This window comes from Corvus kubaryi, unplaced genomic scaffold (genome assembly GCF_017639235.1).
Source record: "Corvus kubaryi isolate FWS band 111438036 unplaced genomic scaffold, C.kubaryi_AGA036_p1.0 133, whole genome shotgun sequence".
Taxonomy (NCBI): domain Eukaryota; kingdom Metazoa; phylum Chordata; class Aves; order Passeriformes; family Corvidae; genus Corvus; species Corvus kubaryi.
Window position 1 is genome coordinate 32428036 of NW_024580667.1, and position 288358 is coordinate 32716393.

Sequence of the window (288358 nt, forward strand, 5' to 3'; positions counted from 1 at the left end):
AATGTACATTATACTTTGAATAAAATGGTACTCCAAAAGGAGAAATGTAAAATAGTATATTGACTTGGTTAATCACAACAGGACAGATGTTATAAGATAATTACCCAGCAAAGTTTTTTTTTTTTTTTTTGCATTTGCTGTATCATTGTAATGATATGATTAAAACTGGGTGTACATTCATGTATTAGTGAAGATTTCACTCTATGACTCTGAAATTTTGTATATAGTGCAGAATCTTTCCAGGAATTTTCATCCTGTTTCTCTCAGCACGCTTGCTAAACTTACATTGTAAGCTGCACCAATGTCAATGTGTTGTGGAATAATCAAAAAAAAATATTCCCTTAAGAATTCTAGGTCCTGCAGGAAATAGAAAATTAATTATAATATTCTAACCAGCAAACATGAGGGAGAAAAAAATCTGTAAAAATAGCCTGACCAACATAAACAACTCTCCCACATTCTCCCACTGCCCCCACAAAAACATAGAAATCCTATTGGTGTGGATCAGTGTGCTTGTCTTTAAAATGTAGTATTTAAGTGACTTTACAATTCAGCTTTTCATTAATGTAGTGGCTATACAGAGAGTCTAGAATAAATGCTTCAGATATAGACCTTCATAATTGTGAGATAAATATCCCAGTGTTACCTTGTTACATTATAATTTTTTAGTCCCTGCAAAAAAACCCACCTATCTCGGAAAAAAATCCCAAAACATTTCATACTCCTATTACTCTTTCTATATTGAAGGTTTTGGCATCACACAAATGCTTTAATTTGGCAGAGGCAACGTATAACATGCAAAGAGGATGAGAGCTCTTGTATTAAGAACTAGCAATTACTGCTCAGGTTCCCTGAAGAACCTGAAAAAGTCTGTGGACATCTAAGCAAAAGTTCAGGTTCACTGTTTTTGCCAAGGACAGAAATGAGGATATTGTGATTTTAATTGCTATATTTCCCTATCCATAGCATAAATAATACCTGCTACTTCAAAAGTATTGGTAAAAGGAGGAGAGCTTAGGAAAGCCCAGAAATAATGTGCACAAAATAAAAGTTATTGGGGTATGACAATAGCCTACAAAAATTATGAAATGGAAAAAGTCACTGGGGAAAAGAGGGGGGCTAGGAACTAATTTAATTTCTTTTTAACCAAATACCCGTAAAACTTCCACTCTTGCTGGATTGTAATTACATTAATATTGGGTGTGTTTCTCTATCTAACCAATGATCTAAAGGGTTTATTTGTGAAAATCTGATTTCTGGCAACACACTTCAGATAACTGAAGTAAATATTTTTTTCTCTTGTTCTATTACAGATAGAAGGATGAACATCTGATGTTTCATTATACATGTTTATTGTGTTTATATTATGTCACTTTGATGATTTTAGGTGTTTTCAATTCTCACAAATAATAAGGTACCACTTAAAAAAAAAATAAAACTCAAGTCTGACATGTAGAACATTCCTAGTAAATGTAGTTGAAAAATTTTGCGATTTAATACATTTTTAGTTGTAAAATATTAATTTTGAAAATTATTTTTTTTCAAAAAATATTGGGGTTTTATAGGATTTAAAATTGAAAAATATTGAAAAATTGCTAAATATCTCTCATTTTGTTTCATTTTAGCATTTAATATATATTTGACTATATTTGTATTTTTTTTTTATTTTGAGAAAATATTTTAGTATTGATAAAATCAGTTGTTTCATTTGAAGCCAAAATTTTGGGTATCTGATACTTTTATATGAGTTGAAGTCTCAAAATCAGTTGTGGAACACGAACAAAATTACTAGTGGTCATGCTTTCAGGGTAAATGCTTCAGTTATTTATTTAATGACAATTTTGGCACGTTATTCTGATACCTTCATGTGTGATTTTCCTGTACTCAACACGAAGAAATGAGATGACCCAGAGGGCATGTACCTGAGATGTGAGTACTGATACCCACCTTGGAAATCCTGAAATGCAATGAATTGTCACAATATTTCAAAATTTTGAAGAATGTGCTCATCTGCAACTGTTAGTCACTTTTGAATGCGAACCTAAAGATTCAAAGAAAAGGAAAGTAATAACATTTTTTAAAACAGTTTATTTTATTCTTTCACATTAGAAATAAAACGAGATGTAAAACCACCACCCCATGCTCTTCCCTCACCAGACCCTCCCCCCCAAAGAAAAAACAAAACCCTAAAGATCTTGCAGTAGTCCAAACAGAATATCAGCAAATAAGAATATGGAATGTCAATGCTATCATTCATTTTCAAAACCTGACTTCCACAGTTTCTTATTTTCCTACTTCTGTAAGACTCTTTTTGTTTTCATCTCTCCTAAATTCTCTTTTCACAAGACTCAAGTTACAATGCAAAATGAAAGTTCTGATTTTTAAGATGGATAGATATTAGCATAGTCTTAATAGTCTTCCTTGTATGCTTCCAATCATACATATGAATACATACTACTGGAAGAGAAATCTCAGTTTATTTAAAGCAAATGATGCATATATTTATTTTGTATTGGAAGTGTCTGTATTTCTATTGTTGTTTAGTTTCTGTAACTGCATGTGAACTAAATTCACTGTTTTCAACATAATTGCTGCGCTGACAGGCATAGCTACAGTCCTGATCTCAGCTGACAACTAAAATTGTTCTTGTCGCCATCAGCAAAATTAAAGCTCATACAGGAACACACAAATAAAAATAAATCCTATGAAATATCTTCTCTGAACATGTCCAGGCCACAAAACAAGCTTCTGAGATATTGACTCTTATCTTAGAGGTGTTTCCTTCAAGGTCAGGCTTGAGGCACGTTAAAAGCATTTGGAAATCGCGCCTGTTGCTGTCTGTATTTTATGCTCTCTGTGAAGACAATAAAGGACTCTCGAGCTGTTCATCCAATATTCTGTGAAAGTGCACAAAATTGAAAAAACTGTGAGTACATGAGTTGTTATATAAATTTGAAGTAAAAAATATACTAGACAACTTCTTTCTTTGTGAAACCAGTTGAGGAAGTATTTGTTCAAATCCATTTAAATATGCCCTCTAGCAACTGAGACTAATAAAAAAACCCCTGCTAGAATATGAAGATTCAGCACAAAGAGGTAGTGTGCTAAGACTGTAATACCTGTAAAAGTTCACAAATCAATACAGATCCATCAATCAATTCTTCTCAATACATAGAATATAGGTGGACAGTTGGAAGAAGAACCGAAACGTTTGCATAAAATTTTGCAGGGGTGGATGCTAGAATAATGTAAAAATGTTTTCACTAAATTGGTCTGAAAAGTGCATAAGGCACTGAAGAGATAAAACACCTACAATCTAGCTTCAAGAAAAAATCTTTGCAAAAATAACAGTAGCCATATACTAGGAACCTCTGACTGTCCCATCTAGTAAAGTGTCCAAAGGTTCAGCTTTCTAGCTTAGTTTACTTTCTTGAGCCGAAAGAGTTCAGAGTTTTATCTTTAACTGGCAAGGTGGTTTTCCTAAAAACCCAAGTGCATTATTACAGCTCCTGGCTGTTGTTTATTCCCTTTCTGACACAAGGGGAATAAGGATCTTGCTTCTAAGCTCTCAGGTCTGCCACTACCTCTCCATACAGGCCTCTCAAGGTAGTCTTCTTTTACTGGTTCAAGTCTATTCTTTATCTTTGATCTTTGTTAACTTTGTACTTGTAGTGACATGTTAGAGATCAGAGACAGTATCTCCAAGCACATAACTGCAGAGATTTCCTCAAGAGGGTATATCTGTATGATACACTGTGAACAAGACTGTATCACAGTGCTCCGCTCAAAATGCGTACAGGAGAAGGATGGGCAATTCGTTATAATCAGGATAGAAGGCATACAGAAAGACAGATGTCTGGTAATTTTCTTTGCTAAGCCATTAAAGGGAAATGTCAGTGCTGGTTACCCTAAAGGAATGAATAACCAATTCTTTGAGATTTTTAAGTGTAATTAAAAAAAAAAATCTAAAACGGTGGACTTAAAATAATCCTTTGAAAGTTGAGCATTTTATGGTCATGTTAGATATTCTATGTCAAGAGAATATGCTACTACTTCAGTGCACAATTTTGACAGCTATAATTTTAATGGCCTTGGGCTTCTCTCACAGTTACTAATCTATATAACATCGTTACTATTAGATTATAATAACTGCAGTATTTCAAGAAAAATTCTTTGTTCTATATTAAGTTTGGGTGGGTTTTTTGTGAATCTCAGTCTTTTGATCATGAATAACCATATTGGTGAAAAATGATATCTACGGAAAACAGAGGAGGGAACATACTGGTGATACTTACTTCTGAGTCACTTTGAAACTCAGTACAGGTTATATCCAAACAGGCTGAGAAGGTAAAAAGTATAGAAGCTCAGTGATGATGAAATAAAGGTAATTCAAAAAACCAAATAATTGATTCTCTCTCATAGCTGGAAAATAGTTTTTCCCCCCCCAGAAAAGGCTGTGTTTGCATTGGCTATCTTCCCCTGCTTTTACATTATCTTCCTGAAAGGTATCTTGCATATTGCTGGTGCTGGCAGTCGTATTTAAGTTCAGATGTACAGCACAGGTGCTCAAGAGAGGTGCTAGAGGAGGTTTTGCCTCTCTTGATAGTTTATAGTCACTGTTGCATCTTCAAAGGGCAATTCAGGCATAAAGTGGAATCAGCCTATGCAAGTGTTATCTCCTCTCCTCTGATTATTAGGTTTTCAGTGTAGATGCCATATACATTCAGAAAATAACTGCCCAGCACTTGTACTATGGTGTTACTCAAGTCACTTGATTTTGAGCATGTCTGTATCAATGTTTTGCTACAGATCAGAGCTGCATTTTTTGTAGTCTGTCTACCAGATTTCCTGACTTGAACTGGTTTACCTCAAAATTGAAAAGTGTTCTTGGAATGTGAGAGATTTTTGTTCTAAGAAATATATTCGGAAGATATCCTCCAGAAATGTATCTAGTGCACTTCCAGTGCTTATGGTCAGTCCATTGTTCCAAGGTGGGGCAAATCCAAACCACATCAAATGTAGACCTTGGCAGAAATTCTATACGTCCACTGCTTCAAATCTGTGTCATGAAAACTGGCAAAGCAGACTGTGTAACCCAAATCAGCTCCTGACACCTGCTCTGGTCATTGTGAAGCATTATCTTCGGAAGTTTTCCAATTCTTCGTTCCAGTGAGGTTTTATTGTAGTTTTGGGTTGTCCTAATTGTAGATAATGCAATGTAAATTTACATTCCAGAGTCTGAGATGATAATTTTCTTTCTCTCTTTGCATTTTTCCTGGTTAATGGAAAAATAAGATCATATTCTAATAAAATAATTATAATATTTTTGATTATTTTAAGACCATCTTCATGTGCAATGATCTAAAGACTAGTATAGGTATGATTGCTTCCATATTTTTTCTTGTTTTCGCCTATCTCTTTCCAGGTTTGAAAGGAAGAGAAAGTATCTTTGTATCTTCAATGGCTCTTGAAACCAAGTAGCCTGCACAGTTCAGGAGTTAGTGTGAATGTAAGAAATAGTGACCTGTTGATCACACAAGAAAAGAAGGAAAATAGAAAAACCTCTGAAAATCCAACTTCCAAGAAATGATTATTTACTACACTGAAACGGCAAGAAAACTGAGGACAATATCTATGGAACTTTAAAATAAATAAATTATTTTTTTTTTCTAAGAATAAATTCAATATAACTGCTTTTCTTGGGAATTTATACTGTGAGCCCCTGAAAGTATAAGAAAAACTCCTCTGCGGGAGCAAATTCATATTGTGCCTTTGAAATCAGTGGAACTGCATATATTGATTTTCTTAAAATTGTATCCACATACAAATTTGATGCCATTTTGATTTTACAAAACTAAAAGAGATAGTTACCCAATGTTACAAGTTTGTTTCTAAAATATCCTGCTATGTTTCTAGTATTACAGGAAATTGTGGAGAGCAACATTAAATAGAGTAACATAGTTCCATGAACTATTTCCAGCCAATATTTTTGCTTCAAAACTGTCAGGATTTTATACAATTATTTTGTGAATCCAGAAACAGCTTTTCCTTCCCAAGTGCTCTACAATGAGTACCTGTGGTTCATGTTTCACACTGCGAAGGAAAGTAAAGGGCAGAGAAAAATTGCATGCATTCACAAGGCTGAACTGGAGTTGATTTTGAGGTTGGTAGGAATCTTATTTTAGAGCCAACAGTGTGCAGTTTCAGGCTGACCGATTAAAGCAAATGTGTACTATCTCATGCATCTATTTTGAAAAGCCAGAATAACATTTGCAGCAATTATGTGAGCTTAGAGCTCTTGAAAACGAATTATTAGTACTATTTGCTAAGGCTAAGTATGAAGCTAGATACATGTTTGAGGGTCAGTAATTCAGTTTTGGTCTTCTGTGTTATTTCTTTTCTATGATTGCTCCTGAGATGTGGTTGTGTAAATCTGAGGTGTGGTTGTGTAATGTGGAAGTGTCATCCAATAATTAGATGTCTTATTCACCACGTGTAAGTCGTGGTTGCCACTGATAGCCACATTTTAAACTTCAGAAATGAAGGATACTGAAAGATTCTGGGTGAACTACTTCTTCCTTAAGAGTGGAAAATAATCTGTTTATTGTAAAAAACCCTTTCTAATTATAATGAATAGATAAGCAATGCTATATAAAATATTGTTAACAAACAAGGAAAGGCAAACAGCTCAAATTTTATACATGACCATTGTTTACCAATAAAAAAAAGAAATGTAATTAAATGAACAAACTTGTCTAAACAGAACTGTAGTAGACATATATTTAGAATATAATTGTACATTTTCAGTACAACATTTGCAGAATGTGCCATTATGTTTTTAACGATCACAGGTGTGTAGGTGTTCTGTTTCATCTCTCATAAAAAAAACCTCAAACCAAGATCAGAACATAAAAATCTCCAGACTTCATGGGGTTTGGATTATTTTTATGATGTTCAAAATATGTAATGTGTTTCTATTATTATTAGATTGGTGTTCAGAATGCCACCTGCTGTCTCCTGCCACTTTTGATACCTACTAAGTATTGATATAAGTTTTTACGTTGATCCAGTCTTGCCTAATTTAGGAAGTACAAATAAGTGACTGGGGTGCATTAGCTATAGGCTTCAACTAAATTTACTACTGCTTGGAAGAATTCTCTGCTTTGTTTCACTTTTCCACACCAAGAGTGTTGTAAGTAGGAATCTATGTATGAAAATATGTTCAGAGCTGGAGATGGTCACCTTCTAAGCACGTATTCAAAAAAGAAGTGTTGGAAATATATACATACTGTTAAAAGCTGTTTAGGTGACTTAGAATTTATTGTTCAGTGTGAAAGGTTAGAATTGTTTTAAAACACATTAAATAGTACAGTAGGAAAAAAAAAAAAAAAAAAGAGTTGTGCCAGGAGCTACTAGCAACAGTGGAAACCATAGCATTATGCTTTTTTCTAGTCATTATTTTGGACCTGATCATTGACTGCCTTAGCAGATACAAAGTCTGTCTGGGATGGGTCTGATTGCATTTCCTTCTGTGCCATTTTTACCCCAATGTTAAATATAAGTTTAAGAGCTAAACTATCCTTTAAGACCAAGATTGTGTTTTAGTCTCAGGTGTAACTGTCCTGTATCATACAGTATAACTAAATAGTTTGGCTACAATTGTAACCAGAGTGTTAAGTGAAACTTTCATTTATCTAAAAATATGCACTGTTGCTTTTATAATTGCCAATACAGAAATGTTTCACGTCAGTAAGGAAAAACTTTGATTTTAAACCTTTCAATATCTATTTTTTTTTGTTATATATTAATGTAATATTTTACTACAGCTTTTATTTAATTTAAAATAAGATAACATTGCTGACAGCTCATGATGAAGGTTCATTTTATACTATGTGTCATGGTGGGTATAACATCATGAGGAAAATTATGGGTTCAATATTCTTTCATGGGAAAAAAAAGGACACTATTCATCTCTTTTATTTGCAGTATAATAGTTTATAAGCTTTTTTTCCCATATCTTGTCTTTCAAAACTTACCCTCATTCTTCAAAAGAAGAAATGTTTGGTTCTCTATTTTTTCTTTTTCATATCCTAGACTTCCAGTTTTCCTTCTTTACTCTAAAACCAGAAAATAATCTATTGTTGCTCTACATTAAATGATGATTTCCCCTTACTAATTTTCATCTCAGCCATTTTTTCTAAGGTATTACAGTGAATAAATGCAGGTAAACTGTAAATATACCTTTTTTCTCCCCTTTCCACCATTCCTTAATGCCATTTTCATCACTCTCTGACTGAGAATGAAATTATCAGATAATTTGCAGCTGTACAGTGCTAGTGAGAGAACAGGTAATCCTGCTTTGCCGTGTTCCTAACTGCAATTTCTTTTTGGTGACTTTGTAACATGCCATTTAGAAAAGGGGCCTGCATCATTAAGGAAACTACAGCAGTATGTGACAAAAGGTCACATTCATGTATACTTTGCTGTTGTTTTTTATGTTTGAATACTTTATTTTCCTTTGGCAGCAGTCTCTAAGGTAATTTTGTTAGTTGGCAGCTGAAAGCTTTATTCCAAGTCATGATTTTACATTATTACTTTACATGATTGGTTTAACGATCTATGATGTTGTACAAGAAATTTAAACTAAGATTCATGTAAATCCTTAAATTAAAAAAAAAAAAAAATTAAAAATCAAGTGGCAAAAAATCCAATACTCTTTAATCACATGGTTAGACTAAAAAAAGAGTATTAAACTATTTTTTGTTAAGTTTCATAATTTTTTGTTTCTTTAGAGATTTGAAAAATCACTTCAAATAACTTTTCTGGTCTTTTTTGAAACCTGTTAAAACCATAGGGAAGGGTAGAAGTCAGTATTACTTTCTAAATCTAAATACACGATAATTAGGCAAATATAATCCTATTTTGAAATGTAGGAACTATTCAAACGTTAGAAATAGCCAAAGGGCTGGGAGGAAGTTTGTTGTAATATTTTATTTATTCCATACAATCTAAAGTCCTTCAGTCTTCCTCATTTTACACCATCTTTTTTGCATATTTCCCTTTGTTTGGTTTTCTTCTCAATGTCATACAGAATACGAGTGTAATTATACTCATTTACATTCTTCAAGCAGATAAGTGTCATTACATGTCTTTTAATGTGGTTCAGCCTCACAGGTAGTCATACTTTAAGGAGGAGTTACTGTTCTGAAGAGATCCCAAAGCTTTTACTTGCTGAGTTATTCGTATGGTTCTTTCATTTTGTTCCTGCCTTCTATCCAAGGGCCAAGAATATAAAAAGTTTCCATTTGCTTGAAATGCCATTTCTTTATCTAAATCCTGCTGGTTATTTGTCTGTAACTCATTCCTTTTGTCTTATTGTGCTTTTTTCTATCTATGCTTTCCCTCCTCAGTTAAATTACTTTTTTGTGTTTTAATTATTAGTTCCAGTTTTTTTCATTACAAAGCTCTAACTTTGATTCTTTCCATCACTATCTGATTTTTGTCACTTATTTCCAAGGTAAAAAGGTGACCATTAAATCCTAATATCTACAGTAAGTATTTGAGGGGAGATTGAGGCATATATTTGATCAAATATTATTATATAATTTGCATTTTTGCAAGGACCATTTCAACTTTGTTTCTGTTCATCTTTAGGCCCTTTGTCATCATATAATGGCATTAAAATACTAGTTCTGTTAATGTTCCTTCATTCACAAGGCAAATGTTTGATAGGTGATTAAGGCACCTGAGATTTCAGGCTTTTCCACAGAGTGAATAATGTAATACGCATTACATGTCTGTTTTGGTTCTTGCTGTGTTTTGCACAGAGGGCAAAAAAGGAATTCTCTTAATTTTTAAAATAATCTGTCTATAAACTGCTTTTACTTCTCTACTACTGAACAAAAACCTGTGCTCTTCCTTCACCTCACAGTTGTATGATAATTAAGACACACCTCAGAAGAAGAAAGAAAGCCAGATGAAAAAGGAATGCGTGCACAAAATCAGTATAGATTTGCACTGACATTTAAGAAAAGATTAGTGTTATTTCCTTGTTACATTTTATTTTTGAGAGGTTCTGTATCTGTGTGCTGACTCTTTAGGATACCCTATGGGTAGAGTCTGATGAGATTAAATATGTCATCCAGCTCCCTCCATCCAAGCCTGGTCCATGGAACTGAAATTTACTGTCAATTTTTAACTTTTCAGTACTATTTTACTGTCTGAAGGTTTCACCTTTTAGCCAATGTAAACCACATCTTAAATGTGTTACGTTGCAGGACTGGATAACTTTGGCCTATACACATTTCTGTCTTGGATATTCTTAATACATCCTGAATATTCCCTTCCTGTGTCCTCTAAACAAATTGAAGCATTAGAAGTAGTTCCTGAAAATGTGGGATTATGTTCTGCTCTTATTTCACAGGTGCTGCATTTCTCATCTGCTTTCTAGAGCATATGCTACTTCAAGCATTTCTTTGACCACTTGCGGCTCTGCCTAAGCCCATGCTTCACCCTAATGCCTCCTAGGCAGGCACTTTCTTGCACACCACACAAAGGAAGTTGAACTAGGGTAACAGATCTCACATCTTTTTTATTTTTTTAATAAAAGTAACAGCTCTGCAGAAGAAACATTTTGTACTCATATGTGACCCGTGATAAGGTGACTCTTAGGAATATTGGTGTATCGAGGACCAAGTGACGTTAGAAGACATGATGGCCTTCAACTTATAGCTGAATTTCTTTCAGTATGATTCTTGGTTTCTACCTGTTGTTTACTGGGAAAAAAAAAAAGTGCATGTAGATACAAATATGAACCACAGTGTCTTAAACAACATGAAATTGTATCCAAGTACAAGTCATATTTTAATTAAGCAATGGTTGAAATTAAAAGTTCTAAGTATATTTACATCAGTTTGTAAATCATCATTTAAAGGCTTACAGTTTTCATTGCTACCTGTCAGAAACAGGAGAATATGAAGAATTTGCTCTTCTTAGGTTTCTTGGAACATTTTTTTTTCATTTAGAGTTCTAACAAAAGAGTGAAAATAGTGTAATTACTGATCTAAAGTTAACAGTGTCTGTAAATCACTGGAAAATTTGAACAACACAACTTATCCCTTATTTTAATCTCTAGATTTATTTACTCAGAATGTTTCCTTGTCCTCTGATTATATCACCTAGGAAGTATTTTCCTCTTTATAGCTATTAATAGATAAATTGATTTCAGTAGGCCACTCAAACTCAAATGTTCTTGTATCTTAAATAAATATCTGTACCTGTTCTAGCAGTTTTGCTGTAACAAACACAAAATAGCAGTGATCATTGTAATCATCTTCAAAACCTTCTATTTTTTTCATTTTACTGTATCAGTAGTTTACTGCTTTTATTTGCAAATTATGTCAGTTTATTTGTCCTACTTTCTTTTCAACTCCACAAATGTTTCCACACCAAGTTCAACATTTAATCTGGGAAAACTGCAACAACAAAATATTCAATAAAGTCATCACCTTTCTGCTTTTCAGTCCTGCTTTAAAAAATGCTGGTAATTTGATCTCGGTTAGGCAGGTGCATTTCGTGATGCTTCTCCTCTCATCTATTCCCAAATATGTATTATTTACTTAAAAAACCCCCAGTGTTGCACTGACTGTAAATGTTCACGTATTCCGGTCAAGGTGAAGTACTTTCAAAAGTTCAAGAATAATTTTCAATCTTTCCTTGCAATACTTTTTTTCAAAGGTGTTTATTTTATTTTAATTTAATATAAATTAAAATTAAAAATTAAAAACTGAAAAGAAATATTTTTTATTTTATTGCTTTTAAATATATTGGGTGGAATCAAGTGTTAGGTGTTTTTATTCCAAAGGTTTCAATTGAAGAACAAGAACTTGATCATTCAATCAGATAAATGTTTTATTTGTATTGGTTTTTTCCCCAGAACTAACTGATTAGGTAGACTCTAGTTAACTATTCTATTGTTTTTGTTGGGTTTGTTCACAAGCTTATCTATTCTGTCCAGTGTCTTCCATTTACTTGTCTGTTCTACCCAGCTATTCTAATCTTATATTCTTTGGAGAAGAATCTTATTCTCTTTATATCTCTATTGTGTACAAAATAAGAGGCATATAACCTAGCTGATTCTAGTATATTGTATGTGTCAATAATAGTTCTTTCTTCTTTGTCACAGATCTCATTATTTACTGTATCATGTTAGTCATAGTTCTGCTATATTCCACTGAAAAGAGGTCAAGAGTATTCTTAGTAGTGCAAACAGCTTTCTTCAGCAGAATTTAGGTCTGTGAATTGTATTTTTTTTAAGGAAAACCTCTGATCTTATTGACAGCCTTCCAAGATTTCAAAATGTTGTTCATACCTGCAGCACAATACTCAGAGAAAAAGAACTCAGTGAACTGTGACAGAGACCTATATTTTTTCAGACTGTCTGAATGGGGATTTAACTTTAGCACAATTGAAAAGAAGTACTAGCTATAATGATGGTGATTTGGGCCACCAAGGCATCACGCAGAATCTGGAGAATTGGACGAGTGCAGTGTGCATGACACCAATGCACATGAGATTTGCTTTGAGAAAAGAGATGGTGAGCTAGTCTGTACCAACTGGTTAGGAACAAGAGCTGCTGCTTAGGCAACTATGCTGAGTTGGGCTGGAGATGCTATAGACCAGAATTGAAGTTAGGTGTCCACGTTATCTGCAAGCAACCAAAGTATGAACCTTCTTACCTCCCCAGTCACTTTGACTCAATTATTATTAAACCACAGAGAAGTCCAAGGTTCTCAGTGAGGTTACTTCACGAGTTCTTTGTGTCCCATTTACATTCATATGCATGAAAAGGAAAACACAAAATGAAAACCTACAGATATTCCCAGACTGGTAAGCCTCCACTCATATCTCACATTTTATCAGGCACCCATGTCAAACATCCACAAAACAAATCTATGGAGGCCCAAACTTCGTTAGTCCTGCTATATGTTTTCCCTCCTGAAAAATAAAAAAAAAAAAAATTCCTACTCTCTCCAGAGCATTACTAAAGGTAGAATGGAGCAGGTACAGCAGTTTAGATGAAATTCTAAGCTTTAAATATATTGTTTCAAGTTTTTTTGTTTTTTTTTTTAATATTTAATATCAAGAAACATAATCCTTTAAGATATGTATTGAATTTGGGTCCTCTCTATAAAATTCACTAAAATTAATTAAGTGCAAATTAGTAAGTTATCTAAAACATTCTTGTAAAGTTTTGAGCCAGAAGTGCATTGGCAGGTGTGGCATAGTGATTGAAAGCTATTGGCTGTAATGTTATTCTGGAGGTTGTAGAGAAAGGGAGTAGCTCTAGGAACATTGCCATGTATCTCATCATCTAGTGTGGATTTCACTGGAAATATTACATGCCATATCAACCTGGTTATCTACTACATGTCATCTCAATGTTACACAAATCAAATTTACAAATTTAAGCAGCATTAGAATGCCTTATTTATATACACACACATACCTAGGGAGATAATTTTTAGTATTAAAAGAACAAACAAATTCACAGAGTATTTTGTGATGAGTGAGCCAATTGCTCATTAGAAGGAAAACACCAAATAAAAATCTGATTAGAGCTTGGAAATTAGTGAGTATCAGCTGTCCAAACACAAATAACACTGACAAACAGCTGGAATGATAATAGGAGTAACTCGACATGCATCAATGTCCCTTTTAATAATACCATAGAGACTGTAGCATCAATATCACTATATTGTCTACTTGTGATAATGGCACAAAAACTAGGAAACATGCTGAAAGGATTCCAGAGTTATCCCTACAGTCAGCTGATACAAAAATCTTTGGTCTGAATTTAAAAATGTGATCAATAGGAATATTTTCTAACTCCAACTGGATTTGTACATGTCTGAAAATAACATTAAAAAAAATCGTTGTCCTCTGTGTTTCAGAAATAAAACCTGGCATAAATCCCTCTTTTTTCAGTCATAGGTTTAACTCTGTAAAATTAGGGTAAATTAAATCTCATTGTAATAGCTCTTGAGGCAAGACAGATTTGTGAAGAAAATTATAACATGAATTTTTGAGAAAAATCTCTGCATCACGTTTCCATTCTAGATGTCATGACTATTAATATTCTAGTAAAATACGATAAATTTTCCTGCATAATTCTGTAAATGTATTAATTCTTACAATATTTAACTGGCAAAGAAATAGCAGAGTGATAGAGATTTTTAGATCTGTATCATTAAGATATGTCACATATCACTTCATGTCAAAAGTCAAAATGATAACAAGAAAAAATTAGAAAGTTTGTCCTGTTTGTTGGCAAAATCCAGTAACATTAAAGTGCAAAGAATCATTAAGTTTCAGATCTAATTTAATTATACCAAGAAAGTTCTGAATTTAGCGTATAATGGCATATAAAGGGGATCTATGCAGCAAAGTGACAATTAAAATTTGGCTTTTAATATTCCTCTGTTGTTATATTATTGCTTATTCATTAAATATCATTAAGGCCTCCATCCTGCGAACTGTAAAAATTCTGTGCACAGTAAAGAGTAACTTCAGAGTTTTATTTGCCTCAAAGGTCTTCTGGTGCCTGAAGTTCTGTTCCTAGGCATAGGAAGAAGTTCTTCAGTTTCAGTCAAGCAGAAAAATTTGGTGCCTGCAGCCCATTAAAAGCTTTCTTTAAACCAAGACAAGAGGTGTCCTGTGCCTATTGCTCATGTCAGGTACAACCTTGCAGTTTCTTGATCAGGTTCTTGGCAATCAGCATAATCAGTAGTTTGTCTACTTTTTCTTATAGAAAATAGAGTCCTGTGTCAATTAGACTTGATGAGTCTAACAAATCTGCACATCTGTAGTGTTTTTTAGAGACAGTTAATGGAAAGAAAAAAAAAATTGAATGAGTATATGGAAAAATTAAAATAAAAATGAACAATAGTATAAAAATTCAGAGTATTTGAGAAAATATTTTGAACTCATTCCTTTGTTACTAACACGAGGACATAAGAAGTTGTTTGTGATTAATTTTACCCCCAGAGAAAATGAACTTTTGTGAAAAATACTAATTGACCTTTGAAATTTTTCCATGCAACACTTTTCCTGGGTAATTAGTGGCAGATATTTAAAAGATTATTGTAGTTTAATTAAAATTAAAGCTTTGTTTTAAAAAAAAAGCCATTAAAAACAACAAAGCAGAATGAAAATTTTTTAATCAATTTGAGTGAATTTAAAAAGATCCTCTATGAATGCTCTCATAATAATGAATATAACTTGTATGAGTTCTATTTCATCACCTTATTTTAATTCCTAAAAATTGTTTACGGTAAAAATGGAAAAGCAACTAAACTTATTTTGGTCTCCGCCTTGTAGATACAGAGAGTGAAGTTCACCTTAAAATGACTGCAAAATGCCTTTTAAGGCTTTTATTTGCTTTCACATATGATTTTCCTTGTACTTTTTTCCTTTGTTAGATTCAGCACTGTTACCATGGTGATAATTTTGCTTTAATTACATGTATAGAGTCAATAAAAAAAATAAATTATGAGGATGAAAGAAATATTATAGGCTTCAAACTTTCATACATCAATTGTATTTGCTCTGTCCAATCTCTGCTAAAATTTTGGGGAAGGAAGCTATATGGAAACATTTGCCATTACTTATTTTCTAATAGATTGCTATGAAGTTCCATTAATAACACTGTGGTGTCCACTTCAAAAGCAGCATCTCTGCATAAGCAAGCAATTACATGTAAAGTGGATAATATGCAATTATTAGATATTCTGTGTTGGCTGGTTTTCTTTGCTTTTTTTTTTTTTTTTTTAATGAGAAAAGACAGAAAAAAGGATTTGATTGTAACTTCTATAACAAATGTTGTTATTAGATTTCTTATCTCTAGTCCTTGATACATTTTTTTTAAATTTTCATTTTGATTCAGTAAGAATTAATAATCCCCTGTAATTTAATTTCCTTGTGTTTTTCTGCTCCCTGTCTTGAAATCATGGGGATGTTTAGAGTGAATATGTCAGACTTGACATGGAATTGACCACTGTCTCAGAGATGAAACACGTAATTTTATCTCACAATTCTCAAATTGTTTTTATTCAAAATTTTAAAGGTTGCTTTTTATTTCTCTTCCTTTGCATTACTAAATTTGCTGACAGTAAAGGAAAAAATTACTGGTTTTCTTTATATCTCTCTATTTTATTTGTATTGCTTTTCAAAATATATTGTTCCTAGCAATAGGAGATTGCAAAAGTTTAAATTCTGTCTTTATTTTAGGGAAACACAACATAAGACTAAATAATCCTATGATTCAGCCTTCCTTTCCAGTTGTACTGCTAATCAAACTGACTTACTGAGAGTTGATTCCATAAAGCTAATAAGGAGCCCAACCACACTATTCATACTGAATACTAAGTTCTCTTTTGATTGCAGGTCCAATGCTCTGAATGCTGATTAATGAAAGTGCAAGTTTTTTCTGAAAGGGAGGTGATTCCAAAATATGGGAAAACTTTGATCTATCTGGTAGTGTACTTCTCTATTTTATTAAATTTTTCTGCACTTCTGAATGCCCTGGCATTGAATAGTAGTCATAATGTGCCATAGAATAGTCTGGTTTATGTAGCTACAACTTAAGTTGAATTTGAGAGTTCAGTTTCCTATTTCTTTTTGACACTTTTAATGAGAACACATCCTTTACTTTTCTAAAGTATTTTTTTAAAATGTTGAACACTCATCATTTCACTGGAGTGAGGTGTTTTTTATTATTTTTTTAAACATTTGAAGTCACCTTGCCTAATCCTAAGGCTGTCTTGCTAGGCATATGTCTTGATTAATCCTCTGAAATTAGTAAAAAAAAAAAAAAAAGATCTTTAAGCACATGCACCTGGGAGAGGACACATGTTGATTTAGATACATCAGGAATACACTTCTTGGCACAACACCCTTCCCAGTGTAAGTTAAAGTAATTCTGAAACGGGATAACTCAGCTCCTGCTAGTGCTTTAGCAGATGTTTAATTATATAGGGGAAAATCTGAACCTTGTAAGGAAGGATTGATAGAACTACATCCCAGATACCATACAGCTTAGTTAAGAGCCAGCACATTGAAAAATTGGAACAAGAATGGTATTTCAACAGTCAACAAAAGCATCCAAATCCCATTGCCATAGTTACTACTGCAACCCAGAACAGATGATATTTGTCCACTGCATTGCCTAGAGGAATCCTTCGGCTACTTTTAGGAGCAGTGAAAAAGGTGAATGTCAGATGCCAACAAGAGTCACTGCAGCTCTAGATACAGCATTGGTATGAGATGGCAGATTTGAGTTCTCATCTTTCGTATTTGCCTAGGGAAATTATGTCCAACGTGAATATCCCAGGTACAGGGGAGATTGAAGGTGGATCTGACAATTTTTCTTTTCTAATAAATGCATAATTCATTCTCCCTTCCCTCTTTTAGCTCAAGTAGAGAGGATTAAAAAGCTAAAATTATGGATTCATCCCAGATAAGTGCAGGCACTTAACTGAGGATCTTATGTTAAGATCCTAATCATTCTAGGCTTGTGTTAAAGTTAATGGAAAGAAAGTTGCCTCCTGAGAGCAATTAAGACCTTAGTTGACTGGAATAACCAGATGTAAAAGCCCTTCACTCTTCATAATACATCTCTAAAGCTTTTGGGATAATTCTGGACCAAATATTTAATTTAGGGTTTAACAGGTCTGTCATGTTGAACGGAACACTTTTCGAAGGAATAAAAAGACCCGAGAAGAAATATTTCAAACCAAACATTTTTGGGTTAAAAAATGAACATTTCTCCTTAAAAAATTACTTAAGTATTACTATAAATAGTCACCTTACTATCTATAATCACTCTTGTATTTATATTAGTCTCAAAAATATATTTATAATGGGCTGAGTTCCTCCTAATTTATTTACAGTACAGATAGATTTGATCCCAAGTGTTGAAATAGTTGGGTACCTTTTATTTCAAATTGAGAAATGAGCCAATGGAAGTAATGCAAGTTAAAATGTGATACTGCATCAAAACAAAGCCCTTTATCTTTCATTGAAATGCCTAATTTCTTCTCAGTTTTTCAGAAGGATTTTCAGCAAGAATTAAAAAAAAAAAATTAACTGCCAGTATTTTTCCATGTTTCTGTTAGCATCTGGTATTTTCAGATTCCTTCTTTTCATGTCATTAATTCATATGCACCTGAGCAAGAAACATGACTTTATTTTTCTCCAAAGTGTAGACGTGATCTATCACATTAAGTTGTAGGGCCACTATTTATAAGAACTAATGGTATTATTAATTAATTAACTCAACAAGGCTGTTCTAAATTGAAAAACTAAACCAAATAAAAATTATTTTGGCTCTATGTTATTATTAATTTAAATGCCAAATATTAAGTATAAACTCTCCTAGTAAAGATTTATAAGACCTGTGTAATTTCCATTTTTGGAAAAGTACTTCCATAAAACATCTAGTATTTTATTTTCCATAAACATGGCTTTGTCACACTGATTTTTACTTCTAATACTAATATAATGAAAAATATGTACTATAAATACTGGAAGAAATCTCACACAATGCTTACAGATTCTGTTGCATCAAAACTTGGTGACCACTTAAACTACATTGTTTTTTTGCATTATGAACTTTGTGAGGCATTTCAGCAGTGTGGCAGTGCCTCGAAGACAAAGATACACTGCTTAAAGAAGAAATATGTATGTGCTATCACAACAAACTGAAACAAACTGTTAAAATCAAATTAAAATGATTAAGATAAATTGTCTATCAACAGTAACCACTGTTTCATGAATTTGTTTTGTGACCTCCAGTTGTTACTCCCCCATCACTCCCATTTACAACATACACCCTTCTCCCACCAATCCAATCACAGTGCTTAGTTTTTCCAAGAACTTACAGCCATGGCATATCCAGGCTGTTCTTCCAAAGACTACTCCCTGCAACATCAGGAGTCCATTACCATGCTTTCTGCCCTTCCTGATTTTCCATGATGTTCCTTACATCTGTGCATCATCACACTCTCAGCTTTTTCCATGTCTTTCACAAGTGCTATTTTGCCTGGAAGTCAAAATAGAGGTATCAAATGTGGCAATAATTCTGGAGCTATATTTTTAACATGCTTATGCTTATTGGCCTTCTAGGTGCTACCACTCAGTTGATATTTGACTAAATGAATTCCTCACTGGAATGCTGGTGAGTGCTCTCCTTCATCAATTTATCTTCTTTAAACTACTTATTTTAGTAAAATTGCTGGGCTGGTGATACCCTTGAAAATTCCTTCTTTGAATTTGATTGCGAGTGAATATTGCAGTTGTGAGTTACCTTCAGGAAAAGAGGAGTTCCAGAGAAACAGAGGTAGACATGCATTAGCATCAGATTATCTGGATATTCAGATAATGTTAGATAATGTGCTTTATAGCATATAGAACTTGTGAATTATGTTATGTATGACTGAAACATAGTTCTTCAAAGATGGACTTAATAAAATTGGTTTTTAACAAGACATCTCTGTTACCAGAAGGAAATGTGAGAATCCATAGTGACAAATTCTTTTAGTTCTTACAAGAGGCCACAGAAGATTCTAATTTACATAGACAGAAAAACATCCCACTTACCAAAAGATGTATTCATATTTGAAAACCTAATTCCAACGGAGCTCTATAAGAGCACTCAGAACTCACTGTAGACTAAAAGATCAATTTCGCTAGCATCACTTACATTTTATACTGGGGTAAAATATTACAGTCTCTTAAAACTTCAATAGTATTCATCAGGTTTAATATGCAGCTCAAGATTGAAGTCAATGTCATATTTTGAAAAATTATTTAAAAAGTATTTTGTGTATTGGCTAACAGAAAAAGACTGTTGTGTTTCAGTTTTGATGGAAAGTTACTGTGCAGAAAAATGATTGTTGCTTTAGCATCTTATCAAAAAAAACACCTAAAACCAAGTTCTGTCTACAAGAGATAAGCTGAAGCACTATTAAAAAAAAAAAAAAAAAAATTAGATGACAGACTGCCCATCAAACATTAATCTGCAAAGTCTAAGCATCATAGGAGTGACAAACCTCACTTCACAACTTTCTATAGGAGGTTGCAGACAGGTGTAGATTTGGTTATCTAGAACAACTGCTATAATCTAAAGTTTTCCAGCATCACTTTCCATCACTATATTTTTCCAGAGAATATATATGAATATCTTGAGCCAACTAGAACCTAGGGGAAGGTTCTGGCAAGCTTTCTGCTAACCTCTGTCCGTGGTGGAAATGGATCATGTTCTTCCACTGTTTGTTTTCTATCCTTTTATTTCTAAGTCTTGTGGGCATTTGAAGCACTCGTGATTCTCTTTATGAAAAACGTTTTTGAAAAAACCATGTATGCTTAAAAAATAACTTTGTTTCTTACTTTTGTAGTAAGTTTCTCTTCCCGATGAGTTACAATTCTTTTTAATAGGTTTTATGTGTTCAAAAGGTCCCTACAAATTTTATGTATCATTATTTTGATTTACTGTTACATGTAACTTGTCATGTTTTATGTACTCTTTTAATTTTCTTAATTTGTTCACCTCTTCCACTTGAAGATTTTAATATGTGCGTCAAGATCACTTGTTCAGCTGTTTAAGTTGATTTTCAGCCACAGCAACTTCTTCCTTCTTCCAGAATTCCTTTGATCAGCAGCACGGAGCAGCTAGAGCATTCTTCCTGTGAGGACGGACATAGGATTTTTAGGATTTTGGGGATTTGGGTGGTTTGTTAGGTTTTTTCATTTTGGTTTGGTGTGGTTTTTTTGTTTGTTTGTTTGTTTGTTTGTTTTTTAAGTGTTGATTCTTTGGCAGGCTTTTTTTTGTTTGCTGGGAAAGTACTGATTTAGAGTGCATTGTGATCAGAGATACAGAGTTTTGGGGGATTAGCTATGTCTTGAACCAAAATATTAAGACCAAGAACTGAAGATCAAGAATTATACTTAACAAAATATCTGTGGACTGTCTAATTACTTTATCCAAGAGACAGTCCTGTACTGTGTATAAAATTAATTCCACCATGGAGATACATTTATCAGTTTATATATTGGTAATTGGACCTTTTCATTCATAATATGTATTTTCACAGCTTCTCTAATCTTGTTTAAGTATGACTTATTTATGAGAGGAATTACATCACAAAGTACCTGTCATATTAGAGATTTGATTGAAGCCTCTAAGATCTTTTCCAATCAAATGCTCTCATAATTTTATGAAACCAAAACTTTTTGGTTTAAGATAGATAATTTGCATATCAGGGTATATATTATATATGAATCACATTTGAGAGCTACCTGAAACATGTAATTATGATAAATATATATATATGTATGTATGTATGCATATATGTGATCTTGATACTATTAAATGAAATTATATAACCTAACTTTTGAAGATATTTAGGTGATTGGTGAGAAAAAATCACTGGAGATAGAACAAATAACTTTGTATTTAAAAAATTAATTAGAAATAAAATTTTGTGCATAAATACTGTTTATTGGTAGAAAAACCACTATGCATCAATTAAAACAGTTAAGTTCTTCCCACTGGTTTTGTATGAACACCTATCAAATGTGAAAGTATAGGAAAAAAGGCCTTCCTTTCCTAGATTGTTTATGAGAATGGCAGATGTGAAGCTTACTGTAGAATTTTCTTATGAAGATGCAAATGCTTTAATATTACAGCTTGCTTTACAAATAATATTTTTCAATATTTATTAATTTGAAATAGGATTTTTAATAGAAAAAGTGCTTCAGTAAAAAGCCTAAGTTAAAAATACTTCAAGTTATTTACAGTGGAAACCATAAATGCTGGAGAATTTGTCCTTCTTACCATATAGAAGCTTCTGCCATGAGGAAAGAACTATTTTTCCTAATTATATATCAGTATGACACTGTTAGCTTCACTTTGGCAAGAATAGAATGGAATTTTATAGTACTTCTGTATTTGTGCATTACTCCTTCCTGTGCCCTAAAAAGTACTCCTCTGACTGCGAGTAGCTATAAGAGTTTCAGAAATACTGAGCTTAGCAATTTGCCTGGCGCTGAAGGATGTTTTAAAGTCAGCCACTGAAAAAAGAATATGAACTTCAAACAATATCTGGTTTACATATTTGGGATCAGGAAAGTGCTGTCATTTGTTATTGCTGTGTGATGAACTGTGATTCTGACTTCACAATTTGTCTGTGAAGGTATTTCCAAACGTCAGGACATAGCTGTTGTTTGTCTCACTTTGAATTAATCCACTCACTTTTGTCAGAGTCTGATTCCCAGAGCAAATACAACTCACTCTTAGCAAACACTTTTAATTAAAAAGCTCATACCTTAGAAAGAATATCCATTCTATATCAATGTCTGGTATAACAGAGTCAGGCTCAAGATACTTATTTGCATCTTAAACACCTCTGCAAAAGATTTTTCTTCAGATACTATGCGACCTAAAATGACTCTGGACACATGTTATGTTGTTAATGTCAAGAGATGACGAGGTCTTTCCTAGGACTGATACTGATGTCCTGAATACAGGTCTGGCTCCCCAAAGATCCAGATATTTCAATATGTTTGAGCAGATAAGATTAACTCCCTACAAGATCTCCTTGATTAATGGTGTTGCCACTGTTTGGAAACCCCCCCCACTCTTCACAGTATTCAATACATTTTAATGTTTAAAGCTATTTTCTCAGCCAATTGATAGTTTCTCAGGGAGAGAAGCTTATCTTTTGTATAGGGTTTTAAAAGCTCATGCCTACACCAGCACTTTTATTAGCTATTTAATTATAAATAACTGACTAACAAAACTTTTTCATAATCTGCTTGTCCTATCAGTAAGTCAAAGACCTTTATTAATTGCTAATTGCATTAAAATATATTCAGATTTTGTGGATCAGAATTCCTCCATACTTTCAACACTTGCTAATGACTTCTGTTTATCTTGACATTTGCTCAGTAGTGAAAAAGAACTACTATCAACATAAAACAGCCAAGGGCAGGTTGATTCTTGTAGGAGGTTAAGGTGGTACAGATACAAATATTAATGTGGTACGGATGTGATTTACATCTAGGTTTCTTATAATATTGCCCCTCATAGAACAGTATGCTGTGTATTATCTGTGTTGGCCAGAATTGCTTGGTGATGATGGAAGATTGATGTCAACATCTTTTTGGATGTCATCCTTTTTTAACTATTTAGCTTTTCATGACAGTCATTTGAAACGTATCTCACAATGCCTACTCTAACAAGGAGGAAAGAATCCTGCAGAAGGCTCTTGCAAGCCACACACCAAGAGGGGAATAATATTTGGTTCTCTCCCAGCCACAGCCTTAAACCTAACAAAAGATAAGATTTGTTTTCAATTGCTGGACCTCCAGCCATTGCCCAGATTAAAAAAAATACTCAGGGAAGAAATGTTTTTGCAGCCTATGTCTTTCACTGGGAACCAGTTAGGAGACTCATGAAAAATGGATCTCTTCAGGCTCTAACTCTGTTGTGGTTTGACCCCAGCTGGCAACAGCTTCACAGAGCCTCTCACTCTCTCCTCCCAAATGTGATAGGGAGCAAATAAGGAGAGTAAAAGTGAGAAAACTTGTGGGTTGAGATCAAGACAATTTAAAAGAGAAAGCTAAAGCTGTGCATGCAAGTAAAGAAAAACAAGGAGTTAGTTTGTCACTTTCCATGCCCAGGCAGATGTTCAGCCATTCCCAGGAAAGCTGGGCTCCATCCAGTCTAACAGTGACTTGAAAAGACAAATGGCATCATTCTGAGCATCCCATTCTTCCTCTTTCTTTCCCCAGCTTTATATGCTGAGCATGATGCTATATAGTATGGGATATCCCTCTGGTCATTTGGGATCAGATATCCTGGCTGTGTCCCCTCCCAGCTCCTGCTGAACCCCCAGCTTATTTGCTGAGTTAAAGCCTGAGCCCTGGTTTGACATCCTACCTTGAAATGTTGCCTGTGAATGGATACTCTTTTTAAGCCCCTGGTCCCGGATTGACCAAAAGGCATTTTATGAGATTACAGTGTATTTACCTTAAGTATAGTTTCTGAGGAAAATGGGAAACAGTGCCTATATGCTTTAGAAGGGGTAAGTAAATCAGATTCTTAGTATACTTTCAAGCTTACATGCTCACAACTTGTGAAACCTGTTCTTCTCATATTTAGTGTTGTTAAAGCAATTTACCTGGGAGAAGCGCAGTGCAAAAAATGAGTCATTCCTGGAGCAGGCTCCACTGTTCAAATATGTAATTTTCTATATGTATTCTGAATAAAAAAGAGAAAAAAACCCCAAATCCCTGACCTGATGTATTTAATGTTAAATAAAATAAGGTGTAAAAGATACAAATTGTTGTACTGGTCACTTTTCCTGTTATTTCAACTTGAAATCAAAGATATGTATTAGCAAAGAATCAAGATATAAAGGAATTATTTTTGATTATGATTGACATTGTAATTGGGAACTTAAGAACTTCAGCATTCTAACTGGAATTATTTTGAAAATTAAATTTGAGATGTGCTGCATCGGACAGTAAATGGAAAATAGTCTTTATATTTTTTCATTATATTTGTTTCATTTTTGATAAAAGTTCATTTTCTGTAATATCGGGGGATCAGTCTAGATCACTCTAGAATTCAAGAATTTTAAAATTAATGAATTCTCAGGTTTAAAGATCTGACACATGTTCCACTCCACATCTAACTCACAAAGCACCTCCCTTTACTGTTGGAATGTTCTCCTGGAAAGCATCTAACTGCATACACTTTGTAAAGTATTGAAAACCTTCAGGGATCTCACTAACCACTCACTCCTCTGTATTGGTGGGATAATCCCTTCTTTTATGGACCTAATTACCAAAACAACGTAAACCCAAGAAATAATAGTAATAAACCAAACAATAAAAATAGGTATAAAATATCATTATTCTTTAGAACTAAAGAAACGTGCCTGGGAGAATAATCTGCTGATGAAACCACAGTGGTCCATATCATTTAGACACTGCAAGGACCATTCAGTATGAAATAATTAAAGAGGCCTCACATTGAAGATTCTGTTCTTAGCAACTCAGGCAGAGTCTAGAAAAAGATGCACTCTATCTGTTACAAACATAATTGAGTGAAAATCCAATGATATCTTTTGATCCTGAAAAAAAATCCAGAAGCTGGTAGAAAAAAATCTGTAGCAAACACTCTCACAGGGTATTTTTTCTTCAATTTGCATCTGAGTGACCTCAATAAAGTTAATGCTTAAGTAATTTTGATCTCTATTTAGCAAAATTCGGAAGATTATGAAATTACTTTGGCAACTATTTAAGTATGAGCTTTAATGTCAAGATCACCATTATACAGAATTCAATAGACCTCCTTACTAGCTGTTCTTTGTTGAGCTCATGATCAGTCAGATTCTTTATTTTTAAAAAGACATTTCTGAGACCAAAGTCTTAAAAAGTAGAGGAGTAGCTCTATAAAGCTCTTTTTGACATTTAGTAAAGCTTATATGAAAACTTGTAACAAAACTTAAATAAAAAGGGCCACAAAAAAGATAAAAAAGTTTTCAGTTTTGTTGGAAAGATATGCAGGTACTCACTGCAAACAGACTAATTTTTATTCAAATCTTTTGACATTTTATGCAGAAGTGGACTAAATTTAGAACAAGTTTGAGCAAGTGGATTGGAAGCAAGCACATTTTATATATTCCCCATCTTTCTGTGTAGTTTTCACCTCTTGAAATTTAGAAATACATGTAAAGCTGTCAAAAATTAGAAATTTTTTTCTGATACAATCTTAATCAACTTTTGTAGAATACTTTTGTAAAAGTCTTTTTTATAAATGAAAGTAATTTCTACAAAATTATCAAATTTGGATTGAAAAGTGCTGTCTTTCTTAATGAGCTTACAGTCTCCACCTGAAAAAATACTGGTGAAGAGCAAACATACAGATAATTACTTCATCTTGGCTGTTGGCTTGCAACTTGCTCAGCCTAAACTCGAGTAGTGTGCCTGCATCCTTGTCTTTGCTGATATAGTCTCATTTATCATCGTGCAAACTATCACATTGTCAGATTCACTTATTTCAAGACTTTCTGCACATAAATCCCAATTGTACCATTCTAATCTTGGCAGTCTCCCCAAATCCTTATCCAAAGGCAGGCTCTCTTCCCTCTCTAACTACCTCACCATTTTCTTCACCATTTCCCTCTTAGATTTGAATTCCCAGACTCCCCCTCCCTCATTCCCAGGCACCATCTCTGCTTCCACCCTGATTCCTTATCCTTATCTCAGTTTCTTCTCCCATTCCAGTCTGGCTTTCTTCCCACTGTACTCAGGTCAGACATCTTTCCCTTCCTAATACCCTGGGAAAGAGCAAAGAATTGAAGGCTGAGTTAACAAAATGCAAGAAAGGTTTTAATTTTCTTCTCTCAATTCCAGTTCTCAATCTCCTTCCCACTCACAACACAAGGAACTGTAATTGCAAGATAGGAAATGTCTAAGTGCATAATCTATAAATAAAAATTTGAATATTAATTAAAATGACATAGAATGCAGTTTGAATTCTGCTTTTTTCAACTTAAATATCTTTCAGCTAAATCCACAGAGCAGTGGATGAAACGCCCCAAACCAATAATCTACGAATAAGATAAACCAATGATCTACCAATTCATATGTTCACATTGCAAAGTGCTTTTATTTTTTTATTTTATATTAAAATTTTAATTTCATTTAGAAGGAGCATTACATGCTTACAATTGTATGTCAGAAATAAACAGGAAGCAGTGTAGGTACGTCTGACATTAACATAAGGCTAGGATACTTTTGCAGTTGACTTTGAAAGTAAAGAAATTCTTTATGTGCTTGTTCATTTCATGGACAATATTTTTATTCTCCTTTGCAACAAAATGACTTCGTATAATAAAGAGTGCTTTCAGATACACTTTTTTATATACACATGAATAAAACACTGGCATTTTAAGCTTTTGTTCATGAATGAAAATATACATTGATTCATTTTAGAAGATATATTTGCATGCAATATCTGTTCAGTAGGGTGATTTTAATAAAATATAATTTATTTCATTATGCCTTAGCAATTTCTACTCTTTCCTGTGTGTGCCACCATGGAAATTTCATTATTCACATTAGCATTTAGACCTTTGTTTTATTCAGTGACTGCATCTGCTAAGAATTTGATGTATTTCTATTAAGCAGCACACAAGTAAAAGAAAATAACTGCTGAGAAGAGAAAAAAAAAGAAGAGAAAAGAAAACCAACAAAAAAGCAAAACACATTAGCTTTACAAAAATGAGGGAGAACACATCTAAGAATCCAATTTGGGAATGAAAGCTTGATTAAGGTAAGAGTGTCAGTGATTCCTAACCCTTATATCCCCATATCCTGTCTGACACAATCACAATTTTCTCTTCAACCATAAATTTAAGTTGATGAGGAGAAAAAGAAATCTTATTAGAACACCCTTGTTTAACTCCGCAGAGTTACTGATATATAAAGTGATTTTAACAGCCAGAGAGCATTTGTTTCAGCAAGAGTGTCTGGATCATGTAGTGAGGTAAAGAACATGTGTGGGTGTGTGGGGTGAGTAAAGACGTTAAGGGAGTCCAACACTCTCTTCTCCCACAGCTTCCAAGCATGCTCCTAGCCTACTGATAGCATTAGAATGCAGAACAAGGAGTGGGAACTATGCAGCATTCCAGTATATTGGCAGCTCCAGTCAGTTGACACATGGGGGAGCAATTCAAAGGAGCGGCTGAACTTCTAAAACTTTGAGGGTTTTTTTTTTTTTAATAGCAGGCTCCCAAGACTCCTACCTTTCTCATTTTTTTACTGTAGTAACTTCACTCCTCTTCCATTTCCTGCTATGTGTCCTCCACAGTGTATTTCTATTCTGCATAGTTTTGTCAGACAAGTCCCTTGGAGGCATTCTGCCAAGCTTGTGGAAGGGAAGACTCAGCAGCTCTAAGTTGCTACTGCCCCTCTCAACCAGCACAAACCCAGGCCAAGCAAACTCTCTACGAATGCCCTGAAGTGCAGCAAGCCAAAGAAACGGCTTAATTTGCCATATGTTGTGCAGCCCAGAAGCAAAGGGCTTATTAGTCTTTGCACATCACAGTACCAATCAACATATATTACTCATTATCTTTCCATCTTTGAATTGCTTTGTATTTTGGGTTTTTTTGGTTAGATGGTGGGTTTTTTTTGGTTTTGGTTTTGGTTTTAGGTTTTTTTCAGGGGTTTGTTTATTTTCCTTTTTTTTTTTTTTTTTGAAAGGAACTACGAGAGTTATTTCTTCTCAGTTCAATGACAGTGTTTTCTGCCATTTCAGGAAACACTGAATCCATGATACATGGGTTATTGATGGGTCAATATCTTGTATGAGTTTAGCAAACAAGACGATATTGAAATACTGAATTACTATACAAACAGGGCCAATATTACAACAATTTCAGTTCCCTTCCTGTTTAAAATTCTCATATTTGAATGAAGAGCAATTTCTTGCTTCCTATTCTGCTCTCTGCTGACCACTGATGATTTTGAGGTGCAAGATAAGTACATGACAGAAAAATGAAAAGACAAAGCATATGAAAGCAATCAATCTGTTATGCATCCATATGCCTCAGAGATTTTTAATTGCCACTGGTGGATTTAAAGGAATTTCAAAAATTATTTGCAGAGATGAATACTCTCCTAAGAATTGAATGGTTCTGTAAGAGCACTAGCAACTATGTATAAGGACCAAACCTCTCTCATCGTGAAAAAATGTCTGTTTAGAGAAGAATGTCCTGTTTAACTTAAAGATGCATAAACACAAAAGTAAGCAAGCAAACAAGAATACTAAGATATTTTATCCATCTAGAATTATAGCCCAGGTGAAAAAAAAAAGAAAAAAAATTAGAGGGACTTACTGCTTTTTCAAGTTGTGTCTGGTCAATGTACACATTTATGTTCTTTTTAAAACTTTGTCGCCAAATAAATATTTTCACTTCTGGGTTAGTGATTCTTTCTGTTTATTTGCTGGAGCATTTGCTGAGTCTTCAGAGGGTATGTAGTCCCTAGAATTCAACATCCCCAGAAAAGGGACTTTAGTATAACAGGTAATCAAACCAAATTATTTCTGGTGTTGGTTTGGGGTTTTTAAAATAAATGAATAAATAAAACCCAATACAAACCCAGTAAAAATAATATATTATTATTGAATTAAATTTAATACTAGGGCTTTTTTAAAGATGACTTGTAGTTTGGGCTTGGACATATGGAGTACTCAGAGAAAGATAATATCCTGCATAATTCTTTTTTCTGATCTGTATTAGTTGTTTGAGCCTCAGTATTGGCGGTGTCAATTCCTGTGTTAGCAGTTTATCATCGCAGGTTCTGTAGTTGTTATTGGCTTTAAATTGCCTTTTGTTCCACAGTAAAGTAAAAGAATAATAAGAAAAAAGGTAACGTAGAATGATGTGCAGTGTCTAATAGTTTCAGTTGCTACACTGATTTTCTTATTTGTTTTATTTTGGCTGCAATCACTGGAATATGTTGGCTACAATACTTGCAGATGGAAATGAAGCACAGATGTGCCAATATAGGCTCCAGGTTTGTGAGTATACACATTTTTATTGCAAGTAGAGCAAATAGCTTTCCCTGGATTATGCAAGCTGAGGTTGAAAAAGTGCCATATTTAAAAGATTTCCTTTTGGGAACAGTTGGAACTCCATGTACAACTGCACTTTGAATGGAAGATTATTTTTTGATGCAGTTTCGGGGCAAATCTGTTTCTTTTAGTATTGTAGCCATTACTGTGGTTTTCTTGAGACGATGTTCATTGCCTACAGGAGTTCCCTTGGACACAGCAGCAGTAGACAGAGCAGAAGCATATTTATCTAATTCAAGACCAACAGTATCAATTTGAACTCTTGCTGAGCATAACTCTGCTGCATTGGCACACCAGCTGATTTTACACATCTTGAAAGATTTTGGGAATCGTGATCATTGACGGTTTTACATTTTACAAGATTAGAATTTTGAATTGATTCTCTCATTCAAATTCATGACCAAAATTAAGTGCTTTAAACAGTTTTACTTCTGTTTTTGAAAGATTTGTGGCCTGTTTCATACATTTTTTTCCCAGTGACTCCATAAAACTTAATTGCAAGGGTGATTTGGTCTCAGACCTCCAACCTTTTGTCTTTTCTTGGTCTTTCCAACCAATTTCCATAAGATTACATAACAGAATCAACTTGAGGAATAAGTAGTTTCTAGGAAAAAAAAAATACAGACAACAATAATTAACGTCTGATTGAGTATGCAAGAAATTAAATGGCAAAATATGACAAATGACAAGCTATTTCATATAAATACTTTTGTTTTGGTTTTCTAGTTTCACAACCTAATACTTGAAACACTATATGTTCCTAACTGATATTTAATGTTTTCTCTTTACTACATTAATATTTAAAGAAGCCTAAAGAGTTCTTGCTTTTAAAATATTCATGACTGCTGCTCTTTTATGTGAAACAAATTTCAAAGGAAGAATCCCTAATTCACTTATTAACTAATTCACATGTCTTCTCACTTGCCTAAGCAATTTTTACTGGTTTTATCCATTAATCTGAGGAGAAGTGCAAATCTGATAATTGCACTGAAGTAACAAATACTGGGTAGATTTACATTTGGGAGTATGGCAAACTGTTTTTTTCCAGGTTTCTATTGACTCTGGAACTACATGACTTGGAAAAACAGGCACATTTTAAAGGAAAAAAATTATTGCAAAGAGTTAATATTTATCTGAAACATATTTTCTAAGATTACTTCTACTCTCCAGAAACTTGATTTGATGTCTTTTAATACCAAATACTAGAACACTATTCTAGAGAGTTTAGCAGTGAAGGACTCTCAAGAAATGTAAAGGTAAAAAACCTCAATGTGCAACCATAGAGCTCTTTTTCACTGGAGAGACTGTGTCCCATGGAATAATTGGGTAGCAGAGTTCACATGTTCATTCATCTCTGCTAGAGTGATGGAAAGAATACCAACTTCTTTTGATATGAGTACCAGAAGTGGATGAAGACTCAGAGGCTGCCCCATTGCTTCACATGGAGAGCAGGTAACAGCTGCTGGTCCTCTTTGGTCTCTGCTCTGGTCTGAATTTACCTTGGCAGCATGAGCATGACAAACTCATATCCCATTATTAGCAATATTCAAACAGGGCTTCCCTTACTCTTGTTTTCATTTTCAAATGTAGCTTGTGAAATTTACTCTGCTTTTCAGATGGGCATCACAAGAGACTGATGCCAATCTGCAGAAGATTTTCCTCCAGCAATCTATATTTGAGCCCATGGCAGAGTCTGCAGGCAGTTTTTTGGCAGCATCAGAGATGCTTCTGTGTTTGCCACTTAATTAACTGTTGATAGACCATCTGGGCAGCTTATTCCTTATGCATGTGTTTCTTTTCTTTTGCTAACCTTGGAATCTGTATGAGCAATGCACATTCTTTCATTTAAAAAAAATTGGATAAGTATCCTTTGTGATCAATGTATAAACATCTTTTGAAGGCTATATTGTACCAAAAAGCTGTTAGATTAGCCAATTTACATACTTAGACTTCAAGAGAGGAGGGTGAAATTGGTTAAAATTGATTTTACAATCTTTTTATCCCTAAAATACCTAAACAATTGTTTATCTTATTTCTTAGGGAGAAATCTGCACACAATATTCCATTAATATATTTAATTTGTTATTATGGGATTTCAGAAGAAGGTGAAAACCCAAAAGGTAATTTTAAAGAGGAAGAGGGGAAAAGTTCAGATAAATTGTCTTCCACTACCTAAAACAGATGACTGTGCAAAAACTCTGTTGTATCAAATATACAGTAGAAGTCATCCTAGCCTTATTTTCAAAAATTCTAACTTCTAAATCAGGATCTAATTAAGGAGTCCCTGTTTTGAAGATATTGCAAATAAATTCCTGATTTCAGGGCTGATGCCTTCAGATAAAGCAAAACTAATTTAACTCCTGTGGGAAAAAAAAAAAAAAAACAAAAAAACAACAACCCTGAAAGGAATCCAAATAATAATATTTAAAAAACATAGACAAGTCCACATTTATCTCATTTTTTTTTTCCCCTGGATAAACCTATTTTCATATTTTATCTTGTTTGGTTGGGGGTTTTTCTGTTGTTGTCATTGCTTCTATTTGTTGGTGCTATGCTTTTTGTTTGTTTGTTAGTTTGTTGATTTGGTTTGTTTGCTTGTCTGTTTCTTCTGGGACTTTTGCTTACTATAGAGCAGAGATCATTCAAAAGCCTCAAGGCCAGCCAAGTGTTGTCTCATACCTTCAAGCAGGTGTTTGGCAATATTAGCAGTCATTTCAAATCCCTTTTTGGACATATTGAAACCTGCATGCCACGTTCACTTAGTAAGCCTAGGAGTAACTTAAAAATATTTTCCATTATAATAAAAAAACACATCATGTCTTCAGCACCGTAAAATCTGGAAATAGTGAATCGTTTGCACACTTACTGCTGCAATTAGGTAAGTTACTGAGTTAATATAAAACATAATCTTTTCACTGTCAAGTGCTAAGAAACAATCATACTTCATATACATCATGATAACTAGAGTGGTCAAAAAGGATGGTAGAAGATGTATATATAAATACATGATTCAAGAGCAATAAACAAGAGTTTAGCTTAGAAACAAAAGTTTTAAAGTAAACTGCCTGGATATGAATCTTCCTATGCTATTTATCTTCTGAATAGTACATTTTAAAAATTCCTTTGCTTTGACAATTTTTTTCTTTTTCTGAAGTGGGCTCATTGAAAATAAGAAAACAGATAGAAATATATGGAATACAACAAAAAAAAATCTAAATTGGAATTTAGGACCAACTTTTTAGTAACATAAACTATGTTTAAATTATCATATTATGCCTGAAATTGCTCAAATTCTTGTGGAACTTTCAACTTAAGTTTTCCTAACTCTCCATAAAAAAGTTCCTAAGTCCAAAATAAAACCAACAGAGGAGAACATCCACTTTCAGAAAATACCTAATTTTGCAGAATCAGGACTGCTTATTAGAAATATTCTGATGTTCTAATGTCTTTGTGACATTTGTGATATATTTTTGAGTTGGAATTGGTGTTAATTTTTGATGACTTTCCCCTTCTTCACTGATGTCTTTGAACTTAATTTGAATTGAGTATTTGTAGGTTCCAGTGAAGTCAATGGAATTTGCAATATGGAATTTGCAATCCCATATTTCCTTAAAGGGATCTAAATCAGCAGGAAAACAAGTGAACTTTAGTTTTGCTTCATAGATAATCCGACAAGATGTCTACTTCTTGCTCCAGCACTATGTTCCAGAAGTAACTGGAAAATAAGCCCCTTGCCTCTGACATATGGAGTTGCTATTTGAATTAACTGCAGTAGTAATTTAATTTATAATCAATACAGGATATTTAAATTTGTTTCATTTTATTAACCTCATGCAAGTTGTGACATTCTAACTTGCACTTCATTAATAAATAAGTGGCTGAACACAGTTTTTGTACTTTGTTGTACTTATAATCCCTAATCTGTTTTAGGTGATGTCACTGCATTTCATGCTCCTATTTTTGCCTTAAGAGATCCTACAGAGATTCTGAGCAATTTGCCAGAGATCAGCAGTGCACACCCTCTTATCTTCACAATGTTACAAAGCCAGACAGATTAATTTTAAAGCTCTTCAGCCTAAATAAGGTTTGCTTCTTTTCCTTGTTATTGTTTATTATTTGCATTAATACAGGGCCTAGAAACAGGCTAAGACAGCTGGAAGATTTTATGGCTAGTATCCTCCTGGACAAAATGTCCAGCACACAGCTGGATAAACATGTCATGGGATGGGTGAGCATCTGGCTCACAGGCAGGGCACAAAGAGTTACAGTGAATGGGGTGACATCAGACTGGGCATCACCCTGTGGCTAGGGCTCCATCCTCAGCTGTGTGCTCTTCAACGTCTTCATAAATGACTTGGACACAGGACTGGAAGGGATAATAAGAAATTTTCTAGATTATACAAAACTGGGAGGAGCTGTTGATGCCCTTGAAGGCAGGGAGGCCCTGCAGAGACCTTGATAAATTAGAGGGCTGGGCAATCACCAAGTTCAACAAGGGGAAGTGCTGGATTCTGCACCTGGGATGGGGCAACCCCGGATGTATGGTACAGACTGGGGAATGAGATGCTGGAAAGCAGTGCCATGGAAAGGGACCTGGGAGTCCTGGTCAATGGCAAGTTCAACATGAGCCAGCAGTGCCCTGGCAGCCAGGAGGGCCACCTGTGTCCTGGGGGGCATCAGGCACAGCCAGGCAAGGGAGGGGATTGTCCTGCTCTGCTCTGCACTGGGCCAGCCTCATCTCAAGTCCTGGAGGAGGTTTTGGGCGCCATAATATAATAAAGACATAAAGCTATGATAGAGTGTTCAAACAGGGGCTATTAAGATGGTGAAGGGCTTGGAGGAGAAGCTGCATGGGGAGAGCCTGCGGTCACTGTGGTTCAGTCTGGAAGAGAGAAAACTGAGGGGAGACCTCATTGCTGTCCACAATCTCATGAGGGGAAGAGGAGGAGCAGGCACTGATCTCTTCTCAGTGACAACCAGAGACAGGACTTGAGAGAATGGCCTGAAGTTGTGTTGAGGAGGTTTAAGTTGGATATTAGAAAAAGGTTCTTCACCCACAGGGTGGTTGGGCACTGGAACGGGCTCCCCAGGGAAGTGATCACAGCACCAGCCTGACAGAGTTCAAGAAGCATTTGGACAATACTCTCAGGCACATGGTGGGACAATTGGGGATGGTGCTGTGCAGAGCCAGGAGCTGGACTCAGTGATCCTTGTAGATCCCTTCCAACCCAGCATATTTCATGATTCTGTGATAGCTCGCACCTTATATAATCACACAGGCTGAAATCAAATTAAGAAATAAAGAGAACATAGTATTTTTAAAACAGAACTAGTGGATAAGCCATAAAAATGGTATAATTCATGTGCTGTCTGATCTTTCTGAATCTTTTAGGGGATGCAAATTTAGCCCTGGATGCTGAAATTGGATCTTCACAAACAAACTCCGTGTACATGTCTTTTGGGAGTTTCCATGAATGAAGTGGCCCTCTTCAAAACATTAATCTATGCCTTTGTAAAGACCAAATTGCAAACTTAGGACAGTACATTAGGAGATTTCAGAGGCATGTAAAGCCATTTCATATCCTACTAGAACAAGAAATGCACATATACACGCACTCCCAAAATCCTAACATCTCTTCCCCCAACTAAAGAAGAAACAACAAAGGAAAAAAAAAGTTTCTTTTGGTTATTTGAATTTTGTGGAATTTTATTGGAATTTATTTGCGTTTTATTGGAAAGCCATGAACACTAGACATGAAGCCACAGTACTTAGATCTAAAAAAGTGAAGTAATATCTGAATTGTAATTTCTCATAAAATCAAGGTCCTTGGTTCTCATACACAGTTCTAAAAGCGCCTTCTAGCCCCTGTACAGCTGGGACTGAAACCTGTTCCCTCGTCCTTATTCTCAGCCATTGAAAAGTTCAGTAAGTGTTGAGCAGAATTCCAAAAGCTTATTCTTTGGTCTAGGCACTTATTGTTGTGACAATAATTTTTTCCTTTAATACCAAGGAGGAGGGAGAAGAAAAGAAGATAATTTCCTGAAAAGCAATTTCATTGGGCACTGCTTTCTTTTTACAGTTCTTACGAGGTTGTGAATCTTAAGAGCAATAAAGTGGTATTGGCAAGTAATTACTCCTTTATGGGTACCATTTGCATTTGATGCATGCTGGTAGACAGGTAATGATTATCCCAGAAATTTCCCTTACAGCTGCATTCATGCTCCTAATCTTTGTTATAAAGCATGCTTAAAGTTTTTATTATATTTTCAATAAAAACATGAATATAGGGAGACAGGTACTTCCACAGGATGATATATGTCTGTTTGTTGAAGATACTTATAGGACAAAAGAAATTTCTAGTATGACTAGACTCAGGAGTAACACCTTAACATTATGTGGATAAATTAGGCAAGACTGGAAACAATCTTAAAAGCAAAATCTGCATTTTCTACTGTTGGGTTACTAATTTGGAAATTATTCTTATTTTTGTCTTTTTGAGTTTTTTTCTTTTAATTAAAAAATTCCAAATACTTCTAAGCACATTGAAAATCAGTTTTAACTGTATTTTTATTGTGTATGTTCCTTTCATGCAGCACTTGCTATTTTGCATCAGTCATCTTTAAAGCATGTGATGAAATTCTCAGACTTCTCCTAAAGGAGATTCAGTATCAGTTGCGCTGCTTAAAAACTAGACATGTAACTAGAATTAATACAGACCCATGGTTTTTGTTTTGTTTTCATTGTGGCTTTCAGGCATTGATCTCTCTAAATATATTTGATGTTGGCCTTACAGAACTGCTGGCTGGTTTTCAGATGTTTTATTTTAATGGAAGGTTAACTCAGTGAAAAATAAAGGGCTCAACTCAGCAGAAAATTCTAGTTGAATGAACAAATTCATTTTCCATGCATACCATATTAGCTTACTATAGACTTTATAAACTAAATTCTTCCAAAAATATAAATGAACTCGAGGCTATGCAATTCAAATTGACACAAGGATTTAAACATCTGTCACAATGATAGATTTAAAACATGCATCTAAATAAGAGCATAATTATAGTCTGATGCACAAAAAATACCACAATAATAAAAGAAGTATAAAAATAGGAGTATATTATGCATTTGTATGATGTACTTTCACAGCAAATGAGAGGAATTTCAGAATGATGTTGCTAAGAGTTATGAAAATCTTTTTACATAATTCATCAATGTGCAATACATGCTACTTTTTTACAGGGAGACAAGAACAACACTAGAGTCTGAGGCTTTAAATGGAAGTTTAGGACATAGCATAATATTTGATTTCTTAGTAGTCTGCTTTGGTTCTATTTTATGATTATGACGGTTACTCATCAAATAAAGAAATAAATTTTCCTAGTAAGCTGAATTGCATTTGCCTTTTTTTTTTTTTTTTAATTAAGATGTAATGTGATACTACAAGGACGTGTTAAACTGTGTATGTTGCCTGCTTCACTTGGAGTAAAATACCATTATATCTGTATAGAACCAAATATGATTTCATAGGAAAAGTCTCTAGATTGGAACTTTATGCATAAGTGGGTACAAGTAAGGCCAAGCCAACAAGATTCAGCAACAAGGGCTACTAGCAGTGATGGGAGCTAGATGTTTATGTCATAATTTTTTCAGTCATAAGAAGTGTTTTGGTCTTGATTTTATCTTTGATGAATTACAGAAACACAGAAACAATAATTTCATTGTAGTATCCTAATCTTCTCAATTTTACATTCAGATTTAGCTCCATGTTTGCCAACGGAAAATATTATTTTTGCTTATTTCCCTTTCCAGAAAAAAAATATAACTTCATGCACAAAAAAACATTAGAACTGAGAGATTCACACCACAAAACACATCTATTAGTTGTTTTCCATAGAGAGAAGTGAAACTGGTTTGGTTTTATATCCAGAAGCTGGTGACACAATAAACCATGTACTCTTACTTCCCACACCCTTCAAAATAAATTGTTTAATGTAGTACTTTAGGCTTGCAAAAATTAGAAGCTTTATTTAAGATGCACAGTGCCAGATATCACAGATGTATGAAGATATGTGATTTAAAAACTTAAAGAGAGTGCATCATAGAATCAACCTGATTGAATTCTGTTCAAATGGGTTGAACCAATGCTCTTCATGATATCTTTGAAGAGCTGTATTATTGTGTAGGGAAAAGACACAACTGCAAGAATAATAATAAAAAAAATAGATTATAATATCTTTTGCACTGTAAATGAGTTTAGTTGTATATCTCCATTTGGCATTATTTGCCAATGAATAGGATTTAACTTAAACAAAATCCAGAATTTTCATTTTGCAAGCAAAATCTATATATCAGTTCTACTTAAGCATAACATAAAAAAAGAAATAAAAAAGTAATAAACCTGTCCTGAATCCTGGTATTAACATATCTTTATATAATATCTTTAGAAAGGAAGAAAAACTAGAATTTATGTTTGATTTAAGTTAGAATTTTTGTAATTTTTAGCACTCTTACTTGACTCTATAAAGATCAAATCTAAAAAGCAGGCCAAGGAATGACTGATACACATCTCAGTCGCTTAGAGATATCAATAAGTAACAGATGTAGCACAGCACAAAGTTTTTGGATTGTCATTACAATGTAGGATATCATTGAAACATATTTTAATATCCTACCATGGAAATCTTTTTCCATCGCCTACTTAAGCCTGGAAATGCCAAAAATTGTGCCATTACTAATGTTTTATATTCAGCTCTAAATGTCCATGTTTGTCTGAGACAGTTTAGAGCATTCAGAGTCTTACAATAGCAGAGCACTCTAATGGTTAACATGCGATCTCACAGAGACACCAAAAATTAATATTCTCCCACTAAAAGCAGTCCAGTTTGGTGGATATTCTGACAGCATGTCTAAGAAGTTGAGGTCTTCAGAGAAGACAGCTAAATCTAGTTTCTTTTCAGTTACATCAGTAGAAAGAAGTAGTGCCCTCCTAAATACAATGGTAACACAACACTTGGACCGGACACTGCAAGCCATGAGTAAATACGTTCTATTATTCTGACTTCATTTAAGGATTGACTCATTTTTCAGTCTATAAGTTGATATAATAAGAAGCTTTAATGGCTTAAATTCTTAAATCTCAATCTGCTAATCTGTAGTTGAGCTGTTGTAAACACCACTTGGAAATTTGCTTTCTTAGAAATACAGCTGCAAACAGAGCTGGAAGACAACATATTATCTTTCTTAAATTTGTTTTTCATTAAGAATTACAATACAAAAAGAATCACTTTTATTTTTTAAATAGATTTTTTTTTTTATTTCCTCCATATCTAAAGATCATTTTAATTATTGTTAAGGGGTTTCCTGTGGCATATTTGCAGTGTTGATGCTTTTCATCCTGGCTTTATGTTGATCGTAGGCTGAGGTTATCTATGACTTTGCTAAAAATAGAATTAAACTTCATTGCTGAATAATGAAAGCATTACTGGCAGATTATTAATAAAAACTCTGTAATGTTTACAGGCACCTAGAATATTGATAATTTTATATAGGAAGGTTTCATGCATATTATATGAGAAGCAAGCAATCAAATATTTAAAATGGATTGAATGATTCAGCATATTAATAATGGATTACATCACAAGGCCTCTCATCACAGGAGTTATTTCTGTGCAGGTCAATAGAAAACAGATATTATTACCATGTAAGAACTGCTGGGTTTTTTCCTGGTCTGGACTTTTGGAATTTAGTAGGAAAACATCTATTGACATCTGAGTTTCAGGACAAGGGTTACATTAGAATTTTTACCATGCTTTGAGGGAAAAAAATGGCTTCATAAAACTGAATATGTTTGAGGAAATGTTGCGGTGGATCCCTTAAACACGAAAAACTTCACTCTTACCAGATGCAAAGGTAACAAGAATCTCTCTGTGATACAGCTTTTATTTTATCTCATGATCAGGTTTATTTTTTTAAACAACCTTCGGAGTGAAACAGAAAGTTAAATAATTGCTTCATATTTAATCTTGTTTCAGAGAAAAGGAAATAATTCATCAGCTAAAACAATCTTTTAATGGAGACCTTTGAGAAATCATTCAAACAACTCTATAATTTTCTAAGTTCTAAATACCAGAGAACATCTGGGTGTTCTCCTCAATTAAAAAGCAGGCAAGACCAAAAATATCATAGAGCTTCTTCACATTAGTTTCTTTTCAAAAGCAGAAAATAATTGTTTTCTCCAATTTCATGTCTCAGAAATGTTGAAGTGTCTACTACAGTAAGTTAAAATTTATCCCAAAATTATCCATACCAGAAATAAAATTGTACTCCCTTCTTTTCTTTTACTAATCCTTCCTTACACCGGCAAATTCCCCATACACAAGACACAAGATTATTTTGTAGATTATTAGGGCAGAAAGGTGAGGAAATTCTAGTGACAGTAAAAAAATTTAGTAGCATTTACTATGGAATATTCAAGTTTTCAGAACATTGTCGGTGTTACAGACAATACTTTCAGACTGACATCTTAAATGAAGAACAAACTCCCTCCATTATATCAGCAGCTCTCATTTGAAATATTATGCAGTTGCTCATATACACAGCAGGAAATAAGGAAGGGAACACAGGCTTTCAAAACCAAATATTGAAACTAAATGTCTGTAGACTTACAGCAGATAACAAACAAGCAAAAAATATTAATGACCTTTGCTATAATTTGCTAAACTACAACACAGCTGGAAACATTGAAGGAAGAACCCATAAACAAACCTTTCAGTAAATACAAATTCTGCTTAGCAGGGAAAGAAGAAGGAATTCTCCAAAAACCCGTTAAAACTCACAGTATGAAGTGGTATAAAGAATTAAAAGGGACAACATAATACAGTAGTCTAAAATCAGCGTGTTATATGGGAAATTAAGAGAGATTATTTTATCTGAATTTCTTTTCTAATGGGAAATTACCTTCCAAAAGTACTATCCCAAAATATGAATGTACATAAATATTTTCATCTTAAGGTAAAAATCGTACCAAAATACGGGTTTGTTGAGATATTTTTTGAACTCCCATCTAAATTTCACTGAATTTAATCAGATATTTGACATAATTGGACAAGTTTTTGGACAGTGTGTTCAAATTATGACACTGTCTTAAGAAAATTCCAGTTTGTTCTGGAAACTATTTGCAGGAAAGGATAAGAAAGTATGGAATTTAATTCAAAATTAGTGTTGAAATAAGGAAGCTTGTGACATCTACTTTTATTTTGAATAATTTAAACCTTTATTTTGGACTTAGGTTTTAAAGTATTTTCCTGTGTAATTCTAAATCTTGCAATGTGTGTACTCATATATGTCTAGACAGAACTTCAGGGGAAAAGAATACAAGTACAACAGTAATCTGTTTCTGCATTTTCTGTCTCTCAGTGGATTCATAATGTAACAAAAGTCTTTAAACTTAAATTGTGTTTCTGCAGCTCACCATATGCAGAATACATCTGTGTCCCACCACAGAGACTAGCATAGAGCTAGTCAAGTTAGTTTACATATCACAAGCATGATTAATTCTGGGATTAATCTGCTGCCTTTATTTGTGAAGCAAGGTAACTCTGCAATGCTATCTGCCATGTCCTAGAGCCTTTGGTTATCACTTTCAGGGCCCCCTGCTTAGGCTAGACCTGGGCTACCACCTAGAGAAGGAAGAAAATGCAGCCTGAAAAATACATTCCAACGTTTGAAATTAAGGTGGTTCTTCCGGATTTATTCCCAAGACTTCTTGAGCAGAGCTGTATTTCTGTGCAACACGAGCACAGCAAATTCAGTGCCAGGATGCACCAGACTAGCTGCTCAGCATACCTTGTTGTCAGTATGTACATTCACAATAGCTATTAGTCCAGGATACTTGGACATTCAGAAGCTTGCTGTTACTAACCTGAAAACATATCCAGATATCCTGCAGAAATGCCTAAAAGTACTTTTTATCACTTGGGTATTAGGCAGCACATTCACTCACTAGCTGAGCTGGTGATAAATAATACTTTAAATATGAAACACTGAAAATACAAGATTAAAATAATGAAAGCTGCAAAAGAATTGGTATATAATAACCAGGGATTTTTCTTATTTCTGCCACTGATTTTATGCTGAGCAGAAAGAGAAAGAAGAGTTTTCCTAAAATTCTCCCTAAAGCAAGAAATGGTAGATGGATGGATAAATGAAATAAAATTTCCCCTTCTGTACCCAGCAACCCTGTTGAGCTGTGGCACTAAAAAAATGATTGCTTGCAAAAGAAAGCCTCCTCACAAGCATGAGTTTTTCTTGTCAAATGGGAGAATAATTCAAAGGCACATTTGAAAGAGATAGAGGAGGAATATAAATGCTAGACTGAATAAAGGGTTTAGACACTGAAAGATAACGCAGTGCAATGTCTGACTTTTAGTCACTGTCATAGGACAACATGAGTTACAAGCTTCCTACTCAGGATCTAAGAAAAGTCGCAATGCCAGACCTTCAAAAACAAGCCTAAATATACTTGTTCTCTTCGGTCATAGGTTCCTGTCAGGACATAAATACCAGCCCACTGCTATTTACTTCAGACAGGTGACTGCTTGTGAGTAACCTTCTTCCACATAGTAGCTATAATTTTGTATAAAGATTGTGACTAGAGTTCATCCTTCAAAACAGCATTGCAGGACAATGAAAGTTTAAAATGAGTAATAAATGCAATCTTGGATGTAGGTTGAAAATCATAGCACACACATATGTATAATGAAAATGCATTCTGAAATAGCAAAATAAAATGTATTTAGGGAAATACTATGTTTTATACATAACTTCATATCAAACTTCAAATAAAACTTCAAAATAAAAACAACTCTCAAGTTAGAAGAGGAACAGAAGACTTAATCATACCCATGTGGATATTTGAGGGAGAAATTATGAAGATTCAAACACTTTCCCTCCAGGGAAACTTTGGAAGCAGAAGCTTCTGGTTGCTGGGCGATATAGTAGTTGTGAAATAGTCTCACCATCTCTCTTTATTTAGCAATACAGTAAGATCAAAACAAACAGCAAGTTCCTTTCAGCTCTTGCACAGCCCTCCACAGAAAATTCCAGGTACCAGACTGATGTAACCACTAGACTCTGCCTAGCAGGCTGCTGCTCCCTGAGAGCTCGGCAAGGCTTTCCTAGGGCCAAGTGACTAGTTGTATTCTGGAGTCCATTTCGGACAGCCCCTCAATCTGGCTCCGGCAGCCAGCAGCGTACAATGCAGTGGATGGTAAAGAAGGTAGAGAAGGGTCTCTCATGAGGGTTTGAGATGTCTTTTAATCACATCTTCTCCCTGCAATGTTCAGAGGTAGAGAGACAACGTGGTCTGGCTGTGGGGTGGTTTTGTCAGGGGCCCAAGGGCGGTCCCTGGGCGGGGTTGGGGTACAGCAGCAAATAGGGAGAAACTGAGGGAGTGGCCAAGGCTAGGGCAGGGAACAGGGGCAACATGTGAAATCGGAAAAGCAATGGATTAACAGATCCGACGCCGCATCATGGTCAGATATACTCGTCTGCCACCCTGAACTCTGGAAGAATTTCTGACTACAGCAGAGTTAAACAAACTGCACACTACTAAAATTCCCAAGAACACTTGCCCTGTTTAGCCACTTGGTCCCTTTTGCTAGTGGAAGGATTAAATTTAGCGCACCAGTGTACTTTACATTTCTGATCAGATCTGTGGTATACATTGTTTCTGTGTTCTTCCCATTGCCCTTCTGAGCCATCTACAAAACAAAGTTTTGTGATGCTGTGACTTCAGAATGAGTGCAGTACCTGCTAGACAGAGGAGCCCACAGCATCCCTGAAGTTTATGCATAATCTGGACAGACCATTAGCATAAATACGTAGAGCAGAGTCAAAATCAAAAGGAATAATTGTCTTATGGCAGCTGAAGAGCTGGCCTTACACTCAGATTTTGAAGAATTCATATTAATCCTCTTGGTAAAAGTCAGAATTGACCACTGAAGAAATTTTTAGGTTCTCTTGGTATGATTAACAAATATGAAAGCATGCTTGCTCACCACACTACCTGTGTCACTGCAACAGGTTAGACCTCAGACAAGCCTGGGTACTAAGACCCGAGTTAAACCTTGGTCTCCTCCTTTCAGAGGGTCGCAGTGGAAACAGTCTGTCACTCACCAGAACCGTATGGGAATAAGACAGCACAAATCTTAGCCATACAGTACTGAAGGCTTTCTCTCAAGCTTATGTTTTGCAGTATATTCTGCTCCTGTTTACCATCGTTCAATCAATTTCTGTTCCAAGTAAGTTTGCATTATTGCTGGCTGAATTATGAAAGATAAATTAAGAATACTTGATTCAAATCAGTGAATCATTCTACATGGACAAGTTGTTTCCATATTCTGTGAACAGCGTGGATAGAATAAAATTAATTTAATTCCTTTGAGAGACATCAGGATTGAGAAACAATTTAGTAAAAAATCAGGCAAAATACATTTTGTAGATATGCTGTTATAAAATGTATTTAACTCTGTAATAGAATCTGTATACATCTCATTCTGTGAGGCTCATCTGCTTCTTCTCCTCTCAATATGTCAAACTATTTCCATTAGCTCTGCAAAAGACTTCTTTCCTTATTTCATATCAATTTGTTATTTGTCCATCATGATTGATTCTTCCTCTTAATATTAATTCCATTATTTTATAGTAATAAATTCCTTCCTCCTTCCTTTCCTCAGATACTGGAAAAAAAGTAAAGGAAAGTTTTACTCTTTAGAATTTGGTGTTGTGTTCCTGGTATTTCTTTAACTTCATCTTTTTTCCCCCAGTAGAGAAATTTTACCTTGAAAGGTTATCCTCTTGTTAAGCCAAAAAAATCCCAAACCAAGAAAACCAACTTAAGGGCAAACAAAAATCCTGAAAAATACCGTACTGAATTTTTTTCCCATGTCACTTTACCTCCTTATGTTTTAATTCCACTGAAATTGCTATCCAGAAATAGTCTTTCTACATCAATTCTTGTAGCCAACCTTTCCTATGCTGTCTTCCAATAGCTACAGGTAACTTACCTACAATTTATTAAGTACCACTCAGTCCACTCAGTTCTTTTGCACTTATCTAAGTCAAAATGTGTGTATATATGATTATGAGTATGATTTTTAAAAAAGTTTCTTAGTGCTGAGAAAAACATAATTTTCATTATGTCTATTTTTTAAAAAAATAGAATGTAGTGAAGAAAATATTTAGGTTGATTAAGGCTGCTGTACGTATCTAACCCTATCCACAGAATTACGACAGAATTTTTATTATTGTCTACTGGTGTAAATATTTCTCATAGTTTTCCTCTTTTCTATCCCCCTACAGAGACTTTTAACCTGTTTCAATTATCCATCTTAGTTTTTCATGTTATTAGGGTTTTCCTAAATTTCCTATTGCAATCACTTCCCAATGTAATCCTAAAGGCAATCAAAATTTAAAAGAAATGACTTTTTTATCTTGAAAAACAGATAAGATATTACGCAGAGTTCTTGTTACTTGTTTAGTTTTAGTGTTAAGAAAGGTAAGAGAACAATTTGCTTTAAATTGTTTTGTTATTTAATAAGAAAATGAAGAGGAAAAATTGCTCAAGCCAAATAAGAATTTAAATTATGTAAAAAAAATATAAAGCTAGTTTCCTAGTAAAATTCTAAAATTTTATCTTTCTTATAAGTCCTCCTCATGAAAATAAATTGAAAGAGTAACAGATGACTCTTACAGAGAAGCAGTAACAAAAATAACATCCCCACCTCCTGACATTCAAAATAGCCTATCAAATAATTGTTGACCCAGAATGCAGATCATGTAGATGGCAAAGGAGATGAAACAGTACCTGGCTATATATCGAAATGTTAATTCCTCAGAGAAATATAGCCACTCTTCTATATTTCTGAGGAGAATTAGTTTTATTTTTCTGGGGGTTTTTTGTAAGTTTTTGAACCTGCACATCTGAAATAGTATTACTTTCTAGAAGTGTATCTAGGCTAAACTCAACTCATTCCTTGGTCAAATGAGGGGAAAGCCTGAGTATTACGTTCTGTATATTGTGATATCCCAATTGAATGCGGTACTTGAGAAGAGTTACAGAGTCTGAGTCAAAGGCTTTACAAGCTAATAAGAATTAATGAAAGAAGAAAAATTAAAAAGGCAGCTCATGAAGAACTTTGACTCAAGTAGTATGTATTTTTCCTCTGTGGATAACAAAGGAAAAAAAAAGTAATTTTAGCAGTACTACCACTGCTAATGGTAATGCATACGCCCCTGTGGGATTCAACAGAACTGTACTCGCATCAGCTAATCAGAACTTAACTTTTTCTATTGCCACATGCTTTGTACTTTAGAGTAGACCTGTTTGATCTGTGAATTTCTTGTTCTGAAGCTGAAGTATTTAGCTTCAAAAATGAATTTTTAGAGAGGGACCGGGGGTATTACTTGTTCCTTTCAGCCCCTCTATTTGCCATCATGTGGATAAATATTCTAGACCTAGAAAGAAATGAATGGTCAGCAAAGGTTGTCAAAGACACAGTGAAGAGGTTGGGTTTTTTCTGTTGTGTTTTTTTTTGTTTTTTTTTTTTGTTTTTTTGGTTTTTTTTTAAGGAGGGATTTTGGGGGGGATTTTCTTACGTATTTTTTTATCTATTTATTTAATTTTAATATATGCATTATTGTTTCCAATCCTGAGAGAAAACAATCTGACTTCAATGGAATTTATATATACTGCTGTATATGTAAGTATATATCTCTATAATTCTCTCTTTTAAGGGATGTAATTTGCAGTGGATACACAATATTTTATTTTTAAAGGTGCTTTTCAGTGTATCCCTTTGACTCTGTTGTCCAGTGTGGTGCTGGTTTGGGTTGGGATAAAGCTAATTTTCTTCACAGTGGCTGGTGTGGGGCTGTGTTTTGGATTTGTGCTGAACACAGGGTTGATAATAAAGAGACGTTTTTGTTATTGCTGAGCAGGGCTTGCACAGAGCCAAGGCCTTTTCTGCCTTTCCTACTGCCACACTGGTGAGGAAGGTGGGGGTACGTGGGAGGTTGGGAGGAGACACAGCCAGGACAGGCGACCCCAGCTGACCAAAGGGATTTTCCAGACTGTATGGCATCACGCTCAGTATATAAAGTGTGGGGAAGGAGGAGGAAGGGGGCATGTTTGGAGTGATGGTGTTTGTCTTCCCAAGTCACTGTTACATGTGATGAGGCCCTTCTCTCCTGGAGATGGCTGAACTCCTGCCTGCCCAGGGGAAACAGCAATTAATTTCTTGTTTTGTTTTGCATTCTTATGCAGTTTTTGCTTTCCCCATTAAATTGTCTCTGTCTCAACCCAAGGGTTTTCCATCTTTTAGTCTTCTGATTGTCTCCCCAGTCCTGCTGGTGGGAGGGCAAGCAGCTTTGTGGGGCTTGGTTGCTGGCTGGGGCTAAACCACAACTTATGCCTTCTGGGAAAAAATGATCTGTAGAGGCTAAACCAAATGGACTGACTGATTTTAATGTACCTGTCTACAGGCACATGGTGCAGATAAGTAATGATGATATGGGCAGACAATATCCATTACAGAGAAGTGAAGGTTTGTCACATAAAGCCATTAAAGAGAGATGAAAAGGGCATTAAAACTAGGCTTCTGCCTAGGAATGTGACTTTGAAATGCAGAACACCCACATTTTATTTCTTTGTCCCCCATGATAACCTGCCCCAGATGCCATGCAGCAAGTGTCTGGAAGTGGCTGTCATTCACAAGAATTGCTGCAGTTATTTGCTTCAGCTCAGGAGATTAACATCTTCCTCTACTACAAACCTCTTTTGGAAGCCTCTTAATAGAAATAAGGGTGGCAAAGGCTAATCCTAAAACTAGGTTAAAGCTCAGCTCACTTTACCTGTTTGTGGTATATCTCTATGTCTTCCATATGGAGGATATTCTGGTTATCTGAACCTGTCTCCATGAAAAGAGAGAAAGATATAATTAAAATTGTTTTCTGGAAATCCCTTTGAGCTCCTGTACTAAATTATACTGAAATGTAAGAATGGAGAATACCTGAATCACTAAAAAAAGCAAAAGTTGATTAAAAACAACAAAAAAAAAGGTTAAAAATATTAACTATGCCAAACTTTCAGTGGGATCTGCCAGGAATCAGAAAGTATTTGCACAAGTGCAAACACTTACAAGTCTGTTGGGCAATATGGGGATAAGAAATACTCTGTGACAGAGGTCACTGAGCAGGCATCACCTTTATTAAACAGAGCAGCTCAGGCTGGAGATTTTCTTTGTATGATCTTTTGAGCATGAACTCTCCTGTGCAGGTAAGAGTGCTATTTTCCAGCAAGTGCTCACTTAAAAGCTGTTCTCATTTGTGTGAAGAACTGAGAAATTTTGAATATTTTTATGCCTGAGCCTGTGACTTGTGCCTTTCTCCTTAGAACACTTCTGTTCACACTGATATTTCACCTTGCCTTAGAGGACAAAAAAAAAGGAGATTTACTGGCAAATTTGCCTGGAAAGGTCTGGCAAAACATAAGTAGAGATTTATTTTTCTTAAATTCTTATTATAAAAGAAGGAAAAAGGACTTTGGTGGAAATTGTTGCATCAGCTTTTATTGTCTCCTTATTTCTTATAGGTATGCTCTCCTTCAGGCTTCTGCAAATTTTGAGTGACCAAAAAATTGTTACATTTAGGATTTAATAACATTTGCTCTAAAATTAAAAAAAAAAAAAGATTAGGAGAAAACATCTAATCAAGGTCTTCAACTACCTAGTTAGTGGTCATAGAGGAGTCAAGGCCAGACTCTTCTCAGAGGTGCACCCTGGAAGGAGGAAAGGTGCAGGACAGAAGCTTCAGCAAAGGGATTTCCTTTTAGATATGTGGAAAAAACTCCACAGTGCCTCTGATCAAGTGACGGAATGAGTTGAATACAGCTTGCTGTTTGAGGAAATTGAATATTTTCCCAGACAAGACCCTGAGTAACATCTCTAAACTCTAAAATATGCCTTCCTTTCAGCCAACACTACACCAGGTGATGTCCAGAGGGCCCTAGAAACTAAGATGGTTCTCTAATTCTGGAACTAACAAATTGCATCTATGAAGAGAACTGTTGAACTTTTTAATAAGAATAACTGATACACAAACATGATTCAATATTTCCTATTATAAAATTGCAAAAGGAGATGAAAAGGACATACAGAGAATGAGAACATGAAAAACCTAAGGTAATGTCTGTTATACTGGAAATAAAAACAAACTACACTGTTTCAAGTTTAATTTCATCCTTTATTTTCTTTTTACTCTCAGTCTCCTTGGATAATAGTATGCTGTAATTATTTTCACCAGTTTATTTGTCCCAGTTGTTAAGTTTCTGTTGGAATGTACTTTTAAACCTTCATAAGAAATTTGCCCATAAAAAATCTTCCTTGGGAGATTGATTATTGCAGTAGGCTGTACACATAACCTGCCTGCATTGACTGAACTTCCTGTGTTCTTATATATTTTCTAAAACCAACATTGTGTTTAAGATTTAATTTTTTTGCCTCACTGCTCCTTTGCGGAAGGGTGTTGGTCTAGAAAATGGCCATTACAGTGTAGTAGTATCAGATGTTTTCTGCAGACTGCTGCCTCCATCAGACATGTGTTTTAAATAAAAGTTACCATAGATCCCACACCATACCTATTTTCTTTTACTTAAATCTGTTGTAATAGTTATTCTATCCAAATTTTATCTCCCAGCAATAAATGTAAAACTTAATTTAAGCTATACCAATTAGATCTGGGTTTGTGATTTTATCTCCTAGTTATACATTTAATAGTTGATTTAAGCTTCACAAATTGCTTTAGATCCTGGAGAAGGAGGGGGTGTGATCCTGATAAATCATACCAAGTTTCAGATGAAGTGCAAATGTGCTTGGTTAGGAGCTGCTGTTACTCAGGTTCCCTATGGTTTTCTTTACACTAGTAATTGAGCAAATTATGGGTCCAGTCCCATAAACTCTCAGCAGATGGAACTTCTGTTTCCAATAGAAGCTCCGATTGCAAGGGGCTTGCTCCTAATCCTGGGGCCAGCCGAAACTGAGGGATTGGAAGGGGGGGAGGAGAGGCAGCACACCACAGCTCTGTCCCAGGAGCAGACTGAAGAAGATGACCAATCTTTCACAGCTTCTTTTTTTTGCCCCTTTTCTCCTTGCCTTGTCAAGGAAGCAGAAGAGAGTAGATAATTTTGCTTCTCCTTACTCTCCTCATTGTGCTGTTTGTTTTGCTCCCCCAGCTAATATGTGAATGACCTAGACTTGATCTTACCTCCACTGGCTTCCATGGCACAGGATTAGGGGCATTCCCACTTTTGACCGAAACCACAACAGGGAAGTTCCATAGGTTTGAAGGAAAGCACCTCTTAACAGGACTGAGTGCCATGCTGAAACAGCTTGGAAGAAATCCACTTTGGAAATGAATGTCTAGCAGGCAGGATAAGCAGGAGAGTACATCAGGTTTTCTGCATAATTTGCTCTGGTCATGCCACCTTATCGTCTGCTGACAAACCTATTCCTCACACCAAGGAATCATTTCAGCTCAAGTTCATCAGATACATTTCAGGACTATCTGATAGCTTATCCCTTCCTTCATGCGCATTTTGGTAGCAACATATCATTCCACAAATGAGTAAACTTGAGCACACATAGTACAGAGGATTCCAGCCATTCCCAGCCATATCAGTTTGGGATTGTTGTTATACAGAGGGAGTCCTAATAATGCAATTCTAACTGGGATGCTGAAAGTGCATGCAGAAAAGGAACTTGTAACCCTGCTACAAAAACTGGATTAAAGAGTTCTAAGATGTTGGTCATATTAGGTTGTTATGTCAAATAATTTCATAGTGCAGAGTGAGAGGAAGAGTTGTGTTCTGAGAATGCAGCAACTCACAGGTACCAGTCGTCTACTAAGAGGGCAGGTGTAGGGAAAAGAAAGACTTCTTGCTGGAAGGATTCTAAAATGGAATTCAACAAAACTCACCTCAATGAATACTCTGCTGGGAAAGCTTTCCCAGAATTGGTTCTGAAATATCTAAGGACTTCTCTAAGGAGGTAATAGGAAAAGACCCTGGAGAACTAGCTGACAAACACAAGTTTCTATTTAAAAAGAAATGGCATTTGGAAAGAAAGTCTCATAAAAAACCAAGATATAGATACTGAGCCAATTCAGAAAAAAAAGATTTATAAGAGTATAAAAATTACCAGACATTCTCTCTGCTCAGTTTTTATCTCAAACTGAAAATCAAACAACTTAATATCCCCCACCAAATAAAACTGAAAAAGAAGATTCTGCAGCCAAATGCCATCAAGAAAACTGCAAGCTGCATTCTTACTCATAAACTTTAACCTACATGCTCATTTGTGGGTACTTATGGCATGTGCCTATTTTTGTATTTCTCCCTTGAAGTCATGCTAGTTAAGATGGCCTCAATTTATGTAAAGCAACCCATAGAGCATAGTCCTTTTACACTGATCTTCAAGTTTAACAATACTGTGCAAGGTAGATATGGCCATTCTCATGTGCTGCAGGTGTCTACAAATATTGGTAACCACTATTTCATTATTAACTGATAGTTAATTGCCTCCTCGTGTAACTTGCAGATGTCACTGAATTTTCTTTAGTGAAATTTATATTTAATAGTATAGTTTCATTGAATGACCTGCTAACCAATATCTTTAAAATAATACAGGTTTTTCACAACCTGTTAATAATATATTTCAAGAAATAGTATGGTTGGATATAAACATCTTCAGCACACACTGGCATTTGCTTTCCCCTTTTTCCTACACTGAATCCATGATACTTAGGAGCATTGCATATGTTATCATCTTTATCACCCCTTACAGAGTTACTGTTCCTCTGGACTTCTTTTTTTTCTCCCAGGCTGTATGACATTGCAGAAATGACCTGTTCTGCTGTTACTCAGAAACTTCTTGCAAGTTCTAGTGCCAAATATGTGAACAAAAATGACAGTGTGAGCAGAGATCTGCAGAGCATGGTATACATTCAGATCATGCAGTTAATTCTGAAACTATTTATCCTTTCTCTCTATAGTATGCATATGACTGCAGAAAAAGAGACCAGAATTTGCAAGAGTGATTATGCTAATGTGTTTATTTTGCTTTGAAAACATTTCCTCTCAACATTTCTGGCAAAATGGAGAAGATAGTGGGAGAAGAATCAGTTTTGCCTATTTTGAGATGTGAAGTTTTGTCTCACGTCATAAATAAATGCTGAAACAGATGGCTAATTTGTCACAAGGGTGTACATATTTTTGTATAGACACACACACTCCCCTCAAGTACACAAGATTACTAACAAAGTATTTATAATTTTAAATATTAAACCTGTGAATTCCAAGGAAGCTTAGATTTATTTCAGTAACCAAACCCCCTCAGCTCCCTTTTATCTTGGAAAAGCATGAGATGAAAACACAGGACAGGGATATGTTGGACAAAAGTGTACTGGGGCACATCAGCAGTGAAGAGTTACATCTTGTAGTTGCTTTTGTGAAGAGTGTACCCAATAATTTTTTAAATAAAAAATCTTTTCCTGTTTCATTAAATTATACAAAGGCAAGGTCTGTTCTTGAATCCCTGAAAACAATAGAATTTTCTCATTACTATTGCAAAAATCAATATCAAGCCAAAGGGAATATTCATCCGGATATTTACTGATCTGAACCCAGTAGAAACTTATAATGTGCAAAATATCACATTATCCTATTTCTGGAACTGTGCTTACATACAGTAATAGCATCCCTGAAATAGGTGCAAACTGGGCAGAAAAAATTACTTCAGAAAGTTAATTTCCTATATTTTGCTTGGAATACTGAAGATTTAGGAATCCAGCACCAAGCAGATTCTTATTTTGGCTGCTGTTCTATAAATAGAAACAGAAAATGAAAATTTAATTCACTGGTTTACTTGGGTATTTCTTACTGTGTGATGCTGAACAACCTGAAGAATGGACAGGCCGTGGAGGAGATTAGATGCATGACCAACAAATCTTGCAGAAGCAGCCAAGGGAACTAAGCAAATGAGGCAGAGATGAGAAAGGCCAAGGAAGCTAAAAGGTTATGTTGGGATATCAGGGTGACTTAATGAGAGCATCTCTAATAAAAGCAAAATAACGGAAAGTTATTTTCAGAAGGTGAAAATGTTCCTATACAGCTATTAGGTAAAAAAAAAACATGAAAATTTTTGAATGCATTTAATTAGTTCACTTAAGAAACTATTTAAGAAGTTCAATTATTTTGCTTAATAAAATAGTCCACAACAGCCTGAACCAAAGCAGGAAATACAGGGTCACTTATTTTTGAATTGCTGAAAAAGTTTACTTGTGGAAATTTATAATCTATAACAACTCATGATTTATGAGATAATTTATAAAATCCCATATTTCAGTGCTATATAGTATCCTTTACTAGATGATACTGAATTAAATAAGGAAGTAAATACAGTGTATTTATGCATTGCAAATTTTGGGAGAGGAGATAAAGGTAAAAGATGGGAAGAAGGAACTCATGAAATTTTAGGGAGGATTTTTTTTTTCACTCATTCTTGCATCTTTATATATGGCAAAATAAAAGAGCCCCAAAGTTTTTGTTGTAAACTTTGATGCAATATGACACTTGTTTTGTGCTCTGTCATACTATGTTGAGCTTTCTCTCAAAATTTCTTGTAAAGAAGCAAGAGCTTGATATCACAACAGTAATGTATATCCTCACAAGGGAGTGGAGATAAGAAAAAATATCTTGTTTTGGCTCTAAGAAAAAGACAGTAATTTCCAATAAATACTGAAGCTCCTGACAATATCTATTTTTATCCTAAGGTTTCTTTTCTTTCCATTGATTAATTTTCATTTACATGCTCAAGGAATTTTTGGAAGTGCCTCTGTACAATAGCCTATCTCAGAAAACTGGCACCCCATCTGAGCTGCCAGCAGCCATTGCTTTTATAAATATTTGCATGAATAATTAGAATAAAATTATTACTTACCTAGTTGTCCATTTTATATATCTATCCAGATGATAATTCAGTTTTGGGGCCCTTTTTATTTTTTAAATATTCCTAAATTCCAGAGGAAAACAAAACCAAAAGGTATTTTGATGAATTCTTGAGCATAAATTTTTATCATTATGTTCCTTTCAGGAACATAATTTTTTAAAGACAGAACATTTATGTACCTGTATACAGGCATGGAATACAGATGATCAAAGAGCCCCACATTTACTGGGTTTTTTTCACTCAGAATGCAGCAAAACAAAGTCTTCAAGAAAAACTCATCCTGAACTAACTTAGTTCTCAGACTTGACCCTGAATGACTGTGAAGGGTTGAAGAGTCCAGATTTAGATGTCTAACTTTTAGCAGAGGAATACTCTAATTTTCTCTCTTTTTTTTTTTTTTTTTTTTCTCTTCTGAATGCAGATGTGTGAGAGATGTTTATATTTTTCTATTTGTGCATTCTTAGTAAAAGTTTTTATACAGTTAGTTTCAGAGCCTGGGAGATATGCAGTGAATCTTGGAGAGCCCAGCACTCTGGTTCTTTGTACATTCAGGGATGTGAAAGATGGAATTTACAACTAAAAGTAGTTTCATAAAGCAGCCATATTCAACCTTAACCCCATAACTATTTGTGCACAATGTAAAAAAAAGAGAGAATATATTACTCATATATACTAATACTTTGTCAGATAAACTAAATCAAGTTAGATTTCTGACCACTTTTATTGACAATGACCATTTCTGGGTATCTTCAGAACTCAGAGAATTATGCATGTTTTTCAGCTGTGGGAGGAGAATAGACAGAAAATATGAATGTATTCCAAATTCACAAATTCCTGTGAGGTTCATCTCCGCTTAAAATTTTAAAGGCTTTAGTTTGTAAAGAAAGCATCTATAACACCCTTTAGCACCTCTCACTTGGTGATCCATGATCAAAATTAGAAATAGATTAGCAAGGTACAAATCATTCCAGACAAACATGAATACTTTGTTTTGATAAAACAATGAAACTAGTTGATGAGGGGAATGAAGCAGATGTGATATATCTAGCTTTTATTAAAGCATTTGATATAGTGTCAAACGAAATCCTGCTCACAAAATTAATTCAAATTGGCATGGATATGAACACTGTCACACAGAATGAAAACTTGCTGAAGGACTGCAAACAGTGCACTGATAAATGGCAATATATTCAGCTGAATTTACAGCATGTAAATGAAATTCAGAGATAATACTAAATTCATTTGGGAGGTGTTATGAAAACCTCCAAGGAAAGAGATTAGTAATATGCATATAAAATATCAAAATGTTTCACAGTTCCATAAATGTTAAGATCAGCAGGAACGATAATGATCATCTAGTCTGACCTCCTGCATAAAACAGACCACAGAATTTTAACAATTGATTTCTATATAACTCTGAGTAGGGCTCTGTATTTGAGAAATAAATCTATTCTCAATTTTAAAACTTTAAATTTTAGAGAATTTATCATGACCCTAGGTACACTGTTGCAATGGCTAATTATCTTTACCAGTACTAAAAGTAAGTGCACCTTATGTGAGGTTCAGAACAGAAATGTTGCAACTGGATACAGTTAAGAATATACAATCTATAGCGAGGATATCAAATAGAAGCCTTGCAAAACACAGTATGAAAAAGCCAGTATGAATTGTAACTTCAATTAGCATTTGGCCTTTCCAGTGGCCACAAGTGCATCGTGACAACCCTTTTGAGCTGCAGAGATGAGTCATACAGCAAATATATTATTTCATTTGTGATGTATAGTTTTGTGGCAGTCACTGAATGCAGATGTAGGTAGTTTGGAACCAGCTGCATCTGCATGGCAGTTTTAGATTGCACAGGAATATACTTTGGAAGTAATATCTCTCTCATCCCCACTCTCTGATTTGCATAGCAGAGCAATATCAGAACACAAAAAGGGGTTCCTTTCACATAGCTTTGGACAGGAAGATAGATGCAGTCTCACGGGGTTTGATTTTGCATAACAATGGTTCTGGAGTTATGCTTTAGAACAAATCCAGTGTGAGCATCTGGTCCCCAACATCAATGGCTTTGCTGTAAGCATTAATGCCTCTAGTTTCACTCCACCAGCTAATGCAGACATTCTCTCAGAAATATTGACTCTGGGTCACAGTTCCAAGAAAAATTAATTTTAGGGATTAAGCAGTGATTCATTTACTTGAGTATTATACACATAATTAGCTTTTCAGCTTTTAAAATAGGGGATATTGTCATGTGCAGCTACACACACCAACAATAGAGCAAGTATTATTTCAAGTGTTACCAGTGATATAAGATCATAAGAATGAAAGTTCAGGAGGGATGTTTTGTTTGAACGTCTGTATAAACTTTCTGGCAATGAGGTGTGATTGTCAAAATGTCGGCTAAGGAAACTGTGGCAGCCAAATCATGTAAGGCACTTAAAGCTCATCTGGACAAGAGACATTGGAGGAAGCAATATTTCAATGTCATGGAAACAGAGTGAATTACTACTTGGAATGGTTCTTTCCCTATCTGTGATTTCCTTGAGTACATATGTTCATAATTAAATATCAATCTATTTCACCAGTGGGTGATAGGAAGCTGTAATGCAGCAGTGCAAGCCAGCAACCAAGCACCACACAGCCACTCACCCACTCCCCCACAAACAGGATCAGGGAGAGAACTGGAAAGGTAAAAGCAAGAGAACTTGTGGGTTGAGATAAAAACAGTTTAATAAGGAAAGAAAAAGCTGCACACACAAGCAAAGCAATACAAGGAATTAAATCACTGCTTCCCATGGGCCGGCAGGTGTTCATTCATCTCCAGGAGAGCAGGGCCCCATCAGAGGTAATGATTATTTTGGAAGACAAACGCCATCACTCCAAATGGTGCCCCATTTCTCCTTCTTCCCCACACTTTATATACTGAGCATGACATCATTAGGTCTGGAAAATCCCCTTGGTTGTTTGGGGTCACCTGTTCTGGCTGTGTTTCCTCACAGCCTCCCATGCCCCCTCAGCCTCCTTTTCAGGGTGTCAGTGCAACAAGCAGAAAAGTCCTTGTCTCTGTGTAAGCCCTGCTCAGGCATAAAAATCCTTCTATATTATCAACCCTATTTCCAGCACAAATCCAAAACACAGCCCTGTAAGAGGTAGTGTGAAGAAAACTAACTCTATCCCAGCCAAAACCAGAAAAGTGTTTACTTTTGTTTAGACAATATGCGATAAAGTATTTCAGTGCTTAAAATTAGGAAAAACTAAACACATTTAAATTCATTTTTTACTTCAGTCTTTTTCCTGCTGCTTTGCTATTAAGCTCAATAAATACCTGGATATGTACCACACCTCATATCTACTAAAATATTTTATGTAGGATGGGACAGAAGTTTTCTAGAACACATCTATAAATATATATTATAGGTTTCAATACAAGATAACAGAACATCAAATATGACAAATCAATGCAAACATTTTGAGGTTTTGTTGGTATAAACCATTTTCTTCCTAATTATTCCCCTTCTTCCCTGGAGCTGACTGGAAGTCACTTATCAAATATCAGTAACAAGAGCGATAAAATGAAGTGAAATACTGAGAAGATGTGAAAATGAAGTAACACACAGTGCACTAGTGACAGTAGAAGCAAATAAGCCAGAACTGAATTGACAGGTAAAAATATACCATTCTTTCTAAAGAGTTACAAAGAAAAAATCTGATGTTTTTCATGATCTGATAGATCAATTTCAAGCAAAAGAAGTCTGGGTCAGATTCATTTTACCTCATTATAAATATCTGGCCAACTTAGGCTTTTTTTCCAGACAGCCAAAAGAAATACCCATTTTCAAGGCACAGTTCACCTAATGTTGAAGCATAAGTCCAAAACCTGAAATGAACTTCTACTTAAAAATACCTATTTCTTTTACAGACTGCAAAAAGAATTCGGCTTCTCTAGAGAGATTTGCATTTTGCTGAATGAACTTCCTCTTTTGTAGCAGCTAGATCAATGCAAATAAAACAACAAATAAGGAACTCTGTTTATTTTTGTTGATGTTTAATAAGTAAATAACTGAAATATCACCATTAAAAAATCTGTTTTACTGCTGTTTCTTGGATTCAAATTTTGCAACCGCTGTGGGAATTCCAACAGTTTTAAGCCAAGAAACTCAGATCAAAGGATGTAAAGCCTGGCAACACCTTCTTTGGATAACACTATTTCTGTTTTCATTTGATCTAACAAGTATTTACATTCTTGCTGAAGCAAGCATTAAAATGTTGTTAAGGCATGTAAACAAACATGAACAATCAAGGAAAAAGTATGAAAAATTACATAATTTAATGTTGTGACCTCCAACAGCTCTTTTCATTTTCTATCATAATCAGAAATATTAGTATTAATGAGAAAACTTTTACTATCACTGTATTTTATTAATATTTGAAATATTTTTCCACATTTTGAAATATCAGTTGCTAGAGTTTGTTACATGCTTGACTTGATCAAAAAGTTACTAAGGATAAATACTATCTAAGGAAATCTTTACCTAAGGTGTTTAATGAAAATAAGTTCCTGCTTTTTACTGTGGAGTTTATTTTGTGAGCAAATATTTTATTTCAATGTGATATTTTAAAGGTGACATTTTATGCATGAGGCATCCTACAGACTTATTTCTGATATTCACAGTTAGAAGTTTTTTAAACTTCAAGGATTCATCTTAGCTGACATTAATATGAACTGCTACCACTCTTGGTAGAGCATACCAAAGGTTGTACACTGCTTCTTAAAATAATAAGCAAAAGCTGGGGTGTGCCATCCATTCATTTAGTTATAAGACAGTGTCTCAGTATATTTTTCTATCACATTCTTCAAGAAAATTAAACATGCCTTGGTGATACTCTGTTAGCTTCTTCAACCCATGTTTTACTTGCAAAGGGCTCTTAATAAGACATTAGCTGCAGTACTGAGATAGCTACAGTTTGGATTCTTTCTTGCTTTATCTAAGAGAAGATATTTGTAGTATTTTAATCTATTTTTACCTTCATGGCTTTGAAACAATACATTTTAGAAAGGGGAATGGGAACAGACATAATCAAAAATAATTTGTTAAAATTACTCAAGGTGTATACATGGAGAAGGAAGCCGTATATATCTTATTTGTACCATTCTAATTTGCAGATACCTATAAATGTACTTTTAAGACTTTTAGTGAAGCTGTAGATTTCTTTGTACTGAACATTAAATTTCTGCCTTGCTAATAAACTATTTACTAACTTGTTCACAATAAAGGTACTAAACCAGAAAGTTACAGCAAGAAAGTAGTTTTGTAGTAGTGCCTTCACTTCATTCCTCAGATTTGTCATCTTTCATATCTGCATTTCCCCATGGTACAGACCATTCTGCCAGGTTTCTTCCCACTCACCAACCCAAATATCCACTAGTACATTAATAATCCACTGCCTTGCATAATGATGTCAATAATTACATAATTAGAGACTTCTCATTTAAAACGTCAACCATTTAATGGCTTTTATATGGTGAAGACAATGATCTTTAACAAGAAATTAAGTAGGAATTTTGGGGAGAAATGTGAGTCTGCTAGGTTTGTTTACACATTTTACTTCTCACAGAATAAGTAAGTTGCTCAGGAGTAGTGCTTGTTTTCCTCTCAACTGAGCCCCAATATAAGCTAGTTTCTGTTAATGCCACACTTTCCTTTTCTGTGGTTCACATTTGTCCTGACTGCAAATCTAGAAGACCTTGCCTCAAAGGGATGGGTGTCCTAAGAGAAAAATTCAACTTACCATTGACTGACATGTCAAAAATTAGATGAAAGTGTATAAAAAACTTTCTGTACACTTCATATCTATAAGACAAACCAAAGCATGTCTTGGGCAAGCCCTGCTTTGTTCTCTCCCAGAATTCCTCCCTCATGTCTCTTGAAAAGTCATGGTTAGTTCTACAAGTATGATACAAATTACAGCAGCTGCTTCCTTTGAAACAATCAGGGACATAAAGTTGTTCAGCAGAGTAAAGAATATTACCTAAAGAGTTATAAAAGTTCACATAATCCTACTTCTGCTGCTATGCTACATGCTTTCATATTACCCTGTTCTCCCTTTTGTGCCGCCAAATTTATTAGCACGGTAAGGTGAGGTGGAAAGAGTCACAGCGAGGCTGAAGGGGTAGAATACAGACAGCAGTTATTTAAACTCTGATCTGTGGTTGGGGAATCACAAATGTGCAGCAATTTTGAAAGGATTCAGCATGACCCAGACCACAGTGAAGGTGAATTAATCAAAATTAAAATACTGATGCAAGCACACGGGAGATCACTGAGACTCAGATGATATGTAGTTGTTAAAATACAGTAATGTGACCATGACTCTGGCTGTATGCTCTTTTCAGTAAAGTGACATGACTTTCTTGACAATGAAAAATGATTAGTGTTGTAATTTTAATATTTTACAACAATCATATGAGAAAAAGGAAGGAATGAAATCTTATTTTTGTGCATACCATACTTGTGGACCTTAGGTCCTTATAATAAACTGAATTTCATGTTCAGATTCAAAATGAAGGTGTTTGAGTTTCCTTAGGTTTTGTTGCTTGTTCATAATAAGGATATATTATTTTTCTTGGGGAAGACTGATAAGTATATAATGAAGTAAAAATAATAAGGGTGAGTTTTTGACACTTAATGCTCCAAAGATGATGGTTTTTTGTGTAACACAAATTATGGGTGCTTTAATATTTATAGTATGTACATTTATTCCATGCTGCCAACAGCTAGAGGAGGAACAACCCAAAGGTTCAGGCCTTAATCTGTGTTATTTCTGATCTTCCAAATTTTGACAACTTGGCTAATTCACTTAAACCAAGGAAACAAAGACATTTTTGTGCTTAACTGGGAATTCATATTTCAGGTTCTGACACATGCAAATATTGGTCAAAAGAGCAATAGCAATATGGGGTGGGGAGGATACATTAACTTAGCAAAAACACAAAATAAAATGGCATGTTTAAAATCCCGTTACTTTTCCTGTGATTATCTGTAAATGGCAATTTTGTGTGAAATGATTCTGTGAGACTATCAATCTAGCTAGGACCACAGCTATAAACCAAGTGATTATTTGGGTGTAGACTTCTTATTTATTCTTTTCAAAGTGAATGGTTCCAGCTATATTTATCAAAACAATGCTTTGGGCTGAGTGGGATTAAATTGATGTCACATGGATATCAGAGGGGAATAAATTAGGCAAAGTTGCAGTGACCCAGGAGAAGAACCAGTTCTACCAATACGAAAAAAATAACTGAGATTCGTGGATAAAGGAGAGGGAGCAGTCAGGTGCACATTTCCACAAGCGAGTGTCACGGATTCCCAGAGTCCTAAACCCTGTGTGAAACTACAGTGGTGTAAAACACAGAGACTTTGTTATGAAGAAGAACTGGAAAGCAGAGCTTCCATCACAACGATATGAAGTTAGGCTCCTTCATGTTCACTACTTTTTGTAGCCCACATGAATCCTGGGTTCCTTCTAGTATAGTGTGACACATATCCCAAAGATGGGGTATCGGATGCTGAATGAAGGGGATGGTGGTGAATGATGATCGCCACCTCCCATGTCCATTGATGTCAGTGGGAGGTGAGAATGCTCTGGTACCATAACGTTTGGGGAACTAAATGATTAGATTGTAAAAAAGATGAATCCTACCTGCTCTTTTGCAAAGACACTGTACTCAGTTTAACATCTTGTATGTGCCCTGCCCTAGGCATAATTAAATTTGTCATCTGCCCTCATGGACTTAAAGCTAATTTTGAAAAATTGTTTGATCTACAGGTTCTGTGAGTTCTTTGCAGCTTTTAGTATTTTTAATTTTATCTTTAAATTAATTGTATATTAATTAATCAATATAATAATAAATAAAAAAGTCCACTTTTTTTTTTCATATTCTTCCCCTCACTTTAATACATCAGTCCAAAGAGAATAATTCCAGTTATTTTAAAGAATATTCTGAAAGGGAATGATTTATCTACATGAACCACACACATAGCTAAAACTCCTCCTGTGACAGACTTATATTGTCTTTGCTTTGTGCTTCAGGAACACAAGCACATGCACACACACACGCATTCTCAAATATTTCACACAATAGAAGAAAAGTTATAATGGAACAAGGCAGCTCCTTGGAGAGTTGGTCATTGTAAGATCTAGTGGATTAAGAATACTCAATTCCCAGCTCTTTAGAGAAGTATTTCTCAAGTTAGGAGTGTTGCCTCCTGGAGAGGAGTGCAAGTAAATCCCTTAAAAAATTATTTTTTTTCTTCTTTCCTCTTTGTTTTCAGTTGAAACTCAGCAAAGGCTAAGTCATAAAGGCTCACCATGTGGTGAAAATGAGGAGGTAAGCAAGTTAAAAAGTAAACCAAAGCAATACGATAGACAGAGCTGGCTACTTTGTGCCCTGCAGTTTGTAACATCAAACAGTGTTTGGAGTTTATTTTTCCCTATCATCCTCTGTTAAAACTCATGGACTGATTGCTGACTTACTCTACTTAGAATTGAAGTTAACTAAACAAGTTTCAAGTATCCTGCTGTAAAATCAAATAGATGTGTATCCTTATTTCCTATACATTTATACATAAAAGTGTATTCATTTTTCTCAAATAAATATAACATCAGACAAGCACAGAATTAAGCAATGGTAATTTCTGTTTTAGCTGATAGTTTGTGGTCACATTAAAAATTCCATTTGAACAAATTCCTTCCATTTTCTATAGCCTACTGGTGAGTTCATGCCTAAAAGAGTACATTTGAACACAGCAAAAGATGGCACTATGGAGGTCTTCACAAATACAGCTTAAAAGATTTCTGACTGATACACTGTGATATGGAATTTCACTACACACCACTTTTCCTCATGGAACAACTGGCTTTCCACATAAACCACACATTGTTTGATCTTGTTCATGACAACATGCATGCTGGTAACCCAGGAAGATACATTTGAAGTAGAGAAATATAACCTGCAGTAACAACTGTTGAATAATTAAAAAATATAAAGATACCTTATAATTAAGGAATATTCTTTACCTTCAACAGTACCCCTGGTGTGAGGATGGAGTATGATTACAATGGTGAGTGAACAGGTCAACAGTAAACTTAAAAAGGCATGTTTGGCGCCAGGCATACAAATACTTCAATAATAAAACAGTAATTTAATATTCACAGAAGCATATGAAATTCCATGTATTTGCTTAACATGTATGTATTAACTCCTCTCTGCTTTACACTACAGTTTGGCTTCCTGGCTGAAAATCCTAAATTAAGGACCACATAATCAGTAAAGGTTTTCCTACCATTCTACAGACAGCTATACCGTCTGTAAGCGACTTCTAGTTTGTCAGGGTGGTTTTGGAAGGACTATGTTTCAAAGACTTTTTCCAAAAAAATGCTTGAGATATTTTTTCATGAGTATTCATTATTTTCATTTCATGTCTTTATCACATTTCCATTAAAGGGAGTAAGAACTGCTACAAATGCAACCCTTCTACAGGTGCAAACCTGTATTTATGGAAATACATTTTAAAACCTGCAAATTTCAGTCAAATAAAAGATATCACTAGCCTTGATTACTGCTTGTGCCAAACCACTTTCTTTTCCTTCCTGAATAGTCCTTGTATTTATATATATTTATTCATAGTTTGTCTGGTGAGAAAGTATCTAAAAATAACAAACCTGAGAAATTCTGATTATTTCCTTAAAAATTTTGTGCCTTTGTATTCATACACATGCTTGTTCTGAATTCATGATCCTGGAAATGAAATTTTCATGACTTAAGGAAGACAAAAGTTTATTTGTTACACTTCCTCTGATTGTATTTCAATTGGTGTCAACAGTACTCTAATTTTTCATTTCACAGGCATTGTTGTAGTCACATTTGTATCCAAACACTTACACCAGGATTTGCTGAACTTTTGATTCCCCTCAGAATTAGTATCCTAGAGATAACAATGAGCGTTTGGATTTTTTTGTTGATTTTTTGGGTTTTTTTTGCTTTTTGTTTGGTTGGTTTTTTTAACTAATAAGTTGTTCCTATCTCCTCTCCCTCTCAAAAAAAATACTTCTCCAGGTGAGGGATATATGATCAGAAAAAGAAAATTGCTTTTTTGGTGACCTGCTCTAGGAAGATGTAATGTCTCACAAAACAAATTATACAATCTGACAGATTAATAGTCAAGTTTTCAGATGGGTAGTACATGGATATAGGGAGAGGCTAGTCAGTTAACCTAAGAGAAAGCTGTTTGTATACAGGAAGGGAGGGGACAAATAACATTTTCTTCTAATTTGAGAATGGGAAACTTTTTTATATAAAAATATCAGAAGGATACGCTCAAATTGGAAGAAATGCAAAGGAAATTAAATTTCCATTAAAACCTGCAAAACTTTCCAGCCCATCCCTGAGCAACAATCAGCCCCTACAAGTTTATATATTGGGCATGATATTATATATGGAATATCCCCTTGGCCAGTTCAGGTCAGCTGTCCTGTGTTTGTTCCTTCGTGGCTTTTTGTGCACCTGTTCACTATCTGAGCATGGGAAACCGAACAGTCCGAACCGAAGATAAGCACTACTAAGCAACATCCTTGTGTTTTCAACATTATTCTCATACTAAATCCAAAACACAACACTGTACCAGCTCCTAAGAAGAAAATTAACTCTATCCCAGCCAAAATCAGGACACATCCACCGGAACTTTCCTTGAGGAAAATAAAGACATTAATGCATTTAATGATATTTGGCTGTGATAGAATGTAGCTATAGAAAGCAAAATTCATTATGTTTTTTCATGTGTTTTCAATTCAACAGAAAAATAATGCTGCTTTTGTGTATTAATAATGCCTCGTGTGGAAGAATGTGCAAAGCTGATCATGTGTATTAAGACAAGACTTACTCCATCTTTGATAGAAAGTCAGGTTAGGAGCATGATCTGGAACTATAATGAAAACCTGCCACATAATGTGCACTTTAGGCAGAATGGTACAACGAAAAGAAGTCTTTAGGGAATAATTTGTTGAACTCTTTGCTGGATCTTGGAGTACTAAGAAGCTTTTGCAACAGATTAAATTTTTGGATCAGTAATGCAGGTCACGATAAAAATCCATGCATATATATATAAACATGTGTAATCAGAAAACAGAATAAAATACAGACTTCCATGAATAACAGCATGTACCAATTCAATGTGTGTTTCAAGGAGGATGAAAGCAAGGTACTGTTTAAGCTAAAAGAAAATGTGCCTGCAGATTGTAACATCAAGTTGCCATTCAGCTGAACCATCTTCATCCATAGCATGAAGCTGTATCAGGGGAGGTTTAGGCTGGATATCAGGAAAAGGTTTTTCACAGATGGTGATTGAGAACTGGAACAGGCTCCCCAGGGAAGTGGTCACAGCACCAGCCTGACAGAGCTCAAGGAGCATTTGGACAATGCTCTCAGGCACATGGCGTAACTCTTGGGGACAGTCCTGTGCAGGGCCAGGAGTTGGACTCAGTGATCCTTGTAGACCCCTTCCAACTCAGAGTATCCTGTGATTCTAAGATTTAAGTATCTGTGTATAAAACATGTTTTGGCAGACAAGAATGCTTTTTTTCTATTATTTTTAGCTATTGTTTTAATTGTTTTTCTTTGGCTTCCACCCTTATCAAGCTGTTCATATTTTTCTGTACTCTTCACATTTTTATGAATAAAATAAATATGTCCTCTTTTGTGTCACTGTATGCCACTTTCTATTTGGACTTCTCTTTCAGGTCCTCTTTTAAATTTTTTCATATTTTTGCCTGTATTTTATCTGTGTTTTGTCTGTATTTCCTCACTCTGAAATTTTGTTGTCTTCATTATAATTTTTGCCAGGTTGATAGCTGGCTCAGCTTCCATGGTTGCCTTCCTCATACTACAGATCTCATATAAAGTGATTTGTATTTCAATTGCAAGCATGCTTGTATTTTCCCATAGTTTCCACAGCAGACAAGTACCCAAATTTGTGCTTGCAGAGATGCATGTGCTTAAAAATAAGCAAACAAATGTCTTCCATTGGATATATGACAGCTCAATTAACAGGCAATTATTCAGATTGTACTTTAGTTTTGTTCTTAGAAGAATCAGCGTTACAATGAAATTATACATCACTCTTCAAGTAAACATAGACTGTCTGCCAAATCTGCCTTGCATAAAGATAATGCCTAGAACTTCATCTATCATTTTCAACTTCCAGTGGTTTTAGCATTTACATTGATAATAGCAGCTGGTTTTTGTGAGAGCTGTTTCAATTTTGCACTTTTTTCACTGCTTTCTTCGAGCCCTTAAAATGGACTCAAGATTCTTTCTGAAAAAAGCAAGCGACTTCCTGTGTCCAGGAACAAGCTTCTGCCATAGGCAATCTATGACTCTTAGTGGTTTTGGTTTATTTTTCTGACTTTTTTCACTGTTTGTTTTTTTGTCGTTTTTTTTTTTTTTTTTTTTTTTTTATTTACAGTAAGCAATGCAAATCCTCCTAGACTGGGTGAATTCTCAAATATTTCCATAAAATTCATCAACAAATAAATAAATAAAATACACTAACGAACAACTTCAGAAATACTGTCTCTTCTCACAAGGAAATTAGGGTGACTAACAGATTTTACGGGCGATTACCACTTTGGGCACAGATTCACAAAACATAAACCATGCCATACAAAGGCCCCATAAGTGAACAAAAATGGGAAAATAGTATTTAGAGGCTCTTTATAAGTGATAGTGCAAATGAAAGAGGGGTTTTGTGCAAACGAAGAAAACAGATTATGTATCTGCAACTCTGTGATCTATGCCTGTTGCTTGTTTGGAAATGTCCTCTGTAAGCCATATGAGGAGCAGCTGAGAGAGCCAGGGTTGTTTAGCCTGGAGAAAAGGAGGCTCAGTGGAGCCCTTATTGCTCTCTACAACCACCTGAAAGGAGGCTGTAGCCAGGTAAGGGTCGATCTCTTCTCCCAGGCAACCAGCGAAAAGGACAAGAGGAAATGACCTCAAGCTGAGGTTCAGGATGAACATCAGGAAGAATTTTTTCATGGTGAGGGTGGTTAGCTATCGGAACGTGCTGCCCTGGGAGGTGGTGAACTTACCATCCCTGGAATTGTGGTGTTCAGTTAGAGGTTGGACTTAATGATCTTGGAGGTATTTTCCAACCTTAATGATTCTATGATTCTATATCATGTTTTCAGGCACAAATGGACTCTATTGTATTTCAATGCTGTCTTGAAATATGCTTGATGGAAATATAGAGAAGTTCTGTTCATAAATGCAAGCACTGATTTCTTTCTGACCTCCAGTAACAGAGCAAGGCATTTATTCAACTACATGCCTCCCTACTTCTAGTATTGTGAGAGGTTTTGTAACTTGCCAAGACAAAATACATGCTGAAATCTACAAATGAATGCTTCCCATCTTGATTACAGCCCTTAAATTACTGGGAAAATGGTTTATAACGCTAAGACTAGCATTTTTCTATTTTATTAGTGAGCATTGTAAGATTTTTGTGACTTTCACCTTAGCTGACATATTGCAGGCAGTCTCTGAGATTTTTGTCTACTTATTTATTTAATTTATTTATATTGCTACTAAAAAATAGTTATTCTAGAGACTTAATTTATTTGTTTGAACTTGCACTTTTCAGATTGTTCACTGGAATACTTTTATGTTATGTGTCCCTGTGTATATTTAAAACTGAAGCTATGGATAATTTCGAGTTTAAATGCACTGACAAAATTAATAATAATGGCTTCTTGTGTCTAAAAAGACAAACATTTTTTTAAAGCTATTAGCATTTTTGGGTGCAAATATGATACAATAGGAAAACACTTGATTCTTAGAAGCTGGACATTGAGCATGCTCGAGGGGAGTCCCTGTACAGTGTCAGGATTAGAGCTATCTCTTCTTAAAATATCATTCTGCACTGTTGAAAAAAAAAAAAATTATTTATTACATTATTCAGCTGCGAATGTGTAAGAAAATTCCAAACAAAGCTTGGCAGATGGTGAAGGAATAATTTGAGAAGTTACTAACTTATCTAAACTTCATAAAGATGAATTGTTTTTTGACCCCCCACTAACACCACCAAAAACAGTGAAGTAGCCTCTGACTGGCAATGAAAATTCTAAACTACCTCAGTGTCTGTGAGCTGCTTTCAGGAAGAACACAGCTTATTCTAACACACTGTATTACTTTCCAGTATCCAGCCTAGTTCTGTGTTATGCCAGTTTATTGAGCAATAGCTCTGGGTGCTGATATAAAATATAATGTACACAACTATATGATGGTTAATCTCAGAAATCTTTCTATGTGCATTTAAAAATGAATAAAAATATAAGAGTAGAAACTTCTGAGAGATTAATATAAAAAAAAATTAGTAGGTCTTTCATACACTGTTTTCTCATTGGAAGATAAGCTGTGGTGGAGGTTAATTTTGCTGTCCATAAAGCAAGCTGCATGTAAAAATCTCACAGGAGGACCTGCATTTTGCATAAAATTTCAGTATATTTTGCTCTTGCCATGCCATAACCATCAGTCTGCTACCAGTATGTTTCAAATTATCTGCCATTTCGCTATATGTTCATAAACTTATAGATCCAGGTGCTCTTTTAGGTGGTTTCCAGGAGGGTTATAGCCTCCAAGGTGTTAAGAAAATTTACAGCTTGGGCAACAAAAAAGACAGAAATGGAACAAAGGAAAAGTTGAATGTAAGTGTGAGGCAACAATGGGAATAGAAAAAAAAAGGAAAAGAAGGAAAAAACTTATGGAAAGGAGAAAAGAGGAACCATGTAAACATTCTCAAGAAGCAAAAGACTGCTTAGCCTATATAGGAACAGAAAAACATACAGTAAGGTTATGGTCAGAATGAAGTGAGAACAAGGATAACACAAAAAAAAAATCTAAAAGGGAGGAGTGTGAAGGGAAATTGGCATGAGACTAAGCGGTAAGCAACAGGAGAGAAACAGATTAAATTAAAAACTTGGAATACCAGAAGAGGACACAGAGACTAAAACAAATTTAAAAGTCTTCTGGTAATTTATCCCAATTTCCAGAGAGGTGTTTAATCGCATCTCCTTAGATTTTCTTAAACATTTTTGAAAATCATCTTTGTGCTACTTCATTCATGTTTTGGACTAACTAAAACTTTCTCATATTTAATTGGTAAATGGTTTCTAATGCTAACGATGGCATTTTAATTTCCTCTCAAATAGATCATATTTTGTCAGCCCTCTGACAGGATATGTTTACCACATCGACACTGTACAAGAAAGGCAAAGCTGGTGATAGTAGAAATATTCCAATGCCTTCCTACTGATTTAAATCCTGATATTTGAATAATAATTGGAAGACAGGGGTGGGGTCAGGAGGCAAGGAGTATAAGCAAAAGTATAGCTCATCACAAATCAAGTCACTTTGCAAGTAATAGAGTGCAGCAGGAACACTTAAAACAGTGAGGACAAACAAGAAAATAGTTGCGTGACTCTATCACCAAATATGCTGTTATTTAATTGATAAAGTCTGTGAAAGCCTTGCCTGAGGAGTTTTTGGAAGTGAGTTCTGTTTAATTTGTGGTTTCCAAAAAAGAAGATGAAAACTGCTGTTTTGACAGGGCTTTGTGACCCCTTTACAACAGCTGTCCTTATAATGCTCAGACACCGCTGAGTTGCTAACTTAAAAATAATGTCCTGAGACCACTTTGTGAGGGCTGAGCTCATTAGCTTGCCACAAAAGGAATCAGTATCAAATGTCTGAAAGCATTTCGCCTTAATCCATTTGCAACTGAAGGCAGTCTCCCTACCATTGGTTGGAAACTATAGAGATAAGTATTATTTGCTAAACCTCAGTCCAGTGCATAATAAATCTCCCTGACATCAGTGGGATTCAATTAAATTCATGAAAGTGTCAAGATTCTTTTCTTTACCCGTTTGAGTAACTTACACATCAGTAAGAGAATGATAACTTTAAATCCATTGCGATCAGATATTATTTTTCTTCATACAAAGCAGATGATCAGAGAGAACACAAGCAAGAAAAATCCTGAACTTGTTACTTTTTGTCACCAAGCACTTAGATACATGTTGGTAAGCTGCCTCAGTCTTTCACTGTATAACGTAAATGCACATGTCATCTAATTATTCTCCAGCCTAGTGATTAAGGAATTACCTTAAGCTCCTGCAGATGTGAGTTTGAATCTCCTTAGGCTCAAGAGAACATTGCACACTGGCCTCCCACTTTTTTGGTAAGCACACTTTTCACACCATCTATATCTCTCCCTACATGCTCCCTTTCACCACCTCCCCAGTCTACTTAGTTTCTCATAAATGTCTAGCTTTACAGGAAATCTCCATCTCAAAAGCTGAAATGGCATCTAAACCGATCCTCAGATCTTTGGAAAAATGATGATTAAGAATACATTTTTTCTTCTGTTTTCTAGGCAGCCCTCCTTCCTTGAACCATTCTTTGTCAGCACCTCCTTCTCTAAGTGCACCGTATTTCTGGATGGAATTAATCTAGGTAGGTCTGCATTCCACTTTTAAAGAGATTCATGCCTGTGCCTGTGAGATGAGTACTCAACCCCATGCACACAGACTTTCTGCCACTCACTTTCCCTTTGTAGCAGCTGTTCTGATTCCAGAGTCAGAAGCCTGATTCTTGCCCTTTCCAATGAATCAGAAATTGCCTCAGCAAAATAAACTACACTTCCAGAGACTGACCCCTAACAGTTAGATGGTACAGCTGTATTTGAGAGAGCAAAATTCTTTTCTCAAACCTGCAATTTATGGATTTATGGCTGAAAAGATTCGGGTTCATAAATGATACTTCCTGCAAACATACAAACATTTCCCACAATTAAATGTAATTGCATTCAACTACCATACTTTCAGCTTTATGAAGTTGGCCAAAATCCAGGTTTCTTTTGAGGTCATAATTGTGCTCTATTTCACTAGCTTCTAAATGCTTTTTATTTAAACTCTGACTCTTCTACTCTCCAGCACTTAAAATATTGGCTTTCTCCGTTGCCTCTTCAGTCCTGTCCATCTTCACTATCTCTTGCTCTATACATTTATCCTTAGGCTCTTCTTTTCCCTTTTCCTATTCTGTTTTGGTATTGACACTTCAGTCCTCTTCCAGGAATTTATAGCCTTTGGCTACTCTTCTAAGTCTTTGCTCATCTCCCCATGAGGAAAAGGAGTAGGATGGGGCTTAAACTTAATAGCTGGGAGGAAAAGGAGTATAGATATTGCATATCTTTCTTTTAGCTGATGACTGGGGAGAAAAATTCAGAAATATCTGCTGAGAGGTGCATAGGCAGAAAGAACATCTGCTCAAAAACTTGACACTAAGCTTCTGAATATAATTTCTTTGCAGACTTCCTAGGGTGTGCGAGGAAACAAGGGAATCAGTTAAAAGGCAAACCTCTGTCTCTCTCACATCATATGGATGGGCACAGGAAATCTAATGTTCTTTCTCAGCAGCTCTAGAAATTTTTAAGAAAGATGATTGTTCATGGGATAAGGCTTCAGCTTTGCTTCTTGGAGAACATTTAAGTCAGAAAACTCTAAGTAAAAGCAATTAATCTGAATGCTTGTAAGAAAATATTTAATAGGGTACACGCACCATGTTCATTGAACCTATATTACTGACTTATCCTGCCACTCCTGCATCACAACACGAAGGATATCTCTTAACTTGAGCAAAGCTATGTCTCCAGTTTTTGTCTGAAAAATGAAATACCTTTTTTTCAGGACTTTATATATTCAAACTGACCCAAAGACATTTAGTCATTGTTCCTACTTAGGACAACTTTAGTCTTTTCTGGCCAGTATGTCAACTATTATAATAAGAGTTCACTGAAGTTTTGTGTAAGATATTCTAAAACTTTTGACTCAAAACCTGGCATTTTTGAGCTTTTATGCAACACTTTCCAGAGAACAAAGCAAATGTCCCACTACAAACTAGCAATCTGAACATACTTTCATTTATTTAATTTCAAGAAGATAAATATATAAAGTCAAGATATATATCAATAAGACAATATATGCCAATAAAAAACAAGGAAAAAATCAGCTTTTTTTTCTTTCCCAGGATGATGTCTGATTATCTGAATTTGCTGCAGTTACCAACATTGCTAAGAACCAACTTCTCTGCTACTTACATGATTAGACTTGCTATACTTTGACCCTTTCCACACAGCTTAAGACAACATATTAGACTATTGCTAGAGCTGCCTGTAGGTAACCTAAGAAAGCTATAGAACTGTCTGCTTTGGGGGATTTTTTGCTAATGTTCTTAGCGGAAAATCAGTATTGTCCAATTGTAGGAAATCAGAAATACTTTTCTAAAACTGAAAATAACATTCTCACCTTTTAGTAGTTTTTGAACAGACTAATTTTTTTTTCATATTTTTCCTCCATCTCTTTCTCCTTCACTTAAAAATGTAAATGTCTAGATTTTATAATCTCATTATTTTCTTTTTTTTATAAGCTTTTCACTTAACTTTATACCATTTTTCTGTCAGTTATTTTTATACCATCATTTAAATGATAACTATATTAAATTATATATATATATACATACATATATTACAATGTATTGGGTTTGCATGGCAAACCTTAGTTTTCAGGGGGGCTATGGGGGTGGCTTCCATGAGAAGCTGCTAGAGGCTTCCTCTGTGTCTGATGGAGTCAATGCTAGCCAGCTCCAAGACCTGCTGCTGGCCAAGACTGAGCCCATCAGTGATGGTGGTAGCCTTTGAGAGAACAGATTTAACAAGGGGGTAAAAAACCTGTGTAATGGCAGCCAGAGAGTGGTGTCAGGATATGTGAAATAGTCCTGCAGAATAAGGTCAGTGGAGGAGGCGGTGCTTTAAGTCCCAGAGCAGATTCCCCTGCAGCCTGTGGTGAGGGCTGTGATGAGTCAGGCTGTTCCCTTGCAGCCCACGAAGGTACAAGTTGGAGCGGGAATCCACCTGCAGCCTGTGGAGGACCCCATGCTGGAGCCCAAAGGAGTCTGTGAGCCATGGGAAACCCACACTAGAGCAGGCTCCTGTCAGGACCTATGGACCTGTGGAGAGACAAGCCCACGTTAGAGCAGGTTTGCTGGTAGGACTTGTGACCCTCCAGGAGATCCACATGGGAGAAGTCCTCCCTGAAGGATTACACCCTGTGAAAGGGATCCATACTGGAGCAGTTTGAGAAGAAGTGCATGCCATGGGAAGGATGTCGGAGAAGTTTGTAGAGGACTGTCTCCTGTGCTGGAGCAGAGGAAGAATGCCAGGAGTCTCATGCCTCTGAAGAGGAAGGAGTGACAGAGACAACATGTGAGGAACAGACCACCACTGCCCCATCACCTTGCACTGCTGAGGGGGAAGTAGAGAACGGAGGGGTCAGGAGACGCTGTTTCAAGATTTAGATTTTACTACTCATTCCCTACTCTGATTTCACTGGTAATAAATTAAACTGATTTCCCTGTGTTGAATCTGTTTTGCTCATGATGGTAACTGGTGAGTGATCTCTTCCTGTCCTTATCTCAACCCATGAGCATTTCATTACATTTTCTCTCCACAGCTAGCTGAATAGGGGAGTGATAGAGCAGCTTTGGAGGGCACCTGGCATCCAGCCACGATCAACCACCATAAAAAATTATTGTATATAAACAATGTCATAAACTGGTCATAAATTGGATTTCACAACATCAGGACACCTTAAACAGTACCAAAATGCATTAGTCTGAGAACACAAATTCAAATAACACACAATGTTAAAAAATCATACAGGAAGACTGTATAGTGATTTGCTAGAATTCTGTAGGTTGGCTCTTTTTGAGTCTAACATTAGCTTAGGCTTTCATTCAAAGAAGCTTTTTGAAGTCGCTGCTGGGAAGGTGGTTACACGTTACTGTCATCCTGTAGGAGCAACATTTCTCAGCCCCCCTGACCACAAGCTCACTGGTGTCATATGATGGAAACAGTATCAGATTGCTCAGCCCCCAGCATTCAGGTATTAGACAAGAGGAACTCCAAATGCAAACAGGGAAAAACACTTAACTAGCTCAGAGGGAAACGTGATGGATGAAAGGTAACTATCCATACTGCACAAAGGGATGGTGCTCCAGAATGAAGTTGGGTTAGTCTGAGATTTTATGTGAGATAAGCAGTTGAGAGAAATGTATTTGCAGCTATCATGGTATCAGGTATGCTGGTGGATACAAGTATTTCAGTGAGAAGACACAACATTTTGAAAACACAGTAAGGTGATAATGGAAGTGAATTTTGTGCATTAAAACTTCATCAACCTTCTTTGTAAACAAAACTTGTCTCCTATGGACTTCAAAGGGTTGGACTAAGTCTGATACATTCTTATTAAAACTAAAGCAGAATGAATGTATAAAAAATGAAAATAAGGGAACTAAAAATACCCAAATCTGACTAAATTTTTATATTGATTTAAAAAGATGCTTACCTTGAAGAGATAGAGAAAAATATACGAAAAAGGACTGACAAATAATTAAAAATAGTAATTATCTTTTTTTTTTCTCTGTGTAAGAGCAGTGGGCTTTTAGACATGCTATAAATATTAGGAGACTGTTAGAATCAGAAATACATTTATAGTCCCAGCTGTGTCTGAGAGACACCAGCAATGCTTGTCCTATGGCACTTTTAGAAAATATCATTAAATCATGCAAAAGTACTGCTGATGAAAAAGTCACAAAGAAATAAAACATTATTTCTCTTTCCAGGTCTGCTGAAATGAACCATAATTTTCAGTGACTTTTGACAGGTTTTAGTGCATATTTTTGTTTGCTGTCCTTTACAAGCTTCCTTTAGGCCACCTCACATGGTGATTTCTGCTAGGATTACATGAGTGTTGGGTGCCAACGGCTGAATCCAGCCACAGTTTTGTTCCACAGTTTGCAGAGCTCTGACAGTAACCTACATTCAGCCACATCAACCTAAAAACCTGACTGACTTGATTAGGAAATTATGCCAGTGTAGAATCCAGCAAAGTGCCAATCCATTGCATGCACCTTCCCTAAACAGGAATTTTTTGGAGTGCCCTCGACAGAGCTTCAAGAAGTGATGAAATCTGTAAATGGCTATTCACAGTAGCATAAAGTTATTTGATTATGCAGTCCAGTGATGTGCTTCCTTTCACAACACCAGTTATTTAACACTTATCACCCTTGTTTAGGTGTTCAGAGAAGTGTGAGAAGCACTTGCCATTATTTTCTGACAATTTGCTCGTAATATCAACATACTACAGAGAAGGCAGACCAATATATCCCATTTTCCTGTCTGTGAACACTTTGGAAGTCTAATGAGAAGTTAACAAAGAACTGTGAATGTAAAAGGATGATAACTCAATGTATCAATAGAACATTTTGTCACATCATGGTGTTAAAGTCGTTTAGTAGACTCAAACACAACTGAATTTTCGCAAGAACAGTAAAGATATAAGTTTTATACTGTTGAAAGTTTCCAAAAGGGAAGCTTGACATCACATTTCATGGACAGTTGTCATTTTAATTAGTAAGAACTTCATTTGGACCTATGAAGAGGGGAAGGATATTGGGATATGTATCCATCTATTATGGAATTCTTGCATTTTCTCCTGTGTTAGTACTAAAGAAATTAAAGTATGCAATAAAAGAGACTGTGCATTTGAATCAAATGTGGAGATTTATTCCATCAGTGGCAATATACATGGAAGCTGTATTCTTGCTGTAGGGAAGAAAGTAGGAAAAAAATGCATTACGGTTTGCCACAGCAATATTTAATCTTTTTAAGAACAAGAATAATGAGTATTCAAATTTTTACTTCCCACGTTATGTTTAGGATTTTTCTATATTTTAATTGTAAACTGTTGTATATGTTCTATCTTTAAAATTCTTTGGCATTTTATTCAACTTACAGTGGTGAGGTGTCTTTAATCTTCTTTAACTGTGCAAGACTATTTTCTTTGGCAGCTTTTGGCAATAAAGATTACAAGAACCCACTCAACCCAGTAAAAAACATAGAGATATTAAGGAGTTTTTTGGGATCTATGCAATTAATTTTCTTCAAATACTTGCTCAAACTATCTTTGCAGGTCATGAAAAGAAGAATGACCAAGTAGAAAGTGATTCTAGGCCCAGTGGGAAAAAAACATGTCCTAGGGTCTGATAATATACACTAAACTCCAAAATCCCCAGCTCTGAAACCCAGGACAACTGTTAGCAGTGATAACAGTTGTCAGTATTTTTAAACACATGGAAACATTTATTTGGTAGGAACATTTAAAAACAGGTAAATAAATGGAAAAATTTTGGGAAAGGAAGAGTAAATTACCTCCAACTAAAGCTATGGTAAGTTGTCATTCGCTTTGCTTTTCCATAAGGCACTGGAAATTAAATAGAAAAACAAGTCTGTGGAATTTCTGTTTGTGCTAAACAGATAGGTTAAATGTGATTTTGAATAGAGTTATTCTAGTGTGCAGTCATAAGCAATATCTGCACATCAATTTATCCTATTGATTACATTAGAATCATAAATTACCTCACATTGTGGATGGCCTGGGGCATCTGTAATACTGAATAAAATCAAATTCTAGTTCATTAATAATCTGTAAAATGAAGCAAAGTGACATGACAGGCATAGCTGTCTGAGATTAATCAGAAAGTACTCTTTAGCTACTCTTCAAACCATGGACTACTTTTGATCAATAGCTCTGCAGGAACATGTACTGAACACAATTTGTTGAATTTTAAAATGTTCAAAATATTTTGTTATGTTCGGTTCACCATCCTAAATTGTATCTTCTTTTGCATATTTTGGAGCCAGTCTTTAAGTCAAATTCCAAGATGAAAGTCATTAAGAGTACCAAAACCCAGAATGTGTGTCCCTGTGTGCTAGCAATACTGATTAAACATCAACCCCTTTTCCATGTGTATTACCAAAGGGACAACAATATGAAAAGGAAAGATAGATTCTTCCCGGTCTCTTTTCTCTGTCTTTCAGCATAGACAGGCACAACTATTGACAGATTCTGTAGCAGAATTGCAGCTGGGCACTAGTAAAAGAATGGGAAATTTTGTTTACTTGTCAAAATCTTTGCTGTAAATATTCTGATGAACACCTGAAGTAACACATGTTCTGTGGGGGGTGGGGGGGGGGAAGGAAAAAAAGAGCAGAATGTTTAAAAATACAGAGGGCCTATGGTTTTGTTAAAGAAAGGACTCTTCACATCATCACTGTTTCATAGTCCTAGTCTAGCCCATTGCACCAAATGAACATGACAAATGAAAGTACATCCTTGTACCTTTACAATTATTCCATAAAACCCCAAAGTCTGAGGGCAGTGTATGTCCTCTTTCAATACCTCATATGAAGACCATATTTATATAATTTCCATCCTCCTAAGGATACAATAAGATTTTTCCAGTGTTGTGTGTCTTTCAGAAATATCATCATCACTACCTGTTTCTCAGGAAATCTGCTCTTTAAAATAAGGAAAGACTAGGAGCTTCACTTTTTGTATTGCCTCCAGTAGTCCCTGAAACAATGCATATGACATATCCATTCGGATCAAGGCTATTTTGTGATCACAAAATAAATGTCAACAGTCAAAAATAATTCTTCAGGTTCTAACTGTGATCTAGCTTTATTTTATTGCGTTATTTCGGCCTTAAATTGCTTAATGCACAAAAGATTTATATACTTTCAAATAAACTTCTGGCTACATCAAAATCAAAAGTCTTTACTTTTGTTTAATATTCACCAGCTAATCTCTTCAATAGCATTGATAAACCATGTAGGAAAAACTACCAACACAAAAATATGGGCTTCTCTTCCATCTTTCCAGCTGTGTCTGTGGTTAACGAGATATACCAGAGATAGACAATGAAGATTTCATTATATGCTACTTCAGGTATGATTAACACTTTCCAGTGTGAAATTCATAATATATGGACATAAGTTTTAAGGCAGAGAAAGAAAACTATAAAATTTAATACTGAGTTTAAGGTATAAGCAAAGTTAGAAACTCACTTCACAAAATGCAGACACATAGAAACTTTGCTATTGTATGTTATTCAGAAACTAATATATGGGACCACTTTCTGAGAAGTGCCTTTCCTAAGAATAAAGGCAGCATGGTTGAACTTATTGCTTATAGTGACATTTGCAAGAAAGAACAGAGGTGAGTAATCACATGGAGATAATAGTTACTGATGGTTTTTATAATTGGAAACTAATGTACTTTACCATCTGTAGAAAAAAAATTGAAAAAAAAATTATTTGAAAAACCAACAAACATAAATGTAAAATACCACTCCATGAGCTTTTATTGGTATTTTTCACTTTCTGTCTAAGACTTCAGTTTGTTTTTCCGTAACACGTGGTGAACATTGTGGTGTTGTATTAATTCATAAAAATAAGTAAAGAATACGTTCAGTATCTGGATTTCTTGAAATGCAGAATTATTTTTTAAACTTTTTTGGTTGTAAATTATGTTAACACAGTGAAGGAGTCTGAATACTACTGTGATAAAAGAGCCAGAGAACAATCACAAGCCTGAAATCCTTTCCTCACACCAGTTAGCTGTTCTTTGCTCCATGACCGATTTGGATGACTAACAGCATGCTCTCCAAGAAAATATCTGGGCATTGGTTGGTTCATGTCAGATCTGTTCACAATGGGATAAAAGAAACAGTGGTTTTTTTTCCCTCTTCCAAGTCCACCAACACTTATCCCAGCAATCTGTGCATTTCCAGAAGCTTCCTTATATCCTGATGCCAGACCCTTTTTTCATCCATTATAAAATAATGAGCTGTAATACAACCTCCACATTATGTTGCATTCCTTGAAATGAAAAAAACCTGCACAAAATAATAGTGATGATTCAGGGATACTATATAGAGTCAGAGCAGCTGCAGCCCAAATGGTTTACAGCATGGATGCAGAAAGTCTGATCCAAGAGAGCTTATTCTTAAACATTGTGAACATGAGCCCCTCCATGCTGTGTGGCCCAAAGGACGTGATTATCTAAAAATCCGTGCAAAGCCAGATAACTCAGTCATGCATAGTGAATATTATTCTTAAAACATTTTCCAGGAAGAAACAAATAAATGATAGGTTTTTAAAAAGACACTGGTAATGGCTAAAGTAAAACATGAAAAATTAGTGACTCAGTACGGCAGGATAGCATAAAGCCTCACTGTTGGCTTCAGCTTCTTTTGGATCCCCTTCTGTGCAGCAAAGCCAGAAAGGCTGTTATAATCTACTCACTGTTACCAAAATTACAAGTCTTTTCTAAAATAACAATAGCAACACCATAATAACTCTTATTGTAGAGATACCAGAAAGACATTAGGGAATAGATTAATTTTCAGCATCTGCCACTTGTAATTTATCACACATTTATAAGAGAAGATTCTTGAACTTCAATTAAAAGAATAATGTTAAGCAAATCATATAGCAGAATGTGTTCTTCTGAGCTTTGTTTTCAGTACTTATTTTAAACTTGTCTACATGTATCACAGCTCCATATTTGAAATGGACTCCTGGACAGGAATCCTATCATTCTTGCCTTGGATATGTTATAGGCTCTTTTTCCTTTAAACTAGAGTTTGATACTTAAGACCTACACCTGGTGTGTTTGCACAGCAATTAGCAGAAGTACAACAATATTAATTTTTTCTTCTAATATTGTTTGTTTAGGAAGCAGTCCACAAGAAGACATGATATCGTAGCTTTTATCCTGTGCCATAAAGTCCCCCACAAAACCCTGGATTCTGTGATTTGGAGAATCATTCTATGTCAAACTACTATTAATTATTTATAGTGATAATTCCAGGCCAGGGGTCAGAGGCTCCATTCATCCATTTGTCTCCCCAAGACCACGGTTCTAGTGACCATGTCTATTGGATTATCTGTGAATGCAGACAATAGAACTTCAGTGGTGCATTATTCATTCTAACGCACAGACTGGTTGGAAAACACACAGCATTCTACTGTCAACAACAGAATCCATCACCTACAGAAAGTCCTGACATTTGATAAAAACTTCATAGTCAATAGAAAAGGCCCCCATGTTAGATTAAAACAATTTTCTTTTGACAGTCTTTAAAAGCCACTTTCTACTTACTGTAGAACTTAATCCGTTAAGGAGCACTAGGCACATGCAATCAGAAAGAAAGTTAGATGTCTAGATGAAGTAGACTAGGCCTTCACTCTGTCTTAATACAGCAGCTCTGGAAAATACTTGATCCAAATAGTGGATGAATGTCTACATATATTACATAATTCACCAAAGGAGTTTTGTTTCTCCATTTGTTAAGTTGCTTTTCAGAAGATAAAAATTCTATATTGTATATATATATGTAAAATTCCCACCTCACTGTCATTTTAAACAGTAAACTAACAATGCAAATTAAGTCTTGGTACAGTGAGAAGAGCATTGCAACAAAAAAATTTAAAAATACAGAAAATGCTTTTAAATTTATGCTTTGAAAACTGTTACAAACAAGTTTCATTGCATTTGCTGTCTATTGGGAGATCTAAATATAATTTTTCCAAATATGTCAGCTATTAGATTTTATTATTCAGGCTATGATTTATTCTTTATTTGTCCGAAGGGGGCATATTCATATAGTTTGCACAAATTAATCTAATATACATAAATAAAAGGAAATAAACAATGAATTGTTCTGAAGTCGCAACTGTCACTGTTTGCTGTTCTTCCAAAAGGGTTGACAATGCATGTTATTTGTGCTTTTTTTTATGGTAATAGCTAATAGTTTGTGCAACTTACAGCACACTTCACAGTTCCAGATATCATCTCTACAGTGATGTTTGCGAAGGTGCACTTCATGGTTTTGGCTGCTAAAGATTTCTCTGCAAAGCTGTCAGAAGTGTTTTCATCATGGTGTTGAGGTGCAGTGATCTCCAAGGAGTACTCTGACCAACAGAAAGATTAGGGTCAGAATAAGACAGGTATGGTCTACAAAATAAAATGTCAAGTCCTCAACATCAGGTAACATATCAACGTCTTTCAAGTTTATTGTGTTTATTTACTATTTAAAGCATATTACCAAATGCTATGCTTTTTTAGGTGGAATGGCTTAAAAGAAGAGAGGAAACTTGAATATTTGTATTTCCCTGGCTGTTATGAACACATTGTAACTTTCTGAATGGAGGGATGAAGGACATATTCTCTATCACAGAACATGTGTATAATTCTTTGGTGAAGCATCAAGGCATGGGATAGGGCAGAAGCCTCAGGACACACAGTGGTAGACTGCAGCTAAACAAGAGAACTGATTCTTGAAAACAGCAAGGAGCCTGCAGACAGCAAGTCATCTTATGTGAGAAAAATGAAGCAGCTTTCCTGCAGATGGAGGCAGAATTAGGCAGAATTTGTTACAACTCTGGAAGCCATAAGAAAGAGTGATACATTTTCAGATCATAGTTTCAATCTTCCTCACATGGCTTATTCTGAAGTTTTCTGCTTTTGTTCTAATAAAGTATGAAAGGTGGATTTTGTTGTTTCTATTTCTTTTTCTTTTTTTGTTGTTTTATTTTCCTTGGCAGTGGTGGTTGGTTGGGAATTTTTTGCTTTTGTTTTTGTATGCGTAAAATTAAAAGTAATTTTTCAGCAAAATGGGGTGACAGAATAATGACGAAACATAACAAAGCATGTGATCAAAACAATGCTTAATTTTCAAGGCATTCAGCTTCCTTTTCAAGGCATTCATTGTTGATATTAGAAATTCCTTCTGTGTTGTAGTTCTTGTTTGTTTATATTGGGAAATGTCTCCATTTCATCCTGTGCCACCCTGCATGCTCTACTTCACAACTGACTTCCTTAGTCACAGACTGCTACTTTCACACTGAGATCATTAAACATCTCCAGCATGCAAATGAAACCTTCAAATGGTTTCTTCTAAATAAGTGCATTTTCTCTTTAGCTTTAAGTGGAAGATACTGTTGTGCCTTAATTCAGACAAAGCTAGTATGATATATGGAGGATTCCTTGTATTCTATGTTCTTTATAGCTTTAGAATACTTCTGATATCTTGACCAAGTTGTATAGTACAAATACTGCAAGATGGGGTTTTTTTTCAACAATTATCATAGAATTTTGGCCTGAAATTTGGACTTGTGTTCTGATTTTTGATTAGTCTTTCTTACCAATGCACTGTCTTTCTAGTTTATAACAATTGTTTAGCAATCCTATATCAAAGGAAGCATTAACTGTAGAAACATCTAAAGATCTCCATATTTGACAGCTTACCACAACTTATCTCTTTGCCAAATATGGTACATCTATAGATAAAACACATTGAGTAATGAGGTGGTTGAAGTTTCCACATGCTATTAGGCCTAGGAGATCAACCACACATCTCATTAAGTCTTCTAAAGAGAGCAGCAAAATTGCACATTACAAAACTGACTGCTCTAAGAAGAAAACTTAGGTATTTTGAACATCCCAGGTGTTGAAGAAAGTCATCTTGGGTATGAGAAGACAAGGGCTGTTAACAGCAGGAATTTGAACTCTAATGAAGCTATCTCTGAGGTCATGGAGTGGGGTGAGGGAGGGAGAGAGATTGAGAGGGGAAGATGGGTTAAGAATTTGAGTCTTTCCCATGTGTTAAATACCTACCTTGAGAGGCTTCTCCTTTTGCCGTTGTTGGCTGGAGACAGAGCGCAGACATCTAGCTTAAACTTGAAACCTAAACAGTTGGTTTTAGGTGAGCTACTAAAGAAATGCAGCCATTTCCACCACAGTGAGAATGGCTGATACATAAACAGTTCCACTCTGCAGAGAGTAAACAAATATTTGCAAATGTCCACAAAAGTGATGCCAACAGAGAAACTACTCCAGACCACAGGAATGTTGAAGGCATCTTTATCTTCCCTCTTTCTGAAACACTGAGAAACCTCATTAGAGGTTATGTGATCTCTTCTTCAAAGCTTTGGGCCTCACCCTTCTTCAAAATGGAAACAAAACACTTATTAAATAGTTAAGACAGCTGAAATATCTCAGTCTGTAAGTGCTTAAACTTTTTTTTAACTATGTTAACAAATGGATAGCACTGTTATGTGGTGTAGGGGAAAAAATCTTGCAAAAATTAATTAAAAAAAAGAAAAATGGGATCTTAAATAGAAGACATTTTAGTCTTGTTTAGTTATGTAGTCATTTCAGTTGTACCAAAGGAAAAAAAAAAGTGGTAGTTGAAAGGAATTAATTGCAAAATATGCAATTAATTTGTGTCATGTCATTTACATAGGTAGAGATCATTAACATTTCTCTCCTTTGTTCTGCTTCAATTAAAAGGATTTTCTATTCTAACTACTCAGGCAGCTAAGGTCCATAAATGCAATGTGGAATTTTTTTTACCTAACTTTTTTAATTATAAAAATGGCTTCTAGGATATTTATTTCATTCAAGTTACATATTTTTAGACCATCTGTTTTGAAAACATTTAATGCACGAAGAATTTATCGATGTCTGACCTCAGCTCCATTTATCTTCTCTTATTTAGTAAAAAGAGGTAATGCAGAATTTTAACTGCAGTGTCTTACATTGATCAAATTGTATGTTTTAATAAAGAACTCACTTAACAAGGACTTTAAGATTGCTACATAGATTGGTGATTTCTGTCCTTCACAGAATAAGATAAATTTGACCATGAGCAAAACTTAAGGCGTTCTACTGTTTTTCACTGAAGTATGTTCCCCAATAAAATTTAAAAAATATATATATATTAAAAAAAAAAAAAATCCCAAGCGCAAAATATATTTGGACCATATATTTCCAAAGTAGCACAGTCTTGCTTCAATTAAATAATTTCCAACATTTCAGACACAAAAGTGGACCTGAGGTACTTTAAAGCTTGTAAAGCTCACCAGGGTCCCATGCATTTCCAAATCCAGTAATATTGGAAAAATTCCCACTGTTACAAGGGATTGGTATATTCATAATGCAGAATATAATGTAATGTGGTTTTTAGTTTATTAATTATTAGTGGAGAAATTTTTGACCTTTGTAGCAATCAGATTTTGTCTATGATTTTTTTTTTTTTTTTAATAAATAGCAGTAACAATAACAAAACCAACAGCCTGGTGTAAAAGCACGGCAAAATGTCTATAGATGAATGAAACAGTTCTCTCAACAGGCCAGTAAATATGAGAGAATCATAGGTACAGAAAGGTAAAAATAATGTTTTAAAGAAAGATTCATTTTAAAAACAAACTTTTTTTCTGTAGATTTATGCCCTTTTCACTTGAATAATGTGTTTTCCTGTACTGTTTGGATATTTACAGAACTTTACATCCTATAAGTGCACCTTTCTAGACAACAGAGAGAAGCAGGTAATGTTGCAGACCTCCAGAGGAATATGCTATCTAGTAGAATTTGGATATCTAGTGCTGAATGGAATTCCTAATTGACCCGTCTCTGACTGGTTGAATTGGCACTTATATTATGAGGGCTGGTTCACCAAATAATGAAAAACTATGTTCATTTAAATAATTTCATTTAAGAATAATTTTGTCTCTTTTAAGGAAACAAAAGACAAGATAGCTTCACATTAGAAATGTACCTCTCAATTTTTATTTTTTTAGATGAAAAAGTGCTATTAATTTTATTTTTACATTAAGAACAGATAAATTAATTGATACACACATAGCACCACAAGAAATCACACACTCCTGAGGTGTTTTCAGGGCTGTAGCCCAGATGACATTTTCTGTTATTTCAGTTAGGTAGTTCTACTTGCCTTACTGTTGTCTGAATTCTATTTGGGTCTGCTGCCTGTTTGTTTATTTTAGGACTAACAGGGAATTTTCTTCTTCCAACATATATATTTCAGTATCAATCTATTTTAATGTTGATGCAAAAAAAAAAAAAAATTAAGGCAGGCCATGCTAGGAAAGATATGAGGAAAGAAATGAGAAGAGATTTCAAATCAAGAGGAAAGGAAAAAAAATCATCACAGAATCTGAACTCAAAACATGTATATATGTGGTGTCAGAGAATAAAGTGCATATCTCACTGCTTTGCAGTACCAATTTCTAATAAAATGCTTTTAGTTCCACTCCTACTCCATATGTGTTTTTTTTTTTTTACTGTAACTACTTTTTTTCTTTCATTTTATGAAGTGTTTGGTCTTTTATTCTTGTAACTAAAAGGGAAAACAAGAACATATAATTGCTTTTAAACTGTTTGTTACTTTACACTACTCAGTCAGTCGTCTGGTATTCATCTCTTCTTTAAACTTAGTAGCCAACTTTTCAGCTGCTGTGAACTGCACAGTACTAACAAAATCAAAGGGACTACAGTGATTTTAATCAGCTGTTCATCTGGTTTAAAGGTTCTGTAATGTTTAATATCTCCTTATAGTAATACAGTAAAATAACTCTGAAGTTTTTTTCTTCTTTCCCTGAATTTTATACTAGTTTTTCTCATATCAAAGAGAAGCTATTCCTCGGACACAATATTTTCAGTATTTTACTAATTTTGCTTTACCACTTGATTTCTTTTACTCGGAGCCAGTGGTTATTTACCAAATGTTTTCCCTGAGGTTTTCAAAATTATCCTTATTTGTTATTTTACTTATTCTAGGATGGTTACGGTTAATTTAGAATCTACCAGATTGTGCAAGTTCAAATTGTTCCTTCAATTGTACATTAACTTATATTTCTCTGCGGTGATTTGAACTTGCTTTCATTGCCCAGCTACCAGGTATAAACTTGACTTCTGAAGCTCCTCATAACTTTCTCAAAACTGAAAACATGTTGTCATCCAAATATTTAACTTACCTTATGACCTAGATTTCTGCTTAAAATACTTAGTACCAAAAATAACTTTGAACTTTTGTAGGTCTACCTCTAACATAAGTTTTTTTCTTTCCAGTACTTCTTATTTCATTTGAACAGTTTCAGTTAAGTGCCAGAACTTACCATTCACCAGTTCTGCTTTTTCCTCTTATCACTCATAGATCAGTAAGTTAAAGGCTTTTATTGCAAGAACACATCAGATATCTTGCAATTATTTTGTTGATCACTTTTGCTTCTAGCACTTTCAAGTGGAGCATATTATATGCCTTACATACTTTATTTTGGAAGTGATGGGTTGTGAATCAGACTCATTTATTTGTGTAAATTAGATTCTTGATTGAATAATGACTCTTGTGAAGGTCTAACATAAATTGGCAAATATAAAAGTTAAAAGCAAAAAGTTAGTGCTTAGCACAAATCCATCTCACACTAGGCATTTAAGTGTCTATGAATTCCATTTTTAAAATAGGATGCTTAAAGTAGAGGACAAAAAACACATAGTGCTTCTGAATCATGCCACTAATTTGTTTGTAAATTTGAAGCCTGAATTTTCTGTCTGCACATTCCTCTTCTGTAAAATGGGAAGGTATAAATATATACACATTACAGCCTGTGGAAGTCCCAGTTCCATGTTAACATGGTCCTGTAGAAGCAGACCAGAGGACAGCAACTGGGATAATAAGAACTGTAGAAGGAACATATAGGAGTAAACACATAGGAGTAAATGAAGAAAGAATGTGGAAAAATTGTATAGCCTAAGGAAAAAAAAAATACAAACCTATTGCAGAATCACAGAATATTCTGATTTGGGAGATCATCAAAAGATCATCAAAATCCAACTCCTGGCCCTGCACAGGACAGCCCCAATTGTCCCACCATGTGCCTGAGAGTACTGTCCAAATGCTTCTTGAACTCTGTCAGGCTGGTGCTGGGACCACTTCCCTGGGGAGCCTGGTCCAGTGCCCAACCACCCTGTGGGTGAAAAAACTTTTCCAGATTTCCACTCTAAACCTCCCCTGACACAACTTCAGGCCATTTCCTCAGGTCCTGTCTCTGGTCACCAAAGAGAAGAGATCAGTGCCTGCTCCTCCTCTTCCCCACATAAGGAAGTAGCATTTCTTGGCACTGAGATGGTGGTTAAACATGGGAACAGCTTCCTGGAGAGCTGGTCAATGCCACAAGGCCATCTGTCTTTAAGAGGCATTTGGGAAATGACCTTAATAACATACTTTAATTTTTCAGCAGCCCTGAATTAATGAGGCAGTTGGACTAGATGATCATTTTAGGTCCCTTCCAACTGAAATAATCTATTCTTTCTATTAGATTCTAATCTATTCTATTCTATTTCTATTTTATTCTATCCTTTCTCCAAATATTTTGATAGCCTTAAAAAGGCCCAAGGCAATTCTGCTAAAATCCTGTAAGATCATTTATAAAATACTATAAGATCAGCCAAACCACATATCATAGAAAATCACTGTCCATTTGGAAAACCTCAGTCATTTAGAGTTTAATTTATTTTGATGCAATAATAGATATAGAACCTGGTTAATTGTCTGTATCCAGAGTTCTTGTTAACACTGATTTTTAGTGCAGTAGAATGCACAAAGCAAAAATGAAACAAACTGGCTATCCTTTCTGAATCTGTTGTAAGAATAATCCATCCACAAGGTTAGATTGGTTTTTTGTTTTCTTATCAACAGGGAGGCTGCAGCCAGGCAAGATTCTGGCAAATAGAGCTACTTTTTTTGCCCTTTTCAACTTGACTGTGTTACCTCTGAGAAAGAAAAAAAAAAAAAAGAAAAGAAAATGAAGAGAGGCAACAATCAAAAAAATTGCCTTGTACACGGGAGAAGGTATTGTGTTCAGCTTGACCTTGGCCTACAACTCTTGACATCAGCTCTGGAAAATGTGTCAGTTTTCTTGCCTGGTTTGTTCAAGTGCTGAAGCCTTACTACTACTGTAAGGCATACTTTACATACACACACAAACACAAGTAAGCTTATTTCTATGAAGTCAGAGGCAACAAAGCTGTCTTTGTGTCTAGCAAATATAATTCTTTCCTCCTTGCATAATTGCTTAGATGTTTTTGTCTAAAATTCTATTCACATTGACACTTCATGTATGTGTGAAACTAGTTTGAATGATGTCTACATTCATTAGCTTTTCCACAGTAACTATTTCCCTTGCAAGGTACATGATCCCAGAGCAAAGAAAAGTTAACAATTTAAAACTCTGAGGGTGTCTTTGTTGGGAACAGTATAATTTTTTAATTCACATTCCTTTCACTTAGTTTCTGTAATCCCTGAAGAGAACAGAGTCAAACTTTGTGTTTTAATTAGGATTTTCAGTATTTATGGCCTGCAGCAATGAAAGGAAAAAAAAATAATTCTAGGGTTGTTGTGGGAAAAAAGATTGGGCCAAGTTTGCATTCTTGTGACTGTCATTTACATTTTCTAAGAACAGTTGTAAAAACTGAAATTGGTTTTATGATTCATAACTCATATGACTAAAAGTAACAAACTGAATTTTGCATGAAATACTCATAACAAATATCTATCACAGTGAATTTAGGCAAGGAATGCTTCTCTGCAAAGAAGAGATTTGAATGATAGAAGTTTTGATAATTAAGATAAAATTAGGGTTCAAGTATGCAAACTCTCCAAAATTCTGCTGATTTTATAAGCACAGAAGTTATAGATGTATTGCATTGTTACCAAGGGCTGCAGATTTTAACAGTGGCAGGTGGGAAGATCTAGTGTCAGGCAACAGAAGCTTACAAGAATTTAAAACCTGGTATCACTACAAATATGCCCAAATTCACTACAGGACTGAAATATTGAAAAAGTACATTTTTTCTCTTTTGTTTTACACAGACATTTATTCACATATCAGCTGTAGAGCATTCAGAAATGCCAGATGAATGAAACATAATTTTTCTTGTTTTGCTTAGTTATACAGCTTTCTGCTCTGTTCTTGTGGGCACCTGATTTGTTTGACTGTTTATTGACAAATTCTTGACAGCCACTGTAGGCTAAACTGTATAAGGGGATCAAGATAATCACTCAGTGAACATCATGCAAATCTTGTATAGCCGTGTGGTGGTCTAGTGGAACTAGACCATTTCCAGCAAAAAACACCACCACAACTCTCTTTTTAGTGAAACGTTGTGCAGTAGAAAAGTTCACAAAGAAAAGATAAAAATGCAATTTAATAAAAATGAAGTTGCAAAGAGTAAGTATTAAAAGAAGAGGAGCAAAAATGTTTATTATGAATGCTCCCAAAATAAAGTCTTTTTCTTTTCTATGGGAATGAGAGAAAAAGAACAGAACTGGTTTAGTGGAGAAGTTATGACAATCCTTTTTGGTGCTGTTTTTAATAAGAAGTGAAAGTATATGAAATGATCCAGTAAAAATAAAAACAAAAAATGAGAGTAAAACATTGTGTGTCTGTTAGAGACTTTATTTGCTAGGTGCTCTAAAAGCTTTGTAATAATGTGGGAAGATACCATGAAAAACACACGTGAGAAAAGAATAAAAATTTAGAGATAACAGTGAAAGGTAGCAACCAAGAATATACCCACCTTTGTTTTTTGATGTTAATTAGGTGCTTAACTACTAAACATGTATTTGATAACTCACACTACACTTTAATAAAAGAGATGATAAAACAAGCAAGTATAATTAACTCTTGAAAAGGGAAGAAAAGATCATCTATATGCATTGATAACAGTTCAATATTATATGAAGAGTGTTTTCTTCCTTAGAAGAAAAACTAGTGTCTCGCTCAAGATAGTCAATTGTCTTTTGAAGTTGCTTTTTAATGTTGTAATGGTTTTAAACTAGCGAATAATTTAAGCTGAGAAAAGTGCAATCATGCCTGATGTATTCTAATCCCTCTTCATGTCTTGAAGTACAGACAAAATTTTGCATTTTCCATGATTCATTCAGAAAAATGTCAGTTTAGCAAAACTGAACTCCAGCTTTTCAGCAAAAAAAAAAAAAAATGCAACAGCAAAAGTATCTATAGAGATACTAACAGATCCAAAACTCACAGATTCAAAACTGAAATAGAAAATTTCTCTGCCTCAGTTTTCATACAGTTATCTTAGTATTTGTAGGCTTCTCACTACCCTTGGGCTCTCACAAATATTTGAAAACAGTCAATATTTGAAAAAAAAAAAAAAAAAAAGAAACACAAAGTTTCTTTAAAAACCAACAATAACAACCAGCCAAACAAATAAAAAAACCCTATCTTCCAGTGATAGGTCTAACATTGAGTACTATTTATTTCAGAATGGCAGTTTCTGAAAGTTTAATTAGACTTATTTATGGCTTTTGACTCCCCTTTGTATGTGAAAATGTCCAGTAAACCATGAAAGTCTAAAATTAGTGTTCTCTTCCCATTGTTCACCATTAATTAAACCCATGTGCACAATTTTTTTTCATGTCTTTCTTAAAACTTACAGAAGAAATTTTTAGAAGATGTCCTGTGAACCAGGGGTTGAATTAGTAAGAGTATAACAGGGAAAATAATTTGTTTTCCAATCCATTTTTGCACCTTGGAGGAGTCAAGCACAAGACTAAGGAGAGAGAATTGCTGACTCCCACTGAGAACAAGTTTCCCACAAAATTGTTGGAGCATAAATTCTTCTAAAAAATTTCACTGCTTCTATACATTAACTTTTTTCATACAGATGTCTGTGTGCAACCACAAGCATACACACTGATGCACACACACTGATATGCTCCTCATTTGCTAAAACATCACAGTCTTAAAATAGCATGGCTATTTTTATCATTCACATATGTGGACACATTTTTCAAAATAAGAAAGCAAAATACATCTTCCTACTAATCATACTTACTTATGAAAATTGAAATAAAAAGGAGTATATTAAAAAAAAAAAGTCAAAATTCATTAAATAGATTATTCACCTTTCCTGTTCTTAAATTGCTTCATCTTCTCTCAAATTTTGATCAAATGATATATATTTAACAGAAGCATATTTTTCTTCCTGTGGAAATAAATAGCAACTGTCTTCTCACCAACTGCTGGAAAAATAATGACAAAAGTTCTTATTGTTTCCTTAATAATTTCAATTCAAGGCATGGTATGTCAGTATAAAATAATGCAAATTATTTCTGTATATCAAATTATAATGAATGTCATAAAAATAGTGGATTTTCACTGGGACAAGGAAATCTGAAATGTGTAGCTAAAACACTTGATCTAGCTTCTGCATTGATGAAAGGATGAAAATAGGGAGCTGATCTATCAGAAATAGGTTGGTAACAAATGAGTTATGCTCTTTATTTTATGGGGTTTTTTTCCTGTGTGCATATACGCATAAATCTGAATTTATACGAACAGTGTGCCCAAAAATTAATGAGACATCTCACATTAGACATCAGAATATTTCAGAGTATCTATTTTGAATCATTTAAACATAGACTTAAGCCATGGAGTTCAAATTAAAACTAGATTTGGAATAAGTCTTAGTATCTAGATGTGCTGAGATTCATTACAGCAGTTTCACCAACTATAAAGAAGAAAAGTTACTGATTTTCTTAACTTTATATATTTGTCTAAGGGGAGTGGAATATAAAAATTTTTTTTAGTAATATCTGCTTTAGAATCACACAATCATGAACTGGTTTGGGTTGGAAGAGACCTTTAAAGATCAGCTTCCCTGCCATGAGTACAGACACCTCCCACCAGACCAGGTCTCTCAAAGCCCCAGCCAAACTGGGCTTGAACTTTTCCAATTATGAAGCACCCACAATTTCTCTGGACAATCTCTTCCAGCAGATCACCACCCTCATGGTAAAAAAAATATTCCTTATATTTCTAAATAAATAACTTTAAGTTTAAAACTCTTGCCCCTTGTCCTGTCACTAAAAGCCTTGGTAAAAAGTCTCTCTCCACTTCTAAGTTCCCTTTACGTGTTAAAAGGCCTCAATAATGTTTCCCCAGAGCCTTCTCCTCTCCAGGATGAACAACCCCAGCCCTTTCAGCCTTTCTTCATAGGAGAGTTGTTCTCAACCTCTGATTATTTTCATGGTCCTCCTCTGAATACACTCCAACAAGTCCATGTCTTTTCTGCGCTGGGGACAGGAGTTCAGGTGAGGTCTCGTGAGACCAGGGTAGAGAAACAAGTACATGGTAGAAAATTCAGGGTCATTCACAGAATATAGTTCAGGACCCATCATCCACGTCCATATCTTCCACCTGATGATAACCTGCTAATCGTCATGCTGCTTTTGCTGTCTGCCAGATCCCTGGGAAAATGTTTGTTTATCTCTGACACCTTAATTAGAAGGCAACTGTAAATTACCTGCTTAACTACCTTGCTGAAGAAAGTCAGGCAGACTATATACTGAGACACTTTCTGGATCAGGTTTTCATTTCTCTCTTGACTTTTGATATTTAATCCTATGTTTGGAAAAAATTCTATATGAAATTATTTTATAAATGGAGTAAAGGTAGCTACACAATTTATCAGACAGTGATGAAAGAAAATGGAAATTCACTCCTTTTATGCATGGTGTACACAATATTTTTCTGTTTTATTAGGTAAAGCACACATTTATATGGTATATTGCAAGATGAAAATTACCAGTCTTTAAGAACACCAGTTGCATGATAAATAGATGGTCTGTGTTATTTTAGTAGTAAATAATATGAAAATAACATGCAAACGGCTTTTGTTGCTGTTGTTGCTCATAAACACATATAAAGCCAAATAAGAAAAATAGATGATGCTATGTTTTCTTGAGACTGAATAACTTTGATAAAAGTTCATCTTGTATTCCTCGTTGTACCATTTTACAGTTGTTTCTTTGGTAACCTGACTAATATTTAGCTATTTTTCACGTGCAGACCTCACAAAGAAAAGATTCTTGGCACTTTTGGGCAGATGTCCGTGTGCATTTTCTGAGGGTGCTTTTAACAGCTAAAAAATTGTAATAGATTGAGTATATGTTTCCTTTTCAATGATGTTAATTCAATTACTTTCTCGCAACTCTGTTTCTCATTGAGTTGCCATTATAAAATATCATACTTTGCAAAAATGGATTATAAGTATGTCCTTAGTATAGTGTTCAATATGGAAATATATTCTTAACTATATGAAATTAAAAAACCAAAATCTCAGTATGCATCAGCTGTGTTTCTTGAATATGAAAGTAAATATATGCTTTTTAAAGTTCTCATATGTTATGATGATAGAAATTTCCATTTAAACACATTGTAGATATGCACTGTACTTACCTGTAGTAATTTTTTTTCTCATATGTTTACACACAAGTACTTAGAAATTACAGTAATGAATATGAAGAATTTCATACCTCAGGCCGACACAAGTATCAAGGCACTTGTGAAAAAAATCTTGGAATTGTTATATCATTAATGATTTTGCTCGTGCTGTTGAATTTTGTTTTAGATACTATATAAAAATCAGAAAAAAATATGTTTAAGAAACATAATACATCACAGACTGAAAATTAAATAAATTATACAAAATTCTATTGTCAGAGGCACGAGTTTATTTAAGCATGAGAAATAATTGCTAGGTGAAGGATAGTGCATTCAGACAACTGAATGAAGAAAGATTTCTAATTATGTTAGTTGATTGCTTCACAAAGATCAGGACATAAATGGGTTCATCAACTAATCTCAGAACCACAGCTGTTCCATTCCTAGGCTTAGTAGGAAATCTAACCAAGCTGTGGAAGCAATAACAGAAATAACGGATGGCAAATAAGAAAAGATTAAGACAAAAATATTCAGTGGGCATTTGACGCTGTCCCTCATAACGTCCTAGTCTCTAAACAGGAAAGACATGGATTTGATGGCTAGACCACTTGGTGAATAAAAACTTTGTTTGGATGGTCACACTCAAAGAGTTGTAGTTAATGGCTCAATGTCCAAATGGAAAACGGTGATGAGTGATGTTCCTCAGGAGCTGGCATTGTGTCCGGCACTCTTTAACATTTTTGTTGGTGACATGGGCAGTGGGACTAAGTGCACCCTCAGCCATCCAGAGGGACTTTAACAGGGTTGAGAGGTGTCTGCAAACCTCATGAAGTTCAACAAGGCCAAGTGCAAGTTCCTCCACCTCGGTCAGGGCAATCCCAAGCACCAATACACGCTGGGAGGAGAATGGATTGAGAGGAGCACTTGGGAGAAAGCCCTGCTATTTATGGACAAAAAGCTCAATATGACTTGGCAACGTGCACTTACAGACCAGAAGGCCAATGACCAATGACATCCTGGGCTGCATCAAAAGAGCTGTGACCAGCAGATCAAGGGAAGTGATTCTGCTCCTCTAGTCAGCTCTTGTGAGACCATACCTGGAGTACTGTGTCCACTTCTGCGACCCTCAACAAAAGAAAGTCATTGATCTATTGGAACTGTTGCCTTTTTCAACCTAGAAATGAAACTCGAGATAATTTTTAGTATAGGAGGTAATATAAAAGTGGATCTTTATTTGGATGCTTCCAGGGGCAGTTATGAAGAAAGTCCACAAAAGCCCACCCACATGGGGTGAATACAGTTTTTGTACATTTAGCAAATTAGCATAATTGACAAAAAAGCATCATTTAGGAGGACTAGTGATGAAATTCCCCCCCAGGTCAAGCCCCTTCTCTGGAGCCCCCCCTTTGTACTAGCTGTACTTTGTTTATGAAGAAGTATCTCAAAGAGTTGTTCTCAGCCTTGGTTCCCAGGAAGAACTAAGATAGGATAGGGGTCTTGTACACCCCAGGGCTTCGAGCTCTGGAATTTGTTTTGTCTTTCTGCCTAGGGAAAGGCCATGGAAAATTACTGGGAAAACTAGCCACTAATACAATAGACTACAGAGCTACAAATGTGTGTGAAGAATACAGAGAACATATAAAAGGAAAAAAGGCAAAATGGCGTCAGAATGAGTCTAGAGGGAGGCCACTGATGTGATCACAGGGCTGGAGCACCTCTGTTATGAAGACAGGCTGAGAGAGTTGGGGCTGTTCAGCCCAGAGATGAGATGGCTCTGTAGAAACCTTACAACAGCCCTCCAGTATCTAAAGAGAGCTACAAGAGAGCTGGAGAGGGACTTTTCACAAGTGATAGGACTAGGAAAAATGTCCTTAAACTGAAGGAGGGTGGGTTTAAATTAGATATCAGGGAGAAATTTTTTACTGTGAGGGTGGTGAGACACTGAAACGTTGCTCAAAGAAGTTGGATAGTCCCCATACCTGGAGGTGCTCAAGATCAGCTTGGATGAGACTCTGAGTAACAGGTCCAGTGGATGATTCCTTGCCCATGGCAGGGGTGTTGGAGCTAGATGATCTTTAAAGTCCCTTTCAACCCTAGCCATTCTATTATTCTCTGATTAGTTCCCAGTACACAAGGTTTATAGGGGATTACAAATTTCCGTAGGAGGTATAAGGCACAATAAATCAATATAAATTTTCAGGAAATAACTATGGGTTACTAGTTTTCCTTAGTTAGACCTGGAGGTATCCAGTTTATTAAGGGGAACATTAACAATACATAAATCTTTCTCTTCTTTAATGTGAAGAGCTATTGGGAAGCTCTGGTAATGAAAATGTTTTTGTTTACTGCTACCATCATACTGCTTTTTATTTTTCTGTAGACAGTTAGCTCAAACTATTGAAAAGTCCATATGTTCTTGAACATTTCTTTTCTGTTTGTTTAAGCTATTACACTTATGAGACTCTTAGGAATGAGGGAGACAGGAACTGGTTTTTTGTCTGGAAAAGTCAGTGCCTGCATATATTTAGATAGTGACCGCAGAACTGCAAGAAAAGGAAATATGAATTAAGATTGCATATTAAGATATATCTTGGCATCATAAGTGTTCTTCAATTTTTTAAAGTTTTGGCCAGTGTTTGATGAATTTAACTGTGCATTTCTGGTGCAGCATAAACTTGAGTTACCTCTATATTTAGCTATACTGCACTTGATGGAAATTTTCTCCTCAGTTTATGCAACATTTCACAATAATTTCATGCTCTGGGGAGAAGGGAAGGAAAGAGGAGAAAAGAACCCTTCTCCTATTTTTGCATGGCTTTAAAACTAGGATGTAGATTAATGCACTTGACCTCAGTTTGAAATAAAATCAGCCTACAGAGATTTTACAAGTGTTGTACTTGCCAATTCTTGTATTTTGAAGTATTATGTATCTTGGTGATTCTGTAAGATGAGAAAAAGGAATTACTGAGCTCCATCATGTGAAAAGAAGGGAGGAAGGCAAAAATGCAGAAGTAAAGAAGAAAAGCAAGGAAGAGGGAATGAGGTAAGAGAGGATGGAAAGGAGGAAGGAAATTGACCAGTTGTTGCACATAGTGAGGCGCATAATGTTTAGATTTTAAAAACATGAAGAGTTTCCAGCCGAATCTTTTCCTCTAAGCAATCTGGCCTTCTTGGCTAAAAATTAAGATCCTGCTGCCATAATAACATATTGCTCTTGATTAAAAATGTTCATTAAATGGAATTGAAATTCTTACTAGTGGCTAAAATTACTCTCTAAAAATAAAATACGGGCTTGGAGTAATAAAAGAAATATACAGTCTAATAATAGTTTATGATAAAGGTTTATCCAGATAAACTATTTAATTATTTTGGTGTGTAAACACTTCTAGTATGGTAAAACCAGTGTCAGACCCAATGTGAATTCAGACATGTGGAAGGATATTTTCTAACCTGCTTAAGAACTCTGTCATAGGTGAACATTTTGAATCACCTTTCCATCCTTTCTTTCCATTTTATTTGTTCATCACTTCATTATTCATCATTGCAGTTAGGTATGAAGAGTGGAGGGAAATAGCAGAACAGAAAAAATGCAATTGTTTTCTTTTGGGAACAGCTGAAGCCTTCTAGCAGAGATTTCATTTATTACAAAATTACCCCTACTTTATTCAGATTCATCCTTTTAGAGAAAAATCCAAGAGAAGGTCAGACCCATTCTGATTGACTTCAGTTTGAAATAAAATCTGAATGACCACCTGAAACCATGCAGAAGTACTTTATCTTCCTACGCTTCTGGAAATCTACAAGATGTAAGGTTAAATCCCTTCTCTCTTCCATATACTGAGACAAGCCCTTTCAGCCTGTTTTCTGTAACTAACCAGAAGGACCTTGGTTAAAATCACTCCTGTCTTCTCCCATTCCTTCAATATTCACTGGAATAATGTCTTTCCTTCAGTGATCAGTAAAAATTTTATCTTTCTGATATACTGTTTCTGCACAATCACATGCCATCACTTATCTTTTTCCTAGGCAGGGAGAACAGAAAACCAATTATCTAGAAACATGTTATAAATGTGTGTTGTAAAGAGCATATGCAGGCAAACAGTAACTTAACTTAGTCGCCTATTGATTCTAAATATCACAAATGGACTGTTTTCTTTTGGACAAGTCTAGCTCTGGGGCTGGTGTTAATATAGTCTGTGTAGGATGAACTGAATAAAATCTGTGATTAACAGTATGAATATCTATGAAACTAGACAGAAATGTCATCTCTTTCTTACAGTATACCAGTCCGTATTTTACCAATAAATATAACACTTATAACACTTTTACATTCATAATGTAAGACTGGCTAGATTAATAAAGTAATGATTTGATCTAGCTAATCTTCTAACATTTATAATAAGGTCATAACTTAGGATTTTCCAGGCAGCTGACTAAAGCATTATTAATAAAAATGTTAAAGTTTATTAGCATAACCTTTTTATGAATATAAAGTTTCCAGACTGAAGATGTATAAAAAAAATCAATATACTTAAACTTTAATAAGTGCTAAGCACCATCTATGTAAAATGTGGTTGGTCCTTTATCTCATATGGCAAACAGAATAAAGTAATTAAAACTAAAAAGAAAAGTGTGTGGGCCAGAGCAGAGTAATATCAAAATATGCCTATGCTGAGGAGGATGGGAGGAAATATAACACAGATGGCACTGATTTAACAAATACAGGATCTCATTCAGTGCCTATTTAGTTAGGAGAAAAATAAAGCACTTACCTGCACAAGGTCCAAACTGCTTTCACAGACAGGTATAGATGCATCTGAGTTCCTCTCGTACAGCAATCAGGTTTCTGACTTGTTATGGGCTTGTTCTCTTGGTGCAAGACTGGCTGGGAGGTCCAGCACTCTTCCATGCCTGTGTTACAGACCCTCAGAAAAGAGACCAGAGAGACTCTTCCTCATGAGCTTCAGTCTCGTGTTAATAATGATTCTGCAGGTACCTTCAGAAATCATTCCGTAATTAATGCAATTTAAAATATTGAATGGTGATGCAAAGTGCTGGAGGGGTAAAGGTACAATACCGAAGACTAGTACATTTCATAGAGCAAATATAAAGTGCTTTTACCATCTATAACTTGTGGCCACTGTTACAACACATATAACTATGATTAAAAGTGCTACATGTTAGAAAATGGCCTGTTATTATTGGAAACCTATTAAATAACAATATAACATGTAAAACATCTATTTGTTACTCAAACAAAATGTCTGCAAAGGAAAACACTACCACAGCATACTGGTCCCCAGCTGTTGTATAAAACACTGGGAAGGATCCAACAGAAAAAAGAAATTGGATCAGTTATTATTATTTTTCTTTCTAGAGTAACTACTTGTTAAAGCTATTATTTTTATTGTCCTCTTCCCAAGGGTCCATTTTTGAGCTTTGGTCTTTGTGTCCATAAACTTGTGAAGAATATAGAGTGATATCACTTTGACTAATACTAACCAGAGAAAATAAAATGTATCTCCTGAGTAGCATGTACTCAGGAAACCCAAAAGATCCAGGATTCTGGGGAACAATGACCCTAGGTGCCAATGCAGACTGAAGGGAGATGTGCTTGAAAGCAGCCTTGAGGAGAAGGACCTGGGGGTGCTGGTGGACGACAACCTGTTCAGGAGCCAGCAGTGCCCTAGAGGCCAAGAAAGCCAATAGTATCCTGGAATGCATTAGGAAGAGCATTGACAGTAGGCTGAGGGAGGTGATCCTGCCCCTCTGCTCAGCCCTGGTGAGGTCACATCTGCAGTGTCCAGTTCTGGGCTCCTCGATACAAGAGAGATATGGAGCTCCTGGACCATGTGCAGCAGACAAGACAAAGAAGATCAAGGGACTGGAGCATCTCTCTTATGAGAAAAGGCTGAAGGAGCCTGTCCAGGGAGCCTGGTCAGCCTATAGGAGAGATAGCTGGGAGGGGACCCTATCAATGTCTGTCAGTATCTAAAGGGAGGGTACCAAGAGGATGGGGCCAGGCTCTGCTCGGTGGTGCAGAGCAATAAGACAAGAGGCAACAGGCAAAAACTGATGACCAGAAATTTGCACCTGAATATGAGGAAGGAATTCTTTACTGTGGAAGTGATTGAGCACTGGAACTGATTGCCCAGAGAGTGTTGAGTTTCCTTTGCTGGAGATGTTCAAGAACCACCTGAATGCTGTGCAATTTGCTCTTGGATGGCCCTGCCTGAGCAGGGAGGTTGGACCAAATGACCCACTGTGGTCCCTTCCAATCTTACCCATTCTGTGATTCTGTGAGGCAGATTCACTGTATGTACCCATGGATTGGCAAGTGCCTTTTTTGGATCTGAAAACGTCGACTTTCTTTTGCATCTGAGAACATCAACTTTCTTTTGCATGGAAATTGACCTTCATTTGGACTTGCCTGTGATGCCTAAGAACTGTGTCTGTTAATCTAAATTATTCACTCTAGGCTTTCTAAAGGATATCAGAAGTACAAGAACCTAGAAAGATTAATCAGATATCTGTAGACATCCGTTTTGTGTTGAATTGATTTTTACAAGTATTTAATATAACTTGGATAATCTAAATTTTAATACACAACAAGTAAATTTTGAGCAGATTAATTCTTGATAATAGAATAATAGAATAATTTAGATTAGAGAAGGCACCTAAGATATCAAGTCCAAACACTTCCAAAACAAACACTACCAAGTCCTCCATTAAACCATGTTCCTAAGAGTCTGCTTTACATATATTTTAAATATCTCCAGGGATGAGAAGTCCTCCACTTCCATTGGTAGCCTGTTTCAGTACTTGACAAACCTTTAAGGGAAGAAATTTTTCCTAATATCCAATAATAAAGGTCATTTTGTCTTGTCCTGTCTCTTGTTACTTTGGAGAAGAGACTGATTGTCACTGATTTTGTTAGCTTAGTTTCTTCTGTTTTGTGACTTCCTGGTCTTCACGTATGCAAAGAACAACATCTTTTCATGTTACTGAAAATACAATAATTGATTGAGGCAATATACATATCATCTTTTACAGTAGTAAATCTCTAACAGCAGCATAGACATTGATTAATATGAGAAGCAATCTAAGTTTTCCTCCTGTCTAGTCACATAAATACATAGAATAAGGAACTCATACATTAAAATCTCAAATTATTTATAAAAAACCATATTTTCGCCTAATAATAATTTATGTCTCATCATGCACAGAAAACAATAATCTGGAGAAATGCTCATTTTATTTTAAATAATGCCTGTAAGTCTCAAAATGTAATGTAGTGTATGAGTATCAGCCTACAATAAAACCTAGGAAAAGCTGTTGAGCAGAAATTAGCCTTTAAATAAAATTTAAAGGTCTATGGAGAACACTCATTGTGAACAGAAAAGGTAACTTTTGTTCCGTAATTGGGACTCATAATGTTTTCCCTGTTAGATCTTATTAACCTATATATGCAGTACACAGCAATGCACAGTAAGTTTTAACCACTTTAGTCTTTGCAAAACCTTGCAATTACAATCTCCAAAACATCTGAAGCTGTTTTATAATGTTAATTAAGGGTCATGGAGTATTGTTTCCTACATGGTGTTACTAAGCTGGTGAACTGTAACAGTTTGCTGGAGTTTTAGTTAGCACTCTATTAACTATACCTAAATGGCTTGCTTATCTTCTTTGTTTAGCAGGTCATTTGACACCCAATAATTTCATGTTATGAAAGAAAATACATTAAACTATGTCAGCTTAGAATATAGCAGGGGTTTTTTTTCTCAGACTCTCTCTCTCTTTCTTTCCCTATCTGTTCATGAAGAAGGAGAATTTGTGTAGAGCTCTAGAATATAAAATGCTTTAAACATATAATAGAGAAGTTGTATATTCTTTCCTTTACTTTTCTTTTTCTTTTTTTGTTCTTTCTGGGATTTTTTTGGTTTGTTTTACAAAATCTTGCAAGAAAACAACTAGATAAACTAGGCAGGATTGAGGTCAGATGTATCGTTGTTCTTCATTCTGTGGCATCATTTTCAAGAAAGTAAAATAGGTATGAAGTGTTAGCACATCAGAGTGGTATTTGGCTAGAACAACAGCTAATGCAGTCCTGGATTTTCAGTTTCCTACTTTTCCGTTTGAAGTTCATCAAATTCATTTGAGTATCAGATTATGGGTCACTATTTAGCTGAAACAAGGGCTTGTAAGGTTCCCATCAGTAAGAAATGTCAGACTTTTTAAAAGGGTCCAATAAAAATTCAAATGGCAATAAGACAAGTTTTAGATCAGTCCCTGCTTACTTCTCTAGGATATTTGTTAAGCGAGTGAGAATCAGATGCAAACCCATGATGTCCTTCTACAGGATTTGCTCACAGAACCTCAAATCCTTTTGCCCTTTGTGTACAAAAACTTGAAACTTATATTTTTTGCAGGGTTAGTTATTATTCTTATCTTGCAAAGGCCAATAGAAAGTGCACAAATGACACTTCATCTAGGTTGACACAAGTTTGTCTTTAGGTGGCTAATGTTTTCTTTTTCTGCTAATGTAGGTATTGGTCTAGCAAATGTACAGGAAAATAATTTCTCTATCCTTTCCCAAACAAAACAGAAACTGAATTGCTATTTTGTTGTGTTGAACATGACTGTTTCTTCTCCCTCCCCTTGCTCTCTGTTCTTACTCTCAAATATCCATATAAAGAAAAAGAAAAATATACTGATAGCCTCCTCCTCCCCTCCCAATTCTTTAATTTAAATTTCCAAATCATCATTGTCTGGATGCATATCAGGTGTATATTTTATATAAGCTATAAATATTAAGCTCTTTATATTAAGAGGACACTAAAATTAGACTGACAGAACCATAAATATTTGTTTATCAACACCAAAACCACAAAATGAGAATATTGCTAAAACTTATGTCCCTTCTTGGAACAATTAACGGGGTGGATCATACTTAAATCGTACCTACAATAAATGTCTGCAGACACTTCATTATAATTTGTGGGAGATGACTTCCAAAATGAGAGATAAAAAGCAATTATACTGGTATCTATCTAGATTAAAGCTCCAGCTACCTATTTTTAGGTCCCTAACATATAAACTATCTAAAGTAAGAGTTTAAGCTTCCCCTTTGAACATTTTTAAAAAAGAAAAGTGTCTATATTTTTTCAAACAAAACTGATTGAAAATAAAATAATTAGATAGATTAATTAAAAATATGACTGAAAATCAAAATGGTCCCTAGTGCAGATCACTTGATGACTGAAATTTACATCTCCTGTTGCAAATCATATGCTCCACAGGTAAACACCTTTCTGAAGAGCTTGTTGAAACACAGGTGGTCTATAATACTACTAAAATTAGAGAAAACAAATCAAGATGCACATTTTGTAACCTACTCTCTCTTTACTTACATTCAATGACTTTGACTGATTAATATCACAGCACATTTTAAACATTTGAAAGGTAAGGTACTTTTTCTAGAGCTGGGTAGAAAAGGAATCACATAGTAGTTGTCATCTTGGATATGACCAGTGTATTTTAAAAGCTATTACCTTTGTGTGTGGTCAAGACAGAACACACCGTAAATACTTTGACCAAAGGTATGAACCCTTACCTTTAATGTAAATCACATTCCTTAATTTTAGGTGTCTATCTGCTTTTTTAAATCAGAGGTTTCTCTGACATGGAATACTTTTGTTTACAAGTCACCTGTCACTTTTCAGTGTAGAGGAAATCTAAGGAGACCGAGTTCCTAATTTGAAGAACTTTTTTTCCATATGACAATTCAGAATCTCTAATGCAAGTGTTTCCTGGTCAACATTTATACAGGTAGAATACTGGGAGGATTTGTAGTCCTCTGTACCTCTTTTATGAAGTTGGATATTTAGATTGCACTTTGTTTCAGTGCTGTTACTCTATAGGATTTAAGGAAATATTTTTTTCATCTTAGACATTATACTGACTGCAATTTATTCCTTTACTTGATCATGTGTAATGGTACCACAATCTGCTGAAACATGTGGATGTATTTTTATTTTTATAGTTTAGGTTTGAAGCATGGAAACTGGAATAAATTTGGGTTTCAGAGCACGTGGAATATTAGAAATAGAGGCTGGAGATGTGTGTATTGGATTGTCCCCAGTTCCCACCAGCTAGATTAATAAAGAAAAAAGTGATAGTATGGCCTGTTAAACTAATATTTAATCTATTGCAGTTCTAAAATAAAAAAATAAAAAAAAAAAAAGACATTAGTAAACTCAGTAATAAATAAAAAAAAAAGGTAAAAATCTGTAACCAATGTACCTTGCTTGTTAGAAAGAGGTATTTTACATGCCTGGTTTTAGTAAATAATGTGACTCCTGAGACACTTTTCTGTTATATCACTGTGACACTTCTAATAGCCCTTCAAATGTTTTCAGGATTTCTTTTTTGTTTTGGGATGAAGAAGTGATATTCTTCTCTCTACAAACTTCAGTATGGTCTTATTATTTTCAATTCTAAACTTGACAACCTGACTTATGGCCTGGTTTCATTGCAGTTTATGGCCAACTTCAGGCATTTAGCTGAAGCTACCAAGTGATGACCTAGCTCCTAAAAACATTTTGAAGATGATCAAGTTGCTAAAAACATCCTATGAAGATACTCAAAACCTCTCACAAGAATGACTCAGATCCTTGCTGCTCTCAATTGCTTTCAGAGACTTTTCTAGGATTATAAGGCTTCCTAATTCTGTGTCAGTTTAGAATCACAAGTGAGATAGTATGAGTCCATGCCATTGCTCTTTCTGTACTAATGAGTTGTCACTATAAATAAAAATAAAGTATGACAAATTCGGGAGTGAGAAAAGAAGGCAGAGGAGGGAAAAAAAGGTTTATCATTGCTTGTTCTAGATTTGAACACAAAAAACAAACTGAGAAAAAAGAATGTCTGTAGATAACTGTTTGCGAACAGAATATTGTCAGCATCATATGCTTTTACACTGCAGTCAAAAAATATCCAGTGTATGGGATGATACAGAGAAGATAAAACCTTCCCCTGTATATCCAAAATAAATAGCAACCAGTATTTGTCTTCATAACGTAGTAATTTATTCTCGAAGTACCAAGAGCCTTCAGACTCATTGAGGATATTTTGTTCATAGAACTGAGCATAGCCCAGTCCTGAGTTGCTGCTAGTAATTTCTGAACACCCTCATGTTTTAATAACATGGGGCAGATGGCAAAAAGTGATTTGTGTTCAGATGTCTTGTCATTCTTTTAATATTTTTTTAATCTTGAAATGTATATGATGCTTTCTGTGTTCATTGTTATATTCCACATTTGTTTGGAATATCTAGGCATGTTTATGCTTGCAGTTTCAAAGTAGTACTTATTTGTCACGCACACCTCTGTAGTACTGCTTCACAACTGCACAAAGAAATAAATCACAAAGTCAAAATCTCTTCTAGAAAAAGTCATCAGATAAGATAAACTGATTTGCTTACAGAAAATTTTTTTATTAAGATGCACTTAAATAATTTTCACATATCTGAGACAATTATCGGTCCATAAATTGTATGATTACTTGTTCTCTAAGTAATTATGCTCTGAGCCTTTGTTCTATAAGGAAAGGTGTATTAAAAGGTGTTCAGATATCTTAAGTAGTTTCAAGTACTTTCAAATGGATAAAATCAAAACAATAAGGCAGAAAATGAATAAAAAGGTTTTAATGTTTGGCTTAAAGCCAGATTTACCATTAAAGTTGTAAATATCACCACTAAATAGATAACAATATAAAAATTTATGTAAATCGATAGAAATGTCTATATAAACCTATTTATGAAAATCTATTTTCAGCAACTTGCACCACTATGAACTCAGTTGTACTGTGCTTTCCTTTTTGAAAAAGGTTGGTTCAAGAGACTGTTTTAAAGAAACAGGCACACATAGACGTTTTCAGATGCTATTAGTACTATTTTTGTTCACTGGACTTTATAGACATTAAAAATGGCTGATATCTATTATATCTGTTACTCAGGGGAAATTATCCATCAATCATTGAATAAAAGTTTCTCCTTCTAACATAATTTTAATGATACTAGTGTAGTTTTTCAGAAATAAAATACATGGCATGTAATCAGACTTCATTTTCTTCACTTGAATAACCCTTATGTTGCCAAGGAAATATTATAGCACCACACTGCCGTTCTCAGTATGTGACAATTTGAGCCCACATGACAAGTATTTTTCGAATATTTTCATTTAACTGAATATTGATGAGTCATATCAAACATGCATGCCGCATAGATGAATTTTCAATTATAGCCACTTAGTCAACTAGGCAAAATTTTTATGAAAGGCAATTGTGTAGGAGTTGTTACTTATTTCAGACATTAAATATATTGAGATTTCAAAATGAATATAGCTTTAATAATAGAAATGTAAATGTTTTTTTAAATGCTTTATATTTTCAAACCCATGGGTGTTTCTGTCTTTTTATGCTTGGTTATGCAAGGCCTGAACATGAGGGAGTGGTGAAAGGGGGAACGGACAAGATGTAGATAATACCCCTAACTATTGCCTGCTACAGTTACTAAGACACACAAAATCCCCAACCTGCAAATCTAGAAGAGGTGCACTGTTGAAGAGGAAGTTTTTAATACTCTGATAAAATATTTTATTTTTTTTTATAAACTGATTTGGTTAATTTATTCATATTGTATTGGTTTTTTTCCTCAAAAGGATGAACGAAGTAAAAGATTGAGGTCTACTTAATAATAACCCTGGACTTTGTTTCTTGTAATATTTTTACCTCCCTTTTCTTCTGAAATAAAAGCATATAGAAAATACTTAGTACATGGCAACCAGCTATAAATAAATAATTTCTTTTTATAGGGATGTCACCATAGTGAATATTATTAACAGCTTTACCAATAAACCTAATTTTCACAAAAGATATATAGGCTGCAGAGAAGAGCAGACATAGTTCCTTAAAAGAGATTTTGATCAGATAGAATTTATGCTGTGACTGAGGTATAGAATCTGGGATTAATTTTTACTTTTGTTCTTTTGTGTTTGATAGTGTTAATTTTTATTGTGCTGCAACTATGCATTTCATTTGAACATAAGATACACAGCGTATTAGACAAGTACCCAGTGAGGAAGAAATAGGTGGTCCTGAACACTCATTTTTTGCATGTGCAATGTACAGCAAAGAGAAGCATCATTCAGAAATGCCCCAATTTCTCTGATGTGTTACAGCCACTGTTGAGAAACTGAGCACTCTTTCTTTCATAATTTGATTAGGAAAACGGGAAGGGCAAAAATGGTGTACAGGAGAGGAGATGACGGCTGTGCATTATACACGAGAGAAGAATGGAGAAAGAAACAACACATCCCACACAAAGCAGGATTCACCTCTGACTGAGTTCTGGTTTCTTTTAAGAGAGAAAAAGATATGGTGATTTGTTAACACAAGTTGTTGTACGACATGCAAAAAAGTGACTCAAGGAAGAAAGAAAAAATGATAAATTATTAGAATCACAGAATAGATTTATATAAAGACCTATTTTTTAAAAAATGCTTGAAAACATAGTAATATTCCACTTGATGAAATGAGCTTTCTAGCAGATGAAAAATTAAAGTTCTTAGAGTTGCATTTAGCCATGAGAAGCCATATTATTAATTAAGAAGCAGGAAAAAGATTAAAAATAATATTGAAGCTTAAAATGATACAGCATACATTTACTACTAGGTAAAAATTAAATCTAATGGTATAATGCAAAATGATCATTGAAATACAGTTTGAAATATATTTTTGAGATTTTGTTTTATCTATGATAATGGCCAAATTTCGAAATGTCACATCATTTTTAGGTAGAAGTTATAAAATGCAAAAAATGCTGAAATTAAATACTTCAATATTTTAAATTTTCAACACAACACTTATGCAAATAAAACAAAAGCTGCTTTTAAAATGTGTATGGAGCTCTTATTGGTCAAACATTCAATCTGCAGTGAAAGACCACCAACTTTCTAAAAAATTATAAAACATTAGCATTTTCTTAGTGGCCATCGATTATTTTGCTATGGATCATAAAAATATTTTCTTAGAATACAAATTTTCTAGCTCAATTTATTTTTCATTTACTCATTCAGAAATTAAAAATTTGGAATTTCTATCATGGTCACAGGAATCTCTCCCACCCAAATCATGTAGAATAATTCCACACATTTTTTGGAAGCCAAAGTGTATCACTTAAAATTTTGTGAACAGTAATTGTTATCATTTGATAAATCACATCCTAGAATCCCTTAAATAATTTTATCAATACTATTTTTTCATTTATTATATACAGTTTTCACACATCAGATATGTACTCAAGAAAGTAGCTCTCAAAGCTATGAAATTTTTCCACAGAATATATACTTTTCTTCAACAGATTTGTACACTATCTTGATACTTACTGTGTGATGTTTTGCCAGAATGCATGAAATACTGGAAAAAAATCATAAATGTGTCAAGATGAATTTTATTTTTTTACATAGCAAAACAATAACAAAAGGATTCTTCCCCACTAGGCATTCCAAATACAAATTATTTTTTCCAGCTAAGTATAAATTTAATTTTCATTCCACAATACCCTGATAAAGACTTTACCTTTTCATAAACAACATAATATTTTCAGAAGTCTGCATTTGTTTGGTTTTTTTAAATAATTTCACAAGTTCAAGTGATGTCTGCTTGGAAAGAATAGATAACCATGTCTAAATTCTCACTGGGTATCTACAATGACAGTTAGACATATGCCTGTGCCCATATCTGGGCTTACATTAGTTGTATATTTTTAAACATTGCCTATCCATCTCTAACAGCACAGCAAAAGCCAGACAAAGGCCAGTTCTGGACCTCTGCTCAATTTTTACTGTTCTTGAAACTTCCTAGTTTGTAGTTCTCTCTTACAGACTGTCTTTCCATGAGGTGGGTTTTATCGTCCTCTAATTTTGCTCTGCTTCATTTCAATTTCTTTCTGCCTTTATCTGCTTTTCAGACTGCTCTAAAATGCTTGTAGCATCCCTTCTGCCCAGAATTACAATTTTTTGAGGACCTTTAGAAGAGTATGGTCAGAAAAACATGGTCTCAATTTGATATCTATTGGGAAGAACCATAATTTTATAAGACAGCCAGATCACCATTGAAGCTTAATTTAGATCATATTATCTAATGCCAGAAGGACAATTATCTAATTGTCAGAAGAACAACTAGGACAAGTAAATTTCTTTATAAGAGGAAACTCTCTGGTTTAGTGCTGCATCTTTTTTTTTTCCCCACAAGAAGCATAAAGGAAAACATGCCAATGATCCAAGTGCCTTGCTTTCATACATCTCTCTCTGGTAGGACAAGGATTTTTACATACAGAGAAAATGAAAGGAGAGAAATACATTTTTGCCATCTCAGGCCATGACTACTCTTAAAATACCTGATACTACAGTGGTCCTATAGGCAGTCAAGCCAGGACATCCCTTCTTCATTGTGCAGCCTGGATGGATTCTTTATTAAAACAGCTTCTGGCACTGCTGCAAAGTGATGTTGCCTGTTCAGGTGTATACCATCAGGCCAATTGTCTTCTAAAACAGGCCAGCTGCATCTAGCCTGTCTGTTGGGATGAGCCCCTGAATTGAGATAAATCTCGAACTCTGCCTAGGAATTGTCTGGCAGAGGACCAGGAAGTCTGATGGGTGTTAAAGGTGAGTGGTTCAAGCTGTAGCTCTTGAACCTATAATCAGGGTACAGTAGCAGTCTTGGACCATCTCTTTATCAGAAAATTCCTGGATCTTCTCATGTACAGTATCTATTAGACAACATCTTTGTTATGTCTTTTATGTAAAGAAAGAAGGTAGGTAATATATTGTGAGAGATTTTGCTTTCATTGAATTTTTTCAGTGGTTATTTAGTGTAGGGATTATGTAGGGGTAATGCGACAATGCTCAGTGATTGCCCCTCATCTTTGCTTGTAAATATGTTACTGAAGCAGGTGGAAAAATAAGCAAAACCAAGAAGCATGTGGCTAAAAAAAGTGCCACGCTAAGAAAAATTTACTAGGACTGTCTCCATGACTGTAGTATATCACGCTGCCATGCAGGCATTGCTCCAAAATCATTTATGTATATATACATTCATGCATGTCAGGGACAAATTAAAATCTAGGTAAGAATTTCAAAGGCCAATGAGGTACTTTAACTCTTGACTCATTGAAAGTGTGAGCAGCCCTTGCTAGTTCATCTTGGCAGGAGGGAGATCATCTCTGTTTTTGGCTGGATTTTTAGGGACAAAATATGTTAAGATTGAGAGAGGTACATCCAAGTAATCTATTCATTTCTTCTCACTCTGAATCTGTGAATGTTAAAACTGAGACAACTGCTGATAATGCTGCAGCAAAGGGAAGCCAACTTCCAAGCATAGCTGCTGTAATAGGCAGAGCAAGGGTGGTAGGAGGAGTACCTAGTGACTTGCTGGAGAAAGGTGATATTTGTAAACTATTACTGTGCTTATTTTTTACACTGCTGATGAGCTAAAAATGCCTGTAGAATCACATGAACATGACCTTATCTTGATTTCAAATGCGGTCCCCAAATGCATCATTCCAGAACTCCAGTGTTATTCCATAGAGGCAGCTCTGAACAAGTGGAAGGATGAGAAAACTCCACTCTTATTTGGTCTTGTATCACACTGGGATATAGAAGTGAGAAAGGGAAAGAAGAAAAGAAGACAAGAAATACTATAAATATTCCTTCCTATTTTCCCCCTAAAATTTAAGCCTTCTTTAGTATTTATAATTTTCTCTCCATTTTGGCTAGATTAATTTCCACTTATTTGGTTATCATGCACTGTTGCTTATAAGCATAAATTGTCTTTTAGTTTACTAAAGCTCTCTGTTGAAGCTGTTATTCCTACTGGCCTAATTACGGTAAAAGTCTTTCCAGAAAGAATACATTGAACTTCAATAACAGATGAAACAGTTTATATAGACCACTAAATTGGCGCTACATTATTCTCAAACAGCAAATACAAGAAAGCTTATTTTAATCAATACATTTTTCGACAGACAAATCACTGCTTTTTTTCTTCACACAACCAATCCATAAATTTCAGAAAGGCAAACTGCCACAAGATAACTTCATGCAGGCAGTCCAGAAAATTACTCCAACAAGAAAGTTAAGCCCTGATATTTTGCACACCAGTATGTTGTCAGATGATTGGTTATTAGTCACATCACTTTTATTTTGATCATCTCTGGCAGAACTGTGTTCCTTCAGTGGATGATTTTATTTTAATTACTAAAAATAAGTTGAATATGAATAATGTATTCAGATAATGTGTGTCTGCATATATGCAAATACTTTAGAATTTCTGAGAAATTTGCCTGTACACAGAGACACAGTGAGGCATCCCGAGATAGAAACTTATCTGTCTGGATGAAAAGGGTTTATCTCAAATATTCTGTCCCTGTTAATACTGAAATGCTTATTCCATGTGTTCCCATCTTATCTATATCTGGCTTCATAAATCAATGCTGATGAGGTTTAGCAATGTCCAAGCCATAATATCAAAAGGAAATGACATCCAGTACTAGCCAAACACCAAAACATTAACAGTTTTCCTGTGTTCACCTTCCTGTGTCTTCCCTTGACCAAATAAGATTCTAATACTGCTTTTAGTTAATTTATCACTACATTTCTATAATATAAACCATAGATAAATAGTTCCCTTAGCATCTCTAGCATAGACTGAAACTTCCATTTGAAAATTGGATCTGATTTCAGGTGTCTGTAATTTCAATGGTTTTCAAGTGGAGCAATTCTCTAATATCTAACAGCTGTAGCAGTCCAAGAGTTGGTAGATTATTATCACCTTCAAAACAATTTATTCTGGAAATATGATGAATGACCTTCACTGTGTTAGGCACGAAAAGTTTCAGAAAGCTACTGGCACTGATCCTCACCATTTTGCAGAACTTTGGAAGCCATGACTGATTGGTTCAAAGTTGCAGAATAACCTAATTTCACTAGTGTATGCCAATTCTCCTCTAAGAGTGCCGCTGTACACAGGACAACAGGCTGGCACAGGAGTCTTGCAGAAAGTATATTGGTTACCTCCAGTACATGTACCTCTGGATGATTCACTGTTACCTATGGCCTTTGAATTTAGAAATTCTCCCTGAAACCATGTATTCCATGTACCTGTCTCAGGGCATAATAATTTTTATTGCAGTTCTGTAGAGATTCTGGCCCTCGTTCATGTTTGTTGGCTACAAATTCAAGTAGTCTTATCACTGAATCAGTCTGTCATTCAAGGCTGCAAGCACTGAGGATCACAGTGACTTCTGCCCTTTAAGGACAAGTTGTCCAGACAGAAGTTTCAGAAGACCTCCAATTTACTAGCGTAAGGAACCTGCTACATATAACACCACCTGCCACAGGCACCTGGAGGTTCATTTGGTTAACATTTGAATAAAAAACTGAGAAAGGTGAGTCACAGAGAAAGGGTCGGTGCTATGTTTGGTGTCACAATTTGTGACCTGTCATTACAGATGTCACCATCACATTGATATCTCAATAGAATGTGGTAAAATGTTAGCTACTTCAAGTGCTCTGTCTCTTGCCAATCTATCTGCTTCATAGAGCTTCCACATTTTCTCAGGGACTCCTGGTCAACACAGTACATATGTAGGGACACAGTCAACCATCTAGCAAAATTATAGCACAAAGAAAATGTGCAATATCACTTTCCTTTTAAGAATAACTGGATGCCAATTATTGATAAATGTACATTCATTCATTATACGATCCCTATATAAAAGTAAACAATTACTCCTATAGATAAATATTTGTAGAAAGGAAATGATGAGATTATATAATATATAATCTAAAGAATAATGAGACTAAGGCAGATCAGACTTCACATTGTGCTTTTTAAGATCCTCCACTGCAGTGATAATCCCAACTCCTTCTGCTAACCCTGTTTTATCAAATCTGACTCTTTAGCAATGATACCATGAAAGAGCAGGAAGACTTGTATGATAGTATATATTAGCACCATCATATTAGAACGAGATATTCAGGAGTGCGAGTGGATCAGATACACAGTAATGGGTGCTAAATTTTTATTTAAAGCTTTCTAAACCTAAAGCTACATTATGAGTAAGGGCATGTCTCCTTCCTTCAAAAAAGGATCTAATTCTGAACATGATATCTTCATTTCAACCATTGGCTGCTGTGGCTGTTGGGATTGAAGTTCTGATTAAGTTGGCATTATAAAGAAATTCTCTCCTATTTTCTTTCATGTGCTCCACAGCCCTAGATCACTTATTTTGGCTGTTCTCACTGTCTCTTGTTTTCAGACACACTCATTTATCACAAAGCAAGGCACTTTCCTGTTTGTGTTTCCACTTTATTCTAAAGGACACACAGAGAAACACTACAGGAATGCAGGGTTGCAGCAAATAAATTGTCTGCACTTAGTCTGCAATATGTCTTTACAGCCATTCAGCCTTGTATGATTTCTTGTTGCAGAGATAGAGTTAAAAGGCTTCTTGTAAACAACCATTTAATACAGCATTTTCTGATGACGTGACTCTTTGATCTCTTTTTTCTGCTGAGAACTGTAATATATACCATGGAAATTTTATGTTCTTTGTAATGAAATGTCTTAAAGTCTCATTTAATAATACAGTTGTCTGTATTTCTCAAAGATATATGGTGTACAGTAATTTAACTGGAATCAGATTGCCATGCAACTCCCACAAATCTGAAAGTTTCATACCAAAGAAATTAAAAAATCAACAGTTTCTAGAAGGATTAAAGGAAGCATCACAACTTGAGGACTTGATGAGCTACAGTAGGCAAAGTTATAGTCATCACTACATTTACTATGTTTGCTACTGGAAAAAAACTGTGATAAGACAGAATCTTCTCAGTAGCATTCCTATTTTAACCACACATATAGTACATTGCCTTCTCTCAAGGAAAAAAGTTAAATACGTGCTGTTCAAACAAAAAAAAAAACCAACCCAAGCCACAAAGGATTTCTACTATATTGTAGCTGAATTTTTCCTGTAATTACTATATGAAGTGATCATCTTTGACAGCAGAAGTAGCCTTGTAATACAAGGCAAAAAAACTCAATACCTTCCTCAGTACTTCTCATTTATGCCTCTTCAACCTGCAGGCATGCTTTCTAAACTAAATAAATGATTTGTGATTTGCATGGAATGAACTCCCAGGTTCAGTATGATATATATATACACCTCGTGCTTTTTACTTTCATTTTTGTTATTTCTATCTTACCATATTCTAACATATTTTTACTGTTTAGATGAAATTCAACTTTGAAAATATAAGATTGCACTGAGATATAAATATTTGGGAAACTGCTTCTTAAAGAGTTAATCAGAAAACAGCAGTCTCTGATCTGACATAACTAAAACATGTTTTTTAAAGTAATTTTGGAAATAAGTATTTTCCCTCCTAAAGTCTTTTAGGCTGCTGTTGTTTACTTTCTATTTTTTTGCTTAAGCTACATGTGTTCAAAAACCAAACACCATTTGTTTGGTAAGTTTTTTTTTCTCATAATGTTTCTACTGTAGCCTAAAATTAAAAATTAACAGTGCAGAAATATTTCAAGTGTTTTTAAGATCCACAGACTCAACAAATTCCAGTATTTTTGTCCCTATTTTTCATATCATTCTTTTGCTGAGAAAGAAAGATTTCACTGTAATTGTCTATTTTTATATGCATGGCCTCATTCACAAGACACCAAAGTTTCTGTTTTTCAGGTTGGCTTTGATTTGTTTGTATAACATGCACAATTGAAAAAGCAACGGTTGAAAATGAAAATATTTGACATGAAGCAAACTTAAGATAAGTCAATACTTTTGTGTTTTAATAATATTTTAGTATTTACACTGAATTTATATTTGTATAATGTGGTTTTGGGTTTATAGGTTTTTTACAGTTTGTCTTCAGAAATCATTATATCTAATGAGAAAACATCTTAAGGCATTGGCAGGGGAAGCCATCCCATCAGGCTTCAAATGGGTTTTAAATACATTTGTTTTCTTTTTTTTTGAATATCCAAGGCAATATGCAGACCACCTAAATTAGAAAAATCAGTATCTAAATATTGAAGTTCCATAATCATCCTTGCAAATACACTGTATTAAGTCAATGTGTTTTCTATACAGTTAATGAGAGAGGCAGAGACTGCTGAATAATGGCTAATAAATTCTCTACACAATCGAGAACTGTCGGGAGTTCCGTGTATGGAACTCAATAGATTATGGGTCCCTTTCAACTCAGATTAGGTAAAATTCTGAGCCCACTGATTTGGGGCACCAGTCTTCTGAAATTCAGATGAAAATCCATGCATAACTTTACTGAGCTACTGAGACATCAGTGTTCAGTTCAGGAGCTCTAAGGGTATCTACTGAGGAAGTGAGAATTGCGTCTTACCCTACACCAAGAGAATACAGTGCAACAACTCCTACATCCCAAGAAGGAGGTCCCAATCTTACCTCCTGATGAGGTACATGACATTATCTATCTGCTAAAAAAAAAAAAGTTGTGCTTTCAAGCATCAAAGATAGAAAAGGGCTAAAAAGGAGAGTAGGCAGAACTTAGTGCCAGGGAGAAGGATCTTCAGTGGATTAGATTGCTGAAAATAAAAAGAAATTTTCCATGGTGCTTTTGTCCCTGAGCCTGTTTACTATAATGTAGATAATCATCTTCAACTGCCTTGACCTCAGTGAAAGTAAAACCTGCTCATGCCTTGCAGGATAACATCTTAGTTGTCTAACTACAAATGAATTAAGGGTTCCACTCCATAGACATCTTCAGTGTTTTATGAGTTGAGATTTAAACTAAAACAATGAACTTTCCCTACTAAACCTTCCTTTTACTTTTTCATTCTTTTTGTTTTGATACTCAAAAATCAATTTAACATTGAAGAATACTGACATCAGGTTTTGAGAGTTAATAATTTAAATACATGTAATTATTTCTCCTGTTCATTTGGAGAAGGAAGGATGAAGATGAGGTTAGACTCAAATGAGTTCAAAACCTGGATTTTTTGCCTCTGGAAAATGTATATAGAGGGGCTGGGAAATAGAAAAACAAATAAATGAAAAATCCCCAAGGATGTTGAACAATCACTGTTGTGAGGGCTAACCATAAGTTCTGCTTCTGGTGGTTTGAATGGAAGTGTACTCCACAACCAGATGCACAGCATTTTCTGATGAGGACTGAACAACAGAATGTTATTGTCAACTCTTCATCATTGCATTCCCCAGGGTATCTTATTCTTCTATAGTTAAAAGCAGAATCAAAATATTGCCAAATTCTGACACTGTGTGAAATTCATCTCTTTCTGCACAAATAATTGAGCTGTGGAGTTGGAATAGCACTTCTTTAGCACATTTTATTTAGAAACAGAAGAAAGGGAAGCAATTCAAAATCATACCAAAGTAGTGTGAGATATGATGAATGTAAGTGAAATGAAAAAACTGACTAGTAAGTTGATTTCTGACATTTCTAAAATTATACTTGTAAAAGTCAATAGAATTGATTGAAAAATTCTTTTTAAGATTTAAACTATTCATATAGAGAGAGTCAACATCACTGTATCACACAGATATGTCTTCTACAACACCTTTTTTTTTTTTTCTCCAGTGATTAAAATAGAAGCAGTACAGTAAGTTCCTGGAAGAGAACTTACTGACACAGCTGGTGAGGGAGCCAGCTAAGGAAGGCACCCCACTGGCCCTGTTGCTTGTGCACAGAGAAAGACTGTTGAGTGATGTGATGGTTGGAGGTTGTTATGGGCACAAAATGACAGTTTTCAATTCTCAGAGATCCTAAGGAGTTGGGTCAGCAGAACTGTTACCTTCAGCTTCTAGAGGGCACTTTGGTCTCTTTAGGGGACTGTTTGAGACAGTCCCTTGGGGTGTAGTTGTGAAAGAAAAAGGGATCAAGGAAGGCTGGACATTCTTCAACATGGATGTATCAAATTGACAGGGGAAGGAGATGAAAGGCTGGGAAACCCCATCTCCTCCTCTTCTAACAAACTGGGTGCAATTACTAATAAACTCCCAAAGCAGGTTACTGAAACTAGTACTGGGATTAGGATGGGGAAAACATGTATCATGCACACTTTGAACAACTGCCTGTACCTCTGTTAACTTCTTACAAATCATTATCACTGAGCACAGCAAAATAGAAATCCGGATTTGTGCCTCTGCTCGGCAAAAGTTTTGTATCAGGGACAAGATTGGAGCAAGTTGTGGATAGGCAAATAGGCCTACGGACCAGAAAGGCATTAATACCTCAAACAGGCCTAGGAACCAGAAAGGCAGAGAGACATTATGAACTCAACCAACATGTTGACTGCTTTACCTCAACACAAAATAGTTAAGTTCAAACCAAAATGTAATCAGTACAGGTTTAGTACAGTATGCCACATTGGGCACCACTAATTATTTGTGCTGGTTTGGACAAATTTGGAGGAAAATATCCTCTGATAGAAGGCAGGTTACAGCCACCTCCCCTACCAGGTTTGAGGAAAATAAATTTTCCTCGGAGGAAAGTGAAAGAGATAAAAAACCTATTTATTTAAGAAACACACAGGAAAAGGATAATAATGCTAAATAATGAAACCTCTCACTGTGGAGAGAAACCTGGATAGATTTCAGAGTCCTTCTGTAGGTGTGGACTCTCTCCTCCTCCTCGGAGCTGGGTCATGGGCCCACCTCCAGGGCCGCGGTTGAAAATTCTCCCGATGTGTTCTGATGTTGAAACAGTCCAGAAGAGAAGAAGGGAAAAACCGAAGCCCCAGGAAAACAAAGTTCAATTCTCCATCTCCCTCTGGAGTAAAAGAGCCAAAAGCTGGCTGGAAAGCAAGAAGGGTGCTTCCTCCGCTCTGGCTACCACAGGAGCAGAGGAGTGTGTATCTGTGTCCTTGAACAACTGCTTTGAGAAGTTTGCTTGGTTTTTTTCCTCTCCCCCCTCTCAGGCTCAGTTTAAAGGCACAGAAAAGCACAAATTTCTGGGCATAAAGCAGTGATAGGGGATACACATCATAAAGTCACCCCAAGACAAAATCTTAAAGCCACAGAAGCAGGCCATGGCCATGTGGCAAAAATGAGTCAGATGGGAGGAAGATCAACCTGGCTGAATAGAGAGCTAGCTTTCTCTTGAGCTCAAGATGAAAAAAAATGAGAGTTTATAACCTTTGGGAAAAGAGGCAGGAATCTCAGGAGGACTACAAAGTTTTCCTACGGTTATGCAGAGAGAAAATTAGAAGAACTAAAGCCAACTAAAACTCATATTGGCAACTGCTGTAAAAGAAGATAAAAGATCTTTCCATAAATGCATTGGCAACAAAAGGAAGGCTAAGGAGAATCTCCAACCTTTACTGGCCATGGGGGAACATAGCAACAATGAATGAGGAAAAGGCTGAGATACTTTATTGCCTTCTTTGTCTCAGTCTGTAACAGTAAGAATTGTTCTCAGAGTACATTCACTGAGCTGGATGGAATCTGGGGACAGAGAGCAGAATGAAGCCTCCATAAACCAAGGGAATATGGTCATTGACTTCTACACCACTTAGACACACACATCTATGGGTCAGATGAGATCCACCCAGAGGAACTGAGGGAGCTGGTGGAAAGCTTAATTGAAACACTTTCCATGATTTACCAGCAGTCCTGGCTCACTGGGGAGGTCCCAGTTGACTGGAGGCTGGCCAATGTGATGCCCATCTGCAAGGCCTGAAAGGAGGATCCAGGGAACCACAGCCCTGTCAGCCTGGCCTTAGCCTGAGGAAAGATCATGGACATGTGCAGGACTGCCATCATGGACACGTGCAGGACAACAAGTAGATCAGGCCCAGCAGATCCTGCTTGATCAACCTGATCTCCTTCTTTGACAAAGTGACCCACTTAGTGGATGAGGGAAAGGCTGTGCATATTGCCTAGATGAAATTTAGTCAAGCCTTTGACACTGTCTCCCACAGCATTCTTCTGGAGAAAATGGCGGCTTACGACTTGGATGGGTGCATGGTTCACTGGGTAAAAAACTCTGGATGGCCAAGACCAGAGGGTGGTGGTGCAGAGAGTTGCATCCAGCTGGTGGTCACTTACTAGTGGTCTTAACCGGGGCTTTGTTTTCAGGTCAGTCCTGTTTAATATCTTTATCTGTGACCTGGACAAGAGGATCAAGTGCACCCTCAGTGAGTTTGCAGATGACACCAAGCTGAGCAGGAGTGTGGATCTGCTGGAAGGCAGGAAGGCTCTGCAGAGGTGTCTGCCAAGGCCAGTGGTATGAAGTTAAACGTGGCAAAGTGTCAGGTCCTGTGCTTGGGTCACAACAACCCCATGCAGTGCTACAGGCTGGGAGAAGAGTAGCTGGAAAGCTGCCTGGTGGAAAAGGATTTGGGGGGGCTGGTCAACAGCAGCTGAACGTGAGCCAGCATGTTCCCAGGTGGCCAAGAAGGCCAGTGGCATCCTGGTGTGTATCAGTAATAGCGTGGCCAGCAGGACCAGGGCAGGGATTGTACCCCTGTACTCAGCACTGGTGAGGCTGTGCCTTGAGTGCTGTGTTCAGTTTTGGGCCCTCACTACAAAAAAGATGCTGGTACTGGGGTGTGTCCAGGGAAAGCCAACAGAGATGGTGAAAGGTCTGGAGCACAAGTCCTGCAAGGAGCAGCTGAGGGAACTTGGGTTGTTCAGCCTGGAGAAAAGGAGGTTTAAGGGGAACCTCTCACTCCCTGCAACTACCTGAAAGGAGGTTTTAGTCAGGTGGGGGTTGGTGTATTATCCCAAGTAATAAGCAATTATAGGACATGGTCTCAAGTTGCTACAGGGAAGGTTTAGATTGAATATTAGGAAAAATTTCTTCCCTGAAAGGTTTGTCAAGGATTGGAACACTCTTCCCAGGGAAGTGGAGGAATCCTCATCCCTAGAGGCATTTAAAAGGTGTGTAGATATTGTACTTATGGACATGGTTTAGTAGTGAACTTGGCAGTGCTGGGTTAAGGGTTCGACTTGATCTTAAGTGATTTTTCCAACTTAAACAATTTGATGTTTCTAACCCCTTTGGTTCCCTCTTCTCCAGCCAAGAGAATGACAAGATGTCATGTGATCCTTAAAACTTTTATATTTTTATCATAAATTTATAGCATCCTATAATGCCTTTCTACACTGACCTGATTTTCATTGTTGTTTTATACCTCACTATATATTTCTTGCTAACATGGAATTCATCCCTCCTTACCTTTTGATTGAGGTATTTAGCATGCTTCATGTCCATCAGGGTTGTGGGGATCAAGTTTTAATTAGAATTACGTGAACACAAGAATTTTGACTGAGAAAATAATTCATATGAAAATTTACCGAGTTGTGATTTAAGAGGTGCTAGGTGTCAGCTCCCAGATCTGAATATGATTTTTCACTTGGGAAATTACAGGTGCTGTTTCTGTCATTAGGGAGAAGTAAGACTGTGAACTTTAGCAGACTGAATTTGCCCCTTTGAATTTTCTCTCAAGCAATTCTTCTGAGGTAAAATTTAATGTATAAACTCAGTTTTAAAGATTATGTAAGAAGGACCCAACATGGATTTATTGGTTACATGGAAGGAAGCCCTTAGCCCCTCTAGGGGATCCAATGCTGCCTGTAGTGTTGGGGTGAGGGTGGGATGAAAGCAGCTGGTTAGCCTTAGTAAACTTTTGGCCTGCCATTTCTGTGTGAATGAGGCTTGAAGAATGTTATTTGCATGTCATTGGTCCTGAGTAAGCACCAAAGTGTTAATTTTACTTCCTTGATAATCAGATTGCTAATATTATCTTTTTTTGTGTGCTGTAATTGTTCGATAAAAAATAGACAATACAACAAATAGTTTATCTGTAGATTTCTCTGTGGGCTTGGTGATTGGAGAAAAAAAAAATGAAACATTATTAAACCATGACTTTGGTGCAATATGGCCTATTTCCTGTGAATAATTGACAGAAATATAGTAAAGCGTTAGTGGTAAATTTGAAGTGGCATGCACAGTATGTGTTTAGAATGTTTATATCGTCTCCGATTGATTCTCAGGGAGCTCAGACTAATTGGAAATAAGGTTTATGTGCAGCGAAGCGGTGAACCAGTGATATGGTGATACTGCAGAAGGGATTCCTGCCTCTGGCAATATTTTTATATATATCCGCAAAGCTCAGGCATACTTTATAATTCTGACTTACTTAAATAATAGAAATACATAATTTTGTAAATGTATCTAGGTTTACAGTATTTCAAATACTCAGCTCTCCTATCAGAGAGAGAAGGAAGGATTAACACTTTGCCCTTTCTCCCTTCAGTACTATTAGAAGGAACAGTAAAACTTGTTTTCACAAGCTGAGCTAATGATACGTGGGATTTGCATGCAGGGATATTGAGTTCTGGTTATTCAGCTCCATCTTTGTCAGGGACAGGAAGTGATGAACAGATAACAGCTCATTTTTCTGGGGTAAACATGTTCAGAACTATTCAAAATAGTAATAACCTTGAGTTATTATTCAACAGCTTTCAAACAGTAAAACTGTCCTGGCTTTTAAATTGACCTTAGTGGAATAGACTGTGTCTGTGATGGCCAGGACTTAGGATACTAAAACCTTTATTAGGGATGTGCACTGGTTAACCCAAGCTAGCAACCAAGCACCACAGAGCTCTGTGCTCACTCCCTTTTTCCATAATAGGATGAGGGAGACAATCAAAAGGTAAAAGTAAGAAAACTTACTTTTGTTGAGATGAAAACAACTTAACTAAAACACAATAATAATAATAATGAAAATTACAAATAGAGAAGTAAAACACAAGAAAAACAAGTGATGCAAATGAAAACAATTTCTTACCACCATCAGACTGATGCCCAGCTAGTTCCCAAGCCATGGCCCCAAGGCCAGCTTTCTGCCTAGTTTATATGCAGAGCATGGTGCAGATGGCATCAGATATCGCTTTTGTTAGTTGGGGTCAGTTGTTCTGTCTCTGTTCCCTCCCAGCTTCTTGCCCAATCTGAGCCTGCTTGCTGGCAGGGCATGTGAAGCTGAGAAGTCCTTGACCTAGCACAAGCACTGCTCAGCAACAACTGAAACATCAGTGTGTTATCAACATTCTTCTCATCCTAAATCCAAGACAGACCACTGTATCGACTACTAGGAAGAACATTAACTTTATCCCAGCCAAACCAGGAGAGTATGTTAGGGCCAGAGATGTTGGTACTGGTAGGAAATCCATATCCTAATTACAGTAATACTTCAGGATCAAAATATTAAGGGTAGAAATATAAAAGGCACCTGGAAGAATTTGTTTCAATGAAAAAAAGTCCTCAAAAAGCTGCATTTTTTCTTGTTCATTTTCTTTTTTACCTCTCCTCTCCCATTTTTCCTATAGATATATAGTTTTGTCTTATGCTCTGTACTCATCTTTCATCCCTGACTGCTCATTCTAATGAATGTACATGTACTATAGCTTCACTTATAGAAGTCTGGGGATTTTTTTCTTTTTTTTTTTAATTTTTGTTAAAGCCTCCTATTTAGCACTGCTTTCTGTCTCTTTTTCAAAAATAAATTGTTTTTCCTGTGTTACTGAAATTAAAAGTGATTTTTTTTCCGGTACACGTGTGTGGGTACACAGACAGATAGCCAGGTCTGTACTGTTTTCTCACTCATATCCACGGAAGGTACTCTGGTGTTTCCAAGGCAGTTGTCAACCATAGCCAAAAGAATGGCACAATTTTATTTTCCACTGCTAAGGGGTATAGTGAAAAAAGGGGCAATTTTTTTTTGCCTTCAGAAGTTCCATTTCCAAGACTAGGAAGGTTTTCCTCTCCCCTTCATCTTTCTCTGTTTCTTGCAAAGATAGAAATAAGAAACCATGCTTTCATAATTTCAGATGGGGACGACTAGAAGACAGTATTGTAATGAAGCATCTAGTCCCATGAGTTCTATTTAGCCAAGCATCCTTTCACTGCATTGGAAAGGGGGTAACACAAGGAAATGAGAAGAGGAAAAGAAACATAAAAGATCAGGAAGCTGGTCTAAGCTGTTTAAAAAAACAAACATTTAAAACTTTTTAATTTTTTTCGCTGCTGAACGTAACATAGATATTCCAACATTAAATTATACACAGTTTAAAATAAACACTTTGAGAAATGGGGTAACCCTTCTTCAAATGTCATGTGTTTTGGTATTATTTGTTTCTTAAGTGAGAAACTAGCAGTGACATCAAAATTTTAAGCAACATGACATATCATAAATTCACAGAACAGTTTCGGTTGGAAGGAACCTTAAAGATAATCTAGTTCCAACCCCTTTGCTGTTGAAAGGGACATCTTCCACTAGACCAGGTTCCTCAGAGCTCCATCCAACCTGGCCTTGAATACTGTGACACAAAAGAAAAAAAACACAAAAAGCAAACAAAAACCAAAACCCAAACCAAACCCAAAAGAAAAAGAAAAAAAAAAAAAACAACTGAACAACAAGTAACCTCAAAAAAAGTTGCCAAAAGAACAAAAGTTATAGTCTGATTTTTAAACCTATATATGCATAGTTTGACATTTCATTATTTTAATAAAGCAATTGATGTTTAGTACAGAGATGAAACAAAATCAACTCCCACAACACTGATCCATTCTTCTCAAATGTTTTTAGTTTAATAAAATTTTAAGCTATCTCAACTGGGCTCAGCATTTTGTATTTTGATACAAATTAAGCTCTTGGTCCCTGTTCTGGGTTTATGATTCAGATATGAAAACAAAATATGAAATCAATTGCTGAATTAAGGGGATTGGGGCAAGGATTTAATAATATGCATCCTTGTGAGAGGAAATATGAAAAAAAAGAAACCTTGAAAAGACTTATATGGTGCTGGTCTATTTTTAGTATTTTCAAATACAGCTTTCAGAGGAAAGGCATAGAAATTTATTTTATATGACACAAACAGGGGTTTTTCTTTCCCTTGATGCATCTAGAGCTCTAAGAGTAAATGAAAGACATATACTTTTGTGTCTAACTGCTGAAATTCAAAATGAATGATTTTTTTTTCACTTTAAAGTTATTGATTTCATCAGAAATAAAAGTTTGAATGAAAGTATTAGTTTTGTTGAATGTGGAGAATTATTCTAAGAAGCAAAGGCTCGCTTCTTAACTTAAACTGTGTTAATAAAATGAAAAAAAGTATTTCTCTCATTTAGAAATAAAGTTATCCAGAAGGAGCAGTGGCCTTCAACTGAAAAACAGTTAGTCTTACAATATTAATTGTAAGATGGTGCTTCAACTACCACCATCAACAAAAATACAGAGTGCTTTTGTTCTCTGAAGGTACCTATTTCTCCTTGTGCTCCATAGAGAGATTCTAGGTGATTTGGGGAAAACATCTAACATTTAACTTAGATAGCTCAGAGGGACAGGATAAATGCCTGTTCGGCTGTCTAGGCTGTTGCTGAGAATGTATTGGATCTGTTTCTTTAAATATTTATCAATTCTCAAAATGGCTTCCTGTGGGAGATATTAATTTGCTTCTTTATGGGCATATACAATTAATTTGGGAAAAGTCTTGGTAAAAGGTTGTTTCCAGAGTATGCTCTGACCAAAAGCAGAGAAGTAAATTTATTTGTCTACGATCCTGATTATAAACAGGGAAGGAAGACAGATTGTGTACAAGCTGCCCAAGAGCCCAAATTATTACCTGGCTCACAAGCATTTGCCTACGCTGCCTCCTATGCAATGAGTCTTGCTGTTTAATTGCTGTTTCTCAGGTTTCCAGAGAAAGCTGGCACTGGCCATGGACCACACTAAGGGAAGCCAAGTAGAAAACTTTGAAAAGACAGATGTAGTTAAAATCAGGTTTGCAAAAAGTAAATGCTAACGTAACCTAAATTAGGTATGCCAGTAGTTCTTCACCTGATGTGTATATGAGGATATGGTAGAAGAACTGTAAGAGACAGACAGACAGACAGACAGATGGGTAATTTCCTTACCCATCATGCAAATATAATAAATTGATCGGCTTTCTTTCAAAATCCATACATGATGACAGGATCTGAGAAAGTACATTAGACTTCTCCAAGAAAATTAATGATTGAGAGTGGTTATAGTGAAGAAAGGAAGATCAGAAACACATTTCTGAGGAATCTGAGATAGTTGTTGAGAGGATTTCTCAGTTATGAAATGCAACGGAAAATAAGAAAAAAAGTTGCAGTCTATTTCCATAATGGTCTTGATAGAATGACTTCCTTTTAATGTACGCAATGACCTGAGACAAGTAGTCATGCTTTCTGCTCACTAGTGATTATAGCTGCACAGTGTAAATATCTGATCATAAATAGTGTGTTATTTCATACTAATGCTTTATAGATTGTCATGTGATTAATACTCAGAAAGCTCATTACCTGCTTGATATCATTTTCTGCAGCTCTTCTGACATCAAATCTGTAGTGAACTGTAAACAGAGTAACAGCAGTGATTTTGCTTTTTTACTCAAGCTGTGTATTTTTCTCATTCCTGATTTCTCAGCTGGCAAAAGGATTGAATTCTACAACAATGTAGAGGTAATTTTATCACGTAATTGACTGCCAACTTCCCTATTAACCTGATAAAAACACTGCCATACTGAAATGCAGTTCAAATGAACCTTTGCAGATTTGATTTTTCTATGAGACACCCACATTTTCTACAGGTTCTACTATATCAAACTACTTGTTAAAAGTATAACAATTTTAACCCCAGATAACAGTCAGCTGGTATAGGATTAAATAAAACAAATTTCAAAGTCGTTAGGTAGAGGAAGGGAAGTCCTGACTTCAAACCCTGATTAATTGCAAAATTAGGGTAATTATGGGATCAATTACAGTAGATATAGTATTCCGATTTTTTTCTCCACTGCTCCTTTTTATTTTGTTTTGGTTTTGTTTCTCTTTTCTCCCTTGGGAGACTTAAAACATATTCTTGAGTGTATTATCAGTACAGCTCCAGGTGAAAGATGCAAGTAGATAATATTTAATTAGAAACATTTCTACAAAAAGTTTAGTTTTTGTAGTAACTTGAGCAAATACCCAGGTGGGACTTCCTCCCTATTCTTCAGTAAAATAGCCATGATGTGATCTGTTCATATACTTGGAATTGATTTTGGGAAGTTAAATTTCAGGAACGAAATTTTAAGGGGATGAAGGCATTATTTCTCAATATTTGAGGCTCTGTTTCAGAGGCTAAGTGCCAAGATTAAAATGTTAATTCTAGACTTAATTAAATGATTTGCCCTCATGGTGCATATGAGAAGAAAACACACTGATGTTTTGGTTGGTGCTAAGTAGTGTTTATCCTCAGTCAAGAACATATTTTGCTCTGCCAGTCAGGAGGTAAAAGAAAGAAAGAAAAAAAGCACTGGGAGAGACCACAGGGAGGACAGATGACCCGAACTGGCTAAAGGGATGTTCCACACTGTGGAACACCATGTCCATTATACAAACTGTGGAGTTATCCAGAAGGGGAACAGATTGGAGTTCAGAGATGAGGTCTGGTATTGGCCAGCAGGTGGTGATCAATTGTATCCTGCACCACTTGCTGATTTTTTTTTTATTTTATTATAATTATTATTTTTATTGTTAACTATTACTATTATTATTGAATTTTAATTTGTTAACTATTACTATTATTAAATTTTATGTGTTTCAATTATTAAACTGTTCATATCTCAACCTACAGATTTTAACTTTTGATTCTCCTCCCCATTCCACTGGGGAAGATGAAGAGAGGGGCAGTCACTGAGGGGCTGCATGGTGCTTAGTTGCCAGGTGAACTTATGCCTCAACAGCTTCAAAGGCATAAATCAGCCTTTGTTTGTCTTTAAATGAATGATTATTTCTAAAAAGACACCTCAGCAGAGAAGTTTCCCCCACCCGCACACACAGGGCAGTTGGAGAGTTGGAGGAGGTATGACAAGCAACTGCAGAGATCTGAACTCAACCAGCAGCTGCACGATCCTTACTTGGACAAACGAGCTCTCAGAATTTGTTGGTCCCTGTTTTCCATTGTTTCAGGCTAAGGGTGGTAACATTAAGCTGTAGGAGCTCTCCACATCATATTGCCTTTGTTTCTTGGGTATCTTGTGACACAGGTGCTGTCTTCAGGAAGCTTTTTTTTTTTCCCAGTGGTGAATACCTTTTTGTGGGTAAAATACCTTCTCTTTTGTATACTCTTGCTATTAGTACTGCTCTTGTTACTGTGCTGTACTAGTTTGAAAACAAACTAGTGGGAGACACCAAGTCAGAATAACAATTTAATAGGGAAATAAAATAAGGAAAAAAAAAACCAAAAATAAAGGCAGAAAACACTGGGTTAAACTGGCAGTCAGGTTACAACCTGACACCCTGTTAATCAGGGCAGTGGTAGCAGTCTGATAGAATGGTGGCTGCAGTCCTCTGAAGTGGTGATACTGTAGAAAAAGGGTCTGCTCTTCCTCAGAAGGTCCAGTGGTGGCTGTGTAGCTCCTGTCCTCTGGAAATCCAGTGGAAAGGTTGTCTCTGGTGTTCAGAATCTCAGATTATATCCAGGATGGAATGCTTGTTTCCTCCCTCTGGGTGGAGCATCTCACAATGGGGTAATGAGTCATGAGGCCAAGTGTTGATTAGGCTCATTAACAGAAGATAGTCCGGAGGGAGTTATCTCTGAGTCAGGCGGCAGGACAATGATGGGCAATTAACAGAAAGATAGTCTGGGGGGAGGAGGCAAGGAAACACTGCCCCACCTGATTTCAACAGCTGATGGGGATGGTAATAGAATACACTGCAACCCAGGACATGTGCTTATAGTAAATTATTTCAATTCGTAATCTCTCATTTATTGTCTCTTGCTTACTGAAAGGAGTGGATGAAGTGGAGTGGCTAATTTGAAATTTAATTTCCCTGCTGGTGTTAAACCCAGCATACAAAGGTAGAAAAATTTACCTGTGGCTCTTGAGAATGGTCTTTTGCCTGTTTTGCCTGTTTTTAGGTTAGTTATATTTGGGTGTCTTTAGGCAGAGAATAATTGACTATACAAGACGAATATACGTAAACAAAAGACATGGAATAGTTATTCATTGCCTAGCACCCTGTCCTGGTTTGAGACAAATTAAGGGGAATGCTCTGGGAGGAACGTCCCCTCCAAAGAAGGCAGGTTACAGCCATCCTCCCCCACCAGCTTTGGAACGAAAATTCCTTGGAGGAAAGTGAAAGGAAAAAAACTATTTATTTAACAAACACAGTGCACACAGGCACAGGAAAAGAATAATGCTAAATAATAAAACCTCTCACTGTGAAGAGAACCTGGGTAGATTTCAGAGTCCTTTGTGGGTGTGGCTTTCTCCTCTCCAGAGCTGGGGTTTCGGTATGGGCCCTTCTGGGCCTCAGTGGAAAGGCCTCCCAGTGAGGTTCTGATGTTCTGGTATTCTGAACAGTTCCAAAGTTGCAGAGCTCCATACCTTAGCTGATGAACAGGAAGCTAGCTAAAAAGCAAAATGAATGTAACTCTCTTCTCTGCTGCAGAAGCAGAGCAGCCAGACAGAAGCCAGCGAGCTTATCTCTGTTTCTGAACACAGCGCCAAAGGAATTCCACCAGTTTCCCCCTGCCCTCTTAAAGGTCTGCCTTAAAGCTATAGAAAAGGCACAGGATTCATGTCTGGGCATAGAGTAGGCGGTAGGGGATACACATCAGAAAGTCACCCCAAGACACACCCACAAAAGATACACAGGAGTTACCAGGTGTTTTACTAAGCACTTGTGTGCTCACCACTTCGGTAGACAAGGCACCCAAAGAGCTGTCAACCCTGTGGCTTCCACAGGGAATTCACAGTGCCAGAGAACTACCTCAGGCCTCTGACTCTAGCTCCATCAATGGCATCCTGGCTGGGATCTCATCACCTTTGCCTGTCCTGTCTTTGCCTGTTAGCTCTCACGGCTTTCCATGCTGGTATTTTCCCTTCTGAATCCTTGAGCCACTGATGATCTCACTTAGGCACTCTTATCTCAAATTCTGCCCTTCCTCATCTCTGTACAGCCTTTCTCATAGCCCTTGCTCAGCTGTGAGCACAGTTTATACAGTCAGTCCAGATCAGGGCTGGTCTCAGTCCCTTGGTACATGGGTAGATAAATCCCTAGGAGAGGGGAGCTTAGAGGACTAGTAACAGAAGATTGCGTTGAGAAAGTGGTTAGTAAAATGGAAAAGTTGTCCTTACCCACTCTTTGACTTTTCATGGGAAAACAGATTAATTATGGGTCTGTTCTCAGGAGATGATTCCTACTTTCTCGTTTGGAGTGGACAGAAACTTACGACAATTTCAATAGGAGTTGTAGTCCTGGTACAGTTGACTCAGCTGGGAGAGGATGTTACATCCCTCTGACCTTGTGTTTGATTTTTCCTCTTGGCAGGATCTGTGCTCAGAGAAGAGTTTTTTTGATTGCTGTTCAGAGATGCACAGCTTTCCCTCTGGATTACTGAGGAAATTCAGCTACTTAATTCCAGACCTGTTTTAAAAGACTCAGGAGTTACAGCATGATGCCATACAACAGTGGTTCTCTCAATTTCATATTGGACTTATTCCTGTTTCCTTCAGAGAGTATCACAAGCATCAGAACTCCCATATGAGTTGACAGAGAGAGTCAGAGTGAAAAGTCATACAGATTTCAAATGAAATGTATTGTGGCACTTGCAGGAGGGCAGAAGCATTTCAACAAAGTTACACTGAAACTAAAACTGTCTGTCACTCTCTCTCTTTTTTTTTGGTTTTTTTTCAGTGAGGACCTTCTAAATTCTCAGGCAATAGAGCTTACTTTCAACAGGTGGAGCTGAGGAGTGACTGAGACACTTGACCTGCACAAAACACAGGTTTCAGCCATTTAGGAAAACTGTTGTGGAGAGAAAAAAACATCACAGAAAATCCCACACCTTTATAAAAACACTTTAACTGGGATTTTGCAGCTCCCTTCCAATTCAGCAAACTGTATAAAGTGTGGGTAGAAAGTCAACATTTCTAATAACTGCATGCAATTCCTTTAACTGCTGTTGCAACCCTTGTGACGCTCATTCTTGCTAGCCTGTTCTTGGCAATACGTTATTGAATCAGGTTGCATTGTGAGATATTCAGGGCTGGAAACAGGGCCCAGGCATACAGATAACAGGCTGGCTGCCATAGAACAGCTGCATTTTATTTTGGAAGTTGTGTTATGGTTTGTCTGTGTGGATTGAGAGTGTGTAGTACACTAATTTTCTAAATCTTCTTCATCCCCCCCCCCCAACTCTAAATAGGCACACAGTTTTAAATTTTTACTTGTACAGAGAGAAAAGAATTCCCAAGATTTATTTTTTCTTTCTTCTTTTTTAAGAAGAAGATTGACTGGTTATAGATGACAGCTTCTACTTTTTGAAGAAATAGAGATTAGAAATAAGTAAAATGAGATAACATGATCAGATAATGACATGAAAATAATATAGTAATGGATTTAAGCAATTTGTTTTAATATCTGTAGATAACTACAAAATAAATTGCTTTAAAATATTTTTTGTCATACAAATTGTTATATATTTTCCATGTGAGATTTTACTGAAAAATTAGGGCTTAATGCCTTGCAAGGAATGTATTTTTCATAGTTCAAAATCAGTGAATTTCTACCATGTATTAATTTCATCTTTTCCTTTATGATCAATAAGTTGCACTATGAACTGTGGACTTTAGGTCTGAGAACCTACAGATAATCTATCAGTTAATTTAATAATAATGTCCATAAGTTTGATGAATTATGATAAAATATGTAATTAGCAAAATGGTGCTTTAAATTTTTCAAGCTTTCTGAAAAGTCATACTACTTTCCAAGCAGGTTCATAAGAAATAAACAAATTTACAAGATTTTAGATAATTCAGGCCCATTGTTTTGCACTGTCTTTTTGGAAAATCTTTCATATTTTGTTCTCAGAAGTAGCCTTTTAAGCAATTAGTTACTTTTAATGTCTTCATTTTCATTTAAATGCTCAACAATCAAGATAATTAGAATTAATTCAGCATTGTCATATTATGCTAATGGTAATTCTGCCACTTATCACTAGCATCCTGCAGGCACAGTGTTATCATAGAATTATGGCCGTCCATTTTATCACTTTAACCAAAGACTAAATGGGTATAAACCAGGAGGAACTGTCATCTTCCTAATACAAATTAATGCAATTTCTGATGAAGAATTGTCTCTTGAGTACTGGGATCTTTGTGCTTCAATTCAGTTTTTGAGTTCCTTCACAATACATATAAAGACTGACTTTGAACAATTAATTTTCTTCGTATAGATTTGTGGGGCAGATCTGTCTTAGTTGTATTTCACATAATTAGAATAGTTGCATATAGAATCTAATTCAGTTCAAGCATAATATACTGACAGTGTAAAGTGACCATTTCCCCCCCCAGAATTTCTTACGTGCTAATGATAAAAGAAGCTGAAGTATATTTTTATGAGGGAAATATCTTGATCAGCTGAAAGGAAGTGGCATCTTCTCTGTAGATCTTCAGTACAGCTGTATACCACATGTAACTCACTCTTGGAAACCAGGATGTATTGATTGCCCTAAGGAGGAAGCAACAACTGCTCTTCAGAAACATATATTGCTTGTCTGGAGGTCAGAGGAGCAAAAAAAAAAAAAAAAAAAATCTCATTTATCCATTTAGACTGATGTCCTTATTAGCAGCATACTGACAGCTTTTACTTTGCGTTCAACTTTTGGTTAAAGCCAAGTCCATAAATCACAGCGAGCTGTTTCTGATGCTTTTTCCTCCAGTTTCCATTCATTAGGGTTATCATGATCTTGCCTCTTCAACTTGTGTGATTACTTCATTTGGATTTTTCAGTGCCATCTGTTCTTATGGAAAGATTGGCTTTGTCAAGAAAGCAGGAGAAAAATTCAAAAATTATTCAAAAAGTATTTTAAATTATTTCTGTTGTGGAAATCCTGGATAGAAACTCCTGTTTGCCACAGTTTCTGTGATAAATACAATGTGTCTGGAGCATGCAAGGCTTGCTGCATGTGTGCAGATCCACAATATCACACATGCACAGTGTACAGATGTTTCCCAGAAGCAGCAAGCTCACTATGCCTGTGCGGCAAACTTAATCTTTACACGCATGGTGAATATGTCTGGAAATTTTGGACATCCAAGCTGGGGGCACAAACTTCTCCAGTTCCCAGACAGAGAAAATTTCTTGACAGAAAAGGGAGGACATATCTGAGGAAATCCAGATGTACTCTGGCTCTAGTTAAGAGTGAAACAAAAGCTGAAAATACCCCAAACTACCAGGGTCAGTGTTTAGCTACTTTTTCCTTCTTTGGGAAAAGATAGAAAACTCACTGTATTTTAAAAAAAATATTATGTTAAATTCTCTTCCATACTATTTCCCTTTTTCTGACAATTTTCTAAGTGGTCTTACACTTCTCTGTCCCTGCTATTTCCCAGCTACACTGTTTTCTTATCCCATGCCTTTTAAGAGTGCTTATCAAATGTCTTTTTCATAGTATTTCTGAAATTATTTCAATTTGTTCTTACTAAATTATTATCAAAATGACTTGTTAAAATAATTATATTTTACATTATTTTGCTTAATATTTTTACTCATTTCTTGGTTTGTTACTTTCAAACAAGTGTAAGGGAGGATTTTAGATGATTTCAGAATTATTAGTTAATTTAGTCTACCTTTAAGGATAGTGTAACTGTTGAGTTTTCATAGTCTGAACTCACTGATGCGTTTGAAGAAACTCTCATTAACTTTAGTGGAACAGGTCCTGAGGGAAACGACTTGGAAAGATGCCCTTGTCTACTGATTGTCAACAGAGAGGATCTTCTGAGTGAAGTGGAGATTGGCAGCTGTCTTGGTCACAGAAACCACAAAGAAATAGAGTTTATAATCTCTGTTGACAGAAGGAAAAGTGCCAGCAAAACCTCAGCTCTAGATGTGAGGAGAGGTGACTTCAGGCTGCTCAGGGAATTAGTAAGTATTTTCCCCTGGGAAAATGTTTTTGCAGTTGCTGGGGTCCATCAGTGCTGGTCACTTTTAAGCATTATCTCCTAAGGGCACAGGACCAGGCAATTCCCAAATGTCAGAAATGAATCAGGTGAGGCAGAAGGATGTCTTGGCTAAACAGGAATCTTCTCTTGGGAACAAGGCAAAAAGGGAGGTGTATGCCCAGTGTAAGCAAGGTTATGTGACATGGAGGAATACAGAGATGTTGCTTGCCACTGCAATGACAAATTTGTGCAGCCACAGCTCAATAGGAGTTGAAGCTGGCCGCCTGTCCCCTGTGGGAGACAATAAAAAGAGTTATTTTCAAATATATTTATGTCAATAGGCAGAGTAAAAATAATATTGGCCCATTACAGGATGAGGTTGGTCAACTCACAACCAGGGACGTGGACAAGGCAGAGGTATTTAACGAATTCTTTGACTGCATCTTCAACATGGATGACAGATCAAGGGGGTATCAGTGCCCTGATCTGGAGGACCATGACTGTGTGCATGATCCATTGATCCATTCCCAGTTGACCTTGAACTTGTGACAGATCTGCTGCTCCAGGTGGATGGTACAAATCTACGGCACCCCCCCTTTTATATACTGAGCATTATGTCATATGGTCAGGAATATCCCTTTAGACAGTTTGTCCCAGCTGTGTCTCCTCCCAACCTCCCATTCATCCCCACCCCTCTTGCCAGCAAGGCAGTAGGAGAAGCAGAAAAGGCCTTGACTCTGAGTAAGCCCTGCTCAGCAATAACAAAAACATCCTATACTATCAACCCTGTGTTCGGCACAAATCGAAAACATAGTCCTCTACCAGCTAATGTGAAAAAATTAACTCTATCCCAGCCAAGATCAGCACATATAGTTTAAAAACAGAAACATAAAATCCAAATTCCTTAGTCCTTTAAGAGAATCCTTTAAGGAGTAAATCTGGAATTTTATATATATGAGACACTATATATATATACTATATATACTCCATGCATTTTCTTAGAAAATTGCATTATTCATATTATTCATATTTCTGAAAGGATGGTAAGACACTGGAAGATGCTGCCCAGAGAAAAGTTGTGGATGCCTCATCCCGGGAACTGTTAAAGGACAAGTTGAATGGAGTTCTATGTAACCTGGTCTAGTGAAAGATGTCCCTGACACAGCAGCAGGGGGCTTGGAATTAGATGACCTGGTGAGGTTCCTTTCAATCCAGGCCGTTCTACTATTCTATAGCTATCATGTCTCTTGCCAACAACAAATATTCCTGACTTTGGACATCTTAATACCAAGAATAAGTCTCCATTGTTTAAACATCAATTTAATTGTATTTTCTTTTACCTTTCTATCTTAACATCTGCAATACTTATACAGATTTTTCTGTATAGTATTACAAAAAGATTTGTGTTAGAAAATGTTAGACATATCAACTGAAGTCTCTCTTGCATAAATCTCTTAACTGAGTCTATATCTTTCTGTTCATATACAATATCTAAAGTCTACAGGGACATCTTAGTACATATTATGCAGATGACTCTGTTATTTATGGAAGGGGATCACTTATTCCCCAGCTGGTTGTAAAACTGAAATCTCAGTTTGACAAGAGACAAATTGGTTTAGAGAAAACAAATTATTCTGAAGTCTTTAGAAACATAAGTGGTGTTGGAGCGTGGTAACATGGTAAGTAAATGTAGGAGATGATGATTTAATCATTCAAGATCCATGCATTCACTTCAGCCCTAAACTTGGTGGCCTCTGAAGAACTCACTGAAATTTGTCCTGTCCTTCCAAAATTCGATGGACAGAGTACTCTAGGTGTGATCTATCACTGCCTTGAAACTATGTGACAGGGCTCACTACTGGCTTATGTTCAGTTTTGCAGTCTAGCAAGACCACCAGCCTCTTTCCCCAAAGTTGCTCCTCAGTCTATCCATCCCTGTCTGTAATATTGCAAGAGGTTACTCCTTCTTGGGTGCAAACTTTGCATTTTTTATTGAGTAAGAAGTGTATGACAGTTATATTAGAAATAACAGTGACAATATACAGTGGTGTCGGTGTGGTTTGATCAACCAATCATCCTTTTACCAATTTTGGAAGCATCATTTGTTGTAAGGAATACTATGTTTAGCAATACTGAAGACTCAGATTTTCTTCCCCTTGTTGCCAAAAATTTTATTTACTTATTTATTTTATTTACTATTTTATTCAAAAATAGTAAAATCCACCTTCCTTCCTACTACTGAAAATTTGTAATTAATTTATTCAAGTATAAAATCCAAGTAATAAGACTGTAATAGAACTCATTCCTTTACATCCTAGTTTCTTCCTCATCCTCTTGTTTTGTAGCTCATAAAAATTATTACAGCCACAGAAGAGTAAGAGAAGACAAAAAGGTCTATCTTTAATGTTCTTTTAAAGACAACATATTTATATGTAAATTTGCCATATTTTTTAATGATTTTGAATACTGTAGCTACAGAGATTAGTCATACATCAGATCATACAGAGTTCATTCATCCAAACAGGAAAATATAATATCAACCAGGAGATTTTTTTTTTTAGTTTGGTAACACTTAAATTCTTAATTGAAATCTTTTAAATAGAGATTACATGCACTGAACTTTATGTAGCATTAGACCACCCAAGAGTTTTTTAAAATGTTTCCTATAGATACGGTCCAATATTGTAGAAGTCAGTTTTTAGTACTTGGTCAGAATGCAGAGTAGGTCAGGCAATATTATAAAATTAAGTACATTATAACATTAAGAACAAATATTCTCCCTTTCTCTACGAAAGTAATTTAGATATTGATGGATCCCAGTTGCTGTATTTCCTATCACATTAATCTAAGTTATATAGCTGAAAATTTATGGCTAGAATTTAAGCAGTTTGTTTTGAGAAGCTAAGAACCACTATCACTTTTTGGCTTCATTTCAATGATAATGATGTATAAACAGAGAGTGGAAACTTGTGTTTTGTTAGAAAATTAGTCAGGCTAGGTTAGTTTTATAGGAACAGTGTTTTGCAATCTTCCCAAACTATCATTTAAAATAAGTTAAGGGTTGAAGAAGAAGAGCTTAAAGCCTCAGGGAGAAGAAACCTGGAAAGAAGAAAATGGGCATTCTTGTAGCATGTTCTATTTTTCTTTTTTAATAATAGGTATACTGACTATAACCCACTTCCAAAAAGAGGTTGAAGTAAGAAGGAAATGGGATTTATTTGAATCTTCTGTGTCTCATATACAACAAGACTGGGAAAACTAGAAAGGGTACCCAAAATTACTCAGAAGACAAACATGTCCTAATAGACTGTTCAGCAGTTCCCTTGAAGTTAAGAGACACCAGTGTCATCCAGCAGGGATGAACATCCATATACTTGCAGATCATTAATTGAGCCAACTGAGACTCAAGAGCAGATAATATAAGTATGTGCTGGAATTGTTGTTGGTTGGATGAAAGCAGCTGATTCTGACAGGGATAGAAAGTTTGAGACTCTATGGCACAGTATGAGTTCTTGCACAATTACTTATCTGAGCATGAGCTAAGGAAAAAATGCATCTGGAAACTGAAAGAGTGAACATAGCTAGCAAGAAGTAACTGGGTTTATGTTTCCAGATAAGAGAAAAGCATTTGGATTTTTTGCTTTAAAAATATGATTTTTTTTCTTTGCAGGCTTTAAAGATATTCAGGAGAGATATGGTACACTATAGACCATGTAACCAGTTAAGTACTGAAAGATGAAAGTACAAAGCGTGGTCTTAGATACATGCACTGAGATAAAGAAGTATATATACTATGTCAAAGTATATTTTAAAAGTGAAAATTATTGTCCAAAGTTTAATTTCATTATGTTAGGTAGTAATAACACTGTATTCCAAAATTCCAGGTTAGGGAGGAAGAAGTAGAAAAAGAAGAAAAATGTCTTTTAAAAAAATTATTAACAAGCTTTAGCATTTCTTTTCGATTATTTCAAGACACTGCATAGGTACTCCACATTATTATTAAATTTTATTTTTAGCAGCCATCTGTGTGCTGTTTATGAAATTCTGATCAGGATGTATTGTTAATATCACTGTTTTGTGATGATAGGTTTTGAAGCCTGTAACAACCATTTCTTAGAAACTTCTTTGAGGGGAATTTTGTCCTTTTCTTTAACTATCTTTAAAGAACTAGAAAAAGTAGAACAGTTTCATAATCCTATGATTACCAACAATCTTATGAGGATGTTAAAAGAAAAAAAAAAACTGCTTAGGGACATAAAAATACATTTACAATAAAACTTGTTCCAATATTAGAAATGGAATTTTGACTAATATCAGATCCTGACCTTGAATCTCCTGAGTCTGAGGTCTGATCTCAAGTCAGAGCCATGTCTTTGTAAAAAAAATATTGTCTAGACCACAAGCAATGGAAAATTCTTCTCTCTTCCAGTTAACTATGTCTAGAAGAAATGAACCCTAAAAACTACTTAAGGTGCTTGCAACTGTTAGACAAAGTAATATATATTTTATTAAAGTTTACATGTCTCTTAGTGAAATAAATGTCACCAATAATTTTAGTTGAAATATTCTTTTGCTTTACAGACTTTCCCTGTTTGTCTATGTCCCATGTAATGTCTGAGGAATAAGCAAACAATATATTTTGAAGTCTTCTGCTTTAGGGCTAAAAATAGCTTTATATGCTCAAGAAAACTTGTAGACCTAAGAAGAGAAGTCAGAAAAAAGTCAATTAACAGGGCAAAAAAGTGTAACTGTTCACAGAAATTCAGAGAAGGGGTGCTCTTATATAAGGCTATTACAAGAAAGACAACCGAAATTCCTGCCTGAACACAAAAGTCAGGGTTTTTTTTAAGTGTTCAGTACCTCCACCTCTAATGACAGAATATTCTTTATCTTGTTTTTCTCAAGCTATTAAGGTTTTTTTCCTATTTTTGGATATGATTCAAATATAAAAAGTCCCCATCAATTTAATTTTAAATAATTATGGTTATACAGTAAAATTAAAGATAGACAGATATGGAGAACTGAAATCCTTGTCTCTTCTTAATAATGAATGCAATCAAGAAACATTTTATATCTGAAGTATATTGAAAATAATGCTGTGTGAAATACATTGTTTGGAGGGATATAATGAATACATAGAGTGAAAATTCACTTAGGGTTGGTATTTTTATGAAGGTGAACAAATGCCTGTTCTTTTTTTTATACTCTTTGGGAGAATATGCACTTTTCAATCTACATGAGAAAATGAAATTCATGCTCACAGAATTAAGTTTCTAATATCTTCTACATTATTTATATTTGTACTTATGGATCACTAAACACAGCTGCCAGAAAAATCATACAAAAAGAGAGTCATGTTTAGTAAGTTATCATTTGATCTATATTTTGTTAGCTAGTGGATAGAGTGCCCAGTGGCCTGATCAAGCTAGTGCCTTGATCTCTTTGGGAGAGGAAAACTTTAAACTGCTATTTAACAAACAAAACAAAATTTGGCTCTGAGAATAGGTATGAATACAACTCACTACATGAATTGCTGATGCTGCAGAAGCAGTTGTCAAAATCTCCACAGCTCACTAAATTTCATGGGGGTTTTATGTAAGAAAGCATGCAACAGCCATTGAATTGGCATTATTGTGATCAATTTCAAGTCAACTATACATTAAAAAAAAACAAACCAAAAACTGGAAAAGTTGCTAGAAGACAGAATAAGATAAAGAAGTATCTGTGCTAGAGTTTGTAAAGAAGGTAGATTGTAGGGGATTTTGTTTGGTTTAATAAAGGAACAGTAAGAAGAGGGGATGACAATAGGTGGAGAATACTGTTGGGATGAAAATGTCCTAAATTTACTTTAGGTCTTTCAAAAATTTAGTTGCCTTCTAAGAATCAGTTCTGATAAATCTGCCTTTGTTATTCAGAATGAAGACTTCAAATAACATTCAAAACCATTAGGTCAAGTTAGGAATATATTATTTCTTTTATTCTTTTCAGAATTTTTATTGAAATATCTTAATAACTGCTGAAGTAATTCCTATTAAAAATGCATGCGTGGTGAGAAGGTCTTGATTGGGTCATATTTAAAAAAGATATTTGTTCATTGTTAGTCTTTCAACTATTACCCCAGCCAGAAAGTTGACATCACTACCCTCACAATAAAGACATATCCAATCCTTTGTAATTTTGTAAGAGTATTTGATCTGCAATTAACTTAGCTTATTCTGAAAAATCAGGAGTCATTCAGTCATGAAATTTTCTACCATGACCTAAAGCTGAAAGAATATCCACTGTGAGAGAATTATATAAGCTGACTACCCAGAACAGCTGGAATTGCTTAATTGGTTGCAATTCCATTTTGAGCACTCTACTTTGTATCTATCTCTTTGAGACACACTCATGTTAAGGAAACTTCCCAGTCTGACTATTCACGACATTCTCTGGCAGTCACGCTCCCAAGGCCGGAGACTTCTGCTACTGGGATTGAAGCCCCTTCAGAAGAGGTGGCTCCAGGGAGTGATGTGAGTCCTGTTTGACTTCCCACATATCACACTCTCGCACAGTCAGACCACGTGTCCTCACCAGTTCGAGCCCAGGTTTGCCACAGAGGAGTGTCAGATGTCTTGTTCCATAAAGACATTTATTCACGGTGCATAAACACAGAAACAGACCAAGCCAGTACCTTCAAGGAGGACAAAAGAACTCTTGGGGTTTTATACCCTCACAGTTTACCTGCACACAAGTCTTGCTCTTCCTCCCAAGTCTTTCATTCCTGATGTGTCTCTCAGTGTCCATTCATCTGGCTGGTGCCACTAGTCTTCATGCCCAAAGAATTGGCAGTTCACAGCCTCTTGTCTCTCTAGAACCCAGTCTGCATTTAGTCTGCCTCTCTAGCTTGCAAACCAAGCAACCTGCACCAGATGTATTCTTCAACAGCAAATTTTGGAGAAATTCAAGTAAACAGTCACACTTTCAGCAGAAAGTGAAATTCATCTTTTATTTGTATTGTCAGAATTATAATTTGATGTTTGCTAAGTTACCCTCGAAATTGTTCATCAATGTGCTGCTAAATTATATTATAACAATTCAGAGTGGTGTAAAGTATACTCCATTGTTAAGGTTTATTTGTTGTTTTCCTCCAATTCCTCAGATACACCAGGTGAAATATGTTTCCATCCCTCTGTGCTTTTCAATTTTATTCCAAGCATAAAACCATTTGTTCAGGAAAACAGAGGGAGACAACCAGATGAAGCAGACAAGAACATGGTGTAGATGCTTGATGCAAACAACATTCTCCCGAGAGGCAGTAAATGTGAATTTTGAATTCTCTGGGCTTCATGAACTTTTAAATACAGGACTGGTCTTCTTAAATAAACTGCTCCTTTTTCATTTCAAAAGAAAGTAACTAAGTTGTGTGTTATCTGAGAATCCCAGGCTAGTCCTTGTGAATTAAGTTTGCTATAAATTTTTTCATAGGGGCAAGCCTCTCTCATCCCTCTTTAAGTCAAGAACACTAATAAGGAATTAAGATGCTTGAATTGGCACACTTGGTGTCAGTTTAGGTTGCCCGGGCTGGCAGGAATGGCCAATGTGACACAATACTCATGCTCTTCTGAAGCAGCCATTAGAGTGCCAGCAGGACACAGCACGGCCTCAGAAATATCATCAGACATCAGTAGTTAGGCATTTGAATCCTATGGCTGGGCTTAAAAAGTTGTAATAAACTAATAAATTTGCTTAGTCAAGTTTAAGACAACGTGATTAAAAATGTGTGATGAGGGTAGTGTTTTGTCTTGGCTAAATAGAGAGAAGCAATACGTAAAATTAGTAGTTAAAAACTAATTTTTGGAGCCATAATAATAAAGTCTATCAGGCAGTACATACCCAAAATTGCCTATTTCTTACTATGTCAGAGCTATCTGGTGGCAGATGCATCTACATCATGGAGTATTGGTGCATGTAAAAGGAAGGGCCATAATTTATTTTTGTATAGTTCTTTGTGGTTCTTGGAGTACACATCCATATTGTGTTTTCACAGTTAAGTCAATGAAGTTAATGACAGCTGTGAGTTCTAGGCATAAATTGCACATCTATAGAGTGCTAACTGCTGGAGGATCTTGCATTCAATTTGCAAGGAGAGATCTACAGATGGCTCCCAGTTGGATATCTTTGCTTCTGCATGACCAGGAGGGAAACTGCTTTGAGAAAACCAGCAGCCCAGCTCAAGTGTGTATTGTAAGATTTCAAGTGCAAACTAAATTTGCACTGAAAAGAAACCCTTCAAAGAAACCCTGCAACCGACTAAGAAAATAATGCATCCACTGTTTGAGTTCACAAATAAGCAAGTAAATGTGGCCTCTTAGCCTCTGTACTTTGTATATCCCAGTACTTAGGCACTCACTTTGGAACATCGTCTCTGCTTTTGCTATTTATTCAGACAGATCTTGAATGGCAAAGCATACTAAGCTTCTGGCTCCTAAGAGAGACAGTTATTAGTTCAGGTAATCTAGATTCCTCTGTCCATTTTATGGATTTTAAGTCTGGTGTAACTTGTATTCCGTTTCAACAGAAAGACTAGAGATTGCCCTCCTTCTCCCATAGAAAAATACTGTTTAATTTTTAAATGTGCACATGCTGCCACACCTGAAAAGAAAAAGCAAGCCTTTTTCAGTGCTTTAAAAAAGTGTTTATTGATTCTTTTTTCCTTCAGGGATGGGTTTGTTCCAAATCCTTTATGGAAATAATAAAATGTCCTGAAGGCCTCCATGCTTCAGCTCTGTACAAATATTGCATTTCATTTGCACTCTGAAGACAGTATTGCTTGCTGGCTGTCTATTTGCAGGATGTTGTACATCCTAAAGTTTTCTTGCTGCAGTTTGGACCCTAATATCGAGACACTTAAGACTCTTCATTCATTCCAGAATGAATGATTTCTAGCAGATTGGAAAGCATGTGAAAAATAATCATAATTTCCTTTATAGGTTATGTTTCTGCATACTTTTGAATCTATAGAGCTAGATGGTTCCCTCTGTTACTTAAAATTGAATGACCTTTAGGTCTCATGATAATATCACTCAAAACAAGAATAAGAGAAGGATCTATATTTAAGAAGGATCTTATTCCTAGCAGTCAGTTTATTATCTTAAAAGAAAATAATTGTTTTCTAGCTTTTCAGAGGTGTTAATTGCAAACTGTATATTTAAATTATTATTGGCATGCATTAGTGTGGTACATCTGGTAGAAAAAAGATGATATCATTCTCAGCCATTTCTGTAGCACAATTTTTTCCTAATTACTTTCTCATTAATCTGAATAGCTAAATAGTTGGTATTCATACCAATAAAAAGGAATCTTGGTTGCTACCCTGGGGAAGTTGTTTTTTCCTTTACATGATCTTTTTTACTTAATATCAACACTAGCACCAAAATTAGTTGCATGCCACTTAAATATGTGTAACCAGCTGTGAATGTATTTTTTTAGTATGCTGCATGAAAAAGTTTTTCCTTTTCTTGAGCTATAGGTGTTAATTGGTATCTTTGTATCTTGCTAATTAAGTTCTAGCAACACCTTTTCCTTCTTCCTTACTCTGAATTTAATGAGCTCCCTTGTTGTAATAATTTATTAGATAATTAGATAAAACACACCAAAAAGTTTTTTAGAGAAACTTTGAACAAGGAGGCTCAATAGATTTTAGAAAGACAACATGCAGTACACAAATAATCAATACCATATGTTGTTCATGAAGAGATTTATTGTATTGACATGTAAATGTTTCTAATTGTGCAAGTGCATATTATACTGTCAGACATTGTCAGATGGATGTGTTAAGTTATCAATTGGTTCTGTTAAACAGAGCAACAGCATATAACTAAAATTGCCCTAAAAAAATCCGCAGTGGTCATTTTAGACTTGGAGTACAGGATTGGAAGGGCTTGATATGTTGTGTTATCCAGTCCCTGACCTAGGGTAGTATCAACTACACCATTTTATCCAAAATTTTTCCAAGTCACTTTTGAAAAGCATTTATTATGGATATTGCAACCTCCATAGGCAATTTACCTTGGAGCTTTGCTATCCCTGCATTAATTTCTTACGGAGTCAAACCAAATCTCTTATTTAACTTAATACTACTTGCCTGGTCCGATATGAAATAGATAAGTCTTTATTTCCTTTCTTCTTTTGGTGGTGTTTTACATACCTAAACTGTAGTTCATACTTTTCTGTAGTTTTCCTTTTCTTCATGTCAAACTATGCCTCTACTTCAATCTTCTAAAAGATACTTTTTTCTAAACCTCTGATCATTCTCCTCCAGTCTTTCCAAAATTTATCTCTCTTGACACATATAAAATATATAAGAGAAAATTTATTCATTTTAGTAAAAGGCTTTACATGTAATTTGCTCCTATAAGAACAGTATTATTCCCTTTTTCATGATTATACTGTCGGTCATTTGCTTTTCTACAAAGATACTTCCTAATGAGTTGTTCCTAGTACTGCACTCAAAATTGCAATGTTCTCAGAAAATGTTCTTGTCTATACTGAGATTCTTCTTTATTTTTTCTTGTTTAGTCTAAGTCATTCCTCCAGTTTATCAAGATCATTCTAAGATCAAATCCAGACCTTTAACACTTTTGCAGCTCCTCTTAGCTCTATACCATCTGCAAGTTTAATCGCTGATCCATCACTTAGGAGAAACTACTTGTAGATCCCCTCTTTGCACCATTCTTCCCTTTTGGTAGCAAACTGTATTGAGAAAATTATGGCTGGACTCAATGATCTTAAGGGTCTTTTCCAACCTAAATGATTCCATGAAATAATTCTAAGGCAATTGTTAGAAATACTGAAGACGAAGGTTTTTATTCATGTCAAAATATTTCCATCAATATTGTGTTGCTATTCTACCCACTCTTTCCACAGAAATATTGTGTGAAATGTTATCAAAGAAAGAAATGATGGACCTATTACTGTTTTTCTTAATTGATTGCCTGCTATAATTGAATCTGCAATAGAATAAAAATATGCTGGTTGAATATAATTATTTTCCTTTTAGGAAATTGGTTTTGCCACACTGCCCATTGTTTTCTAGATGTTCAAAAAAGTTGAGATATTGATTATTGGTAATATTAAATTGAAGATGCCTGATATGTAATCATTTGCTTTTGTGTCTTTGATTTTGAAGACAATAATTTTTTTTGCCCTTTTCAAAGAACTCTTGATCATTTTTCACTAAGAAGAGATTGCTTCAAACATTTTTAAGAATGGCAAAAATCAAACTTATCATATAAAAATTGTAGAACTTCCATTTAATGTCAGCAAACTCTAGCTTGTAAGATCATAACACCATACTCTTATTATTTAAGTATCTACCATAATTTGAGCTCTTAATGTGGACAGGAAAAATAGAAATTGAACACTATTTCTTTGATCAATCAGAAATAAAACATGTCAGCAATTCAACTTTAATAGTGATATATTTTTTAAAAGCTCCTTTTTGTCTCTGAAATATTAGTTGCATTTTGCTTTGTGTTTTGAACTTTTTGTTGTTTAGAATTTTGTTGCTGTTGTTGGTTTTTTTCCACCACTTATCTGCACTGTTCCTTTAGATTTTTAGGTAATCTAAATTTGTTTCTTCACTATGTATATTTTTTTGTTATTTTTCAGATCATTGAAGAGTTCATTATTTAATCAACAGGTACATGAATATTATTTCTTTCTTTATTAAATCTATCAAACCATGTTATTACTGTACATTTGTGAGATGCAAGATGAAGCAGAATCTACCGTAAGGTTCAGCCCATTGAAAGTGATGCCTAGTAGACTTTCTGAATATATCTAGGATTCTTAGACAACTCCCTCAGACACTGGGTTTATGATCTTATAGTTAACATACTCATGGTTTGGCTCACCTCATTTTAAAATAAGATGTATGACTACACTCACTAGTTTTTGTCTTATTTAGATTATAAATCTTCAGGAATGAGTATGAAATACTCTTAAATCATATTCTTCAGGCATAAAGTTGTTTTCTGTTCAGCCTCAGTTACAGGTTCCCAGGCACTGCACTCCTTCTTTTCCATTTCTTCCCATACTTTCTAAGCATGAACATTCAAAAGCCATAGAAGCCATATTCAGCCCTAAGACAGGAAAGTGGCTATGAACCAAAATTGAAGGTTTTTTCACAGAATGTGTAGATTGTATATCTTCGGTCAACTCGGGATGTCCCTCCTCTACATACCTTGTAAGAGGATTAGTTTTGTGATGATCGTCTCCCATAATGGTTGGCCATACTTGGCAGCCTCACTGTGGGCAAAGAGATTCTCCTTTCTTTTTCACTTTTTGGTCTAACCTTTGAGTCTGTTCAAAACAAAAACAAACCAAACCCCCAAAGCAAACAAACAACAAAAAAGTAAAATAAATCACTTATTTTCTGTTTCAGTGAGAATTGTTTCAGACTCTAATGTGAAAAAAAAACCTGCATAAAATCGAGCAACAGAAGATTGTGTCTGAATGTTAAACTAAATGTATAAACAAATAGTATTACAGTTCACTCTTTATTACGTATAATTTATATGTAATATAAAGTGTCTAAAGACTATAAAGATTCATAAAGTGTCTAAAGATTATAAGGAGTTATGGAATATATTGAAATAGTATGTCAGGCTTCCAAAGGTACAAAAAAATTTAGAAATGCATACATATAGTGTTGAGCTTTTGATGGGATACCCTTCCTTTTCGGTCAAGGGTGAAAGAGCAGAGGAGGCTGCTGTCCTGCTAAGTTCTTTATTTCATAGTCTCATCATTTTCTGAAGGGAGAGTTTGAAGGGGTTACATGATAAGGCCAAGCAGTAACAGCAGCAGCAGCACCAGCAGGTAAACAGCAAGTAGAAAACAGCTTCTTCTTCTATTATCTAAACTTACAGAAGTGTGGACTATATTTGTTAATTGACCAATGAAATTAACACATGATTCTAGTTTTTCTTTTCTTAACCTATACTGGTCTAATTCTAACAGTCATAAATCTTACACAAGTATTACATAGGTATTACACAGGTTTGCATATATAGTTTCTATCAGCTCTTATTGTTTATGTGAACACTCTATCTAAAAAATGTGAACAGTGTAGTTCTATCTATATTTTGTTTAAAGTAAAGAATTCTGTGAAAAGGTAACACTGCTACAGTAAGAAATTTGTTTAAGGTCTCTGCTGCAGCTTTTCAATGTTTAAAGCACTTCGTATATATTTCTACTAAAGGTTAAAAATCTATATTTCTATTTCACTTTGGTGTCACTTAATGTATCTCATCCAAAGGTTTCATTCAACCCCTGTATTTTGGCTTTCCTCTGGGCCTGGGTCCAGAGGAGCTTTCACTCCAACAATATAGCAACATATTTATTTATAGCAATTTAATTGTTATCTTCTAATTTTAAATATCATGATTTCTCACCATGTCTTATATGTGATAGCACATTTGAAAAAAAAAAGAAAGAAAAAAAGGAAATTAAAAGCTTAAAAAGACTGCATTAATAAAAACTCCCAAAACTGCAGTGAGGTCTCTTTGGGAAAAATCTCTGCAAAACATGACTATTTTCTGAGTTCCAGGCATGATTTCCACAAGGTTGCTCACAGCCCCATCCAGCTTGTTCTGTTCAAGGTTGGGGAGGGTGCATCCACAAGTTCTCTGGGCAACTTGTTTCAGTGTCTTACCACCCTCACAGCACAGAACTTCTTCCTAATATCTAAACTAAACCTACCATTTTTCAGTTTAAAGCCATTCCCCCTTATCCTATCACTACATGCCATTATAAAAAGTACCATTCCCACTCTCTTGCAGGCCCCACTGAGTTACTGGGAGGCTGCTATAAGGTCTCCACAGACCTTTCTCTTTTCCAGGCTGGACAACGCCAGCTCTCTCAACTTGTCTTCATTGGAGCAATGGTCAAGCCCTCTGATCATCTTCATGACCTCCTCTGGACTCAGTCCAATAGGTCCATGTCCTTATGCTGGGGGCCACAGAGCTGGACACAGGACTTCAGGCAGGGTTTCATGAGAGCAGAGTAGAGGGATGAGACCTCCCTCAAATTGCTGGTCATGCTGCTTTTGATGCAGACCGAGTTGGCTTTCTAGGCTGCAAACATACATTTCTCTCTCATGTTGATCTCTCCATCCACCACCACCACCAAGCCTTTCTCCCCAGGGTTCAATCCATTCTCTTCCCTGCCTGTATTTGTGCTTGGGCTTTCCCTGACACAAGTAAAGGATCTTGCACTTGACTTCGCTGAACTTCCTGTGCTTTGTGCAAACCCACCTCTCAAGGTCCCTCTGGGTGACATTCCTTCCCTCCAGCATGTCAACTGCACCACACACTTTGGGGTTGTCAGAAAACTTGCTGAGGGTGTTTTCAGTGCCCAGGGATATAAAGCATGACCAAACAGTTATCCTTTCCTTAAGAAATCAGGCGAACCCAGTAGACTTGCTGTCTTCTTCAACTACTTAGAAAGTGTTTTAATATTTTATGCCGTGACAAGGAAATGTGAGATAGTCATTAAGGCATTAGGTTTATTATTTTCTTCTATGTGTTACTGCTCGTTAGTTTTGCTTTTATTTGTTGATTTTTTAATTTATTTATAAACAAGCGTTTAGGAACCAATCAGTGTCTAGACACCTTTGTTTGCTGTTTGGGTTTGTATCTTAACATAGAATTAAAAGATTCATCCCACACCGATCCAGAAAAACATTTGGACTCTTTTGCTCTCCTCTAGCTTGGACTACTTCCTAGAATTTTCATAAGGCTTACTTGATTCAGTAAGTCTCTTAAGAGACTCTATCACATATGTTGCACATAATGAGGTACACACTTGCAAGAGATTGTCCACTTTCCTTCTTTTTTGGGACTTTGTCTCAGACTTCCTGATTTTCACATTTCTTTGAGTGTCACTTTTTTAAGCATCTTTACAGTCTGTGTGAACAATAGTAGTACAATTTAATCTGCTCTACATGATTTCTGGAATGCAAAAACTAGTCTACCTATTCTCTAAGTCTCTCTAAAACTACTGTTTTATGTTGCAATTGATGTATCAGTAAGTTAAGCATGAAATTTCTTCACGTTTATTTGCAATTTCTTTCTCCAGCCTTCATGACTATTATGTGTTTAGTTTTAGTTTCAGATTTTAATGCAAATTTCTTTATCAGGGCTGAAAGTGCTACTGCTTTCTTTTGTATGATGTCCTCAGTATTAGCATAAATTTAAATGAAAAAAAAATATTCTGATTATTTTTATTCAACTTTACTAAATTAATAATACATAACTAACTCAAGATTTAAACCAATCTACTTAGTTATTTGTGGATGTGTCAAACTAATACTTAGAAAATATCTTTTAGTCGTGTATCCTACATCATTTATTTGTTTACTTGTTCATGACTTTGCCTTTGCAAAAACGTTTGCATGCCTTTACTGGATCTAATATCTGCACCTACAGCTATTCCCTCCTGTGAATTTTCCTTCCACAGACAGAGAAGACCATAATGCAGAGTTCTGAGACTCTTGTTTTCAGGAATTCCACAACTTTCTTCCCAGTCCTGCTCCTTTTTTCTTCCTAAATTCTTAGTCTTTTTGTTCTGGTTAGGTTTCTGATTAATAATAATCTCTTTATTTTTAATATCTTAGTTAAATTGCAGATCAAGTCTTTTCCTTTGGTATTCAAGACTCATCTTTAGCAGCACCAGAAGGATCCTTCAGAGAAATCAGTTTTCATTTTGCACTGAAATTCTACAGGAGTTTTCTCTTGGCTAATTTTCCTTTTCTTTATGGTAAATATACATTTAACTACAGAAACTTTATGCTGACCCATCTACTTTCTCCAAATAGTAAAACTGAAGATTTTGTGACATCATGATTGGTCAAGCTTGGCACGGATAAGATTTAATTCCTCATCATCCCACTGGTATCCATTCTAGAGAACCAATTGCCTACTCTGCAGGAGACTGTCAGTAGTAAAAATTATCATCTCTTAGGAAGATGCAGAAGTTTGAAACATAAAATGTGCTTAAAGAACAAATGTGTTTGCAGCCCAGAAAGTCAACCCTGTCCTGGACTACATAAAAAGAAGTGTGGCCAGCAGATCAAGTGATTGATCTGCTCATCTGCTCTGCTGAGTCTCCACCTGGAGTACTGCATCTAGCTCTGGGGACCCCAGTGCAAGAAAATCCTGTTATAGTGAGTCCGAAGGAGGGCCATGAAAATGATCAGAAGGCTGGAACAAGCCTGTGTAAAAATGATGAGAGAGTTGGGGTTAAGCCTGGAGAAGAGAAGGCTCTGGAAGACCTTATTTTAGCCTTTCAATGGAGGCTTATAAGAAAGATGGAGAAATTTTTCCAGGACCTGTAGCGATAGAAAAAGGATTAAAGGTTTTAAACTTAAAGAGGATAGGTTAAAATTAGGTATAAGGAAGAAATTCTTCATGATTAGGGTGGTGAGACATAGGAACAAGTTGCCCAGAGAAACTGTGGATGCCTCATCTCCGGCACTGTTTCAGATAAGGCTGGATGAAGCTTTGGGCAACTTGATCAAGTGAAAGATGTCTCTGCGCATGGCAGAAGGGGCATAACTATTTGATCTTTGAAGGTAGCTATTCCATGATGAGTCTGAAATTGTGGTTTGTCCTAGGTTTGCTTATCTGTAGAAAATGAATTATTTTTGATACTGTTATGTTGGCAGTCTCATCCTTGTATGTTATTACTGGTATGGTTGCCTAGGTTACTTGCCTTAAATAATTTTGCTCTCCAGAAGGTTTCCCAGTGTTCCCTCTCAACTATGTACAAAGTTGAGTCACTTTTCAAGTAACTCCCCCTTACCCACCCATGATATTCAGCTTTTCCTCGTGATGCTAACAGCTATCTCTGGCTGCTTTTTAGAATCACAGAATCCTTTAAGTTGGAAAAGACCTTTAAGATCATGGAGTCCAACCATAAGCCTTAACACTGCCAAGTTCCACTAAGCCATGTGACCATCCACCAGTACCTGCTCAGTAATTCCTCACATCTTTCTTTACAAGGCAACCTAAGGCCAGGGATGAGTCAGTAGCCTAATCATATTTTTCCAAATATCCTTGTGACTTACAGTTGCTATGGCAGAAACCTGAAAAAAATCTGTGTGTCATAGTCACCTCTGACTGCTTGTAATGCAGGGATTGTGTAGATGCTTGTAGTATCAGTGTTTGTTCTTTGATCTAGCCAAAAATCTGAACCTTAATGGCCATTTGTTTTGGGTTTTGATTTTTTTGACCCCAAAACTAACCTCTAACCTAATTTTCCTATGTTATGTGAAGAAAAAAGGCAATTTCAATTCCACTTTTCCTGTGCTTGAAAATGGATGTTTAGCAAAGCTCTGAATTATCAGCTTGATATGGCCAGTGCTGTATTCAAGGCTTACACAAATGCTGCATTTGTGATCTGTACTACTTTATTTGTTTGATTCAGAAAGATGGCCTTTGACTCATCAAACACAAAGACTGAGCTTATTCTCCATGTTTGCTAAAGCATTGCCATGTTCCTTAGATTCTATTAATTCTAGCTGCTCAGATACGGCCAAACTATTTGATGTCACAGTTATAAGTCTGCCAAAGTAACAGTCCCTATGAACTGTTATGTTTATAGAAGGATATCTGAATGCATTAAATCAGTAATTAATTAATAAAATGCTGTTAAAAGTTGTGGCAGATAAACTACAATTTTAAAAGAGAAAAATAGATTCTTAAAGAATACCACCCTACCCCCTAACTTGCCCCAACTAAAAAAACCCAAAAACAAACCACCTAAAATCAACAAAACCCTACAGACCCACAGTTTATCTACCTTATTAAAATAAGAAGGTTAGAACCTTTGTGGCTTGAAATATTATATTTTGTCCTCTTCATGTGCTTTTTTCTTTATTATTTTCATTGTCATATTTTTCATAGGATTGCAAAAATTTTGTACAATTTGCAGTTTTCATTAACATACAAAGATTGTTTTGAGAATAGCTTAATTGTGTACAATTTTCTCATTATTTATGTTTCATTGAAATGGATTTATTTGGAGACACTTTTAGAAGATACATGTCCACTATTTTGAGGGGAATTATAACATGATAGATTAGGTTTCAAAAACACAAAATCTTATTCTAACAACAAAGAACATGATCAGAACAAGTACTGGTAGCTGAATAAAGTCACTAGCAGCACAGTTGTAAGAGAGTCATGAGAACAGAAAGGTTCATACATACATACGTACATATGTGATAGATACAATTATACTGCAAAATATCCTAAGATAATTTTCTTACTATTATATTTTAGGACAGTTTGAACATGTACTTAGATTTGTACAGGGTTTACTGTGGGGTTTTTTTTTGGTTTTTTTGGTTTTTTTTTTGACAATGTAAAAATAAGTCCTGGTTCTGCCATCACGTACAATAACAGGTGATCTTGTAAACATCCACAGGATTAGCCATGTGAATAAATGCTGTTTGGTCTGGATCTGTACAAAATATTAATGCAAGAAAAGGTTCTAGTGAGATTCCATCCAGGTGATTTGTTCATAGAAGCAGTATTACAGCTTAAAGTGTCTTTACACATGCTTTATATGTATGCTTGTTGTCCTACTGGACAGTACGAATTATGAGAGGAATGTTACTTTGGAGAAGAAAACTCTTGTTATCTTTATAGTTCTGTAATTGTAGAGATAACTGCAGTTTGCATTTAGAATGCAGAAATTGTTATCTTTCATATTTCTAATAATTAGAACTATATAACACAATGAAAGTGCTACTTCTACTACAATTTATTTGCATTATTATGTACTGTGATACCTTCCATACTCCTTAGAATTTATGTTTGATACTGAAAACTTTGCATATATTTGTATGCTAGATTGCAAACTTCATTTTGAGTCCTTTCCTGAGTTCATTCTTTACCTGAATATCGGACTAAAATAAATAAATAGAAAATAGATGAGAGAAATCTTACAGTAGAAGGGCAGGAAATGAATAAAGAAAGGATTACGGGCTCTCACCTAACAATTTTGTTTGACCAAATAAAAAAAGATATTCAGGCTGGTGCATAATCACAATTCTGCATTACTGCACTGCATCAAACACAGCTTAAACATACAACCAAATAGCACAATTAAAGTAAGAGAAATTGAAATTTATTATTTAGTTTTGCAATTTGTTTATTTCTTCTGTCTTATTGGGGGTGTGAGTGGTGGGAGCTTATGGTTTTTATGGAGGCACATGGCATGATATTAGTTGAGCTGAAAGGTCATGGAAGCATACTGGGTGAGTACCCAGTATCCTTCACAGCCCTCTTACTGAGCACCACTTGCTCTTTAGGTTTTTTACTGCTTCTTTACTTCAGTTGCTCTCACAGGCTTCTGTCCCATCAGTTGTTTGTTTTTCTTCTCGAATAGAGGTTTTCCTTTGTTCTGTCTCTTACTGTATTTCTTTTCACTTCCTTAATTTCTATTGTTAATAATAACGTCATTTTGCCCCTAAGTTCTCATTTCCTTTAGATCTCTTTTGCTCAAACTCTTTAAAGTACATTTTTCTTCTTAATCAGCCATGGTGAAAAATTAGAAAGAGGCAGTTACTTTTACTCTGTTCCTTTTCTGTTTACTGAACCTGACAAACATTTTGCTAGCTGAAGACTAATTTCAGTCCTGTGGCCAGGGCTAACAGATCCTGGCAGTAGTTTTGATTAAGAGGAAGAGCCTGTGAACTTTGAGAGGGGAAGATTTTAGTAGGAGACTTTTAAAAATCTGTAAGCATCAAGAATAAATAAATAGTGCCACAAAACTTGTTAGTGTTTTCTGATTATTTTTTTTCTTCCTCAACTTAAACACTGAACCCTTAGCAAGCAAATCTATTGAGACATTTTATATGATGGATAAAATTTGAAGGCTTTGTAAGCAATGAAGTCTCAAGGAAAAGCAAAAAGAACTAAAATTTTTCATCCGAATAATGTTTTTATATTACAAATACATGGAAATATTAATTTTTGATAAACAGCTGACAGATTTTAAAAAATAAAAAAATGAAATGTTTTTGGCCTATATTTTTCCTTTTTATCAAGATTTTATGTTGCCCTTAGACTACATATAATCTGAAATACAGTGTTGTTACTTTAATTTATCATTAAATATTTAAGAATTTAAATTACATAAATATTTTTTTAGGGCTTGCTTTGTCGGGTCTCTTAAATTTGTCCTTTTTTGAGAAGGAAAAAAATTAATTTAAACATTGCAAATTTCAAGCCACTGAACAAATTAAAAAGAGAAACACAGATTTGGTCTAGTACAGAAGTAAATTTAATCCATGCCCTCCTTTTTTTAATTTTACTTCAGTATAAACATTTTAGAAAAGCTTAGGAAAGTTGTTACACAGTCTTTAACTATCATCTATTTTTTTCACTTCATTTGCCTCCATATACATATACTTAGCTGAAATGTTGCCAAAACTGTTTATTACTCCCCTCCTTCCACTTCAGTATTCAATAGATTACAAGGAAATAATGACATCTTTGTATTTCAATCATTAATAAACAGTGTGTATACTCTAATTCGTACAGTATATGTTTTTCAGAGAGTTAGTCTACGGCACATGTGTATTGGAAATTTTGTTTCAGATTTTATATGTCTTTTGCACACCCCATTAATATTATTAAGAGCACTTATTATTTTGGGTAGGTAGTCATGGCTTGTCAGATCTTTTAATAGTCTAGTGTAGTAATGTTACTGACAAAAAGTAGATGATACTATATTGCGAAATCTAACATCTGATACATACTTCAGAAGACACTTATTACTAAACTATTTTCTGATAATTCAGTCACTTCACCTAGCCACAAGAAAAATACCCCAGTATTTTTAAAATCAAGCCGTTTATACTATCTATCTGCATACTCTCCCTACAGAGTGCTTCTAGAAATTAATGTAGTTTATAGTGTCTAGCCTCTAGGGACAGCCAGCAGGCAGTTTTGCCTTGACTGTTTTCAATGTGTGGAAATGCACTTCTCAGTTACTCAAAGGATCATGTGGAATTTTTATTGCCCCTAGGAAGATACTGCACAGCAAAAAGTCCAGCACTGGATTTGTCTGGCAGTAGAAACTTTCCTCCCACAGGCATTAGCCTGGCTTGGTGCAGTTAACCCACAATTCGTGACTGAAAAGCAGCAGTGCTAGTTTGAGGTTGCAACATCACCACTAACCCACACTGTGCCACCTCATTCAGCTCCACCCTTGAGACTAAATGGGTCATCAGACCATCAGCGACTGTCATGACAAATAATTTTTGAAGATGGTATTTTAAGATGGTTAGTTTCTATGCTATTGCAAAGTTCATGATATACTTTTACATTATTACAGTTGTTCTTGAATAGCTGCTGATAGAAATGAGATGGGAAATAGTGTCCTTTTCACTGGTGATTATTTTGATTCCCTGATGATTTGTACCAGGATGTTCTGTGAACTGTGGTACACAAAGCAAGCTATTGAAATTCTGGTTACTAAATCCTTCCTTTCCTCTTGATATTGTGCACCAGGATTGCGTATTGTAGAAGAGACAGTATTACTGAAAGTTTATCAGGTTAGATGAAGGGAATTTTTCCTAAATTGAACAGTTTTACAGACTTTTCTCATGCATGAATAAAGATATAGAAGTTTTAGATCAAAGATCAAACAAAAACTTCTTGTTTGACTGATTTATTTTTTTCCTTACTGAAATGAAGTCTTTAACAAAATAATTTTATTTCTTTCCCTTTCACCCAGCTTCTCAGAGACTATCTAACTATTTCCTAAATAGTTTCAAGGACAATAGCAGAAATTATTTCAATTTTTATTGCATGTTGTCTTATAAATACATTCAGGTATGATGGTTTTACCTTCAAGATAAAGCACATTAAAACATGTTTACTTACCATTATCCTACTGGATCAGCAGTCCCCACAGTTAAATATTTCAGTGTACCACTGGATATCCAGAATCACGAAAATCCTCTCATGATTTTTTTTCTTCTCAAAGTTAACAAAAATATATTTCACTGAAAATAACAAGTGAAGAAGTAGAAGCCTGTTCCTTTAGCTGGATGAACACTGTATGAAATTACTTATTTGCCGCTCTCCTGGTGAACCATGTGACTTTATCCGAATATCTTGTCAAATAGATGTCAGGTCATGCAGACCTGCAGCCATTTGAGGCAATAACAAAAAGAAATAAAAAATAATTTCCCTAGTTAATGACAACATCCCATTTTAATTTCACATAACTTTACCTTCCTTTTTATTTTTTTTTTTTAATGTCAGAGTTGCTCCACAAACAGCATTCATATCAATTAAACTATGATTTAGTCTTATCCCATCAGGCATTTCATCCTCTAGCATCTCAAGCACTGTATTGGGAGAGGTGAGATATTGTTGGGAGGAGTGAGGCTTGACTTTCAGCACTTGCAAGATAGATCATTTTAACGCCTAATTTGCTACAGGGAGTAAAGAAGGCACAATTATTTCTGAGTAAAACAAAGGTAATAAAAAAAGGAAATAAAAGTAACATCAGTATCTGTAAAAAAATCAACCAACCAAAACAAGCCAAAACCAACACAAGTAAAACCTATAAAAAACACTGCCTTATTTTTTGTTTGAAAGGCTGCAGATATTTACTTTCAGCACAAAAAAAAAGTTATTGTATATTTGCTGGAGGGAATGTATTTATGGTTGACTAAAATTCATTCATCTAAATGTTCTAGGATACACTGTTTTTGGTGTGTCTTTACTGACACGCTCTCTTCTGTGAACGTCTTGCAGTTTGGAATCTCCTATGTCCATATATAATCTATTTCATGTCCTACATAGGAAATTTCTCCAAAAAAAAAAAGTGATGAATATATTTGAATATACTTTGCTCTATACCTGCGAGGAGAGGAAGAAAACAAATTTGGGGAAAGCTGTGCCATTTTACCTGAGGGGATCTCAGGCATGGGAGAATTAGAGCAGGGTCATGTAGCAGAAACTCAGTGGATGGAAGATCTTCAGCACGTGGACTTCCTGTGCATAGTCAGCATGGAGGCAGGCATTCCTGGGAGTATCTGGTGGCCTATGGATCATGAAAGAAGGTGGCTCATAATATTTGGAATATTGCTATAGATCTGCTTGTTAAAAATTAGGGGAGTTCAAATTAGGGAAGCAGAAACAAAGAAAGGTAAATTCCTTAAAAGCAGTGTAACCCCTGTTTCACTTCTGAAGCAGAAATCCCTGTTAAAAATCAAAAATTTTCCATACTTTTTTTTTTCTCTTCCTCTCATGGGAAACAAGAACAGAAGTAGCAATAAAAACCTTCTACTGGCATACACATGCAGAGTTTTATTGCTACTGCTGCTCATGTTCTGTGAGTGAAGAGAATGAAATAATGAACTACATACTGAAAGAGCACAGGGTAAGCAGGCTATACTGCTGAGCAAGTTTACCCTCACCTTCAGATATGGCAAATTACAGTACTGGATTTAAAGGTATTTGCACTGCATGATCCCTAAATAATAACTATAAGCTAAAACTCTGTTATTTAATATTATATATAACCACATCATTTCTGATGGATTAATAAATGTGTAAACATAGTGATTATATCCCAGACATCTGATGTGGTGTTTGATGCTTTAATTTTAAATTGGACAATATTCTTATGTGAATTAATCCCCAGATTTTACTACTCTTTATACATGTTTCAATAATTTCAGAAGATGAATAGTAAAAAGAAATTGTACCCCGTTAAGATAGAATTAATCATGAATGTTATGAAGAAATATGTTCATTCTGCAAGGATAAGTTGCTATTAGTTACTGGAGACAAATTTCTAATGAACACAGGTCTGTTGGTTTTCTAGCTGACACTAACACCTGTGCAATGAAGGCTTTCCAGAAGGTTACATGGCTTTTTTTTGGCAGTCATGGTTTATTAAATTTTTTCTATCATGCATGCTGCATCTTGGGTTTTGTTTTTATTTTCTTCTAATTCGCAACTTAAAGCTTGCAAGAAAATCAAGTTGACAATTCATACTTTTCAGTTCTATTCAGATACTTTTTTGGCCTTTTCACTATATTTAGGCCAAACCAAAGAAAGGATATTCTAAGTATGTATTTAAATGGTAAGAGTTACTCTACTGAAAGCTGCTGAATTTTCTTTTTAAAAGCATTTTTTTCTTGTAAATTTAGAACTTAATGTGAATGATGATGTTTCACGTTTATCTAGATGCAGTGTTTATCTGAAAACAGGAAGAAGTAATTTTGCCATAGGTCTCAGTTGGAGATGGTAAATTCGTAGTTCTTTCTTGTCGAAATGTTATCAAGAGTATATGGGGAAAAAATGAAACTGGCTCAAGTTAACTGATGAAGATGCACTTTTACTCGAAATGACTCAAAACTAATGAAGATTTTTGTGATTATGGAACGTGGTCTAGGATCCACAGATTTTGGGGCTTGCTGTGCTTGATATGAAAAGTTCCAATGACAAGCAGAACACATTCTTTCTGAAAGACTGGAAACTGAGGATGAACAATAAGTACTTAAAATACGGACACAGTGTTTCCTGCTTTAACTTTCCCACAACTGCTTGATTTTATTTATAATACTTTTATTTAGACTTCAGTTAAAATCTGTATATCCGGATAAAGTATAGATTTGAAGTCTGGCAATCATTAATTGAGTTGTCTGAATGTGTTCTCAATAGCAGACCTGCGTGGAGTTCGACTGTTTTCCATGCTTTCAAAACATATTGGCAAAGAAGTTTTACATGGCAATCCCATGTATTCTGTTTTTGTGGAACTTGACAGAAATATGAATTTTGGTGTTCTTCTGAGTGGTATGAATAACTCTGCACATCTCTGGAAAGTAATTTAACATGAATGAATGCTTTGCCTTGATATTTATGAGTGCAGCTGTAGGCCATAACCTAAAGTCTGGAATAAATTTTCTGTGAAAGTGAAATACAACAAGAGGTTTATGAGCCACAGATCATATAAAGTGTTTGCAAAATTAGAATGATTAAAGGATGATAAAGCGCCAGGCTCAGATAAATTGTTCTGTGGCATGTTTGGGGAACTAGGAAAATCTGTGTCAGATATTTTTGATAACTCACTGAGGTTAATGAATTAATGGAGGTGGCAAAATGTGTTTCTCTTTAAAAGTGTAAGAAAAGATCTATGAAAGATTCCAAACTACAGACCTGAAAAGCATGCAATAGTTAGAAGAATAGTGTGAATGGAGCACATAAGATAGGATTATGAGCCATTTAAAACAATGGCATATAAGGGACATGACTAATTTTTTTTGTTCCTTTTAAAAATATACATTTACTAAATTTGTGAACAAAGAGGTAGTAGTGGAAATAATTAATGTGGATTTCAGAGACATTTTTATATGTCATTATACAAGAGCATTTCTATGCTGGTGCTAGCAGCGTTTTGGCATAAGAACTTCAGGAAAGGGATTTTGTGTAATAGCTATAAAGTGGGCCAGGGTTACTAATCAACTCTCATTTTTATATGGAAACACAGGAACGTGTCACCTGAAGTAGAGTAAAAGGTGGCTCCCCAAGAACTTCTGAGCTTGCATATTCAGTCAAAAGTTCCAGTTACACTTTTTTCAGATTTTCTATAGAGTATGACATGGAGTTTTTAGTTAAACTGAATTTTATTCTTGAATAGGGAATTCTGTATGGCTATGCAGATTGGAGCCTTTGTTACATCTATATTCATAAATTAAAAGGGTTAAAGTCTCATTCTCTTGCCTTGATTGCTATTGATGCAGCACATCTCTCCATTTGTTTAAACTGTCTCCTTAACCCATGCAAAATGGTCACCATAATTCTACCCAAGAACAGATTTCAGAATTCTCATGGGATTTCAATTCATGGATTAATAAATTATGGGTGCCCATTAAATGAGGATATATATTTGAATGGAAGATAGGGAAGAAATAAAGAACTGGACAGGGATTTCTGTTTATAATATCAGACAGTTCATAATAGAATATTATCTGTGAGGTTACATTCTCGTAAACCGAGATTATTAATACAAAAGCCCTTCTGACTGGGTATATAAATCTTACTGTGATTAGATTTCTGAAAATACCTGATTCATGCAAAATAGTCAAAAAAAGTTATAAAATCCCTAAGCATAATTTTAAAACAAGTTATTTTATAATTGAAGTAATACTGTTGTATTGCTACACACTGTATGTGGTACTCATCAAGTTGTATGGATGCATTCCATTAACTGTATCATGGTAGAAGTGCAAATATTTTTATATGTGTTAGTTCTTGTTTCCATGACAGTTGAAATACTGTAGAAAATAATAATAAAAGAGTATATCAGGTAGCATTCCAGTGACTGGAGAGCATGTATCATCTAGTGATTAGAAAGATCCTGTCTAATCTTGATGACTAGGGAAGAAGTAGGTGGATTGGGAATTCAATGAGGTATGTCAAATCTTATTAGTCTACATAATTTCCCCTTGCTGAATTCTGACAAGGCAGCACTGTTACTGAAACTGAGCAAACATTCATAGTAAATAATAATTCATTTAAAATTTTAAAACTATGTCAGCAAATAATTATTTTCTTTCAAATTCTATTTTCTTACAAATATGTAGCTTATTACTCAATGTTTAGGTGTTGTTGCATAGCAATTATTAGTTAAATAAAAGATAGTGTGTCAGTCTTGTTACATCACTGGGTAAGGATAATTCAAGTTTATGACAATAAAATGAAATAAAACAAATATCTCATTTTGTTTTCTGTTGACTTAAATAATATGGCAATGAATTATAACAGGGGGAGCATAAACATAGTTTTATTTAAATAATTAAACTTATATCACAAAAATCCTTATCTTATTATAATTAATTTTCTTCTTTATTTCAACCTGATCATTTCAGTTTTTTGTGTTCCCTATGATACAAAAAAAGTAATTTAATAAATTCTGACCTTTTTTCAAAGCATTTCCCTACAGTTTATTTCACTTCACATGTATTTGCTTTGAAAGGAGAAGAGACTTTCCTACCATTTCAACATAGTGACAGATTAGAATTAAAATTCTATTTCTTGCTTATGCTATATTCATACTGCAATCAGATATGCTGTGGTGGTACATTCTATTTGACACCTCTTTCTCTCAGCTGAAATTTGTCTCTTGAAATTTAAAAACTCTGTCATTTGACCCCACAGTGATCTGTTATTCATCTATTAACTGACAATCTGTGAATAAACATTATCTGCTCTTAAATCATCTCTCAAGAGGTGGGCAGATTGACATTATGTTTTTGTTACCTGCTGAAGTTTTGTTTCATTTAAGTTTGGGAGTTTCTTGCCTTCACTGGGTACTGAAAGATGTTTGCCAGTGAGGGCATGTAAGAGATCAAGAGCCCAGATGACTGCTCCCAAATGAAGCGGAAACAAATTGATATCAGCAAGCAGCAAAGATAGTAACTAGCTGCAAAACAAGAGGTCATGATCTGAGGTTAAACGGGGTAGTAGCTGAGAGGCAACTCCAACAGCCTGTCTTTATACAAGGAAAAATTCAAATACAGAGCAAAGCAGCGAGAAACTGTAAAATAAACCACTGGAGCCATGAATTGGGGAGAAAAAAAAAAAATCATAAATGGAATTATGATTAGAGGAAAGTCTGTGACTTTTTGTTCAGATCAGAGTTAAGGCTCAGAATCATAAGAGGGAATAGAAACAAAAATGAACTATCAAAAAGGTTATTATTGTAATCTAGGTAACTTTTGCTTTTATTCTTAATATTTTGTGTGGTTTGATTTTTAAGAGAATAATTTCTCCTACTCAGTTTAAATTAGTTTTTAGACTACACTGTATTTCAGACTGAATTTAAACTTTTCCCTGTTTATATGTGCTATAATTTTGATTGTAGGAACAGTCTTCCATCTGCATAATCTGTTTTGACAAGAGTTTTTCAGTTTTATTGTAAGGTTCCATGCTCTAGCTGGAAATCTCAAGTATCGTCAAATAGTCTGTGGACAGATAGTGATGCTCAGAAAAAAGAACACAGAAACACAGGAAAATGTTACATGTAGTAGGTGAAATATTAGCTTTTTGCATTTTCTGTTGATTTTATGTTCATGGAAGCATATTTCTGTGCCAAGTGAAGGTGGCTACGATTGATTTTGTAAGGAATTTAGGAACTATTCTAGAAAAACTGAAATCTTCTCTGGCTTCACAGTACTTGTCAACTAATATTTGTATGAAATAAAGCCTAGGTGGTGTAGTGAGATTAGATGGACTTTATCACATTTCCCCAGACAAGTTTTGACACGTGTCCCGTAAATTAATGACCATACAATTTTCTCCAATGTTCTTCAACATTTTACTAGAAACAGAATGATCAGGCAACTAGATGGGTTGAATCATATGTGAATCACATGTGAATCACGTATGAATCAGCTGCAGTTGAAGGAAGGAAAACATGTAAACTGAAATATGTGATACAGAATTATATTATTGTCATAGAAAGAGTTATGAGAATAGAAGACAAATTAAGTAAGTTTATATTTAATTTTCCTTTTCGATTTTGTGGCAAACTGACCAAAAATGAGTAAGAAAATTCTCATTGTAACTTTGGTTGTATTCATAACAGGATAAATATTGTTATGCACACTACCAGTATTAACATAGCGTTACTACCAGTGCTAACACAATGCTATTGGAGTTCTGGTATAAGGTAGTTGTAAAGCTAATATGTAGCATGTTAAAAGATCCATATAGTAGACTGCAAATTTACTCATCTGTCTGGCTTGTGTTTCTTCTTCTGCATGACAGCAGCATACTGAGTACTGAATCAGAGTGCAATACAGGATTTGGTTTTTCCTTCCACTTGAACGATCCTTCTCTCAGGAAATCAGTAAAAGAGAATAGGCTTTTGTGGTATTTGGAATGTATTTACCTAGATGTAGAGATATAATGTTCAAAAAATCCTTGGACAGCCATTTCTATGGAATGCCAATAAAGCAATTATGCTATTTTAATTACTATTTGCTCTCATCAGAGTCTGAGGATCCAAGTCAGAAATAGGAGAATCTTAATTTCAGCAAATACTAGAGAAAAGGGGTGGAAGATAGCACAACAAATTGGTGTGGACAAAACAAGTAGTGCTAAAAATATTACTAGTTTTCATTTAGAATGATTACATTCAAGTAATTACATTCATGTAATGGATCTATAGTTAAAAGCTGAGATATAAAAAAAAGACCCACAAAAAACATTTCCATGTCAAACTATGAAAAGCTTAAGTATCTCTATATTTCTCTTAGATTCATCATGTGGAAACAGTAGAGAAAACTCAAGATAAGAAAACATCAAACCAATTATTAGAAATTTTCATTATCATATTCATTAGTGAAATCAGGGTATTTTATTTGCTCTGTTTAGTTGTTTGATAAGTTTTTTTCCTATTTGTCTGTATATAAAGTTTCATAACATTTGTATTTAGAATGCATGTTATTACTTTCAATATTACTAAGAAATATTTTAATCAGGAAGAACTTTTCAAAATATGTTTTTCCATTTGAAAGTTTTAGTTATCCAATCACAGAAAAAAAGAACGTTGAATAATTCAGAGGACCAAGCAAGTGCATGGAATGGTGAATCAATTATATCCAGTGAAAAAAGGGAATCTTCAATATAAACACAAAAATTGAATTGATTAGCAGAATGCATTCAGAAATTTAGATACTTTTTAAAGCATAAAAACTTTGGTATGATTGAAGGTGTTTTGAGAATAATAAAGGACTAAATTTGCAGCAAACATTAGTAAGCATATAATTTTACTTTTGATGTTTAAGTTTGAGTTGATGGAATTATAAGTCTCATTCATAAAATTTTGTTTTAGAAGAGTTTGATTATGTGAACATGATTGTGGAATGACATTCTGACAGTACTTATTACTCAGGAAAAATGAATTTGCATTGAAGTAAAGACAGTAAGACTGTAAGAGGGTTTCCATGTCTCAGCTCTGGGGTCCAATTAAATATTCACTCCTACTTTCACTGGGGTTTTTACTTTGCTTTCTTGTGAATTAATTTTGTTCCTCTGAAGTGTCTATATTCATCCATCTCTTCCTTCTTTTAGATGCCTACTCAGTCCTTTGCTTAATCATAGAATCATAGAATCATTTAGGTTGGAAAAGACCTTTATGATCATCTAGTCCAACTGTTGCCTAGTCTACCATTAAAACATGTCCCTAAATGTCATATCTATATATCTTTTAAATTCCTCCAGGGGCAGTGACCACCACTGCCCTGGGCAGCCTGTTCCAATGGCTGACCACCGTTTCCATGAGGAATTTTTTCCTAATATCCAATCTAAACCTCCCTTGGTGTCACTTGAAGTGGTTTTCTCATCCTGTTGCTTGTTACTTGGGAAAAGAGACTTACCCCCACATGGCTACAACTTCCTTACAGGTGGTTGTAGAGAGCAGTAAAGTCCCCCTTGAGCCTCCTTTTCTCTGGGCTAAACAACCCCAGATCCCACAGCCACTCCTCATAGGGCTTGTTTCCAGGCCCTTCATCAGCTCTGTTGCCCTTCTCTGGACACAGTCCAGAAACTAAACATCTTTTTTTGTAGTGAGGGGCCCAAAATCGAGCACAGGAGTCAAGGTGTGGCCTTACTGCTGCTGAGTACAGGGAGACAATCACTGTTCTGGTGCTGCTGGCCATGCCATTGCTGACATGGGCCAGGATGCCATTGGCCTTCTTGGCCACCTGGGCACCTGCTGGCTCATGTTCAGCCACTGTTGACCAGCACCAAGTCCTTTTCCTCCAGGCAGCTTTCCAGCTACTTTTCTCCCAGCCTGCAGCGCTGTATGGGGTAGTTGTTATTTAAGTGCAGGACCTGACTTGTTGAACTTCATACCACTGGCATGATGTCATCAATCCAGCCTGTCCAGATGCAGATCATTCCTACCTTCAAATAGATTAAAACTCCAACCTAACTAATTGACTAAATAAGTGAAATACCACTGAGAGAGAATATTTGTGAAAACAAACAAACAAAAAAGATAATTGATTATAAGAAATTATCTTCATGCCACAATTAGACTCCTTGCACACAGAATTCTCATAAAGGAACAAGTGCAAGATATTCAATTTTTAAAGTTTTTAATCAAGGACTTAATATGGACTTGATATGGTCTGAATGTTTCATGTTTCCATTGTGGTAACAATAACTAATGTAAAAATCCTTCTTGCTTTCTGTCAAGTAGCTATATAGACTACTGAGTATTGATACATGGGGTAATGCTATGCATAGTTCATGTAAAGAAAGGCTGAGAGTGAAACATGTTATAAGAAATAAATTTTTAATTTAAGTTTTCACTTTAATGTCTTCATTGATTAAAACAAAATCTCTGCATATTTCTTCAAATGAGGATATTAAGCTAAATAAATTAACTATAAAGTGTCTTAGCAAAAAACTTTGTTCATTAATTTGAATGGGTAAAATAAATCTAATGTACATTAACGAATGATGGCTTTATGGCTCATTTTCTAATGTCTGAATTAGAAAGTGAAGCAATCATGAATTGCTTGCTCCTCCGGTGAACAAGATCCACAGTATTTTTACAATTAATTCCTGGCAGGCTTACCCTTCATCATGACCCAGAATGTGTCCTGAAGTCCCAGGATGAAAGCTGAGATGTCTCTGCCCTTGACCCCTAGTCCCCAACACTTCATTTTCAAAAAAGCTGAGTGTCATTCAACAGAGTTGGTGGGAAACATAAGCTTTCCATGTGAGGGAGCTGACAGTGCTGCTGAACCGAACATAACATTCAGCATGAGATCAATAACTCATGGTCTCCTTCTGAATGGGATTGCTTTTCTTTTGTGCATGTAAGGGGAGCCTGGGGCTGAGCTAGTTACTGCCTTGGAGTGATTGAATGCAGAGGAATGAATGAGCAGTAAAGCAGAGCTTGCCCTCCCTCCCCCTTCCCACTCCCCCTTCTCTTTTCCTTTCTTTGCTTTTTCTTGTGTTTCAGGCCCAGTGTCAGCCAAGGAGGAGAGGAACAGGTTCAGCTTGGACTGTAGAATTGCCCTGGTGTGCCCGTGACTGAGGCAGTGAATGCTCTTAAGTGGAGTGGCTGTGCTCTGGGTGCCTGCCCCACCACAGGGATCCTCCACCACTGCCCTGACCTGCTGCCCTGGGGAGGTCAGCACTCAAAGGCAGCCTGGGAAGACAAGTTAGAGTTACTAACCTCTCCTCAGGCACTCTATCAGCATATGACACTGACCTAAACACCTCCTTAACCTAGAAATTAGGATCTTATACTAGGGAGGTAAAATGGTTGCCAGTGGTGAACTTTAAATTCTATAGAGGCTTTTGATGGCTGAGTAGGTGCAACTTATATGACAAAGGAGATACAATAGAAGCAAGTATAGTAGGACAGAATTGATGTGTGCTTCCTAGTTTCTCATTTGTTAATGTATGTTCACTTTCATTGACATTGGTTATAAGCATTCAGTGGATGAAAAGAGTCATAAGTACCTATGCTTCTCCTTCCTTTTCAAGGTGCCAAAGCAAATAAGGATACTTCTGGACTTCATACAGGATACTACTGATGAGGGAAGCCACTTCTTTTGGCGAGACCACAGTATGTCTGTACCAGGGATGATAGTGTCACATGTTGAATGCAGAACTTCCGTGACTTTCAAATGGGATTTCGCATTTTTCTCAGCTTTATCTGATTTTAATTTGACTAAAATATTGATGAAAAAGAAAAATATATTTTACTATAACATGGATTTTTAATTATTTCTGTCAGCATATTTTATTTTATCACCACTTCAAGTGTTAATTTTTAGCATTTTTTTCAGATTGTCTATTCTACTATTACCACCTAATTCCACTATAAACAGATTGACCTCTGCTCTAGAGTAAAGGGTTTGTTTTTCTTCTTCTTTTGCCGTTGATTTTCGTAATTCTTCCTCTGCCTAATACAAGTGACAAAGGAAGAGAGTCCTTTGACATCATACATCTTTCCTCAGCAGGCTTTCTTAAGCTTGACTAACTAGTTAATTAAAAACATTTGACATTGGTCACAGCTTAATGGTCACCGAAGTACGTTGATTGGTTACTAGTTCATACACTTGAAGTTTAAAGTACCAGGACTTTTACAAAAAAATCCCCAACCTTTTGGTATGGTTATCTGCCAGTTTCAAGCAATAATTATGTTCACAGTCTTGAATTGCTACATTTTTTTAAAGTGCAGTATCCTATACACTGATAAGTAGTAAAAGACTTTTGTGTGCTGGTTTTAGAGCAAATTTGGAACAGCATTAATCTTGATATAGTCTTATTTTTATTAATTTGGGCATAAAAGTCTTCCAAAGGTATATTATTAGAAGGAATAAAAAAGGAAGTAAAATACAGTTATATGAATTATAAAGACCACTCAAACAAACTAGCTATATAACACAAGGTTTGAAAATAATTGATTGTCTTTTTTGCCCTCCTTTTCTTCTTTCTGTAAAGTAAAGGAGGGTAATACTGAAAATGACCAGAATTAGCAAAGTTATCTTTTTATGAAAAAAAAGTTACATTTGGAAGAATGCGTAAAATCAGTATGTAGATTTTTCAGTGTCTAGAGAAATGGGCTTTTACAGAATCCCAACCTCAACCTATGTCTTTTATAGGGGAAGGAAAAAGACTTTAGGGAAAAAAGTTGAGAATAATTAAAACTATTTTTATGGATACATTATGTTCATAAAAATATCTTAAATAATTACTCCTCTCTCTTCCTTTTTTGGTACTAAACTCTAACCATAGAAACCCCCAAACAAACAAGAAAAAAAATCCACAATTCACAATGCATTTCATTTTTGCAGTGACCAACATTTAGCTAGTGAAAAGTAAGTTCTTAGTAGGCTTTCTGCAGAACAGATACAGCATATTTATTTTATTATAACTGAGGGAAGGGCTCCCAATTCTTAAGGGAGGAATGAAGAAACCCTCATTAATGAAAAATGTATAGTCCAAAACAGTTTGTAAGAGACAGATGTAAAATTAATTATCCTGGATACCTAGATTCTTCAGCAAAACACACCTGAGGACCTAAAAGAATTTATTTACTTTAGACATTTTCTTTACAGAGCTTTCAAGAATGATCAAATCATTAGCAAGAGCCAATCACTGCTCTTAACCTGAGCAGAATATTGCAGCTGGTGTGTGGCAAGGAGAGCAGAGAGGGAGAAGCTGCTGAAGTGGCCAGGTCACTTAATCTAATACATATTCACACTGAGGAGAGCAGAAGTTACAAATGCGCAATCCAAAATTTGAATAATACTAGGGATTCTAGAAAAAAGATGATGAGAGGACAGAACTCTTTCAAATTAATTTTAGAAAGGACTTCTTACCCTATTTGTTGGTGGTAAAAATATTTAGCAACAGAGCTGGAGTCTGGACTTCAGAGCGCACTTCCTTTCAAAACAGCAGTGACATCTTCACAGTCTTCATTTTCCTCTTGTGCTTAATCCTCTTTATCATACTGGGGGGGTGGGTGGGGTGCGTGTTGTTTGTTAATTGGTTTGGTTTGTTTACTCATTTTAAGAGAGGAGAAAAAAATAGAAGCCTATTACCGTTAAATGACAATAACAAATCACGTTTTCATTGCACTTAATCAATCTCCTTATCAACAAACCCAGACTAAGCACTTGTACCAAAAAAAAATTAACATAAAATATATAAAGGAAGCAAACAAAACCCCTACAGAATATCAGTGGATAGAATGGCTCCTGAGAAACACAAGAGGTTTGGTTTTTCTTTTAATGAAGTTTCATGTGGTTTTTGTTCCTGGTATCTGATCCCAGTATTCTGGGAAGGGAAACTATTAAAAAGGCATGATTTTGGAAAATCCACTAAAACATATTCAAATCAATGTTTCCCTTGCAGAAAAAAACCCAAAAAACCCCGGGGAGAGAATTAACAGGAATTACTGTCTGGGTTGGTCTGCTACTTGTTTTGTATGCTTGACTGCCTGTCAGTGGGCAGAAATCAATGGTTCCCTTTTCACACAGAGAAGAGAAGGAAATGGGGGTCAAATTTTTCCTTATGGGTAGTTTCAGTATAGATTAAGTATTGTACATGCGTGTCTCTAGTGTATCCCCTAAATATGCAATTTGCCATAACATTTCAAAAATATGCATTTATGCATGCATTCGCAGTTGATTAATTTATGTTACATTTCTCTTTCTGAATTTGCTGTAAAAGTTGTTGTTGGTTATAACAAATATTATAGCTTATATTATAACAAATATATTACAGCTTGTATCAAACAACTATTAGGGCTAAGAAAAAGTAATTTATGCTTTATATTTAATACTCTATTTTTTTCCCAAAAGTCATGTTGACTATGTCTAAAACCAAGACAGTTTGGATTCCCTTGCCTAGAATGCCTTTTTTTCAATCCCAAAATACAGGGTATAACAGATATGAAGAAATGCTACCTGTCCAGTAAAAGAAATGACCCAAAGGAGAGTTCATCTAGCATAGTCATTGTGTCGTGCAGCAGTAACTTGTTGCATTCGTTGAAAATATAACTTTAGTAGAGTAGATGTTTAAAAGTCATCTATACTTCAAACAGAGGAACTAAATGGGGAACTGCTCAAATTGCTAAAATGAAAAATTAAATTCTTTTTGAAGATGCAGTAATTTTTGGCACTAAGTTAGGTAGGTTTTTAAATGTTATTTTTCCATGAATTTTGCATGAAATAATCAGGTGACTACATTGTTAGGCTGTGTTAACTATTCTTTCTCTTTCATTCATGAGTACCCTGATTTTAAATAGGTGTTCACCTTAAGGTCAAGGGTGCAAAATCTGTTTTGATTGGACACTTATTTGTCTGTCAGTGTTTGCAATGTGGACAGCTGCATTTCCCACTATGGTGTGTTCATTGCAGTATGGTCACTGCATCTGAATTATGCTATTGGTTCTCAGCCATTTTTCAGTATGGTATATATTTTGAGGAAAATTATCTGTGTTTAACTACTGTTTAGCACACTCTACTCTGTATCCTTTACATTATATCAAATGTCACGGAAACTTTTTTTGCAAAATGAACGCTTGCATGACTGGTGAGGATGATTGCAAGCTTCAGCAAAGTCTGTTGAAATATGTACTTTGGCCTGAGGTTATAACCTTAACCATTATGTAGGACAACATATTCTTTTGCTGAAGTTTATTGTTCTGATGTCCCTTAGCCCATAGGAGAAAAGAGTGCTTTGATGGTAGCACTGAGGAATGGAACCATGAGAAAAATGTCCATCAGTTTTATTTTAGGGCTGAAGTGAGAGATGTGGATGGCAGGTGTAGTGAGATAACTTCAAGCCCTATTCAATTATATGCTTCTGAAACTTCAATCATTTCAGCAATGTATTAATGTCAAAAATCATAATTAAACTTCAAGTTGTGTTTTCTTTCTTGTATCTTAATCTATAGTTTTATCCACACAGGAGTTTGAAATGCAATTGCCACAATCATATTTCAAATTTTCTTCCTACTTGCATTTTGGTCTATAGCACTTACTTAACATCGCTCTCTTTATTAAGGTTACTGCTAAGAAGTGAGCATTTTTTTTGAAAACTATGCAAATCTTTTTCACTGTAGTTTTCACTAATTATAATTAGAAAGAATTTGGGGAGCGTGGAGCATAGCCTGTTACTTAAAAATCATAATAAATTATAATTACCCTCCTGATACAATTTCTTGATCTACTCTACTGAAATTTATGCAAGAACTAACTGCTTAAATTGCACTTCTGGTTTACACAGATGCAGTGGAAGCAGTTTTAGTTATTTTTAACACATTTAACACACACGTTTTGTCTCTACATGTACATGTAAAAGTAGTCTCTCTAAATTCCCAATGAAATCAATTCTGAATCTAAAGTGAGTAAATCCATGAAAACAAATAAGAATAAAAAGGAAGTAATGATTAATAAATGATAAACAGAAGCCAAATTTGCCTTGAGTATGATGTTTTTTCCATCCTCTGCTAGTTACCAGTGCTGTGACTGCTAATTTTCCTGCAGATTTTCCTTTTCCTGCAAATTTTCCTTTTCCTGCAAACTTCCTCTAAACTAATATTTATCCAATATTGCAATCCTTAATAATAATGATCCCTAGTTTTTATTCGGTGTTATGTATCTATTTAGAAGTGGAAGTTATTCTGCTAAATATATTAAACTCTTCTCCAATGTAGCACAGGTGTAAGAAAGAATATAAAAACTAAACCAAAACAAGTGAGTAGTATGGCCCTGAGCAGGAAGAGTCCGTGTCTCTTTTGGAAAATATACATGGATGTATTTACAAAGACCTAACTAGTTAGTTGTCTTTTTCTTTCTGGTTTGGGTTGTTTGGTTGTTTTTAGAGTCACATTTATGTTATTGCTTTTACTTTTTCAAATATGCCATTCTTCTTTTTTCTGTTTACTATTATTAAAAATCTATATGCATCTTAATTTAATTATAAGAGTCATGATTACACAATTCTCACAAGTTCTCACACAACTGAAATTCAAAAATTTCAAATTGAAAAAATGTAGCATATTTTCTGTTTCCAGATTTAGTTAACTTTATATGCAGGCTAGTGGATTTTATGTAAATATACTGCATTTTTGCCTTTTATTTTTTCCAACCAGAAATTTGGGGGATTGATCAATTCTGTGTTTATATCAGAAAATTGTAGAATCACAGAATTATTTGGATTGGAAGGGACCTAAAGATCACCTAGTTCCGACTCCCCTGCCGTAGGCAGGCGCACCTTCCACTAGAGCAGGTTTCTCAGAGCTGCATCCGACCTGGCCTTGAACACTTCCAGGGATAGGGCATCCACAACTCTGGACAACCTGTTCCTGTGCCTCACCACCCTTGCAAAGACATCCACCACACTGTACACACTTTTATCCTGCATTCCATCTCAATCTCAGATTGTAAAAAAACAATTTAAACTTTCAGTTGTGCAAGACGTAAATCCTATCCAATAGGGCATTTTTCTTCTGTCTTTGTTTATTTTCATTGCTGCTTCATTGCCTTTAAATAGGTTAAAAAGACACTGTCATTAAATTTCATATGATATTTTTGCCCTATCATGTGATCCAGACTAGCATGGAAAATAATATCTACCCAATTCTTACAGCTGGAATTACTCCAGGTTTCTTGAAATGTGAAATGATTTACCAACCAAGAAGGATTGTCTCCAGAATTTTGTCAGGTAAATCATTCCCCAGGCTCTTTGGTTCTTCACTATAAGCTAATCCTGTTTAGAAATAGTTGAAGTCTTAGTCTGATTTATGTAACATTATTGGTGGTGTGTGCCAGTTTCTCTTCACATTTTACAGACCCATCTTTGGCAAAATTGAGTGTTTGCAAAAATGTATTTGACAAAATCAGTTACAGTAAACATCATGATCTGACAAAGAGCTGGCCGACTTTGAAAGGTTTAAAGCCTCCAGATAGATACAAATAAGATAAGAAAAAGCAGACACATGTTAAATCATCCAACAGCAAAGGGGATACTTTATGGAAATGAACTCGCAAGATAATAATTTGAATTTGACAAGGTGATAATTAAAGTCCCTAGATAGACTCTCTCCACATCTGTATGCCTTTCAGTGAAGTTGGTTAGCATATTAACTACTGTTGGAGAATGCTAAAAAATATTCATGGGATGTTAAGCTGCATATTGTTATTCATTTCAATTTGTATAATAAATGTAACAGAATGCAATGCATACAGCATTACACAAGAGGTACTAATCTCTATTATAGACTTATTTTAAAGAACTCTGATACTATACTAGGCTCTCAGATGCCAGTTCTATCCAGAGAAATTCAAAAGATTTAATATTAATTAGTCTTTCTGGCAGGAACAACAAGGTGATAAATTTCTTTTGAATGTGAAATATTGAGGCCAAGACTTTTTTCAGTGCAGTAGCTGGAACTACTTTATATTGTACTTTCTGAATAATGACTATCAATAGGTACTTTTACTGGAAATACTTTAATAGCAACTGGCTTCATGGAAAAGCTTTGAAGCTTACATCTGTAATAAAAGGTTTGTTGTTTAACTGGTGATAGCTTTTTGGACCAACTTTAAACAAATAGCCCCAAAAAACTATTGGTGGATTGTTCAAAAGCCAGTACTCTCTCCCATGGATTTACTGCATCAATGGGAAAGCATTCATATACTTCTATAAAAGACATAACTTCTTTTCAGAAAAAAAAAGAAAAAAAAAGACAGAAGGCAATTTTAAATGTAAACACTACACATCTATATTCCCTAGCAGATTCAGTTGTCATTTACAGTCTACCTTGCATTAAAAATACATTTTTAAAGTAAGACTTCTACTTTTCCACACTTACGTGGAGTTATGTAATGGAGTGGTCTCAGGTGATGGAATTGGATTCACTGCAGGTGAAACAGTGGAGGAATACATGTTGGGAAGCTCACCTAGGACTTTCCATCTGCAGATGGGCATTTGGACCCTTGGAGAGAGATGAGGACTGATCTGAAGTAAAAACACTTCATATTATCTCTCTGTGGTCATCAGGTCCCTGGCACCAGCTGGTCTGCTTTGCAAATCCATTCTAATGGTCTACAATAATTGTTTCTGCAGGTGCAGCCTCCATGTGATAGATAAAAGTGGAGTGCATGCACATTAAAAAGTGGGAGCCTTCAGGTCCGGGGAATGACTGGCAGCACCAGCTGGAGAGAGATGGAAACTTTGCCACTTAAAGTAAAGATTTAGTGTGAAGAGCTCAAAACACTGAGAGAGCGAAGGATTATCAAGTCTGCAGTAGGAGTGATTGTCGTCTCTGAGTCACTGGAGTGAAAGACATAAAAAACACTGTGATATGAAAATGCTGTAAAAGCCTATATGACCAAAAGGGATGTGTTTAATGTTCTTTTATTTTTCCTTTTTTTAATATTCTATGTCCCTCCAAGAAGGAGAATTTTGCGTTTACTTAGCTTTTCTTGTAAGTTGATGTTAGTCTGTCATCTTTTACAGTAGCAACATAATTATCATATAGCCAAGAATTTATGAATCATTTTGCAATGCTACATGTTTTTGTTAGCGTTTAATGCTGTAACTTAACACATGGTATTCATATTCTGTGGGGTGATTTCCATGCATCATGATTTTCTCATTTAACTGTGCCAAAACTTATTTACAACTTGGAATATTTCTTCCTGACATTTTTATTATTCTTTTCCAGTCTTCATATCATCACATTACTATCTGCAGAGATCATGAATGTCACAATTAGAAAAAAGGCCAATATTTTTTGCAACTTGATAGATTTTTCTACATCTCTTTTGAATTTTGCTCCAAATACTTCATTTAAAATAAAACAATGCAAAACATCAACTCTGTAGCATGCTAAGGCAGTAGTTTTTGAAATACTAAATGACATTTTAACTTGGTTTTGTTACAGTTTCCAAAAACATAAAACACATGCAATACTTCTTGATCTTGACAGATTTAATTTCATGCAGTTTAAGAGCGTGGTTTTAAAATCTCCATGACTGAGAAAACATCGATCTGATAATAGCTTTTTTTCCCTGGTTAGCTGCAACACAATTGTCCCTGCAGGGGGCTATAAAGATGAAGGTTTTAAAGGGCTAAAATTCACAGGAAATAACTATTGTCTGTTACATTAACATCACAAAAAATGCATTCATACATGTATTCATGTGTTCATATCTTTAAGGGAAATATATGTATATCCAGTTTACTTGCCACCAGTAAAGTAACTTCAATATTTTTTGTTAAAAAATTCAGTATTAAGTTAATATACATACCCCTTTTAACATTGAATTTCTTTGGTCTCAGTTATGAAAATGTGAAAAAGGGGAATAAGGTCTCCTGCTTGATCTCAATTCAGTAATCACCACTCTACTTCCTAATTCCTGAGCTATATTATGCATTTCATTTCTTTCTGCTTTTGATGTAGCTGTGAACATCTGAATTAAGACTCTAATTCAGTCCCACTTTGTTACAGAAAATACATTTGATTTTTTATATGTACAATGTTTCTTTTGAATATTTGAAGGGAGGGGATGTCATATCCCAGTTTTAAACCATGTTATTATCATACAATACTTAATACAAAGACACAATAATTGGGGGAAAAAAATCTCAATTAAAACAAACATATTTGTTTTAAATTCAGAAAAATATAACTAGTTTGCAGAGAATTTTGCTTTCTGAGTTTTATGTTATCATTAAGAGAGAAAAATGCTTTTTGAAAATACCGCAAAGTAGAGAATTTAATTTCTTGATGTTTAAAATTACTGAAACAAAGTCTCTACAACAGTAACCAGAAAGGTAGGTCACAGAGGGGAATGGAAATAAATAAAAAAATTAGTAAATAAATATACACAGTAGTATATTTTAAATGTAGATACCATGCAGAATATCATCTGGTGCAGTGTGACAAATTGTCTTTTCTAGTTTTGCTGTTGTTGCTACTGTTTTAATGAGAGAGCTCTCACTAAAATTGCAAAACTTAACACTTTTTGTTTACATTATTCAAAACTTATTCAACACTGATGAGTAAGAGGTACCATTCAAATTTAAGTACTTTGCAAAATATTGACCTTTTCAAGGAAGGAGAAACCAATAGAATAGAAATCTAGTAATTATGGCACAAAATATTTTAGTAAAATAGAAAAAAGTTTTAAAGGAAGAGAGAAGCAACTTGAAAATATCTTTATGGTAAGTACCTTTAGGCCACACACTTTCAAACAGACTCTGTTTAGGAATTTCTTGATTCATCTGGCATTTTGGATGTTTCTCAATATACATTCTTGGCTTTGTATTTTTTTTGGGCACAGTAACTAGTTAATGTGGCCTTAAAATGACAGAGGTAAAAATAGTCTGCAACCTCTTAACATTGTGTCTAGCAACCAGGAAGCCTTGTTTATTAGTTTTGAGAAACCTTAAATGCATATAAATTACACTTAATGGTGGGAAAAATGATAAGACCCAGGCCTACAAACAAAGGCTAGTCTGAGTTGTTTTAGTAGCTATTAATTACTGTATACTTCAATTTAATCTCACAAATAAGTGAAAGTGACTAATATTTTCCTTAATCTGAACCTCAGCTTGTAATGTTTGTAGTGCTGTCTGTGGGACACATTTAGATTAATGGGTTCAACAGTAAAGGTCAATAATAAGCCTGAGGGTCCACTGAAAATCCTGACAGTAACATTTGCCAGGTGTGACTTCTGGACATGGCCTAGTATCACTAACTGACCAATAACCCACAGATAACAGGAACAGTAAGCCTTTCACCACAAAACCTAGCTTATTTGATAAGAAAATTGACATTTCAGTCCTTTCAGACGGTACAATGTGCTCCGTGATTTCTGGGCATGTCTTGAAATGTATGGGACTGCTCTTAGTTATATAGAGATCCATATGAATGTTTGTGTGAATGCGTGTGCTTGTGTATGTGTGTCTGTCTGTCTCCCCATTTTTTGTCCCCAGCATGACATGTCACTAAGTCTCAGTGGGACTATTGTTGCTCTGAAGTATCCCTTCAGCAGGAGTGAAACAGCTTGCATCTACCCTTGGGGGGGGTTGTCTGAAAACAAGGAGAGAAAAAAAGAAGCTTGACTTCACATCCAATGGTGTTCCGAGGAAGAGAAAAATAGGTGTTGTTTATGAAATGGTGTGGGGGAAAAAGCAAAAACTGGGGATTTTTGGAGAGTAGAAGTTGAAACAGTATGAGCTCATTGTGTATCAGGAAACATTTCCTGTACAAAAAAAGAAACAATTCTATGCTGTTTATTTATCTTTTTTCCCCCTGAAAATTTAAACTCATACTTTTTCTCATTCTTCTGACTTAGTTTCCCATCGTTCATCTGTTACACAGCTTACTTAAAGTACTGGCTTTGCGTGGAGAGTGGTGGCCCTTCAGATTGCCCTGAGGGAATATAAAGAAACCAGCTGAGTACAGTAATAGCATGCAGAGCACTTCGGGTTTCTCAGAACATATTAGGACTTTAGGATGCAGAATTCAGAAACAGGGGACCGTTGGTGAGAAAAGCAGTTGGATGTAGTCAACTTGAGCTTCAAAGATAAATCGTTCAAGAGCAAGGTCATTATAGCCATGCTGTGAATTTGGGGCCTCCCAGCCCCTTACTTGCCACCCTGCAGGATTTAAGAGAGATCAGAAGTTTATAGCAGGATGAGGAAAGAAAAAGACACCCTATTCAGGGCAGCTCTGTGCAAGCCCAGCTTGTCTTTTCCTTCCCAGTTGTGAGCTTTCAACCCTGATGTCTGCCTTCCCTGTCTCCTGTCAGTGACTGAGCACTTTCAGCAGCATCCAGGAATTCACTCATTTCTAATGATGAAAATGTTCACTTTCTTCAGTAATCACTGAGACAGGCTCAACTGCCTGCTTCTGCATTCATGTGAATATTAACTCACCTGAAAAGCTTTTCTCTGGAGTTGGATGTGGGTTGTAATTAAAGAGTGTGTTAAGAATGAGCTAGCATTGTATCTACAATGCTGAAGGTAGTCATAAGGAATATGTACACAGAAAAAGAAAATAGATGAGCTAATAAGCTGGTAGCAAACGGTCCACTTCAAAGCACTATCTAAGTTACGACAGCCACAGGCAAAAAGTAGTGGGAGAGGGCTGTAAATCAGGGCCCTGCTTTGTAAAACACACTTCAGCCTGAGGGCCTATGGAAAGAGTCTAGTCCAGGGAGTGCAGCCAGGGAAATAAGGCTGCATTGGTTTCTGAAAATGGGATAGAGCAAGCCTATTTCAGCTGAGGTAAAGAACAGTGCTGCAAATGTCAATAAACATGATCCACTGACAAATACTTGCTAAATAATTAATTTGCATCCCAAATGCTCAAGTTTAAAAACTTACACTGGATGTGCCAGCATTAAGTGACCTTAAAGCAAGAAGAAATTGCAAGCCTCTCTCTGAATGGTTAGATTTCCCTCAGAAGGTTCTGGAAAGTGCCTGAAGTTGATGAAAATCAAGCCTTAAAATACAGATAAAGAATCTCAGCAACTGAGTTTTATAGCACGTAGCGAAAATAAATCATTGAATATTAGGGAGTTTGAAATTTTTTTTGTCATATATTTTCCACTGACAGTTCTGATTTGCCAAACCTTTTTTCATTATTTCTGTCGATTCTGAACATTAGGAAGATAAGCTTGGAAAATTTTCACAATGTCTTATTTTGACATTCTTATTGAAAATATTATGTTTTATAGTTCAAAATTATTTTGTTTAGCTATTAAACTAATTATAGCTGTAAAAGGTTGGCATTTATTGAGTTTTACTTTTTAGGCTTTTTGGGTTTTTTTCTAAGTCTTTAAATGTTTTGTCTGAAGTCTGGTTTGAGAAGGTTCTCACTATATTAAGCATAATCAGGGTCATGTGTTAAAAATGATCCATGTTATTCTCCAAGCCATCATAGCTCTCATCTCTGTCAATATTTGTTTATAATACCTGAGTAAGACCAGGTACCATGTCAAGAAAATAACTCGAGTTATAGTTATTATAGTAGTAGATCAGAGTTTCTTTTTCACTTCATTCATGTAAGTGTTATGGAAAGAGCTGTCAAAGTATTGCTTAGGTAAAGCGATATCATATCTGATTCCTTCTGATGCAAAATATGCAAGCCTTCAAACACATTCATGAGCACTCACCCATATCAACAATAATAGACTAGCTGTGCAAAAACTGTGTAAATATAATTGGATTTTTTGGTTCAGATCCCAAGGCTTCATTCAGTTTTGTTCAGTTGTTATTGAAACAAGCTCCTATTGAATTAAAAAAACATTTTATCTTAGTTAAAACTTAACTGGGACCTCTCTGAATTTGACCTGCTTATATTGCTGTATGTGAATTATTTAATGCAGTGCATGAGGAATTTTTTGTGATAATCAATGCTGACAAAAGTGCCATGAGACCAAAAATAGTCTGATCAAAACCTGATCACAGTTATCAGTGTCTGAAAAAAATACCTATTGACTTTTTTTTTTTCCAAAGTACCTCTATTTCCTTCCCAAAATACAGTTGTTTCCTGTGATTGATAAGTTTGCTAGCTTTTAAGCTCATTCACATCCATTAGATCTGCCTTTTCCCCTCCCTGTTGAAAATTAGGAGCTGTCAGACTGAAATGTTCTTGACAGACACAAATAATGTCCCCAGGGGTAGCAAAAACCATTCTGAATCTGTGAGAGATAGATTTTAATGCATTGCTTTGCTGACACTGGTCAGTCCACTTGCTTTACAGAAAATGTTGACATAGAGGGCAATTATACAAATACTGTTTTTTAATGCCTTCCTAAAAATGTTTCGTTTTTTTTTAGGCAAAACTATAAATTTGAGACATTTTGAATAAAATTCATGGTGCAACAGTGAAATCTATATGTTGATCCTTTACAGATCCTTCACAGAATATTTCAGGTGTTGTCTGTTTTCAGGCCTGATCCAAAGCCCATTAAGGTTAGCAACACTAATCTTTTTTTTTTTACTTTAATGATCTTTGGGTCATGCCCAGTATGTGAGCAACTGTCACTCATGTGCTATTTAAACTTGCAGAATGCATGATCCCATGTTACAGAGCCAAGGGCAGTTCTGGCTCTGCTGAAGCTGATGGGAGTTGTGAAGCCTTCCAGACCAGGATTTCCAACTTCATCTCTGGGGTATAAGAGCAGGGGCTTCAAGCAAGCAGAGCTTTGGAGGAAAAAAAATCTAAAGTACCAACAGAATTACTGTTTATTTGACTGTCTTATGTGTGGTTAACCCCAAACTAATATTCTATATCCATATGTCTTCTATGTAAAATGAACAACTTACTCTCATGTAGGAGTATGCATAGTTCATTTAGTGAACAGTTGCATCTTTTTTATTAGACATAGTAACCCATTAAAAAATTATTTCCTTTAGAATTTCAGTTATTTTTGTTTTCAGTGCTAGCATATGTATAATTTCTCCCATTGTGAGAACATTGTAGTGGGAGAAATCACAAAACAAAGTGTGAAAATACTAATGATAAATAATTATTGTGATGAAGAACAGTTTTCTGTTTTCTATGTTCTCTTTAATATGTTGATTTAGTACATTGACTGATCATAATGAAGTCCCTAGGCATAAGAAATTTGAGAACAGTGACAAGTGTACCCATTACCATATTCAATCTGAGAGTATCCTTTATTCCTGCCCCATCCCCTGCCCACCCTGCTGTCTGAGTTGCAGTCTGAAAGGCTAGCTGCTTGTTTAACAAGTTTTCTAGGCTCAGCTGCTTTGTCTCAACCATAGCTTGCAGGAATTGGTGGCCGAAGAGGTGTAGGCTGCTGGCCACAAGGGTTTCAAGATACTGTTGTGCCGTGGATGATCTCTAGTGCTAATTGGGCCGCTGCTTTCTGATGCTATATGAGATGGTTACCTACACCACAGGAGACAGCAGACCTGACTGGAATGAATATGTGAAAAATTAGGGGAAATTAAATGCTATAGGAATTGTTGTTTATTGTTAATTGGTTGATGGATAACAAATACTCTGGTGGAAACAATCACTCAGGTACCTTACAGATATACAGAAGATAAAAATATGTGCCAAGGGCCGACTTCTGTGTGAAGAAAACTAATGCTGAAGACTCCACTCTAGATGAGAAAGGGCTAGTCTGACTTCTTTCATGCATTTTTGTAAACTGAATTTTAAAGTCACGTAACTGTGATCTATTAATACTTGACATAGACTAACTGCTATCATCTTTATTAATACTGTTGCTGTCTTCGCTGCAGTCATCACTGTAATTGTCATTATTTTATAAAATGAAATTGCTGTTTTCTGGCAACTGGATTGCCAAGACTAGGTCCAAGAGGATGAATGTGATCACATTTTTTTCTTCAGTATGTGTGGTAGAGGAAAAAGGGAAAAAATGTATTATTGAATAGGCTATGTTTTCTGAAGTGTCCTCTCACAGTTTTATACCTTTCAGAGGGAAGATTTCAGAGAAGGTGGATTTCAGGTCATTTGCAGGATGGGAAGTTCTGTAGTATGTTTTGATGTAAAAAATTAATGTGAAAAGCACGCAAGGTTTAAGCAGTATCTGAAAAATTATAAAGATCAATCATATAATGGTGAAACCGCCAATAAATATGATGGTAATAATCACAGGGTACTTAAAAAAATATCTGAAACTTAATGTTCATACATGTTTAGGAACTTTAATATAAAATATTACTTAACATTTTACACTAATTTTTATTGTTATTTCCCTATATTTCTCACATGAAGTGGAGCCTTATTGTAAGATTTATAGTTGTCTTTCCTAACACTCTGCTGGAAATTTTCTCATCAATGTCTGCTTTTGTTGGTCTATTTTTATTGTTAAGCAAGAAGATTAGCAACGGGTCAGGAAACTAAAAATATTTCCTGACATATTTATTAGGTATTAAATATCTTGGGCAATGATTAAATAACACTGAACATTATATTTCTTACAAAATCCTTACTCTTTGATTAAGTTCTAGGAGTAGAGTTGGGGTGTAGAGAGGCACCTTAGTACATAGTAAAGGGTAGTTACACATTATGTTGTTTTCCTTATCCATCTCTTTCATTGGCTGCCCAGGGCCAAAATTTGTTTTGCATCTCTGAGCAAGGAAAAGCTACATTAGTAAAGTTTGAAAACCTTTTCCCAGTGAGAAATCATAAAGAGAATTTAAACATGGCCATCAGAATCAAGGGCATCCTGTTATGTGTGATAGGGTCCCAGGATAATGCCTTGCAATCCTCTCACCCTGACAGAGCCCTGATGCTCAGAATAACAGGGAATCACACACAGAAAGAGGAGAAGAAATAGAGTGACCAACTCACATAATAATGTTTCTAGTCTGCTTTGTAAGGTGACTGCTTTGATGGTACCAAATTTCTGCACACGTTCCTCTGGAAAGTGAAAGAAGTCTGGAGAGAAGACACAAAAGTGAATGGCACTGCCTAGACCTTGCCAGACTTCTTGTGAATACTGCACAAGAAGTGCTACCCCTACATCTCTCAGAGTACTTGATGCCGTGTAGTATGTCTGTGTCTTCAGTGTTTACCTTAAAAAGTATTGAATTTTTTTTTTTTTTTTTGCTTTTGCAGAAAGCTGGGATTAACCTAATGTTGTGGTTAAAAGAAGACACAGAACATAATTCTGAACTATCTGGTTAGAAATAAAAGTAAAGGTGGAAATATTCTTATTCATAATGTCTGTGTTGCTACTTCCCCATCTTCATTCACTTTCTTACTGCTGCATATTTGTTCATAATTGCCTCTGACCAACAACTTCTTTCCTTAGTGAAAGGGTTAGGATGGTTATCACATGGACAAATACCCTGTGACAAAACTGCCAAATAAAAAAAATGTAAAGCACAACTAAGAGCAGAGAATGGTGAATAAGCAAGCAGAATGAATCATAAAATTGTCATCACAGTGTCTTGACTCAGCCAAAGAGCCAGAGAAAGAAATCCCAAGCACAAATACAGGCTGGAGAGAAAACAGACTGAGAGCAGCCCTGAGGAGAGGGAATTTGGGAATTTAGAGGATTTGGGTAAGGAGAACATCAGACAGCAATGTGCATTCACAGCCCAGAAAGACAAATGTATCCTGGGCTGCATCAAAGGCAGCATGGCAAGCAGGGCAAGGAAAGCTATGCCTTTCTACTCCATTAGCATGAGACCCATGAGACCCCACCTGAATTACTGCATCCAACTCTGGGGACCCCAGCCTAAGACCAATGGGGAGTTCTTGGAGTGAGTTTAGAGGAGACTCATGAAGCACCTCTCCTATGAGGACAGGCTGAGAGAGTATGGGTTGTTCCACATGCAGAAGCAAAGGCTTCAGTGGAGACCTTACTACAGTCTTCCAGCACCTGAAGGGGGCTTACAAGAACAGAACACGTTGGATGGGGCATTGAGCAACATGGTCTAGCAGAAGGTGTCCCTGTCCTGTGAAGAGGAGTTGGAACTAGATAATATTCCCTTCCAACTCAAACCATTCTATGATTCTATAATTCTCTAACTCTATGATTTTATGATTTTAGTTATCATATGGAAGTATTGTCTGAAGTACATTTTCCTGATGTTCAGTGTAACGAGCACACTATCTTTTTATAATTTGTTCTTCAGAAAGCATAATAATTTGTAAACTTAGAAAAGTGTAAAGAATTCTTTCATCAAATAAATAAAAGAAAGATGCATTGTACCATGTGGTGTGATTGTGGTCCATGAGAACAATTTTTTTGTGATACATAAAATATACATTATGATTTAAAGCACAGCATTATAGGTCTTCAACTAATATAATTTGATGGAACTATATCACAAGCAAAGTTATGATGGTGACAATGACTCCTACTGCACAAGTCCAGTCTAATTTTTTTTTCTTCTTTATGAAAAATTAGCTTAATCTGGGTTTTTTAGGGTTCTAAGAGTTTGCAATCTTCTTCTGAAGGCAGATTTGGTACATTCAAAAATAACACTATGTTCTGATAAGAGGCCGGGTTTCTAGTGTAGTCAGAAAATAGCTTGGAAAAAGAAAGGGGGACAGATACAGGGGTCTTTCAGCATTAGTGGTTCTTGAAAACTAATTTACTGGCTAATTTTCACTTTAAGGCACATATGAGTTGTGCAATAAGACTCCAGGGGTCAGATAGCACACGTAACCTGTGTGCAGGCTGCATGTGTGTGCCACTTTGCCTGATTGACACTTCATTGCTTAACACTTGGCTCTTTGTAACTTGTTTATCCAAGTGCATGATATATTCTTGTGCAGCATGACTTTTTTTGAGGAATAATTTTTGATAGTCCAAGCCTATAATTTGATTTCAGCAACAGGCCTTCAGGGACTGGAGTATTTGTTCTAACTTGACTTTGCTTCTCCCTGCTGAAGTACTTCACTCAGAATACACACACCCACTCGCCTCAATGTTTAGCAAAGTGTGCTCATTGTCCTGTATTGTAATCTCAAAGGTCAGGGCATTGAACCATTAAATATTCAATTTATTCATGTAGGTACGTTACACGTGTTTCAGTGTTTTCTTTAATGATTTGACATTAGCAAAAGAACACTGAGGCAAAAGAAACTGTACAGAAGAGAAATGCCTTAGGCAATATATGACAACAAATCATAACAGATATTAAAACCAGATTTAATATACATATTTTTGTAAAAAAACCCTTCCTTCATTACAGGAGTGTTACCTAGAGAATGACTGCTCATCCAATTTGCTGTACAATAATTTACAAAATTCTATTAAACTTCTTGATAAAAATTCTGTTATAAATTAACTCACTGATATCTAATCAACCTCCTTATATACATTCAGCCTATAAATATACAAATTTTCCATGTGGGATCCTGTATGACTCTGATTCTGAGAGGTCTAACTAGAGGTGAACTAAAACTGGTGTGTTTTCCTTTTCTTCATCTAAAGCAGGCTTTCTTTCAGCTGTTTACTCATTTACTGTGTCTGCTTTTTATAAATATTGAAAAGTTAAAATTAATTGAGCCCAACATTCACTCTCCTTCAATTTCTAAATTATAGATATGAGATTTTGGTTGATTTTATATTTTTAACTGTGAGTATTCATGGGAGAAATTTGTGATTTTCCCTCAAGGGATAAAATGTCACTCCAAAATCAAGACTATTTAAAAAAAATATATAAGCATATAATGCATAATAAAAGAATACTAAAAAAATTGAACTATTAGGTATAAATTACTTGTACAGATCTTGTGAAAAACATGTACTTCTCATCCTTTTCCTTTTCAGGATTCTGCTGAGATGAAGACTACAAAGACATAAAATTACATTTTACATATTAATAGACAGCGTCCAAAAGAATATAATTTTGCAATTAGAAATATATACTGTATATTAATGTTCACACTATTTAATGATCTGAAAATTTAGCAAAGTAAAATTTTACAAATTTTTACTTCAAACATTTGGCAAGGAACAGTATTGACCTACAGAGATAGAATGTAAGGAAGATGATAATTTAGAGGCAAAATCTGCCAACCTGCTTGTATTGATGTTTTTTACTCTGAAGTTGTCCTAGTGAGATCAATAAGATTACTGGAACAGTAATGCTCTACTTACTGAGGGCATTAGTGTGAGAAAGCCTGGCAGAATCTGGCATTTACTGTGTATTACTGGCCAAAAACTTTGGTTTTTTTCCAATACTTTTTTTTTCTTTTTCTGTAAGTACATTTGTTTTGCCACTCATTGTAGCATTCTCTTCTTAGGAGGATAAGACCTCTTCCTCTCTTTGTGAAACCAGAAAAATACCATCTGTGTTTGCTCTTCTTCACTCTTGAACCACTGAAAGCAATACAAAAATTGACATTGATTCAGTGAGAGTGGAGACTTGACCCTGACATTCTGAGCCCTCTTAAGGACAGTGTAGCCCTTTAGTGGTGCTTGACATAGAACTGGATCATACCCGAGGTATATATCATTTGCAAAAGGTGAATCACTTCACTATTTTTTTCTCTTCAAGCAGTGGTGATGACCTTCTTGCAACTGGTTGGGGGGGAATAGAGACAAGGGTGGAAATAGTTATGAAATCTTTTGTTAGAGAGTAAATTCCACTGTGAAGCTAATATCTTTTTCCTTTTCTGTATTAGTTGCTGCTGCTGCTGCCATACACTTATCTTTGTTGCAACTTCCATGTGCCTGAACACGATTCGTTGGCTCCATGTTCTCATGCTATTGTTCAAGATGTTTCTATGGAGAGTGATTTAATTTCACTAGATTTGTGGTTTTCTCCTGCTGTGCCTGTATAATGGCATTGAGGCAGATTGTTGAAAGGGAGAGTCTCAAGCCAGGTGGAATTAATTAAGCTGAGGTAGGTACCCCCAGTCCTTCTCACATGCAAAAGAGTATAGAGCAAACCTGGCAGCTGACGATATCATAAATGTAAATATATTTTTGATGACAGATTATGTCATGTAAAAATAGTGAAAGCAACTGAAAACTAAGGCAATATACTGTCTGCTTAAATTGCAATTCCGACTAAGGAAGAAGTAATTTATTTGCTGTGGATAAATGAACAGTCATAGGGCTGGATAAAAACTCATTGAGTCTTAAGAGAAAGGACTTGATACACGTGCAAGAAAGACACAAGACCCCCCTCTTCCCCTCCCTGCAAGAGTCCATGTTATGCTCACACGTTGATATATTGAATTTGGAAATTCCTTTAACTCCTGACATGCTAAAAAGTTACTGAAACATACTAGACACACACACAAAAAAATCAGATGACACCCTATATTACTTGTGACTCATTCTGTTGGGGAAAAACATGTGAAGCTTAAGATTATTCTGAAAACTGCCAAAATTTACAAGCTGCAGAAAAATAGACTTGCTTAAACCATATTTACAATGATGAACTGACATAAAAGAAAGAAACAACACAGAGACCAAGGTACATATAAGGCAATCTCATACAATTTTAGGTAGAATGGAATGAGGAAATTGTTTTTACTTTTGCTAATATGAGCATATTTTACAAAATTAGTGTAACTCAGTACAAGATACATGTGACAGAGTCAGGTGAGAACAAGCAGAAACTTGTAGATCATCTGTAATAAAGAATGGACCTAAGTGTGGCAGAGAAACTCTGTGGATCTGGATCTTAATGTACTGAGAGGGAATGAAAAGATGAAACTGGGAAACAGCTAATGGCCACAGCATGCTTTTCGTCTTGATGAACTAATTTCCCAGAGGAATGTGTTTTCCTGCAGGAGTATGTTTGGCATGAAAATTAAATGGAAGCATAAGCAGTTTATCTAAGGTATTTTATCTAATCTGTGCATGTATTTTAAATCCATCAGAACAGAATCCAATACTAACAGTCTTTTACAACAAAGCAGTCAGAGGGCTGAAATTAACCACTCTGCTTACATCATCTGAACATAGCATATTTTTCCCTTTTTTTACTCTCCACGGGAATACTATTGGGTCACTCAGAGGTGACTGCATGAAAGCAAATGAAAAGAGATGGATCTTCACTTTCACGTGTAAGGTGCTATGGTCCGGAACTTATTCTAATTTTTGATTAAAAGAAATTTTCTGTCTGTAAAGCAGACAAAGGCAGTTGCCAGGATCTTAACCCTGGTCTCCGTCTGTCACAGTTACTAAAAGACTACAGCTGCCACAGTGGGGCAGAGTAAGCAGCAGGTATGAGGAGTCATGGCCTAGTCCTTTCAAGACTTTGAAGAATAGGGCCAGCATTTGGCCTTGGAGTGGATTTGATGCCACCCAGGTAGAGAGAACAACAGAGAGATCATCAGAATGACATGTTCTTTTTGTGCTGCTGAACCTAGGACTTACACTGAATAAGATGATTGCAGCCTGATGTTTCTCACATTTCTGATTTCTTCTTAAGGGAAAAGATAAGAGATAGAATATAACATCATGTTTCCTCAGTAATTGATTAGATAATGGATTTCAGAGTTATGTGGCATTGGTACATAACAAGGTATTAAATGTAATTGTAGTTTGAGTTGTAGTTCTGGGCTTTCAACTTTCCAGGAGTTCTTATGACAAATATGGAGAAAGGAATCCTGTAGTTACTGAGCCTTCTGTATCTGTTCTAACACTAACACGTTTCTTCAGTTGCATCTGTTCAATCCATTGATAATGAACATGTCAAAGTTAATAGAAGAAAAATTATTTGGATCAAACAGACTCATGAGCTAGTTTAGATAATATCTGGGATCAAGGCTAGATTTTACCTACTATGAAGTAAGAGAAATGCTAACAAGCACTACAGAAACAAAATAATTCCAGCACAAATTTGGAGGTGAAAAGGAAAAAAAGGATATGAAGGTCAAAGAATGTCTTTCTAATGGCATTTTTTCAAAGTTGAATTGTTTTATTAATTTTACAAGATAATATCTAGCATCCACAATAATTTTTTTGATGAAAAGTAATTGAATTTATTCTTTTCAAACTATTCTTTTCAAACAGCCCCCACACCAGCTACTTTTAAATTTAAAATTAGTTTTAAACACATCAGTTAGTCTTGTTTCACATGATTCATCGTGATCTTCTGAACTCTTGAAAGACTAGGATTGCCCATGAGTGCACCAAGTACATTGACATATTAGTCAGTATTTCAGACACCTTCACTCCTAACTCAGAAAGAACTCATTATCAGTGAAGAGGATGACTTTATGGACCTTCATTAGCACTGCAAGCTAGAAGCTTAATTTTCTAGGAACTACAGTAGCTTTTGGAAATTCTCTTAATGAATTTTAAGAATATCAAATAACTTCAACAACTGTCAGGTGTAAATGCTGTCTCTGTATCAAACTGCCATACACACAATTGTTTTCATACAGAAACAAGGTCATTTTTTATATATATGGCTCACACGACTTCTACTCTGTCATTCAGAGATGGGTTCAAAATTAAGAGAACCTTCCAGTTTCCAGAAAGTAATTTTTCAAAATACTTTATCCTCATAATCACACTGCCTGTCAAAGTAGTCAGATTGTAAAACTACAGGTTGTTCTGCCAGTGGGTGAAAATTTATTACACTGAAGCCAATGACAAACACCTAGAGGCATAGTATTTCACTTGTGATATTTCACCGTAATATATTATGACTCGAAAAGAACTGGTGATTGTTCATAATTGAATTGTGATTACAGATGAGAAGCAATGAGAAGAGACAGTGAAAATTCCATTTATGTTTAGAATAAGGTAAAAACAATGAGCTAGATAAAAAATTAAAGAAGGAAAGCAAATAAACTATTTCATTTTTCAGAGACTAAGGTATCATGTTATTTAAAGGACCACATACTTTATCTTTTCTTGCTTTTATTTATCTGGGTTTTTTTTCTCTACAGATTATAGTAAACTAAATATTATTTTTAGGTTTCTTTGGTACTGTTTTCAGTTGCAAATTTTTAAACTTCTATTAATGGAAAAAAAGAAATGAATAAAAAGAAAAAAGAAAAAGAGAAAAAGAAAAAGAAAAAAAGAAAAAGAAAAAGAAAAGAAAAAGAAAAAGAAAGAAAAAGAAAAAGAAAAAGAAAAAGATAAAGAAAAAGAAAAAGAAGAAAAAGAAAAATTGTATTGTCAAAAACCAAACCCTAATTTTGGACATTCATGGGAAAAAAACCAATAAAATGTATCAATTAGTTTTTAGCAAATCACAAGCTATATGAAAATCACACCATACCACAGCCATTGATTTTTTTTCTAAGTCATTTGGGGAAGAACACCTTAAAATGTGTGTGCATATCAGATTTAGAAGAATGAGACCTGCACAGTGTTTTGCTGCTAAAATTGTTGTAATGTTATTAAGAACAATTCTAATAAAAGTATGCAAAATAAAACCCCTTCAGCACTTCCTATCTCCTGAAAATTTTTATTGTAAACGAAATTGTGTTATAGTGACCAGTGTTCCGTCTAGAATTATTAGGCATGGATTTAGGAAAATTATTACAAAGAATAAAAGCAGGAGGGAAAAAATGTCATTGGAATACAACTTACCATAAAAAGCTGAGAGTATAGCCCATTAGAAAAAAATTGAAGGAAAGAAAGAAAAAATGTGCATCCCTTGAAGAGGCTTGAAAAACTGTCAGCTTTTAGCAGCAAGCCAATATTTCCATTTGTGGGCTCAAGACACTGTTAAATAACAAGCAATTATTTCAGGCAGAAGTATATGTAAATGGCAGCATTCAAAACCTATGAAAAGATACTCTTAAAACTGGTTAAGTACCTTTTAGAATATTGTGGCTGTACAGTTCTACATATCACCAGGATGATTTATTCCCTGGAGAAAGATCAAATAATAAGGGAATATTCATCAGAGAGCCAAAATGATGAAGCCAACCAAAGTGTGTTGCAGAATGACACATTCAATAGCAAATGTTATATTAATTCCCTCTAATGACTTGAAACCAACAAATAAATAAGACTCAAAACTTATTTCCTGCTTAAAATCGAACACGAGGTGAACATTTAAATTGCATCTTTAAAGGCTTGTTTTTAAAGTTCAGTTACAAGTTCAGGGTATGGGGATGAAATTAGTGATAATTCTAGTACAGTAACTCTCTATTTGTACAAAAAATGGAAAAGTGAAGTGCACTACTTTTTTTTTTAGGTCATATCAAAAAATGTAAAATCAAGAGTGAGAAGCAGGTATCAGATTTTGAAAATTTCTTTTAATAATATTTTTTTGGTTGTATGTTAAAAAGCTGAAGATATTGTATTTTTTGGGGCTTGAAACAATGCATACAGTCTAGATAGTCAGTGGTCTGCTGTTCCATTTACAGATGCAGCAAAGATTCATACAGGTGGAAGTAATTCTGAAAGTCTTGCCATAGTTTATGCATATAATTTGTTTTTCATTGTTTTTCCTTGCTTTCTATATTTTAAAAATAATAATAGTGGGGCTTCATTTGGGGATAGAAAAGGGAGAAGTTAGTTGATCAGCTATGTAAGACAGTACTTAATGTATGGAAGTCAATAAAGAATGAATGCCTGCACACAATTAAGTATTTTACTTATATTATGAATATTGGAAAACAGAAAAGACATTTACAGAAAGAAGAATTGTCTGAAAAATAAAATTATGTGGTTAAAAAAAAGAAAAAATGTTAGGCTTTAATACCTTGGTAAATAATGGTAGTAGATATAGGTAAATAGAAGCAGTAAATAGCTGCAAAATGAGTGGCCATCCATATCCCAAATATACACAACAGAACTAGCTTCCCAGCTGTATCTGATGTGAATAAAGTATCCATTTGCAAACCCGGTTTAGGCATGAACAAACGTATCTTAAAGGTTGCCAATGTTTAAATTAACTCTTTGGGAAAAGGAATATATTTCCTTTGAGCATGTACAATGCCAAGGTAAATGGCACCCTAATCCCTAATGAAGGCTTATCTGCACTGCCAGAACACAAACTGTGAGAGAAGGAATAAAAAGCCCCCAATGCATAAAACTTCTTTACTCTGTATTGTCTGTGTTCACAGCTGCAAACCTTGCAGTGAGTAGGAGCAGCTCTCCAGACCCTGTAATATACAGCAGTGCCAAGTGAAGAGTATTGTAACAGAAATCTATTCTCCTCATCATGTCCTTGCTCACATCCTTTTCCTTATTGCACAAACAACACAGAGTGACAGTCTGTGCTCATATAACAAATACAGCTCTTAAAATTGTGACTATGTGAACTTAATGCTTTAATTCCCCTGTTGATTTGCAATCCTTAATCCCTAAGTACTGAAGACCTCTGAGAATGTATAAATAAATCTGTTAATTATTATGTGTTAAAATTAATTTAAATTATTTTAGAAGAAATTTAACACTTAGCATTAGACACTGACATTTCTGTCCCAAGTGGTCTTATCAACACCCTAGTGCTGCAATTTCCTATTTACTTAAAACTGACTGAATTGTTATGCAGGTTATCACTTCAGATTTTTTAAGGATGCAAGGAAGTTTCTCATTTTGTGGAGATTGGAGAGTAAAAAAAAACCCACAAACCTAACAACAACAAACAACACTTGTGAAAATGTCAATGAGTTGCCATATCTCACAATGAGTGCTGTCTAAATGCTCTAAATAGTGTTGAAGCTTTACAAATTCACCAGCAAAGGTTTATTTCTTGTATCTCACTCATCTTTCTTAATCTTTTAACAACATAAGATTTCTGCCATTTTCATTTAGAATAACAAAGACAATGGATTGCTATTTTGCCTGGTTTTCTCAGTAAGAAGCAGTAAAGATAACCCTAAACAGAGATTTAGGTATCTAAATTTAGAGGTTAGTTTCTTCCTTCTTGTTTAAACTAGGTATCTTTATTTTCTCTATGCAGTAAGAGTTTTTCTTCTGAAATTTCTAGAATAATCTAGTTCACTACCTCTAGTTTACCCACTTTTAGTTATGTCAAACCATTTCTTTGAGTTTACTTTATAGCAGTTTATTCCACTTTAGTTTATCTCAGTATTTTGGTATAGACTTCCCCAGACATGATCCAAGGCACTTGATATCTCGCTCTTAACTGTTCTCAAGAGAGAGACCCATCTGTTGTTCATATCCAGAGCCTAAAAGACAATCTATCTGAAGATGCACTCACTATTAGGCTCTATAAACCCTCCACCTTTGTTCATCAGGAGGGGGAGAGAGAGAGGGAGGGAGAAAGGACACCTCCATAAATATTTTTCTATATGCTTTACTAGGACCTCAAGTATAGAAACCTAAAAACAAGAAAAGCAGACAAAGAGTGAAGAACTATAGCACAAACTCTAGTTATCTGCAGGATATATGCACTTGAACATGAATACTTTTCCTGTCACAAAATGATAGATAATGGGACATATGCCACAGATTTTATTTTAGAGAACTAAAGGATGGAAGAAGGTGGGGAAGGAAGGAGACAAAAAATATAATAAAATATAAACCATAATAAGGTAATATTATCTCCAGAATTTTGTATTAGTTTGACATTGTTAAATTGTTATAGACTATAAATGAAGAAACATATTCAGTAAAAAAAATTAGTTTGAAGGATTAATGCAGTAATTTTGAGCATAATTTATTACTGAGGTAAACATAAACTGTTTACTCTGGGACTAGATTTTAAAATTTATCCTTTTATGCCCATGACATCCATTTCAGTTGTCTTGGTGATTTATGATGATACAATAATAATACATAATAATTGTGTTTGGGGTAGGAAGTTTTTTAGAGACTTTTTATGGAATCTTACCTATTATAATTCATAATAATACTATGTGTAACTTCAGGTGATTTATTGAGCATATCTGTATCAGAGACAGCATTCCTAGACATTTCAGAGATTGTGGTACTATAGAAATATCGTTGTCACAATGAAAATTACAAATGTTAGACACTGTTATCTTTTTTAATTGCTTTAGGGTTGCATGACATTCACTTAAATGAAATATTTTGTGTTTTACTGAAAGGACAAGAACTTCGTGGTGTTCACCCATTTATAATTCATGTAAGCAGTGAGCACTAAAACCTTTCACTGAGATTTGAAATGTGGCTTCTGTGTTTTCTTCTATGCATGTCAGTGGCTACTTTCTCCCTCTACATTTTATTGGGCAATGTCCTTGCTGGTGTAGGGCTGGCTAGTCAGTGGCTGAGCTTATCTAGCAGACTCTCACACTTTACTTCTTATGGGAATATATGTAACAAAATTGCTCTATCTCAAAAGAACGGAGCCTCTCAGGCACTATCTGACAGTCTAACACAGCCTGCTAACACATTATTTCAGATTTTGTTGCTTATGAGCGGTAACAAAGTAAATGAAAAGCAATTTACTGCATAATGGTGAAAGAAAAGATTCCTTTCCCTTTTTTAATTTTTTTTTTTTTTATTTAATCCTTCTGTCATTTGTATTAGTCAGTCAGCATTGGAGATGCTTGACTCACGTTAACAAGTGTATCAATACCAAGCATCTGGACAGCAAGAGAGATGAAGCATATGCTATGTCAATTTAGGCCATCAAATATCATATTGTACTGTCAGTCATTTCTGAAAAATCTGTTGAGTATATAATCTGTTTTGATATGTGTTCTTTTTTTATAATCTGAAATAGAGATTGGAAAATACAAGTATATCTGTAGAAATTAGGGAAAAATAAAGAAAACTGGCAATAAAGATTCAATTGTAAACCAAAATGGTCAAGGAATATTAAGAAAAAATGAATTTTCACTGTTGCAAAGACAAAATAAGAAAACAGCAAAATTGTTTTTTATGGAAATATGAAAATATTCAAATTTAGCTTAGAGGAAGAAGAGTTGAAGGCTATGTTCGAAGTTGGAAATACTGGTTTTATGCAAATTATTTTGATGTGTCAGGAAAGTGAAATCTCTCATCTCAGTACAAAAAATTAAAAGGACTAGAATATCAAGCTGAGTGTCTGAGCATAGCATAGTATATACCCAAATGGGATTTCACAGATTAAATTTATGCTCAGGGCAAAGAATGAATTTAATGTAGCAAACAATCCTCATTTTTAGCTAGTTTCAATAGCAAAAAAATAACTTTTACAACATCATTTTTCAGGAAACTCTTAGAAATTATTTAAGGAATCAGAAACTTCCTTGATATAAAAGGCTGTTTGATCAACGTTGTAGATGCGTATCCTGGACGACACTATTGGCCAATGTTTGTTGTTCATGTTTACTTACATTTCATGAAAAACTTCGGCACAGAAGTAGGAAACTCTCATTACAAAGGTACTAACACTGCTCACTAACACACAGGGAATTTTTACCAGCCTAATGAGTGTGTTTGTACTCCTGTTTATTGGAAAGGTAGTTCCTTGATAAGAACTGAGCAGAGGCTTTCTGAAGGAAAATTCTGATCTACACTGTCACATGCTTTAAAGACAGACAGAAGGACAAACTTTCTTCTTTAGAAAACCAAGACAAGCCAAACCAAACCAAAATACCACTTGTTTTAGAAAGTGTTTTTTCTGACAACTTTACATAACTATCACTTTAGTAGGTCTCAATGTATGTGTAATATGAATGGAAAAACCAAGAATATGAACATGTTATGACAGGAAAAACATGTTATCATATACACAGAATCACAGAATAGCTGGGGTTAGAAGGGACCTCTGGAGATGATCTAGTCCAACCCCTCTGCTAAAGTATGCGTCCAGCACTTGTGCCCAGGCAGGTTTTGAATATCTTCGGAGAAGTAGACTGACTCCAAACCTCTCAGGGCAGCCTATTCCAGCACTCTGTAACTCCCAAAGTAAAGAAGTTTTTCCTTATATTCAGATCAAACTTCCTGTGTTACAGTTTGTGCCTGTTTCCGCTTGTCCCATCACTGGAAATCACTGGAAAATGGTCGTCACTGGGCACATCTTCTTGACACCTGCCCTTAAGATATTTCTAAATAAGACCGCCTCTCCAGGCCAAACAGATCCAATTCCTTCAGTCTGTTATCAAAAGAGAGATGCTCCCATCCCCTAATCATTTTCATAATCCTTCACTGGATCCCCTCTAGCAGATCCTTGTCTTCCTAGAAATGAGGGATCCAGAATTGGACACAGCACTCCAGATGCGGCCTCACCAGGGAACAGCAGAGGGACAAGATCACCTTCCTCACCCTCCTGGCAATTCTATTCCTAATGCACCCCAGGATACCATTGGCATTTTTGTCCATGAGGACACTGCTGGCTCATGGACAGCTGGTTGTCTGCTAGGACTCCCAGGTCCTTCTCCACAAAGCTGCATCATAGCAGGTTGGCCCCCAGCCTGTATTGGTGTATGGGGTTTTTCCTCTCCAGGTGCAGGACCTTGCACTCTGCTCCTCTCTACCCAGCTCTCCACCCTGTCCCGATCTCCCTGTCTGGTAGCACAGCACTCTGCGGTATCAGCCGCTCTTTCCAGTCTTGCATCATCAGCAACCTTGCTGGGGGTGCAGTGTGTCCCTTCATTCAGGTCATTGGTGAATACGGTACCTGAAATACTAGCAAAGGTCTTTCCCATTGTAAAAAATGCAACTTTATATGGAATTGCTTTCAGACTTTTAAGTGATCTGGAAATATGTAATGAATGATCTGACAAAACAATGGATTTTTAAACTCAGTTACAAAGGACTATTAGTTTGCAGTGATGAGCAGAAAGAGACAGATTACCCATAAAAGTCTGGAAGTGCCAGAGACCATGGATTGTACTCCATAAGATAATCGACAATGACATGTTTATAGAATATGAAGTAAACCAAAATTATTAAAATAAAAAATGTTTGTGTGCATGTATAAATATATAATGTAAATATATGCTATGCTTGTAACCTTACTATGAGGCTTCCCTGGAAGTAACACAACTAAATTCAAGGCTTTCATTAAATAAAAAAAAAAGAAAATGTTTGTCAGAAGCCTCAAATTTTATATTCACCTTTTTTGTTCAGTGAGAAAATTTGCCCCATTCATAAATATGAATCCAATGGCTAACAGGACATTTGTATTAAACAGAGAAAATAAAATTCTGTGCTATTGGATCAGTGAGGGAATAGTAACTCATTCTTAAAGTGTTAGAGTAAGAATTTATGATCTTTTTCTCAGAAGAGAACATCCTTAGGCAAAGCACTTTGTACCTTGGTACAACATAGGGTCTCTCTTCTGCAGTAACTCTCAATCAGAGGTTCCACTGGGTAGTGTAGCACGGTTTAAGCTAATCTGATCCATCAAGTTACAATTTTTCATCAGCCAACTCTGCTAACAGTCCCATGTTACTCCTCTGAGCTGCACCTGTAGGCAAAGTCTGACTCTGCTAAAGCTCCTGTGAGTCATGTCATGTCCCAGCACTCACTTGCACATGCAATGCTGCATGACACAGCCGTTCCCTAGTGCTGGGGTTTGTGGCACCAGCAGTTCTTGGCTTCTTAGCTTTGTTCCCATTAGCTGGATTTTACTCTACACCTCCCAGTGTCACCCAGTACTCAGAAATATATTGCATTCAACAAGCTGCACCTCTTACCTTTCATTACTCCTGTTATCCGTGCAATCCTTCCACTGCAGCTCATGGTGGTCCTCATTCCTCTGTGCTCTAGTAAATGGCAGAAGATTGGCTAACCACGGTTGTTACTGTGTTTAAGGGTTAGAAAAAAATGCAGGAGAACCTTAGAAAGTGTTAAAGGAGCTCTTGCTGTCTCATACATTGTTGGGAAAACTATAAGCATATTCTTAAATTTTCTTGTTACAGACTCCGCCCTTCATGCCCCTATGCTGGAAGTTACTGCTGAAGTTTACTGTTCCTAGAGACGTCAGGAACTTTTAGAAAACTGGACAAGACTTTTTACATTACAAGCTTCTCCCTTTTAAACAGAAATGAAATCCTAACAATAAATGCAAGGAAAACTTTTTTCCCCCATTTTTTTCTCTCCATTTTTGTCCCTCTAGTTCTATCAGAAAGTAATAAAGCACAATTGCCTTCTCCTCCGAAAGCTAATAGAGAAATGATGGGATTTTGCTTCTGTTTGGGATCTTAGACATCAGACTTACATTCATAGTCACATAAACTCACTCATCCACATGTCGACAGCCACAGATGCATACATATATATAGAAACATAAGTATATTATCTAAATATTACCTGCAATTATTAGGCCAAGCAACACAAAACCTATCAAGGAAGATTGAATTATTATTAAAGCAGAATTCCTTGACTTTGGTCAGCTGCAATGCATGAAATCTTCAATTAGGGAAAGAAATAACCATCTTTTGTTATCTAAATCTTTTCTATATTGGTTTTCACACTGCAAGAATAATTTTTCAGTACTGAGAGCCAAATATCCATTATTAAGCTGTGTACATTCTTGTATTTTACAGTACATATGTACTTGGTCATATTTCACCTCCAGTGAGGTCCAGAGGTCCATCTTAATTTTCATAACTTTTAAATCAATAGGATTACTCCAAATTCATAATGCTGACACCTGAAAACCTAATTTGACCCTTCTGCTCAAAAAATTGCATTGAGAAAAATCACATCGAGATTCAGCTGAGAATATGGGGAGTGAAAGTACGTCACCATCATCACATGAAAAATAAGCCTTAAAATATAGCAGGCAAGAGTGCCACAGATGATCTCTCATAAAGGACAAATCCATACATTTGTGATTTAATGCACTATCTGTACTCAAGGATAATTCTAATGTTTTAAATATTTTAAACTCTTTCCTCATTTTTGCTTAAGAAGAAGTCGTCAATTATTTATCTTGATGTCGTCATCAGTCTAATTTCAAACAGATAGGTGACTTCTATATTATATAGTGAAAGATTTAGAACAAATTCTACAAGCAAGTTTGCATTTTTCTTTCAGATTTTCTTTATGAATGGTGAACCTTACTGTTTGTTCCTAATAAATGTTAAACAACCACAGTCTTATCCTTCTCCTTTTACTGAGAATTGGAAATAATGCATGTCTCATTCAAAATATAAACAAAAAAAAATCCTTTTGAACAGAAAAGTTTTGTTAGTATTGACAATATAGTGGATACAGTGTTAGCAATGTTGACTTCACACTACTACTATCTTGTTTTTCTTGAGAAAACAAGATGCACAACAAATGTGAGGAAACACAACATAGACAATATGGTCAGGAAAAATTAATAACAAAATAAAAGCATACTCCGTCTGACTAATGCTTTGACTTTACCCGAAGTTGGATTCTTTTAGCACTTGAAGGTAAGAACGGGGAAAGAAAAATAGTTTGCTTTAAATTCCAGCAGTTTTCATCTCCTGTATATTTATCTATGCTTTGAATTAAATGCCAATAAAATTCTATCCAAAATATTACTTGAAATGTGAATTTAAAGTTTAGTACTTTGTTCTAAAACACAGAAAAAAACCCCTTACAATTTATCTGTTTTCTTTTTTTTCCCAACTCAAAATCTAAGTACTTTTTTCTATTCTAGAGAAATTTCCTTAGTGAAAAAATATTTCTGGGAAACCTATAGCTGTTTCTATTTCTATATTTGTAGCGTGTCTTTATAAAAGGTGGTAATAGTGAATTCAGTCACATTTTCAGTTTGCTGTCCTGTTTAATCCTTTAATTCATGATTAACTCAGTGAATATTCAACACATAAGGATCACTTCAGAGATCTGGTTCTTGTCCAAGATATTTAGGTAAGCAAGACAACAAATGCAAGTAACACTTGGATTTCTTTTAAGCTCCCAATGTTTCTTCTTCTAGCTCTCTATGCTTAGGAATATTAGATAACATAAGAACTTTTCCTGAAGGAATCTAGCAGGTATCTGAACTGCTAGATTTGTTCCTGCATTCCTCTGTGTGCACAAGAGGTATAAGGTCTGTTAGAAAATTATTAACAGATTTAGAGGAGTACTGATCAGCGATCACCTCTGAATGTGAATTTGGTAATTATTTAGTGCAGTATTAGGTAAAGGTATTTGCTGAACTTAAGTAAAAGACAGAAATGAGATTAATATATTCAGAATTCTTTCCTGGGAAGTTTGAATACCAATATATGAATAAAACTGTCATGCATCTAAGAAAACTAATCCAGTGTTTCTCATGAGGCTCAAAGCAGCAAAAATTAGTGGTAGAGGTGGCTGGAGGAAATAAGTGGGTGGAGGAAATAAATGTCTGGGCTAAAGGTTTTGAATATAAAAGACTAAAGTTTTTCAAAGTGTAAAGAAATTCCACTGTGACCCTTTCCTAAAAGAGTGGAAGATCCAGATGGCAATCATGTCACTTGATATGCACAGGAGTAACCAAGCTCTTCTATACACACATTCATTAACTAATTAAGTTCTTAAAGGGCTAAGGGAAATAAATAGACATAGCTGCAACACCTTGAATTTTTAACATATTTGAGGCATAATTTAAGAAATTATGGAAGCTTGGAGTTTGATATATATGCTATTTGCAGATGAAAAGTGTCTTAATATTTTGCCTTATATAAAATTTTAAATATAAATGACACTAAAATCTGATGTGAATGTCTTCTTAGTTTTTAACCATTAAATAAATGTTAAAATAAATAAATTAATGTTGGGATATCGGCCTACAGATGATCTTTTTAAAAACCTCTTAAGTAACAATTACTGCTGTTCATACTCATGCCAAATAGCACTAAATCCCATGATTATGTAGAATGAATCTGAAACTAATAATACTTAGCAGATATAAGGATGACAGAAAACAATAGTTACTTAGTTTTGTCATTTAACAATTTTTATTTTGCTGCTTGCAATTATTTATTTCTCAAAAAGCATTTTCTTTTTCCTCCAACCATTTTATCTCTAATTTCCCTAATTTTCCTAGACACATACAGACACACAAAAAAAAAAAAAAAAAAAGGGGGAAAGAAGTCAAATCATCCTTATGTTGTGAAGTTAAAAGAAAGCAGTGGTTTTGCACATCCTTAGTTGTGTAGATATTGCAATAATATCAGCTATATATGACAATAAGTAAAGTTGCAACAGCCCAAGGACCTGCTTTTTTTCATCACAAAACCATGAAAATCTTTTGAGGCATACATGGCATTTAAGATTTAATTATGTGGGTGATTTCATTCAAAGCTCTTTTAAACATCGTGACAATGGATTTCTTGGTTTCAGTTTCCTGTATCTTAGTGTTGCTACTCACTGCTACAGCTGTTAATGAGTAGTCTCTGAACTGCCAGGCTGCTATTTTCCTTCAAAGAACAAGAAGTTCTGCTAAAAGAGGCCAAGATTTCCAAAAGCATGTAAATGCCAATCAATGCTTTTCATATGTATTAATATTTCATGGCAAATGACCAGACTGCAAATACCTTTCTTCCATTGTACAGCAGTAAGTCATGACTATTTTCATTGAGACAAATGATAATTTTCCTGTGAGTAACCCTTTGCACAGAAGGGCAAGGGAATAAATAAGATTTTCAAAGAATTGTCCAGAAAATTTTTGCACCAATTAAATTCTATATGCTATTGCATAGGGTTTCAAAATAAATAAGGGAAAAAGGAAGATGAATTTCCTTGATTTCCTTTAGCTGCTGGACCAGTTCTCAAATGATAGATCTGTCATTCAAGAGGGAAAATCACTTTCCAGTGGTCTCTGCTGCCTTATGAGTTGATAACTACCAGTTTTATGTCCTTATTTATTATCTCCTGGCTATAGGATGTAACAGTACAGAGTTGCCCACATTTCATTCAGAATGTGTAGGATTCACAGAAAAAGTCAAAATTAGTTTCATCTAAAGTGATATGGTGTAAGTTTACTTTTTGGACCACAGGGAACTCTGTCTAGCTTTACAATAAAGTAATGACACAGGTTCAGGTTTCTTACCATTAAGTGACACAATATGTCTCCTGCAGCCAAAGAAAAACCCTTATTCCCTAGTATTTCTCAGTAGGTTTTCAATCTGAATGGTTTATTGTGTTTCTTTGCAAGCTGTCATTTCCAAAGGACTGTAGCTAAAAGATCAAAGCAATCATACTTTAGCAGTTAGCTAAAAAACCTTGTACTCGCTCATTAAACAGTGTTGAAAAATAGATATTTTCTTTTATAACTATGATGAAGTTTCAGAGCCTGAAGAATCAATTCCACATCAAAGAATCACTGTCATGATAAATATATATTTTTTTCTCCTTTCTAACAAAACTTCATAGAAGGATTTGTGACATATTAAAACATCAATTTGTGACAAACATTTTATTCTGAACTTTTAAATAATTAGATTCAAATCACATACAATAAATTTTTATATTGTATATTCCTAAAGGGATAAACCAAGTCAAAACCACACTGCTGCCATCAGTAGGCAGCACTTTAACGACAGAGAAAAACATTGCTGAGTTTTACCACACTTAATCTACAATAATGATACATAGTCTACAATAATGGAGATCCATTTAATTCTATTTCTGTATGGGTGTCAAAGTAATCAGCTGTACAGATAGACGTGGCTCAGGTATGCAAATGGATCACTTTGGTTAGACAAAATAATACATTTCACCTGTGTGGCGGCACACTTTGTGGTCACAGGCAAAGCAATTAAACATTGAAAACCTTTTGCTGCAATATCCCAGTTAAATTCTAAGCTATAAGTTTAGGTCCCATATAACCTTGTGCATATGTACAAGGGTTTTATAGTCCTGAAGGCAAATTTGCACGGAAGGTATTTTCACCAAAGGCGTTTCCACCAGCATATAAAAAATAAGAACAAATACTCTGGTGCTTATTTTCTGGTGAGCCAGGCACACATATGTAGCATATGTCATATGGATAAAACCAACAGGATTTGCTCCATTCACTTATATAATCTATTTGGGAAAAAATCTCAAATCAACAAAAATTTAAAAAGTATTTCTTGATGCTGATGATACATTTCAAAATTTGCCTACACAAACAAAGAAAATCCTTATTACTGGCTATGAAGGTCATTGATTATAAATGAACGTGATTATTTTTTTCCAGCTGATGTGTGGTTTACGCACTGTATTATTAGACACTAGACCTGAAGTACTGAGGGAGATAAAACATCATCAACATCTCACATATATTGCTCCAGACTACACATTTTGGAAAACATATAAACTACTAAGTAGGATTTACAATATGATCTTTAAAGCCTTTAAGAAAATAATTTCTTAAAAGAAAATGTGTTGTTCCGCTTCCTCCCCACCCCATGGAAATAAACAGAGTTTTCAAAGAAAACTCTTCTAAATTGATCCAGTACATCTCCTACATCTGCTTGTGTACTGTTATAAAATGTGTCTGTTCTATTAATGACTGACATTGATTCCAAAATTTGATATATTTGGTAAAATAGTATAGGATTTCTTTAATGAGGAAAACTTTAACAGATTTTTGCAATCCTTCTCCAGTTTCAGGATATCACTAGGTGAAGGTTATTACCTGGTGAGAGAGCTCTCAACCAACTTAACAGTTGCTCTACTTATTTTTGCTAAAAATACTGGAGTTAAGATGCTGTGGTGTATCTGATGAGTGAGAGTGCATGGGAGGAGAACCTAAACACAGATAAAATCACAAAAATACATCGTTATGTGGCATTGTTACTGTTTAACTCTATTCACAAAAGGTAGTTTAAGGCACACAAGATTGTAAAGGGAATAGCAATTTTTAGAGTGTTTACTGCCATCCTCCACAACCCAAACTGAAGAAGTTGCACTCCCTTCTTCCTTATCCTGTTGAGACCAGAAAATAATTGCTGTTATGACTATGAATCACAACTAAGTTACTGTCAGAGTAATGTAGTTTATTTAAGCGCCTTTTTAATATCCTTTCCCCCAGCTGCGTGGATATATTAGTAACCACTTACATCATGGATACTGAAAATAACTACTTCCTGTTATGATATAGATCAAAATCTACAGTTTGCTAATTTTGATTTTTTTTTTTTTTAATTCTTGAAAAATGATTTAAAATTTTAAGACTTGAAAATTGTGGTTAAAATCTTTGATTTAAAAGGCCACTGATTAAAACATTTTATGTTTTCATAAGATATGAAATAGATCATAATAACAATATTTACGATAAAATTGAATAATTTCCTGTAGAGTTACTATACAAATGCACATATAAACATACATGTTGGTACATGAATACAAGTGTTATTTATAAACAGTATAAAGCATATACTATATATGTAAATAGTATTTTTTTTTACTTTTAGCATTATAAATTGAAAAGCCATACTGAACTCCATAGATAGTTCCTAGATTCTGACATACTTTTTCATCTTGAATAATCTCCTTTGCTCCACAAAATGATACTAATGTTTATTAGCAGTAGCTTAAAATAGTGAGACTACAGAAGTACAACTGAAATGCCCTTCATATCACCTATATTTCATGTACTCTATAAACAGAAACTGGTTTTTATTCCTGAAGTTTTGCATAGGCAAAGTCTTGTGTCCTTGTACATCCCCACTTACCTTAAGGTCGTTCCCCTAAAAACACAGACATGTCTACTTTAGTTTAAGTTCAAGGATTGAGTATTATATTTTGAATGGTGGAGTTAAAACAAAGGTTTCCTGGAGACAGTGAAATTTAGATAGTATGTGGAATAAAGTACTTATCACTGCTTGTGATGTCTGGGTGACATAACCTAGGTGTAGATGCAGCAGTCGGTACAGAGCATACCTGGTGCAGTGGAAAGCTTTAAAAACAACCCTGCCTCCAAAATGCTGACTAAATAAAGTAAACAAATGTATACATCAAACATATTATATTTATATGAGAAGTTACTTAAGTTATATAAATATGCATTTAATTAATCACTTAATTTCTTGAATGGCATTTTGTACTTTTGAGGGAAAAACATAAAAGAATCTGATGACTCTGAAGCATCATCTTAATTCTTTTTACATTTGATCTTGTACTGTTGATTGACAGATTAATAACTTTAACATAAATTAAATAATTTATCTCAATATTTTATGAACCATCTAAACAGCTTTCTGATATTTTAAGTTACACATATTCTGTTAAATGTTAAGGGGTTTTGGGTTTAGATTTAAATATACTAACCTGAAATGTTAATTGTTTTGTATCCTCCGTAAAATAGCTGAATTTCTCAAGCATTATTATAATAAGGTATTTTCTTAGTGTACTAAGAAATATATAGATAGCTCAGTTAAAACATTATCTAACAATAATGTTGACACTTTTCAAATGCCTCTCTCACAGAATTGGTTTGTTTAGAGACTTTTATGCTCTTAGAAACCTTATCAGGTATGAACAGCTAGCCTTTTAGATGATGGAACTCCTGTTAGCAAGGATTTATCAAGACTGTGGGATACAAACTCTATCTTGTAATAAAAACCCTTAGTTAATCTGCTTTAACCACTGGTGAACACTCCATCTCTACAAAAAACCTGCTATTTTGATGGTAGATTTCAGATACATGTTAAGGTTAAATAGTGATAGACAGGTGCTAAATGAAGTCTTATCAGGTTACCATGCATCAGAACTGTGATAAAGCTTCCTCAGGATAGTATCAAATGGAACAAGGGCCTATTCAGAAAAGTTTGACAGAAGACACACCATTACAGTGGGACCTGTCTAATTGACAGCATGGCTTAAGTGTGGAATTTCTGATGCACAGAACCTGGTGACTGCCTTGACTCCAGCAGTCTGTTCTGTGTTCAGGCTATTTTAGAGTCAGTTTTGTGACTTAACCAAGACCAGGGATCTGTACAAGCAGGCAGGAATTTTTGCAACAACAAGCTTCTCTTACCGGTTTTTCTGGCTATTTGTCTCCATCAGAAAAATATGTAAGGTTCATAAAAGATGAAGTAACATGCATTTCCCAACCTCAGTAATGTTCTTCTTTGAAAATTATTTATGCTGGACTGATTTACCATCATTTTTCCTGATTTTTAGGCAGTCCCTCAGCTCTCTCACAAGTTCTCAGGATGACCTCATCTTCAAAGTGATTCATGGAAGGAGAAGACACAAACAGCTGGACACACGCAGGAGCCATCTATTTAAATGAGCTGTAGTTTTGGTACCTTCTGATTGGATGTCCCACTTCTGATTCTGTATGCCCTTACAAAGCTCTGTTGCTATTGAACAAATTTTGGTTTATCAGAGGTTGACAGTGAGGTAACTAAAGAAAAATTTAAAAGAAGTTATATTGTTTGCTCTTGGTGCCATTGCATGGACATGGGAACTGTTTAATTTACAGAGAGAACATACTCCCATATGTCATCCCACAATAATCTTTGTGTAAGAAAATGTGTGCTTGAGAATTGCACAAAGTAGGAAATAATGGCTGGAAAGAAAGGACCGGAAAACAAAGGTTTTGAGGTGTTTAGATAAAAAAAATCTGTACCACTGGCTAGTTCTCTGACTTGGTTGTGGATATTCTGGCTTCCCATATCACCTTCTGACCTTCTTTGAAAGATAAATATCAGATGTTTTAGACATCTAAACATGCAAAGGGTTGAAATAGAATCAGAGAAGAATATTTCTTCTTTTCCTTCCAGGCATGTGTTTACTATTCACAGTAAAAAAAATTTATAGATAATGTTCAGAAGAGCCTATAACTTGTTAGTGGCCCTCTTGCAAATGTTTATGAACAGCAAAATGTGCTGTATTTAATCAGGTAGTTAACATTAAATCAAGATATTATTTGTCTCAGAGAGTGCAAATTTGCTGTTGAAGCAGATTAACTGAGAGAAAGTACAAGTCACAAAAAACAGAGGAAAATCAGAGGCTCTGGCAAAAGAACTCCACGTAAACAACGGTGCTGACTCAAAAGGCAGGATAGACTTAATAAGAGGAATATAATTCTTTCTTTAAAAAATATAAGTATGTCTTTGGTACAGGAGTAAGTGAACAGAGGAATTGAAAGGGTACAGACAACAGGAATGATAAGGCCATTTTGCAATGTGCTGTGCTCTGGAAGGGTGCCTTTCTGCACATATCCAGCAACCCAGTAAACTACAGATTGCTAAAGACCTGTAAGAAGGAAACTGAACTGAGAATTTCTGGACAGAGCTAGAAACCCTATTGAAAATTTTACTTTTGAAAAAGACTGGAAAAATGAGAATTACACATGTACTATTTCACAAGTATGGCTGTATAAATAATTGGCCCAGTATTTGTGCTTAGAATTTTCTTTCCATTGGATCATCTCAGATATGATGAAAACCAGATATAGCTAAGAAACTAATCTGGTTAGGAATGTTTTTACCATAGAAGGGAAAAAGGATTTCAAACACCAACTGTTTTCTGGGCTTTCTTGAATGCTTTTTGTGTTGTAAATTTTGTGAAGTCATGCCAGCTTTTACAGTCTACTACTTTTTGCTTTACAGATACTCTCTTATGCATTATGAGACTTCAGTAGGTGAACCTTGACTTGGAATACCAGAGATCTCTTCTGTTTTGTATTACATGTCCAATATAGGTTGAAACAGGCTTCAATATTGTTAGTAGTATTTTAATTGCATAAAGAAGTATACAGCCCATTAGCTACTATAGTCAACTCCCTTTTTTATCTAGTTTGATAAAATGGGAGACACTAAAATGGGAGAGCTTTATTTTCTGTTGAAAAAGTTCTTCCGGCATGACAAGTGGAATAAATTATTTGCATCCATTCTTAGGTGTTTGGAATTGTTTGACTCCACACAAAATTCTGAATGAGTTTGAGTTTTTTAACTCAATTTGGGTTTCATTTTTTGTCTTTGACCATAAGAAATTAAATATGTGCATGCTACAAAACAGCAGAAACTTAAAAAAAGCTCTGAATTTCTGTTCACATTTTGCTCCAGATGGCATTCATAACCCTCTTAGTTCTACAGTCAATAGAAGTGAAATAGACTGGAAAGGTAAAGTTCTAAATTGTTGCACAAATTTTTATGTATTATAATGTAAAAAAGTTTCTTTTGTTTAGTTGATGTTTAGTTTCTTTCTTGAAATGCTAAAATAGCTAATGTTTTCTCCTGCTAGAACAGGAAGAAATTATAGCATAAATCTGAGAGGAAAAGAAAAAAGTTTATGTGAAGCATCAAGAGTAGAATAAATTTTATTATAACATTGTTTACAGACAGATATTTCTAGGGTTTTTTAATTATTTATTTGAAGACCGAAGTGTTTTTTAAAGCATGTAAATTTTATTGACCATCATCTTAAGTTGGCTCAACAGGTACCAATATCTGCATGAACAAAGAAAGAATGATACGAAGAAAATTTAGCCTTGTCAAAATTTTCACTCCAGATTTGAGTAGAGGAAATTTTCTGAAAGATATACAGCTATGTATATTAATTATTTATAATACCCACATATTAAAAAAAAACAAACGAAAAGAGTCTTTTTTATGTGGCATATTAGACATCAGCACCATGAAAAGAGTGATCAGCTGAGCCCTAGTGGGAAAAAATGACACGAAATTAAAATTGACACTAGTCTCTAGAGTAAATTCGGTTAACATTGGATATTGGAAACAAGGTTTTGATGAAAATATAATTGCAGAAATTTTTAACAGTCTTGTGATAAACCTTCCTTATTTTTTAAACTTCTTATATAAGGCTAGCACTGCTAATAACAGTAACTCTTTGCCATTCTAATTTTTTTTGCCATACTGACCAAGAAGTCTGTGCAACTTCAAGATAGTTCAACAAAATTACTTGACTCATGCTGCCTTTAGAGGATTATCTGTTCCCCACTGATGTCAACTTTTGACATGTGTGTGTTCTGTATACACAATTTCGTACATATTTAATATATCAACAGCAATGGGAGTCATGGGTATCTGGGGATCATTTCACTGACTACCAAAACACACTCACCTCTTGGGGAAAAGTTATTCCAACATAAACAGTTTTGATATTGCCAACTTCCACAATATTTGATAATTTCTCTGTGGCCCAGCTGTTCTCTAGTCATCAACTATGCAGATACAGCTTTTATTTGGAGAAGATAAAGGTTGTTTACTACTCAATGGAAGAGTTTGGGGCTGTTTATAAAATGAAGCTTGAAGCTTTAAAGCTTGAAGCATTAAAGGCTTTTAGCCAAAAAAGCCCACAACTACTTAATATAAAGTAATCACCCTTTAATTTTTATTAATAGACATGATCTGGAGGGAAGGAAAAACTTGTGCAGGGAAATTTGGAGAGCCCCACTGTGTCTTTTAAGTCCTTAATATTGTGAATGCTATTCTTTAGGAAGAATAAGCAAACATGGCATGTATTCAAACTCTAGAGAAGTCATTGCAATTCTAGTTGCATAAAGACATTCAGGTTTATTTTCCTACTAACTTCTAGAGAGCTATTCCATTCCACAGAAATAATTCCATGTTAAATATTTCCTATACTTTAATTAACTTTACTTAATTAGAATATAAAATAAAAGTCCTGAAAGTTTTGTTCATGCTCGAATCCTTGACAGATAAGACATCAGTCTGCGAACAGCATTACAAAGTTTACATTAACTGTGCTGCTTTTTTGTCTTACATTTATAAGGTGATATATTGCATATAAAAAGTTACTTTAAAAAAAAAACCAACATATTTTCTTAATATACTCAAAGGCAGAATCTTCACAGCTAAATTTCCTTCCTAATAAATTGAGACAGCATGTGTTCAAAATGAGTTATCACAATATAAATGGTTTAATGAAAGTTTCCAGTGGTCACCTCTGAATTGAACTTGGATTTAGCTGAGAAGGTTTTCTCACAACTCGGTATGCTTCCAAAGAGAGAGGTTAATCCTCAGGAATGCTAGAGAATCACTGGGTAAACTGATAATAGTACATTTTTATGATTCTGTCAAGTATAACCACAATTAAAAAGTCCCTTTGTGGACTGAATACAAAGGCTTTGCAAGCCGCAAGTGGTCTGTGGGCTGTGATACAGAGAATCTTAAGCTGGTGGATATTGACGTAGCCCTATTAAAGTCAATGGCATTAACACCTCTTTTATACTAGCTAACAATCTGGCCTGTGATCTGCCCCCTACCCCCTCCATTATACACTGTGTTAACAGATTGTCAGACATCCCTTGAGAGAAAATGTATATCCTGCTAGACAAACTAGTTTTACATCCACATGATTTTCAAACCAAAAGTTTGATCTGAAGCCCAGTAAAATAAAAAAAACTCCTGGAAAAAGTTCTTACTTTCTAACATTTTCTCTTTTCTTCTTCCTTTTTTAAAGTTATAATCTAAGAACAGTACAACAAGTCAAAGACAGCCTCAATAGAGCTATTATTTCCCCTCCTGCACAGGTGGTAGGCTCAGTTTTTCCCCTCCCAGTATTATGGCCAGTGCAGCTGTATGAGAGCATGTATAATTAATTAATTATACATGCCTTAGTATATAATTAAGTATAGGGGTTGTGTAGGGGGATCATCAATGACTTTATAGAAGAAGAGAAATAGGAGGCATATTGTAACTCTGATTCACAGTTTGTAGGTTTCTCCACCCCCTGGGGCAATGCAACTGCCCTCTGTAATTGAACCCTCCGCTTGTACCTTTTTTTTTAAACAGCAGAACAACAATGTCAATGAATAAAGGACTGTGCTCTAGAGTTCAACTTCAGCTAAGTTGCAAGGACAAGAGACTAAGATCTCAGAGGTAACAAAACTGAAGGCTGTGACTGCTGAATAAGTGTGGAGTGCAAAGCAAGACAGTGCTGATGCAATTACAAGTGCAGCAGAGAAGCTCAGCATAGCACTGAGATCTAGTTGCAGCATTGGATCATATGTACATGGTAGGGTTTTTTCCATGTGACTGATAACTGACCTTTATTAGAATTTTAAAGCCTGTAAAAAAAGAACAACCACCCTGGAAGAGAAACTCCAGGGTGTGTGGTTACGTTGAAGTCTGATAGGATTGCAAATATCTATTTAGATGATAAACTGTAATTCACATGATTTAGTTTTTATAGGGTGCATTTAAGCACATCGTTCTAACATCAGTTTCTACCTTCTCTCCCATATGTGCATCTTGAACATCTCCTTGCTGCCATTATTCTGCAAGAGAAACAGAGAATGGAGTAATTTTTCTTCTGTTGTTGGAAGGCTAATGAGTGTCTGTAGCTTTTTGTATTTTTTATTTCCACTAAGCTGGAAAAAAATAAGTCAGTAAAAATTCAGGTAAAGATTTCCTTTACCATGAAAAAAAAATAGTGGGAGCCAAAAGTTCTTAGAAAAATCTGAATAATCAGAAATAAGCTAAGAGTTGAACCTGAATGACTCTGCCAGTTTTGTGGGACAGCATTTGGCCTTGATTTTAATAGCAGCTGTCAGACATCCAGTTTAATATTTATCTTTGCCTTTCCATCATTGAAAGTGTAAAGACTCTTGGTAATTGCTTAGATGAGAAAATATGTGTGTAAGGTTTGTTGTAATTCATATGTGGCAGTCTTCTGTGCATCAGCAAGGCTGTGCTGAAAAACCTTGTAGACTATAGTTTTTGCAATAAATTATTTGGCTACAAAGGGATTTTCTTAAGACTTCAGAGGGAGGTGGGGTGTCTGGGGGCTGTTTGTTTTGTACTGGAAATGGTCTGAATGTGGATGAGTCCATCCTCTCAAGTCACATTTGTATCAACAAGGTTATTTATGGCTTATGCAATTTACTAAATGAGAGTAGTTCAGAAAGACACAGAATACCAACATCCCAAATACTAGTTCCTGTATTATTTCAGTAATGATGTGATTTAATGCTGCCTAGACACACACACACACACACAGATTTACCCCCAAAATCATTAAAATACAGTATGATTTCTGATATTTTCACAGGAAAAACAGACTTCTATGCAGGCTCGAATTACTAGTTTCCATCACAAAGCTGTTGCAAAGTAAATTGCCAACAGCTTGGTTTGGTTTGTTTTCCCTTCTCAAACCACACTATGTAATGGAAGCTACTTCTGTATTTTCTAGATTTTTTTTGTCTCTCAGATTATTTTTTAATAGTAGTAGAAACAGCTCTCAGTTTAAACCACCTAAACATCAGGGTAAAACAGAGCTGGCTGTAAAGAGCCTGTTTGCTTTCAGCGTATTAGCAGCGCAGATGCCTCTCCTGCTCCTGCTGTTTGAACAGCAGCTGAGCAGTGTAGGAAAAGCACTGCCGCTCAGCATCTCGAGGCAGAGTTTGCAGCAACATAGCTCTTGAACATTCAGTGACATTAACCTTGGCATTGCTCAAATGATAATGAAACCGGTCTCCGGTGAATTTTTCCCATACTGTGTGTTATCACCCAAAGTAAATAATGTGAGCCCAGTATGATGACTTTATGTTGAGGTGTTCTTCAATATTCTCAGTTTGATAGCTTACTGGTTTTGCTCGTTCTGCCTGAGGAGCCCAGGAGCTCCTAAATTGTGCAGCTGTCATGGCTTAACCCCAGGCGGCAGCTCAGCACTGCTCAGCCATCCTCCCAGTCTCCCCTCACACAAGGGACAGGGAGGAGAATTAAAAAAAGGTATTGAGGGAAGAAGAGTTTATTAATTAAAACAAGGTAAAATATAATAATAATAAACTGTAACAAAAAGGAGAAAGAAGAATAAAACCCAAGAAAAAAAGTGATGAGGATACAGTTACTCAATACCTGCTGGCTCATGCCCAGCCCATCCTCGAGCAAGGATTGGCAGATCCCAGGCAATGCCCCTCAGTTTATATACTGAACATGACATTGTATTGTATGGAATATCTTCTTGGCCAGTTTGGGTCAGCTGTTCTGGACATGCTCCCTCCTAACTTCTTGTGCACCTGTTTGGTGTCAGAACATAGGAGTCTGAAAAGTCCTTGAATTAGAGCAAGCACTACTGAGCAAAACCAAAATATCACTGTGTTGTCAACATTATTCTCACACTAAATTAAAAATACAGCTCTGTACCAGCTACATGGAAGAAAATTAACTCTATCCCAGACAAAAATAGGACAACAGATGACTTAAAATTGCAGAACCTTATAATCTATTCTCAATTTTAAAATATTTTTCTATCAGAATTTGTAAGGTTTTTTACAAAAACAAATAGAAATTGAAAACAGTTTCATCACTTCCCTTTCAAGGTGGAGAACTGCTAGACACATACTTTTTTTTTTATCTCCATCAACACCTGTTATGTGGATTTTTTTCACAGTGAAGGCACTACTATTCACATCAGTAATTAGTTTTCTTGAGAACCTGTGAATCTACCTTTGAACAGACTGAGCATTTATTATAAAAAAGATAATGATGACAAAAAGTGTATACTTTTTTTGAGATAGTCTGTGCTCCTGTAGCTTCTGTGATGTTTCATAATTCAGAACCAAACTCATTATCTGACACCTGTGACTCAAAGCATTATGGATTTTGAAATACTCCTCTCAGTTTCAATTTACTTTTCTGTACCTATTAGTCTACAAAAGATTTTGTGCAATGCTAAACCCTCTTCTATTTTGTTATTGTACATTGCAGCATTTATTCATCCAGTTAGTATCAGCTGTTCAGAAGTTCTGGAAAGGATTACCATTATGGCAGTGACTTTTAGGAAGTTCTGAGGAGACCCAATTAATTTGAATTGCTGCAATTCTGTTAAACTACTTGGGATTATGACTATTTATATTAGCAAATGGTTGTGTGTTTCCATTGTGCTTAAGGAATTAATATGCATTTGATAGCATTGCCCTACAGTCTTGTGTTCAGCTTTATTACATTTTCCTGGAAGCAATGTCAATTTTTTCTCTACCTGTACAGCTAATAACAGCAGTAGTCCATCTCTTCTACACTTTCAACTTGTTCAGCAGCTCTTTTTTTTCACAGTTTGATCCCAGCATCTGATGCCACTCATCCATTAATTCATTCATTAAAAACCTCAGAACATAACAATGAGTATTAATAAAAGCACTTGAAAGAAGAAAAATTGAAGGCTACACCTAAGGGAAAAATTAGAGACTGATACTGTGATACGAAACACAAATTTCATGTCATTTTTTCTTAAAATTTAATTTCTGCAGGCGTGATCTCACAGACAACACAAACAATTCCCCTTTCCTAAACAGCATGTGTGTTCCAGATTTGTTCTAACAACATAAATATCATCTCATTTTTCTTATAAGTAATGTATTTAGTAAGACCATATCACAGTCAAAGAAAAAGGTAAAAAAAGATTAAAATAACTTTTTTTCTTTTCTTAAATCTGATGTACTTACATAGACTTTGTGCTCTTTAACCAGAGATAAAGACTGGACAAGAGCTAAAAGGCTGTTTAAGAATATAGCAGTAGTCTGAGAAAGAGCATATCTCATATAGAAAGGTAGATATTCAAACACAAAATGCAAGATTGCTGTCTTACATGTTTTCTCAAAATCTGTCATTTTTAAAAATTCATCTTCCTACCATCAATCCAAGAATTCTACAACTATATATGATGCAGGGAGCTGTAAATAAGGTAAAATTCTGCATGATTCCTAAAATTTGAAGGTCTTTACATAATCAATGGCAACAAACAAAACCAGTTTGTTTCTTTTCCATGTAGATTTCCTATTTCTTTGGCTCCTTCCATTCCAAAGGTGCTCCAAGGTTCCATATGGGCTTGCTTTGTTTTAAAAAGTTTGGTTTAGAATCTCAAGTAAATCTGCTTTTAGAGGAGAAAATTTACTACACTATTTCCTCATAATTCTGAAAAGAAAATGCTGATGCTGTATGTCTCTAGGGATTCTACTTTCCTTTTTTTTTTTAAATTAAAATATCGATTGAAAAGTATGTTCATCACAGAGGTCATTCATACAGAGCTCATTCATACATAATAAACTACAACATCACTGGCTATTCAAGGCTCAAATCCTTTTTCTAATGCCCATGCAAATCATTAACTTCCATAAGGTTACAGTGACATAAGTGAGACCACAATTTGACCTGCTGTGGATAGAGGTTACAACAGAAGGCAATTGCCAGCAATCTATATTGGTATATATTGTCCCACAATGTGTTTCTCTTTGGCATTTTAATCAATGGACGGTTTATGACAGATTTCTGTATGGTATTTTTCAACAGCCTAAGGAGTAAATTTTTGGTAATTGCCGTTGATTTATTCTTATTTACAGAAGCTGCACTTAGAGATTCAAGGGAAACGGACCTTTGTTTTTAAAGACTTGCAGTTATTGACTCTGTTGATTAAATTCCATTCTTGCTATTTTTTCCAAAAAACAGTGAAAATTTCTTAACAGAACCATGAGGAAAATAATCTCTGCATTATTTTGTCACTAACGAGGTACTGATACAGTGATCTAAGTTTCTGGTTACAGCTAAAAAATAAGTGCCATACTTAAGAGTTGTCTTTCTACATCTTTATCTGGATCTTATGATCCTCTCTGTTGTTTAGTAAAGATTTAATTTAATTGTAATGAGTTATGGCTTGATATTATAAAATATTCTAGTTTAATTTTTGTTGAATATACTAGAAACAGCACTAGTAGAACAATGTAGGCACTAGATCACTAGATTCAAAAGATGTTTTATAAGGGAATAGGGATAATTGGTATTTTCTATTGGTTTTGGACAGTCCTTATTCATTACTTAGCCAGCTTCAAGGGTTTTGAGTCTTGAAAATTTGTTCCTGCCTATAGAATTCAGATTTTCTGAGAATATGATGTATGCAAGTGAAACTAGGATAGCAGTTAATTACAAAAATTTTTCTTTTTTATTCCTCTCTTTATTAGTAAAAGAACTCAATGAAACACATAACTTCTGTTTCTCTTGAGTTTAAAGTAATCTTTCACCAAATCCATTCTCAATATTTAAGCTAAAACTAAAATACTGGTGATAGTTTTATTGCATTTGTAGAATTTTGGTTCTTTTATAGGCTTCTTCTCAAGAAAAGATTTCTATCAGAAGTTATCTGTCCTTTTCAGATCTAGTTGAGCACATGAAATCAGATTTCTTAATTTAAAATAAGATTTCAACTAAAACTGATTATTATTTCAGAATCTGAATCAAAGCATGCAGGAGTCTGAAAAACATGTTTGGTTTTGGTGGTTTTTGGGAAGGGAGCATGTGTTTTGGGTGTTTTTCCTAGATTACATCACTATAATCAAGTAAGCCTCTGGTAGTCTTATTTTAATTGCTTATTTGCATCCATGTTTTGGAATGTGTACTTGGGGCAGAGCCTATGTCTCCTTGGAAGACAGACATTCACTAATTTGGGGACTGTTGCAATTTAAACAGTTAAATAGTTTAAATTAAAAAGTTTCTTGGACCTTTCTTAGTAAAGATCAATTAATTGTGGAAGGATCCCTGTGTTGTATGATTTGTATATGTAAGTGTCAGATGGGATATCCTAAAATGTGATAAAGCAGAGCCCTTCAGGTACAAGAATATGATTTCTTCTTTGAGCTGTGTAAGGAAACCCTCTCAAAAACAAACAAAACGCTAAACCTTAAGCACTTGTAAACTCTGTTTTGTAAAGAGTGTATTTTTTGTGTAGATTCATGGTAATTTCAGATTTCAATTACATATCTATCCCTCTGTGTATAAATTAATTGATTTTTGTGATTTTGAAAATTCTTTCTTTGATGCTTAGGCCTTACTTTGATTCTCTATCAGTGATGCTTAATGAAGCACAGTGGGCCAAAAACTAAACAAAGAAAATTTTAGTATAACTATTTGTGCTCATTGCAGTAGATAGAAAGTTTGTCTAATCATGTTTAAAGTACCGAGTCAGTAACTAAGTTCTCTCTGTGCACACGTTAAAAGTCCGTATGACATCCACATTCTAGCTAGACGTAGCTCAAAATGTCATTGTTTCCTGCAATACTTGCTGAGGCATATGTTAGCTATTTAGTCCAAACTACCCAAGGAAAGCGAGCAGAGCAAAGAGTGGGCAAAAAGCTACAGTGTTTTTGTATATTAACACACAAATTCAACTACACCTGAAGTGAGCAGACACTCCTTTGGGCAAAAATGTTCTGACCTTTCTTTACAGAGCACTTGTGTTTTGCGACATATCGAAAACTACTGATTACTTTCACAGTTTTCTTCATGGAACAAAATGGTGAAATTAAGCATAATTATAGCAAAAAAGATTATAGGATAGAGCATACAGTGTTTTTATTGCTCAGTGACTGTTTTTATAACACTTGACCTGAGAAAAGCGTGCAAACCAGTTTTAGTTAAAGAGTTCACATCGTCACTGGTGCAGTAGACAAAGGAATGATTTGTATCTCACAGTAAAGGAAGTTACCCATTTCACAGCATTTATAACTTCTTTTCCTGAGGAGAATGAAAATAAAGTACTGAAAATGGTGTTCATTTTCAAATGAAAACTTGTTGTGAATGGTTTTTACTAACTGTGTATTGGTAATTACAAATAGAGATACCAAAGAATTTGGAAGATAAAATTGTACAACATATAGTTATGCATGTGGAGCATACAAATTTCACTTTGTTAGACACATTTCTTCTATTTAGGATGTAGTTTTTATATTAGTTGCCTATGTCCTTATGCTAACAAATTTTCAACACATTTTATTTCCAGAATAGGGAGATCATGCTCTCAGCGCATTTGCAGATGATGGCACATTCTGTGTATTATATCTAAGTAGAAAAATGTGAGTACATCCAAAGGGAATGCTCCCCAAAAGCTCAGAAGCATCTCTGCAATAAATACTGACAACTACATATCCTCTTCCCAGCCTTCCAAATCACTTGATCTTAACAAACCGGTCAGCGGTTAATATATTAAGAACAAAATAAAATCTGAGTTTACACAGAGTTTGTATCATTTGTATGCAATTTATTGCTACATGATATTCAGACTTTAGACCAAAGTCTACTGGAAGTAACAGAAATAGTTCTATCAGAGCATTTATCCTAGTAGGGCCACTTGGAAATACCCAAATTAGCAAATCTTGAGCAAGCTGACTCAAATACTGGAGCCAATTTAACAGTCTCTTAACATATCCTGGGAGGAGAGCTGCAGCTGCATTGCTTGCACAAGATATCTCCGTAAGAGTTGGTTTGGGTATTATTAAAAAATGAGGGCTGTGGAGATACAATTTTAAGCTCTGTGAAAGAACACTGTGTCAGTACAAATTATTTAGACTAGTAGAAATCTGGTAAGTTTCAACAAATACGTGAATGTAGTGTTAAGGAAGGAAACTGCTTCCCCCACATAGCACAGTCAGAGCATATTTATTTTGTTAATGTTAGGTTACCATAAAATAAAGGAAATTAAATCAGAATTTAATTGTTCATCATATTGCAGAACACATTGTATCTCAAGCTGTCATAGAAACTAGTCATCATTTCTTTGATCTTTAAATCATACACACAAAAATAGTTGAGGAAAGATGGAGGGATCACAATATTTGTATGAGAAAGATTAATGAGCTGTCTAAGCTGATTGCTTTTGCAGTAACACATATTTCATGATATTGTATGAATGCATAAATTAATATTTTTTTAAAGGTTTAAATGAAAAAAAACCTTTTCTGTGTATTGATACAGATATAATGTTATGCATACCAAGTCATGAGTTTTACTTTCTAATTATAGCAATTTTGCTAGTGGTAAAATATGCAATGTATCCTACCTATTTCAAAAGTCTATCTCTTGATGATTTTCTTCCAAGCACTTTTTCCTAGACACTTGTCATATGATTGCATTTTACAGTATAATATGAATGTATTCAGGGGGAATTCATTTGGTTCTATTCATAGTACATCCCAAACAACATAAAGAATTACACTCTCTCTCTCTCTCCCCCACCCAGCTACTGAGGAAAATATTTATCATTTCTACAATATTTCTGCATCTCTATTGATCATTCAGGTCAATTATTGGAGGTCAGTCAAAGTTCATGTAATAATGGTAGTGTATTATTTAGCCCCACAAAATAATCCCAGATATATATTTCCAGTTGAAATTTAAAAAATATATTTACATGTTCTTCATTCAGTAGTAAAGAAGAGAGAAAAAACATAATTTAAAAGCATGTGGTTTATTTTATTTTTTTCTACTACAGTATAAACTAACAAAACCAATCATAAAGTATATTCTTTTTATGTGATAATTTTTATAATTATAAAGGGGTTTTTTCCTAATCCTTATTCATGGATGGAAAATAAAAACATAATTCTAAAAGATCACTTCAAATTCGAATGTGAAACCCCAGTTTTCATAGAATTATAGAATGGTTTGGCTTGAAGAGACTTGAAGATGATCTTGTTCCAACCCCCCTGCCATTGGCAGAGACCCGTTCTACTAGTCCAGGGAGCTCAAAGCCCCATCCAGCCTAGTCTTGAACAAGTCCATGGATGGGGCAACCACAGCTTCTCTGAGCAGCAGGGTTTAGTACCTTATCATCCTCATAAAAAGAAATTCTTCCTAGTATCTAATACAAATCTACCCTCTTTCAGTTTGAGGACATTACTCTTGTCCTATCACTTCATCTCCTTATGAAAAGTCCCTCTTCTTGTGGACCCCTTTTAAGTATGGGAATCTGCTTTAAGGTCTCCCTGGTGCCTTCTCCATGCTTAGCAACCCCAACTCCTTCAGCCTGTCTTCATAGGAGAGGTGCTCTAGTCTTGCAATCAACTTTCTGGCTTTACTCTGAACTTGCTCCAATAGGTCCAAGTTTTGCAATCAACTTACTGGCTTTACTCTGAACTTGCTCCAATAGGTCCAAGTTTTTCTTCTGCTAAGGGCTCCAGAGCCCTATGCAGTACTCCAAGTGGGGTCTCACAAGAGCAGAGTCGAGGGAGAGAATCACCTCCCTTGCCCTGCTAGTCACAACTCTTTTGATGCAGCCCAGGATGTGATCGGCCAGTAGTTCTGTTTGAGAGGAAAAGGGTTCAGAAGCTGGAAATGATATTTCAGGTATCAGAAGTGTTGCTCCTGTCCCATCCCTATCTTCAAGGGAAACTTCATCAACAGATTTTGCATTAAAATCTGAAGAAAATTAAGGCAATTTTTGCCAACTTCATCAGTTGGATAATACTATCTGCTCTTTGGAATGAAGGTAAGCATTCAAAAGTGAAAGTAATAAAGGAATAATCAAAGACTCTTATGCAATGATTGCAGAAAACTGTAAGTGTTGAAAAGATTCCATGTATTCCTTACACATACTGGTAATATCTTTGCTGTGTAAATAAATGTAATTGAATTGCTGGCTCATCTATAAATTAAGAAAGTAAGTGTGTTGATATTTAAATAATAGCACTTTGGTGCCTGGTAATCTTATTTGCTATTGTGGAAGGGTAATTAATAGTAGGGGAAGAAAAAATAACTTTTCCCACAGAAATCTGTAATGGCACACACTTTGCTTGAGACATAACCAACTATATTTTTTCTACTCTTTCTGAAGTCATATCTACAGGTTCTCTGTTTTAACTTCATACGTGAAAACTGTTGCTGCCATATTATTGAGCTTTTCCAAAAAGTTTAAGCTCTACTTTTAACTATCTATCTTCTAGCTGCTCTTTTCTTACTCACCAATCCCTTCTGTCACTTCTTCCAGAAGTGAAGGACAGTGTCTTCTGGTTTTTTGTTGGCTCATTTTACATGTTGGTCACTTGCATTAAATGAATTTACAGGGTTTTTTTCCCCACCGTAATCTACTGTGATGTTGCCTAATATCTCATTCTACACTGACTGACTAGACTACTCTACAGAGTAATATCTGAAAATCAAGATCAAGATATACATCTGCAGATGTGTGATTTGTTTTATTTTGAGGTTTTTTGTTTGTTTATTTGTTGTGGGGTTTTTAATCAATTTAATTTGTTTTGTGTAGGGTTTATTGGTTTTATTGTGGGGTTTTAAATTTTAATTTACATGAAAACTTCATAAGCTTTTTCTAATTTTGCCTTGTTTATAGGAGGATGGGTACTGAGTGAATGAAGTAGAAATAAAAAGTGTGTACTTTTAATCAAGAAGTCAAAACATGTCTAAATAAAAAATAGGAAAGTATAAGCATAGATGTAATCACACTTTCTGAAGCACTGACTTGATCAAAATGCTCCCAAATTTTTGGAATTCAAAAGTCAATTAATGATGTAAGTGAGAACAGCTTCATTTTTCTATGGGTAATTCCACCCATTCAAGTCAGTCAATCTCTCTTGTGCTCTAGTGGGGCAGCAGGTTTTTTTGATGTTCTAATTCCTGTTTGTGTAGGAATTGTAAGGCTCAAATGCCTTACTTCTGAGAGGTTGAAACGATTTTGTATCAGTATTTTTTTGAATCCTGATGTGTTGGAGCACAGGTTGCTTGAATCTGTCTGTGGAGTACTGTGTAGCTATGTTCTACCTTATTTTAAGCCATGTTTTCTATTCTGCAAAGTGCAATGGTACTTTTTACCTTTTTAAGGTAATGCTTAAAGTCTTGCACTCAACAGAAAATGAAAAAAGGGAAGGTTTGAGCAGAACATTAGAATCAGGTGTGAAAACTAATATAAATGAACAGTTGGAAATACACTATGCGAATAAGTAGTTTCCTACTTTAAAAAAAAGTTAGAGTCACTTAGAGTTAGAATTTTCTGTTCATATTTTAGATGGATATTAATGTAGTATCGTTTATTGACTGATTAATGGAATATTTGGATAACGATTACAAATGTCAACCCTCCTAAAGAAGTCCATTGTTTTGGTTTTGTCTATATTACACCTTTAGATAACACCTTTGTTATCTATTGTTGATGCCAGTGAATGCAATTCAGTGTCTAAATATCCTACTTAAGAAAGTGATATTCCAGCCGCTATCAAGTGGGCATCCATGATTTCCTTATCCATCTTTCACATGATACATGCATCCCTAGCTAGCATAGAAACCCATGCACTTCTTTATGTTGACCAGTATCTCAAAACCCCAAACCAGTGGCATTATATAACTGGGCCCTCATGTCCTCTGATGATTTTTAGTTGCTGATGTTTCTTTTAAAGGCTTAATTCCTGTGTCTTAAACTGTTTCATCTACTCTTAAGGGTAAAATAAAATTAAGGGATTGTAAGTGCTTTTATTTATTAACTGTCGCCCTTTTTTTGGCTTTTTTTTTGTTTGTTTTTTTGGTTTTTGGGTTGCGTATTTTTTTAAATTTTGGTGTGTGTAGGGGCGTTTCTTCGTACTGCTGGCAATATGGATCCTTTGGTCCCTGTGAAAACTTTTCTAGTCTTCTTCTCGTAGTCATACCTGAGAGCCTTTAGGTGCAGTCAGTGGAGATCATGAATTATGAGGCATTAGCTGCATGTCTTTTAAAAAAAGCAAAGATTTGGAGCAGTTGTCAGAAAACAAAGACATAAGCAACTGTAATCTTTCTTTGTCTCCACTAGCCATTTCGCTTAATGGGTGGATTCTGGCTGATTTCAACCAAATTTGACAGTCTGAAGTTTCAAAAAAAAATTGAAATTTTTGTGAAAACAATGTCTAACCAAATGAAAATAAATCCTATCAGTTCCCTTGATAAGCAGATAAAATGAGGCTGTTACCACTCTCCATTTGGCTTGAAACTGTGCAGCTAATAAGTCAGTATGTGCACAGCCCTGGACTATCTGCAGAGCAGTCAGCCTTCCTCCTGTCTAGAAGTACCATTACTTATATGGCTAAAGTATGGAGGGGAAATGTAAGTAGAATGAACAGCACAAAGTGTATGAAACAAAGCTCAGATAATTCAACAGGGACTAGAAAGGCTGGGAAACTAATGGTTGTGGTAGATCAGCTGTGGAATAAGAGGTTCAGGATGATATAGTGAGACAACAAATAGTGTATTACAATTTTTTTCTAACACATATATATTGTCTGATTTTTTTAAATATTAATTCATCTGTGTATGATTATACTACTATTCCAACTCAGAGCTGCTAGATGGCTAGTCATTTCTTGACAATGATTCACCTAATGTCTAATTGGTAGTTGCTAGATAAAAATGGTATCAATAGGAGAGAGGGTTCTGTGGAGATGAAGGTATGTGCATGTAGCAAAAGATGAGACTGTGTCTCCTTAAAACGAAGAAGTTGTGAAATAAGTAGATTCAGCTCCTTGTACTGAATTTGAAGTACCTTGTTATTAGCAAAAAAATTAAATACAGTAATTTTCTGGATTCTTCAAAATTGAGATCGAACATTTATCTTGGTTGAGAATGCTAGGATAAATAGCAAACCACCCACTGGCACTACTTGATAATGGATCATGCTGCAAAAAAACCCCATGCATTTTCCTTTGTCTCACATAGTGAAAGCAGAGGAAGGGTTGTAAGTGGGAAAGGAGGAGTGAATTGTTCTGCTTCTTGAAGCAATCCATCTTGATGTCTGCTAGGAAGTGTATGAGAAGATGCTGATGACATCAGCCTAGAATGGACATTGACACAGTGATATGTCTGATCACTCTGTCCTGGGCATCCTCCTTCTAACTGGGAAATTCATCCCATTTACTCTTGTCCCTGCTCCTGATTTTAGAAACTGGTTTAACACATGTGGCATGGTCAGAATTATGTTGACTTACTTTCCTGCTTTAGCTATAATAATCAAGCTCAGGTCTGTGAAGCAAATATCTCCAGAGCACCCCAATTATGTTATATTTATACTTTATTTTCTCCTGTCCTGTTTCCTTATGCTTCATTTCATTAACCTCATACCTCCCTTTCTCTATCCAAATTATCTGCTATTTAAACATCCTGCCCCTAATTACATTTTCCCAGATTCACTACACCCATTCCAAAAACACTTATTTAGGCAATCTTGGCTTTATATGTTATTACTGACAGTGACTGCTAATACTGATAATAACTTGCTGCTGCCAGTTATTATAATTCTGCCACTCCCCAACCCCAGCTATCTGTAAAGTAACTTCCCCTTACCCACCTATGACATCTGGCTTTTTATCATGATGCTGTTATTAACCTCTGTCAGCATGGTTGTGTGCCATGTCCACCCTAGTTTCTGATGGCACGTCTCCAGCAACTCCTAATATTCTGCTCTGCAGCATGAACTTAAGCCAGGGGAAAGTCAGCAGCCTAGCCATTTCCCCTGTAGACCTAACAATGCAATTTAAGACTTTTAAATTTCTTTTGGGAGACCTTTCGTTCCCTTCACAATTTGTCTTTGTACAGTGAAAGACAGCAATCTGCAACAGCAAGTAAGATATTTTACTCCGTGATCCATAAAGTTACAAAGCCATGAAATTCTACAATACTACATTAAGAAAAGAGATTTTTTTCTTTTTAGTGACATACAGATACTAACTCTACAATATCAAATAGTTCTGGATATTTACTCGAAATATGGTGATGCAGTTTCCAATACTTGCTAAATTAACTGATTAGCTAGTGATAAATATTTCTAATAGGAAGACTCATGCAGAAGCAGTATGATGTTTAAATCCTGAGTCCAAAACATTTTTAAAATTGTCTGAAAATGGGGCTTGCTATTTGCTGCATGGAAAACAGGTCTTCCCCCCTCCCCATATTTTGTCTGGAAATACCATCACAGAAACAATTTTACTTCCACGAAATGTGAAAAGTTTCTGTTTTTACAGCCAAATCAAAAATTTCACTAGAAAAAAAAGTAATTTTTACAAATTCCTGTCTAACCTGCTCATCCATGCCCATACATGAAACAACTATTTATTTGTCTTTAGTGTCTAATTACTTTGAGGAGTATAGCTGCAAAATCAGCAAGAAAAATGAAATTAAAATATTACCTTTTGGTAGCCTTCACAATTATGTAACATTTAATCAGAAATCAATTTGCTTTTACTATGGAATCTTAATTATGAATCCACAAGACAACAATCTTAACTGTAATTAAATTTGGGCAGAAATCATGGCTCTTTATTCCCACATTTGACTCACTTCTCCTAATTTTTTATGCTGTCACATACATGGACACAGACTGGAATGAATGACAACATGAATTTTTTCAACACCTTTTTTAAACTTTTAAAGTATCTGTGGTCTAAATGTCTTTGTGGTATGTGTACACAAAGAAGTCATTAACATTCTATAAGTTGTAGGTGCATTTTTGCTGGAACACCTTTGTGCCCCTAAAATTGCAGCAAATGCATTAGCAAAATTTATTCTATCATTGTAATCATTTTTATAACATGAGGACTAAAATAAACAAAGCAGAAATACCATGTATCATATAAATTATAAGTAAATCTTTCTTGGCATAAAATCTCCTGAAACACAGCATATATTCAGCTGAAATCTGTTGTTGTTGTCCTAAATACACTCCTTTGTTAAAATTATACTTCTAACCCTTTTGGCTATTGACAGCCTATTATTTTTCATATGTGCCATCTTTATCTAAGAAAGTGAAAGAACAGCTAATTATATCCTTTGCAAATGAGTGTAGCAGAATAGCTTTTGTTCACCAAAATTCTTAAGTCTACTCATCATGAATGCAGAATTCACTACGATTTTTTGTTGTTGTTTTTAATGTACAGCCACTTTAATGGCATGTGAAGTTTGGCATTTGAAGCTAATTGTATACTTTGCTTTGGAGGCTGTAAATCCAGTCAGTCTGCCTAGCTATGCTGCATTTGTATTTAGGCCTTAATTGATCGTTTTTCAGAAGGTTTTTGTATGTAGTTTTTGTGTGATTGACATTGGCGCTATTACTTTTAAAGGTTGCCTGCAGAGTTTCAGTAAAAGCTATGGTGGTAAGCAATAAAAATGAAGGTCAGTAAAGTAAGTCTATTAACAAAAGCATAATCTTTGAAGAGAATGTGCTATACCTGAAAACTACAAAATTAACTGCATGTAAAAACTTCTCTAACTAACTCATTTTTCTGTGTTACTGAAAAATCAAAAGTAAATAACTTAAGCAGAAAAGCAGGCATCTGAGCTGAAAGTGGAATATAGTATGAGTGATATGAAAAAAATGATGGAAAAACAGAGCTGAAGTAGAAAGCATATACAGTCATATATCTTCAACAGATATAAGAATTTCAGATATTGTACTGGTCAGTCTGTTTATCAGTCTATGTTTTTAAGTTGGCAGGAGTCAGTAAAGATCAGTTGAAAAATTTAAGTTTTAGCATCTTTGTTAATGATGAAGCATAGTGTAATCTCAGGAATTTTGTTAATGTTAAAAAATGGGAGGAATGACAGGTACATGAGAGAGCTGTGCTGCTGTTCAGAGGGACCTCACCAGTCTGGAGAAAAGAACTGACAGGAACCTCATGGATTCCAACAAGGGGAAGTGCGACATTGTCCATGTGTATCTGTGTACCACAGGGTGCATGAGTAACTTCATTTACCAGCACAGGTAGGGGAATACTGACTGGCTCCTGACCGACAGCAAGTTGAGGAGGTTTTGTCCCTAAAGATATTAAAAAAAATCTCAAGATGGCCTTGAGCAATGGACTCTGTGTTTTCCTGTTTGGGGAGGACAAGATGGCCTTCGGAGGTCCCTTCAATCTCAACCATTCTGTGACTCCATGAATCCCAGATAATAACATTATGTAGCCTGTCTGCTGTTGCTTGTACACTTTACTAAGACCCTCAGATTCCTGCATTTTTCCTAAAGCATTCAGAAGAAATGTGTATAGTTTTCTGTTCATCTTTACATAATCATTGTGAGTCTAAAATTAGTTTTGACTTAAATTAGACACTTACGGTGACTTTTCTCTTTTCATCAGCAAGAAATTGCCACTGTTAAAAGTATATCTGTGTACTTAGGTGGGACACTGCCAAAAGAATAGCTTCATTGAGCATGATTTGTGAACAAATACACAGATTTTCTGCCTTTAGCCAGAAAAAAGGGCATCTTACAATTTGTGTTATTATTCTACAACTCTAAAATTTAATGTATAATTAGTGTTTCCTTTGTAATTTCAAAAGTGATTTTCATTGGCTTTCCTATCATTAATCTGCACTAAGGTTTGCACTGAGAAAATTACAAATCTATGACTTTATTATAGGTCTTAGAAGATACTGTATGCTGACATTTTGACAGGTTGCTTGCATACAAATGGCTGAAATACTGCTAGCAGCCTTTGTGGTTCATGTGCTTCCTGCTTTATTTATTTTTTTCCAGTACTGCTGATGTTCAATACATACTGAATTGCTTGATTTCATAACCTGTGAAGCAGGGATACATGAAGGCATATATCCCATTTGCTCCGTAAACCAAGGTGTTTATTATCCTTAAAAGCATTGGGTCAAAACATGTCAAAATCTGTGATTAAACTGAGGTCAACAGTGTGCTGAAATTGCTGAACAGTGTGTTTTTAAGTAAAAGATAGAGAAAACTCTCTTTTCTGAAAGAAAGAGAAAAAAATCTATCTTTTAATTATTCTCAATGAAATTAAAACTACCTTGTGATATGTATCCTCATGGTAAATCTACGGCAGAGATTTGTATAGCCCTCTCTAAAAAGTCTGAAATACTAACCTTGATCATCAAGGCCAACATACCAGATTAGGCAGTCTCAGCTTGTTGACAAAATCCAGTGTTTTTAAGGTTTGTTAGCTGTACTGTGCTACTTCAGTTGGTGTGAAAGAGAACCCATGTCCCACTCTTATCAAGTGGAAGATCTGTTTATCTGCTCAGCTCTATGGTTTAATGAAAGTAAATAAACTTACAGGTAAAACCAAAAGGACTTCCGAAGCAGTCCTTTCCATTGATTATCTTTATTTTATACATATAAATATGTAGTATCTCCTTTGCACATCTCTTGTAGGTCTTAAATAATCTGACCCATTTTAGATGAGCCACATCTTAATATGCTTTGCCTTTTCATGGAGTAAAACAGAACATATACAGAGATTTAGACTGTGGCTTTATTCCTTTATTAGATGTATTTCACACTGGTCTCCTAATACCTGTACAGGCTAACACATTCTAACTCACAAATGAATTCAGAAAGTAAATAAATTCTTGTCAAGGTTCAGTTAACATAAGCAGAAGAGAATATATACAGAGGATCCATAGAGGCATCACATTTTTTTTTAAGATTGCAGGCTGTAGCCTTTTAATAGAAGTGTTTTAAAATTTTAAAGACCATACAGAGGGTATTTAAATTAAAAAAAAAAAAGCAAGTAAAAAATCCCCACAACAGTATCTATGAAGAAAAAGGATAGGGCATCCAATTTAATTCATATTATTCCTCCAAAAATAGTCAAAGGGATGTGGTTTGGTTGCTATGTTTTTGAATAAAAGTACATTTAAAAAAATAACACCATTGCATCTTTGGCACTAGGTATCACTATTGATAATATACACTAATGATCTCTGAAGGACAGAGTGGTCATTAAACCAGGTCTTTTATCATCTGTAGAGATGGCAATAGTTTAGAAAGAACCTGAAAGAGGTGAGAAGATATTGCTGACTGATGTACTAAGAAAAATTATATTAAAACATTTACAGTTGTAGGCAACTAAAGTATAATTTGTTTTAATCACATTTACCAGAAAGAGTAGCTCAGCTGAGGTTTGCCTAGAAAAAAATTCCATGAGTGGTTTCAAAAATAGGTGGTAGTGTGAAATTCATCACATTGCAATGTTGGAAGTAACTCGGCTTAAGGGGCTGTGCATGAGAAGCAAATAGAAGCAAATAGAATTTAAGATACAGAGAAGTTATGCTAGGTTTAGACATTTATTAAGTTCTGTCATCCCATTACATTTTCACTGAAGGCAGATACGTAAAATATTTCTGACATGCTATGTTGGGGAAAGAGGACGGAATTTATCAAAGGAGGAAGAGTATAAGGATGACAGATAAGACACAGTCAAGGAAGCAAAAACAAACTTGCCAAATCTCTTTCAGATGTATGTTGTGACATATGAGTTTCTGGTAGGACTTTCATGATCATATGACTAATCTGGAAGGCATTAGCAGCTAGACACCAGCCTTCTGCCAAATGTTCCACTTAGCACTTCTCTTTTCCCCAACTTGAATATGACATAAAATCTAAATGTTATTGAGGAATTTGAACAAAATAGTTAACAGACATAGAAGTAAAATTGAAGATTAGGGAATAGGTAAAATTATTTCTTAATTCTTCATGCAGTTAATACTCATGGATGATAAAAAGCCAAACAGAATATTTAAATCATTTATTTGACACTAAACAGGCATTTTTATTTGGTGCTTCTTTTTTTTTTCCTATGAAAGGAGATGTGTATTACAATGTATGTGTTCAGATAGTAATAAATTTTGGTAGAAACGAAATTTGAAGAATAAAGTATCAGCTTCTGTTTCCACATGGTAATAATAGTAGTAGTAATAACAGTAATATATTTTATCTCAAATGAACAATTTATATTCCACAATTTTAACAGTCTCAGTATAAAGTGTTCTTTAATTGAACAATGGACAGATAGTTTCTCTTTTTCATGAGAGAAGCTCTTCAAAGGGAATCGAGATTGTCAACCAAGGAAGGATTGTGATGAATCTACTTTTCAGCCCCAGTTCGGTGCAGGATGCAGATTTGCATTCTGCAGATCCTATGAATCGCAAAGGAAATGTATGAAAGAAGAGAGAGAAAGACTTCAATACCTCGATGCCTTCACAACACAGGAATATAATTCCTCTCAAATCCTCCAAAACTGGACTAAAAATTAAGACAAAACCCGCAGAATACCCAATATTATGAATTGTTAACACTGTTAATTGTGGCATTAAGTTAGACTTTCAAAAATGAAAAAATAACTGTAAAGGGAGAAAACTGGAAAGTAATCTTATCAGGATCATTAACACAATCAGTTTTCCTCTATCTTAAATTTTTTCTCCTCTATACAGATTGGAGTTATAAATAAGCACAATTCACCACTACTGAGCATCCAGAGCTATGTCTGCCTTGCAGTTGAATGTTCACTAATAATCACCCACATTACCTACCTAAATATCTAGAAAGTGAATGTGGAAACATAAAGAATGTTTAATTTCATGTTTGCACACCCTTAGAAAACAAAATGGGCCTTTGTACAGAAGATGACCAACTGAGAAAGGTTGGTGAACTCCTGACAAGCCTGCTATCAAAGGAGACGTGTCTGGAAACATGTATTGCTACTAGATACTCTTAAGGTTCTTCTGCAAAAGGGAAGCACACATGGCCTGTTCTAACAAAGACATGTTTCAATTTGACATTTAGTTTTACTGTTACTTTTGTTTCCAAAAAAAAAAAAGTATCAAAATTACAGAGGTTATCTTCAGGTATATATGCATATATATAGATATAGTTATTTTGAGTGAAATAAATTCTACTGTTAAAATATAAAATAAATTGATTTAAATTTTTTTCATGTGTTTGCATGAAAAAAATATCTATTTCCCCCTAAAATATTATTTAACTTTCTAGGTACATTTACTGTGCATAATAATGAGTGCATGCTTTTTCTCTCCCTCTCCTTTTCCACTTCCTTCTCCCCCTCTCTCTCTCCTCTCTCTGTCTATTTAGCCTCAAACATATCCCTGACTGTAAGAAAAAAAAAAAAAATGGAAATAGGCAGTACTCTGGCATCTTTTAAGCCTGTAAGGATTCTTATTTAAGAAATGTGAAGTTCTACTTAAACTAAAGAAAAAACACCTTTTTTTTTACATTTATTGTGTTTGAAGTAGGTTTCAAAACCAGGAAAGGTAGTCATTTGCATATGTCCCTCAATAATTATTATGAAAGGACATCTTAGGGATTTAATTACTTATTATTACTATTAATAATAAAAAAAGAATTCTTAGGTAGGCTTTTTCTCACAATATGTTTGTGCTTTTGAAATTCACGTTGAACAAATTGCAGTTAAATAAAGAAGGATTAACTTTTTTCAATGCTTATAATTCCAAGGGAATTCTTTTCAACATTGGAGGACTGCTGTCAAGAAAGGATTTTATTGATAATTTTTAAACATTGTTCCATCTAATGACTAACAAGAGAAGGAAGTTAATTTTGCTCCGAATTTGGAGAAAACAGGATCTTAATTTTCTTCCTCTCCATACTTTTTTTTCCCCTAGCTGAATGTTTTTGCATTCACATTGATTTTGTTGAAATGCTGAATTTCCACAAAAATTCACACAGCAGCCCAAATCCAGATGGTATTGTATTTTTTCATGGAAACATTTTGAAATAGATGTCTGTAAAAGTGTGTCTTGAGGCTTTATGCTCCCATACCGAACCCGACTAAAGTGAGTTTTGTGCCAGCTATTGGTCACCTTCGATTTCCTCAGCCCCTTTTAAACAGGGTTGCAGAATGACAGCAATTCCACCTCAGAATGGGCCCTCTGCCCATGCAGAGAGTGCAGTTGTATTTTCCCTCAAGTTCACATAATATTCTTGAACCTGATCCTGATTTTTTGAATAGCAGATCAATTCCTGCAGAAAGCATGTTCATACATGTTAGTGTTTCCTATGGGACTTTATTCACTTTGTCACTATTAATCTGAGACAGCTGTTTTATATAGGTGATACTTTTCCTTCTAAAACCACTTGTGAGCAGATAGATGTAAGAATATACAAAAATTTGGGACAAGGGCTAGAACAATATTTAAGAACAAGTCAGCTAGTATGTCCTAACACTTCAATTGACACAGAATTTAATGTTCTACAGAAATAGCATATTGATTGTCAAAAGTAAGTTTCTGAAATGAAAGTACATTATTATACTATATGAATTCACCAGAAATATGATATTCTTAAAAGATTGTCTACATATGTACAAACTCATCTACAAAGGAGGAGGAATTAATAAATATATAACTTTCTTTCTAACCTTTTTTAATGGTGCTTTTAACTTGTTGTGTATGCAGTATCATTTTAAATATCTCCATTTATTAATATGTCACAGATCCTTGCAATTTTCCTGTTGAAAAAAAAATGTTACTTTTTTGTTAGACCTACAGTTTAAAACTTACATCAAATTGAGTTTTAAACTTTGCTGTGTATTACAATCAAAAAAAATTGCATTTTTTTATGGAAGAATGTAATACAAGGAAGATATTTTTCAAACAATTCTACTTGATGACAAAATAATAGATATAATGAAGAGCATGGAATGAAAGAGAAGCTTGTGCTTTAGAGCAATATAATTATGTAAATTATCAACTGAGATATACATACTTACTACTCTTTCATTTGAGGTTGTTTCACTTTTTTATTATGTGCATAAAGAATAACAAATGATTTAAAAATATTAATTGCAAGAAGCTCAATTAGAAATCAGTTGGGAAAAACCTTTGTAGGAGTTTAATGACATATGGATCCGTCTTTCCTCACAGATACTCATGAGGAGGTTGAGTTGTCCTGCAACCTGAAGAACCACAGAATCACAGAAAATCCTGAGCAGGAAGAGATGCACAGGACACCCCAAGAGTCACATCATGCGCCTGAGAGGATTGTCCAAACCCTCCTTGAGCTCTGTCAAGCTGGTGCTGTGACCACTTTTCTGGGGAGCCTGTTCCAGTGCTCAATTAGACTTTTAAAAAGAGTTTAGATTATGTAATGAAGGAAAAAGAAGAAAGTGGGACCTGAAGACTCCACTGAGATAAAGGGCATTGAAGGCTGACATGACTGGCAAAAGAGAAGGAACAGGGAACAAGACAGAGTAATTGAATAACCACACCTAGGATTGCTGTACTCTATTTTCCACTGTTTTTTCTGTTTTTTCCATCCTTCCATAGAGAGGGTTTTTCTGCTCAGCAGTGTGAATTGCAGTGCTTCCAGACTGAGAGCTATGCTGGGGAGAGTCAAAACAGTATGCAAAACAACATGGGAGTAGAAGAGCACTCTGTAGAGAGTACCATATGAAATGATTGCCATCTGAGATCTGACAGGAGAGAGAAAGAAACGTTGCCAATATGAAGGGAAAGGCCAAGTTCTGAACAGCATTGCTGCAGCTTTGACAAAGTCAACAATTTGGGGACCAACTTTGTCTTTCCTAGGTTACACCTTGGGTTCTGTAGTATAACATTTACACAGAATTTCTGGTTATGTACTTTAGCAAATTTCCCAAACATCTCAACCATTTTAGTTTTTGCCTTTCTTGTTATGAGTCCAGTTCCAACCTTTGACACATGAAAAAACAACTGGATTTCAGATAATGGAATTGCAATGTGCGCTGCTGGGCTGTGTTCTGTGGTGCTTTAGGTTTGCAGCTCAGACAGAACTAATTTCCCCTGGATTTAGTTTTCTAAAAGTTTTTCATACTACTTTCCTTATGGTATTTCACAGATTTTTCAAGGAAAATAAAGCTTTTATAATTCTCAGGTTATGGCTCAATTATAGTAGAAACAAATGCCATTTATAAGCAGTCATAGTTACTTACATATAAAACCCCAGTTATTTAGATTTCAGTAATAGAATGTATTTCCAGAGGACAATTCAAACAATCTTAGAATAATTGGTACAGTATACTTTCAGACAGGGAAAGAACTTAAAGAACTTTATATTTTTAGATGAAATGAATCTTAAATTTGAGGGTGATTTTCAGAAAAATTCAAGACTTGTAACCTTTATATGAGGAATATGACATAACTAATGTGTTTTAATATAATAACTAACGTGTATGTACTGTTCTTTAGCTGTAAAACAAGGATGTTTAAGCTTGGGCTTCTAGGTAAGAGGTTGCCATGTTAGTTTCTCTTACTATCATTTTACCCTGCAAAACTAACTTATTTTGCCTAATATTAATTCAAACAGCAATTCAGAATAAAATATCTTGTAGGAATAAACAATGTTTATGTTGGAATGGCAATATGCAGTGAGGAACAGAGACATCTATTTCATAATTTTGCATTTGCAACGACTTTTCTGCCTAAAGCTTTGATCCCATGATGGTTGCTAAGACACAGTTTTGCAGTTGTAGAAGAAATTAAGAAAGAAAAGCAATAATATTTTATGTTAAAATCCTAAAGATTAAAATTCAAAAAATATTCCAGTCTTACAAACAAATGGAGTGGGTTTTCAGTAAAATCCTAGGCCATTTTGAGAATTGTGGTTGAAACCCACATGAAGTATAAATCTTGAAAGTCTTTTGAAAAGAAACAAGAAAATACATTTGAATTTATTATTGATTTCAAATATTGTATTTAGAAAAAGAGGGCATTCAAGTGAAAACTAAAAACCTTCCAGTAAAGGTCAAAAGAAAGATACTTAGTGGCTGTTTACAAATACTATTGAGAGCCACAGAGTCCAATACTCAAATTTCCTCATTTTACACCATTCCTAACATCACTTAGAATTCTGCAGTATTAATTACTGACCTCAGCTCAACAGGATTTTGATGCCTGTAACATTTGCTTTGCATTTGGATAATGTCCTTGCCATTGCCTTCATGAAGCAAGAATTTTGGCTATCCTAAAAAGAAATGTAGTAAGATGTGACCAGTCCAGGCCACACATCACCAGCTATCTGTATAGGGACTGTCAGTAGCCTGCTGACCAAAGTTTGGAATCCTCTGCCTGAGTATCAATAGCAAGTAAACATTAATACTGAAAAAAAAATTGCCGTTCTATACATCTAAGAAGAATTTCAAGCACAGATTTATTGGAAGACAGAAATGGTCTATCTTAGCAGTGACTTAAAAAGTTGTACCAAAACAGAGATACTTTTTTGTCCATCAGCATTGTGGATGGATCTATCCCTGCTTCTTGGATCACCTCAATCAAATTAAACACAGCTTGGTAAGCATTTTGGTTTTATTACAGGAAGTAAAAACCAAACGATGTCTCTTGTCCTTTCCAGCAGCTCTATCAGACTCTCTGAACCTTTCCAATGTTAACCTTACTTCATTAAAAACATCCAGCCTTATGGTAAAGTTTAGATGCTGTAGACTTTTCCATATGGCATAGTAACAGTGTAGATATTTAATGTATTGGCACACCCACAAATGAATAAAAAATGCAAATAAATATAAAACTGCTCTTAGTAGAGAAAACAGTGGAATTGTAATTTCTATTTTGAGAATTTTCTTCTTTTTTTCCCCCCAAAAGATTCTACAATAAGTATTGTGCACTCTCTGGAAATAGATAACAAAATATGTGTAATTTCTTTTGCTCCCAAGAGTCAAACAAATTTCTGTGGAGTATTTGGTGCAAAACATCCTGCAACTGATATGTCCTTTATAAAGCAATAACTTGAATAAGTGTTTTGGTGAATATTGAGAGATAAAATGTCCCACAATTGTATTTAATGCAACTATTACAGTTATGTTCAGCATTATTAGTTTACTGGGACAGGAACAAGGTGAGAAACACCAACTATGTTAATGTCAGTAGAAATGTGTAAGCCATCCAATGACATTTGTTTTCTTCTGATATCTGCACTCCACTGCAGATGTTAGTGTCAACCTCACTGAAATTATTGTTGGATTTCTTCAACATCAGACAGACACAGAGATAGTAAAAAGATCTTTTAAATGCAGAATATTGTTTTAGCCTCACAATGATTTCAGTACTAGCAATACTTCATAAGCTAGAAGTGATAAATATTCATGTGCATTAAATATATTCATTTAGTAGAATTATTCATAGTGAGGGAAATTATGTAGTCAGTTTCTTTTGGAATCAATGTAGTTTTAAATGAACAAAGATTGTATGACTTGGCCTGTGTATTTAGCAAGATAAATAGTCTGTGCTCAGCACCATGTCACTTTTCGGTGCTTCAGTGATTCCACTTCTCTTTCCCACACACACAGACATAAAGAATGTGTTTCTTTCACTGAGGTCAGCTTACTTCTATGCTTTTCTTACCAAGAAAGAAACAGGATTTTAAGGGTCTACACCTGTCTCAGAAATGCTCCAGCAAGAGTAAGTTTGGGCCAAAAAACCACCACCCTCTTCCATGAGCCTAATTGAGTTATGGAGTTAGAATCTGCCTATTGCTTGCAATGGTTTTGACTGAAACTGCCAGAACAGTCAGGAACAGTTTCAGCAGCAGTTGACTATGGCAGCTGGATGTAACTAGGTGTACATGAAGAAAATATGTGGAAGTATAAAATAGGAAACATCTTACAGATGCATACAGTGTCTGATTACTTTTCTCTGAATCCATATTCACAGAGGCAGACTAATGGCTGCAGGCTTCTAGATAGTAAAGTATAAAGGATTTAAACCTTGATTTCTTTCTTTTTTTGATCTGAACTGCTTTTCTGTTGAAAAAAATTAAAATGTAGAATCCTTTCCTTGTGTAATAAGCGTGTTGCAAGTAGTGCAGAGTTATCAAACACAGCATTTGTCAGGCTTTTAACATTAGAGATTGAAAGAACTGCAGCATACATAGAATTCCGAGCCAAGAAAATTAGTTTTCAAATTCCCAAACATGTACCATTGTGAGAGACAGGTAGCAGAAGTATACTTCACGTAGTCTATATATTTGCCCACTCTTGCATATTAGAGCTGTGGAATATGCATTACTTTAGATGTACAGCTATCTAAAGTCTGTCGGAAATTTAAATTTGCTGCTATGCAGTCATGGGAAAGTTGGCAGATTGTAACCATAAAAAACTTAATTAATGTTCTCAATAGAGTTTTAAATTAGGTGTTTCCAACTCTTTAGTAACCTGGACAGTCCATTAAAAATAATATGTGATAAATTTAATGCTGTCTGCTTGCACAATCAAAAATTCATTATTTTATTTTTAAGGACTGCTGAAACACCTAATAATTGATACTTCTTTTCATATTTGCAATTACGAAAGTTTCATTTCAAGCAAAAATAATCGGCATGGAATTAGGGATTATATATTTTTGTAGATTCCTTTTTTTCTGTTTAATATATCCTCTAAAGAACAATAATATGACTTTTCTTAAAAACACACACTGAGATTTTTTTTTTTTTAAATGACCCTTGACATTTTTCCTTTGAATGCTTGTGAGATTTCCTAGTGTTAACAGCAAGAAGCAAGCCAGAGAGAACTCCACAATGGCAAGCATCAGCAGCAGAATGAAAGAGTGCCAGAGGGCCTGTCTTGGGGTCCAATCTGTTCAGAGAAGAGACAGCAAACTGCTGTTGCCAATTTACATACCTTTGCTTTGCTCTGAGGCACAGGGCACAGAACTGTGTCTGCTGAGAGCTGCATCATATGCATATTTATCTCAATGTAGTAAGTACAGGGACTTAAACAAAACAAAACCCTGAAAAAAAGTCTACCCTAGCAACAAAATCAAGATCAAAAATACAAAAGACCTTACCACAGAACAATTGATGAAAGACTTGTGGTGCAACCCGACCTTTTGATGGAGAAGCCAAGACTAAAGTCAGTCTGGATTCCAAGGCACAGATAGAAAGCTCACATGCTTTGTGCATGCTTTTGTTATTGTTGTTGTTTTGTTAAAGCAGCTGTGGAAGTGCCTTGTAGAAATGATGATAAAGATAAGAAACTGTATGCCTACCTTATCAAAGGGTGAAATGGTCACGCGTGTTTTTAAAAGAGAAAGTAATTGAACAATAGCATTTTAAAGCACCCTGAGAATCAAGCTTATTCTCTGTACAAAGGGAGGAGACTTTCTTCCACTTATAATTCTGTTGGGGCTGTCTTGAATCAAGAAAATGGAGGAACCAAGGAAACCATATTCAGAATATGTTTTTATCTCTGTCTGCTGATCACTGTCAACACTGCTTCACCCAGAAGAAGAAATTTGCCTGTTGATCACTGATGACAGTACTCCACCCAGAAGAAGAAATTATGCATGGTTTCTATGATGTTGTTAGATGAAATCTGAGAATTCAGAAATCTTCTAACATATAGATGTGACATTTCTAAAATCCTCTGCTGTGTGAATTCCAAGATAGTCTTTCACTGATTAAACAGTGAAGCCACAATATTCAATCAAGTTATATTTTTTCATTTTAGCTTCAAATTTCACTTTGGGGTCATATGATTGCTCTTAATGAAATTTTATGAGCTTAAATGACTGGTTGAATATCAATCTTAGACAGCTATATTTTAAGCATTCTAATTTAAAAAAAAGTCATGTAACAGTATCTGCTATACAGAACATATTTTTTTAAAAAAACAGAACACTTGGCAAGATTTTGTCTTATATTAAAGCATCAAACTGAAAAACATGATTTAACCTGCTATGATGTGTCTGGCAGCTGGATCCAGTACACACCTTGGGAACTTGTTAGAGTACACAAGAGGAATTTTTTCTGTCTTGAAGAATTTGATAATGCTTACAACATGTCACCTTTGCTATAGCTTGTTTGTTAACTTTTTCTTGGAGTGAAATGCTTCTTGGACTGTTTCCCTTGAAATATATGCATTAAAAAGAACAAAAAGCATAATTAAAAATATCCTGACACTTCATTGGCCTCTGGAGAAATCATAGGAACTCAGACTTTTTTTTTGTTTCCTCTGGAAGATGGCAAGTCCACTGTCACCATTTGATGGTATAGTTATTTAAACTGGTTTTATACTCTTAGAGTAGTTCAAAACTTGGGTTTAGAAAATAATTCTTTTTTTTTTTTTTTAACTTAACACAGTTCATAAGCAGTCTATTATAAACTTTAAATATATTTTAAAAGCTTTTGAGAAACGGAATTAATGCACATTCCATATGCATAGAATCAATAAGAACCCAATAAGATATATTTCTATTTTATGCCTTTTAGTTCTGTTTTACGAAGCATAGTGAACACTGTGTGGAAAATAAACTGCATCATATTGTTAGGATGTCAAATATTGAGTAACAGCTAGTAGTTATATACTCATGAAGTACAGCTGACACCTATTACCTTTTGGGAGTGATGTCTGCAGCAAACCCAAGCTGAGGAATTAAGAGTGATTGGAATGACTTTGAATAAACAAATGCTTTGAGTCTTCCACCTGTCAATGCAATCTTTCCTCCTCTCAGAAATGGGTGAACTTCTCAGGGGAACAGAGAATCTGAGACTTGTGTTCAGCTGATAGAACATAGGGACAACATCCAGGTTTAAATGTTTGTGTGTTACAGGTCAAATGAAGCTTGTTAATTTAGCCTAGCTTAATATAAAATATATTAATTTCTATGAATTTGTTCCTCTATCCTGTGCACCCTAATAAATACCCACAGCACTCAGAACAAAGTTCCTGTATAAAACCCCCTGAATTTTAAGTGGAAATAACACCAAGTCTTAGAACACAGTAGTTAGGCCTTTCTTCAACATGTTTCTCACCCAGTGATTCTTTGCCTATTGCATTTGTCTTGTTTTTCTTTATTGATTTTGATCTTCAGGGCTTGCTTATGTTGTTTTACTATCTTTAGATGTTTGTGTTCTTTTCCTAGAGAAAAATTTTGCAGATTCTGACAGATATTCTAGAGGAGCTGTGTTAACTTTAGGCAACCAAAATAGGGAAAAAGAAGTCTGTAGTGTATCATGAAAAATTGTCTTTCCACGTTGAAAAAAAAGCACTAGATAAATCAGTGCTACCATATTCATTAAATGCATAAATAGACAATGTGTAAGCTTAAATTAAATTTATAAATAATTTCTCTTTTACCCACTGGGGATTCTGGTTTTTTATTTATAATAAATAATCATATTTTTACTATTATAAAAATCACATTTATAAACAATATCAGGAATTTTTAATGACAGTAATATCAGTTAGTGAAATTATTACTACATTAAATTATAATATTAGTCTCATATCGAAACAAAAATCTCATTAGAATTTTATATAGATGACAGCACTTCACTTTTTTTCCCCCTCCCCTCAGAGCCAGCAAATATTCATTTGCAAGTTTCTTAAATTGAAATTACAGAATCCTCTTTTCAAGTGTTTGACCACGTAGGAGCAACTCAATTTGGCTTTAATTTTTCATGAAATGGAACATGTCAGGTATCTAACAATCAAATTCACTTTTATGTACTTATTGTATAAATTACTCAATAAGAGTGGAAAGGAGAGTTACTCTCTATCATTTTTAGAACACGTTCCAACAGCTTGTCTTTGGAGTTAAATAGAGCTGTCTTGATCATTTTTACATATAGACTTCTTTGAACACTAAAAAGAATTATAATCACCTGATTATAAATTCACTGTTAATATAGCCTTAGAGCTGAGAACATTTCACTCCAGTAGTTAATTTAGTCTGTGGTAAATTCTCACTGTTATTTAATGTCATTTATCACCTGCTGTTTTGTCTTACTGTGAACATCCTGCCTGCCCTGTACAGTCTACAGTACATGGACCTTCTGTGACTTTAATGTACTCAGAACAAAGGCTCCAAAGTGCTTCTATTGGGAGGATTTGGCAACTTGCCTTAGATATATTCAAGCCATTTTGCTGCCTGTCACTCAGTGCTTTACAAATTGAACTCTGAGGAGAGGTAAAAAGGGTCTATGAGGCATTTTTTTTCTGGGAAGAATATGCTAATAAAGCGCCATCAGCAGGAAGCAGGTTGTGTCTGAAAGAGTTTTGTCAACTCTGAATTAATTTTGTGTGTTAAGAAACACGGGGGTGCTTCTAGAACTGGTCTGTGGTAATTAATCCTTCCTGTTTCTGGAAGAGGAGAACTGTAATAAATGCAGCCCAGATTTAACAGATGTGTGCATACAATGTCTGCTTTATGAGGAGTAAAACAAAATTATGTGCATAGAACAAAAAATATTGATTTAAAAAAATTAAAACAGTATGGAAAGTACTAAGATTGGAATTCCCAGTGCTTATGCAAATACTGTATTCCTTTAAATGTTACCAGACAGTATGGTTTTAGAAACATCTGCCAGAGTGGTTGGATGCTGTGAAGAAAGTGAAAAGGACAGATGTTACTTGTGCTTGTAAAAACAACCTACCAAAAAATAGATGCATGAGATCTGAGCCACAATCTGCTTAATCGAGGTGATTATGGAAGCTGGACTAACAAGATGGAGAGTGGTAATGAACTATTCTGGGAATCTTTGTAATCTTTGCATAATATATGTTAAAAAAAATTAAAGACTGTTGTTGCAATACAACATTATGATTTCAGTACCCTTACCCTGTGTGGGATCAAGATCAGGGCAGGACAAGGGGAAAATATATTTGGTTCTATGTAAAGAGTTTTAGAACACATATGTAATATTTTACTAAAATATCTTAGTCATACTTGCCTGTAAAGTGTGACTTCAGTGAAGTGTGTGATCATTCATAACAAGTTTCAGATTTTACTGAAGTCCATTACATGCCTCTCATTTATTTCTGTGCCCATCAGGTCCCATGGACAAGGTCACCTCTGAAGAACATTACAATCACGCAGCTAACTCCTCAATGTCCTATCCAAAGCATACTCCAGACCTTTTCCTTCAGACCTAATATCACTTTTGATTTTGTTTGAGGGATTGTTTTCTCTGTGCTTCTCACAAAACAGAAACCTGAACAAACAAGCAAAACCACCAAACACACAAAATCCCATCTAAAGAAAAAGAAGTTCTCCATGATCCATTGATGACGTTTTGTCATATTCATAGTGCATGTCCTCCATTTAAATGTGTCTCCATGATGAATAATTCTAATTGCTATGTAGACAAATAGACGCCTTAATTAATTTTAGCAGGAAATATAACTTTGAAGCTTATTGATGGTTCAGCCCTCACACAAGAAGTAGAATACCTAAGCACACTTTGTTTAAAGTTTGACACAATTGCCACTTACTAAGAGAGCTTGAAGGTTGTTTTAATTTTCTACCTCATCTTTTACTGGAGCTCATAAGCATATATACTTCTTTGACACTTTTCAATACTTTGTCTTTAGACATCAAAACTTCTCTTGAATTTGAGTAAATACAGTACTAACATTGTATTATTAATACCTGAATATTAGGTGCTTTTATTAAAATGTCTACAAAGACAAGTGAATCAAAGCAGAGTGAATTACACTTCTGTGTGTAAGTTAAAATACTAGAATCTACAACTTGTGTTTCATGTGGATTCAAACTTTTTCAGTTATTACTTTCAGCTAATAAAACTCTAGTCAAATGATCTATTTCAATTACAATTCAGTTTAAAATATGGCACCTGAAATATTTTTCTACTGTTTAATTTAGAAGGATTGTGGAAATGTGGTTAAGAAACAAACATGTATGATTGTCAGATTCTGAGCAAAACTTCAGTGTCAGCTGCATAAGAATTCCAGATTTCTGTCGTGAAATTCTATAATCTTCAACTAAGATTTAGAACATATTACCTGTTTCTCATTTCACAACAATTCATGTCATTGGTAACTATGGAATTTTGTTTGCCAATGAAATAATTTCTTTATTAAATAATTGAATCATTTTCCATGGCAAGTGTTGGTAACTTATAAACATTTAAATATAAACTGAACATAGGAGATAATTTTATTTAAAACTTCCTGCAGAGGTATAGCTTTGGGTAGATATGAGTGCTTTATGCATCTCTTTAAAATGCAACATTTTGAATAACAATAATTGGATTTCAGATATGCAAATTTGCATATTAAAATGATGTATTAGGAAAAACAGACAAATTATATATTTGAAGAAGTGGGAAAGGGGAAATCACTCACAGTGCCAAATTTTGGGCTTCCTAATTTCAATATTCTTGATCATTCTGTGGAGACACCTTTTTTCTTTTTTTTTTTCCAATCTATAGACTATCAGATCCTACCTACAGATCCTCTAACTTGTGCCAATGCTAGATGCTTAAAATAGCCCCAAATGGAAAGTGTGAAGTCCCATTCAGTAGCCAAATTCACACATGGTGCATATCCATTAAATCCAGAAGACCACCATAGATTTACTCTGTCTAAATCAGTCTTGGATTATTCTCACATTTCACACAATTTGTAGCACATCCTTTTCAGTTTAAGAGGAGAGATTGAAGCGTTGTCACTATTCTTAACCAAATGCTCAAGGAAGAGATTAAGTCACAGGCTCCTTTTCCATCATTCTTGCAAATCACTGGGCTAACTACCTCGCTTGGTCTGTTGGGACTTTCTGTAGTGTGAAGCTCTAAGCAATTGCCCGGCTGGCATCTCCTAGATCTCACATCTGTTCTTGTGTCATTGAATATTCAGTGAAGTTCTTCAAGCAGTTATGGTATGTTTTTTCCTTTTTAGCTTTACAAATGTAGAAAATAGGAATAAAAAAATCTGTGCCTCCTGACTCAGGAGGAGAAATATTTACTTATTTCAATATTAGTGTTGAAAATCAATTATTTTGAGAAAATTCTGGTCCATATTTTGAGGTTTTACTCCTTATTCTTCCCGGTTTTTTGCAATTGCCAAGAAAATACTGACTCTGTTTTTGACACAGACTTTAATTTTCAATATAGAAATTAATTGGTTGCTGTAGAGGAAAAAATGTTTATTTTCTGTATGGAAAATTACCTTTTAATGTGTCAAGTAGCTCATACTTTGTCACCCATTTCTGCTTAAGTTTGTGCAAGAAGCTTCAATAAAACAATCTGGCTTTCTTTCTCAACTGGTGTTTTTTCCTGCTTTGCCACTTGTCTACACTTGGTAGATTATCTTCTCTTTGAAATAAATCATGATGAGGGTTTTTTTGTCATTATTCCCGTATTTGTTCCAGATGACTACAAAATGAGAGTAGGACTGCCTTTATTCACCCAGAATTACTTCCCAAATTGACCTCAGCAAGCACAGTTTCTCATGAAATCCAAACATTTTTATTGGTACCTGACCTTTTTCTGTATGAGATTAGATAGTGTATTATGTTTCCAATGACAGGCCCTTTACAAGTTTGGAGACAACGCTGAAAAATTGATGGTAATGTTCTTGATGAAGAAAAAACTGCCTCATCATTACCATGCAACATATTTTTGCTGGGTTGTAGTGAATGAGGCTCCATCTGGCTGGCAGCTGGTCACCAGGTGTGTTCCTCAGGGCTCAGTTCTAGGGCCAGTTCTATTCAATATGTTACCGATGATCTGGCTGCAGGAGCTGAAAGCACCATTAGCAACTTTGCTGATGTTACCAAACTGGGAGGTGCTGTTGACTCACTTGAGTGACAGGAGGCCTTTCAGAAGGATCCAGATAGCCTGAAGCTGTCATCACAGAGGCGCTGGGCTGAGATTAATGTGATGAAATTTAACAAGTTCATGTGCCAGATTCTGCGCCTAGGATGGATTAATGCTGAGTATAAACTAGCAGAGCAGCTGGAGAGCAGCCCTGCAGAAGGGGATCTGCTGGTCATCAGCAATCTCAGTGGGAGTCAGCAGTGTGCTCTGGTAGCCAAGAGGTCAAATACCATCCTACGTTGCATCAAACATGACCAACTGGCCAAAAGAGGTGATTTTCCCTCTGTATTCAGCATTGCTGCTGTCTCACCACAAGTGCTGTGCGCAGTTCTGTGCCCGACAAGTTAAGAAGGATGTGAAGGTCCTTGAATGTGTCCAAAGGATTGCAACAAACTGGTGAAAGAACTTGAAAGAATTTTCTATCAGGAGTGATTGAGGATGCAGGGTTTGTCTATTTTGGACAAAAGAAGGCTGATGGGTGATCTCGTTGCTCTCTTCAGAACCTGTGGGAATCGTTCAAAGCTGCACCAGAGGAGCTTTAGACTGGACTTAGCAAGAGGGTGGCCAAACATTGAAACAGTTTTCCTGGAGGAGTGGTTAATGTCCCATGCCCATCAGTGTTTAAGAGGCATTTGGACTGTGCCCTTAACAACATGCCAGTCCTTTCAACTGAATAGAATTTTTATTCTACTCTATTCCATTCTATTCTATTCTATTCTATTCTATTCTATTCTATTCTATTCTATTCTAATTCATTGCAGTAGTTGCCTAATATGTTTGATTGGATATTTGCTGGCATAGATTAAACTTTTTTGAAAGATTTCTTGGACATTTTTTGGAGGTGACTGAATTTTTCTGGGTTTCGAGGCAATGTAATCATGCACATGGTACTAGCAGTTGTGCTAGTTATAAAATATTTGAGAATAACAAAAATAGATTGGCATAGTGGATAAAACATATTTGGGGTGTAGGTGAAATGGAAATGTGTTGATTTTATTCTCATAGTGTTTGTCTTACTTGGGTATGAGTATGTGAGGCAAGTATGCTCCTGTTTTTAATTCATACATATTTTTGCACTTCAGCTGTATTGACAAGCATACCTGAAGTATAAAATAGTAGTTCCTATACTTGCATGGTAAAGGTCTTCAAATATAGGTAAATAAATGTGACAATCAAATTGAGTTTTCACACTGCATTTACTAAAGGCTGACATTCACTTTGAAGCAACTTGCACCAAGCAATTTCTGAAACACTGCAAACTTCCTCCATCTACCAGTAATTCTAATAAACAATGCCATATGAGCTGCCTCTGAATGTCTAAAGGAGGAGACAAGGTGACCACTTCAAATTGTTATCGACAAAAGCAATAACAATATTGCTATTAAAAGCACACAGTGCAGTAGATAATAAATCTCAAATGTTTAGTAGAACTGTCAAACCTACATTATTCTGGACTTCTACTTAGAAATGTTTTCAGATCCTAAATTGACACTTAACAGTGTGTAATGTCCCTGGGGCTATTTCATAGGGCAACATTAGTGATGAAGTATGCAGAACTGCTCTTTTCTTCTTTCACTAATCACAGTGTAGCTGAGATGAAATCTAACAAAAGAAGAATGATTCTTCAGGGGAAAAGAAAAAACAATAGATTTATACTATCTATTTTTAAGGAAATTAAAAAAAAAACTCAAAACAACAAAAATGCTAATATCACTCCATCGGGCAAGCACTCACTTTGTTTCCCTTTCCATGACTCATCTTCAATATGAGGCAATTTGGCAGAGCAATTGAGCACCTATGAAGTGTTACATTAGCAATAATGAAGGATTATAACTGCAGCTGGTGGGGGTGGGGGAGGGGGTGATATGTTTTGGTTTGGTTTGGTTTCTTTTTTAGTCTTGGCTTTTAACCTTATGTGAGTTGTGAAGTCTACCCTTAAAACATCTGGGCTTCTTACTGAAACAATGGCATAGTTTCTGCAGTAATCTTGTATAATTTCTGATGAATGGTAGGGTACATTTAAGCAGTTCTAATGGGGTTAGCAATATTATTTTAAGGGGCTTTGATCATTACTTATCTTCCTGCTGATTATAGGAATCTTGTTGGAAGCTTTCAAAGGATTTTTAATTTTGAATCTCTTTATGTCTTCAGCTTAGTGATGACATTAATTTCCCCTATTGCTTGTGAAAGGAAGCATAGTTTTGTCTCAGATGGTTTTTGTTCCCTGTGTCATGTCTTTGTGCATGCAGATGGGACTGATTAATTCTGTGGCCTTACTTTTACAAAATGAAATGAAATGAAATGAAATGAAATAAAATAAAATATCACAGAATTATAAGCATAACAACTTCTGTTAGAATCTACCAGTAATGAAAGGAATGTGGCTTTTACCTTAGGAACAATACAGTTAACATGCCTCTGTATATGACGTCTGTGTGGATTTTTTCTTCGTTTATAGGGTATTCAGGATTTTTTGCAACATGTAAGTTTTGCTAAGAGGAAATTTATTTCTGTGCAGAGATATGTCACAGGCCACTTCATCTCTTGAGTTCTACTTAAACCTTCAAAATAAGGTTTAAGTGGCATATAAGTAAGCCATTAGCCTCCACCACAGGTTAAATTTCTGAATTAGCAGTTTTCTTTCCATTTGACAATGACTGAAGAACATAAAAGATTAAAAATTAAAGGTAAAGTAAGGATCATGCATAAATGATGGCATTAAGAATTATTATTGGCATTATTCTATACTTAAATAGAGAAAGGCTAACATCTAATATATATTACTTTCATTTATTAAGACTCCTGAACTAAGCATAGTGCTGAATATAAGCATTTCAATCTTGGATTAATTTCTTGCATGCGATAACATAAAATTGTATATTTAGATCTAAATATTTTTGGTTGTGTTTTTGGTTTTGTTTTGGTCTTTTCAGTTAAGATTAAGGTTTACTGAAACCAGTCAATAAATACCATTAAGACAGTGTCTTTTTCATTTTGTTCTTGCTAAGACAGATGCTGAACATTAATTTCATTCCCTATAATGCACTGCAAAACATCCTAGGACTGATAAAAAAAAATCCCTTTTTACACAGAATAAGATTAGAGAGGAAACCTTAAAATTTTCTAAGTGCTGTATTAAACTTATTTTCTTAGTGAAAAGAGTAAGCAAACAAAAAACTTCCCCTGCAATTTAGCACTGAAGCTATTTAATCATGGTGTACCTTCAGATCTCTCAAATCACTTTAGCTAAAAAGTGTAAAAGCAACAACAAAGAGAATAATCCCCAAAACAGAGCAAGAGACCCCACCTTACCGAAAAATATTTATTTTGGTATATATACAGGAATAGCAAGCTCATTTACGAGTAAAAAATAAATAAAAAAAAATTAAAATCCCATAATTGTAAACTGAGAAAGAGAAAAAAGTACTTTCACTATATAATTTATTCATAACAATTTACCTGACTCAAGCTTTCAGTACATTTTTTACCCAAGAAATCAAAGCACTTCAACACTTCAAATTACGCTTTGTATTAAGCAAACGAAATCATGAAAAGTTTCAGGTTTTCTTGGTTTTTTTTTTTTCCCCCCATAAAAAAATCAGGTTGAAAGATTCCTGGCCTTTTACTCTGGCCACAGAGTAAAAAGTACTAGAATAAATGCTGAACAAATGCTTTCAATTGTCAAACACAAGAAATAGCTTCCTGTCCGATCAAGGCAGTTAAATCTCCCAATTTTTATTAATAATAAAGGTAGGGTGGGGATGTTTCATGCTTGCAAATTAGCTTCCTGATTAAAAACAAGTTAAAAAATGCCCAGGTGAATTAGAAAAAAATGATTGGGCTGAAAAACACAATAAGTAACATTTTAACAGCTGAAAAAAATCCTACACATGAAACTTCATGAAAAATGTGCTTTTATTGTCATTGTTATCCTTCTGTGGTTTGGATATTGCACTGAGAAAAATGAAATAATTTTTTGTGTTCATTAGGAGTCTTTGAATCAATCAAGTAAAATGATAATTGCAAAATGGTATGCTTATAGAAGTAATGTGAGTTTTTCTGAATTAATGAAGGAATGGATGTAGACTCTAACTTTGCATACAGTTTTCAATAACGAATTTTCAGGCTGTGTAAACTGACTGCTTGAATCAATGAAGCACAAACTACTTATTTAATTGTAAAATGCCTCTAATTTATTATATTAATTGTATGTTTCTGCTTCAGCCTCTTTTGTAAGTATCTGAAAAGGAAGATTTAGAATGGACTACAACTTATCATCTCTCACTATACGTATTTTAGATAATCTGTTTCTAAAATTCAACCACATTCAAACTACACAGTAGAGTAAGTCCGAATATAGATTTAAATTTCATGGTGTTGAATGTGAAGAAGAAATGGAAACATGCCACAGTGGAAATATCTGGACACAACATTGAAGAGTTATAAAAGTAATTCTGGTAGAGTTTGTGCAATTGTCTTCTGATCACCACTGTCAGTCATGACTTCTTCACCCTCTGTTGCAATATTTGCTGTGTTTTTCCATGTTTGCTGTCCTCTGTAAAGAAAAACATGTAATGTATATTATGTCCTGTTTTACAGGCTCCTGTAGCTTCAGATTGGGACATATTGCGGGACATACTGTGGATTCTTCCTGCAGTAAAACCCACAGGGCTTCATCTTTCTCCCAAACACATTATATGTAACCCATTTTCTTACTTCCACAGAACTAACACTTCTTCTCATTAGACCAAAGCATGAAGCCCTTTATGGTTACAAACTGTTGATTTATATATCTGAAATGCTTTGGTTCTCTGCTTTTATCAGCTTTTAAATCGCTTCTTTACTTCTTCAATTCTGAGAAATTTTCAGTGCCTTTGTGCTTCACGGGTTATCTGACAATAACTATGAATAAAAATATGCCCTTGGACAAACTCCTAGCCTTCCTTAAAACTAAGCAATAGTGAAAGAAGGAAAGGAATATGATAGTATCAGCAAATATAACTCCAAAATACTTTTTGCATAAGCTAAACTCAATTGAACATCAACCTTGTAAAAATGTATGAGTTCACCCAAGTTGACCCACTGTCAATATCATTCAGAAAAGACAAATAGACTTCTGGACTATATATATTTCCCTTGAAGGTCCTCAGAATTTTCATGTTACCTGTCTATTTTCGTTGTCCTTTTTGTGCTTTAGTTATCAAACCTTCAAAGTAATACTAGATCATTCCTTTTACCTGCGTTCTCAATGTGCCACATCACCAAATCTCTTAAGTTCTGATTTTGAGAAAAAATCACTATAAACACTTCTTATGCCTACATAAATCAGAATTTAAGTGTTAAAAATACAGTAGGAGAAATAGCTTAGCATATCTCTCAAATAATATAGATCCCATTTTATAGTTTGCAAAGGTAGTCAATCTCTGTCTGAACATGAAAAAAATGAAAGGAAATAACTGTACTTCAGGATTTCAGTAAAACCATCTAAAATTGGGAAGGTCGAACTCTAAGTAATTAGTTGTATGTAATATGTGTTGACATTGATCTTTTCCTTTTGTATTTGTGCATGTGCATGCACATAAGTGTCTGTGCCAAATATTGTATAATACAGTAATTCAATTGATTCACAAAATGAAAAAAAGTGTTTTATCTGAGTGTGGTCTTTGACTTATTAGACTACAGTGCATTCAAAATGTAACACTGTAGAGCATTAAACAATCCATGATCTTTATTCTTTATTAAATGTGAAAATGTGAGATCTTATTTCTGCTCACCAGCAGCTACTAGAAACTATTTAGCTACACATTTGTAAGAAGTGCTTACTCTGCATCTTCTTAGAGTAATTTACTTTTTACAGTAAATATCTCTTTGTGAAACTATCCAAAGAAAAATGTCAAGGTCCTAAAAGCTTTAGTATTTGCTTGATTTATCGTTCTGTTTCTATTATAATACATGTCATTCTTTTTATCGTATTGAGCTTTGTGATTGATTTTCCCTTCTTTTGTCTGTTTTTAATGTTACTAGTCTCCTATTGTGTGAAGTTTTACAGCAAATGTTGATCTACTATGCCTACTTGGAAATAAGTACCAAATAAAGCATCTTAAGTTCAGTAAAATTTTAGATATGTGTTCACATGAGATACTCCAATAGAATTATATTCTTTTCTGTAGCTTTATATCAAAGCCATTATCAATGCCACCACATGTTCCATAACTACATGATAACCTTATATATTGAACTATTCTGTGAGAGAAAAAATTAGGAAATAATTAAATAATTGCTTCCCAAGATATTTGTCATATTTCATTTATACAGTCAATCAAAACAACTTCTGTTCCTGTTGTAATAACTTATGTATCTATAAAGATTGTACTAAAGTAATTTTAATTAAATTGTAGTTAAGAATAATTATATATATATATTTCTTTTTACACTGTGGTTGGAAGAAAATATAATTATTCTGCCAAGTTCCGAGTATCATTATTTTCTCTGAATTGACTAATGAATAAATTATTTACTTCCAGTGCTAAGACCAGAGCACATATATGCATATAAGAAGAGCTGACTAAGCCATATGACTTCAAGCAATTTTATTATATTGTTGCTTACCCTGCCAGGTTGTCATATGATCTGGGTTTAAATTAAGAGCAATTTGATTTAAATTAACAGCTATAGCTGTATCTGACAGGTATTTGTAATTGCATAACAGTCAACAACTCATTCGAATTCAGCAGCCATAGATAGTTTTAATATTTTTTCCACTTTTTAAGTTTTAATTAACAATGACAATGAGGATTTTTTACAGTTATTCCACCTCTGTTTTGAAAGCACTCATTTTGAACTATCTCAGAGCAGTAAGATACAGTGTTTAACTTATGTTAAGAATGCAAGCACAGACAAATTAATAGGAAATTAATCCAGTGAAAATTTCTTATGAATATTCGTCTTATCTAGGAAAAAAATGCTTATTTATTTATTTATGTATTTTAAAACAGCTGCTGAAACTATATTAGCTCTCTGTATTTTAGATCTAATTCTGTCTGAAATTTCTCGTTTTCAAATCAGATTATGTTTTGCTCTAGGTAAACCCCTGTTTCACTATGGAACTACTTTCCTGTTTGAATACGTTTTATTTGAGAAGTTTTTGACTGTCATGTGCTACACTTTGCCTCCTTATAGACAATGAAATATGGGTCATAATTTTACCAGGAAAAACAAAGAGTAATTGCTATGATACTTAAGGTTTCTCTTAAACTCATACTTTTTTCTTCTTTATGTGTATCTGTTGACTTGAAATGTATGGACAGCACAATAAATAAATAAATATGTATATTATAAATTACTTCCAACAACTTGTAAAATGCTGTCTGATGATATAAGAATATTGAAAACATTTCAAGTGTTTTAGCTGTGAGACATTGAAAGTAAAAAGTTCTGTAAAGATAAAGAGAAAGTCTGCAGCTGTTCAACATTCTTATGAGACATATTTCACATTTTATTTGTTATTTTCTTGTGGCTGGAAGTAAATTTAATCCTAGGAGTATGCTTCCTTAAATAAATTACATGAAATGCACCTACTGATATTCTCAAACACGTTAACAAATTGTTCTGTCTATATTAACACTTGTTGAATTTTACAACTTTCTAAAACAACGTTACTGAGCTTATTCTGAACAGCTGAGACAAATAAACACAATATGAAAGGAAAAAAAATTTCTTTAATATCAGTCACTACTCTGTATGATAGCATGAGAATCTGCTATCACACAAAGCAGATCTGTGAGGACTAGCTCTGGGTCAAAAGAGGTAGAATGATACATAAAAGGGCTAGGAGTTACACATCCTCCGTGATAGGGAGACACTGATTCCTCCAGCATAGGAAGCAACAGCACTGTTTCCCAAAGGCATGTTTATGTTACCAACATATACTTTCAGGTCATTACATGAAACACTGAGGGGGTAGGAAAGCATTAAATGGCATCCTGTGTCCTCCTCAGCATCCTTGCTAAAGGAAACACTAAAAAGATGGTGTACATTGTAAAAGCTGGGGGATTCATCTCACCTAAATTTTTCTGAAATTCAGATTAATTTTCTTGTCTTTACTCAGATCAGTGGAGGCCTCACTGGGATGTGTTGTGGCATGTTCCAAAGTCTCAGCATCTCTATTGCTGCACTGGTATCCTGGTGGAGCACACCATGGGTGAGAAACAGCACGGAAGGTCTTGTATGACCTAGGGGCTTAGCCTAAATGAGAGTGCAACCAAGAGCACACAGCCCTGTGAATCTGGAAATGTTTAGAGGTGCAGTATCTCAGGCATAGCTTCCCATAGTTGCTTTAGGTTTATGTTAGAATGAGGTTTGGGTTATGAGATTGTCTGTGAAGCAGAGATTTCCACCTTCTCCAAAGCAGTGCAGTGTAACCTTAAACTGAAGCCATTTTTTTTTTTCTACAAAGTTCAATGTAATGCAGCAGCAGGACTCTCTGGATTTTCGAATTAATAAAAGGACTGGTCCACAATATTTTCTTCTAAAATTCACTCAGTGTCATGAAAGTCACATGACTTAGAGTCCTTCTCATCTCGTTTCTGAATTTTTACTAAGTGTGAACTTTGGAGTCTCAAATTGCAATATGCATTTCAAAGAAACAAAACTGTATCTTTTTTAAATGTAGTTTAGGCTTGATTTGCAGCTCAGAATACATCAGGAGTGCGAAAATTAGAGAGGTTATCTTTGACTCCTTAAATTGTATTTGCCAGTTACAATTTCAGACAATGTTTTAGTTCAGATAATCACAGGACTGGTTTCATTGATCTTTTTAATTAACTGAAAAGTACATTTCAATGAGGCTTTCCTCAAAAAGTTTCACTTAAAAATGAAAAAATATACAGTCTTCACTATAAGTGTTAAGGATAAATGCAAGCTGGTTTTTATGTCACTCCTTTTTTTTAAGTTCCCCCCTCCAGGATGATTTTATCAATTAAACTTGTTATCTTATTAACAGTTAAGACAGATTTTCCTGAAAGCATAATGAAAGTATTCTTGTTAAACCTCACAGATGTTCTGTTAAAAGTAGTGCACTTTTGTTCACTGTTAATGAAGTTTTATATAGTTACTACCTTGGTGTCACTTGAATAAGATGCTACAGTAACACCAATTTTAAATGGTTTTAAAGTTTATCAGCTACTTTTGACACAACCAGAGATTTACTTTGGTGACCAGAGAATGCATTTAGTTTCTTCAGTGGCAAAAATATTTTTTTCATCTTCTGTATCAATTCACTCATGTAATTCACTACACACTCCAGATGAAAGAACTTTTATATGTGTTATTTCATTACTTTTAACTTTTTTTTTCCTTTTTTCAATTGCCTCATTATTTAGTTATCAGATAGCTCATGGAGACAGACAGTTGTCTCATCACGAGACAGAAAGGCAATGTTTTGTAAAAATCATTATGTTGAGCTCCTTCACTAGAAAAGAAGCTGTATTCATGTCCTTGATAAATAATTAAATTATAATTAATTTTTCATTCTTCCATCTGATACTCAGCAATTGTTGAAAAGCATATTTATTATTCAAGTGGAAGTGTCAGATAGCCCATAACTTGTTGTGTTTCAGCCTCAGTCACAGAGAAAACTATCCAACTTCAGTGCTGTTTCCTTTTCAATACTTTGCATGGTGTCAAAGAAAAACATGACTGATGCAATGAAAAAAATACTGATAGCCTAGAACCGGAAGGAAATATGTGCCTATTCTCATCTTCCCACTCTGTACATGCACAGCCCAATCTGAGAGACTGACAGAACACACTCTCTCCAATGTCCCAGGCTACTGGGCTACCCTGAGAGCTGGGGCCTTTATGGAGCTATGAGCTTACTATGAACTATCTAAAGTTATACCCATCAATCTGGTCAGTATTCTGGAATGTCAAGGATCACCACCATGGGTTTATAATCTTGCAAATGTGAGACAGGCAGTTCCGAGAACTTTATAAATGCATGTGTCTATGTCAGCATTGGCTGTGTGGTAATACAGTACATGCAGCTGAGTTGAAGGTATAGTGAATTCCAGACCTGAATAAAGCCAGTTGTATATTTTCAGACAGCTAATAATAATCAAATATTAAAAGACCATATTCTGCAACTTTATTGTGTATGTCTGGGAGGAAAATTTCTTAACATTCAGGTGTTTGTTCTCACACATTAATCACAAGTCAGAAGAGCATAATGAAAAAGACCAGTAGTGAATTTTGCTCTTATTGTGCAACCCAAAAAAGAAATTAGAAAGAACAACTATATCAATGTAATTAATAACTAATAAGAATTGATTTGTTTTCTATACCTATACTAATATGATTCATAAACTACATATTTCTTATTAGGAAAAACTAGAAGTTCCCCAAATATCTAATCACACAAGAAAACATGATATTTTATTTTATATTTTCAGAGAAGCGGATCCTTTTAAACAGTCCTTTAACTTAATGCATTAACCTGATCAATTAACACTAGACAGCAATATCTTATGTGCAGGAGGTAACCAACAAACTAGAAGCTAACATCTTCACCTGCAGACCTGAATCATAGAACTGATAGAAAAAGATAGAACTGATGGGAAAAGAGTATTAATCTCCTCTACATTTGTTAGTCTGGCTGCTAAGAAAAAAATATTTTCTGTCCCAATTTTTCAAGCTACCAGAAACTAACTGGGAAAATTCACATAGCTTATAAAATTCTACAGGGGTGCTCTAAACTGTTAGGCACCAGAGGGCAATGGATAGAAGCTAGAGCTAGTGGGAGCATCTGAGCACACACCTACTCTAAACTGAAGGCTGTCCCTTATCTAGCAGCCATTACATGTTAGAACAATCCCAGAGAGCTAAAGTATGGATTTTATGCTAGTCTAACTTAAATGGAAAATATGTGAAGAAGATAAAATAAGCACATTTAAATTACTATGTCACCTTTTTTGTTAGGCATTAATTGTAACTAAAAGGCAAATGGCATTCTTTTTCAGTTCTTACACAGGTCGCATGTGGCATTTAAGTAAAACTTTATAAAATGAAGGCCTTGTTGCCTTTGTAAAATTATGGCTCAGGCCTGTTACTTTGGCTAGAGAAGGACTGTGAGAAAAGTCCATGAGAAGAAAAACAATTAGTTTTTACCCATGAGGATGTAGTATCAACAGAAGCAAGAAAGTTAAACAACTGAAGGAGAAAAACAGCAACATATCTGCACCTGTTATTTTTCTGAATGCTTGAATGCTTATGCTATAGGTAGCCAATGGTAGTATATTTTGGTTAATAATAGCCAATGAGTCTATGGTAGTAGTTTAGCAGCCAATGAATCCGTAACACGAATGATAACATACAAAAGGTGTATAAAAGAGGCTGCTTTGTTTAATAAATGGCTTTTTGGCCCTGAAAGAGGCACTGTCCATGTGTGTCGTGACCTCCCCAACAGTGACAGTTACATATTTATGAGAAATAATACTAATTTCTTTGTGTGAAAAAATCTTGGTCGGTGTGACCTATCCTTTCCTGGTTTGCTTCACATTCTGGAAATGCCCCAGTTTGGACATCTGAGTACTTGACTCAATGTTTATGGAAATGTAGATATTAGAAGACACAATTTTCTCCAGTGATGCCTTGTAAATTTTATCAAACTACTTTGTTCAAAAGCCCTCAGCAATGTGAATAAGTATTTGAGCAAAAGAATATATTAAGATATATCAGTTGAAAATCTGCCCCTTCATTTCTTCTGACAAAGATAACAGTGTTGCTCTTCCTGCCCCCATCTCCTTTGAGTTGGACTGCAGCCATGCAGAGTGAATAATGACACATAAGCACATTGTTTATTTAAATAGATTTGTGTAGTTAAGTACATGACCTGTGATCTAGAGCTGAGAAAAAAAGAATTAAACACTGATTTCTAAGTGCTGTGTGAGATAAATCAGCCATCACTCCAAGACTCAGCCAACACAGATACTTTTATTTGCACTTATCACTTCAGTTTGTTTGAGTATTGTGTTAATAGTTTAGATTAGTTTTTGATGTCTGTGCACTGTTAACATTTTCACAAAATGAGAAATGATGAAGCTATGCACTTTCTATTATGTAGCTACAGTTTTCACTTAAAGCAATGAAGTGCTACTTACCGTAACAGATACACACTAAGGATCTGATTCTCCTGTCACTTGCAACCAAGTTTCACACCAAGGTAATTTCTCTCCCTTCAGAAGTTTTCTTAATAGTTTATGTTACTGTTACAATTCAGGCCTCCCCGTGCTTCTGAAAACCAGTATGTTTACACAAAACATTCTCACAGATTTCATCGGGGCTGCCTTCATGTGAAAAGATGCTTGAAAGCAAAAATCCTTTGCCAAATCAAATTTGAGAAGCAAATAATTTTTTTTTTTTTTTTTTTTTTTTTTTTTTTTTACATTAGATGTGTTTGTGACAGTGTTGTCAGAAGCTGGAAAGGTGCTATGTACTTAAATATAACACATAGGTTTTGCTTTTCCTGTAGACAGGATACTCACAGCTGCTTAGTCCTTCATGATTTTCAAGCTTTTATTGTTAATTTTAGACTTGTTTAACCATTTGCCTTTTAGAGCATTTTAATATGGAAATGCAGATGTAAAAGGTAAGCTAAGGTAAATTAGGAAACTTTTATTATTTATGTTCCATATAGCACACATTGTCTTTCATCATTTCAATAAGTGAACTGTTGTGGTAAAATAATCTAAGAAGACAAATGTCAGCATGCTGACACACTGACTATAAAATTAATAAATTTTAATAACTTTAAAATAAATTTAATTAGAAAAGTATTTTAGAAATAACAGGAAAGGTTTCTTTTTGTTGGAAAGCTTTCTAAAATATATAAGTAGACTCCATCTGTTAAAATAGAGTGGTTTGTAGCACTTTGCAAATATTTTTTTAAATTCTAAAACTTGGTTGCAACTTTATTTTTATTATTATTAATTTAAGACTTTTATGGATTGTTTTCGTTTTCTTTGTTTTGTGGTTTTATTTTTGTCTTTTTATTGTTCGTTTTGCTGTGTCTAGCTAGAAAAAAATTGTTCTCATTTTATATCCATTCTGAGAATTTCCATTGTAAGTACAAAAGTACCTTTTCATCATGATTTGTACCATGGTTAGCAGCTCCTCATTTTTAATATATTCCACCAAGAAAAAAGGTAAAACTAACCATGTAATCTTGTTGATGTTAACAAGGTCTTGTTCTAATTTTAAAGTCTATATCTGTGCATTTAACTCATCGGTACCTATGTGGTACGATGTGTCTAAGAGTAATGCATATATATTGATGGCTAACAATTTGGCTGTTAATAAACACTGACTGAAGGCTTGGAGCTGGTAACCACCAAGGCTTTGGTCATGCCTTTGATCCTTTGCAACCTAAGTAATGCTGAATCTGCAGTGCACTCTCCTGCTCCTTGACCTGAGAGCTACTTGAACAGTGCATATGGTTTCACTCCTGCCTGTCTTCCTTAAAATATGTCTGATGTATACAGCCTAACAAGTCTCTCATTCCTACCATAGAGCATACTGTGCCCGACCTTTATGTGTGGAAGACAGTTGATTTCCAATGGCTAAAACCTTGCCTAACCTTGTGCCAATATACAAGCAATATGGACAGTTGCATGCCCAGACCGCTGCTAGAGACTTACCTCTGCTGATTTTTTTTGGTACAGATGTAACCTCTGCTGCCAATGCCACATGACCGCAGAGAGAAAAATGTGATAAATGGGGGATAAGACTGCATGTACAGTAAAATTTAAGAGACATCTGAAATATCAAATGCATATGTGAAGAACAGGCAAATCTATTAATACAAAGGCACTGCAAAGTTGACGAAGATATTAATGGACATAAAAGAATCTAAAGGGAATTACAGGCAGGTTGGTGGGAGCAAGTGGACTCCAGCAGTGGATACATAGAAGACTATAAACTATTAAGATCCTGGATCAGAGAAATGAGTGGCACTGTTACCTAGCCTATCTTGACAGAGAGAAATGGAACAGCTGTTCACTCCTCCTTGAAAATTAAAAAAAAAAAAAAAAAAAACCAAAAAACCACCAAACATATACATTCATATATAAAGATTCTTTACGGTATTTAACTGAAATTCCAAGTCTAGATTAATAGCATTAAAAATGGACATCTAACCCTAAATAAGAACCAGTAATATTTAAAGCAAACGAGCAAGAATAAACCCCTGCATATTGAACTGCCTTCTTAAAAAATTATTTTGCCACTTAATTTTTAAATCTAAAAATAAAACATCTCTCATACACGTGTGTTCAAGACCAGCAATACAAAACATTAAAACTTCAAAGTAAAATATCAAAGTCAACCTTAAAATGTGAGAAGTATCTTTTTCTACTTTTATTAAATACTAAACATAATACCCTAGGTAACTTGTTTCTAGAAATCCGAGAGGGGCTTCTGTCATCAAATACTTTCAGAGTTTTAGTTTAGCACATCAAATTAATTTAATTTCTTATTTCCTACCTGCCTGTCCAATGCAAAATAAAGATAAATTCCTGAAAGAGAATGTGCCAGAAAGAAATGGAGGAGACCTGAATATCTGAAGTTTTCTTTACCCAATTAATTTTCATTGGGTTCCTGTGAGTGCTTGAATTAAATCTGAGAGATTAGGTAGGTTTTTTTCCTTCATTTATATTTTTTTATATTTAGCTTATTGTATTGGTGCACAGGTCCTTCAAGGAAGAAAACAAAAACCTTAAAGACATTGTTTTCTTTTAGAGTTACATACATAGATTTGTTTCATTTCCATTTCTTGTCAGTAAAGGTGAAAGATGTTCAGTAGTAGCAAGATGATTGGAGAGAAAAACAGGCCTGACCTTTAAAGAGCAATGCATGACTTCTCAGTAATTACAATTAAACACAGGCAAACTCATGTTAATATTAACTGTCCAGCTGGGAAGTGACACCAGCTGTGGTCTGCAGAACCCATAGTGTCATCCCGAGGAGGGCTTGGACAGCTTCTGTACCACACCACTAAATCATATCAGCACAATCAATGGATCAATCAAGGACTTGCCAAATGTCCATCTTCCTTGCAGGCAGTTGCTCTGGCTGCTGTTAAAAACAGGGAAGCAATAATTATTTGTACCAATGACTCCATAAAGACTCAGTGCATATTAAGATGAAGCTTTCTCAGCTCATCCATAGTAGCATGTATGTACACAAAATATCAGAATATTGACAGAACTTAGAAAGGCATTGATTTCTAGACTGGGTGTCTGATTTTGTGGGTGATTTTACAATCACTGGCACTTTGAAAAATACTTGTGCATAAAGTATATATATATAACAAGGGGTTAGAATTTTTCTGATGATAATGTTTTTAAAGTTACACCATTTTTTACTATATTATATTTGAATATAAGTTAAAGTTATACTTAAATGTTACTCTTTTCTTAAGTGAGGTGCTGGACGACCCACAGATTGTGATTTTTTAAAAGACAACTACATTAAAAAAATAAACTTGCCACAATATAGTTGTAAATTTGTATCAACTCTTTTGCAATCGGCCCCAATTTAATTGTGATTCATGTTAGAATCAGCATCAGAGTATTTTCATAGATTGCACTGAAAGTTCTAGTCTGGGTTAATTCTTCCATCTTAACTGACTGGATAAAACAAATTACATGAAAGCAGATAACCTTAGCTACTATATATATTGTTTAGTGGTATTAGCATATTTCCATTTAATTTTCTCTTATTATGTCTCAAAAAATAAAAATTAAGAAAGGTACCTGTAAGTTTTATGTGCTTTTTTCTACAACTCTCTCTTTCCTTACTAATATGAATGCTATTGAAATAGTCTGACATTTAGCACAATCACATCATAGGAAGGTAAATTTGAGATGTCAAAGATGGAAGTAATTAGAAAGACTATTTTGGATTACTAAATTTTTATTCCAATGCAGGGTGAAAGGATATTTCAGTGATATTAGAATTTTCTATGGAAAGGAAATCCCAGGATGATTTTTACAGAGCTGGAATACAATTGAACGAGTTTTCAAGTAACTGTATTCTCTAATGTATAAAGCCTACTCATACCATTAACATATTTTTTTAATTTGGTTTTTTGATTTTTTTACTGATTTACTTCTCTTCTTCCATTGCTACTCATCTGTTTCAGACATGAGAAGCATCTCTCTACATTCTATCAGTATTCTGTCACTATTTCAGTCCTGTAGGTTACTTTCTTGCAGTGAAGTAGTTAAAAATGTTGAGTCTTTTTAAACTTATGTAGATGTGAAGAAGAAGGCAAATGTTATTGCTTATGAACATCTTTGCAGGTCAGAAGTTTGCACTCTCAATGAAAATGCTGCTCCAGTAGCATTTACTTGTTTAAATAAACAAAGGATTATCTGCACTCAAAAGAGGTTGTCTACAGAGTAAGATAGATAGAAGATTTGGAAGTCTAAGCTGAGCAGCACCACCTGATGTTGCACCTCCTGCAGAATGTGGTAATAATACTATGGCATGGATCTTTTCTTTCAAATATATTCAAAAGCTGGTGTAGAAAAGTAATCAACAGCCACAGAAGATTTGTGTGAGTAGGTGCACACATAAGGGTCTCTGTGTGAAAAAGGATACAGAAGACTTGATCCCAATGAACACTGAAGACACTTCTCTGAATTTTCAGATGTGTCTTATTTATTGTCCTCACTGTGAAATAGTCTAGGATTCCATGCCATGGTCAGGATGTTATTCTCTAAAATATATTTGCAAAGTTTCTGGCCAATGTGATTTTAAATGGCTGTTAAATCATATATGGTGCAGAAAATTGGATTCATAATGGAACCATAGAGAAATTCGCTGTTTTTTGGAAATTCCAGACATGGTTATATGTAATGAAGTGCAGGTGATGTTAAAATAATGGATTATTTAAGGTGAAAGGCAGCAGAAACCTCTCAAAGCACAGACAAATGCTGACAGGACTTTAGACTTGTCCTTAGTTACTTCGTATTATTAGATCCATTCTTAATAAAAGATATCATTCATATAACCTGAGGTCCATGATTTCACAGTGGAGACCAAAAGGATATCACTTTCACAGTCTCTGACCATACCTCATGGTGAGTTAGTGGCAGTAATTCTATTATTTCATTATCGTGTGTTTCCACTGGAATTCTTGAGATATTTCTCTGCATTCGTGAAAATATTGTCACTTTGTTATCAATAAACATCACAAATTATACAATTTCTTTTTCCATTCATGCAGTCTTTTACATAGAACTCCTTTCCAGACATAATTCAAATATCACTTTTCTAAAGGCTTCCTATTCATTGCCCCTCACCATCTTCCAGTAATAATGGACTAAGGTTAGGTTGCGTGAAATGAAAAATAGGGCTTTCCTTGTTTTTCTGTTCCTGTTTTTCCCTAGAATCTTTTTTAATTAATTTCACATGCATAATATTAGTGTTCATCTCTCCTTTAACTTCAGATTTCATGAGCTATTTAATTGATGAGGACTTTTTTCTTTTAGAATTCCTCCCAGAGAAATTAAAAAAGGAAAGAGCCAGTTTTAAACTCCTAGATGAACTATTGATGCAAATTTATTTAAGCAATTGTATATTTTATTATATTTATAAAAGAACCTATCAAAAGAAAATTAAATAAAATACTCATCAAAACTTCTTCAAATAACTTCTCACTGAAGTATTGCTGTCTTGTGTCTTGTTTTACACAGTGTTTACCTGCATCTAAATTTCTGATTTTAAAATGCAGATATCATTTCTTGGACATAGAACATGAGATTTAATTGACTTCTTTAGACATGCCATGTGCTGGTCTTCCAAAGTGTTATAATTTTTTTTTTTTTTTCAATTTTAATTCAAAGGTAAAATAATTCAAAAGATAATGTTTATAGGAAATCATCTGCATGAAATATACCAGAAAGACGATGGTGCATTCTCAAATGGTTATTTCTTAGAACATTGATGTGTATTTTTGGGTTGTTAAAGATCATATGAAAAAGTCCCCACCTATTAGGATGTATGCAAGAGATTAATTTGTTTTAGTGTCTGTGCTTGTTATGTCCACTGGAAACATTTAAAGAACTTAGCAGAGGGCAGGTAGACATGGAAAATTCCTAAGTAGACTTTTGCCACTTCCAGAAATGGACAATAAAGATTTGCTGAGAGCATTCACAATGAACAACTTATCCATTTGTACTTCTTTGTTGTCATCCAGAGTCAGTGAGTTCCACACTCATGAAAAAGGATATTATTATGCATGTAATAAACAGTGTTTGAATATTTCATTTGGTTTCCTTTTTGGTCCTTTGTTGTCAGAAGTAGTGAGCAAATATTCCGTATTCAACCTTTTGAATATTTAATGATTTTATGTTCATCTTTTATGTACCATCTTTGATCATCCTTGTCATAATACTCTATACCTTTTTTCTGAGATCTGCTGTTAGAGAAGAGGTGATCAGAACTACAACTGGTATTCAAGACAGAGGCAAAGTGACACAGAAAACAGCAGTTTGCTGACATTTTTTTTTTATTATGGGGTTTTTCCCCCAAACAATTTCTATCATCTCTTTCCCCGTTTATTTGTTTTAAGCATTGAGTTGGCATATTTAGAGACTTCACAGTAGCTTGAGTATCTTTTTTCCTGAGCGTTTCTAAGTAATTTAGAGATCCCCAAGAATTTTTCTGATTTAGTTCTGATTACAAATCCTAACTTTAGGATTTTCTTTCCTTCCTACATTTTCTCCAGACTGAAATGAGGAACATACTGATGCTTAAATTTATCACAGAGGGTCATATCTCTTTGTTGGCTCAATCCATTTGGTAAATGTCTTCTGTTAACTTTTAATAACCTTTTAATTGAATTTGTTTAACTATTTATTTGTCTTAAATCAGATTATGGGGTCTTTTTTGGATAATAAACTGTAATATTATACATATTTCTGTCTTTTTTCCTCATCTTCACCAAAAATAATCTTCACACTGAGCTAAATCTTAAAGGCAGAGTGGCTGTGGGATGTATTAAATGCTTATTAATGCAAGTGTAAAACACTGGATTAGAATTTTAAAGTGAAAAGTATGTGTATATTTGTGTGCATAACTATATGTATGCATATATATATATATGCCATAAACTAATAAACGAATTGTGGTTATATTTGCATAGTCTGTAGTTAAGTCTATATTAATTTCTGAGGATAAAGTTATCTATAAGCAAGAATAAGATTCATAGGAAAAATGTCAGGCTAAAAAACGGGTAGGATTTTCTTCAGCTTGAATAATTTGTTCGAATTCTAACATTTTATTCATATTAGTATAAAAAGTAAGTGCTTGTTTTTTATCAAAAACAGGGCCTGGAGGCCAGAGTAGGAGCTTTTAGGAAAAAAACATACATTGCTATGTCTGATATCCACAACAGTGTTCTCAGATGCCTTGAAATGATCGCTGTCAGGGCTTTGATTTAGCACTTTGTGCACAGATACAGCACATGGATCATACATTTGATAGTGACCAGTTCTATTTATTTTCTCAACATAATTTATAATAGACTAAATTCTAAATGAATGTGAACTGTAGAAAGCAATACATAAGAACAGGATATGGGGTGTGCACAGAGGATATGAGGCATGCACAGTCTTTTATTTGTGTTTCAGGTCAATAAAATATTGCATTAACATTTTAAAATCAAAGCAGTAGGTAAAGATGGGATGCTTTCTATCTGCATATGTGACTACATCAACATGCCTTTAAAATTCCATACAGTTTTAGTCAGTTACATGATTAAGTATTTGTCCTGGGTATTAAGCCAGAGTCACAAATCTGAAGACTGTGTTATCTAAGGTGGTGTTTTTACATGACGGGGCCACCCATATTTTTTATACAAGCTCTTTGAGAGATTTATAATAATAAATTATTGGATAGACTTTTATAAAAAAAACCTGTTTTAAGATACTGGGATGTTTAGCAAAATCATATTGAAGTTATAGTAGGAAAATGACATAAAAGAAGGAAAATTTTTACTGAATCTCAGAAGAAAATAATTTTTTATTTACAGTTTTAGTTCCTTTATAATATTTTTTCTACCAAGGTACACTGCTTAAGGCCAAAAAAAAAGCCATATTTTAAGATTTTACATTTATAAAGCTCAGGAGATCTCTAATAAAATTCCTGAGAGAATTCTCTTTATTGAAATTAAAATTTATTCTTAAACTCTTTCTGGGGGAGCTATACTTTTAAGAAACTAAATTCTTCACAAATCGTAAAACTCATACATCATAGCCTACATTTAAATAAATGGTTTTCTATGGAAAATATATGAGGATAATAAAAAGGATAATAATATAGATCATGACCATGTTTTACCTATCCCAGAAGGTAAATGGCATGACATAATCCAAATTTATATGGTCAAAATGACTTCAGAAAAGGCTACCCTGAGTCATGACTGGATATTTTCGAAAAATTTTATTGTGTTGTAGTCTAAAACTCTGTGAGGAATCATGTTGGCATTATAAATGGCATGGATGTTGTGCTATTGATTATTTCAATTCACTGGTATAGGTATAGCTGCAACAGCCTCACTAGATGTCGATATATCAGAGTTACAATTGAAAGTATCCATCTGACTAGATAAGAAAATAGTGTCTTATCAAGAGATCCTGGAGTTTTCCTGTGGGTTTCACTTAGGTCAGATTTTGCCTTAATCAGAGATTAAGATACAGCTATATTAAATATACTTTATGCGCATATATAGCTATATATAGTGTGTTTATATATAGATACAATATATTTTTCCCAAAATATTTCATCTGGAAGAAACAGTAGAGGGAGGGTATTCATACCCTCTTACCAAAGTAATGACATGCACATCCTCAACTTCCCTTTTGGGGGAGCATGAGGTCTTGCCAGTTTACAAAATGTAACTGTTTTGCAAACATCTGATCGCAAGATGAAAGCGATTACAAGGCCACACAAGAAGAGAGACAGCCAGAACTACATCTCCAACTTTTCTTCCACAAAATATATCTCAAAGTACACAAATAAATATAAGAGTATTAAACATCTAACCATCTTCTTTAAAGAGATTACCCAGTTCTTATTTTGGTTCAGGAAAGAAGAAAATAACATTTGTTTATACTTAAGCAGGTGTTTAGCTTAAATGCATACCAAATGTTTATTAACCCTGAGATATCCACTATTCTGGTTGCTGTCATGCTTCTGGGCAAAGGAAATAATTTTGAAATATTCTTCATCGCCTTTCAATTTTAAAATATTTGATAAAGAGAAGTGGAGTAACTTGAGCTGGTACATTGATACTATGCTGAGTTTGAATTGCAGGAAAAAAATAATGAATTAGTTGAAAATTCCCTCTACCTGTCACCCTTGATAGTAGGTATGAGGGGCTTGGTTTAAACCGAGATCACCTTGCAAATCTTACATAGGATGCATTGTGTAGCTTCACAGCCAGACGACGCCAAAGCCACAAACCCTGACACGCTGATAACAGCCTTTCAAATAGACACACACACACACAGAGTTTGAAAGCATCTCCCCCACCATGCTCTGACACAGAAACATTTTTCTAAAAACAGACCTTGACTAGCAGCAACTTTGGTCAAAAACTGTGAGAAGTAAGAAAATAAAAAATATGTTGACAGGAGTATGACTTCCTCCTATGCAACAGTACAGAATTAAATATATATTGCACCTTCAACCAAGGGGTCTATTTCAGTTGGTCTTCCTCCTACAAGAGCACATATTTTAATCCATTTAGATTTTTTCCCTCTTTCCATTCACAATTCCTTATACTACAGTGGAAGCTGGGTCATGTTAAAATTACTTGCATTGCTTAAGTGTTCCCATTATTTTAATGTTGTGAGTCCAGGCTTTCTGATTGCTTTCACAAACTGAAAACAATTGTTTACTGCCTGAAGAGCTTGATGTATTTTGGTTGTAACACAACGGCAGGTATAATGTTGCCAGAAACTCTGTGACACATCACTCAGAAAGAATTCAGGCTGAAAGGAAGAAGATTAAGATAAAAGACAGGGAGGAATTTTGATGACCTGCTCCACTGTAAACCTTCCATTTTTTCCCTGTTACCTATGGTGACAAAATACAGAACCAAAGAGGAATTCAGAAAACCAGCTTCTGCAACTGATTCTACAGTGTTGATCTCATAGTATAAACAGTCACGCAAGTATACAAAGGCCTTTCCTCGGTGACAAGGGGGACGTCATCCAGTGTGATCCAGGACAGTACGAACCATTAACCCTGAGCACAGATGGGGGGATATGTAGGAATGGAAAGGCTTGTGTCAAATCTGCTTCTACCACTTCTATTTGCTTTGTGCCAGGTGAGCTCTACTGAGCCCTTTATCCACCCAAGAATCGTTTATTGATGGTCCAAGATTGGGCCAAATCCCAAAAGTGGGATTGGATTGTTTGCCTGTGGTAATTTGCAACTGTTGGTACCTGCCCCCTCCACAGGAGTCTTTAAAAGCCAAAAGTCTTTTCAAGTTGCCTTGACAGCTGTTTTAAAAACCATTTGAGATAAATTAGACATAGTCATCTTATGCATTGGATTCGGACAGCACATTGCCAGTCAGACCTGCTGAAATCCTACTTGCTTAGAGTAAAGGACAAATTAAATAAGTTACTGCTCCCTGTCTGAATATTTTCCACGTGCCATTGAAATCAACACAAAATAGAAAAAAGCCACTACTCAGTTTGGGGTGAGAGAAATAAAACTTCATTTTTCAAGCTTAGTATTAACATACTCATGTGCTCTTGGAACTTAAGGGACCATGTTCAGGAAGCGTCTAGACTACATAGTTCATTTAAAATATTAGTAATATTACAGACATTTATCAGGGATAGTATTGCTGGAAAAATATTTAGCTGTTGTGTAGATATGAAATAGGTAGGGATAAAAATATATAATATATGCGTATGTGATAATATTTTTTTTTTATTCCAAAAGGTTGTCATGCTTCTGTACAATTTTCTCTCATTGCTTATTCTATAGTGAGGCCAAGTTCCAGAAAGTATGTGAATGATGTGTTAAAAAAAGGAAATTTTCATTGTTTTTCAGAGGAAAAAAACCCTGTGTAACTAGAAGCAATGTTTAAGATCACGAGCACTCTTTTGCCTCATTCCTCACCTGGGATGCCATTCATCTTCATGGTAGATGCAGGACTTACTGTATTACCTGAAATTTTATATTTTTGGTTTAAATTATTAAATTGAGCTATATGACAGAACAAGAATCTAAAATGATAAGCATTACTTTGGTACATGCTTTTTCACATTTTACTTCTCAGGTTTGTGTCCTCATCATATCTTTCCCCTCCCTACTCAACTGCAATCTGCTAGCATGACTTTCCTTTCTGCTAAAAATGCTCCTTTAATTAGTGACATTATTTGATTTCAGGGTTGGCATTATCTAAGCAGTGGAGTATGGGAAGTGAGAATTTGATTCCTGTTGTGTATGCCTGCATTGAACTGTGAAGTTCTGTGGAGATACCTGAGCTGCTCTGACAGAACCCAAGCAACGCAGCAATGTCAGTGTGTTGCTGTGCCAAGGCTAATTAGCTTCACTGCTTGTAAGGATTATGTACAACAGCTGTGTAGTGTATGCAATTTCTTTTAATACATGGAAACTGATACCACCCTCTTTCAAGGCTACAATCGCATTCAAAATGTCATATTTCATGGCCATTTTTAAAGAATAAACATTTACAGAGTGATAGAATAGTTTGGATTGTAAGGGACCTTAAGGATTTTCTAGTTCCATGCCCCCCGTCATGGACATCTTCCACTAGGCCAAGTGACTCAAAGCCCGTCCAACTGCTCTTGAACACATCTAGTCAAGCATCATCCACAGCTTCTCTGGACAATCTGTTTCAGTGCCTCACCAACCTTACTCCAAAGAATGTCCTCTTTATATCTGATCCAAAGGTACCCACTTTCATTTTAAAGCTATTTCCCCTTGTCCTATCACTACAAGCCTTTGTGAAAAGTCCCTCCCCAGCTCTCTTGTAAGACCCATTTAGGTGCTGGAAGGCTGCTATCAGGCTTCCCTGGAGCCTTTTCTTCTCCAGACTCAGCAGCCTCTCTCAGCCCATCTTCATAGGAGAGATGCTTCAAGGCACTCCTCTGGACTTCCTCCAGCAGGTGCATATCTGTTATGCTGAGGGCCTCAGAGCTGGAAGCAATGCTCTAGATGAGGTCTCAAGAGAGTTGAGTACAGTGGCAGAATCAAATCCCTCAACATTCTAGTCATTCTGCTTTTGATTCAGCTCAGGTTACAGTTGTCTTTCTGAGCTGTGAGCACACATTACTAGGTCACGTCACTCTTCTCAACAACTCACATTCCCAAGTCCTTCTCCTCAGGGCTGCTCTCAATCCATTCTCTGTCCAGCCTGTATTTGGGCTTGGAATTAGCCTGACCAACATGCAGGACCTTGCACTTGACCCTGATAAACTTCATGGTCCCACTTCTATAGCCTGTCAAGATCCCTCTGGATGGCATCTCTTCCCTTCTTTGTGCTGATCACACCACACAGCTTGGAGTCATTGCCAAACTTGCTAAGGGTGCACCGAATCTCACTGTCCATGCTGCTGACAAAGACGTCAAACAATGCCAGTACCAACAGTGACCCCTGAGGAACACCACCCATCACTCATCTCCAATTGGACATTGAGATGTTGCTTTCAACGCTTTGAGTGTCAATTCCTTATCCACTGAGTGGTCCATCCAATCCATGCCATAGAGACGGGGATGTTGTCCAGGAAAGTGACAAATGCTTTATGCAAGTCCAGGTAGATGACGTTTGTTACTCTTCCCTAATCCAACAAGACTGTAAGCTCGTCCTAGAAAGCCACCAAATTTGTTGGACACAATTTTCCCTTAGAGAAGCCATGTTGGCTGTCACAAATCACCTCCTTATTTTCCAGGTGCCTTAGTATAGATTCCAGGAGGATCTGCTCCATGATCCTGCCTGCACCAAGGTGAGACTGACTGATCGCTTGTTCCTTAGTACTCACTCTTTTTATCTTATTAAAAAATGGGGCTATATTTCCCTTTTTCCTTTGGTGGGAACTTCACCAGACTGCCACAACATCTCAATATAATGGACAGCGGCTTAGAAACTTCAACTACCAGTTTCCTCAAGACTGAAGGATGTGTCTCATCAGGTCTCAAGGACTTGTGTACCTTTGGGGTCCTGAGATGTTCTAGAACTTTATCTTCTCCTACAGTTGGCTGTTCTTCATTCTCCAGTTACTGCCTTTTCTTTCTGCAACTTGAGTGATGTGGCTGCTGCACTTTCCAGTAAAGACTGAGGAAAAAATCACTGAGTATCTCAGCCTTTTCCATGTCTCAGTTAACTAGGTATTTTGTTTTGTTCTGGAGAGGGCTCTGTCTTACTAAATATAGTGTTATCTATGTATGTGGTAGTTCTGTAGACTAATATCATCACATGACTCTGAATAATTCACTACGTCTATAACTAACAATCTAGGGCTTACATGGGCATCACTAATACAGAATGAAGCTTCACAGTATAAACAAACGCTGAAAGACTCTCTGTTACAACTGAAGAGAAGAAGTTGGATGTGTCTTCTCAGAGTGGGGTGGTAAGTTTCTGTTGGAGCTGGGAGAAAGCCTAGCACCTATACTGTCTCTCCAGTTCTGTGTCTTAGATGAAATGTGCTACCCATTTTCAAAACATTTAGAATCAAAGTAAACAGCTGTGGAAAATTACTGATTATTCTCTTTTTAACCAGATGGCTAAAGCACTCCCTTCTCTCTTTTGCTGTAAGTGATACTTAGATTAACAAGATATTTATTATGAAACAAATTTTCCTTCCTGAAAAATCATTACAGATGTATAATAGCATTTTGAATTAATTCTCTATCACCCAGGGTGGTATCATTTTCCACACATTAGAAGATAGAGTGTTAATTTTACTCTTTTTCTTTAAGTATATTTATTTACTTACCATTCTATCTCTTTTTTTTTTTTTTTTTCCTTTGTGTCTCTTTTCTCTTTGAAAATAGAGGACTAATCTTATTTTCCTCAATACTGGATTATAGAATTCAAAATAATTTATAGTGTTTTATAGCTAATTTTACAGGACTGTCAGAAAAAATCATCATCACTTAGCGTGAAAAGCTATTAGGAACAGGAATTTCATTTTAGAAGCATAAATTATTCATATTTACTTCTCAATATGAAGTTGGGTGGACTTTGGATTGATATGACCAATAAATACCTTGAGAAAAGGTCCAGTAATACTCCAGTCTGAAAGTAACTTTATCAGTTGTTGATTTTGTGACCCTTGCACATATTTAGTAGTTTTCTTACTCAGCTGGCATTCATCCATAAATTTCATGCACTTATTCCCTTTAAAATAAATAAGTTCCATATTTGTCGTGTTCCACAATTAAAGGCCTATCTGAACAGTACACCTGAATATTACAGTTTGGCTTCTCTTGGTCTGTGGTCACTGATAGGACTGAAAGGCTTTTTTTCTTCAACCATTTTCATCAACTGTTCTGAGTTTCACTTCAAAACTGTTGGGCTGTAGGGTAATATAGGGAAGATCAGAATATATAGAAATTACCTATATTGTTTAAACATAGAGAAAAAGAAATGGAATAAGGACAAACAAAAGTAAATATATGTCTAAAATAAACAGTGTGCTGTGCTAAACAAAGCTGCTACCCACTTTGATTCTTGACATATGTGAGAAGGAGGCTTAGCCCTATTTTGCCCACTTCAGAAGCTGATGAAATCTGGTTGGCACATTTGCTCACTCTCTCCATACACTAGCTCCTGCTCATGCATGGGTGTATGAGCAGGAACAGCAGTCTTTTAATGATTATTTTTTCCTTTGGCACCTTCATTAGCTACACATAAAAATAAAGTAGTTTCACTCTCCCTTCCTTCTAGACAGCAGCAATAAAATGCAAATGAGTCCAGATCAAAGCAGTGAGTCCTAAGATTATATTAGTTTCCTATTTCTTCACCAAATGCCATGGTTTCTTTACTATTCAACAAGAGACTGTTTATGTTGCTCCTCATTGCACATAGAAATTAGTTTTTGCCATTTACATTATGTAAAAAGACTATATGACGAACTTGTGCAGAGGTCTATACAAGTGTGATAGCAAAAATACACCCTAACAAGTGTCTGTAGGAATTTTGTGTGACTGTGAATCATACTTCTTCCCACTACTTTCTTTAAAGGAAATGCCACAACAATTTTTCATTATATGTTCTATAACTAATAACAATTTAATATCAGCAACTAGTTAAATATGGAATAATTTATAACAAAGATTTGTTACAGTACGGATACCACAACATGCGTATCAAACGAGGAGGCCCGTGGAAAGAAATAGATATGGACCGATTCTTGATAGATGTTTCAGAGATGTTTATTTCTCCAGCCACATGGCCAGGATCTGCCGAGGAACTGAGGCAATCATGGACCCGAGGGTCCTTCTGCCCGCGCAGGGGAACACAAAACAACCAATGGGAACGAGGCTGAGCAGGGGCAGGGAAAGCCCGTGTCTCCCCCCCAGGAGCACATGGCAGGGGGAGTGCCTCAACAATGATTCAGTCATCCATCCACATCTGTGTATACACCCAGAAAGTGCCTACACAATTATAAATCTAAATATATGGTATAAAGTTAGAAAATACAGAATCACCTCAGCTGATATCATCCATAGATGCACCACAGATTCATATAGATATGTTATCCATACAAACTATATTTTACCACTTTACACCTGCTTTTTATAGTAGGTTTTCCCAAGATTCAGTAATTTAATTTAGGTTTTTCTTTTATAATGGGAAGGTCTATTTTATCTTATGCTAAGTAGTTACTATAAAAGGTTATTCAAATTATTCTTTACTGTAACTACTCTGTGCTTGCAGGCATATTAACTTTTCTGTTAGTGGGACAAGTGGAGCTTCACCTAGCATATTTTGGATTTCTAATATAACATATTTTTCCCTAATACTTGTCCTTTTATTTTCATCCCTAACCTACTTATTCCATTTTGAAAAGAAAAAATCTGTTTAGTTTACTGTATATGATGCAGGAGAACTTATTCTTAAATCAGGGAATAATGAGACAGCTAGCATATAGATCTGTCACTTCATTAATTTAAAACAAGGAAGGTAAGGTACATATTCCTTATTGTCAAGATCTTAAAATATTTTAATGTGGGACTTTTTGGCATTCTTATGGAAACAACTTTGAAGGGCAGAAGAGAGATGAAATAATAGCAAATTATTTAGGAAAATTAAACAGCCTGGGAGTAGCAATGTGTTATGCCAACAACTTCGCTACATGTTCTCAGATATAGAGCCACATAGACAGAGCATCAGACATGAAAAAGACTTGGGGAAAAGGTAACAGTGTCACATTTGAAAACATTCTAGTGTAGAACTGTGATTATGTAACTGCTCAAAGACGATTTGAGTGATCCATATTTTTCTCCTCTTCATGAGCAAACAGCTGGTGAACTTCATCAGGCACTGGTCTCACTTCTCTCCCTGTTATCTTCCCTGATCCGAGAAATGCTTAAAGGTAGCCTGTTGTCCCAGTTTGAGACAAATTAGAAGGAAACATCTGAAATGAAGATATCTTCTAATAGAAGGCAGGTTTCAGCAGCCCCTTCCCCACCACGCTCAGAAAGAAATTTCTTGAAGAAAAGTAAAAAAAACCCAAAACAACTGTTTATTTAACAAGCAGGCAGGCTGCACGCAGGCATGAGAGAATGAATAATGTTAAATAATAAATCCTCTTTCTGTGGAGAAGACCTGGTAAATTCAGAGTCCTTTCTGTAGTGTGGCTCTGCTCTCTCCAGAGCTGGGGTGTGGCGTGAGCCCCTCCAGACCACAGTGTGGGGCCTCTCAGTGATGGTGTTCCGGACTGGAGCTGAACAGTTCCAGGAGAAAAAAGAAGAAGCCACAGTCCCAGGAAAACTCCTTACTTCAGCTAAAGAACAAGAAGATAGATAAAAAGCAAAAAGAATGCATCTCTCTGCCCTGCTGCAGAGCCAAGAGCTGGGGAGAGAGTGAGGCAGTTATCTGTGTGTTTTGAACATGGGCCACAGAAAGAATTCCATCACCTTCCCTCTGCTCTCCTTGACCTACCTTTAAAGGCACAGAACTCATGTCTGGCATAGGGCAGACGATAGGGAATACAGCATCATAAAGTCACCCCGAGACACCTGTGAAGACAAACATGACGGTACAGTAGGGTTAACCTGGTCCCTAGTTATTTTGAAGGCCTCTAGCAAAGACAATAAGGATATTTGTACATACTATTCATTCTGGCACGCACAGTATTCCAGAAAGGGAAACAAAAAGAATCATAGCCTAGACTCCCCCACATCTCATTGTGAAGCAATGTCAAATACTGATGTGTGGTTCAGAGCAAATGTTAAATGTAAAGTTTATAAAGAAGCTGTCACAAAATTACTTTGTTATACTAGTGCTTTATGCCGGCACTTGGATCAAAGGTGTTGAAAATCAGAAATAACCAGGATAGAACTTCAGAGAAACTACAGATTTTACACAAAGTATCCTGCGTCAAAAGACTAGAAAAAACAGAAAATTGATATTCCTTCAGAAAGAAGTAATCATTTGTTTTGAAGGAACAAAAGACCAAACTCATGCAAATTGTAGAAGTGAAAATGAAAAGCAAAGTAACCATAAAAAAAAAAAAAAAAAAATCAAAGAAACAAGCAAATAATAATTGAAAAAAAATTATATGCAGGCAGCTTATCAAAATATTTTAAATGTAATAAATGTCTCCATCAACAAAGGAACAGGACATGCACTCTGTCCCTGAAGACAGGCGCCATAACAAATCCCCTATCCATATGGCATATACTCTTTTTTATTCAAATAAAAGAGGGAATTATTCATATGGGTGTCAACAACAGCCATGACCTATGTGAGCCCCCTCTATACCTGAGTTTGCTTGAGAGGATGTTCTTTGCTGTAGTAAAAGGTATGTATTAAGAGGCATTTGAGTAGCCTCTTATCAGACAAAGCAGTCTGATATTTTGTGTGAAAAAGTCTCCAGACCTGCTCAGTTTATTAGTATAAATATAATCAAAAGGACCATTGCCATCTTTCCACTATATATAATAAACTGTATTTTAGTACTTCAGCATTTTTCCTCAGAAATGTACAGCTTCTTTATTGAGGCTTCCACATCAGAAAAGTAATCTAGATGTTTTATTAGGTATGAAATAGAAGTAGAGAGTATCAATGTATCAAGTTTTTGCTGCTATGGAAGATGCATAAGAGTCCACATAAATCAATTACTATTCAGAAATTTTTTGATATTGTGTTAGAATGAAATAGATCTAATTTCTAATTAGTGTGAGCTGGAAAAAATTGTTTTGCAGCCAGAATTTTTCTTCTGGTGAAACACAAAAAGAGATAAAGGAACAGAAAAGTTGTGGGAACTCACACCTTCTGATCAACAAATCAATATGATTATGCAGAAGCTTCTTATTGTTTAAAATACACTGCACTCACATATCTCACAACTTTGACATAGTACCCTACTTATACACTTTGCTTACTTACACATTCTACCTGCTTATACATAATATACTTCTTACACATTTTACTTACTTATACCTTTTACAACTTTTACCTGTACAATTACTTCTACCATTTACAACTTTTACCTAATACACTACTTATGCATTTTATTTACTTATACATGTTACTCTACTTCTAGATCTTACAACCTTTACATGATACAGTACTTCCACATTTTGAAACTGCTGCGCACAAGATCTCACATTGCTTGATTGGTTTCTCTATTTTGTCCACGGGTGCACATGCATATTTCTGGTAATATGATTGGTTTTAATTGGTATTTAGTTTTTCAGCTTCTTCTTTCTCAATTCTTTTCCACTTTAGCACAGTTTACCTTTCAGTCCTTGATGAATTCCTGAGGGCTCTAACAGGTGGGGCTCCTGATGCAGGCAAGCAGCATCAAGATGATGACAGCAACAAAACCCATCCAGTGATCAGCAACCAAGTTAGTCCCAGAAATCCAAACAAGACAGCAAAGAACAGGAAGCAGACATATACCCACCCCACCTCTCCCCTCAAATCTTCAGACTGGAGCTTAAAAACCCTCTTGGGGCTGACATGCTGCAGCTGAAGGTGGAAAGGCCAGGTGAAGCCAGTGAGGGTAATTCCGGCCTAGTCCCACTCTGAGTAAAAGTAACTAGAAATGGTTTGGCTGGGGCACACTATCAAGGTTCAAATATTTTACAACAAAAAGTGGATTGTGATCACATATACCAATTAAAGGCCTATGTCAGTAGTATAACTAAACAAGAGTTTATTCTTCTTTCCAGAAAGAAGATAGTTTTCTATATGGTGATATCAGGTAAAAACTCATAACTTGAAAGTAATAGAAGATGTGTCTTAAGGACTGCTCTGACTGGCTTAATGTTTGGGAAGAGCAACTCAGTGACAGTTGAACAAGACAACGTGAAAAAAAATGTGTAACAGAGGTATTCACGTCTTTACAATACTATAGTGACATTGGGCTGTAATCTCGTATTTTCTAGGGAATATGGCAAGTTAAAAGAAATTTATGCTATTCTACAGGAAAATGAAACAAAGCAGAGCAAAAAAAACCCCAAAAATTCCCCCAAACCATCCTTTCTTTCAAAGCTTTATGTGAAAAAAGAAAGTTACTGTGAGAGTATGCAACAAAATTTTAAACCTCCCAGAATACTCTTATTTTTTTGAGCACTCGACATCATCTCCATGAGAATAATTTATATATTTGTGTTTATTTAATTTATATTTCTCTTTTGTGATAACTCAGTGAAATAATACTGGAATTCAGTTATACTGAAATACAACAGAAAAAAATCTGAGAGAACAGTAAATTTCTTTTGTAGAACAGAATAGTATAAATGTCTTCTACCATAATTATTTTATTTTGTTTTTAAATAAATCCTTTTCACATAATGCTTAGGATTCTGAATATGTTATTTCACAGTACTAACATCTGCAGGATGGGAAGACAAGCTGTCTTTTTCCTGAAAGGAAAAGGGCAGTTTCAAAGATGGGAAATGAATTTTGATTAATTGTTTTTCAATATTGTCCTAGCTACAGATGTCAGGGGACATTTGTAGTCTTTTTCAAAGATTTTTTGAAAATCTCATGTCCCATGGAGTTTATCATCAAAGGGCTAAACCATGCCTCTTCTAGATAGCCAAGGTGAAGGAATGGTGTTAACTTATTCTCACAGAGGAAACATGTAGTATCATACCTCATCAAGACTGAGGGTGTTTTGAAAAGAAAATATTTTTAGTGATGTAGAATTCTGTCTTTGCAGTATCTGTCTTTGCAGAATCTTGTATTTCATCCAACAGAAAAAAGTGTATAATCTTCTGCAGGTTCCATGTGGACACTACTTCTGGAGAATACAATTCCTTGCCATGTCACAGAAATTGTAAGCCATTTCACCTTTTATACATTTAAGCATACTGTTCGTTATCAACATAAGAGGCATGAGAAGTTCTCCTGCAGCAAAAAAGTATGCCTTAAAAGAAAAGTACTATTTTACTGAATAAGTATAGTTACTGAAAAACACAAGCTATTAGAAGCATAGAATCATAAAGCTGGAAAAGACCTCCAAGATCATTGAGGCCAACCTTTAACCAAATATCACCATGCTAAATAAACCACAGTACTGAGTGCCACATCCAGTCACTTCTTGAACAATTCCAGGGATGGTGACTCCACCACTTCCCTGGACAGCCTGTTCCAAGACCTAACTACCATTTCAGTGAAGAAAATATTCCTGATCTCCAACTTGAATGTCTTCTGGCCCAACTTGAGGCTACTTCCTTTTGTCCTGTCACTTGTTTCCTGGGAGAAGAGGATGACCTCCTCCTGGCTAAAGCCTCCTTTCAGGCAGTTGTAGAGAGTAATAAGGTCACCCCTGAGCCTCCTCTTCTCCAGGCTGAGCAACTCCAGCTCCCTCAGTCATATGACTTAGCTTCTAGAACCTTCCACAGCTCCACTGCCCTTCTCTGGACACGCTCCAGCACATCAATGTCCTTCTTACTATGAAGGGCCCAAAACTGAGCACAAGATTTGAGGTGTGACCTCAGCAGTGCCGAGTACAGGGGGACAATTACTGTCTTGGTCCTGCTGGCCACACTATTGCTGATACAGACCAGGGTGTCATTGGCCTTTTTGGCCACCTGGGCCCATGTCCAGCCACTGCTGCCCCACACCCCTGGGTCCTTTTCTGCTGGGCAATTTTCCAGCCTCTCTGCCCCAAACCTGTGGCACTGTGTGGGGTTATTGTGACCCAAGAGAAGTACCTGGCACTTCGACTTCCTGGACCTAATACTATTGGCCTTGACCCATCGAGCCAGCCTGTCCAGATCCCTCCTCAGGGCCTTTCTACCCCCTAGCAGAACAACCCCCTCCCCCAACTTAGTGCTGTCTGTGAAATGTTCCAGTTTTTTCTTGAAAACCTATTTTTAAATGAAATGTAAATCATAAAATTACCCCTAAGGTGTTTAAAAAATAGAAAATTCTGCAGTTCAGCACCCCTCTCCTATAGCTGAATAATTCCACAAAACATAACTAAAAATCTGGTTTTTTTAAGTCAATGCACAATGACTCTCTTTCACCAGTACATTAATGAAATTATCCTCTCTAATCCAATTTCATTTATGTCATCTCTTGCAATAGTTCAAGCTAATTAACACTAACAGAGTGAAAGTTAATCATCCTTAAAAATGCATACTTCTCTTTTCTCCCCTCTGAATGCAGGACAGAGTTTTAAATGGGAGATGTTTTCATGGTCTGTTTCTAGGATGTCTCCTAGAAAATCGATTCAGAAGGCAGCTGCTGTCCAAAAGTAGTAACTGATGAAACACGTGAGAGATACCTCTTCTTGCAGGTGTTCACTTGTTTTCCTTTCTTACTGTTGAAAAACAGCTTCCTCTTGCAAACAAACTGTGATCAAAAACTGTTTCTGAACAAGGATTCTGAAGGCTCTGGATCTCTTTTTATTAAAAAATAACTAACAAAATCACAATATTTCCAAAGCAACTGATACTGATACAAATAATTTTTGGTATTACATCTTATTTAAACACCTACTAAAATCTATCATTATAAGAATATGTCATTCCCATTCATTGAAATCTTGAAATCTCACTGAATATTTATGCTTTGTAACAATTTAGCCTTTTAACTTTTGTGATAAAAAATTCTTAAGTACAGTTTCCCCAATTAAAAAAAAAAAAAGAAAATATTTTAGGATTTTTATGGATTAAAGATTATATATGAAGTTTATTTTTGAGATTGTACTGTTTGCAAATATTTGGATAATGACTGAATATATTGAAACAGACTTGAATCATAAAAGTATTCTGTTACTTGGTGGAATTATCATGGCCATATAACAGCATTTCTGATATCTTATTTCTTAGGCATTGATAATTTTCTGCTTAAAATATTTTTCACCACTTAAGGGATCAGTGATACTTATTTGAACAATTAATCATAAATATGAGAAATATATAAGCATGCTGAATGTTCTAAAGAGTCCCATAGACAAAAATATTTTTCTCAATGATTTAATTTAAAATTTACAAAATTTAATACAATCATTGAAATCAGAATCAGCCTATGAATACCATTTACACAGAAAATGATGATAAATATTTCAATATGCTGTTGAAAGAGAAAAATTAATTTATCTAGACCATGGTGTAAACTCTTAATCAAAGAAGCACTTTTCAATCTATTTATTTGAGAGATCCACTTGAGTGCACTGCCCAGTTAATGCAAGACTATGCTTCATTTTACTTTTTCCAATTTTAATTAAGTACAAATATGGTACACATCTTACTCTTGGGAGAATATTACTGTTGATCCTGATATTTCCTGATGGTAACCTGCACTTCTTTTCTCCTTCTGTAAGAAATTCTCTTTGTTTCCGATGCTTACGATCTTTTTGAAATCATGCAAAAAAAAAATAGATTTCATATTTTTCTTTCTTTTTGATCAACACTTAAACATCTGAACTGAACCAATAAGGCCTGGAATTCTGGTGAATTGTTCAACAGAGCACTGAGGCAAGCTGTAGACCACATTTTACTGTGAATGAAATTTCTTCTTGGAAGGTTTCCTCAATTTGAAGCAGTAAACACAAAAGAATAATCCATTAAACTGTCTTATTTGATTAAAATCTTAGCAATGCTTGAAATTTTGTACTCAAAAAGTATGAAAATTCTGTTAACACATAGATAAACATACATGTACATATTTAAGTCCTGGTGATCTGGGCTTAGCATTATGAAGTAATATGTTTAAATAACTCTTAGACATAAACAAGACAGTTAATTTTGTGGATTAGAAAGGAAAAGTGTAAAAATTTAAACCAATATTATCAGATTTTTTTTATTTATTACACACTTCATATTGCTTTTATGACACACACTTTGTATCAACTAAAGGGAATAAAAAGCTTTAGCATCTTGTTTTACTACCTTCCAGGAAGCCTGTAACTGCGATTCTTAAATAAATGGTGACTGGAATATTTTGATATTAACATGATTAATAAAACCACATTCTTCTTGTTAGTAATAATCAAGTTGATTTAAATAATATTTGCTGGAAAAGAAATTTAATTTTAATATCTAAACATAAATGTAAACAAAGTTTTATGCAAGCACAATGAAAGAATGCAGTGTTGAAGCAGCTATATGGGTATATTATAGCACATAATTTGAACTTTGCAGCTGCCTGGCTCTACTTCCTTAGCATATGGTAAAAATGAAGTTATACAGTCTGTATTTTAAGACAAGTTAAGGATAATTTGAATTTGATATGGAGTAGGTATGCACACAGCTACTGAACTCCTCAGAAACATAAAGTGGTAATTTGATTTATTTATTTAATGCAGAGTTATTGTAGATTATAAAAATGTTCTTTAATAGTAATAGCTTTACTACAGCTGTTCCTTATCTATTCCAATAATTCTTTCTTCATATACCTCTAGAGATAGATAAAGATAATGACTTCTTTAAGGAGCTTTAAATTAATAAATTTATTTTACTTGTGATGACCACTAAGGTGAGAAAATTCAGCAGTTATAGATTGGGAAATTTTGACTGTTTACAGAAACAGACTATGAAATTCACTAACTACATAAGACTGAATGTCCTGATTTGAGACAAATTTGGATGAATATCTGAATTTGAACATCCTCTAATAGAAGCCAGGTTACAGCCACCCCTCCTCCACCAGGTTCAGGAAGAAATTCCTCAGAGGAAAGTGAAGGAAAAAAACTATTTATTTAACAAACACATGGGAAAAGAATAATAATGTTAAATAATAAAACCTCTCTCTGTGGAGAGAAACCTAGGAAGATTTTAGGGTCCTTTCTTTGGCTGTGGTCTCTCTCTCTCTTCGAGCTGGGTCAGCCTGGGCCCCTTCAGGCCGGAGATATATGGTCTCCCAGGTATGTTCTGGAGTTGCCAAACAGTTCCAGAAGAGAAGAAGAAGAAGCTGAAGTCTCAGGGAAACAAAGGAGCATAACTCTCCATCTCTCTCTTCTGAGAAAAGGAGCCAAGAGCTGGGAAAAGCCGGAAGGTGCTTTCCTCTGCTCTTCAGCAGCAGCAGCTGCTATCTCTGTGTCCTTGGAGCACTAACTTCTTTGAAAACTTTGTCTGGCTTTTTTTTCTTTCTCTCACACCCGGTTTTAAAGGCACAGAAAGGCACAGGAATCATGTCTGGGCATAGAGTGGTGATAGGGAATACAACATAAAGTCACCCCAAGACACTGAAACCTTCCAATTTTTCACTCATTGGTCACTGAAAATGCAAAATATGGATAAATAAATGCATTTCATAAAATTCTTTAGCATATTCATTAAATGTCTCCATGAATTCTACTCTCAAGTCTGTTATTCGTTTCTGCATGACATTCATGTACTTGGCCTACACTTCATGTCTGCATTCTCTAGCGATGTTCATATCCAGCTGCCATTATGTTATAGTTCAGAAATGGCACCTGACAAGAACTTTTCTATTTTAAGAGTAATTTGAATATTAAATTCATAGTGATGAGTCAGAAAAAAAATTGACTTGAGCTGTGATTGAACTCCCCCACAGAAGAAGAGCATTCTGTGACTTTCAAAAGATCTATTTCTGGCCTTGTCTTAGCTATGGACAATTTGGACTCCTACATCAACTGTAAAGCTCATCCACAGGGTCCAAAGTTTATCATCTATCATACAAAAAATTATCCTACCCAGCAGTTAGCTGCACAGTTATATTGAGTATTCAGGCATCAAACACTTGAGCCCCAAAGATTCTTTTGAAAAAAAATATTGAAAATTTACATTTGTAACTTCATAGATATGCCTTACAAACATCAGAAATCTGTCCTTTCAAAACCTAAATGAAGTGGATGCATTTTTTGTTCACATGCCCATATGCTGGGGAAGATTGTGTTCTTATTGTTATACCTGTTATCATCTGAAGAGAAAACTGGTATTGTCAAGAGGAAAGGCTTACTAAATAGGCAAGATACAGTGCAAGGAGAAAAGAGCATGTGGGCCTGAGTGAAAACAAAAACAGTGTTTCTTTATCTGTTGTATGAAGCCACAGTAACTACATTTTAATGACCTATGATTTTTTTGATTGTCCTAATTATATTCTCTTGTGAAATTCTTGTCAGTTATTTGAAGGTACATCTGTACTGCTGAGCATTTAGAACAGCTCTGTATGGAGGTACAGTCAAATATAAATGTAAAATACTGTCTGCAGAATATAAGGTAGGAGGAATAGGGTCTTCTTTATTATTACCTTCAAATAGTAGTCTATGTGCCAATGTATAAGTAAACCTCAAGTGAACTGAAGAATGTACTCCATGTCAAGATTTCCAGCGACCCTCTATATTTCTTCTGCATGGAACAAAGGCTTTTTATTCTGTTCATAATGTAAACTTTATATTTCAGATTTTATTTGCATAACAATGAATCCTCATCCTTTCTTATCGAAAATTGCTTTTTTGTTTATGACTTTCTCTTCAGTAGGAAGAGGTATCAATTCATTATTCATGAAATAAAGACTCATTTAAAAAATAGAAAGAAAAAAAAAGAGAAAAGAAACCAAACTATGTTGTGTCTTTAATTTAAAAACTGCTTGAGGGCCCTATGGGGTATATTAAATCTGTCTCATTGCCATATATCTTAGTATACATTTTGCTTGAAACCAGGTGTTTTGTATATTGAACTTTTTAACACTGCAGGGAGGTAAGTATTCACAGCTGGAGTTTTATGCTTCACACATTTTCATGTTTCAGAACAAGGAGCAACCCCTAGGAAAAATTCCTCCAGCATGAAAAGAGGCAGAACAAAGCGCGTCTGTATCTGGTGGCAGGACATGGATATGACGAAGTCACAGATCTAGGACTTGCATATAAAATAGATGCTGGTGTAACTGAGACAAAAAGTTGCAAGCAATTGAAGTGTATAGATTGCAGATCAATCACAATATGTGAGGTTGTTAGTCTGGAAAAGAGGTGTAAAACAGATTCAGAGAAGGATGAACAGCTTTTGTAACAGACAAAAGTTAAGAAGACTTGTACTTTTAAACAACATTTGAAGGCTGTCATGTTTACTGAGTCACCAGTTTAACTTTTATACTTAGTGTGTGTATATTATTACTCCAAAATTTCCAAATCAATCTTTCTACGGAGACAATATTTTGAAAATTATTTTTGACAATAAAATACAATACAATAAAATATTTGACAATAAAATATGAAATTAGTAAATTCATTTCTCTGAAGTACTAGTTTGAGATATTAGCACTTCTCTTTCTTTCATGCAGACAAGGAAGAATATTGTGTCAGTTCTCCAAGTGACTTAAGTTTATTAAAAGAGAAAGAAAACTCCGACTTTCTGGGGTTTTCAGCTATTCCTGTGAAATCCCTTTAGCAAAACAGAAGTGGACTTCCAGAAGAAAATAAGTTCTATATGCCATCAACATGCAAGTTTGAAGTTGTTTATGTGATAATTGAATTTCAGTTTTCAGTATACTGGAGAATAATTTCAAAAGACACAGAAACTGGCTTATTAATATAGGAAATGAGCAGGGTTTTGGGCTCAGACAGAGCATAGGTCTTCTATCTCACAAATTAAGACTTTTCCACACCTGTATTTTGATCACTTAACAAGTTTAGAATCCTTTTACTAATCAGCCAAGACAAAGAATAATTTCCTGCAAAGATTAAGAAGGAAAATATTTTTTTCTATGTCCTTTGTAGTAACAAGAGCTTTTGGTAACAGAAATCAAGCTTGAGCCACAGGCTGGCATTGCAGTGGTTAACTCAAAGGTTATCCCTGAAATGATAAGAAAAGACAGAGAAATAAGGTATGAATACATGGAACAGCTGTACAGCACAGAATAGGCTGTGTTAACAGTAAAAAGCTACCCAATCTGATAGAAATTGTAATTAATGGATCCTTTACAAATTTGAAATACACAAAATAGTAATAGTAACTGCCTATTGATTGTTAAAATTATTAAAGTAATGGTGGGTCTGATCCTTTGGTCTCTTGCTGAGGTCAGGAATGATCACATTTTAGTGCAAAACTACATTTTAAAGTTTTGGGTTGTTTTGTTTGTTTGTTTGCTTTTTTATGGTGCTGTGCTTTCCCCCTTCCTTCAGGCCTAAACCAAAGACTACTGAAGTCCATAATATTGACACCTGGTCTTGTCCCTCAAGACATACTAGTATTTTGTCTCTTGTATTTGTGACATTATATCTGTGCCAGGTCCAGTGTGGAAATCCCCCTGTTGACAGCAATGCATAGCTTTTCTTCTCTCCTTGGGTGTTGCAGGCACAGTGGGGAGCATATGCAGGGCAGGGAGAGAGCAAGTGCAAAGATAAACACAGTGATAAATAGTTATGTGTGGTCAATATTATTACTGCTTCTGCCATGAATGATTTATTGCACACAATATTCTATACAAATGGAAGTCTTAAAAACAGAAGGGGAGAGTGGACAATAAACAAAATTATATTCTTATGCAACAATAGAGAGGCAAACAAGGTATAAAATTAATCTTGACTCGTTGTTGTTATACTGGAGATAAATGTTGGTCCAGACAGAAAAGCTCTTTTGAAGTACCTTGTTGTATGCTCAGAGTTCATAAAAAAGAGTAAAGTGATGAATTAGATGACATCTTTGAATAACACTTTAAAAATAATAAAGATAAATGAAAAAACTTCCTCTGTCTTTTCATTGTTTGAAGAGTTTTTATGATACATGTTTTATATAAGCTTTCCTTCCATTTTTCCTATAAGAGGATTCTATACTAGGCTTAAAAAAAAATGTAAAATGTTAATGAAATTCACTCCACTGCTATATTTTCTATTCTACTTAGGATAAACATCTGTCTTACAGGGAGCCCTAAGGTTTTGGACAAAACCTGGGGATTTGTGCATTATTGTAACTCATTGTCACAAATCTCACTACTATTTCTTTGCCTACCTCGGGTTTTGAAAATAGTTCTTTTTTTTTGAGCCTCCGTGGTGGTCCTTTACCAAAGCCTATGTCCTTAGGTTTTTTACAGGAGTCCATGTGTTTATACACACATATGTGGGCTTGTGTTTGTGTGTTTGCATTGCAGAGTGTCAGAGGGAATGGCTTTCACCTATAATTAAGTAATCTGTGTTATAGTAATCTAATACTTTAATAATCTATAATTCTTTCTCCAAGCAAAATCTTCTATATATTTACCTCAATATATGTTTGTCTGAACAAAGAGTGCATGAGCAAACCCTGCTTAATTTAAGAAGAGAACTGAACCACTGTGTGATTGCAGATATATGGATTTAAACCTAAAATAATTGCATTGGCTTCAGAAGACTTATTCTTGATTGACACTACTGAAAGTGAGGACAGCATCTAGTCTGAAAATTTTTGACAGTAATTTATTATTCCAAAGGTACTTACCTTACAGTGATTGTCCTTTTAAAATACTTTTATTTTGATTCATCGCCCTTTAAAAACCATTCTTGGGATCTATATTCTCAATGCAGATTTCAGTCAATTGTGAGGAAGTATTAATAATGAGCTCAAATATACTTGAAAATGTGGTGGGTTATATTTGACTGATTCATGTAAAATATCCTCTTTGAGCAAAAATTACACACTGATTCATACTTAAAATAATTCATAGAATTAAATAAAACTGCTCCTTTCTGACACAGGTTCAGCTCATTAAATCTCCCATGGTCATGTTTCTGTGGCAGAAGTGATATTCTGTGTAACAATTACCAATTACTTTGGTAAATATAGTTGGTCTGTACAAGAGGACAGCCTCATCTACATAAGACAATGAAACATTTCCCTGGCATCTGACTCAGAGTGCTTTGCATGTGGTTTTCCAAACAGAGAAATGGCTGAACAGTGCAAGGAGAACCATTTATTAGACATTGCACATTCTCTTTTAAAACCTTCAAACATAAGAGTTGCTGTCAATCACCTTCCACTGAGTAAGATCTTACCCAGATAAAATGTCTAGAGTGCTAAAATCTTTTTCAACTACTTTTGCACATGGAAAGATGATTCCAGATCTGTCTGTATGAATGTTGGATGGTTGCCACACTTATGTAGCTACTGTAACTGCCAACATTTATTTTTTTTTTAGCTTTATACAGAAAGAGAAAGAAGGGTGGGGGTCTGTGGAGAATGAGAGATCTGAATATTTTTAAAAGATAAATATATTTAAAAATTCAAAGATGGTGCTAATTATAAAGAATTATAATTATAACCCATTTTAGGAACATCATCCTTGTTTCTCTAACCATTTTTGTCACCTCAGTCAGAGATAGTTTAAATTTTAGTTGCAGTTTCTTTGTTTAACTGGATTTTTTATGCCTACTTTATTTTCTGGGTAAGAAAAAGTGACAAGCATAGTTCAGAGGGAGAGCCTGACCCCTTTGTATCATTGTGTTCCTGGAATTTAGGATTTCCATTTCTGAATAAGGAATATTTCACCCCTGGTGAAATCACTATAGCTGAATGACATTGCCTGATAAAGGCCAGAAAGACAGAATTTTAATAAGCACTGAACTACAGCTCTAAAATAACATAGTGTGAAGTTTTACATATGTTTACAATGCTCATTACCCTACATACAAATTTCAAAACAAGACAGACTGTTTACAATGCCTGTAATCAGCTTGGTGTCTTGTAGTTGGAGTACTCCAAGGAATGAAACAATGAAAGCACCCAACAGAAGGGCCCTTCAACTTAATCTGTTAACTACAGTTTGTACCAGACCTTGGTAAGAATGGGAGGCCCCTGGCTAATCTTTTTACTTGGGTAAGTGGTTCTAGGCATAGAGTTCACAATAAAATAGTAAAAGCTCAAGGGGCCCTTCAAAACAGCATATATTCAGTACCGAATCTCCTTGTTAAAGAGTGAAGGTCAACACTATATTATAATGTTCTCTTGTTTGCATACAATAATTTTTTCTTTTCATGCCTTTGTCAGTGAGGCAGATAAGATTTTTATTTCACTATTTTTTAATGGTGGCATTTATTAGATATATATTGATTTTGTATCATTAAACATTGTAGTGAAATTTTACTCTAAAAAAGCTTTCAGATTAGATTTATATTTGGCACTTCAGACATTCAAAAAGGTCATAATAAATTAAATTTTCTGTACTTTTTCCACATAATCCTGATGCTGGCTATGTTTTTAATGTCATTTTATCTTATAGTGGTTGGAAATATGAAATCTCAATTTTAAATTTGTGATAACCCACTTAGTTTTATCATAGATACTCAATACAATATGTACGGATATGGCTGAAGTGTCCATGTGTACATTTTAGTCTGAAAAACAGTAATGTGAAAATACCTTTCATATACTCCTCCTTTCTTATAATTACAAAATTATAGGCCAAAACCTCTGCTTGTGAAGATCAACCCACATATACTGATGTCAATGAGACTCTGTTGATTTATGCAGGCTGGTGAGCTGTGTCAGTGTCTCTCATAACCATAGTTACAATATGCTTTGCTGTAGTCATAACAGACAGCGTTTGTTCAATTAAGCCAACATCTGGTGTAAAGCAAAGACTAGGAGTAGTAATTAAGCCTTTTTTTCTTTTTTTTTTTTTTTTTTAATCTTTGTTAGACTACTTTATTTCTTAAAAATACAGGGTGATATCGCTATAAATGCAACCTACTTGTTTTTCACAGATTCTGGTTAAAATGTAACAGTTCTCCATATTTGCTTGCTTTGTTTTGCAGACACCATTAGGGCCATTCTACTCTAGAGGATTAGGGTGAATCAACCTGCCCTGAAAGTAACTGGAACACTCCTAAGAGGGAACATCTACCCAAAAATAGTATCTATCGCCCTCTCCTCACATAGGTGAGCTGAGAAGCTAGTTGGTGTGCTCAAAGCCAAATGCAATTGTCTTTCCTAAGAGGAATGTCATCACAATCACTAAATCTTGATGCCTCAAAAATGGGGAAAGACTGAGAGTGTGTAGTTTTTTCTGTGATCCAGTGAAAGGGTGGGAAGACCAATAAAATAACTAACTAAATAAAAAACCAATAAAAATAAGAAAATTACAATGTTTTTGAAATAAGGATATTATTTGGTTGTGTATTCTTTGTTTTTCTGATAGCTAGAAAAACAGTTTTGTCATGAAATGGCTGTATTGTATAGAAAATAGTTTTAAGGAACATGAAGGGAACAGTAATGAAAAGCAATTTATTACTGGAAGGATTAACATTAAAAAAACATTCCATGTGTAATATAGGTTCATATGTAGAATATGTTCTACAAACCTTATTATTGGAATTTCTAGAAAATAAAAATATAAATATATTTTTTTGATGTTAGTACTGAATAAAAATTAAGGATGAAAACGAATGCTTCAGAGGCTGCCAATTTCTTTCACTTGCAGGAAGAACAGTCCACTTAAAAATAGGGATCTTCAAGAATAAAAGAATGGGAACAGAGAGAAATAATTAATTTGCTTTCTAAATCCTCACATTCCAAAGTCTGTCAATATCCCAAATGATTAGTCCAAGCGTATGTGCTCCATGGTCATGCTTTAGTAACTTATTTCCATGGAAAATGTAGTTAAGGAAAGCTGAGTTTTGTCTTTTCATGAGACAAAAATCTCAATGTATATAAAGCAGAGATGTCCCCTTATTTTTCAACAGCCTGCACTGTACATTATCTGCTGTTGCAGTAAAAATAAGGCATTTTTCCATTTATTGTTTAATTGCAAGTCACGGCTTATGAATTTCTATTTAGTTACAGAGGTTTTAGAAGCTGAGAAATGATCATTCTCACAGAGGCATTGACACTGTTAATTGTGATGTGCATGAAATCATCTTTATTGGTGTGACTACATTATTAAGGCAGCATGCAAGAGCACCATTGTCTGACTAGGGCATTTTTTTGTCATTGAAGGACCTGAAAATGAAATAAACCTACAATGCTTAGATATATATGAATGCATGTCAAAAATTACACTCTCAGATTTTCACCAAATTACATACAGGATCAGTCTTATTAATAGCAAAGTCTTAGGCTGTAAAATGCATGGAATGAAAGCTAGTGGAATTTGAGCAATCCAACAGAAAAGTAGACAAGGTGGGCGATATCAAGAGAACTTGGGCAAAAAATATACAGCGTAGGACTGTATTATCTTTTTCAGGCCTCCTACACTTGCAGCTGTTGCACCAAAGAACTGATGTCAGCAGTACTTTAACTACCTTTCAAATACCCTGTATCTTTTTTTACAGAATGGAAAACACTTTCCATTTCATTAAAATATAGTTCACATTGCCTTAACAAAAGAATAACCACAAACTAGCTGCCACCTAATTTTCCTTTCAGAATAGAGCAGGTAGAAGAAACACTACTAAATAAGAAATGTAACAGTCTAAATATCAGAGTATTCAAAGATGTATTTAAAGGCCCTTAAAGGCCCTTTTTTATTATTAATCTTGAACACAAAATTGAAACATAATTTTGAATAGCCCTTCTGAGCTTGTCACATCCAAGAGCAAGTGTAACTTTTAATTCCAAATACAACTTTTTCTAGATTAGACTCTTTTCTCCCTTGGAATTCTTTCATTTTGCCATTCTGTCTTTCATAATGTTTTTCCTCTAATATCCTTTCCTTTCTTTCAGAACTATTTCATGGTATTCCCTTCCCATTTCCCTTTCAACTTCACAGGAACTTGTTCACCTGCTGAAATTTTAGCATTCACATGTCTGTTTGAAATCCTTTGAGTCATGAGGGATTATTTTCCTCTCCTATTCCTCCTAATTAACATCTCAGTATCCTTGCTGGCTTTTCTTCCAACTACAGCCATGATGACATTTCCATAACCAGACTAAAAACAGCAGAAGAAACATTTTGCTTTTATGTCTGGCATTCAATGCAAAATTACTTCAGCAAAGAAGTCAACTGTACACCATCTAGTGCTGGTTGGAGCATTGTTCAGGAACTCAGAATATATCTGAAGTATATTGTTTCAAGTGACTTTTTTTTTGCTCAAAGAAGTAAATTTTTTAATTGCAAATGACAGCTATGCTCTTTGCATTTCAGTATTATTTTTCCTATAACAAGAACTATGTACAACTTTTAAATCTGCACAGCATATACCACAGGAGAAAAACTGCACGAGTATACACTACAACAGGGCAGAATAGAAAATTTGTGTCCCTAGACCATACAAGGCCATTCAAAAAACATGAGAGTGAAAGATTCACCAGGGAAGAGAGCTAGACTGTCCCCAGCTAGAAGAGAAATCTCTTTCTCTCATAGTTTTAGCTCCTAAAAAATGTCAGTTTATAAACAGTAGATTATATAGAAATTTTTTCACTAGTATGTTTTAATGGTTTTGTGCTCTTATTTCACTACAAAGCAAGACATCCTTCAGTAAATTTTGTCATGTTTTGTACTTTAATGAAAACTGAAGAGAAAGTAAATTAATGCAATGCAATATAAAGAATCTGGATATTTTTTATGTGTTTATGCAATATTTGATAACTCTTTTAAAAAATTCATAAAAAATCTGACTATTTGTCATAACTTAAAGGGTTACCAAACCTTCAGGTATATAGAAGTTGTGACTGTGAGTTCAGAGAATGACACAGTATAAAAAACCACAGAAGCTTTATCCTCTAAATTTCACTACTTTATTACAGATTGCCTCCAATGTCACAAAAATCATCGGTAGCAGGTACATCTATGATTAATAAAATGAGTATGAATTACTATATATCAGGCTTTTACCAATTGCTATCGGCAAGCAGTAGTGTATTATCAATCAATAGTATGGTATCAATCAATAATAATATCAATTGTTATTGTCATACAACCAACAGCAACAGCCAAACACCTAGAGGCTATTAAAAATTGCTACAATTTATCATCAAGCAAACTAATCAACAATATAACAACAGATTATATTTGTTTATTCTGGATTACTTGTATGACTATAGAAAAACAAACAAACAAAAAAAGAATTGATTTAGATTAAACAATCCCAAAAGTGAGAGACAAACTGATCCCAGACCAAAAGTACCCTTGAGGTGAAGAAGTGAGGATAGACCAAAACAACAAGATAACAGACAGAGCCTCCCTTTAAAAATGGTCCATGTCACAGGGTCTGGAATCAGTCAGGCATCCCACCTGGTAAGGTCTCAGAGAGAGAGACTCTTTTTTGGAAAAAAATTAAGTCCTTTTTAAAACAGCAACATAAGACAGTGGAGGATATCCCTGTTTGAGAAGCTACTAAAAGTTTTCAATTTATTTTTCTCACCTGTAACAGAGAATAAAAAATGGTGTTTTCTGCGCTTTCTGAAAAAAACATGATTTTTGAAGGGGCCCTTACTTCCTGTGGCTCTTGGATCCTTTATGAGCCCAAAAAGGGAGGAGATCAATTCTGTTGAATGCTTCTCTTTCTACAAAGAGATTGAGGTAAGAAAATTGTAAAATTTTGTCACATTTGTGACCTCTCTTTCCCAAGAAAAGTTACTACTTTGTGGAAGCACTAGGTTGCATTTGTCAGATACTAGGAAAAACAGTATCTTATATCCACAAGCATAATTACCTGAGGAGAAGATGTGAGGAAAGCTTTAGAAAACTCTCATTCTGTCAGGAGATTGAATCCTACAAGAAACAGTGTGGCCACCTTGGAAGTAGGAGATTCTCAAGAAAAAAAAAGGCCATTTTATCAAAATATTCATACTTTTATACCTTAATTCTTAAAATATAATTAAAATTAGAGCTATTTTTTTTAATGGATTAATCCTCTATAAATCCCAATGAAGTTGCTTGTACA